Raw genomic sequence first — 277,752 nt, 5'->3', positions numbered from 1 at the left:
CAAAGAGGAGTGTAAGATTTAAATCATAGATTGTGTATGTAAAGAGTCACACACAGAGAGAGTGTGAGAGAGAGGAGAGAGAGAGAGAGAGAGAGAGAGAGAGAGAGAGAGAGAGATGGGGGCGAGAAGAGGGAGGGATAGAGGAGAGGGAGAGTAAAAGAGGGGGGAGTAACAGCAGGAGAGACAGAGAGAGAGAGTAAATTCTTTGGGCCCAACCCACTAGATACCAGATACCACAGTACCAGAGCAGGAGAGCAAGGGAGGGACTGATCCAGTGAGAGTGAAGGAGAGAGAGAGAGAGAGAGAGAGAGAGAGAGAGAGAGAGAGAGAGAGAGAGAGAGAGAGAGAGAGAGAGAGAGAGAGAGAGAGAGTGACACCTCAGCCACAGACCTACGCTGCCTAGTATGTGTTTATAGACCTCAGCCACCACAGTGACAGAAGACATGCACAGCTGATGGCTGGATCACCACACAATCTCTCACTGGATCTTTTTTTGGAAAATGGTGGGCTTCTCTTCCTCTTCAGCTGTTGAGGCCGGTAAGCACCACCACACTGAATTTGGCTGGCTGGTTTTACTGTCTTGGCAGGCTTATATTGTCTCTCTCTCTCTCTCTCTCTCTCTCTCTCTCTCTCTCTCTCTCTCTCTCTCTCTCTCTCTCTCACACACAACCATAGGCTAGTGGAGGCTGGTGGAGGTAGAAATCGGAGGACGGGCTCATTGTAATGCATGGAACGGAATGAGGAATGGTATCAAACACACATTTGGTACCGTTCACGTCGTTGATACCATTCCTTATTCCGTTCTGTGCCTTACAATGAGCCCGTCCTCTGATTTCTACCTCAACCAGCCTCCCCTGCTCTACTCAGTGGTCTCTCTGTGGGCTGTGTTTGTCTCAGGATCAGGGGTGGAACATCGGGATTAGAGACAGTTGTCTGCTGTGCTCCTACTTCATGTGTTGAGACTGGTCTATTGTCCCAACTGTAAACCATTACATCCTGTGGATGGAGGAACTTTTTTAGACCTTTTCTCTGACAACTTTTCAGACCGACTTTTCAGTTCATTCTGTTTTGATAGGGCCAATTATTTCCTTTTTCCTTGTCCATTCATTCAGTCGGGGGGGCATTTATTTATAGAGGGATATCTGTTACACATCTTGATGCGTTCCATGTTTTCCTGCTTGGTTTATTATGCAGACCCCCCATAGATGGTGTTTTTACTTGTTGTTTTAAAAGTCTACTAAATCATACTTCAGTTCAGACTGAATCTCTCTAGTGTACATTACTTCAGTTCATTTTTAGGAGTCTCTGTGGCACAAAGAGATCTCTCTGACAGCTCCGGTTGTCACCTGGAGCTGGAGGTTTGTCATGTTAATTTAATAAGGTTTCTTTTGTGTCCTTTGTATGGCCATCCCTTCATGGTTCTTGTCCTCAATCAGTTGACCGGGCAACCTTGGGGTATAAACAAACATTCTGACCACCCTAGACGTTATGGCACCTCTAAAACTAGCCACTCTCTTCCTGGATTACAGTATTTGTTCAGTCAGTTATTATAAACCCATCCACAAACACAGCGGTTTTGTTTTCTGCTGATGGTGTTTATGCTCATCTCCGCACTAAGGGTCAGTGGGTGTTGTGGTGTAGCTGCTGGTAATGCATAAAGGTAAACCAGTCGACAGTTTCTGACTGGATTTCAGGGAAAATATGACGACGCAAACTGAACCATACAATTATGTCTGAATCCACATGAAGAGGTCTGCTCACCGTGCACTTCAGGCTCTTTGGTCTTTGAAGCTGTTGAGTTTGTTTGTCTAAGAGAGCGTGGAGGTCTAGTGGGAGGGAGGGGGGGGGAGGGAGGGGGGGGGGGAGGAGGGGGGGGGGGAGGGAGGGGGGAGGGAGGGGGGGGAGGGAGGGGGGGGAGGGAGGGGGGCGGAGGGAGGGGGGGGGAGGTAAAAGAGTGAAACCGACAGGTTGTTTGATCTGGTACGAGGAAAGATAGAACAACAGCCTCCCGTGCTAGAGAAACAGTCCCATATTAGAGCGATTACCCTCCACCAGGAATAACATCACATCTCTCACATCTGTGGACCTGGAGGGAAAACAGGTAGCTAGTCTGGAGAGATCACTATCTGCACCGTGAGGGCTTTCTGCGTCTGTGCTTTCCCTACCCGCAGTGTGTGTGTGTGTGTGTGTGTGTGTGTGTGTGTGTGTGACACTCTAGGTCAGTGCCTGGTACTAGATCCCAGTGTCTCATCTCCTATCAGCTCAGGCATGCCCCCCCCACCCCCCCAGTAGTGATAAGATAACAGCCATGTGGAGCCTCTCATCCATGGAAAACCAGAACTGATCACCACGGTTACTTACTCAACAGATGTTACTCTGCTCTGATCTGCTGCTTTCAGTAGTGGTGATGGTGGTGGTGGTGGTAGTGTTCATGCACGCATGTGTGTGTGTGTGTGTGTGTGTGTGTGTGTGTGTGTGTGTGTGTGTGTGTGTGTGTGTGTGTGTGTGTGTTCTGGGAAGACCCCTCCCACGATGCCAGATGGAGATGCTGAGGTTCCGATGAGGAAAACATTCTTGTGTAATATTCCCTAACATGGGGGCGCTTGGGTGGCGTAGCGGGTTGGGCGTCGACCATGTGGCCGCGGGGTCCCCGGTTCGAATCCGGCCGGGGACATGTCCTGCATGTCATCCCTCCTCTCTCTCTCACCCATCCTTCCTGTCTGGTTCTCCACTTTATCTGTCAATGGAGATGAGGAGTATGAGTGGGACTGCCCCACTCAGAAAAAAATAACTTTTTTTTTTTTTTAAATAATAATATTCCCTAACATGGGCCACCTCTTCTTCCTGCACACTGCTGAATGTGGGTCGTGTCTCTGACACAGGCAGATGAAACTCTATCACACCTGTTTATTGCATTAGGCCCACGCCTTCAGGGCCTCACGTTGTGTAATTATTATTTTGGCTCTGCTCTTCCAGCCACGGATCCAATATCCAGATGTCTGGTGTTAACTGTCATGGCAGAAGGCCTCTATTCCACCATCGCCATGGTTGTTGTCAGCCTTGACCATAGGCTGTGTGGAAGTCATGAGGAAGACCTCAAGATGTTCATTGTCTGATTGTTGGTTGGAATGTACTGTCATGTCCTTACCCTGAAAGTAGAGTCCACGCGGCAGGAGTTCAAAATAGGAGTTCAAATAGCCACTACTAACTTCTGCTGACACTTTAGACACTTTTAACACAAAATCAATGGTTGTGAATGTTGTCAAGAGTCAAAGTTCAAGAGTCAAAGTTGGCTAATGTTAGTAGTGGTAGTAGTGGCTATTTAAACAGCTCTGAGCCATGGATCACAGTTTCTCCTGGCCCATGGACTACTTTCAGGGGAAGGAACTATCTGACTAGAAGGTGTAAACACAAAAAAGTCCCTTCTTTGTTAATACCTTACAAAACATTTGTTGTGTAATCAGCTTTACAAAGATAAGCCATAATGTTGCTGTTGTTGTGGTTGCCTGTAGCGATGGAGCACCTGGTGAGTGAGCTGAACGTCCTGCTGAAGCTGCTGGAACATGAGAGTGTGAGCACGGCCACTGCCGAGAAGATGACCACAGTCAGGAGCCTCTTGGGACAGCTCCAACCATCAGGTGAGGGGGGGAGGGGGGGGGGCAGGAGGGAGAGGGGAAGAGAGAGAGAGAGAGAGAGGGAGGGGAGTGGACAAGGAAGGCGGGGGTGGAGGGAGGGAGGGAGGGAGGGAGGGATGTTGGGGGGAAAAGAGTATGAAGGAGGGACGGGGGAGAGAGAGGGAGGGCGGGGGGTTTAGGGAGGGAGGTTGGGGGAGAAAGAGAAGGAGGGAGGGAGAGTGACACGTGGGGTTGAAGAAAGAGAGGGTGAAAGAGAGGGTGGGGGTGGGGGGCATTTCTCCTGGTTTGACCTCCATCTCTGAGGGTGACCAGAAACAGGTCAAAGTTAGGTGAGACCCAGGCAGTCAAGGCGCTCAACCTCCTCCTCCCCATTCAGTCAAATGTACTGCTGTTGAATGTAGGATGGGTAGTTTCATTAATGCCCTATGTCTATGATGTGCTGAGAGTGATAGGTGAAAGCCCTCTTCTCTGTTGGCAACATGAGGTTGTGTTGATCGTTAACACAAGCCCTGACCTGTTTTTCCCTCTGCCGCAGTGAACGGATCCGACTTCATTTACATGAACACGTCTCTGTATGGAAATGGCACCAGCTTCGTGGCATCCCTGTTTGAGGAATTTGGTGGGTTCACGATCATATCAAACCCTGGAGATAGTGATTTAGGTAGTGAATAGAGTTTACAGTCATACCAAACCAGTGTCTGTTTTAACATATCCCTGATATGGTTAAGCATTATGCGGTTGCAAGATCTGGCAACTATGATTGGCACAATCGGATTGTTTTCAAAGGTGCATTCCAGTCATGCTCAAATACCGATATATACAACCCTTTAATTGAATCCATTTGTTGTCATTTAATTTAGATCACTAATACGATTGGGACTCTTTGATGTTCTGTTTCAACAGATTGTGACTTGCATGAGCTCAGAGACTCCCAGTCCCCTGAGGAGCTGAAGGAGCCTGTGGAGGAGGACGGCTCTAAAATACCTCCATCAAAATCTGTAAGAGAGACTCTTCTACGGAATAAAAACCACCATAACTCAGTCAATTATTATTTCCTAATTGTTCTTATTTGACATTAAGAGTGGTTCCGTGTTATGATTTCTCCTCAGAGTCCCACAGTAACGCCCCCTCCTCTGCCGGCCACGCCCATTCCAGAGGACTACTATGAGGAGGCGGTGCCCCTGGACCCAGGCACAGTCCCCCAGTACATCACCACACGCAGTGAGTAGACTGTCTCTTTCTCTTTCTGTCTCTCTCTCTCTCTCCTCTCTCTATCTCTCTCTCTCTCTCTCTCTCTCTCTCTCTTTCTCTCTCTCTCTCTCTCCTCTCTCTATCTCCGTAGATAGCTAACAATCCCCCCTCTCTCCTGCTCTCTGTTCTGCTGACAGACAGCTCCAGTCCTTCCATTGAAGACGCCTATTATGAAGATGCTGATAACAACTACCCCATCACACGACTCAACGGCCCACGCAAGAACTCCTGTGAGTCTGGCATCTGTGTAGCACTTCATACACTGTGGAGATTCATTTGTCCTCGGCTACATATATATTTCTATATTTGAGGAGTTGAGGAGGATTGAGGAGGATTATATGAGAGCACGGTCCACACACACAAGAAATAAGACTTATTAGTATTTCAACAAGGCCTTTTTTTATATAATAAGGCAAGGGGAAGAGGAGCTTTGTGTTATTAATATCTGATATATGTTCATATCTGTTATATGTTCATATCTGTTATCCATGATCTATTCCAACTTTTCTGCAGACAACGATTCAGATGCCCTGAGCAGCTCGTACGAGTCGTACGATGAAGAGGATGAGGAGGGGAAGTCCCATGGCAGAGTCAGGGTCAGAGACAGAGACGCAGACAGAGACGCAGACAGGGACAGGACCCAGCGGTGGCAGACGGAGGAGAACAAAGTTGGTCCCATGAAGGACTGTCACATCTGTGCCTTCCTGCTACGCAAGAAACGCTTCGGCCAATGGGCCAAGCAGCTGACGGTCGTCCGTGACAACAGGTTACAGGTGGGGGGCGACTGACACTCCTTGTCTCTTGTAGAACAGAATCACGGAAACGAATGAATGATTGAATTTCTAATTTGATGTCATGCGAACCCATCATAGAAGTAGTTTGTTTCGTCCTCCTCTGCAGTGCTACAAGAGCATCAAGGACAGCAACCCTCACATCGAGCTGCCCCTGAACCTGTGTAACGTCATCTACGTGCCCAAAGACGGGCGGAGGAAGAAGCACGAGCTGCGGTTCTCTCTGCCCGGGGGAGAGGCCTTAGTCCTGGCCGTGCAGAGCAAGGAGCAGGCCGAACGCTGGCTCAAGGTACGGCACGGCTCTTCTCTTTCTTTCCTGCCTCCCTCCCTCCCTTCCTTCCTTTCTTCCCCCCTTCCTAACTCCCTCCCTCCCTTCCTTACTTTCTTTATGTCCCTTTTTTCCCTAATTGGTTGAGGGTGCTGCTCACAGGCCTTTTCAGAGTTTGTATCCTATCCTATTGTATCCTATTATAGTGACTATGTGGGGTAAATCAATTCAATTCTGTTTGTGCTCCTGTGTTCAGGTGATCAGGGAGGTTGGTAGTCAGGCGGCCAGCAGCAGTGAAGGGCTGGAGGGCTCCTCCTCTCCTATGATCCAGAGGAAGATTGAGCTGGACAAGGTGGTTCTAATTTAACTCTTTACATCCAGTTACACTTATACCGGTGTACCAACCCTGTCATTACTGTAATAACAGCTTTATAACACGTTGTCTCCTATAAACAGTTAGACATTAGGAATTGTAGACGAAACTAGAATTGGAGATGGTGGGTCTATGTCTCAGTGACACCCCCCCCCCCACACACACACACCGCCCCCCTACAAAGCCCCAATACCCCAATCCAACACTCCCCTGTCCCCCCACCCCAACAATCCCCAGCCCCAACTACCCAACATTCCCCAGAACCTGTCCCCTACACCCCAACACTATCCAGGCCTCAGTGTCTGCTGAATGCCCATGTTGTTCCTGGTTAACTCTAACGGACTCAGACCCTCTCAGTGTGTTTTTATAAGCTATATTTCACATCCACGTTCATCAGCATCAGCACAGCCATTAGCACGGTGGAATACCCAGACGGAGGGAAAACACTGTTCTGACAGACTTGGGAGACGGACCGACAGACAGACAGACAGACAGACAGACAACCCCCCCCTTGTCAGGCTGTCTGATCGTTATCAGTTAATTGATGCTCTGTTGACACAGTGTTAACACTCAATAAGGGGGCTGGGGGGATGGGAGGTGGGGGTCATGGTGTCGTCGTGCTTGCTGACTCTGATGAAAACAAAGTCCAAAAGGTTTAGCAATAAGGACAGAACGTCTGAGAAACAGAGAGCTTTGCAATTAGAAAGTCAGACTGTGAAACCCATGACCCATTTCAGCATTATGCTGAGACGGGTGGTGTTTTTTCAGGCAGTGTACCACCATGTGTGTGTATTTGTGTGTGTGTGTGTGTGTGTGTGTGTGTGTGTGTTTCCCCCACTAATCTACTTTTCTCTCTCCTAGTTACTGTCAGCTGACAAGCACACCTCCGACTCCGACAGTGCCGTCACTGGTGACATTGTGTCGTCTGGTGTCGTCAAGGAGAATGGTGAACAAGGTGATGATCCAATAATGCCGTAGTCTACCAGACTGCCCTCATTGTCTGGACTCAGCAGTCCATACTGTCGCTTTATATTAACTTATCTGCACTCTGATGGACTCACTCTACATTGTGAAAGTGTATTCTAGACTAATCCAGGATTCATTAAGATGTAAAGACATTTGAACCTTACATACAGAGAGTTTGTGTTGTGTATTGAAACGGTGAGGAGTCACTGACTCCTGCAGAGAGACATGTAACAGTATGTAGGGCAGTGGAAGAGGGGGAAGGACAGTGTTCTTGGGTCAGAACCGGGCCAAAATGTGTATGGTTTACAAAAAGGCAGATGAAAGAGACAGGAAGGGAAGCCCGGACCAGATACATCCTTCCTTCCTGCGCTCTTCCTGCTATTGTCCCACACTGATGACATCATAGGACGACCACAAAGCAGAGAGCTGCACCTGGTCAACAGACTGGAAGACACTTAAAAACAAAAAACGTTGAAAAAATTCAAAACAACATTTTCAGAAGCACTGAACTAAATGTGTCTGCCAGTGTCCAGTTCAGAGTTCCACACAACTCAAACAAAAACAATAAATCCATTAACCAAAAAACAGACACTTCCTCATGAATAACATAGTTTCCTTGAAGCTGTCTTTGTTGCTCTTTGCTCGCGGTGCTGATTCAGGTGTGTTTGTGTGTCTGTAGGGAAGGGGAAGAGGGGGGCGTTCTCGGAGCTGACGGGGTCCATGAGCAGAGCGGCGGGACGAAAGATCAACAGGATCATCAGCTTCTCGAAGAAGAAACCTCCCCTCCCTGGAGACACCCTCTCCTCCTCCTACCACGATGACAACCCTCGCTGTGGTGAGGACAGAGCACTGATGTCCTTTTTTGATGATGATGATGATGATGATAAACTGTATTTTCATAGCACCTCTCATTCAGGTTTCGCAGCTTAAAGTGCTTTACAATCAATAGGCACATGAAAATATCAAATGTATGTCCCTGTTTGCTGAATATACATTCATTCCAGTGCATACAGTCCCCGGTATTCAAGGTCACTTACTACTGTGGTTCTATTCACAGTTTCATGCTTTCTTACATTTTCTCCCTGTTACTACTACTGCCAATTACCTAGCTATTTCCTTTGTGGTAAAAGCCTACAGTGAGCGTATTGAGTATTGAGAGTACTCCCTCTCCACTCCTCAGGCTACCTGAACGTGCTGGTGTCCCAGTGCTGGAGGGAGAGGTGGTGCTGTGTGAGGTCTGGTACTCTGTACCTGCACAAAGACAGGTCCGACCTGCGCACCCATGTCAGCGCTGTGGCCCTCCACGGGGCTGAGGTGGTCCCGGGGTTGGGGCCCAAACACCCTTTCGCCTTCCGCATCCTGCAGGAGGGCAACAAAGTGGCGGCCTTAGAGGTACGTGGCTAGGGTTACGCCAGTATGTGATGGTCAATCAATCAATCTATCAATCAATCAATCAATCAACTTTATGTAACTGTTTTTGTAACTCTTCTTACATAGAACATGAAAGTCGTCATGAGAAGGAGAAATTAAAAAGGTGTGTGTGTGTGTGTGTGTGTGTGTGTGTCCAGGCTAGCTGTTCTGAGGAGATGGGTCGTTGGCTGGGCGTCCTGCTGGCAGAGTCAGGCTGTGCCACCAGCCCAGAGGCCCTGCACTACGACTACGTGGACGTGGACACCATCTCCAACATCCAGGACGCAGCCAGACACTCCTTCCTGTGAGTCTGACACCCAAAAGTTCATCCATTCCAAATCACGGAAAACACTTGCTCTATTTGGAGGTGACTGGATAGATATTGTAAGGCTGCATTTACACCGCCAAGTGACACAATTCTGATTTCTTGATTTCTTACTCACATGTGGCACAGATCTGATATGTAACATGTACATGTAACCAGTAAAAAAAACACATTGAATCTGATATTCTCAGATCCGATTCAGGCCTCATTCTCATGCCGGCCTCAATCAGATACGAATCGGATATGTGTCATTTCGACTGCAGTCTAAGGTCGCTCAATGCTGATTTGCACGTCATTGAAACTACGACAGTCTTCGCATTTTGATGACGTTTGACGTGAGTTTCACTCATTCTCGTTTCATTCGATGTACGCATGGGGGTCATTTCAAGTGTCACCAGTGTAAGCACAGGTATCAGATATGGGTCATTTGAATAAGTAGGTGTAAGCAGGCGTTCCAAAAAATCGGATATAGGCACTAAATCGGAACTAGGCATTACGACCTGCGGTGTAAATGCAGCCTTAGCAACATGTTCTCATTCTCCGATTAGCTATTTTTGTTGCCAGATTGCATTACATCTATCAATCCTATTAGATCAGGAGGAGGTTTGGAATTCAGAAATGATGGTGGGTTTTTTACGCCTCTTCCTCTCTCTTCCCTGTTCCTGTCTCTCAGGTGGGCGACTTCCTCCAGCAGTGCCTCCACAGACTCCAGGACCTACGACGAGGTTCCCTATGAGAGCGTGTTGGTAAGGAGGGAGAAGGAGCTGGAAACACGCTTTAACTAGTCCACTCATATATTGTGACACAGCATCATTACGAAACACACTTTCAAGAAAAACTGGTTAATCAAACAGCATGAGGCCTTGTGTTGATACTTACCGAGCAGCAACAACCCGTAATCTCTTACAGAAAGCCAGGCATCCTGTGGTTTAAATTTACTCTTAATTCAGTGACTGTGTGTGTGTGTATGTGGGTTGTGTGTGCTCACACCCAGAAATGCAGCTGGAGGCCTCCTAAAGGATCCAGTTGATGAATTATCTCTTGTTTTCTTCCTCCCATAGTATGTCCCTACAGTACCAGGGAGTAGGAGTCAGGGTGTGTTTGATATGAGTGCTGTGTGAAAGCCTGCTGAAAGCCCTGAGCTTCCTCTGAGCATATGTGGGAGGTTAGGGAGAGCTCCATGGATGAGTTCTGGTGCAGAGCTGGATCCAAAGCAGTTTGGATCTGTATGTTAGCAGCAGAGAAATCACTCACACAGCCGTCTGCTTTTTGGGAAACCCATCTGGGAAATGTCTCATTGGGGGAAAAGATCGAAGATGAAAATAATATCCAGCCATGCTGTGTCAAGTCTTTCCTACCACCCAACATGAATACAAATGTAATAATAATAATGATAATAATAATAATAGATTTGATTTGATTTAAAAGTGCTTTTCTCAAACTCAAACAGAAGAAAGGAAAACTTTAGCTTTCATGACTTTACTGTGGTAGTTTGTATTAGTTGTGTGTTTCTCAATTCACAGTTAAAGACTCTGACTGTTTGTTCCACTTTAAGAGGGTAGCTTGTTTAGCAACTTGAGGTCTCGATTCTCAGACGCAAATTCCAAGAAATCTTGCAACACTTCCACGCACATATTAGTGAGACACGTCTCATCTGTTGTTCTTCCCTTTGCTGTATTTCTTCTTCTCCCTGCCCTGTATAACAATGTTTAACCCTCCCTCCCCCTTCCCACCCCTGCCTCCCTCCCTGCCTCCCTCCCTCCCTCCCTCCTCTCTCCTCCCCAGCAGCAGGAGGAGCCAGAGCCCAGAGCAGGTCCTCAGGTGAAACGCCACTCTTCCTTCTCCAGCAGAGACACACAGAAGGTGGAGCGCCAGGTCAGCGTCCAGAGACACGGCTCCAATAAGTCTCCAGGGGGTAGGTCTGCACAGCCGCCATCCAACACCAAAGCAAGACAAACCAGTCCCCAGTGGCTGAGCCACGGCTGCCTTAATAGGTCATCGTAATGTTAGACCGGGGGAGTCTGGTGGAGGTAGAAATCAGAAGACGGGCTCAATGTAATGCATGGAATGGTTTCATACGCATGTGTTTGCTACCGTTCCTCATTCCGTGCCATGCAATCACAAAGAGCCCCTCCTCCAATTTCTACCTCCACCAGCCTCCACTGTGTTAAGACAGAAATGGCATAGTTGTTTAGAGTATGAAATGAAATGAGTATTTTTTAACTCTGAATGTGCTCTCCGCTTGTTAATGTTGTTGATGTTGTTGATGTTGATGTTGTTGTTGTTGTTGTTGTTGTGTGTTAGATGCGAATCAGTATGCGAAGTATGGTAAGACCAGAGCCGAGGAGGATGCACGGAGGTACCTAAAGGAGAAGGAGGAGCTGGAGAAGGAGAGAGAGCTCATCAAGAACGCCCTGCTGTCACTACGCAAGGAGAGACGTGAGGTGAAGGAGGAGCTGAAGAATGCTGCAGGTAAGAGTTCTTCACACAAAACACAACACAACTCATTTATGGGCCTTGTTTTTCTCTCTCACACACACACACACACACACATACAGTACACACACACACGTACGCATACACACACGCACATACCAAAGGTATGCGTTTTATTACATGACACTTTATGAATGTTCACATGACATTTGATTGACTCTTTTTTTTTATTTTTATGGTTCAACAAGTCTGCTCCTTGTTTGAAATGTTGCTCATGAAACAAGCCAATGTGTTTATGGCATGGTTTATCGGCGCCACCTACTGCTTTGCAACAGTATCACAGTTCATTCCTTGGAGCCTCATGTCATGTGTGTGTGACTGTGGCCCTTCCCAGCAGCAGGTAAGCAGCAGGCAGGTCTGGAGAAGCGTCTGGCCCAGCTGGAGGAGAGCTGCAGGGGGAAGGAGGGCGAGCGTGTGGATCTGGAGCTCCGTCTGACCCAGGTGAAGGAGAACCTGAAGAAGTCGCTGACCGGAGGAGTGATAGGACCACCCACAGACAGCAAACCTCCCACTAAGCCCCCCAGCAAGCCCACCAGCAAGGTACCTGTCCCTATGTTCAATGTATTAATGATCGTATACAATGTATTCATGACATAGTAAAATACTACAGACCATGTTGTTTAGTGTAAAATATCCACTGAAAGGGAGAACACACGGTTGATACCATTCTTCATTCCATTTCATGCATTAAAATGTCCCGTCCTCCGATTTCTACCTCCACCAGCCTCCCCTGAGTACAGGGCATGTAAAACAGTCTTAACCTAGTAAAGGATATTCACGATGTCTCTTCTCTCGTGCGTCCAGGTGCAGAGCATTAAGGTTGAGAATGTCTACAGCGAGACGTCCTTGCCAGTGAACTGTGCTGCTGAGATGCGGAAGCGGCCCCCCTCCATGTACGCATCCGCCAGGGGGAACGTCATGCAGAAAGCCAAGGTACAATACTGTAGTTGTCACCAAGAACCAAAGGTCCAACTAACATGTACTATCTGAACATGACAATGATCAATGTTCATTATTAAAACCACAGATCACAGACGTTCTTTGACAACAACCTTTACTTCGCAAAATAGGTATCTTTTACAGTAATACAGTAAGACAGGCCTGATATATCATACTACACATGTGTTGTATGTATTTGTAAAAGAAATAAATCAAATCATTAAGTGTTATGTGTTCATCATTCCCCTTATGCTGATGTCCTGGTTTTCAGGAATGGGAGTCTAAAAAGGGGACTTAAAGAGACACGGCCCCTGACGGTCTGAGGCCCCTGACGGTCTGAGGCCCCTGACGGTCTGAGGCCCCTGACGGTCTGAGGCCCCTGACGGTCTGAGGCTGTGGTTCCCTTGGGACATGTTGGTGCTGGGGTTTGAAAGACAAAGAGAAGGAGGAGGACGGCTGACAGCAAAGTGGAGACACATTTTCCTCACCTTCTCTTCTCCCCCTGTCTCTGTCTGCACATCCATGAACTGACGTGGAAACTCAACTCCTAGACTCCAGAGATATGACAAAGATAAAGCACTGCGGCTGGAATTCTGGAGGAATGCCATTCAAAACTCTGTTAACAAATAGGAAACACTTAAAAAATTCTTTCTAGCATTACACTTGTTTTGTGATTCCGTATTTGCTTGTGTCGCATGTGATATTGTAATAAGAGGTGGGAAGAAATGTTCTGGGGACTCCGAAGGCATACAGTCCATGCAGGACTCCATCTGAGTGGTGGACTTGAGATGTTGAGAGCAGAGAGATGTGCATTGGACTTGGTAAGTGCAATAGGACTGCGTTAGGACTTAAGTTCAAGTTTTGGTTAAACCTGCTTAGGACTCGTGCAAAGACGTTGTGTAAAGATGTAAGAAAGGATGGCAAAGGGAAAGAGCATGTTGTCAAGATTATAAGAGTGGGAGACGTTTCTCAAGGTGTATGGGACACTAATAAGCTGATTCCAGATCTGGAAACAGACCAAAAATGCCATAATATGACACCTGTATGTATAGAACATGTGAGACTAATTATGTCCATTAACAAAGATGTTTCCTTAATATGTTTATGTAATTCACTCACACTGTTTCTTACTGTAATATGAGCCTCTTATAATATAATTGAATATAATTGGATGACTTTTGCACTTTACTATGTCATTTTCTATTTGTATATACTGTAAAAGCTGTTCATTGAAATTGATGTCTGCCTATTTATTTTCCACATACGACTTTCCACTCCATAAACACACACACACAAAATGTGTTTAACTAAATTACCAATTACTTTACAAGGAAAGATGTTGAACAACACTAAAGCTACCCTTGAGAGAAATATAGTTAGTTAAACTAAGGCTTCTTTAAAAGTAGTTTACCACATCAAAACGACTTCAACAGTCGTTAGTTACTGAAAGATGACTCTTCTGTACAACTGAAATAACTGAAAGATAAAAACGTAGGGAGACAAGAAGCAGTATAATATACATATACATACTACATACAGTATAAATAGTTGGGACATTTGAAGTTCAAGGGCTGGAATAATAGTGAAACTGCAATTTCTTTTTTTTGTGGGGGGGGGGGGGGGATAAGTAGTGCAGTAGCTCACTACACTGCCAAATGGCAACAAAAACATTCACTGCAAGGATCTGAATTTAGTTTAACTACGTATAACACCGAGCTACTGCAAAACACACACACACACACACACTTAAAGTCTATTTGGGTACACAGTAAAGCATTACAATGACAAAGAACCCAAAATCTACAAAGGTCATACAGATATAGTCTGTAGAAATAGTCGGTACAGTCATACAAATAGCACCGTCTTCACCACACAGCTAAGCTTCCCACAACAGCTGACAGAATATCTTGCAAGCTGCTTTTTTTTCTTTGGGAGGCCTGCAATTTGCACACACACATGCACGCACACACTGTGTCACACTGTTCAGTAGTAAATATTACATTGTTAAAATAAATTACAATAAGTTATATGTTTTACAATAAATTCAATTATATTCAATTTAAGAGTGACTCCTGGAGATAATGTTGGGGAATGCCTGGACGTTATACCACTTTTATGACTTGAGAGGAACGGTCATAGCAGTAGACTTTACATGAGGCAGAAATCCTGACTTGAGATCTGTGCGTGTAACTCAGATTTCAACAGGTCGAGGTCGACAAGAGATTTGCGCCAGAAAAAGTAGTTATACGTGGTTGGGAGAGAACTGAAGTTAGGATATTTCGGCCTGAATGATCATAAAAAAAACTATCCCCATGGCTTCTGGATAGAGGTGTACACAGGGTTCCCACACCTTCTGAAACATCAAATTCAAGCACCTTTCAAGGACTTTCAAGCCTAAATGACACCCTATGGCAGGAATATGAGCATGAGGACCTGGAACAGTACACGTCGTCGGTTCTGAACCACATAGTGAACTGCACCAACTCAGTCACCGTGGACAAACGGGTCCGGGTCTACCCCAACACGAAGCCATGGATGACTGGGAAGGTCCAAAAACTGTTAAAAGAGAGGGACAACGCCTTCTTCGCAGGGAAGCGCACACCGCTGTACAGCTCCACCAGGGCCAACCTAAAGCGCGGCATCAAAGCGGCCAAGGCAGAGCACAGAGAGAAGATTGAGGAATGCCTCCTGAGCAACGACTCCAGGCGGATGTGGCAGGGGGTTCAGCAGATGACAAACTTCAGAGCCAACAGGCTCACAGCCGCAGAGGCGGGAAAGCTGAACACCTTCTACGCCCGGTTCGACGAGGGGCGAACGGAGGTAACCACAACACAGACACCACTCTCTCCAGCTCTCAGCAGCCTCACCCTCACAGAGCACGAGGTGAGACGCGTACTGAAGGCGGTGGACCCCAGGAAAGCCTCGGGGCCGGATGGCGTCCTGGGACGGGTGCTGAGAGACTGCGCCGACCAGCTGGCCGGGGTTTTCACCAACATCTTTAACCAGTCCCTGTCCCAGGCCACCGTCCCACCCTGCCTGAAAACCTCAACTATCATCCCAGTCCCGAAGAAAAGCACGGTGAGCTGCCTAAACGACTACCGCCCGGTGGCACTCACACCAATCATCATGAAGTGCTTCGAGAAACTAGTCCGGGCCCACATACACACACGCCTCCCGCCCAACCTGGATCCATACCAGTTCGCCTACAGAGCCCACAGGTCCACAGAGGACGCCATAGCGACGACTCTCCACGCCACTCTATCCCACCTGGAGAGGGGAAACAGCTACGCGAGACTGCTCTTCGTGGACTTCAGCTCCGCCTTTAACACCATCCTTCCAGACAGGCTAGTAACCAAACTACTAGACCTGGGTCTATCACACTCTATATGTGCGTGGATCAAGGACTTCCTGACCGACCGCCCCCAGAGGGTGCGGGTGGGCCCCCACACCTCCACAGCCCTCAGCCTCAGCACTGGGTCACCCCAGGGCTGCGTGCTAAGCCCCATCCTCTACAACCTCTACACCCACGACTTCACCCCCATCCACCCCAGCAACTACATCGTAAAGTTTGCAGACGACACCACCGTGGTGGGATGTATCTCGGGGGGGGACGAGGCGGCGTACAGGGATGAGGTAGAGCAATTGAGCAAGCTGTGCAAGGTTAACAACCTGCTGCTAAACAAGTCAAAGACCCAGGAATTCATCGTAGACTTCAGGAGGAAAAAGTCCGAGATCCTGCCCCTGCTCATCGACGGAGAGAGCGTGGAGATAGTCTCAAACCTCCGATTCCTGGGACACAACATGCGGGATGACCTGGCCTGGAAGGACAACACTAAAGGCACCATCAAGAGGGCACAACAGCGGCTATACACCCTGAGATGCCTCAAGAAACAACACAGCAAGAAGGAGATGCTGGTGGCCTTCTACCACGGCGCAGTGGAGAGCATCCTCACCTTCGGCATCTCCAACTGGTTCCACAGCTGCACGGCAGCGGAGAGAAGCGATCTACAGAGAGTCGTGAGAACAGCACAGAAGATCACCGGCGCCCCCCTCCCCTCTCTGGAGGAGCTGTACAAAACACGCTGTCTCAGGAGGGCCTCCAAGATCTCCAAGGACCCGACCCACCCTGGGCACGAACACTTTGTCAAGCTGCCCTCGAACAGGAGGTACAGGACCCCGGCCGCTAAGACAAACAGACTGAAGGACAGCTTCTACCACAGGGCCGTCAAGGCCCTGAACACAGAAAAGGCCTAAGTTCTGGGCCCAGGACAGTCCGGACGGATTGTATGGCAGCTAGTGCTGAGGCACAAACATGTACATTTTCAAGCCGGCAAACTGTGACACTTTAAAATAATGTGAAAAAATACTTTCTTGTGAAATATGACAACCCTAGTTGACTATCTGTGCAGTATAGTACAGTGGATTGTGTACATAGCCTCTATTGATGTAAACCAGCTCCTTACCTTCTTGTGATTTTATGCATCTATGCTTTTTCTAAAATGTGTTTCTTTTTCCTTTCCTAAACACCAGGGGAGCCTCCCCTCCTAAATTTCGTTGTTTGGTACCTGTACTGTAGCAATGACAAATAAAGTCTATCTATCTATCTCTATCTATCAATTCCCTCAATTCATTAATTCATTCATTCATTCAGACCACAATTCTGACTTCAAATTGAATTCAAAATAATACAAATGTATGCGAAAATAAATCTTACCAATATAGGTCTATAGCTAAATTGTAGCAAAATTACTGTTTGAGCGGTTTATTGTTTAATGCGAATGTGACTTGTGTAACAGAGTTGGGAATGTATGTTTAGTTGTGGTGAATGTAGATGAGTTTCGCCGTGCTTTGAGCAGCCCTGGTTGTTGTTGGAGCCCCCCTTTGGAGTTTGGGTGTACTGCAGGTCTGCACGTTCTTTGTCCTTCTCTTGTTGCCGTACTTGCGGTGGTGCGTCAGAACATGGCCGCCACCTTAATGGGTATGTGCGTGATGTGAAATGCTCCTCGTGTTTTGTTGTTTGTATGGAGAATCTTGTAATGTAGGGTGAAGGTGTTGGTGTAGTACTGTGCTGTTTGTTTTTACATGTATTGTGATGATGTGAAACAGAACATTTATTGTATGTTGTTTTGAACGTGCAGATTCACAAGCAGACCAGAGAAGAATTGTGTTCTATATGTCTTCTCTGCAGGTATGTCGCTCCACATGTTGTTTGTAATTGTTATTTGTAATGTTTGAGGGAAGTTTGTGTTCTTTCTGTGAACAAATTGTCCTGATGTGAAATGTACATAGACGGTGGTGGGAGAACATGGCCGCCACCTTAATGGATTCACAAGCAGACCAGAGAAGAATTGTGTTCTATATGTCTTCTCTGCAGGTCAAATAAACGAATTAAATGAAATAAGTTTGGCTGTTTGACCATCGTTACACTGGTGCCGTGACACGTCGATCTCAAGATCAGCTGAACGCCGATCTCCGTGGATGCTGCGTGGATGCCAGGTCTTAGTGTGATAGATCAAGTGTGGTCAGAGTATTATAGTAAATGGTCATTCAGTCTGAGGTCTGTGATTATATCAGTTTAAAAAGTGCTTTGATTGTTTTGGTTTTTATGTCCTGCTGTAACTTTATATTTTTTTTTTTTTAAACATTATTATTATTATTATTTTTTTCATTCAGTAATATTACACAACGCAAGTCTGTACCACTATGGCTCAGAGGCCAGGTTTTAATGATGAGATTTTTGCCAGTCCAGTGTTGCCTATGGGGAGGGGTGCATGGGGGGCATGTCAGAGCAGAGCAGACAGTGCTGTCATAGACATTGACAGTGCTGTCAATAGTAGGGAGGTGGGGTGTTCCCAGTTGTTTACTGACAGTGGTAGAGGCACAGGGTCAGGTCAGGACCCAGGTTGTGCTGCTGTCGGACAGTTTACAGGGGAGGCTCCTCCCACATCCACACCCAGTGTTAATGACACTGAAGCTCTTCATCACCTTTCAGACATGATGGGTCAGCTAGGTGCTCAGATTGGCGAGTCCATTGTAACCAAGTTAATTTCAGCTGGTGTAGTTCACTCAAGTAGTATGAGCAGTGCACACCTCAACTGCACATCGCCTCCAGATCCTGTAACTGATCCTAATGTTGTTAGACAGGAGGTTCCGTGCGTTACTGTGAATGTAACATCAGACAGGGAACCACCAATGTTCCGAGGTGATAGTTCTGATAAGTGTTCAGTCCAGGACTGGATTGACATGTCTAAAGCTTATCTGAGAAAGCAGAAATGTCCAATGCATGAACAGGCTGAGGAGATACTGGCAAGGCTGATGGGTAAGGCAAAGGATGTTGTGAGGGTTGGTTTGCGAAGCGATCAGACACTTGATGTGAAGCAGAACCCTGATCTCATCTATGATATCCTTCTCAAGTACTTCAGTGATGTGTCATCATGCCTCCCGTTGTCAGATTTCTATGCCACTCTACCCAGACCCAATGAGAACCCTGTAGACTACTGGTTGAGGATCAACAAAGCAGCTGATGTAGCTGGTGAGGGCCTTCGCAGACAAGGTAGGAGGATGGAGAACGTGGGTGAAGAGGTAGCACGGATGTTTGTCAGGCATTGCCCGGACTCTGGACTATCCCGTATTCTGGAATGCAAGGCTATTGAGGAGTGGAGCTCACGAGACATACAGTTGAAGATTGATAATTATCAGAGAGAGCTGAGAGCCTCTGGCAGGACCGGTAGTTTTGTGCCATTGAAGAGCCATGCCACCGCCCTCCACACTGTGCAGTCTCATCCAGAGCCTTCGATTCAGTCTGTGTCTGAGCAGTGTTCCACCCAGTACCCCCCTTCTCCTGCCCATAGTCCAGTGTACCACACACAGTGTCCGCCTTCTACCCTCATTCCTTCCCAGGACCATGCTTTAGGCCAGCTTCCGTGCCACTCCTCCGCGACTGCTGTGGCCCAGAACACTCAGCAATCTGAAGACAGGATTCTTGCTCGCATTATGGAGAGGCTGGAGCAGATGATGGGGAAAGTGCAGCAGCGTGACAGTGCTCCTCGTGGCGGAAGATACCAGGGTGGCGCCCGTGAGAAGGCCTGCCGAGTCTGTGATGACAGTAGACACACTACCATCTCACACTGCATGTCAGAGAAGCTGTGCTTTGTCTGTTTAGCCCCAGGTCACACAAAAGTTGAGTGTCCCACCAGGTCGTCCCGAGCACCTCAGCCTCAGGGAAACTAGGTGGCCTGTATTCAGAGGGAGAAAGTATAGGTCGCCAAGTAAACTCCCATTGTGAGGACGAATCTAGTGCTGAGACAGTGTATATAGCTCTCAAAAGCTCAAGTGATAACTCTGAAGATATTGTTTATCAGAATACGCATACAATTAGTGGTAGTGACAGCCTTTTCTACACACCTGTGACAGTTGGTAATACAGTGACTCTAAATGCTATGCTAGACAGTGGGTCTATGGCTTGTACAATGAGTAAGACGGCAGAGGGAAAGCTTAGAGAGGTTGGAGTTGCTACAGAGCATAACCAGTTCAGTTCAAATGTGGTGCTTGTTGGCTGTGGTGGTCGCCGTGTCAAGCCTGAGTCAGCTTTCAATGTGGAAATGGAGGTGTATGGCTGTAGGATTATGGTTCCCACTCTGGTAGTTGAAGGCCAGCATGATGAGTTGATACTAGGCACCAATGTTATTAAATATATCCTCCGGCAGTATAAGCAATGTGATGGCTACTGGAAGGCTGTGTCTACGCCCTGTCCTGCTGGCGATCCAGAATCTGAACAGTTTCTCTCGATGCTCGCTGGTCTGAACCGTTGGCGAGGTGACGTCATACCTGACAAGATAGGCACAGTCAGGTGCAACTCAGCCGTGTGTCTTGAGCCTGGTCGGGAGTACCTGATGTGGGGCAAGCTACCCAAGTCCACTATTGTGTCTCCTGGTAGCGCTGTGATGACAGAGCCCACATCGTGTCGCTCAGCTCCAAGAGGGGTTCTGGTGGCCAGAGTTGTTACTCCTTTGTGGGGAGACGGATGGGTTCCATTGAAGCTGATCAACTCGTCCGACAGGCCCGTCTTGGTAAGACGCAATGCTAAATTGGCCGACGTCTTCTCCTGCATTGCGCTCGAGGACATGGATGAGACCGGACCTGCTGAGGTCCCACTACTCAGTTGCTGTCAAGTAACCCCGTCCAGTGAAAATGCGGCCCGCACTGTTGATGAGGAACTGAAGTACATGGGATTGAGTGGGCTCGACATACACTCCTGTGACGTGTCTGAACAGTGTAGAAGCAAGATGGCTGACCTGGTTGTGCGCTACAAGGACATCTTCTCACGCCATCACCTGGATTGTGGAGAGGCAAAGGGCTTCATACATCGCATTCACCTCTCAGATCACAGGCCATTCCGGCTCCCATTCAGACGAGTGCCCCCCAGTCAGTATCAGAAGTTGCGCCAAGTACTGAGTGAGATGGAGGAGAAAGATATAATCAGGAAGTCAACCAGTGAATATGCATCTCCGTTGGTTCTTGTATGGAAAAAGAACGGAGATCTCCGTATCTGTACAGACTTTCGCTGGCTGAACAAGAGGACCCTGAAGGATGCTCACCCTCTCCCTCACCAGGCCGACTGCTTAGCTGCACTTGGAGGTAACTCCTTGTTTAGTACTATGGATCTAACCTCAGGGTTTTATAACATGCCACTACACGAGGATGACAGAAAGTACTCTGCCTTTACAACACCTATGGGCTTGTATGAGTATAATCGCCTCCCGCAGGGCCTCTGTAATAGTCCTGGGAGCTTCATGCGTATGATGACTAGCATTTTCGGAGACCAGAACTATCTGAGCTTACTGGTTTATCTGGATGATTTATTGGTGTACGCCCCTGATGAGAGGACAGCTCTGGAACGCTTGGAGATGGTGTTCAGTAGACTGCGTGGTCATAACCTGAAATTGGCCCCCAAGAAGTGTTTTTTTCTCCGGAAATCCGTCAAATTCCTCGGCCACATAATTAATGACAACGGTGTGTTGACTGATCCCAGCAAAGTTGAGAGCATCGCAAAGATGACAAGTGCTGACCTGATGGAAGCGGACGGTGTAACCCCCTCACAGAAACGAATCAGATCTTTCTTGGGGATGATCAATTATTACCAGCACTTTGTGCCTAGCTTCTCCGCTATTGCAAAGCCTCTCTTCTCTCTGTTGACGGGCCAGAAGAGAAAAGGGAAGGTGAAACAGTCCAAACAAAGGTCACAAAGCAGGAAGTTGAAGGTTACTGACTGGACCCCCGAAACGGAGCAGGCTTTCCAGAAGCTGAAAACGGCGCTGGTTGAGACGGCTGTCCTGGCTCACCCTGATTTCAGCCGTCCCTTCATGCTGTCAACGGACGCGTCCCTTGATGGCATCGGTGCTGTCCTGTCGCAGATCCAAGAGGGTGAAGACCGAGCGAGGCCAATCGCATTCGCCAGCAAGTCCCTCTCTCAGTCTCAGAGAAACTATCCAGCCCATCGGTTGGAATTCCTAGCCTTAAAGTGGAGTGTCTGTGACAAGTTTAGCCATTGGTTGAAGGGGCATGATTTCACTGTTTGGACGGACAATAATCCATTGACTCATATCATGACGAAGCCCAAGCTGGACTGCTGCGAGCAACGATGGGTGGCTAAGTTAGCGAGCTATAACTTCGACATCAAGTACGTGCCAGGCCCACAGAATGTTGTCGCTGATGCCTTGAGTCGTGTGCCTTTCGTCAAGCAGAGAGTCAGTCACAGATTACTTGAAGAGCCCTACAAGAATCTCCTCTCCGAAGTCCAGGATGTGTCGAGTGCTTCTGTACAGGACGCCTTCCGGTCGTCCAATGATAGTGGTGACACTCCACGCCAGGCAGAGAGTTACGCTCAAAGTGTCCCATCACCTCTGCATGTCCACGCTCAGTCTATGGAGATGGATGAAGTGTCTGTTGTTCTACAGTCATATGACGATCTGTGGGAGGTCGGAGCAAGAACGCGCGCTGTAGCAGTCTTGCACCATTTGCCTCAGTTAGTCCCAGGTGGTCAGGACTCACTTCCTGCTTACAGTGAGAAGGAACTCCGGGATGAACAGCTCAGAGACAGGACTCTCTCTCGAGTCTTGTACTATGTGGAGAGACATCGGAGACCCTCCAGGAGAGAGAGAGATAAGGAATCAGTCACAGTCATGAGGTACCTGAAGCACTGGGAGAAACTTGTTGTGAGCAATGGGATACTCTACAGAGTCTCGAGGGATCAAGTCGTGAAGTCAAAACGCCGCCAGTATGTGGTTCCTGAGTCTAAGAAAGTTGAAGTTCTGAGAGGTGTTCATGACCATGCTGGCCATCAAGGTCAGTTCAGGAGTCTTGGCTTGGCCAGACAGAGGTTCTTCTGGCTCAACCTCGACAGAGACGTAAGAGACTACGTCCGTAACTGCCAGCGGTGTATTGTCAGTAAGACTGTTGAACCTGCTGCGAGGGCGCCTTTGCAGAGTATCACATCAACCAGGCCACTTCAGCTGGTTTGCATTGATTTCTGGTCAGCGGAGGACTCAAGGAACAAGTCAGTTGATGTGTTAGTTGTTACTGACCATTTTACAAGAATGGCCCAGGCATTCCCCTGCAAAGATCAGTCAGCCAAACAGGTGGCGAGAGTTCTATGGGACAAGTTCTTCTGCGTCTTTGGGTTCCCAGAACGTATCCACAGCGACCAGGGAGCTAGCTTCGAGAGTCAACTAGTGAGTGAGCTGCTCAGAGTCTCCGGTGTCAGAAAGTCGCACACAACCCCGTATCACCCGATGGGTAACGGTAGTGTGGAACGTTTCAATAGAACTCTCGGTAACATGATCCGAGCGCTTGAACCAGAGGCAAAAATCAACTGGCCGAGGCGTTTGCAAACTCTGACGTTCATGTACAATAGCACAGCGCATGAGTCAACTGGCTATGCACCTTTCTATCTGATGTTTGGGCGTACTCCTCGTCTCCCTGTCGATATACTCTTCCGGACAGTCCTGAATGATCCAGCTGTGGTCAGCTACGACAAGTATGTGATGTCTCTCACGAAGGATCTGAGAGAAGCTATGGTCATAGCCCAGGAACATGTCATAAAAGAACAGCACCGTCACACAGAGCTCTACAACAGACGAGTAAAAGGGCCCACCATTGACGTCGGAGACCGTGTGCTGTTGGCGAACAAGAGAGAGAGAGGAAAGAGAAAGGTGGCTGATCGTTGGGAGTCTACTGTATACACTGTGGTGGATAGGAACTCTGAGACTCACACATATAGGATACAAGACACTGTCACTGGACGAGAGAAGGTAGTCCACCGTAATCTATTGTTGTTGGTGAACTTTCTGCCGGTGTATGATACGAGTGTGATCTCTGACCCAGTTTCATCCCTGTCTGCTGTTCATACATCAAATGAGCCAAGTGACATGTCCGTGTCGGAAGTGGAACAGGATTCCTTGCCTGGGGAAGTGAGTAGAGGAACCGCGTTCGAGTCGGAGAGAGTGGATTCCTGTCCTGGGAGTGAGGGAGGGGAGGTTGAAGACATGGAGTATGGGGGAAGAGCTGTTCGGGAGAGGGATGTTCCCTTGACTGTTCCAGAGCCCAAGGATCCCAAGGGAAGAACCCTGGAGTGGGTCACCCAGTTACCATTCCCTGACCACTCACGGACAGAGGCTACTAACACTGTAGTGTCTTCAGTCTCGTTTGCCCCTCAGAGGGTTCCCGAGCAGATGGCTGAGGAGCAAATGGTAGATCAGTCCATTAACTCTGATTCTAGATTTGTGGTTAGCGCTGATGATTGTACTGATGTTTCTGGTAACACAAATCAGACAGATGATGCTAGTGACACACAGCGTACTGACACTTTAGCTTCTGTCACACAGTGTGAACATCCTAGTACAGTCACACAGGTCAAGTCCAAGTTTGGTCGCCTTATCAAACCAGTTGACAGATTGATTTATACTATGTCAGGACAAGACATTATTCAAGACACTAAGTCAAACATTCGAGCTGTTTGCAGGTCAGTGTTCCAGGCTTCCCACAGTTAGATAAGCCGAAGCTCAGTTCAGTGCATGTATACACTGTGCACACTGACATCCTATGACATATAGGTTTGTTCGTTATTCTGATTGTTTCATAAGAGGTTGTGGCCTCTTGAAGGCTAGTAATACACAGTGAAAATAGGGTCTTGTGGGGTGTAGAACGCATCCTACCGCCAGTAGTTGGTTGGAGAGGTAGTTTACCTCTCTTTCCACTTCATCCTTATAGGATACTTTTCAAGTTGGCTGTCCTGTCCTTTGGCGGCCCTATGTAATAGTGTAAAAAGTAAAAAGTAGTATTTAAATGTATAGTTGCTGCTCAAGGTTGGCGAAATTCAGGGGAGGTGGGTGTAACAGAGTTGGGAATGTATGTTTAGTTGTGGTGAATGTAGATGAGTTTCGCCGTGCTTTGAGCAGCCCTGGTTGTTGTTGGAGCCCCCCTTTGGAGTTTGGGTGTACTGCAGGTCTGCACGTTCTTTGTCCTTCTCTTGTTGCCGTACTTGCGGTGGTGCGTCAGAACATGGCCGCCACCTTAATGGGTATGTGCGTGATGTGAAATGCTCCTCGTGTTTTGTTGTTTGTATGGAGAATCTTGTAATGTAGGGTGAAGGTGTTGGTGTAGTACTGTGCTGTTTGTTTTTACATGTATTGTGATGATGTGAAACAGAACATTTATTGTATGTTGTTTTGAACGTGCAGATTCACAAGCAGACCAGAGAAGAATTGTGTTCTATATGTCTTCTCTGCAGGTATGTCGCTCCACATGTTGTTTGTAATTGTTATTTGTAATGTTTGAGGGAAGTTTGTGTTCTTTCTGTGAACAAATTGTCCTGATGTGAAATGTACATAGACGGTGGTGGGAGAACATGGCCGCCACCTTAATGGATTCACAAGCAGACCAGAGAAGAATTGTGTTCTATATGTCTTCTCTGCAGGTCAAATAAACGAATTAAATGAAATAAGTTTGGCTGTTTGACCATCGTTACACTTGTTCAGTCCTAAATCCAGTAGCACCGTCTCTCCGTGTGTCGTGTCGGCCCCCGGCCACTAGGGGCCCAGGGTAAACATGTTTTCGGGAGGTACAGTAAATAATAACCTTTATTTGTATACATGTATTAGTTGTCACTCAGAAACTTCAATTCGAGCAATTATTCCCCTATTAAAAAACATGTGACTCTTTCATAAAATACGTATCTTTAGCCTTGCTTTTAATACGCCATTATATTAATGTATTCTGTAGTTTGGATTGATTTATTGAAATATCTATATTTGGACCAGCCCGATAACGGCCAGACCACGTAATATCACAACTAGTTAGTATCTGGCCCAGAATATCACCCTATTTCAACTCATTTTTATTTTTTATTTTTTTATTTGTCGAGAGAAAATACCCAAATGTGAAACCCCATTTAGCAGATGCCTTATCCAAAGCGACTTACAACAAATACATTCCAACATCTTGTGGAATCAAAGCCATGAAGAATTCAGGCTGTTTTGAGAGCAAAGGGAGGCCCTACCCAGTATTACTATAGTATTCCTAATAAAGTGGTGAGTGTATATACTCTTAAACATAATTTATATCAACATTTATACCATTTATGAGTAGTTAATTTTTTTAAGCAAAGAAGTGAATGCTTGAGACAAATCAAGATAACCCTGTTCATTTACCAGGGCTGGGTTAACTAGAAGTGATGACCAGACTCTACCAGGACTGGGTTAACTAGAAGTGTCGAGAGAGATGGGGGCGCAGGCTTCGGTACAGTGAGTCTCCTTTATTGATCGGCTATCGCCACGGTAACCATCATTTCCTCCTGTGCAGAGTGGCCAAGCTCTTGTCTTCCAGGAGCTCCTCAACCCTCTCCCTCTGAAAGAGTTCACACAGAAACATAGTAGTAGCACACTCCAATCATAAACCAATCAGACACTTCTCTAATGTGAAAGCTTCTTCACTGAGCCCACATCTTCTACCCACCAAGCAGCATCAACAACTTCCTATACGCACACACACACACGCGCACACACACACACACACACACACACACACACACACACACACACACACACACACACAACACACACAGGTGATCAGAGTCAACTCCTACTGTATGTAATGTTTTCAGATGTCTATTAAGTTTATCTTTATTTCATTTAGCATTTTATTTTGTATTTTATTTTAGTCTACTATTCAATAGTCACTTTATTTTGTTGTTGTTTTGTGGTCTGAGCTGACCACAAAACAACTTTTTTTCTCCTCCTCTGGGATCAATAAAGTACCTATGTCTCTCTATATCTAATGTCCCTAAGCTCATATCTACGTTTGCAGTGAGCAGTCACATAACAGCTACTACCCAGGTTCTGTTCTCACTGGTACATTGAGCATTGTCTGTTTTGATTGATTGATTGATTGAAAACTTTATTAGAAGATTTGCAGAAGTAGGTACATGAAAGTACATATTACATACAAGTTCAACTAACAGGATAAAAACCCAAGAAAGCCACTGGCTTATTTCAATTGGGGTCCTTGATTCTCAATTCATCGTTACATGTAAGACAGACAAAAAACTAGTACTATCTACAAGATAATACAGACAAATAACTAGTACTATCTACAAGATAAACATACATCCAACATGGGAAGAACAATACAACAAAACAAAAGGTATGTACAGCGGGTAGGACAGGTGGGGACATACACCACAGGTGGGGGCGGGGGACAAAACACAAAGTATGTACAGTGGGTAGTTCGGGCAGGGGGACAGACATATAATATGTACAATGGGTAGTTCGGGCGGGGGGACAAAACAACAAGTATGTACAGTGTGTGGTCATGGTGGGGGGGGGGGTACAAAAACACCAGTAGATTTAGGCGGGGGGGAGGGGGGGGGGGGCGACATAATAACATTGCGTTTGCTCAGAGTGTAGACCAGGTAGGGGGGTGGGACAAAACAACTAGTATGTGCAGAGGGTATTTCGGGTGGGGGGGGGGGGGGAGACATAACAACAAAACAACAAGAATATATAGAGGGTAGTCCTGGTGGGGGTGTAGTCTTTTAATTTGATTTTTGATTTAGAGGGTCCAGTTACGGATTGCAGCCTCCTGTAAATGTTTTTTGAGAGTGGTTTTGAAGGTGGGCAGTGTTTTGCACTCCTTTAAGATTATAGGAAGGGCGTTCCACATTTTTACTGCATGTTGGCTCTGCATTGTGCTGTGCAGATGTCTGGCGGTGCTGTGCTCACCTGGTGTTTATCTAGACTGTCCCTGACGCCGAGGCTGGTCTCTGCCATCGGCAGTAACGCCTCCAACCGTACAGCCTTTCGAAAAGTGGGCTGGCAGGCTATCATCAGGCTTATGTCGTGGCATTGGTCATGATTCTAGAACTATGTTACATATCAATGCCATGGTTACCTCCGTGTCAGTCTGTCCGCCCCCTAGGCGTACCCTTGGCCTTGGCCAATCGCTGTCTACGAGTCTGGACCTTAACCCTTAAAACATGACCCCTTTAGTTTTCTGCTTCTGTTGGATTTAACGGCAGCTTGCATCCTTAACGTTGCACTCCTGCCATCTTCTGGATGTATCCAATTCCTACACTGTCCAACTCGTCAAAAAAAAGTCTCCCTATCAGTCCAGTTCTCTTGAGACACCTCCTGCCCTGTCCACCTCCACCACCCTCCATCATTGCCTGTCTTTCTGACGCATATTTCATGCAGTTAACAGTTTTAGATTTCCTGATGATGACATGTATCTAGAACATGGAACCTGTTTGCGCTGCTCTAGAACACAGAGGGAGTCAAATGGTCGATGCACCGTTTGCCGGATGCGCGTCACTACTCTTGCAGCGCTAACACGTGTGTTACTTTTTCCGGGAGAGATCACGCTGCTGGTTACTGCCTATCAAGCACACTAAAACAGTTTTTTTTAAATCGATCTGCGCCTGCTATATCATTAAATATGACAAAGGTAAAGAAGGAAAAAGGTGTCGAGGAGGAGGCTGCAGGTGTTGAGAATGGGAAGTCGTATCAAGAGTTGATCGCAAACGTCAACCCAATCGCCCAGCCGCTAGCCTCTCGTAAACTGAGCAAGAAGCTCTACAAAGTAGTCAAAAAGGGTAAGTTAACGTCAGCTAATAACTATAACCTTAATTATTGTTCAAATAACGTTTATTGAATATTTTTGTTTTAGGTCATGTCTGCTGTATTGCTAGAATTGCAAGCTTGCTTGCCAATGTTATTAGCAGCACATGGCTTTGGCTCGCAGAAAAGTTTTGGCCATGTGTGATTTGGCTAAGCTTATTCTCTCAGTTACTATGCTGATTTACAACTCTGTCCCTTTTCAGCCGCCAAACTAAAACAAATACGACGTGGAGTGAAAGAAGTCCAGAAGTTCATCAACAAAGGAGAGACCGGGTGAGTTTATTATCCTGGATGGCTGGCTGGCTGGCAATGCCGTGTGTGTGTGTGTGTGTGTGTGTGTGTGTGTGTGTGTGTGTGTGTGTGTTTGCAAGCATATCCAGACTCTTGTCTCACACACTTTTTTCCTTCGCTTTTCAGCATTGTAGTGATGGCAGGAGATACTCTTCCCATCGAGGTGTACTGTCATCTACCCATCATGTGTGAGGATAGGAGTATGCCATATGCCTACATCCCCTCTAAAGTGGTGAGTCTCCTTGATGCTTATGAATGACTATGCACCCATTGCTTGAACATTTCTTTAAGAGATTAATAGGTTTGTTATGTTGATTACTACCTTATCAGGTGGCCTAAAACTCCTTTCTTCTCCCTCAGGATCTTGGCTCGTCAGCTGGCTCCAAGAGGCCCACCTGCGTCATCCTGATCAAGTCCCATGAGGATTACAAGGAGGCTTATGATGAGTGTCTGGAGGAGGTGTCTGCCCTGCCCAAGCCCCTCTGAAACCCCTTCCACCATCACCTCTCAAGCCACACACACCCCCCCCTCACTTGCAGGCAGATCTGAGTGGACTCTGACAGACGGGCATACCCATCCAATTGGATGGGCGCTCCAAGAATGTCTGGCTGTGGTTCAATGATCTAGGTTTTCAGCAGAAGAACCAATCCCAATGTTTTCATGGTGTATCAATCGCTGTGTCAATGTCAGTCTGAAGACCGTAGCCCTTACATCAGCAATCTGCTGTCAATTCATGTCTTCCCTATTGGGTTTAGTTATAACTGTAAATGTCAAGTGATTTGAACCCATGGTGGTAGATCATATAGAGCTGTATGCGACATCTAAGTACATCATGTGTTTGTATATTATGTAGTGTGCTTTGTACAACTCATGTGTTCTATGGCACAGCTAATATGCCACAATGCTTGAAAATGTTCTTTTGATGTCAAGAAATATGATTTTATATATCATTTGTTTTTTATTTCCATAATTCAAAATGTAAAGGCCCAGGGGTATTATGTTTTGAGTCATTTTTCTTGAGCTGAGTTGTCACATACTGACACAAATACATTGATTCTGTTTTGCAAAATGAAAATTGGATACAATGCTGTATTGATTCAATAAATACCCTGTTTTTGTTTTGTACCACCTGATTGAAAGACTCTTTACTCATGGAGAGGGTGGATACTGGATACATTATATCAATAAAATAGTTTACACATTGATCACCAAAGCCTGCTTTGACTTTCAAGCTTTAACCTACAGCTGGTTGTCAGTGAAAGCAGTGCAGCGAAGAATGACAGATTTATTGCATTGTAGTTCTTGTTGTTCACAATATAGAGACTTTTATGGTAAGTTAACCAGATCTTATCCACCTCATTTTTCTGGTTTTCTGCTCGAAATGACATGCCCACAGTGAATATAGAATATCTCCACAATCACAAGGGCCTTCATAATGATATTGTTATCAAATGAAAGCTAACACCTGTGGGGTGGCTGTAGAAGTGTCAGAATCAAAATATATGTTACTGTGAATGAATGAATGGTCTTTATTGTCATTGATATAGTACAGGTACCAAACAACGAAATTTGGGAGGGGTGGCTCCCCTGGTGCTAGGAAAGAAAAAAAACTTTTAAAAAAAACAAGAAGGGAAAGGAGCTGGTTTACATAAATAAAGGCTATGTACACTATCCACTATACTATACTGTACAGATAAAACGACTAGGGTTGTCATATTGCACATAGTGTTATTGCACATTTTGTTTTGCTACTGTGTCAGAGCAAATAGAGCTAGAACATTATAAAACATCTCAAATTCAGTCTCCGCCTAAAAAAACTACAGCTTTTACAGTGAATATCACCTTGGAAACCTGATAACGAAGCCCAAATCATCTAGGAATCAGTACTCCAGGGTCTTATTAGTACTTGTGCCAAAGTCGATGCTAGTAATGTGAGCAAATGCAACTTTGTACCTGTTTTAGTACAGGTATGTTTAGGCGGACACCTATATGTTTAGGCCATTTGGAGATATTTTGGCACCATCTTTGACCTTTGACCTTTCTCATGTATCAGATTTCTTTTTTTGGGATTTTTTTGGGTTGGCCGACCAATGGTATGGAAATTCGGCGTTGAAACCGGACATGACACATTCTCCAGTTGGAGAAAACTGGATGTGACTTAGGCCGTGTTTACCGTCTCAGGAAAAAAATGGTGGCATCGTATAGCATGCAAAGTTGTGAAAAAAATGTGATATCGATGAAGAGAATTGATCGAGGTAAACTCTTTATTCCGTTGGCTCCTATGAGGTTTTGGGTCTTGATTTTCCCAAAACTGATTTATCAACTTTTAATACTTTTCAAGACACCGCGGATACCCTGTAGTAGGGTCATCAGTCAGTGGCATCAGTGTTGTAAGGGAGGCAGAAGAACCTGGAGAAGGCCAAGGCGACGCGCTTCAGGAGGGCTCTCTTGGGCTTCTCCTTGGTGCTGTTGGCTGTATCAGCAGCCTCCGTGTCTGCAGAGATTACAGACAACAGGATGTGACGTCATGTATCCGCTTCTCCATCCCATAATGCTAGCATTGTGTGTGATATGGAGAACGTGGCAGGAAAGATCATAGGGATTGACATTTCTACTGATACTGTAAACGGGTATCTTACCATCAGGGCCAGGGGGGACTGGAATATTGTTGTGTGGTTTCTGTGAATAAAACAAAGAAAGGTGATGATAATAATAATAATAACAACTTGGATTTGTATAGTGCCTTTCATAAAACCCAAGGACGCTTTACAATTCTAGAGGAAATGGTCAAAACAGAAACAAACAAAACAAAACAGGAACAGTGAGGCCTTGGTGAACAGATGGGTTTTAAGTGCTGATTTGAAGAAGGAGTCCAGGGTGGGGGCGTTGCGGATCACTATGGGGAGAGAGTTCCAGAGGGTAGGTGCAGCCACGCTGAAGGCTCTGTCCCCAAAGGTCCGTAGGTTGGTGCGGGGGGGTGATATTTGTCCTACAGCCTACAGTAGGCTACATACAGTACTGTATATGCTGCTGTAAGACAAGCTCCCCCGATCAAGTGCTTTAACCCAGATGTGACTTCATCCTCCTTTTATTATTATTATAAAAAATAAAAAGTATGCACTTTACCTTGTTTTTCTTTGTTCTCTTTTCTGGATTTCTTTCTCCCTTTCCTTTCTCCTCTTTCACAGAGTTGCCCATCCCATTCTTCTGTGGGCACTGCAGGATTATATTCAGAGAGATACAGATATGAGGCAGACAGGCAGTGCATCACAATCACATGCTGTGCCATAATGAGGCCAGACACATTTCCACAATGTGTACACAGTAAAGTATTCAACTGTGTACACATTCCGTTGGGGGGGCAACTGTGAACACATTGCCCCCCCAACGGAACCCCCCGCCTCCCCAAGAAAGAGGAATTATTACGGACGTAGACACCAAACATCTGACAAGCAGGTTAAAATGTCTGCGTTTTTTAAGTAAATAGTGTCAAAGAACTAGCAAGCTAGCTATTCTATTCTATTATTATCAATGTATGCATCAATATGTATGTTATATTGACTAAAATATATAATATGTAGCAATATATATATACAGTTACGTGTATTGCATTCTATAAAGTTAGACTGCCATACACTTACAAAGCCAGATCAACAATCTGGTCCCCTCCTACCTTGCCGACCTCGTCCCCCTCCACACCCCCTCCCGTTGTCTCAGGTCTGGCGACCAAACCACCCTCAAGACCACCAGGACCAAACTGCGGACCTGGGGTGATCGGGCCTTGTCAGCCACAGCCCCGTCCCTCTGGAACGCCCTCCCCAGCCACATCAGACAGGCCAACACCCTCCCAACATTTAAACAGGCCCTCAAAACCCACCTCGTCAAGCTCGCCTTCACCAGTTAACCCTCCCCCTCCCCTTCCCATGGGTCCCCAGCACTACCTTAATTAGGCCCCTATACTTTCTTTTATTTATTTTTTGTTTCTTTTTATTATTACTACTCGATCTTTTCAGTTTGTAAAACGTCTTTGAGTGTCTAGAAAAGTCTAATGTATTATTATTACTATTATTATTATAATCATCCATATCTATCTATTCTCTTCTTACCTGTGAGGAGGTAGTACCACCTACCAACTGGCACGCCAGTTTTACAGAGCTCCCTCTGAGGTGACATTCACCCTCCAGGCTGGAGGTCAGACTCAGGCTCCTCTGGGACGTCTCAGAGGACCCTGTGTCAAAGCTAAAGTCCTCCATACCGACGGCGATGTCATTCCAAGCACACTCTTGGCGGTCACTCCAAGCATACTCTTCATTCATGTCACTGTCGTCGTCATAGGCTTCCTCACCGCTGTCCTCCTCGTCACCATAATATTTGTCCTGGCAGACGTCACTCATGGAGGAAGACCTAGTCAAACACAGGGTGTCCTCCTCTTCACTGTCTTTGTCCTGGCAGATGGTGGAAGAGTTGGTCAAAGACAGGGTGTCCTCCTTTTCACTATCTTTGTCCTGGCACACGTCACTCATGGTGGAAGTGTTGATCAAAGACAGGGTGTCCTTCTCTTCACTATCTTTCTCCTGGTAGACTTCTGTCATGGGGGAAGTGTTGGTCAAAGACAGGGTGTCCTCCTCTTCACTATCTTTCTCCTGGCACACGTCACTCATGGTGGAAGTGTTGATCAAAGACAGGGTGTCCTCCTCTTCACTATCTTTGTCCTGGCACACGTCACTCATGGTGGAAGTGTTGAACAAAGACAGGGTGTCCTCCTCTTCACTATATTTCTCCTGGCAGACTTCTGTCATGGTGGAAGTGTTGATCAAAGACAGGGTGTCCTCCTCTTCACTATCTTTGTCCTGGTAGACTTCTGTCATGGTGGAAGTGTTGAACAAAGACAGGGTGTCCTCCTCTTCACTATCTTTGTCCTGGTAGACTTCTGTCATGGTGGAAGTGTTGAACAAAGACAGGGTGTCCTCCTCTTCATTATCTTTGTCCTGGCACACGTCACTCATGGTGGAAGTGTTGAACAAAGACAGGGTGTCCTCCTCTTCACTATCTTTGTCCTGGCACACGTCACTCAAGGTGGAAGTGTTGATCAAAGACAGGGTGTCCTCCTCTTCACTATCTTTGTCCTGGCACACGTCACTCATGGTGGAAGTGTTGATCAAAGACAGGGTGTCCTCCTCTTCTCTACCTTTGACCGCCATTGAACGCCGTCCTAACAAAACAAAGTTGACATGACATTTGGCCAACAACATGAATTCTCTTTGGGACAAGCACTCAGACTTAATATAAACATATAAACTAATAATTGCATGCCCTAAAATTAGGTACTGACACTTTTACATGAAGATGACCTTATGCATATGCAGTAACATTGTAATTAATTAATGTAATTCATCAAGTGAAAACAGTAAACTGAAGGATATATATTTTTCTCTGACCTGGAACATATTTCAGGTCTGAGGGAGACTGATACATAGTGTTACATATGTTACTGTGTAATAAGCTCATGAAGGTAGTGGTACCTTTCATTAAAATAGCCCAGGGCATGTCAGGGTTCTTGCAAGTCTCGTGGAGAAGGTCTCCCACCCTGGTGGTCAAAGCCTCACAAGTGGCGTCTAGCACCGCCCTCTTGTGCTGGCTGATGATGTTGGGCACGGCCATTTCTTTATAAGTGAGATAAGTGACCAATTGTTGTGCGAAATTATACAGCAGCTCATTCAAGCTCTGGTACAGTTTTCCCATGTAGTCGATGGGCTTGGACTTCCCCTGTCTAGCAGAGAACACCAAGCCAATTCTGTCCATGAGCAGCTGGTAGACCTTGGGGATCACGTCCTCCTCATCCACATCAGTGTACAGGTTCCTCAGTATAGCAGCCGACATGTGGTAAGAGATGGGAGGCTGAGTCTCCTCCTCCTGCTGCTCCTCGATAGCACTGGTGTAATCCACTATCCTGCTCAGAATCATTCTCAAGCCTGAGTGACTTGACTCAGAGGGAACAAACAGTGGTCGGCCATGTTGTCCGTCGTCGCGGTCCTGTTCGAACATGGTGTAGAGGACCATGGCGGGGAGGACAACGTCAACGCAGGCAACGACCACCGAGGTGATGACCCCCAGTTCCCACCCCTGCAGGTCATCTATGGTCACCTTCTCAGAGAGAGAGACAGGTACTGTATAAGTGACAACATTTCTAATTGGGTTCATGATACTGTAGAAAGCAAGGCTAGTTTTGCAAGAATTTGATATTTTGAAGAAGTTGAATCACTGAATTACCGTCTGTTTCAGGAGCTGCCTGATTAGACTCTGCTGACTGGAAAACAAATGAACACAATATTTCACTGGTGAACATTATTGACAAGTAATACTGGTGTGTACAAGGATACTGTGTTTTTGTCCTACTGGACATAAGGAGGTTCACAGTAGGACTCACGTGTGAGACATCAGGGGCTCCTCCATTGTTAACACCTCCCTTACGCCCACCGCTGATAATGGACCAGGCTTGGCCTCCAGAGAGGTGGCATCTCTGAGCACCTCTGGGGTAAGGCGGTGAACCGGAGATGGAGCGGAACTCTTCCCACCCTCCGGTGTCAGCCGCTGGACTAGTGGTGCTGAAAGAGAGATACACAATCAGATATCACACCACCCTGTAAGCATGTAACCATGGCAACAACAACGCTATGGCCTCATATCTGGCGTACGACTAGGGTCACCAAAACACCCACATGTAGTCTCCTTTCTGGGGGCTGAAATCCGTGTTTTGATAGGTGGCAGAACTCCTAGTCGTCCTACAGGGAGAGGAAAGTCAAGTTGTGATTGGTGGATTCTTCCAGGGGATAGATAGGGAGAATTCTATCAATGAAAGTCACACTGGGTATCTTGGCTAATCATACTCACGGTAACCACCGTCAGAAGAGGACCAGGGCTCCTTCAATAAAGCAATGTCCTGGGATGGAGAGTCACTTTTACTGAATACACTAACCACACAATACTACAGAGTCGTTAAATACACTTACTGAGAAACAATGGTGTTACTCAACAAAACAGGCGATGGCAGAGTGGGGGTGGGAGGAGTGTGTGTGTGTGTGTGTGTGTGTGTGTGTGTGTGTATAGGGGAGGGTTGGGGGTTTACTTACTACTGTGCTTGGTCCACTAATGTGCCTGGTCCGACTACCTCTGGCTGCCTTGGGCCTTGCCTTGCGGCAGACATGGAGGCCACGCAGAGGTGGGAGGCCACACGGAGGCGTCGGAACCCGGCCCTGAGACAACACATGATCATCACATGAAAGTGGGCTGGACTTGAGAGGTCTATGGAAGTCAATCAATTCTATAACAAGTCAATGGCTGACACCAAATCATAACGTTGTCTATAGCCACAGAACCGATCAGAATGGATGGGGGAAATTCAATACCTTACAAACATGGTATGTCTAATTTTCTAGCCTACCAATCCAGCTTTCTCTAAGACAAATCCTACCTTCGGGGGGTTATCGTTCTTGGGGTGCAGTGGGACCGCCTGAGCTGTAAGCCACTGTCCAGGCTTCTGGGGACAGGCAAGCTCGGGCGTCTGGGGAGCTGTGAGGGTCCCAGCCTGATGTAGAATAAACCAACAACCAATCAGGGTTGTTAGGATAGAGAGGAGATTATGAGCTACCAATTTACCCAGTTGTATTGCATTTTATCCCTGACATTCGTATAACTCAAAGTTTTAACTTGTCCCATAATAACAAAGGAAAAAAAGACCACGCCAAAATGAAAAAATGAAAACAATTATGATCTGATTTTCACAGTCAGCTAAACTCTCCCTTGCATCACATCCTCCAAGGAACAGACGATTGTTGTAAATGAACAGGATTTCATGTAAAGAAGTGTGAAACTGAAATGAACACAAACTAATTCGCTTTTTTGTAGGAAGTTATGGTCAAAACTATAATTTATTTTCCAAAATAATTAAATGTAAGACCTAATATTAACTAATCAGATAGGTATTACATCGATTAGAACATCGCATTCATGCTAATCAGTGCATCCTGTATAAATAAGAATAGACTGAATGCATTACAATGTGCTATCGTTACAATGTGCTATCATACATGCCACCAAACTGTATAACTTAAAGATAAACATTATAACAATAATAGATAATAATTGAACTTCCAGGTAGTGTCGCTCAAAGGGTTAGAAACTAAAGATATCTAACGATGTGGCAAGAACATTGACACTGTAAAAAACCGATAGTTTTCAAGAAACACCACTAGATGGCCTAGCCTAGGAAACTAAGAGAAAACAACAATACCGCCCTCTAGTGGCAGAAGAAGGACTCAAATAAGACAGAGAAACCGTTCCAAACTTACTTTGAGCTTTCGTCTCCGCAGCATCTTATGGTTTGTATTTTCGTCCACGATTAGGCATGTACAGACAGAAGATACGACCGATGTGTTTGCAAATCAATCACCGACTGATTTTTTTCCCAGTTGCAGTTTGCTTCAGGCTCAACATTGCGTCACAACATCTATATGACATCATAATGGACAATCGCGACCACGCCCCTCCCACTCCACCCACTGATGGCCTACGCACTATAACCATACAACTGTCATCGATGTTGACAGTTAATTGGTTATTATCAAATGAAGAGTGTATATAGACTATGCCATATAAGATACTTTCACATGCTATGCAGGTCTCCCCATGAACAATTTCGTCAGTGTCATATCTAAAAATATATTCATTATATCGTAAAATAAGGCTCAATTGTCTCAAAAAAAGTGCCTTATCAATGTCCCTGCAAGACAGCTTTTCCCGAACTTGTTGTCTACTAAGCTAACAGATAGCTGCTTAATTGTAGCATGTGTGGACACATATAAAGGCAGTGAGAGGTTTAACTATTTGAAGGACCATTACAGGTCAATGTGTAGCTAGTAGAGGCACTGGTACTGTACATTGATTGATTGTGTTGAGGTCCTTTATTGAGACTAATTTCTTTCGTCCTGTCAAAGACATTGGTTTGGAATTTAAGAAATCGGAAGAAATCTGACATCGGACTCCTGTTTTCACTTACTAAACTTTGAGTTTGATTATGTGGTCCTCTGTAATTATGTGGCAAAAAACTGCCTCAGGACTGTATTTAGCTCTGCCTTGAATGTTGATGTCTATATGTTTAAGGCTTAGCCAAGTCTGGAGGCAGTTCAAGGCCCATGTCGTTTGCCTTACGGTGTTCATTTCATTTTTACTCTTCTCCAATTTGTCCAGGTCGGCCGGTGTCATATCAGCACACCTGGGGGTTTGCACTGAAGTACCTTCGTCCTCTCCTTCTGATTCATAATTTAAGTCAAATGTTATATTTGGAAATATATCCATCCTCTGTTTCTGTTGTAGGCTATATGACCGTTAATGTAGTCTAATTAACGGTAATTTAGTAGAACACGTGTGCGGCGGAGTGATACATATAGTTAAAAGTCCCAGTGCTGTTATACTGTATATCGTAACTCATGGAATGCCTCTTGTCCAATCAAATTACTTGTTTTTTTTTTTGATTGATTGAAAACTTTATTAGAATGTTTGCAGAAGTAGGTACATGAAAGTACATATTACATACAAGGTCAAACTAAAAGGATAAAAACCCAAGAAAGCCACTGGCTTATTTCAATTGGGGTCCTTGATTTTCAATTCATCGTTACATGTAAGACAGACATAAGAAAAGAACTAGTACTATCTACATGATAATACAGACAAATAACTATTACTATCTACAAGATAAACGTACATCCATCATGGGAAGAACACTACAACAAAACATAAGGTATGTACAGCGGGTAGGACAGGTGGGGACATACACCACAGGTGGGGGCGGGGGACAAAACACAAAGTATGTACAGTGGGTAGTTCGGGTCTTTTAATCTGATTTTTGTTTTAGAGGGTCCAGTTACGGATTGCAGCCTCCTGTAAATGTTTTTTGAGAGTGGTTTTGAAGGTGGGCAGTGTTTTGCACTCCTTTAAGATTATAGGAAGGGCGTTCCACATCTTTACTGCATAGTTTGCAAACGAGTTTAAACCCTTGTTTGTGGTGCAACGCGGTTGAACGTGGTTCGTGGAGCTTCCTCTGGTGTTGTATGTGTGGACGTTGTTCACTTTTTGGAAGTATGTTGACAGGTACTTGGGTGTCTTTGTAGTGTAGCGTATCTTGAAGACTAGGCCCAGTGCAAGCTGCTGCACTCTGTCAACTACTCGTAGCCAATCAAGGCTCAAAAAATGATCAGCGGTTAGATGTGTCCTAGGGTTGAGGCCTAGCAGAAGCCTAACCAGTTTGTTTTGGGCTGTCTGGAGTCTTGTTTTATGGGCCTTTGTGGTTCTATAGTACCATGATGTTACGGCATAGTCGAAGTGACATTGAATGAGAGCTCCTGATAGGGTCCTCAGTGTGTTTTTACTGACAAGTGAGGATATCCTGTACAAGAATCTAGTTTTATGGTTCACTTTTTTGATTACTTTTGCTGCCATTTTATCTCCGGAAAGATTTGCCTCTAAGATGGAGCCCAGGTATGTAATATCCTCTTTTCTTGTGATATTAATGTTACCCACTTTTATTTTAAAATTTTCAGCCTTTCTGAGTTTAGTTTAGTTGGTCGGAACTAACTGTTGTATAAGAGAAATTAAAGACCAACAATATGACTAGAGTATGTACATTCACATTTTTGACATTTAGCAGACACTTTTATCCAATGCGAGTACATTTGTCTAAAGTAAGTGAATCTAGGGGTAGTCGTGGTCTAGTGGATAGTGAGTTGGACTTGTGATCGGAAGGTTGTCAGTTCAAATCCCGCCTGAAGCCACACCACTACTAGTGTGCCCTTGGGTAAGGCACTTAGCCCTCAGTTACTCCAGGGGGAATGTCCCTGTAATTCGTAATTGTAAGTCGCTTTGGATAAAAGCCTCTGCTAAATGGCTAAATTAATTAAATTACCTGTTTTAGTACAGGTATGTTTAGGCGGACACCTATATGTTTAGGCCATTTGGAGATATTTTGGCACCATCTTTGACCTTTGACCTTTCTCATGTATCAGATTTCTTTTTTTGGGGGGGGGGGGGGTTTGGGGTTGGCCGACCGATGGTATGGAAATTCGACGTTGAAACCGGACATGACACATTCTCCAGTTGGAGAAAACTGGATGTGACTTAGGCCATGTTTACCGTCTCGGGAAAAAAATGGTGGCATCGTATAGCATGCAAAGTTGTGAAAAAAATGTGATATAGATGAAGAGAATTGATCGAGGTAAACTCTTTATATCACTTCGGATCCCCATGGGGGTCCGTTGGCTCCTATGAGGTTAAATCATATTAGAGATGAAATTAATTAGCAGAAATGCTACTTGTTCACCCAGCAAATGAAAACGGCAGTTGATTTATGACCTCTGATAAAAGGTCTGTGCATCTTTTGCTTCCCGGTGTAATAATAATATTGGTCCAGAAATGTCCTCCTCTGGGCCAGTTACTCTCACTTGGCTCTGTACATATGTGTATAGGCCTACTGACATATTCACATTTCATACAGATTTGATATACATTGAGTAGAAATCATATTTGTGAGCACACAGTTTCTCCCAAAAGCTACAAGAGGACATTGTCCTCTTAGTACTGTGGGATCTACCAGGGAGAACTATCAGTTAAATATGATGTCAAGAAATTATTTTGCATCTAGACATGGACAGGTGGCGAAGGACTGATACTGTTGGTATAGTAGACATCTTCTGACTGATACACCTAACAGCCCTAATTATTTAATTTAATATTTCAGGGATGTCTTCCAATGTCATCCCTATGCAATACCGCCGTTGTTTACCAAATAGTATGTCCTTATTCAACCACAGGGTGGCAGAAGTGCTATATACAACAGTATATGTATTATACATGTGGGTATCCCTCCACTGGGTGTCAGCAAAACTGTGTTTGCCAGTTTTCATTGGAGTCCTGTCCAGTTGGTACTGTCACCGTTTTACCTGCCATTCTATTCCAAGTTATAGCCTATTATCTATTGGTTAAAAGTTACAGGACAGCTCTCAACAGACTTGATATGGGCTCTGCGTGCTTCAGCTGAACATCTCTCACAGTCCAAATGCTCTCTCTCTCTCTTTCTTTCTCTCACACTCAGAGAAACTATTCTGTGTGATTAGGGTGAATCAAGGTTGTGCTGCTCTGTATTTGGTGAGGAAACATTGTGCGTGTTGGCTGTTGCAACAGTCTCAGTGTGTACCCCACTCTTCCCTCTCATTCCCCATCAGACCCAGGTTCATGTTGCTTGTTTTTTCTCTGTTGACATTTGAAATATTTCAAGCTGAAGTAGCCACCAATACTCACTGTTTGTTGTGTTTTAGCTCTTATTTTCCCCAAATCATGTATAAAAGCAGGAGAGAGTTTCAGTTGATCATAGTAGAATGGTGTTAGGAAGACTGCACAGCTATGAGGAACCCTTAATGAAGACCATGTTGAGTACTTTTCAGGAATATTTATTGAAACTTATACAGGGAAAGTTGTTTTTCCTCCAAAGGCAGAATACCCGGATGCTTACAAAGGACGCAATACACTTTTGCATCTCGATACTTTCTTCTGCTCTTTGGGATTGTGGATATTATGGTCGATATTGTTTTTTTTACTGAAGTTTTTACTTGATATGAAGTGATTAGTCCACACTGAAGGGAGTAGCAAGCCTACATCTTCATGCTTCTGACTGGGTATTAGATATTGTTCGGTTCTCATTTTTCCTTAGGTAAGGGGTAGAGAGATCTGTGGCATAATAACAGATAAAGCATACAGATACTTTCTATCAGTGTTTTTATTTAATCTTAATCAGTTTCTTGCAATGTCTCTCTGTTGTAGATTTTACTATTTCAGTTGTTCTTGTTTGTTGAACCTGACACATGTAGATTTTCTTTGCGTTCTACAAAACAAATCGGAATATTTCAGGGCTATAAAGGCGGAAAAGCCTTTAGGTCTTAATTGAAGAGAAGTTGAAATGGTGTTTGGCATCAGATGAGGCGTACTGTTGGTGGTTGAGGTGGTTCAAGGACGTGTGGATGCCCTTCCTATTGGACACGTGGCAGGCTGCCGGTGGCCTTGTTGCCACAACAACACACCTCGGTGGCAGAGGACGACAAGGGGGAAGGAGGGGGTGACGGGGGGTGGGGGGGGGGGGGAGGATGAGGAGGAGAAAGAGTGATGAGGGTGGGGGAGCGAAGAGGACAACCATAGGAAGAGGGATCAGGAGGATGAGGAAGAGGAGGAAGAGAAGCAGGGGAGAATGAAGAGGGGGGGGGAGGAGGCCAGGAGGAAGAGGACTGGAAGAAGTGGAGGGGGGAAGGAGGAGGAGGGGGACACGGATGGCCAGTGACAGGATCAGAGGCACATGCTGCTCTCTCTCTGTCCGTTTACCAAACAAGCTTCATAGGTCAGCTCTGTTTTAGTAAACACCATGGTGACTGGATACAACCAAGACGACAGGTAGGATGTGGGCTGACCTTAGACATACTGACCTCTGTAAAAAAAAGAAAAAAACACCTTTGGTATGCATAGTGTGTGTGTGCATGTGTATGTGTATATGTGTGTGCGTGTCCGTGTGTGCATGTGTGTGTGTACCCCTTCACCTCTCTTCCATAGCAAGTGCAACCTATCTGAACCTTAGTGGCAGATGTTTTCCCTGTAGTTGAATTTATGGCTTGTCTCCTGTCCTTGCCATCTAGAAGCCGTCGTGTTTAAAAATGAGAGTGATGATTATGATGTTGTTAACCAAAACAAGATAGAAGGACCCCTTTGTACTGCACACAATGTACAGGTCTTCAACCCCCCTCCCCCCTCTCTCTCTCTCTCTCTCTCTCTCTCTCTCTCTCTCTCTCTCTCTCTCTCTCTCTCTTTCTCTGGCATGTCTTATCTGTCTTCATCAGTTCCTTTTTGTCCATGTTTCTTCCTGTCCTTTTCTCTGACAGTGCTTTACTGACATGTTCAACCTGTCAGGGAGAGAGAGAGAGAGAGAGAGTTAGACAGACAGACAGACAAACAGACAGGCAGGCAGACAGACAGACAGACAGGCAGGCAGACAGGCAGAGAGACAGACAGACACACAGACACACAGACAGACACACAGACTGAGAGAGAGAGGAAGAGTTGGAAGAGCAGGATAGATGGAAAAATACAGCGAGGGAAGACGACTGGCCACATCCATGCTTTATGAACAACTTCCAGTTGAATCTCTCTCCTGGCGCTGTGCTGCAAGCTGGATGACTTATCTGGCTTTTGGCATTGTCCATGTGGATGTTTATTGTGTCAACAGGGCACCTGCTGCGTGCTGCCTACCGAACCCCCCTTCTCTCCACCTCCCCATCCTAGCTCACCGTAGCACGCGCCAGGACAGAACACATGCCGTTTGCCCTGATGATCTCCTCGCGCACTCAGGTGTACTATCTTACCCCAGGCCATTCTGCTGTGTAGCCAACATCAGCCAGCCACCGTACCGCATAGCCTACTATAAACCCACACGCCCTGATCTATCAGATACCAAACTCTATAATAATAATAATAATAATAATACATCAAATGGACTCATGGACTCTCATCTTGTTGTTTATTATTATGAACATCTCTTTCTCTCTCTCTCTCTCTCTCTCTCTCTCTCTCTCTCTCTCTCTCTCTCTCTCTCTCTCTCTCTCTCCCTCTCTCTCTCCCTTTCTTCCTCTCTCTCTCTCTCTCTCTCTCTCTCTCTATTCCTCTCTCTCCCACTCTCTCTCTCTCTCTCCCTCTCTCTCTCTCCCTCTCTCTCTCTCTCTTTCTCCCTCCCTCCCTCTCGCTCTAAAGTGCAGTCAGTTTATCAGACAGGTGTGTGGATGTCTGCAGTGAGAGCTGGAGCAGGTGTAGTGGGAGATTTATTGATTTTAATCACATTCTGTTGAGCAACAATTTTCAGCCGCAGGCGCAAAGCAGCGAGACAGGCATGCCCCCCGACCGCCAGCACCCGCGTTACTGAAGGTGATGGACAGGCCTCTCGCCTTGCTTCCTGACACAAAGACACCGGGGAGGTGTGACGTAATGTGTGAGGATCCTAGAGTAAACGGCTTAAACAGTTTTCTTAAACCGCCCCCCCTGTACAGTTTTTCCAGTGTAAATGTGTATGCATGTACGTGTTAAATGTATGTGTGCAAATCTGTGTGTGTGTGTGTGTGTGTGTGTGTATGTGTGTGTGTGTACATGTGTGTGTGTGTGTGTGTGTTTGTTTATGTGTGTGTGTGTGTGTGTGCGTGTGAGTGTACATGTGTGTGCCTGTGCGTGTGTGTGTGTGTGTGTGTGTGTGTGTGTGTGCGTGCGTGTGCGTGTGAGTGTACATGTGTGTGCCTGTGCGTGTGTGTGTGTGTGTGTGTGTCTGTGTGTGCGCGTGTGCGTGTGTGTATGTGTATAAAGCAGGTAATAGGGGTGTCAGTATGTCAACAGGCCAGCCTTGGGGCGACCTGCTCATGCTCTCTCAAGGAGCTTGTGGGGGCTTGTTCTGAGATCTCTAACCTCTGATAGTCTCACTATTCATAAACTCCTGTCAGCTTCAGCAGTTTATACACACACTGAAAATTTCCACTCTTCACTTGTCATCTGATCAAATCTTCTGTTGCAGCAACGGATATGACCACAGAAAGTTGGCTACGGACAACATGGGGGCCAATGCTGCGTGTCCCTTACTTTGTTTCATGTAACCTTTATCCCAAATATCCTCCGGTCTCAGACAAGACTGTTGGATAGAGTGAAAAAAAAAGTTTGCTGGGAAATATAGTGGGTGAAAGGATGAGGTGATCTTTCAACACCCATTATAGGTAGCTTAATCTATTTCTTTCCTGGAAATCATCATAGCAGTTAAAGCATATATCACTCGTCGTGGAGGTTGAGCGTTTGCGGGTGGTGTCGGTGTTGCCCTAGAGGGGGTATGGGTTCACCTCTGTAGTGAAAGTCTCTCTCTCTGTGGTTTACCTCACACAGAGCTGCGGTGTCCTGATTCTGTTGCGCTGCAGGCGACAGCAGCTGGCCTAGAGTTTTGGGGCTCGGCGGGAGGGGAGGGGATGCGAGGGGAGGTAGGGGGTCCCCCACTGTGATTGAGATCGCACACGCCGTTAACACATGTAACATGTAAATGCCTGCCCAACCGCACGCATGATGTAATGCTGTACATCAATCCAATTCTCGCTTTGCCTCCCTGTGTCTCGTCAAGACTGCTGCCTAGAGCGTGAGTGGAGGCTAGTGGAGGTAGAAATCGGAGGACGGGCTCATTGTGATGCATGGAATGCCCACATGTTTTACGTTTGGTAGCTTTCCAAATGGAATGGAATGACACTCAGTTAGAAAAATACATTCATTGTTCTCTCTATATCCCAACTCTTGGGACAGTCAGTGTAGAACAGAGCGGGTTGAGCTTGACTAACTCTGACTCAGTGGATTGTCACCCTGTGACCTTCAGTTGAGCTAGGCCTGTTCCTGCTAGGGCACGGAAGCCCTGCTTAATCCTGTAACACTCTGCTTGATCCAGTGAGACTGTGGTTTGATGTGATGGATGACTGTGTTGTTGTGTTTGGGTGCGAGCCCCTGGGAGAGAAGGGGTATCAGTGGGATCTATCTGAGCGCCGTCGTCACCCAGTCTGACTGCCACCAGCCCAGGGAGGATCACCAGACAACAACGCAGCAGAGAGACTAATCCCTCCACTCCAACCAGGACGGTGCTAAGGCGAACAGCGACTGTCGCCGGACTCTCTGTTTCTGTGTGTGTGTGTGTGTGTGTGTGTGTGTGTGTGTGTGTGTGTGGGTCTGTGTGTATGTGGTTGTGTGTGTGTGTGTGTGTGTGTGGGTCAGTGTGTATGTGGTTGTGTGTGTGTGTGTGTGTGTGTGTGCCCGTCTGTATGTGTTTGTTTACACCTGTGCACATTATCGGGCGCCCGTCCATCCATCCCGTTGAATGAAACCCGTGAGACGGGTGCAGAGGTATAGGGGTGGCTGGGGCTCGTATGGGGGCTCACAGAGCTGTCGGTCACAGGGTGACAACTGAGGCAGGCTGGGACAGGATCACAGCGACCTGGGATAGACACACTGGCAATACACCCCTAATAGATGAATCTCTCTTATCTTTATGTTGTTCCCGTATCAATATCGCTCTCTCATATCTCTCCCTCTCTCTCTGTCTTTCCCTCACTCTTCCTTCTTCTTTTTTTTCTGGACTTTTGTCATGTTTCTCATCATGTCATCATGTCTGACATCACCTCTGCCTCCACCTAGGTTTTTGAAATATTTAAGCTACAATAACGATCACACCCTAGCATTGATCGAGAGAGAGAGAGAGAGAGAGAGAGAGAGAGAGAGAGAGAGAGACAGAGAGAGAGAGGGGGAGAGGGAGAGAGAGGGGGGGGTATCAGAGAGAGAGAGAGAGAGAGAGGGGAGAGGGAGAGAGAGAGAGAGAGAGCACACTTAGTTTTGAAGTTTGAACGTCAAACCCTTCAAAAGTGTTCAAAAGTGATCTCAAACAGATATTTGTGTGTTATGTTTGGAATGTGTCAAATTAGCCAAATGACTGTACACAGGCTTTGGGAGATAATACCTCTTTTGTTATGTGCCCTCGGTGTGTGAAGTGGGCCGTAGAAACCAACACACCCCTCTGGTTTCATCTGAAGCCAAGCTAGTATAATTGGTTCAACGTAGTATATTGAATGGGAGGATTGATTGATTGATTGAAAACTTTATTAGAAGATTTGCAGAAGTAGGTACATGAAAGTACATATTACATACAAGGTCAACTAACAGGATAAAAACCCAAGAAAGCCACTGGCTTATTTCAATTGGGGTCCTTGATTCTCAATTCATCGTTACATGTAAGACAGACAAAATGGAGCAGTTAATGCACACAGCTTGTAAAAAAACAATCATACTGAGGCATTTTCGATATAATAAAAATTAAATACAGTGTATAAAAACATACAGAAGAGGTGAGTGGTTCAGGTAACATCTTAATCAGGTAACATTTCTACAACCAGACAGGCAATTGAGGTCATATTTACTTGATGTAAGCATCACTGGCAACGTTTCACCACCCATATTGCTATGCAAATTGTCTGGAGGTATAATTGTAGCAATAGCAAAAATGGGAGACTAGCCAAATCTATCAAGGATTATGGATATCTGTCTGTCTGTCTGTCTGTCTGTGGTAAAGACACAAACGTACAATCTTGTTTCAGCAGGCAACACTGCAGGCCAAAAGTTGATTGATTATGTTTTGACTATACGTAAATATAATTTTGCAACATGTCATGGCTAAATGTCAGTCTAACGGTACATTCCCCAAATGAGGCCTTTGTTCAGATATGATATGTAACATACTGTATGCCAATACATTTGATAGACAAGAGCACAAGCTATACACATCATGGTATGAATCAGATTATTGTATATTCAATGTGTCAATGTGTTTGTATGTGTCCCTGCTCAAATATAACATACATAGATTCATTGATATCAATGCAACTTTGCCACTCCCCAAAATTACAGTGATTTCATGGACTTGATGTACCCTTGCTCAAATGTGATTCCCGTTTTCAAACTGTATAAAACAAATAAAAACCACTCAAGTCAACCCTGTATATGTCTCCTTCTTCTTGGGTGGTTCCAACAGTTCTTCCAGAGGCGTCTGATTGGGCCTGAGGCCGTACAGAGGCGTCCATATCTACATCCCCATCAGCATCAGTGTTTACCAACAATACAGCCCTATTGATGTGGCATGTGTCAGTAAACACTAGGCACACTTACTCTGTCGTTAGATCAGAATTACACATCTGAATGGGGAGTCTCCTCTATACTAGGGTAGATAGCACTGGGGCTGTTGTATCAATAACAGATGAAGGCGTGTTGTGTCTGCTGAATGGGCAAGGTCGTTAAGGTTGCAGACGGTGTGTGTGTGTGTGTGTGTGTGTGTGTGTGTGTGTGTGTGTGTGTGTGTGTGTGTGTGTGTGTGTGTGTGTGTGTGTGTGGGGTGGGTGCGTGCGTGTGTGTGTGTGGGTGTGTGTGTGTGTGTGTGTGTGTGTGTGTGTGGGTGTGTGTGTGGGTGCGTGTGTGTGTGTGTGTGTGTCTTACTGTGTGTGTGCTGGCCCTTATCCATGCATCAGTGTTGGCTGGGTGATTATAGACACAGGTCTTAGTATTAGAGGTATATTATTCTCTGCCATCTCTTTTTAATTAGAGTCATTAAGCAAATGACCTAGTTGGGCAGGTAACACACCTGTCATTGTGTCAGAATGGCTTTATTGGTGCAACAGGTTTGAACACAGAGCATTCACATTATTGGTGTAATGAATGGCTTTTAGTCTATTACAGTAATACACTTCGATCATGAACCTGTGATTACACCTACGTTGTTCATTCAGGGGATTTAATCACGTGTTGTATATCTCTGGTGCAATGCAATATACTGTAGGAGGAGTTCATACCCCCTAATTTCTTCTATCCGAGTAAACTCCCCCCATCGAAAAGAAAAAAGGTCATACTTTATGAGTCATGCTTACTGAACAGTTATATTTTTTTTTTGAGCAACTGAAAAGCCCTCCACAGATTGAAACAGATTCAACGTTTCATGTCAGGTAGTGTCAGCAGGTTTACAGAAATGAAAATAAAAATCCTGCCAACACAACTGCCAAGTATGGTGGTGGTGAACGATACTTGAACCTAACGAACTATGGAGGTAGAGTTCATTCTTTATGTCGAGTGCAAAACGGTTTGCATTGCAAACTAAAATGATAATTTTGAAAGCTAAAATGAGCTTTAAAGGTTTTAAGAGACCAGAGAGATGTCTTGCAATCAAGTATTATATAATCGAGATCAAAACTGTATGCATTCCAATCAAAAATAATAATAGATATATTTTTAAATGCTTACGAACACTCTCTTGGCAATACCGCCAAGACTGAGTCATGGGCCGTCAGCATCGATCTGAACAGGTTAAGTGGAGGTAGGGTGCAGGTAAGAGGTAGGTACAGGTGTAAGGTGCTGGAGCAGAACATTGGAGCATGCAAAGTGACAGGACAGGGACCCCCCTCCCCACCCACCCCCCCACCTGGCCCCATCTGATAAAGCCCCTGTGGCCCCAGACGAGCCCCTGCTGAGAGCTAGAGACACCTCCACATCACTGGAGTCCTCCTCTCTATCACAGAGGACAGTTTAATCATCATTCACATTGATATGGCAGCCGTTCAGAATCGAAGTCTCTTTATGCACCTGTCAGAGACAATGATTGCCATGAATTATGTGTTAATGAAAACATCGGAGCGATCATCTATGAAAACACTATGAAAACACCACTATCACTCTATCAGCCATCACTATAAAAACATTCGAGCATTCCTCTTCATCTGAAGTGGTTTTTGGTCAAATTAAGAAAAAATTAATAAATAAACTTGATGTGGTTTTTCGATACATGTTTCTGACGGTTTGTGTATTGACACAGATACGGTGTGTTTTTCCACCCCCGTCCTACGGAGAGCAGATAGCCAAAGGGCATACCTTGGATGTCTTCATAAGCTGCAGTGACAGATACAGTTGGAGAGGCACAAGACCATAAACACAGGGCACACTTACACTGTCGTTGGTCACCATCAATCATCTCTTTATGACACGTCTGAATAGAGGAGGGGACGTTTCATCCAGTCAAGATAGTGGGAGTATTGTGTCAATAAACACACACATCAGGGTTGGGTGGGGGTCCTGGGGTATGTTGAAGGATGACGATGATGCTGCTGTTGTCATGCGCTGAATTAGGGCCACACTTGGTTCATTAAGCTAATGAGCCTGTAGCATCTATCATAGCTATCAGACTGAAGTCTTCAGATTGACTTGAAACAGGGCTACTGTTTAAACTTGTGTTTGATATAAGTGGGAGTTGTGTTTTGCATCTTCAGTCAGTTTGGTTTCACAGTTAAAATGTGAGATACTGTAGAAAGTGAAATACAGAGCTTAGCCTATGATTTGCATGTGTTACTGAGTTTATTTTATTTTATAAACTCAGTTTCCCTATTTTGGTATCGGTCTGTTGGAAATACAGAGGACGCAGGAGACTTGTGTGAGCTCAGAGTGTGAGGAAGCAATACTATTTTACAGCAACTTGACACCTTTCACCCATACTAACGAGAAAAGTCCTTATTTGTGTCAGAGCCAATACATCACCATCACACTCTTTCTTCTCGACACCGATGTGAAATTGTCATTTGAGGTATGAAGATTGTAACTCATAGGAGATGAGTGGGAATCAAACCAGGAGTACAGAAGCGAGTGATGATGTCTGTAAACATGGCATCTACAGTAAGACCAAGACGTGTTCCGGGAACCCTCTTTCGTCCTCTCTCTCTTTCTCTCTACAGGCTGGGGAGTAACAGGAGAGCTGCTGTGGTATGAAGGAAGGGGGGTTGAGAAGGAATGAGAGGGGTGAAGAGAGGAATTAGGGGAGTTAGGAGAAGGGGTGAGTAGAGGAATTTGGGGGGGGGGGTGAGGAGAAGGGGGTTGGAAAGGGATGAGGGAGAGTGGGGGGGGGATGAGAAGAGAGGGATTAGAAGGCACTGAGGCCTGCAGAGTGAAGAGGATCATTATCCACTTGTCCCCTTTCCCCATGTGGTGATCTGTGAGAGTGATCTAAAACAAACACTTCCCCCTCTTCTCTTCTCCTCCCCAGTTCTCCCTCATTCTCTCCACTCTACGTTTCTCGCGCGCCTCTCCTCAGATTCTTCCCCGCCAGAGACAGACATGGGAATGTTTCCCCGGACCAGTTCTCTAGTCCCCCCTCTGCTGCGCTGCCTTAACAGCGCCCGCTCCTCTGGTTCCCACGGTGTTACAGCAACATTAGCCCTACAGATGTTGGCCTCAGCATCAGCATAGAAATCTGCTGAGGCGACATGTTTGTCAGCCCCTGGCTGTGAGGTATGGAGGTGTGAGATTTGGTTGTAGAGTAGTCTGCAGTTTTCATATTGTTCTAAAAAAGGAGGGCAAATAGATACATGATGTAAAATGATGTCTGCTGATGCATAACGTTAGATAAGATAATAAGCTGCAAACATGCTGTGAACTGTCCCACTAACTAGATCGCAGGGGAAACTGCTTCCACACGTCCAGTTTGCACAGCCATAGATACTCTCAAGAAAGAGTCCAGGATATCTTTTGTTCAGTGTCAGCTTAGAACACCATCAAGTGTACATTTGGTCTTGTGACCTGAGCAGTGCTCAATGGTAATTTGAATGGTAATACAGGGTGAGGCAGAGTAGTGTACGTTTTACATGTCCAAAGAGGGGACCTCAAGAGGCCATCCACAGGTGTAACACCACACCCACCTCCAAAACCTCCCCGACCATGTCATGATTATCTTTGACAGATTGTTTACCTCGTTCAATTATATTGTATACATTTGCTTTTTTCTGATTCTGATTCAGATTCATCAAGTGGACATGAGAGTCAGAGAGTTGTCTTGAGTGTAGTTTTGTCATGCTCCCTAGACAGATGGCTTCCTTGTGGGGTTTAGTTGGGTTCAGACCCTGGCCTGAACCTCAGTGTACTAGGGGGACAGGGGTGAGGAGTGGGGGAGGACAGGGGTGAGGAAAAGGTGAAGACAACTAAAATAAACGACAGAGAGGCCTAGGAAAGGTACCAACTGGGAGCTCGGCAGCTCGAGGAACAAGTTTTGTTGCGTTTATCTCTTTTCCTTGGCTGTCAAACCTGTCTTTTTTTCTTTCTCGTCCTGTATTTGTTGTTTAACGGTTTCTCTGCCTCCCTCATTCCTCAGCCTGTCTCTCTGCTCTGGATCAGTGGCTGTAACGGGAGCTTGACTTGACTTCTCTCCAGCTAGAGCGCTGACACTGACATCTTGATCTAACTGCATCGTGTAATGTTCAAGTTACCATGGCTCAATAGAGATCTCAGAATGAAACCTGACTCTGAATTTCAACTTTTCTTTCTCAAGTTTCCATGCTAATTCATTGAATAACTAATTTAGTGTGTATTATTCTGAATACGTTTTAATTTTCTCTTCAGTTCAGTTCAAAAAAACGATTAACTTTTTCTTTTCATATTTTTTTATTTTAGAAATATAAAAAGGTATCACACATTTGTACAACACAAAACAAAACCCAAATTCCCTCAATAAACAAATAATGTTACAGAGCTCATAATATATATTACAATCGCATGATATGAAAGAGCAAACATACGGTATATACAGATTTACAGTCAGAAAACATCACATTGTAACTCAGATCAGTGCAATTTCATTCTTTGATCATTTTCACTGAGGAGGTTAATCTAATTCACTCACTCACTCACTAACACACACACACACACACACACACACACACACACACACACACACACACACACACACACACACACACACACACACACTACACTCACTGATGGTAACACATTTGTCAGCATTATTCTACACCTCTGTGCCCTCCCGTGGGTAGAGCATGGAGGAAGAGTCCAGAGCTGGGTAGAGATGACTACTGAGCTGAGTGAGGATAGAGTCACTGTAGCCCCCAGTGTAGAGGGGGGGCGAGGAGGGGAGGGTGGGCTGCTGTGGCGGGGGCATATGGATGTCCCACTGGGGCACCGTGGCGTTGGGGGAGTAGGACCCGTAGCCCTCTGACGGAGAGGCCTGTTGGGGCACCTCCATGGGGAGACCCAGGGGCCGCGGTCTGTGGAGGGTGTCCGCCGCGTCTGACATGGTCGCCGCCTCCGTCATCTGGGACAGGAAGTTGTTGAAGCACAGGGAAGGGCCCGAGGAGATGGGGGAGGGTTCTCGGTCGGAGCTGCTGGAAATGTCGCTCAAGTTGTTGGGGTTTTTGGGGCTGGACTCTAATGACTCAGAGCCAGAGGAGCCCCCCTCACCGGCAACAGAGTCTGACTTCCTCTTTCTCTTGCGGCGGAAGTTTCCGTTGTCAAACATCTTTTCACAGTTGGGGTCCAGGGTCCAGTAGTTACCCTTGCCTATGAGGAGACAGAGGAGAAATGTTGGTTAAGGAATTGCTCTGACAGGTAGTTAGGAGTTCATGTGAGACAGTAAAATATTACAGTAGAGGGTTAGAAATACTGTTGTTTTTCATTTATGTATTTATTTATTTCACTTTTGTAAATCAAAGCTATAGATCATATCAGAACATAGAACTAGGCTTTTTCTTTTGACAGTTTTACAAAAACAGAAACATTTCCCTCTCTTCATGACAAACAGAGATGAAACACAGTGCACGTGTTCTTACCTGGATCATCCTCATCCCGGGGCATCTTCTTGAAGCAGTCGTTGAGTGACAGGTTGTGTCGGATAGAGTTCTGCCAGCCGGCCTTGCTCTTGTTGTAGAAGGGGAAGTTATCAGCCACGTACTGGTAGATCTGGCTGAGGGTGAGCCGGCGCTCCTGGGCCCCATGGATGGCCATGGCGATGAGGGCAGAGTAGGAGTAGGGAGGCCTCACCAGCTTCATCAGCTCCTCCTGGGAGGGCATGGAGAACCAGCTCATGTTCCCCAGCCCAGGCCCGGCTCCGCCCGCGGCCAGGAAGGGCCTCTGCATGTTGTAGTGCTGGGGGACGTACTGGCCACATGCTGGCATGGCCGCACCTCCACCACCCAGGTAGGGAATGTTGTTGAGCTCCGAGGAGCTGTTGAACCAGAGGTAAGGGTTAGTGGGAGGGGGAGGAAGAGGGCTGGTGAAGTCCCCCATGTCGTAGGCTGATGGTGTGGTCTGCTGGGGGCTGGGCAGCGCAGGGGGGCTGTAGTAGCTGTCGCTGTAAAGGCTGAACTCTGGAGGCTCCTGGCCCAGGCTGGGGTACTGGGTTCCACACGACGGTGGAGAGAGACCCTGTGGCACGAATGACGTCATGCTGCTATGATGACACGCAGAGACTGGTGGCAGTTGGTCTCTTTGGTCGGTTGTGTTGTTCAGGTGAAATGGCTGCTCCTCGTCTTCTTCAAAGTGTGTCTCTCTTTTCTTGTGGTCTCCTCAGTGTTGTCTGTTCCTCTGGTGTATCTTTTACCTGACACTCTGTCCAGTACAGGTGCTTCACAACTTGCCACCTGTCCCACCTGGTCAATTTATACTACTAGAGCAACACCCACGTGGGCTCTGATTGGCTGCTTCTGTGACCGTGATGTCACACTCCTTTGCATTTGAGTGAGTTTAGGCGTGGAGAAGCTATTTTGAATACAAGAGGGTAAATTCCACAAGGCACTCTTATCTTACCTCTGGAATATTTGATTTAGATTTAGCACACCCAGTCCCTATTTGAATATTGTTTTGTGAAATACTGTAAGAGAAAAACTGCTAGTTATTACTGAACAGCATGATGGGAGTAGGACAATTGACAGCCACATGACTCCTCTGTAAATTCTACTATAAATAATATCAGCATGGAAGTATAATTGAAGATAAAACTACGATTGAACAGACTGTATTTTCTGCCCTTGTTTTCCTGACATAGGTGGATGGGAAATTGAGTGAGCTAGTTATAATGATGATGCCTAAAGAAAGGGTTAAATGTTTGAAGAGGCTATGCTTTTTTTTAGGCTATGTTGAGAGGCTGAAAATGGGCAAATGGAAATAACGTACATTCTATAACTTAGGCGTCATCTCTGTCTCCATCTAGCTAACTTATACATATCATATCATATTTTTTCATCATGTGAAATTTAGATACAGGCCAAAGTTTACAAGCAATTATTCTCATTAAAACAAATTGGGTTGGGTGTGAAGCACTTACAAGTCATTAAGGTGACGGCCCATTATCACCCTGCTAACCAAAACCGATATGATTGTTAATACTATTCGTATTCGACCTGCCCTTTATTTCCCTGTTATTGTCACATTAACATCATTGTGTTGAAATGTTTTACCTTCGTCCCGACACGTGTTGACTATTGTAGTGGTTGGGTTGACGCCTTATCTGGCCTTATCAGACAGACTTTGCGCGCCTGTCGCCATCCCTGTAATAGCGTATAAACAGTGTAGTTTATACTTGACGTTCACAAATGCCATATAATTAGCATTCAATACATTCTAAACGTGATGTTTGAAATGGCAAAACTCTTCTCAATCACGTACTTTTTACGTATGGCGTGCGCGCCCGAAGAGTGGCTTTCTTAATAATGGGCCTTCCGTGCGCACGAATAGATCACATAGTGGCCTATGCAGAACAGTCGATTTATATGTAGGTCTCGAAAATATATACACGTTAAGACATTATTATTATTAGTAGTAGTAGTAGTATTATTTGAATTTGGGAACTTGATTATTTGAATACCGCATTAGCGCTGGGGAGCTTGCACGCCTCACTGATGCGCTTATCCACTATAGCCTGGTACTGTTTTTACTTCAGATCCTTTTGCTGTCATCTGTCCAGTAATTCAAGCCGGTATTTGGGCAAACAGAGACGCGGTGGCAGTTGAATTGTTTTTGCTCCTGATCACTTGTGAACTTGGAGGTGTCTCCTTCTTCAAAGATATCCCACCTTATCGACCTAGAGGAGTCTCTCTGCATACCTGCAAGGGCAGGTTAACCATGACATGATTCATTTAGAAGAAAGGAAAACATCTTAAGCCTGCCAAGGATGGCAGTTAGAGTGATTTACAATAATCCTCTTCCCGCGGTGCTGACATAGCCATAACAGTGCACACGTCTGTCGCTCCGGGGCATTTATATCGTCTCTTATTGTATTTTACATCCACCTCAAACCTCCTCTCTCGTCATAGAAGTCAGGTTTATAATGTATTATACTCCAAATGACCCCTGTGTGAATTACAACAGACAAATTGAGAGAGATTATAGGGATAAACAGCTTTTATACATTGTCAGATTATGATAATGATATAGGTGAGGCTGAGGCATTATTACATCAGATGCATTGTTCATATCTAACACACTTTCAAAGAATTTAAAGAAAATCAGTCTGTCTGTTCGTGCCCTTAGAAATGAGTCTATTTGAACCACTGGTTGCATGTGCATGACATACTGTAGCCTGCATCATTTAGAACATTGATTAGTTCAAGCATTAAACAGCATAGGAAGTACTGTTTTACTTGGCAGAGGATGAGTTGCACAATGTGAAAGTTCAGCAGTTAATTGACAGTCTAAAAACATGTCTAAAACATTTCTGCACTTGGATAACTCACTAGTGCTGTTTCAGCACACATACATTATTCCATTGAGGGAACAACAGTGGGCAGCACAGGCACATCTTCAGCTACTGTAACAATAATAATAATAATAATAATATTAATAATAATTCAGTGTTTTTACCCAAAGACCTTTACAAAAAGAAGTGAATGGCACAGAGAAAATATTACAAATAAATATGCACGTACAAAAAAATCCATATGACATACAGTGTATCAATATGACTTTGCTAGAGAGTCTATGATTGTGTAGAAGAGAGTGTAATGTGTCAAGACAATTTGACTCTGAAATTGACATCAGAAATCAAAGGGTGCATACAGTAATTCTTTTTCCCATTATGTTAGTGGTAGTCCTTCAAACCCATTTAAAATCTCGGCCATTGCTCCGTCTTGTCATTCTCTCTGCCGTCTTTTGGAAGGTCCAGTGCAGACCAGAGTTCGAATTACACATTGACTCTTGGGGGGTGCACAATGTACTGTAGATTCTTCTGACTGTTTAGGGGGGGTCACACATTGACATTTCATTGGTTATGGTACCCAGCAGGATAGATGAGTGGACACTGGTTCTGCTGTCCTGATCCACGGTTCTTGGCGTCGATCAGCAGTAAAGGTGAAAGCCTATAGTGGACGATGATGTCAACCACTCTGGGGAAAGTCTGAAACATGACACATAAACCAATACCTTTAGATGTCAGTAGGGACATGTGACATCAGTAGCTGAAAAATAAAATAAGTACGATACAGTTCTTTAATCAAAGTAAAATAACGATATCACACAATGAACTAAATCATAGATTGACGGTTCCAGTTCACAGAAGCTCACAGAGTCAACCAGAAATTAATCGTATTGAGGGCCAGGAGTTTTTCCTGGTCACGTCATAGGTTGAGAAAAAAAACTCTGGGCCTTTACTGAAATACTATGACAGGCTGGAACAATGAGAGAGACCGTTCACTTCTACCTCTGAGGCCTTCAGCCCAGTCCCCAGCAGAAAGGCACTTTGCTCCCTACGGATCTGGATGTTGTAGACCTTGTCCTGGTAGAGCACCATCAGCGTGTAGGGCTGAGCGTACGAGCCCTTTGAACTGTCCCGCACCAGAAATGCACCATCCTGAACAACATAGCAGACAGAAGAAAGCTAGTCTAGAGATCATGATGATGCTGAATATCATGATTACAGAACAATGATGAACCGGGGCCGCCTGCTATTTCATTGTTTTAGAATACATTTTGGACTGGATAAAATACATATTTGTTGATTAAATTATCTTTCTCAATGCTCTCTCTAAGTAGTCGGAGAATGAGAGAGGTTGTCTGTTATTACAGCCAAACAGGGGTGTAGGTGGTGGTGACAGCAGGTAATGGCTTACCTGGTTGACCTGTCTGAGACAACCCTCAGCTGTGCCTCGCGTCACCCGACCAACGTACCACTGAGGATCCATGTCCTGCACATGACACACAACAACACAATCAATCACGTTCAAATCCGACACTTTGGAACGGACATTGAACTTGAGGACAACATTCCATGAGTTACTGTAGTATGTGTTGGCATATTGTAAGCTTCATGTTTATTTACACAGAAGTGTGTTTGTTATGGCTTGGGATTATCATCATTGTCTCACACATGTAGTATGAGGAGCTGCAGGACTTGATGGAGTCATTAGAGGCCGACAGACAGAATGTACTGTATGCAACCACAACTGCTTTGTGTAACAGGCTTTAGAATACAGTGCTAGAACAATGGCGCCACCTAGTGAGCAATGTGATTGTGTGCGTGTGTGTGTGTGTGTGTGTGTGTGCGTGTGTGTGTGTGTGTGTGTGTGTGTGTGTGTGTGTGTGTGTGCGTGTGTGTGTGTGTGTGTGCGTGTGTGTGCGTGTGTGTGTGTGTGTGTGTGTGTGTATGTGTGTGTGCATGTGTATGTGTGTGGGATTTACCTGCTCATGTTCTCTGTCTGCCTGTAGGGGGATAGTAGGTGGAGGCATAGGGTGTGGAGGAGGCATAGGAAGTTGTCTATCTATCATACTCCTCGAGCTGGTCCGATGGGAAATTGCTTGGAAAGTAAAAAAAATGATCTGTTATGATCAGTCCTCTCACTAAAAACGAGAAGTCGTGGTTCATTTTTTGCGGTGGCACTACCAGGGTAGTGTATGACGATAGGAAAACACGCAACACTCACCTGCCTGCAGTCTTGAAGGAAGGGACCCAGTAGGAGCCATGTTAGGTGGCAAGCTGAGGGAAAGAAAACGTGGGAATATCTATTAAATCAGAATGATACAAACACCTGTAAACATCTACACCCCAACTGTCTCTGCACACACAAGTAGCCTAACCCCTACATTTTACCATTCCAAAACGGATCTTGACAGTCCCTTTAGTCAGCCCAACATCCAGTAAGGAGAACAAGACCTTTACCTGTCAGTGTGTGAGGGTGGTCCTGGGAGCCCTGGCCTCAGGGGAATACTCCTGTTGATGAGAGGAAACGTGTGGGAGCTGAAGGGTTTGGAAGCCGGACCTAGGAGAGAGATAGAAATGTTACATAGATATATATACTGTATGTACAAGGTGAGAGAGTTATACATGTTACATAGATATATACTGTATGTACAAGGTGAGAGAGTTATAAATGCAACTATGACAGAGAACTAAAAAGGGGTTAGGGGTGGGATTAAAGCGCAATGTATAGATGAACTCTCACATAAGTAGCAAATGCTTTCACAATAATAATAATAATTCATTATATTTATATAGCGCTATATTTATAAAGCGCTTTTCCTCAAAGACACTGAAAAGTACATACAAAGCACCCTACCTTCTTCTTGGACCTGTTAATGACACAAGAGAGGTGGAAGGTGTGAGACAGATGTACAGCCTTTTATAGTGGTTCAAATATGATCAATAACTTCCACCAAAGTGAACTACCTTACCTCATGTCTTGTATCAGGTACAAATCTGGAGAAAAAAAAACATGGGCATTACAATTTATGATTGTATGATTAGTTATTTTTAAACTGAGTGAGTTAGCTCAAAGATGGAATTATTTTTAAATATGGATGCTAGCAACAACCAAGAACAACAACAAACAATCACCATAACAGCCACGCCCTCAGCCCCTGCACATAGATAGTTCACACCTCATGCTTATGGGGTCTGAACTTGTTTCTGTTCACATATTAGTTAACCACAATTACACACTTCCAAGGTATTTCTGTTGGTGAGTAGGCTGGTATATTTCTTTCCCAACTTCCCTAAGTGTGTTTATGTATAGAGCAGCCACTGAGGTTTGTGTGACTCATGTCTGTCTAGGGCTGTTGTGTAAGACAGGTTGAAGAGTTGGGGCTGGGGAGTATATGGAGGTATGAATGGTTGGATGCAGTAGTGTGAAGGTATAGAGGGTAGGGGCTGGGGTGTATGGAGGTATGAATGGTTGTATGCAGTAGTGTATGAAAGTATAGAGATTTGGCCCTGAGGTGTATGGAGACAGGAGGGTGGAAGCTGCAGTCTATGGAGGGTAGGGTTGCAGTGTATGGAGGTATAAAGGGTGGAGGCTGTAGTGTATGGAGGGTGGGGTTGTAGAGTATAGAGGTATGGAGGGTGGAGGCTGTAGTGTATGGAGGGTGGGGTTGTAGAGTATAGAGGTATGGAGGGTGTGTCAGACCTGTTGTTTAGAGGGGCTCCGCCCACTGTCGACGCGCTTCTGTTGACACTGGGCAGAGACAGAATGGTATGGTAGTAACAGTGAGTATTAACATGCACTACAGCTATGGCGTAGGGTGGAGGCAGTAGTGTATTTTGGTATGAGGCTGGGGTCAGACCTGATGTTGAGAGGGCCTCGGCCTACTGCTGAAGCACTCCTGCTGACACTGGGCATTGGCAGGGGAAGTTTGGGCATTCTGGGAGGTTCAGGGCTCCTCTCCTCTACCGGAGGCCTGGAAATGGAACAGTAGCAATGTCATTCACAGGTCCCCATAACTAAGTGAATTGTGATAGCGATAGTGGATAATATCACAACTAGTTTCACATGTACATTTCACTTGAGTGAAATGACAGTTCTATAGCTGAATGCATGCACAACATATATATATACAATTACAATTATACAATTATATACAATTACTATATACCAATGCACAGTTGTGTAAACGTAGACACAAGTTCAACTAAGGAAGGAGGTGCGCTCACAGATATAGGAACAGAATGTTGATTCAGAATGAACGTGTACAGAAAAACCAAACTAAAGCAAAGAGGAGACTTCCTCACCTCCATGAATGTGTCGCCGGCTGTGAGGAATAAGAAGGGAAAAAAAGACACATCATACACATCATTGTGCAATCTGGGGATTTCCTCTATTTGCAAAGTCAGGGCTAGCCCAAAAAACTATAAATACTGTAGTCATGAGATCCTAAGAGGCTTACTGGTTCAGTAAGCGCATAAAGGATCGGTACTATGTACGTGTATCCTTCTTTGTTTGAATTTGAAGTGGGGGCGAGCGAGAGGATGTGTAGTGTAAACCTACAAAAACTAATAAAAGATCACAGTGACGTAAACACTCACCCTATCAGCTGTGTTTATCTTCCGTGCTGTGTTGACAAACAAAGCAGGGCAAGAAGAATAAATAATGAAAACCGTCATTCCATTGTATTATCCTTATAGTTATAAACAAATGCAAAAATGCAGAAAGTATCCTCGTTTGGCAGACAGTTTCTGCGGAAACAAATGCATGAATGAGGAACTACTGCGCCTCTTTATCACCCTCTTATCAATTACATGTTACAGAACCGTGTGTTGTAAGCAGGCAGGCGTCAGAACAGACAACTAGTAAACCTGTGCTTCAGTGAAGGCTAGTGAAGGTAGAATTCGGAGGACGGGCTCATTGTAAGGATGGAATGGAACGAGGAATGGTGTTTGATACCATTCCTCATTCCACTCCATGCATTACAATGAGCCCATCCTCTGATTTCGACCTCCACCAGTCTCCCCTGCTGTGCTTGCTGCATCTGGATCACTGGTGAGAGTACCTTGCCCTGGAGAGCCATTCTTAAAGACCCTTTCCAGAGTGGTGGGCTTTTTACTGCGGTCAACTTGGGGAGCTGGAGGAGCCACTAGAGACGAAAGACAAGATAGAAATGAGTACCAGCTCCTAAAAACATCCACAAAGGCCATGTTCACGGTATACTAAAAGTCAGAGATAAGCACACTTCAAAGAGTACACATACTCTTGCTAGGGAGTCTGCCAGAGCGCTGGGGGGACTGCTCTCTTCTGGGTGCGGGGGGCTCCGCAAGCTGTACATACAGGTAGACAATACTCATGATGTCACTAATACCATTGTTATACTGTAGTGACTACATGAGTACTGTCGAAGATACAGGGAAATAATAGAGGTCTAAATGACAACATGGAAGGAATGAGACAAGAGGAGAAGGGAGAGAAGGAGAAAAAGAGGAGAAAGGGAGAGAAGTACACTCACACTGGGGCGACCTGCACATGGGAGTGGGGGACCAGACCCAGGGCGCAGAGGTGGGGTGGGAGGCGGGGCTCTCATTGAAACACGGCGGTTATCTAAGTACAGAGACAGAGAGACAAAGAAGCCATGTTGCAAATGTGCTGTTTGAATGGTGGTGCCCAATGAAAGTGAAACTTTAAACAAAGGGTAATTCTTAAGGTGTAATTCCTCAATAGCAAATGTATAAGACATACATAGATGCTTAATAAGATGAGAGGTATTATGTGTGTTCCTTGTTGTGTGTGTTCTGTGTTGATTAAGACAGTGTTATATCGTCTAGTCTAGTCTAGTCTGTATCAGCTAGTCTAGTCTGAGTCTTTACCACAGTAGTCATTGTCGCCCATGTCGGGCAAGGCAGGACAGAGCGGGTGGGGGAAGTCATCAGGTGGCTCAGAAGGAGGGGGCTCATAGTCGTTGTCGCTGTCCCCGCCTTCATCCTGCGGCACCTCCTCTGTTGGTGACTCGTAGTCTCCCGTACTTCCCACATTGTCATCGTCATCAGCATCTGGACTCTCATAGTCGTCGTCACTCACGTCCTGCCAGGGACAAAACAGGCAACAACTGAGACACATCCAGAACGGGGGGAGGTGTTGACGGAATCAACACAGGCAATATAGTCACCCATCACTCCATCCATTACTGTCTTCATCGTAATAGATAGATAGATAGCCTCACAGGCAGAAAAGAAAACAGACAAAAAGACAGACAGACTTACAAACTCATCAGGTCCCCAGCCCTGCTCCTCTACAGGCGTATCTGCAGCTGAAATGTAGATTATTTTTGGTTTTTTGTAGGATGTGGGTGCACTTCCTAAATTGTCAATTTCTAATGTTATCGTACATCTATTATTATTATTATTATTATTGTTGTTGTTATTAAAAATATATATTAAAAACGTTTACATATGTTCAGGCGGGACATTTTAAGTAGAACAGCGCAGCAGTCTCTCAAGTCGGTTTATGTTGTTTAAACTTCAGGCAGGGAGCAATACAGAGCGGAGCCATTAAATAATGCCAAACTTTGTATTACCATTTTCATTAAATATGATTAAACTGATGTAAGTTTCCTGACTGAAATTATTATTATTATTATTATTATTATTATTATTACAACATTGAAGATGCAAAACCATCAATACTGTACCTGGTTCTTGAAACTTTGGTGCTGCTGGGGATCTGGAGAAAACACAGAGGAAAAACAAGATGCAGAAGTGCTTACAGTACAGTAGATACAACTTTGCTTCAAGCTGAAAACCTAAGAATGTCAGTAATAATAAGTCTATACCTTTTAAAGAACCCCCTTCTTTCTTCTTTCCTGTTTATTTCTCTGCAGATCTTGGAGATAAGTCTGCACAAAGAGTGTTAAAAACGTCTAAATCAAATCAAACTATTTATATAGCCCATGTCATACAGTGATGCAATACAATGCACTGTACATGCCTTTACATGCCTTCCAGATAAAAGACGTTTAGATAACATTAACATTAAAACACACAAAAAAACATAAAATAGTTAACATTAAAAACAAACACCAAGTGAGGGAGTCATGGGAAAGTCCTAGTCAGCTGCCATATTTTGCTATAAAAAGAGCTTGCTCAAAATTGCTGACAGATTCTCTCAAAATTCCTGCCTGTCACATGTTTACTATGGGGAGCAGTGATTGGTGTGTGTGCCACTGGGGCCGCCACTCTGACAGGATGTGGTAGAAGAGGTTTCAGTTTCAGACCCCGCTCTTTACCTTTTCTTCTCTATTATATGTATACATGTATGTCTGTATGACACCCACATGGCACTGTCCTCCACCTCGGTATATCTCTACGGTCCTTCTTGGCCACTCTCTCTCTCTCTCTCTCTTGACTTGACTTCCTGCTCTAAAACCCTCATGTTAGTCCTTGTTTATCTCTGTTCCCCTCCTTGTGACATGTCATCCTCTGTCTTCCCTTCAACGGGTCAGGGTTTGTAGTAACTTCAGGGGGATCAGTGTCCTTTACTTTGCCATACAATAGTTCAATATCTAACAGTTTATGTCAATATTTGACATTAAAATGATGCAATGATAAACACATGTATTATCTTGTTCAGCATTGAACATAATCGAGGAGAAAGAATGATGAAATACGGCCTACTCACGGTGCATCCAGTTTGGGGAATTTCAGAAGGTCATTTTCAGTCATGTTCTACAAAATGATGATAGACAAAATATCAGTATAGACTATAGACTTCACTACATCCTCTTGCACCTCTAAACAGACGTAAGGAAAGAAGGCCATGTATTTCATCTCACCAAGAACCTTTGTCCAGTCATGCAATTTTTCTCGATGACTTTGCTACAACCAGGCAAATTCCACTGTAGACGCAGAGAATGACAACAATGGAAATTGATACTGGGAAAGGTTATATAATTCTGATAAGCAAGCTGAGAATGTACATTATGATGTATGCTTTGCTTAAAATAACATAGAAATGACAGTTAAATTATTGTCTTTTCTCTTTCAATGACCTGAAAACAAACAAATGAACAGTGGACAGTTCACATCCTATTTAAAAACAACACATTTGATTTAGTTTAATGTTTATTTTAATATGAATAGTAGAAAAGTAATATATTAGTAATGGTAATAATGTTTAGTCTAATATAGCCTAATATACATGATGAAACAACATGAACTGAGAATTTGAACAAACGTTCCTCTTTAAATGTCCACAGAGGTCAGAATGATGCATAAAGCAGATCAGATCCAATGCTCTTTCCCTCCACATAATAAAACAGGAGCTAGCTCTGAAGTGCTTCATACAAAGGACTATCATGCAGATCTCAATATGGCAGTTAATTCAAATCAATTCATGTTTTAATTACCTGTTTAACTGAAAATATTGAACTTGAGGATCAAATGAACAAATCCAAGTCCTTGATCTGAATGTGCTTGAATATCCTTATGTTTTTATTTCAAAGTGATGTGAAACGGTTACTTACCTCCTGTGTCATGTAGTCCGATAATTGATGTGCGTTCCAGCCCATTACTTCAGTCTTGGACCGATTTCTTTGAAAACTCATCTCTCCCCCTTTGTCTTTTTCACAAGAAATTACAAGTGAAATATTTACAAAATCCTTAACAGGAAGAGTTATTGACCAAGAGTTGTTACTGTTACTGAGCAGTAATATCCATGCCCATGTTTGACTCTGAGGCCTGGCAGAAAATGGCTCCTTATGCCTTGCTTCTACGCCCTTGCTTACGCTCTGTCTGGAACTGAGAGGAAGTGTGTGTTCAGACAGAGGAATAGTACAGCAGAGAGGAGAGGCAGCACAACACTACAAGTGGTATCTAACACACTGACAGAGAACTAGTGACAGCCTATTTGGGTCTCCTTCCTCTTTTTATAAAAATCAGGGCGGGTGTGATATCAAGTTACTGGTAGGTGAATGAGTTTCATATGATCTGAAGTTAAGACAATACAGTGAGAAATACCTTTCAGTGCTTTCAAAAGTCGTCCAAGTGTTCTGAGACAAGAAAGAAAGCAAACTTCCTATTGCATTTCCTGTTGAGGTCAGTTGCAAATAGCAGGGGGAAGTAGGCCTACAGTTCCATATCACATTCAACACATGCTTATTAAAACAAATAGACTATGAGCTATATGATGCAAAATGTAATATTTGATAATCACTCAAATTAATCTTTACATGTAATGTTTGTTATCAATAGTGTGCCAGTTCAGTTGAACAACTCCATCACAACTTGATCTAGGCTATTTACAGAGCCACAGGTAAACCAATGGCTATAATTATTCATCTTTAGCTCATAGACATACCATTTATGAATCAGATGGAATACATACTGGCCTATGCAAGAAGACTTTGATTGATTGATTGAAAACTTTATTAGAATGTTTGCAGAAGTAGGTACATGAAAGTACATATTACATACAAGGTCAAACTAAAAGGATAAAAACCCAAGAAAGCCACTGGCTTATTTCAATTGGGGTCCTTGATTTTCAATTCATCGTTACATGTAAGACAGACATAAGAAAAGAACTAGTACTATCTACATGATATACAGACAAATAACTATTACTATCTACAAGATAAACGTACAATGAGTGGCCAGTCGTGAGCTTAGAATGATAAGGTTCTATCTCCGTCTAGGGTAGTTCAGAGATATTGAGCGTCAAAGTTTTTACATTCCATTATGTTTTGTGAGATGGAACCTTTGTATTTTATGAATTACTAACTAAAAAATGTCAACATTTTAGAAATAACACCACAAAGGCATTAATAAACACCTAATGGATCAGATAATGTAAAAAAAACTCAATTTTGACAAAAATGGAGATAGAACCTTATAATTCTAACGTCACGCAGTGTCAGTGTGAAAGTTTCTGTTTGATTTTGATCCATTTCGACCGCCGTTGAGTCTCATAGGCGCGAGCTCATCGCATCTCGCCGTTCAAATCGGTAACGGTAACTAACGTGTCTGTCAGTGCCTCCTGCTCGAAGTAACTAGGCTAGTTAGGGTCACCTCGAACAACACGTCTTTTGTACTAAGGTAAAACAAGAGAACGTAATATATGAACGTGACTTCTTGTACATGTTTATTCAGCTAAATATGTATTATTTATGTATATGTATTCCTTATATCTAGTGAGCTAACCTCCTAGCTAGCACCGCGGCTGGCTAGCTAAAACACGATCGTGTCGACATGGCCTTCCCCGACCCCGGAGCTGTCCACGACGCCTTCATCATCCTCTGCAGCCTCTGGGTGTTGTGTGAGTAACATTCATGGTGTCGTTTTAGGACTCTTTTGCAGTCTGTCTAATGTAGCCTACATTTAACCATTCATTTGAGATAAGTGTCATGTTCAGCCAACAGTCTGACCCTAGGGGTGTGGCTGGAAAGAGAAAGACGTTACATTGGTGTAGCTATGAGAACTGACCGTCAATGATGAGATGATGACACGAACAACTTTTATTGTAGATCAGTGGTTTTAACTTAGGTACTCTAACTAAGCCTACTTTGCAGCTCCTGATTGTTTGTGTTGTAAAACCTAAGATGCTGATGATAAGTGAAGACAACGTCAAGAATTAACTCTTCAAGGGGTGTCATTAAATAGAATGGCCAATATCTGCAGAAAATATCCCAGATTGTATTTATTTAACAATGAATTACATGTTGTGTTGCGCAGGCCTCAAGTTTGGGTTTGCGTTTGTGGAGGTAGGGAAGACAGACCCTAAGAATGTCTCCAATGTCCTCTTCAAAAACGTATCTGATACATGTAAGTTGAATTTGAACTAGGCCTATGACATGATATCAAAATATTGTATGAAATGCGTCACTGCCACAGGCTAATAGTAATAAAGTGCAAGTTGATTCATTTGATTTAGTTCACCACACAATGTTGTCAATGGAAAATGTTATTATTTACATAGGCCTACAGTACACCCACTTGGAAACATTTATGTCAGGCATCCTGAATTACCGTTATTTGCAACATATTTAAAGGTTAGGCTAACTCGGAAGGGAAACCTTGTGTAAGTGTGCTTCATCTGTAAAGAATCATATATCACATACTATATAACTTAAGAGAAGTTTAAAAGCTAATCTGTTATCTGAGCCCACTGCAGCTGTCACATGTTCACCGTCACAGACCTTCATGTTGACTCCAACCCATAGACAAGAGGTTGCACGCTCTATGCTTGCATGTTCATGCAAGAGCAGAAGTAGTATCTCTAAACAGCATAGCCTAGTTGTTTCCACTTCCTGGAGACTGCTGTGGCAGGGTGGGCGTATGAACTATTTTAACAGGTCAAAGAAGATCACTCTTGAAATGAGTAGGTTGGAATATAGACATGGCAATCAGATCTTTTTTGCTGAAAAAAAAGTACCGTGGTGTTTTAGGGCAACTGACAAAAACAGAATGAGCATATACTGTAGGCCTGCAGTGAAGCTCACTATAATTTTTCAGCATATTGAAAATGGGATGGACATTGGCTCAAAGTAGCTAATGTTTTTGTTGGATTTTGAGACAATACCAACTTATCTTGTAAGGAGAGTTAAATACCACAGCAACCACAGATAGATTGTGGGTCGTAGGCCATTGACTCAGAATCCTCATTCTGCTATATTGACTGTATTTGCCCCTTTCTCTGTCCCCTATTCGTGTCTACAGTTGTCACCATGGTGGCCTTCTGGCTCCATGGTTACGCATTTGCCTTTGGGGAGCACAACACTTTTATCGGCATGCAGTTCTTCCTCACTCTGGACAACACCAACATGGTGCACTTCCTTTTCAACTACATGCGCTGTGCAGTGGCCACCACTCTGGCCCTGGGGGCCGTCAACGAGAGGACAGAGCCCATTGGCTACCTCATGGCAGCTTATGTATTTTCAGGTACTGATTCTAAAAAAAACACAGTGCCGGTGGGCCTACTCTGAACGATCTTAATGGTTGTTATTGTAATGATTGACCACCAAGTTACATTCATGTCATTTAGCAGATACTTTTATCCAAAGCAACTTACAATAAGTACATTTGTCTAAGTAAGTGAAGCAACTATACATCAGTCTTAGTAAGTACAATTTATAATTTACCGTGATAAAAACAAGTGCCATCGGGAGTCACAGTGCTAGAGAAAGGAAGAGAACATGTCTTCTTTACGAGGCTATATATGTTTTTAACAGTGTAATGATGAAGTATCATCTGTACCCTCTGTAACTCTTTTGCCACTAGTGCGAAATGTTGATATACTGTAACATTTGTGTTGAAAGTGTCTGTTTGCTTCCAGGGATCGTCTACCCTATTGCTTGCCACTGGGTGTGGGATCAGCAAGGCATCTTCAATCCAGACTCCACCTCCTACCCATCCCAGGTGGGCACCAATCACATCCCGTCCCATTCTCAAATTTACACAGTATTAAGGTACTGTATTACTGTATATACAATAGCCTGGCTCCAGATTTGTATGGGTGGAATCCTAACTCAAGGTCTGCATGTATAACTCTGGCATTTGCAAAAATCTTGCATTGCCATCAAAATTGCCAAATGAACTCCACTCATCCTCTATCTTTGTCTGTTATGGTGTGTCATTTCTGTTTAGGACTATGCAGGCAGTGGGGTGATATTCTTGCTGGGTGGTGCTGCGGCTGCCGTATCTCTGCGGACCATTGGGCCACGGACTGGGCGCTGGAGTCCGCATTTCAAACAGAGAGATCACAGCCCAGCTGTGAGTCATCTAAAGTACTTACCAAACACAGGAAAACATACAGTACAGTAGAGATATGGAGGTTTGTTACCAGCAGTTAGGGTTAGGGTTAGGGTTAACCCATACCAGGTTTGGGTTAACTGCCATGCCATGTGATTCAATATGCTCAATGTACCTCTTACTCTCTCTGCTGTTCATCAGTGAGTCTTTTTTTATTGATTAGATGATTCAGTTATGTTCCTCTGTATCCCCTCCACCAACTCCCTCTCTCTGTCTGTATGTGTGTGACTGTCTCTAGATGGTGGTGCTAGGGGGCTGCATGCAGTTGCTGGGCTTCCTGGGCCTGGTGCTGGGCACTCATCACCGGGCCTTAGTCCCTCAGGAGGGCCAGGTGCTGGGCCTGTTGACTGTCAACCTGCTGCTAGCTGCTGCCGGCGGGGGACTCTACGGCCTCATCATCCAACGCTTCATCGAGAACTACTATGACTTGGACAGCCTGCTCTGTGGAGCCGTCGCTGGCATGGTAAACACTGTTGCTAGCGGATACTGTTTTGACTGATTTGGAATCACGCTGTTGTGAGGAGTAGCCCTGCCCTTGCCTGAGACTTATAAGCCCAAATGTCGCCATCGGACCATGAGGATGTCCTCTTGGTCTAATGGTGTACGATCTGGCTTGGCATGTGGGAGACCAAGGGAGTGAGCTTGTACTGTATGTGTTGATCCATGCATCATCAAGAAACAAAACATTGTTTTTATGTTGATACAACATAACATACAGTCTTTTTTTTATTGTTATGTATGCTTCCAGGTATCAGTGTTGATGTTTGTGTGGTATACTGCTTCCAGGTGTCAGTGTGTGCAGGAGTGGACACCTTCATGCCAGGTGTAGCGGTTATGTGTGGAGTCACTGGCTCTCTCATCTTCCTGGCATTTCGCGTCTTATTCACTGTCATCAAGGTGGACGACCCCCTCAACATCATGTCTGGTTGGTGTCTGTCCCTAACTGGTTTCTAATCTCACATCTGTTCTATTCTGGCATCTTCCGTCATCTCCCCAAACCACATTGTATGTATCATAATCTCTCTTTCCATCTCTACCAGCGTATCTATTTCCCGGGGTCTGGGGTCTGATATATGCAGGTCTCTTCTCTGATCAAGGAGTTCTAGGAGGAAGAGCTTCCCAGGTGAGCAGAGATAACTGAATGACCTCTAAATAACTGATTGCATTGGCACTGATCACACTTCAGTCTGCAGCATTGCCTGACCGGTGCTGCCTCTGTTTGGTGTTGTTCTATCCAGGTGTTGGGAAACAATGTCATTGTGGCACTGGTGTTATTCTTCTGGGCCGTGGCTATATTGTATCCTCTGCTGTCCCTGTTCATGTGTTTCGGGGTGTTACGTGTCCCCCGCTTCATGGAGAAACAAGGTGAGCTAACCCCCCCGGGCTATGTGCTGTCATTTCACTACCTGAAGTTCAGAGGAAACTTTCTTACATTTATGTTACGCATGTACGGTGTATGTACGTTCTTGTTCACCCTGACATAACAGGTTGATAATGTAACAGACCTTTTTTCTGCCTAACAGGAATCGACAAATACCGACACATGCTAAGACACCCTCATGGTATGAGAAAGTTCCTAAACTAACCTCAGACCAGTGCGTCTCCCCATGAACTCAGAAGAGAGGAAAGACAACCCGGGAGAATATTTACAAAGACAGCGTCTTAAGTTCATAAAAACATTTGTTACAAACTTCATTGAACATTGCTACTCTTTCTGTACATTTTCAGATTTTACAGTTATGAACTTCAAGAAAAGCATTGCTTTTACAGGCATTTTGCTTTTAACATTCCTCTGAATGTTAAAGATTCAGAGGAACCTTTAACTTTATAACTTAATTTAAAGGTTCCTCTGAATCTTTAACATGTCCAGAAACCATGAATTGAAGACATAGAGAAATATAAAGGAAGAACAGCAAAACATTTACAAAGTAAATCGGTTTATTATATGAATCAGTGCTAACACAAACATTTTCTCTAGAAAAAGAAGCTCTACAGCACATTTTCCACACATGTCTAGGTGGCATTTATTACAGGAGCTGATTGTTGTGAGTTATAATTGAGGGACCCAACAGTCATAAAGGCAAAGATTAAATGTACTGTACAACAACCCACATCTTTGATTTAAAATACATACAAACTGAAATAAAATAAACAAACAACCACTATATATTTTTGCACACACTACAGAAATACTAGATACTGTAATGCAATGAGTGCAACAAAGTCATACTGTGACAAATGGTCACAAGTAACTGAAGCCAAAGGGATCTTGTTATAAGATACAGAACAAACAAAAAAGAACAAAAATATCACAGTGGACATTTGGCCATGTAGGTTTGATATCAAATACCCAATAAGTTACAAATTGTGTTATGTTGACAAATTATTCCAGTAGAAAAAAAAAAGATCTTTCCCATTCTACAAACCAAACGCTGGTCCAGCGTTACTCTGGCTGTATCTTATGCTCATGTATGTATATAACTGTGTAATCAGTGACTGATGAATTGTGGGAATAAAACACTTCACATGCATCCAGCCATAGAATAACACAAACAGCAGCAGTGGTTCACTGTGATTGGCCGAGTGGGAGAAAGATTATAAAGGGAGGTGTAAAATGCAGGTAGTCTTTGAGTCAGTGACCCTTCTTGGAACCACCAAATCCTGAGAAGCCCATCACAGCAGCCATTTCGTCGTCCTCCTCGAAATCCAGATCTTCCTCTGCTTTACGCTTCTTCTCCTTCTGCTTCTCCTTCTTGTAGGCTTTTGCTTTCTCTTCCTAGGAGAACAAGAGGCAGGGATCAAAGTTAAGAGTGTTGTTTGTTGAACAGAGATAATTTGCACCAAACTCAAGTGTTATATTTCTGCTACCAACTAAATCAGACAACTTGATATAACTATAGACTTTCAATAAATGTTTTATTCAGAGAGATTGATATATCCAATGTGGTTTCAGGATATTGGAAACTACTGAGTTATAGAGACCGGTCAACTAGTTTTACACAAAAATGGACTGACTTATATAGCACCTTATTCCAAAGCGCCTCTCATTCACCCATTCACACACACATTCACATACCAATGGCTGAAAGCTACCATGCAAGGCACCGGCCCGCCCATTGGGACAATTTGGGGTTCAGTGTCTTGCCCAAGGACACCTCGACATGTGGCCAGCCGGGGTTCGAACCGCCGTTCTGCCAACCTTCCGATCATTAGAAGCCGGCTCTACCTTCTGCACCACAGCCGCCCCCAACACATCCTCTAGCCCGGCTACAGATGTTGATGCGCTTTCGCCAACTCCTAGGACGATCGTCATCATGCCATACATCTCACGTTTGACATGACAACGACAGGGGAGTTCACTAAAGCACATACTGAAAGCCAGCCTGACAGTATCCCTGCCCGCAGCGTCCATTGACTAACCTCTTCTCGAAGTTCCTTCATGCGCTCTTCAAAGTCATACTCCTTCTGCTTCTCCTCCATCTTCTTCTTATTAATCTCGAAGCGTCTCTTCACCTGGTCCAATGAAGAACGCTCCACACGCATGGACATTCCCAGGTTCCTCTGGTCTGCACAATAACAGGAGAGAATTTGTTACCAATAAGGTGTACTATAATAAGATCTACAGTAAATTAATTAGGTTTATTGTGAACGTTTGAATGACAGTGTTGTGCATCCTCACGTTTTTTTCCATTGATGTGGTCCAAGAAGTTGATGGAATCTTTCACGACACAATCACACACATTGCAGTAGTAACTGAGTGGGAAAATAGAATAACAGGTTAGCACTTAATGCCTGTATTCCACATAATGCCTGTATTCCACTTAATGCCTGTATTCCACATAATGCCTGTATTCCACATAATGCCTGTATTCCACATGTTCAAGGACAAGGTACACATCAATGATGTCTCATCCGCAAACTACACCGAATGTATCCATCAGTTTCTCCATTATGTGACACATGCAAAGCTGCATACGGCTCTCTAGCATATCTTTTCTGGCTCCGTCCTCATTTGCAAAAAGTTTAAAAAGTTTTTAAAATTGTTGATTAGGGTTAGGGTGAATTAGGGTTAGGGTGTAGTGATGCAAGCCTTTTTTTTTTTTTACTTTATTTGTACTCTTCTTGTACCCTTGTAATACCTGACGATGTAGCATTTTGGGAATTGCTTTGAACCAAGTCATACTAGACATGTATGTCTGGCAGCTTGGTGTTTGTTAGTTTGTCTTGTGTATAAAATTGAAAAACTGAAAATGATATATATACTGTATATATATATATATACAAAAAAGATCTCATCCGGATCATTCTCAATATGCTTAATGTGTTCTTCCTCAACCCAAATATTGAGGTGAGAACAAAATTATGAACTTCGTTTGAATACCCTTTAAATGCATCCTTACATCCTTCCTTGAAGAAATCAACAATCTGGCAGGGTTTAATTGGTAAAAAGAAAGCATTTGCTGTTACAAATTACAACCGTGAGGTTGTAAAGGGCATCCTTGGGAGAGCCTCTCTTACCCGCCCATCTCCGCCTGTGGTGTTGTCTTAGTGATGACGATGGTTTTCCCCAGCTTGGACTCCAGGTCCACCTTGTAGTCCCTGTGTCGCAGGAGCTCTCGCTTGACTGGGGGCATTGGCTTGCCTGGATATAGGGGGACATAATGATTACCACTGTTAAGTCCTATGTGTTCAAGACATGTGATTACTGGTCATTCCTCCTATAAGTATCACTGATGACATAAATTGAACGTTTTACTTCGAAGCTGTCAGTTTAGAGTTTGCATTTCCTGCAATATTTCATCTACAGATTACCAAGTAAATTCCACAATTTGAGATAACTTTTACATTTCTTATGTCCAAAGTTGTTGCTGGAAATGTAAACTACTGAAGCATACTCACCATCTTTCTTGTCCCTCTCCTCATCCAGACGTTTCTGAGCCATCTGTTCATACTCATCTTTATCCCACTTCCGACGAAAGTCATTCTTACTGCTATTGCCACCACCACCACCACCACCACCACCTCCTCCTCCACCACCACTGGACTTTACCAAAAGGAAAACAAGGAAAGAAGTTAGATATCAGACAGATGATGACGATCTATAGTATTGACATACTGAACTTTTGAATGCTACAAAATCATACTTCTTCTTGAATGTAACTTGCGATTATACTGACACAAAGACAAACAACAACAATGCCAACAACTGGTAGACAGCACGTTAGCTAGGACTGCCAGCCACTATGAATGAATGAAGGCTATATACACTATCCACTATACTATACTTACTATACAAATAAAACACCTGAGGTTTATATCTACGACTGGGGAACTTACAGAATCTAACGCTGCTGTACTTTAGTTACGATATGCACAAGTAAATGCACTTATTATACCATACTGAAGTCGTAAATATAACACGTTAAGCGAGAAAAATTACTCAAATAGACGACATACATACCCCACTGCCTGACGCCATCTTGTATCTCTAATGCAGTTGCGGAATACGACACTGTCGCAAAGCCTGGGGGTGAAGTATATCCAGCTGGACCCTTCTCAAGTCAATTGTAGTTTTGGTTTACATGCCCAATTTAGCAAGTATATCAAAAAGCGAGAGATGGTGTTAACAGTCTCTGATATAAAGCCTAATCTGTGATTTTGAAACATAACCCGAAGTGGTAACCCTGCCATCTCCATAACCCCTATACTGAACCAGTAACAAAATAATTTAGACCATGACCTATATCTTAATATTATATCAAAATGTATCATTATTTTCTGATAATCATCTGATAAATAAAGAGATTGATTTAGTACAGTTTAAATGAATATTTAAATAATATATATTAATATTTCTTACTACAGTGAAGGTATGGAAGCCACACCCTGCCCCACCCACGTGTCACCTGGCCCCGCCCACGTGTCACTCACCTGGCGTTCATTTAAACCTGTCGTTAGGAACAATGGCGTGCTTATTGTTTGCCTGCAGCCTGGTTCGTCATGTCAACACGCGTAGGAGCCGCATTTCAAAATCAATTTATGGAGCCGAGGTCTGTATAGTTTGTTCTCAATTTATTCATCCTTTTGTGAAAAGCATCACTGAGAAAACAACCCGAAAATGCCATTGACCCGACATCGTTTTGGAGAAATTACCGACTGTGCTATTTCCAATTAGTGTAGCATGCTGGCAATCCCTCTTTCTCTAGACCTTTATTATAGTCATTTTCTATAGTAGCCTACTAATATATGTATATATATATATAGTAGTAATTAAAGAATATAGTAGCCTACTAATATATGTATGTATATATATATATATATAGTAGTAATTAAAGAATATAGTAGTACTACTAATATTCTTTAATTACCCACATTCGTTTTTCAATGATGTCCTAACATCTGTGTCCACGTGTGCTGCTAATTTAGGTGTTGGTCAACGCCTCTGTGGTCTGGCACCCCAGATCTTCCTCCTGGCTTCAAAACCAGAGCACCTTCTCATTCATGCAGCCCAGAACCCTGGCTTCTCCCAGGCTGTAGCTCTGTGTATGATAGCCTGGTCAGGTAAGCAAGTGAAGTGAAACGTTTATTTATATAGCGCCTTTCGTACACGGATGCAACTCAACGCGCTTTTTAAGCCAGGAGAGACCAGTGTGTGTGTGACAGAGCTACCTGGATTTGCTTCTGATGCAAGACCTTTGAACATGCATGCTTTTCCTCCAAAAGATCTCTATCCAAATAATACAGTAGTCAAGTATCCGTTACCTATCAAAGAAAGGAATCCACATGTCTGTTTTTTTTTCCTATTTCATATCGTCTTTCAGTAATGCTTCCCCAAGCATGTCTCCCAGCACTCCCACTCTGCATGAGGACAGAGGATGTGCCCCTGCTGTACACAAGCCTCGCAGGTACAGTATTGTACTGTATAGTATACCAGCCTCTACCGCGTGGATGTCTACTCTTGATGTTTCATGCCACCTGTAGTTCTCTGATCATTTGATCTCATGTGGTTGCTTTCCCCGGTCAGATCCTCCATCTTGGAGAGGTGCATCCTGAGGATGTCCACATCTAGTGTGGCTGTAGGAACAGAGGACATGGATGGAATAAGGAGGTTAGGAACCCACCGATGATGCTTCAGAATCTTCTTCTGTTTTAAGGACCCCAGTACCCCAGCCAATTGAAGGTTCTGTTATTTACTGGTATTTTAGAGTAGACTATGCTATCTTTAAAGCTGCTCCGTCTTCTAGGGGCCAGTCAGGTATGTGCTGGAGCCCACGGAACTTGGACCCAGACCACATAGAGGGCAACGAATCAGTTCTGAAACGACGGCAGAAACAGATTCAGTACGGCAAGAACACGTCCGGCTACCAGAGTTACCTGCAGCAAGTTCCCAAGTATGAGAATGTTTTCCACTGTCTGCATATTTAAACATATTTCACTAATTGGGTCGTATAGGCAATTTCTAATCTAAGGGCTCAATACATACAATCCTGCTTATGGGATGGGGTTAAGGGAAGCTTCTCTGAGGGTGATGGAAGTCATTTATAATGTGCTTCAGTGGCGGTAGAGATCGGAAGACAGGCTCATTCCAATGCATGGAATAAGGAGTGATTTGATACGATTCCTCATCCATTCCATGCATTACAATGAGACAGTCCTTTGATTTTCTGCCTCCACCTGCCTCCCCTGATGTGCTTCCAACCCATCTATCTACTGTCCTAGGCGTCTGAGGATCCCTGGACTTCATCCATCCACTCCCAACAAGTATAGGAAATACAGCCGGCGATCCTGGGACATGCAGGTGCGGCTATGGCGGAGAGCTCTGCATACGTGGGACCCCCCCACACAGGGGGAGTCTGAGGGACAGGACCCAGTTGACCAACTGTAGGTATTGGATATTAGATGTTTTTCACAGTTGTAAATAGTATTATTGGCCAAATGTTGACCATCATGTATTCTTGACTATGCAGGCAGGGGTTGCTGGAGCAGATGAACTGTAAGCTGTATGAGGACGGTGGAGATGAAGAGAAGGCCGGAGATGAACAGAAGGCCAGAGAGAGAGAAATGCCATCAGACTACAACATGTCTCTGACCACTAAACCTACTGGAGTGGCCTTCAACACTCCCTGGATGTCACCAGAGGTATTTCTTGCCGTTATAAATCTGGTGTTATAGGACCAGAAAGATGGACGGGTTTGATATGAAGATGCTGCGGGCGTGTATGTGTGTTTGTTTGTATGTATGTACATACCTACGTACTGTATGTGCTAGGCCTTGGATTAACTGTATCTGTGTTTGGAGATGGATATCAGTTCAGTGTGGATTTGTCTCTCCGTAGATGGATGTGTCCAGTCCTCTGGTCCCATCCTTGCAGCCAGGCTTGGGTTACTCCTTCAGGGGTCACCTGACGGCTGAGGAGAACGTGTTGGGATGGCTGAGATTCCTCCTGGAAACTGACCACTCCCACAACCAACAGGTGCATGAGGAGATCCGCCCACTGTGGAAACCATACTGTTAACGTCAGTCATAGTAGGGTATCTTCAAATCAGGGGTGAACTTGGCGTTGAGCAGACTGAGGGATGACTGTGCAGTCGAACATGGACAGAGCACTTTGCGATCGTGTCACTTAAGGGTCACTTTTTACACGTTGTTTTGTATCAAACACGTTATTTAAGCAGTATCTGCTTCACTAGTCATCAATGGAAATGCATGATATGTTTATTTGGAACCACGGTAATAATCAGTGTTTTTTGAATTGTTTATTTGTTCAATGTTTAGTCTTCTCTGTGTCACTTGGATTGTTCTGTCACTGTCTCAGAAACGAAAGTCACTCCTCACCGTCTCAGTTCTGTTCTTGTCTCCTAAATCTTCTTTGTTGGACTTTTACTTTTGGCCCACCTGCCACTTCACCTTGATCATGTGTTTCATCAGTCCATTATCTGTCCCTCAGGCTCTCTCCACTAGGTCTTCTATGCACCATCCTCTCTGTCTAACACCTTGCTGTTTTTTTCAAAACAGAATTTTGATGGGGGAAATATTTGTCACTTTGTTTTGTAGGTTTTTTTACTTTGTGTTTCTTCTAAATTGTGAACTTAAATACTGATGCAAAGCAAAACTAATAAAGATTTGTTCAAAACTGAATGTATTTCAGATGTCAATCAGTCCTTTAACTAGTACAAGAATTGAATACATGTAATGGTGAAGTTGATGGGATTCTCTCGGTCCCACACCAAATATTCTTGAGGTGCTATAATAGCCTTCTCACCCTGACCTGTTTGGTTTGGAAACAATCTCCATTACATATCTCAAAGTAGTAAATAATAGCTAATGCATTTTCCCAAGGCCTTTTTCATTATCATTAGATTACAGGTCTGGCCGAAACATCTCTGGGCATGCAACACTAGCTGTATTACACTCGGTGTACACAAGGTGGCAGGCTGGTTCTTTGTTCTTTTTTTATCGACGCCACACCGTGGAGAATGAGACACCAATTTTCAAGCAGATTGATTGCCCGGAGTTGCCAATGCTCCTAGCACTCCATGCCATAACTAAATAACGAATGAGTTTCATGCTATTGTCTGCATGAGAGTGATCGGGGGCCATACCATCATGTCTGCCATAACTAATATGTTCTATTTAGTAAACAACCGGCACATCCATCCATTTATATCATGAACTACAAGTCCCACACTTCATTATAGCCATATGTCGGCTTAGACCAATTTGTGCGATTTTTTTAGGGCATGATATTATACGATAATGGAACCTTGTGATGCTTTACGGTTTTTGTAATACATTTTTGTTTTCATTTGGTCTAAGATCACATTGAAGAACAGTGTTGGCCAGTTTTAGATTTTGTGTTAAATGATCCCTGAATCCTCCCACTGCTTGGGCGCCCCCCCCCCTTCTCGCTCACATCGTAAATGTTATTTATGAATTCCAATCGCTCACGGGCGTGTGAACGTTGTTTTTTATTTTTTAAATGGACGACGGTGTGAATTGATTGTACGCGATGCTTTAACAGAGACGGAATAATATTTCGGATATGTTAAATGAAAAGTTGATTCTATTTCATTGTTAATTTCATTCATGTTCCAGATATTGTAATCAACCGAACGGGTCCGGTACATGTTATGCTTTTAATAGGTCAATCCATCGGAGACCCGTAGATAGACCCACACACACTAGCGAGGCTAGTCGCGAGCTGCAGAGGCTCCGAATTGGTTTATCCTTCACGAGCGGTCTGGTGGTGGTCTGGCTGTGGTCTCGGTCGTCAAGGTAAGAACAGAATTACATCAAAAAAAAATACAAAATAAAGGTTAACGATACCAGCTTCATTGATAGGAAATATAACGTAGCCAACGGTACCATAGCTACTGCATCATATTCTGCATGGCCGTGTTTTTGCTGCTAGCACGCGTCCTAGGAATCACCCGTGCAGCGGTCCAAGGGTGTGCAGGCAGCGAATGCATTCATTCTGCTAAGCTGCTTTCATTGCAGATATTGCGGGGACCACAGGCACTACCGTTACATTGCATGTATTGTTCATTCGTTCCAGGAAAGGTTCGGATATTGCATGATCACTAACGTGTATGTTGACGTGTGTGAGCAGGTTCGTTGACTGCACTAGGAGCCAGAGCAGAGCAGACAGATGTCAATTTGCGCTTTGCGTTAAGCTAACCCCGGTTAGCTCTATCAGAGAGAGGAGAGCTTGATTGTCTCAGAAGAGTGCGGCTTGGAGAATCAAGCTGCCTGCTCGAAATCAACAGCTCGACTAAATCGCTAATGCAATTCCTAAATAGCTCTAGTTTGATTTCACGTCTGGCTTTGCACGCCATACATGTATTGTTCTGGGTTACTATGAGGGCCCGGGGTTTATCTATGGGCAAAGCTAGTAGCGGCTAACGTTAGCCAATAGGCCTAGTATCACCTGAATTTAGAGATAGCGTCGCCAGCAAGCGATTGGGTGAGTGGTGTTTGTTTTTTTGGACCGACCTTCAAATCTAGCTATGATAAGGAATCAGTTGGGCACTTAAAGCTTGCTGGAAAAGGTTGGTGATGATGGGACTTCAAGCCAGCCAATTAGCTAATTGATTTCTAGCGGTCTTCCCAACCCCCCCCACCCCACCAGACAGTGGTTGCTTGGTAGCTACTAATATAGGCCTGATATTTATCTCACCCAATGAGATCTAATCAACCGTTGTAGCTGGTTAATAAGACTGGACCTCATTAAACCCAGGAGCAGCAGGCCTCCTTGAGTTTGCATGCTTAACCCAGACTAGACACCTGTCACCATCCTGCCTGTACCCCACAGTGTCAGAACACATGTCTGTTGGCTCCTTCCTGTAGGTTTGCTCAGTGATTGAGCATTTATGAACCTTCTTTTGTCTGGGGAATTTTTCAAAGTGTGTATGTAGACGAGTGCCTTATTCAGGGATTCTTTACTAGTATAGCAGCATTATGAAAATGTAATCTAAAAATCTGCTTGAACAGGCCTCTTCGTCAATGACATACTCTGTTCAGAATACAAGGAGTGTTGTTACCAGTGTGTGTTGAACTTTTAATGATTATTAATAATTGATGGTATTTATATAGTGCTTTTCTAGGTGCTCTCTACATTGCATAGGGGGAAAATACCTCACCTCACCCCACTGCCGCTGCCTTTCCCCTCAGGTGAGTTGACCCCAGTGACAGCCATGTCCCAGTGAGGCTGGGGCAGGGCAGCCTGGCCCACAGGAGTCGTGGAGGTGCCAGAGACGCTCTGCCACTCACAGTCAAACGGACGAACAGATCGAGGGACGCCCCCCTCTTCCTCCTCCTCCCTCCCCTTCCCCTCTGTGTCCCCCGCCGCCCCCCACCTCCCCAGCTCCACGCCACCATGCCATGGTTACGCTGATCTTGGAGCGCCTGAGGAATCATAGTCTGGACGGCAACGCTCACCAAAGGGCCCTCAACGTGGTGCGGTGACTTAGTCGCTCACTCTTTGCCTGTCTTAAATCATAAACTTTGTCCAGAAACGACCCCTAGCTTGGTCCCTAGACACTTTTGTAGACCTGAAAGGATTGGACGGTTATTAACAAGGTAGCAGGCAGTAATTCTTCCCTTTTACTTATCCAATTGTGTTCTATCTACACAAGTGTCTAAGGGGTCCAATGGGCTATGGTGTTGTTTCTGGACTGGGACATATTTCAGTCCTCATCTGAAATGTATGTATGTCTGTTCACATGTTATCCTATGGTCTGTTGAGCCTCTCTGCCATGTTCCCCTCTAAATGAGTGTCTGTCTTTCAGTCTCTCCTGGACCCCAACAACCTAGGGATCTGCCTGTCCACAGATGGATTGATGCCTGGTGAGTATTTGATTTTTAAAATATTTTTGTTTATTGGAGTTAGAAATACCTGTAGACAAAGCATAGAAAAACATAGTTGTTAATGAATGTAATAAGAAGGATAACACAATAAAATCTAAGACTTAATTTCATTGTGATCCATTTCGGAAGATTTGGCAGGCAAGAATTTCACCTCTGAAAGTGGCAGTTCAACTAGCTTCCTGTGTGACTCCTTATTCGACTTCTCTAGTAACACTAAACAGTCCATGCTGTTACTATGTAACATGTTAATACAATATTGTCACTATTAAAGTAACTACAGCATAACTACACAGATGCGGTGTGCCAAGTGTTACCCTTCCTTTTATTTAACCTATTATCACCCATTTGGAATCTTTCAACCTAGCAGCCCACTGTGCTTCATGCAAGCTTCATCACAGTTCTATATACTACTCTATACTGACATTTAAATAAGTTGGGGAGTTAATCTAATCTAACATATACCTCAACAGTAGTTTCTACTAATAGTGTGATTTCTCTCTCTCCATAGAAAGCAGTTATTGGCAGCTCTGCCCTCCCTCCAAGCCCAGCCTGCAGGGCGTGCTGAGCTCCAGCTTCCCTCCCGGCCCAGTCCCCTCGGTCCCCCCTGACACCCACCTCCCAGAGGGGGAATCCCTGCACCGGCCCCTGGTCCCAAGCACCTCAGCAACGGACCTGTCTTTTCCCGGTGCACCCCCTCCCCCCCCGCCTCCCCCCAAACGCCACTGTCGCTCACTGTCCGTGCCAGAGGACCTTTCACGCTGCCGTTACACCTGGCGCCCCAGCGCGTCCAAGGTCTGGACACCCGTGAATCGCCAGTGCCACAGTGGAGGGGGAGCGGGGGGGCCCTGTCCGCTACGTGCTCCTAGCTCTTCTCTCAACTCCTCGCTGCATTCTTCTTCCAGCCCCACGTTCTTCAGCCTTGCTCTCTCCCCCGATTCCCCGCTGCCCTGGAACTTCCCCTGGGACCCCAGTGACGCCGCTGGAGGAGGCGGTGCCTGCTGCTGCTTCTTCCCCTCGCCGTCGTCCTGCTCCTCCTCTCCCTCCCCGCTCCACCCCCCTCCCCCGCCACACCGCCGCTTCTCCCTGTCCCCTGTCCTTATCAGAGACTCTGCCGCCCAGTTCCTGCCCCCGGCGCCGGTCCCGCCTCAGCGAGCCGCGCCCCCTCCGCCTGTGCCTGCGTCGCCCTCCTCTGCCTGCAGTACCCCGTCCTCGCTGCGCAGGGCCATCCCCCCCCAGCTCCCCCGCTGCCACTCCCAGCCCTGCGACCTGCTGCTCCTCAAGCCAGGCCTGAAGAGGCGCCGGGACCCTGACAGACCGTTCGCCCGACCCGTGCTGGACTTCACCAAGATGACACAGGTAAAACAAATACAAAAATTGTGTTTCAGGGGAAATGAAATTAGTAGGAAGTTTCTGTACAGATGAATGATTTCAGATCTCTACACCATGTAGAATGAAGCAATCTGTATATGTATTTATTTATTAGCCAATGCATTTTAAGTGGCCTGGTCTTGTCTGTTCTCTCACTGCAATTGCGCTCTCTGACTATGTTCCCAGACTCGCAGCACAGACCCGTTGAGCTGTATGGAGCGCGGGGGGAGGATGGCCTGCGGAGGAGATGTCTGCATGGGTCTGGAGCCCTTCCTAGGGGACTTCAGAGGCTCATGTTCACCAGCCGAGGGGCTGGGAAGGACCAGTATCGGACCTCTGAGCGAGAGTGACGAGGAGGGAGAGGAGGGGGATGAGGATGAGGAAGAGGAAGAGGACCCTGAACGAGACGGAGGACAGCAGAGTGTCTTTGAGAGGGATTGTACAGAACTAGATTTGAACTTAATCGAAGAAAATTAAAAAAAAGTCTTGTTAAAAAGTCGGAGGCTGTTTTTCCTTTTCCCCCCACCTGGACGACCGCCAGCATTCTGCACTCCTCCGCCCCAGCCCTGCTTCCTCTTCATCCGCAGCAGGGCTCTCAGGAACTTGTCTCCCCTCAGGGGGATGAGCTGGGGTACGATATCTCCTCAACTATGACAACGGTGGTGATGATTTGACTACTAGTACTACTAAGGCAGGTAGCCATGGATGCTGTCGTTCCATCAGAGTAACATTCCAGAACCAGTTGCTGAAACATTTGTGTGAATAATAATCTGAATACTGGGAGAGGCCAGCTATTCCCATAGTGTGTGTTGGATGTCTCCTTAATACACCCCCACCCCACCCCCATCCCCCTCAGAATGACCTGGACGGGACTCGCGGGGGAAAACTAACTAAACAAGCTTCTGGTCAAATTGCTTTCTTTCTTTGACAGAGCAATCTCCTCGATTGTCTATTTTTTTTTCGGTACAGTAGTAAGAATAGACTTTCTTGAATGATGGTGATGAATTGAATATCTGTGTTTCGTTCAGTTTGATGCAAAAAGGCAAAAAATGTCATTGCAGTTTTCTTTCTGCGGTCCTTATAGTTTCTGGTAAACAATCCATACAATTCAGCATAAGCCTTAAGACACCGTATTTTTTCTGTAAAAAAAAAAAAAAACACAACTATGAAAAGGAAATGAATTGTGTAGCTGTTGATACTAGTCATTTTGTTATTTCTTTTCTGCTGTTTTCTTAATATTTCTTATCTATACGACTCATTCCTCTGAAAATAGAGATGTATAGACATTGATAATGAATGCACTGTGTTTGACAAGTTAAACAAAACTTAAAAATGGAAGCAACCACTGTATTCTGAGGGCACATTGTAATATTGTATTATACAGCGATCATTTGTTGAAAACAAGTTGTGTGAAGATGGTAGCTGGGAGACCCGGGACAGGCCATTGCTGTCTTTTAGAGGTGTTTTTTATTGTATGTGTTAAAAAGATGGCAATTTCAAACTCGGTTTGTGTATAAATAAAGTTTATTGGAAATTATTTTACAAGGAAAGGAAAGAAAGGTGTCCGTGTCTAGCTTATTCATGGAAATGATTAACAGTGTATCGTTTACCGTGTCTGAGTGAGGGTGGAGAAGGGGTCTGGGTGGGGTGACCATGGAGAAGGTGTGGGTGAGAGTGGAGAGGAAGGAGGGGTGACGGAGTATTGGTGATGGATGACTGGGTGACCAGGGAGAAGGTTTCTGGTGAGGGTGGAGGGGTTACCATGGAGAAGGGGTCTTGGTGAGGGTGGAGGGGTTACCATGGAGAAGGGGTCTTGGTGAGGGTGGAGGGGTTACCATGGAGAAGGGGTCTTGGTGAGGGTGGAGGGGTTACCATGGAGAAGGGGTCTTGGTGAGGGTGGAGGGGTTACCATGGAGAAGGGGTCTTGGTGAGGGTGGAGGGGTTACCATGGAGAAGGGGTCTTGGTGAGGGTGGAGGGGTTACCATGGAGAAGGGGTCTTGGTGAGGGAGGAGGGGTGACCATGTCTCATCTCTGCCCAGTATTTCAAAACTTTTAATCTGGATCAGAATGATCCAGATTCTTCTTTGCTATCCAGGATGAGATCGAGCAGCTCAGATCAAGCTGTCTGATTTCCCCTATTCTATTCAAACCGGCAAACCTGATTCTGTGTATCAAAGAAAATATCTTGATCATTCTGATCTAGATTAAAAGTTGTTTAATGTTCAAATGGAAATGTGTCTATATACACAATGGAGTCATGCCAGTTACTTGAATTATTTTTCTATCTGGAGCCATCTGAACATTTTGGGGATGGTTTCCTAGGCCTAGATTAGGCCTAGTCCTAGACTAAACAGCATTTTCAATGGAGATTCCTAATTGAAATTGTGATTTAGCCTAGGACTACCTCACCGAATATAGCCTAGTGCTTCTGTTTAGGTACATGTAGCTGTCCTTGCCCAACACTGGGGAACAGCACTCAAGCATTAGTCATGGTTGGGCCCACATCTCACACATTTCTCATGGAAGAGGGGATAAACCAAAATAAATATACGGCTGTAATCCTCATTTAACAATTTGATTTAAATGTTGCTTTCATTACAGTAACATCAACACCCTTCCCAATTGTCCCAGACCTGTATTATACAAACTAGGGGTGCATTTATTTAGTCTGAAGTGGAATTTCCCATCTTCCATTTCGTCAGACAACACTCGAAATCGTATCCAGTAACGTATGGCTATCTAGATTCCTGTGGTTTTAGATCAGTAAGGATGACGGAGGGGGTGAGGAGTCAGAACTACATTCAGCAGGGCTGTAAACTACACTACCCACAATGCACCGGAGTGTTGCTGTTTGCTCAGGCTCCTCCCTCACCTGGCGAGGTGTTTTGTGCGTTAACCATCTCTCCATCAACGCGTGGCAAAATATGGATTTGTATCAAGAAACGAGTGTAAGTTTTACATACATGTTAGGCTTGTTACTTTGAGCGTGAAATACGTGTCAAGATGTTGTTTACAGTGTCATCATAAAGGCGTTGGTCAAATGGGTAAAAAGTAGCTCACTGTTCATCTGCGGGGGCTTCCGTTGCGTGTTCTTGCATGCCCACCAGAGTATTGTAAACTGTGTGTTTTTTTGATACAGGCTACTGTAACTGAGATCTCTGTTAATTCTCGCTTATTTAGACTAACGTACGATCTACACGTATCAAAACAAGTGACAGTCTCCGCCAGAAAGTCTACATGGCAATTTTAAATGTGGCTTCTGATGCTATTCAGTAGCGGCACCAGGCCTGTCCGTTATCCACTCTAAATGACAGGCAGCATGTACTATATATTTGTTGTAAAAACAAATGTCCTCTGAATATAGCAAAAGTGGTGAGATCTGAAGAAGTATATAAGCTACAATGATCTCAGTCGAACACTGGAGTCCCGAGGAGGTGGCGGGATGGATGCATCATATCGGGCTTCCAGAATGCGCAAATAACTTTTTCGGTAAGTTTGGTGCGCAATTTGTAACGCCAATGTGCAATCAAATCACAATCTCAACTAATATTTGATTTTCAACTTTTCATGTGCCGGTTTTTCAACACTCCCTAAACTTTGGAGGAGGGCACGTTGGCACGTAACGTTCCTTTAGGCCCCATGTGTGCAGTTTATAGCGGCCACCACTAGGTGGTGAACGCGCCCTACCAACGACAAAACAGCGCATTCTTGCTACAGATAGATCTGAGCAGTCATTTGTAAACACTGAATAGTCAACATGATATATTAGACATATACTATTAAAGTATAATAACGACAACATATGAGATAGTAATAATGTATAGGCTGTAGTGCCGGAGGAAAAAGGAAAGACGTAGGCAACGTAATGATAACTGTTTAATCAAAACAACAACTTGTACTCTCAGTACAGGACCAGAAAATGGTTACCAAAACTCGTGTATCTAAACAGGAAGGTGCAACGTTAATAATCCTCCCCTCTGCCCCTAGTGCCAGAACTGGTTCCCTCCCACTACACAACCAACAGTAAGAGGAGAACATGAACCCATAATGTAGTCACTACACCAGCCCCCCCAGTGTTCACCTCAATATTGGAAATCCTCACGGCGAGGAGGGCGTATGGCCCGGCCCCTACGATCGTAGGTAAAGTCAGGAGGTGCGGGAGGAGGTGTGACATCGCCCATCACGTCCTCCTGCAGGGAAGGACGGGGGGCAGCGACGACCGGGGGCTCGCGAGCTGCGGGGGGTTGTCGGGGTCGGAGGGGGGAATGGCCAGGGCGCGGCAGGGGAGGTAGGACTGGAGGCCGGCCTCTGCGCGGTGGCAGGGCCAAGTCCAGGGGCAGTTCAAGGTCCAAGTGGGCCGGTTTGAGGCGATCAACGGACACACACTCAGGCCTACCCCCCATGTCAACCATGAAGTTCTTGGCTCCGGCCTCGATGACACGGAAAGGCCCGTCATAAGGAGGACGTAGTGGAGTCCTGTGGCCATCATGACGAATGAAAACGAACCTCGCTGAGTGCAGCTCCGGGGGCACCCTCGAAGTAGGGACACCATGCTGCGTAGTCGGGACCGGGACGAAGGTCCTGGCGCTGTCCAGCAGGGAGGCGCGCTGAGCGGCGGCGGACCAGGGCTCCGTTGACTTGGGAATGAAGTCACCGGGGACCCGCAGCGGCTGTCCAAACACCAGCTCAGCGGACGACGACTGGAGGTCCTCCTTAGGCGCTGTCCTGAGCCCCAGCATGACCCACGGCAGCTTGTCAAGCCAGTCGCTGTCCGTGAGGCTGGCTCGAAGGGCGGCCTTCATGGATCGATGGAAACGCTCACAGAGCCCGTTCGCCTGCGGGTGATAGGCGGTTGTGCGGTGGAGCTTGACCCCCAGATTCTCCGCCACCGCTGCCCACAGCTCTGAAGTAAACTGTGAGCCACGGTCAGAGGAGAGATCAGCAGGGGTGCCGTAGCGGGAGACCCACACCGCGATGAACGCCCGGGCCAGGTCGGGGGCTGTCGTTGAGGAGAGCGGAACTGCCTCCGGCCAGCGAGTCGTCCTGTCCACCATGGTAAAGAGATAGGTGTATCCGTGCGAGGGGGGCAGCGGCCCTACCAGGTCCACGTTTACATGATCGAACCTCCGCTCAGGCACAGAGAACTGCTCCAGGGGGGCCTTGACGTGTCGATGCACCTTGGCGCGCTGGCAGGCGATGCACGTGTCAACCCAGGCCCTCACATCCCTCTTGAGCCCATGCCAGACGAATTTCTCTGACACCAGCCGTGAGGACGGTTTCCTACCAGGGTGAGACAAGCCGTGTATCGCCTCGAAGGCGGGGCGCCTCCAGTTGGCGGGGACCACCGGTCGTGGCTGACCCATGGAGACGTCGCACAGGAGCGTGGCCCCTGCGTCACCGAAAACCACCTCTTCTAGGCGCAGTCCTGTGTCCGACAACTTGAGAGCCTGGACGGCGGGGTCGGCGGCCTGGTCTGCAGCCATGCGCGCGTAGTCCAAACCCAGTTGGACCGCACCAACCACCGCCCTGGAGAGACAATCCGCGACCTGGTTGGACTTCCCAGCAACGTGCTGGATGTCTGTGGTGAACTCGGATATGTAGGCGAGCTGGCGCTGTTGGCGGTCGGACCACGGCTCCGCCACCTTGGACATGGCGTGCGTGAGTGGCTTGTGGTCCACGTAGGCCGTAAACTCGCGGCCCTCCAGTAAAAAACGGAAGTGTCTGACAGCAAGCCACAGCCCGAGGAGCTCCCTGTCGAATGTGCTGTACCTTTGCTCTCTGGGAGACAGCTGGCGGCTGAAGAATGCAAGAGGCTGCCAGGCGTCCCCAACCCACTGTTCGTACACCGCTCCCACAGCAAAGTCAGAGGCGTCCGTGGTGAGAGCAGTGGGTGCCGAGGGCGAGGGGTGGGCCAACATGGCAGCGCGGGCCAGGGCCGCCTTGGTGTCCTGAAAGGCTTTGACACGCTCCGCCGTCCAGTCCACCGGCTGCTTCAGAGTCTTGCCCTTCTGGGCATCGTACAGAGGCCGCAGGATGTGAGCGATGTGGTGGAGGAAGCGATAGTAGAAGGTTACCATCCCGATGAACCCCTTGAGCTCGCTGATTGTGCTGGGGCGCGGGAAAGCAGCGACAGCTTCTACCTTCGAGGGGAGGGGGGTCACCCCCTCTGCGGAGACCCGGTGCCCGAGAAAGTCGATGGCGTTCCGTCCGAACTCACACTTCGCCGGATTGACAATCAGCCCATGTTGGCTGAGCCGTGTGAAAAGGGCCCGGAGGTGGGACAGGTGCTCCTCCTCCGTGGTGCTTGCGACGAGGATGTCATCCAAGTAGACGAAGAGGAATGGTAGGTCCCGGAGCACCGAGTGCATGAGGCGTTGGAAGGTCTGCGCCGCGTTCTTCAGGCCGAACGGCATCCGCAGAAACTCGAAGAGCCCAAATGGCGTGATTACGGCCGTCTTAGGGACGTCCTCGGGGTGCACCGGCACCTGATGGTACCCCCGTACCAGGTCCACTTTGGAGAAGAAGCGTTTGCCTGCCAGGTTCGCTGAAAAGTCCTGGACATGTGGGACCGGGTAGCGGTCAGGCTTGGACGCGTCGTTGAGGCGGCGGTAGTCCCCACATGGGCGCCACCCGCCGTCTGACTTAGGGACGATGTGCAGGGGAGACGCCCAGGGGCTGCTCGAGCGCCGAACGATGCCCACCTGCTCCATATGCGCAAACTCCGCCCTGGCGATGGCCAGCTTCTCCGGGTTGAGGCGCCTGGCCCTGGCGTGGAGGGGAGGCCCCTCGGTCTCGATGTGGTGCTCCACTCCGTGTTTCACCGTGGGCGCGGAGAAGGTGGGCTTGGTAAGGTCGGGGAATTCGGCGAGCAGCCGAAGGTACTGGTCACTTTCGGCGAGCGTATTGGACCACCCGCTGTAGACCGCCTCCCCCTGCGTACAGGCGAATGAAGCGAAAGTCTGTGAGTTGACCAGGCGCCTGTTCCCCACGTCCACCAACAGGTTGTGGGCGCACAGAAAATCCGCACCAAGGAGGGGAAATGTGACAGCCGCTATGACGAAATCCCACGAAAAACATTGCCCTCCGAAGCACACGTCCACCGCCCTAGTGCCGTAAGAGCAGATAGGTGTGCCGTCCGCGCCTGCCAACTGCGGACCACGCTCCTCCTTCGCCATATCCGATCTCTCTGCCGGAATGATGCTCCACTGGGCACCTGTGTCACAAAGGAAACTGCGACCAGAGGCGGTGTCTTGTATGAAGAGCAGCCTGTTGGTGACGCCAGCGCTCAGGGCCACTACTGAGCGCCGGCCCCGCCGTTTCCCGTCGGTCCGAAGGTGCAGGGTGAGCGGCACCGTTTGGCCTTGGCGCCAAAAGTGGCGTGGTAGAAACAATGGCCCGCAGCGTTACCCTGCTGGCCAGAAGGTCTGGCGTCATCCTTCGCTCTCCTGCGACGGTCGGGTGGCGGGGCGGCCGCGGGAGCGAGCAGGTCGGGGGACCGTTGAGGCATGGCCAAGACGAACCGGTCCGCCTCCCTGGCCAGGGCGCGGGGCTCCATGATGGCGGTGTTGGCCAGCGCCATCCTAACTTGAGCTGGCAATGTGCGCATGAACAGCTCTGTGAAGAGGATCATGGGGTCTTCTGTACCGAGCAGGTTTAGCATCCTCTCCATGCTCGCAGAAGGCCTCTCGTCACCCAAGTCCGACATGGCAAATAGGCGACGCACCCTCTCCGCAGTGGACAGTTCAAATGTCTCTAGAAGCAGGGCCTTGAGGCGCTCATATTTGTTCGTCGTCGGGGGAGCAGACAAAAAACCTACCACTCGAGCTGCGGTGGAGCTGCCCAACATTGCCACAGCATGGTTGTACCGGTCGTCGTCGTCATCGATGTCACTTTTATTGAAATGTGCCTCTACAATAGCAAACCATGCAGCAGGCGTTGAGTCCCAGAATTCTGGTAGCTTGAGAGTGGGAGTGTGCGCACCACGCGTTACCCTGACAGGGGATGGTGATGGCTGCCGCTGGTTTGAACGTCTTCCTCGCCCGGACATTTTGCAGGATTGTAATGTTCGTCGCTGGTTTTTGTACACAATTACGTTAACAAAAATCCACGTCGGGTCACCAGTGTAGTGCCGGAGGAAAAAGGAAAGACGTAGGCAACGTAATGATAACTGTTTAATCAAAACAACAACTTGTACTCTCAGTACAGGACCAGAAAATGGTTACCAAAACTCGTGTATCTAAACAGGAAGGTGCAACGTTAATAATCCTCCCCTCTGCCCCTAGTGCCAGAACTGGTTCCCTCCCACTACACAACCAACAGTAAGAGGAGAACATGAACCCATAATGTAGTCACTACAAGGCCTTTAATAATGTAATGATAGTACAATATCAACATACATTTTTTTCTCACAGAAAATTCTGTGTCCGGCCTGGATCTCTTGGAAGTTGGTGATTCAATGTTAGGTAAGTTTGAAAGTTACAGTTTTCATCACATTCCATGAGATATTCCCCAGACAGCCACTTTCACTTCATGCTCAAGCACATAGGAATAGTTCAATAAGCAATGTCTGACCTGACAGCAAATCCCTGTAAGAGTTAGTCTTCTTAGATTTCTGTCACAACAATGTTATGGTGGCACTGGCTCAGTATGATTGTATTATTATTGTTGTGTTATGGTCATCAATCATCAATAGCTACCCATAAGTACACCGAATATATACATAATACAGAATACATGTTTTTAATTGTGTGGCTGTCTGAGCATGTAAGGTGGTGTGTATAAAATTAACTGTTTAGTGAAAGTAACATCACTGCCGACCTGTGCCTGTTTTGATGACACATGGGTGAGGTGTGGGTTGTGCCCTTTTAGACCTGATGAGTTGTCAAGTCTAGATCCGGTTTCACAGACAAGGCTTAAGCCTAATCCTAGACTAAAAAGCATCTTCAAGCATCTTGGTGATTTTACATTGACCATTGTGTGATTTAGTCCAGGACTAGGCTTAAACCTTGTCTGTGAAACCGGCCCATAATGTGTTACGGTCAATCTGCCTGGGATGGGCACATTCTTCCCTGCTTATTCTCATCATGTGCTCATCCTCTGTTCACCTGTACACAATGAGGAGGGCGCACCATAGGGCTACACCCTGCTTAGTACACTAGAGAGAACATTCCTTTACAAAGTAGGCTATGCACTACATTTGAATAATCTTGGAATTCCATAGAGCAATTAATGCTTTAAATGCATTGCACCTTATTGAGGTGTTTTCCCCTGACAAATGCATCGATTGTTATGCTACTCTCACCCCATTATGTTCCCCATAATGTTTTACGGTAATTTTCCTACAAATAGTACTGGCATGTGTAATGTACTGGCATGTGTAATGTTTGGATAATGTTTGGATAACAAAAAAAACAGGTTTGGATTACAATGCATTGAAATGCATTATGCATTATAAGCATGTGTAATGTACTGGCATGTGTAATGTTTGGATAATGTTTGGATAACAAAAATGTTTGGATAACAAAAAAAACTGGTTTCGATTACAATGCATTGACATGCATTACGTAGGACCTTGCAATTGACAGAGGTCCAGGAATTGTAAATCGCGCTGATGTTGCAGCTCCGAAATGCTGTCAACTCCGGTCTCAGACAAGTTGCATGACTGCCTTGGAGACATAAAGGTATCTTGAGATAGAAAAGGAATTGAGTTATTTGACTCATTTTAAGCACCAGACCATGCATAATCGATTTCAGACTGAAGCACGGAGACCCCTTTATCGAGTCCTACTCTATCTAATCTCCTTTCTCTTTCAACTTGTAGAGGCCCCTATTTGCAGTCCCCCATCCAATCGTTATAAAAACGCGCATCTGATTAAGATACCCGGGAGTTCATAAAAGCCCGGACAACGGAGTTTATAAAAGAAGGGAAAACATCTCGTTTCAAATAGATCATACGTCTTTAGATTCATATGAAGTTGGCTACATTTATTATACTTTGAAAAAACGAACACATTCCAAAGGAGTGTAGCTACAGGTCTACAACATTGGCACGAGAGAACAGCGCAACAATGTATTTGATGGCGGGGCGACGCGTAAAGAATGTGACTGGAATATCCATTTACGCGTTCTGAGAGGCATTCGAGAAGGCACACTGAGTTTCCTCCGATCGTACAAAAGGCTTTTGTCATTTTACTTGATGCCTGAGCGACATTTCCAAAAGCCAACAGAAACGCCAGTGAAATTGGCCAACTTCCTATAGAGCACAGAAGAAGGAGGGATTTCCCTCCTGAAAAACTTTGGACTTCTTTAGTTTCCAACCAGGGGTGGGGGGTTGGTCTGGCCCGGCCTCAGATGCAGAGCCCCACGCTTGACGCTATTGCCGCGACTTTGCGGTCTGCAGAAGGGGGCCGTTCTTTCTACATTCCCTTCATAGCGCACTCAAGTGGAAAAAACAGATTCCTCTTTTTTTTTTCAGCAGTTGAAATATAAAATGTGAGAGGAAGTGTAGGCTTTATTGGGGAGAAAGAGCACGTTTTATTTTCGAAGGAGACTATTGAAGCAACCTAACATGGATGGATTATATCAACAATTATACGCGTAATGTTTTACGAATTCCGCACACTTATCGGCTCTTCAGCGTGTCTATGAAAATGCATTATTATCGGGGACCTCAGCAGCGGAGCCAAAGTGTAGTCTCCCCCTGAAGTTTCATTGTAAGGTAGGAAAAAAACTAACAGTACCCTAGAACAGAACACTATTCATGTTACTTCACTGTGTTTTACATGATCTGTGTGAGTTGATTGTTACACATAAGCTTTAATGTTGGTCTGTGCGTATAATGTCAAAAGAAGAAAACAGACGCTCCAGTTCATGATTAGTGACATTTGATCTTTGATATGGTGATGCTTGTGTTTTGACTCGTCTTTGCCAGTCAGTGTCTACTGACACTTGACAGTTAGGCTACTTTTTATTGGGCTTATATTGACATCAAAGTGTTGGTCATGTTTCATGTGTGTGAGAGATCCTCCATTGATAAATCTGATGCAGGATTCTTTTGGTAAAACACATGGATAGCCTACATTGTTACAGCATGTAAGATGTTTCCAGATCCTACAGTTGTTACACTTTACATCTATCACCCCGCCCCCTGCATCCCTTTCATGTAAACCATTAGGACTGTAACTGTATATGAGTTCTTCATGACCTATACACAGATGTTAACCACATAGCCCTCTACCAAGCTCCGTTTGGATTCTACCATTGGTAACGCTTTATAGTTGTGTGTTTACAGGCTTATGTTTATGGGTAGTGGAAACACTCTTTATACATGTGTATTCCAGCCTTTATAAACATTATCAACATGTTTAAACAATATAAACAAGTGTAAGCATGTGTTGGCTTCACAAATAAGAAGCATCATAAATACAGTATTTACAAGTCAACAATGATAAATGTGTATTGATAAAGGTTATAAACATTTTTCACCTTGATCATTTATTTATTTATTCATTGGTCAAGGTACTTTATTGAGGTTGATCATTTCCTTTTTTACTTTAAAAACACTGCACACTGAGTGTCTTAGAGGTAGTGCACACAGAGTCTCCTAAAAGCTTTCTCACTTGTTCCTCGTCAACAAACAGGCATTCCTATTCACAGCAGCAGAATGAACTGATCAGTGTAGTGAGTGATCAGTGAGTGTATTTGTCGGTATGTGTATCTTCACTCACTCATTGTTCCTTGTGGTCTTTGTTGTGTGACAATAGTCTGGCCGTTTCCCTGTGTTTGCCTGTGAGGAGGTGTGTGTTAAATGATTAACCTGCTGGTTCTGTGTGTGGGTTAAGTTAATATGGACAGATGTCATCCTGCTCCTCTCTGGAATGCAGCGCTGCTGCAGGAGTCATGCAGGGAGATGGCTGCTGGACATATGCTCCCAGTTACGGGAAGGGACTGCTATATGTATGGAGAGAGGGAGGGAAAGAGTGAGAGGGATGGTGGGGGGGTGAGAATATGCAAGAGGTTATGGGGGGAATTCTGGATTCTCTTACATCTACTGAGGGTAGGCTAATTGGCCCTTATATAAGAGAACAAATACAAATAAGTCACTTGATTAAAAGTCACGCCTAGTGTCATGGTCTCACTTCTATGGGACGTGAGGGGAAAGAAGTGGATTTGTCCTAGATTTCGCCATCGTGGAAGATCACAGATTAATCCGTTTATGCATTCCTGTTACAAATCAAAACGACTCCTCATTTAATCATTCATTGATACAAATACGGTTCGAATACCAGCCAATTTCACATCTTTTACAAAGTGTTTGTGTGTGTTTCGCCACCATTACATTCCAGAGGCAGAGCTATGGTGATTCTGTGGGACCAGAAATAAAAAGCCAGGATTTGGTTCCTGACTGTTGACAGAATTCCAAGAAGTGCTCACATGACACAGAGAACAATGAGCAGCAGCAGCGGTGGTGGTGTTGGTCTGACTGTAGGGCTCTAGTGTGATTATCCCCTGGCCTGCTCTGGTCTGTCCCCTTCCTTCCTGTTCCTGCCTCTCCCCTGGTGCGGCTGAGCCAATGAGGAGGAGGAGGCCGGGGCTTTGTTGAGTCGTAGAGGTGGTGGTGCGTGTCTGCCAGACCAGTGCTGCCTGCTGCCTAGCAGTTGGAGGCTGGTGGAGGTAGACATCAGAGGACGGCCCTCATTGTAATGCCGGGAATGGAATGAGGAATGGCGTCAAAAACACATGTTTGATACCATTCACACGATTCCGCTCCATGCATCACAATGAGCCCAGTCCTCTGATTTTCTACCTCCACCAGCCTCCAACTGGTGCCTAGCGCCATTGACTCACAGCACTGGAATGTCTCTGACTGTTCCACTCCCCTCTCCATTTGACTCTCTTTCCGTTTCTCTTTTTCAGTTCTCTTTCTTGTGTTCCCTCACTTTCTCTGTATATCTCAGCTCACCATCTTCCCTCCCTCTCCCCCCACCCCCCTCTCTCTCTCTCTCCCCCTCTCTTCTTCTTTTTCCCTCCCTCCCTTCCTCTCCCTCTTCCATCTCACCCCTCCCCTCCCTTTCCCTCTCTCTGTAGAGGGGGCTCAAACTCCAGTCTGCTGACTCAGCGTTGTAACAACCCATAATGCCTCTTGTTTTCCTCTGAGCCGATATGTGTTTTAACCCCCCCCCCCCACCTCATTACAGGCATATTTAAAACCAACATTGTTGAGTCAACTCAATGACCTCTCCCCCCATCTTCCCCCAGCTGGAATCACCACTCCATCTCTTGCTCTTTGTTCTGGAGGAGACTGTGATACTGTTAGCGTGGAGGAGGAAACTAGCTGTGGGACTATTAAAAGACCCATTGCATACCTCTGTGCTTTCATAGTGGGAGTGAGGGTAACCCAATGCCTGGGACTGGGGCTACACAGCACAATGTACCTGTGAACCCCAGGGAGCAGACGACCGGTACTGCTCAGGAATGTGTCACAGTGTGGGAGACTGCTGCTACCCATTTAGGGGAGGGAGGGGGAAGGCATCAGGCATCTCTCTCTCTCTCTCTCTCTCTCTCTCTCTCTCTCTCTCTCTCTCTCTCTCTCTCTCTCTCTCTTTCTCTCTCTCATTTTCAGACTCATAGTAATTCTCACACACGTACACACATTTTCTGACTCACACATTTTCTGACTTACACGCACATTCACATACTGACACACACACACACACACACACACACACACACAAACATCCTCAAACCCAGCCCCAACGTCAGCCCCGCCAGACCATTCATCAAGTCCCCAGGCGGACATGTCAGTCTCGGGCGGTATCAATGTTTTTGGGCGAAACCGACCCGTCACTTCCATGTGATCCGTTGATCCCCCAGATCCGGCTCCACTCCCAGACGGGGGGAACTGTTTTGGACACAGGAACATTTCCTGTCGCGGGCTGGATCGGATTGCCACCGTAGGCTCTGTGTTCTCCGGATTTCTGACAAAGTTATAATGAAGTGCCTGCTCCACTTCCCCCTGTTTTCCAGAGGTGTAGAGTCATACATGTGTGATGCATGTCAGTGGTGTAGAGTCATACATGTGTGATGCATGTCAGTGGTGTAGAGTCATACATGTGTGATGCATGTCAGTGGTAGCTCCATCCAGTCTCTACTGGGACCAGGACTTCCCTGACTGACTCATTCACTGTAGTCCATCTCCTCCTCGCAGTCATAAATCTGGCATTATAGGAGCAGAGAGACAGACGGGTTTGATATGAATACACTGCTGCTACAGTAATGGTTGTGTGTGTATGGGGGGGGGGGGGGGGGTCATTGAGGTTGAAAGGGGTGAAGAGTGGGCACAGGGGGTGAGGAGAGGGGGTAAAGTAGAGAGCAAAGCAGAAAAGGAGGTAAGATACTGATAATGAAAGAAGGGGTGGAAAGGGGGAGAGGTGTGCGTGCATGCGTGGAGGAGGGGGGTTTTTTCCCCGCTGTAACTCTAGAGAGTCAGGCCAAATCAGCCCACAAGCCCTGGTGACAGAGATGAAGAGCGATCTCATCTCTGCAGCACATGCTTCCCATTATCGCGTGTGTGTGTGTGTCTGGTACCGTGTGGTAAGGGGTTTAGTGAGTTGTATATAAGTGTGTGTGGGGGGGGGGGTGTCGTTGCTGTGTTTCTGAGAGGTTGGGCCTGTGTATCAGGAACATTTGTGTGTGTTGAGTGTGTATGTTGCGGGGGGAATGAAACCACAATATAGAGATTGTGATTGAGTTGGAAAAAGAGAGGGAGGGAAAAAGAGAGGGGCGGGGGGGGGGCCCCAGAAAGGAAGCATGTAGCTTTGTCAAAACGGCCTGTCTGCTCTTGAGTTAGGTCCGTTTATGGGTCTCCATGGCGACCCTGAGACTGTTTCTCATTTAGCCAAAGGACTGAAAGGTCTTAAAGTAGTCTGATAAAAAATCACCTCCCATCGCCAGGAGCAGCACCAGGCAGCGACAGCCCCGTTCCTCCTCCTCCTCCTCCTCCTCCTCCTCGGCCCGGCCCGCTCCGCTCACCAGGGAGCTCAACGCTGCAGATTGCAGCTATTCAATCTACGGGGTTATTGGATTCCTCCTCCCTCCCTCCCTCCCTCTCCCCCAACAAAGGACTCTCAGAAAAACAGTGAACTGATATGCCTCTGATAAGTAGGTCAAACTGGATTGGGGGAATATTTGCTGCGCAGGGCGTCTATTTCTGAAGACAAAAAGAGAAGTGGAGTGAAGTGAGCTGATTGACAGATTGAGGTATTGTGACAGAGAGCTGGTCGGAGGCCCATCTTATCCAAACAATGGCCGTCTCACTTCTCCAAGAGTTTCCTCAGCGGAGCTGAAGTAATGTGGCCCCTGTGGAGGACGCTGTTCTCTCCCTCTCTCTCTCTCTCTCTCTCTCTCTCTGCCTCTGCTCACATGTTTAAAGGAACATAATCCCCTTCCTCTAATCAATCATAGCGGAGTCCAACCTCAGAGTGAGTGAGTGAGTGAGTGGGGGGGGGGCAGGAGGAGGAGAAAGAGGGGAGTGTGTACTGTATGTGTGTGGAAGGTAGGAGGGAGGGAGGGAGTGAAGGATGGAGAAAAAAGGGCAAGAGAAGGAGAAGGGGTATGGAAAGAAGGGAACTAGGTAAAGGGAGAGTGAGAGAGTACAGATGTGTCAGAGTTTCTTGGCTTGGTTCTCTCCATAGTCCGTTCCACTGTGAGAATCTCACTCACTCGCCCCGTGTAATGGACACAGAGAGAGAGAGAGAGAGAGAGAGAGAGAGAGAGAGAGAGAGAGAGAGAGAGAGAGAGAGAGAGAGAGAGAGAGAGAGAGACGGGGCTTCACGCTCCATACAGTCAGGGAGAGACGGAGAGAGAGGGGCGGCCTTTCCAGATTGGAATGTTGCATTTCCTGCTTGGTTCCTGCCATGTGTTCCTCAGTTTTCCCTGCTCTGCTAATCTCTCTCTCTCTCTCTCTCTCTCTTTCTCTCCTTCTTTACCCCTCTCTCCTCCCTCTCCCTCTCTTACCTCTCTCCCTCTGTACCTCCCTCTTGTCCCTCGCTCTCTCTCTCTCGCTCTCTCTCTCTACACTACATTCCCTCTTCCCCCGTGCCCCCCCCCATCCTCTTTCTCACTTCCCTCATGCCTTTCTTGTGACCTTCCCCACATATTTCTCTCCTCTCTCTGTTCTCACTGTGTTCAAAGCCCTCACTTCCCCCCCTCCCCTCACTCTCTGCCCTCCTCTCTCCCATAACAATATTGTCAGTGTTATCTTGTCCTACATGAAGTTCAGATAGAACCCTTAATGTGAAAGAGCTCTCTGGAGTTCATTAAACCACTGGAAGCCTTCCACTAATGCTCCTCTCTTACGTAAACACTGCCTGTGAAAGATTGTGCGCTTGCGTGTGTGTGTGTGTGTGTGCGTGTGCGTATGTGTGTGTGCGTGTGTGTGTGTGCGCGTGTGTGTGTGTGTCAGGGGGGATCTTTCGGGTCATGTTTGTGTGGCCGGAGGAGGTGGTCATATCGGGGCTTAAACTCCTACATTCCTTTCCTCCCTTCTCTTCTCTTCCCTCATCCTGTCTGCTTTCTCTCCTCTCCTCTGGTGTGTGAGGGTTGTGCCGGGGGCTAAGTGTGGTGTGTGTTACTGTACAGTAGAGGGAAGAACAGATAAGGGACAAAAGACTGAAGGATCCTCCAGGCCCATCTCTCTCCCTCTCTGCGGGGAGAGTACACTTGAGTGGAACCAGAGGTACAATACACTGTTATCTTCCGTCTGTTCCATGTGTGTTTGGAGCCTTGTGGGAGTCACCCCCCCCTCTGAGGAAACGTGACTAACCTCTGGCTGGTGTTCCTCTTGTAAGACCCTGGGAAGATGTATTAGAGACTTTGCTCACCATCCTGGCCCCTGCTGGACCTATTCCTGGCCTGAAGAGACACTAAATCATATTAATCTATCGCCCCACACTGTGTGTGTATGTTTGAGACAGTGGGTGTGTGAGCAAGTGTATGTTTGCGTGTGTGTGGCGTGTATTGGTGTGTGTGATGTGTTCTCAGGACCTAGTGTGTAACCCCCAGTATGTCCCCTGAGGGTGAACCGCCTGTGAAACCTGCAGTGTCTCCTACTGATGAGGTCAGACGGCGACCCTACTGTCAGGTGATGTTAGTCAGGGGCCATCTGTCTGTCCCTCTCAGTCTCTCCCTCTCTCTCTCTCTCTCTCTCTCTCTCTCTCTCTCTCTCTCTCTCTCTTCCCCTCCCCTTTCCTTCACTGTACATGTATGTCTCTTCTTTTCAATCTCTTCTCTCCCACTCTGCCTCTCCTTTCATTTTCTCTCTCCCCCCTTCTTTTTCCTCTTTCTCGTTTCTCTCCCCTCTCTCGCTTTACCTCGCTCGCTCTCTCTCTCCCTCTCTCTCTCTCTCTCTCTCTCTCTCTCTCTCTCTCTCTCTGCGTCCCCCTCTCTACATTCCTGGCGTATTAGCAGGATAAACAGTCCGTGTGCGGGGGCGCTGGGAAACTTGGACATGGAAGGCAAATATTGACATAAGAGAGGGCGACCTCAGACTCCATTCAAAATATGAAGGACCATCATAATATATATACTTATCTGTGCATCTCAGGAATGACATTTGAGGGCAGGCTAAAAACTTCTGTTTGAGAGGCTGAAGCGGTGTGTGTGTGTGTGTGTGTGTGTGTGTGTGTGTCTGTCTCCAGGTCTCTCTGGGGGGACTGCGTCACTCAGATGAGGTATGTGTCACTGAGGCGTGACTGGTAATAACCTGCAGGTCTGAAAACACAGCAGCCACTTGGATGGATGCCATTTTGATGAGAGAGAGAGAGAGGATTTTTATTCATCTCTTGGACTCTCTCTCTTCCCTCTTTCTCTCTCTTCTTCCTCTCCCTCCCTTATCCCCCTCACTCTCGAGAGCTCTCTTCTCCTCCTCCTCTCTCCCTCCAGATTTATCTCTCCGTTCTCTCTTTCCCTATTTACCACGTGAGCTGGAGCAGGTTTGGTTGAGTGATCTCCACCATACAGGGGTGGTTTTCATAGTTGATATGAGCCTCCAGCTCCCCTCTCCTCCCCTGCCCTCCCCACCTCTCCTCTCCTCTCCTCTACACTCCTCTCCTCTCCTCTCCCCTCCGTCTGTGTGGCCCTGTCTGCCTCTGAGACACTGATCTGAGGCCAGCGGGAGCCTGCACCTGTGCCCACACCCCCTCCACTCCCTCCCAGTAACACCTGCCTCCAGACCTGCCAGTGAGGGTTGTCTTTGGCCGTCTCTGACTCAGCCTGCCTGGCTGCTGATGAAGGAACAGCAGCCATTAACGAGAGTTTTCAGAGAGCGAGAGAGCGAGAGAGAGAAGAGTGAGTGAATGAGTGAGTGAGTGATGGTGGTTTACACAGTAACCCGGCCCCCCAGACTCAGCCCAGGTGGTCAGACCCTCATCGGGGATCAGAGGACTTGTATCCGCTGTTTATCAGCCCCTCTAGACCGGAGGTCTCGGGGGAACCTTCACACCGTTTTCACCGTTTCACATCCTGTGAGGATGCGGTCGGAATCCAGTCCAATCATATTGTGAATCCCTCCCGAGTCATCGCGCCGTTTTTTTGGGCTCTCCACCCGTAGGCCAATCACCTGCCTGTGACTGTGTTTGTAACTGTGCCTCGTTTCCACACCCCCGATGAACTGCTGTTGTCTCGCTTTGTCTCTGAATCACCTGTCTGTGGCTTTGTGTTCTTCCCCCTCTTACCTGTCTGTGACTGTCACTCTCTGACTCACCTGTCTCTCTGTCTGTGACTGTCTACCTGTCACTGATTGCCCCCCCCCCCCCCCTTTTTGCCGGTCTACCTGTCTGTGGCTGCCTTTCTCTTACCTGTCTCACCTGTCTGTTACTGCCTCTGTCTCACCTGTCTCTTACTGCCTCTCTCTCACCTGTCTGCCTGTCTGTGGTTGCCCCGCCGGTCTGTCTACCTGGCCCTCCTGGCGGGAAGGAAGTCAGTTGTCTGAAGAGGAAGTGGTGTTGTTAGGCAGTTGGCAGGGTAAACAGGGTAAACGGTTATGGCAGCGCACAGGTATGAGGGCGTGACTAGATCCTGGAGGCGGCCCAGATCCACCTGTCCTCGCAGCCCCACCTGTCGGAGTGAGGGATGAGGGAGGGGGGGAGGAGGTAGAGAGAGAGAGAGAGAGAGAGAGGTGCGCCGGTGTAGCTCTGTAGAGTTGAGGTTCTGTGTGACAGGAGAGTGTGGGAGACAGCTCTGCTCCGTGGGAAAAGCTGAGGTTGGATTAGAGACAGCAGGTTGGAACTCTAGGCTCGGCTTTCCTCTAGCTTGGCTCCGTGAAATATTGGAAGTAAATCCCTGCAGAGGATTCATCACTCAGGTAGTCGTCCCGTAAGTAAGGAACACATTTAAATGACGTTGAGGCAATTGCTAATACCGTCAAGGGAACAATAGATAGTCTCCTACACTTTAGCGGCAGTATAGTCATTGTGTTTGATTGATTGTTCAGCCTGTGATCAGTTCGGGTTCTCTCTGTCATAATTTGTTGGTACAAATTATGACAGAGATATATATTTTATGACAGACTGTGTTGAATGAAATGTTATTGTTAAAATCATAAGCGGTATTTCAAACAAAACAGGTGTTGAAGTGACTGTTAGTCGCTCAGTGCTTTGTGCTGGCACGCAGCCATGCAGGTTAGCTCAGGTGTGTGTGCGTGTGCACGCGTGTGTGTACATGTGTGTGTGTGTGTGTGTGTTCGGCGTATTCGGTGTGTGTCAGTGTTAAAAAGAAATTCAGCTAATGCCATGCATGCTTTTGATTGGGCCAAACAAATAACACTGGAAAAAAAACTAGTGTCCAATTAGCCATGGACAAGAGACACAGAGATAATTTTGTCTAATTCAGTCAGTCAACTACAATGAAATTGATTGAATTAAATGAATTTAGTTTATTTTTTTCTGGGTCTATTTAGTCAATCTTTTGCCATGGAAAAATAGGTGTTGACGAATATTTTCGTCATTATTTTCGTCGATGAAATGAACACTGGTGTGTGTGTGTGTGTGGTGGCTGAGACTGTCCATGGCCAGGCCAGTACTTCAACTGTCAGCCCAGTGTGTCGCTGACATGACCCATGCAGACCTAGAGGTCAGGTTCGCTGGGAACGTTTACAGGGAAACCTATCTGAGGAGCGCCTGGAATGCCAGATTCCAAAGATGCACTGCAGCCAACTCCGGCTGCGGAATAAACTGTTTATCTGAAACAGTCAAGGAACTTACAGTTTAAACGTCAGCAAACGGGGGTAGGAGGAGGGGGAGAAGAGCATCTGGAAGTCATTTTTTAAGAAGGGAGGGTGATTAGTTTTGTTGTGATACTGATTGACTTACTCATTCCGTGTGTGTGTGTATATGTGTGTGTGTGTGTGTGTGTGTGTGTGTGTGTATGTGTGTGTGTATATATGTGTGTGTGTGTGTGTGTGTGTGTGTGTGTGTGTGTGTGTGTGTGTGTGTGTGTGTGTGTGTGTGTGTGTGTGTGTGTGTGTGTGTGCGCGCCAATTCTCTCTGTATTTCAGTGGGGCTGCAGGGTCAGTGGGATCCATTTCTGTTGATGTTGAAGTCAGTCTCCCTGGGATTTCACACAGATCCAGTGAAGAACATTCTAGCTGACATTCTCATTCCAGTTGTTTTTCCAAACACTTGAAGTCAGTTTTAGCTGCGACGGTTCTCTGTGTGTAGCCCTGTGGCTTTGACAATAACACCAATGTTCAGTCACTCGCAGCGAAAGATTGTGTCCTGAAATTTACCCTGGTTTCACACGGAGAAGGGAGTTGTCTTGTTTTGTCAAGAGAAGCTCCTATCCCCTCTCTGCTCTGAACCCTGCACATCCTGACATCCTGACATCCTGTGTTTGATTCCAGCCAAAGGCCAGCACCCCCAAACACACACACACACACACACACACACACACACACACACTCAGCAGAGTCGCCCAGCTGTGGGGGCAAGGGCTCGCTCCGCTCTGGCTCTCGCCCACGGTCGATGAGAGGAAACAACTTTACTGAAAGTGCCCCATATTTCACAATCCCCATACTCATCCCCCCCCCCCCCTCCCCCTTCCCCTCCATCCCTCCCTCCCCTCAGCGGCCCCTGCGGCCCTGTGTGTGAGACCCCACCCCCATTGTTGGAGCTGGTTGAGACAGAGTGCCTTCCTGTTACAGAGTGGCTGGGACTGAGGGACGTGGACCAGCGTCTCTACGTGTTGGAGCGGTTGGAGGAGCTGGTGGCTCTACAGGACCAGGAGGAACCGCCCGTCCCTGTGACCTGCGACCCCACGCCGGAGCCCCCCGGACCAGACCCGCATCCCGGACCCCCCCAGCACCATGAGCAGCAGAGTCCACCACTGACACCCCAGGAAGAGCCAGAGTGCGGTGAGAGCAGCCACACAGGTAGGTGACCTGGGGGAGGGGGGAGGAGGAGGAGGAGGAGCGGGGTGACGTTCCAGGGGGGCTACAGAGGAGGGCTGGGTTGACACAACCACAGGGAAGGAGTACGAAGGGAGGGGGGAAGGGTCGCTGAGGATGACGAAGGCTTTCTAACTAGTTGTGATATCACTGGGTTTCAATTCAAAGCACCCTTATACAATCACGTTAGCACAGATGTAGCTTTTAACCCTTCATCAGTTTCATTGAGCAGTAGACATTTCAGACTGTTAATGCTACTTCTAAATCTAGGGACCATAGGCTACATGCATTCATGTAAAAGTAAAAGTGTCTTTTTCCTTTGAGAAACGCCCCTGCTAGGCTTGGAGTTGAGCAACATTAACTGTGTCAGATTCCCTGCTTCCTCTCTGTGTATTCGGGACAGGACAGGACATAGGCAGGCAGCACCCACCAGTCCAGTGGACATTATTAAACAAGCCATAAGTCACTGGCACTGCTGCTTCTAACCATACCTAAACAATGCCATACCTAAACAATGCCATGCCTAAACAATGCCATCTGTCATGCCACTGCATCTGTCCTCCATCTTCTATTGGGTTTATTTTCAGTTTTTGTTGTGTTTGTTTTGTTTGTTTGTTTTTCTTCCATCCTCCATTTGTTCATTGTCCCCATCCGTAGTCGTTGGTTGCGAAGAGCCAGGGGATTCAGTGAGAGAAGAGTTTGGGGAAGAGCTGCAGGAAATAGCAGTTGAAGTATGTGCGGAGAGTATTACCATTGTGACATTTTTTCATTTTTCTTCTCTTGTTCCTTCTTCAACTTGGAGGAAAGCCCTGGGCCGCGGATGGCCCCAATGCTGACTTTTATTATATATTTATTTACCACAGATGTTTCGGAAAAAAGCTTCATCCTCCATGAGAATGAAAAGGATATCAGAAAGCAATAGATGTAATAATTTCACCTTAATTCACTCTGTAGATGGTGCTTCTTTAACCATTTTAGATCTCTTTATAACGGCATTCAAGGTCGTCAGTTGAAACCACTCCATAGAACGCTTGGGGAGAAAAGTACCTCAAAAAACATTGAAGTCAAATTTCAAAAGAAGCCCCTTTAATCTAACTGAGCCATTTAAGCTTATTGCTCGCTTGTGGCTGTTTTATTGGCTGTAGTTAAAGGGAGGTTTTACTCGACGGAAATGAGATTCTTTGATTTGGACCTGTGTGTTAGCTAAGCTAATTCAGAGCTAACACATTCTGGGTGGTTTCTACTTTATGACTTTGTATGTTTTACTAAACACATTGCTTTCCCCTACTGTATAATGATTATGACTGTATGTTTGTGTACCAACTTTTCAAATCATAAAACCTCACTTGGGATCCACATAACAATCTCCAATCAATGGTTTTGCTTTCTACAAATTCAAATGAAACAGTTTTTTTTTTCCCTTCTGTATAATGATACATTGCTATCGCATTATGGGCACGATTTATTAGAAAATAATTCACTGCATGTTCCCCAGTAAAGCTGAGATGTGCTCTGCAGTCCTGCATAAGGAGAGTGGGGTTACAGTACAGTATGGGCCTACTGGGTGGTCCATAGCACTCTGATGCTGGGATTTAGCACCGTATAATCACTTGGTTTGGGTGACCATCAATTTGGCCTGACTAGAAGTCAGCATTTCAGCTAATGCGGTGTCATGTTTAGGCATATGTTGCCCAAGGGAACATTGGGTCAAGCCTTGGAAACAGACACTAGTAAGAAGAATAGATTTGGCTCTAAAAACTCATTATTTTATAGCCCACGCAATACATCCCAGCTGTCAGAGTGTTAAGAGTTTGGTTCAATTTTGGGGTTTTTCTGGTTTGGGCTGAACCTCTTCTTGAGGGTTTATGATGGGGTTGGGGGGCGGTCGACTGCTCCAGGTCTTTCAGAGGATAGTGTTGGTTCAGTCCATTGATTTCCATTGTCTCCATCTCCGTTCTGTGTCTCACGTCAACATCACATGTCCTAGTCGTCTGTATTTGTGTCGTGTTTGAGTTTGGGGCTGGTTGGCTGACTGTCTCCGTGTGTTCTCACTTGTCCTGTCCTCCACCCCTCACTTCTTCACCCTCCCTTGCCCATCTTTCCTAACCCCCCCTCCCCCCATCCGTTCTCTCCCTCTCCATCCTCTCCCCTCCCTCCTGTCTCCACCCTTCACCTCTCCACCTCTCTCCTCGTCCTTCCCGTAGTATCGAGTATTGACCGCGGGCGCAGCTCGTCCTTCCATGAGGTGCGTGGTCTGCGGGAGGCTGAGATGAGGGCAGCGGCCGCAGAGGAGTCGTCCAGCAGCGGCAGCAGCAACAGCAACACCGTCCTCCAGCGCCTCCTGCAGGAGCAGATGCGCTATGGCGAGAATAGGAACTACCTGGCCATGCAGCAACAACAACAACAACAACAACAGCAACAACAACAACAGCAGCAGCAGCAGCAGGGAGGGGTGAGTGGAGGGTACCCAGGCCAGGGGGGGCCCTCTGACGACCACTCCATGGTCCCCCACATCGCACGACAGGAGCCTCAGGGCCAGGAGCTGCAGGCGGACAACGGCATGGAGAAGCTGGGCTCCTCCCGTGGAGGTGGTGGGGGGAGCTTAGGGGGAGGGATGGGCAGTATGGGAGGGGGTGGGAGTGGCCAGGGCCCTAACCCCGAGGACCTTCCGACCTATGAGGAGGCTAAGGTCCAGTCGCAGTACTTCCGGGGTCACCAGCAGCAGCAGCAACAACAACAGCAGCTCCCGCCCTCTGTGGGCGCCGCCTTCTACGTGACGGGGATGACCAACCCCAAGGTGCGTACGGAGGGCCGTCCCACGGTGCAGCGGGGGGTCAGCGCCGGAGGCAAGGTGCACCAGGACGACGGCCTGAAGGACCTAAAGCAGGGACACGTGCGCTCCCTCAGCGAGCGCCTCATGCAGCTGTCCCTGGCCACCAGCGGGGTGAAAGCCCACGCCCCTGTCACCAGCGCCCCCCTGTCCCCCCAGCTGCCCCCTCCCGGACCCCCAGGGGACTACTACAAGCCCTCAGGCCAGCACAGAGGCCCGCCACCGGACTACCCCTTCAAGGGCATGGCCTCCCCCCCCAAGCAGCACCAGGACCCTGGAGGACATTACTACCAGGAGCACCGCGCCAGGGAGCAGGCCAGGAACGACGTGCCTCATGTCAGATACCAGCCTCCGCCCGAGTACGGCTCGTTCAGGTGAGTAACACACACACACACACACACACACACACATAGACTCACTCTCAGTCTGTATCACATCCTGTCTGTTTCAGCTAGTGTTGATACCAAAAGCAGTTACAGTACTGACTATAGGATCTGTCTTTAGTCATGTTTTCCAGCATGGTATAAGACAGCCAACAGACCGTCTGTTTGAGTTATATCACTCTGTTTTAGCATTCATTCAGTTAGCGTGAAATCCTAACTCAATCCGTGCGCTTGAGTCGAATCATCACGAACATTTCCCATTGACGTCAAAGCAAGATTTATGCAAATGTCAGACTATGCAAGTTCTTTTTTGTTAGGGATTCACCATTCCTGCCAGCAGGTATAATTTATCAGAACAGGAATGAATCATGCATACACCAATGTCCTTCAAGGCAAGGCAACCCAATTGAATACTTTCCATTAACATTTAACTTTGATGATTCAGCCTCTCTTACTCTTGAACTTCTCGATGAGGGTCATACTCTGTGCTGGAGGGCGAGTTAGTACCTATCCTTCTCTCAGCGTGTCTGCCTGCCTGCCTGTCTGTCTGTCTGTGTGTCTGCCTGCCTGTCTGTCTGTCAGCCTGTCGGGAACAGGTTGTTGGTGAGCAGAAAGGCTGAGGGAGGCATTTCTCCTTCTCTCTCCGGCTGGCTTTTTCCCACAGACTCAGAGCCAGTAGTCAGGAGGACGGGGAGGACAGATCCTGTTCAGCCTGTTTCTCCCCAGAGCGTTTACCTCAGAGCAAATCACTGGCAAACACAAGATGAATGCCGGAGAATTTTAATCATCATCCGAAACGTGTCGCGACATGATCCCTCTCTCTCTGACAACGTTCCATTCAGACGCAGGAATGTTTGCTTATTCCTAAACCAGTTCAGGATTGGCCTTTGTTGATCAGTTGGAAAAAAAAAAAACGTTCCCAGGTGTACAGGCAGTATGGTGAATAAGCACAGTTCACAGTGACTGGGACTGCCTCTTGTCTTACGAGAACAAGCTATGAGATGGTATAGTTTAATTTCTCTATGGCAATGACAATGTCAATAGACTGTTGGAGAATGTTTGATGGTTTATGGTTGACCCACAACCCCACAGATGTACAGTATACTGTAGGTTAATACGATAATAAGGTCCTCAGTGTTCATCTCTCTCATGGTTGTTCCATGTCCACAGATCCAACAAGGAGGGCTCAGTGCACTCTCAGAGACCCCTCCATCACCACAGCCCCACCTCCTCTGTGACGTCCGTGGGCTCTCTGTCCCGCGCCCAGTCCTCCACCCTCAGCAGTCTGTTCAGCGCCTCCCACTCCTCCCACCCCCACCTCCAGGGAGACCCCTATGGCCCCATGGGCCCCCGCAGCCCTCAAGGCCCTGGCTCACACCAGGGAGACCCCTACGGCCCTGGACCCATGCACCCTCAACCTCAGAGAGGCCACGGCTTCCCTCATGACCCCTACGGGTCCACCTCCCGGATGCACCACCAGCAGCAACATCACCAGTACCAACAACAACAACAACAACAACATCAACTACACCAACAACAGCAGCAACAACAACAACAGCAGCAACAGCAACAACATCAACAGCAGCAACAACAACAACATCAACAGCAGCAACAACAACAACAACATCAACAACAACAACAACAACAACAACAGCAACAACAACAACAACAGTATCAGGGCCATCCGCCTGGGCACTACCCTCATCCGCACTCCCACCTGCAGACGGAGCCACCCTTCGCCATGATGGCCCGAGCCCAGCAGATGGTGGACATGCTGTCAGAGGAGAACAGGACGATGAAGAAGGAGATGGAGGTGTTCTCTGAGAAGGTCACCAAGTTGAAGAAGGTAAAAGCTGGGGAACATCTAGATAACATGGGTGAACTGAGTTACTGTTTTGGCAGGGGAGGCTGGTGGTAGGGTATCAATTGTTTTACACTGTTAAACCGTCCCCAAATGTTACGGTGTCAGGACTGTATTATTATTTTCACTGTTTTATTCTCTGAACAACATCAGAAACAGAATAGCAAACATTAACAACATCTATAAAGCTACAAATATAAAGCTTGAGTGCAAATACAGCCTGTAATTCTCTGGTGTCTGTCAAACAAACAGAATGGGCTACAATCCAGTACAAATAAATTAAATTATAAGCACAGCCTATAGCATCCAGTAGGCTTATCAACTAATAACAAAATAACAATAAATCACAAAATTGGCAGCAACGTTGGGCTATTCTTAAGTCTATTCTAGGTTTGTCGCCAGAAAAACAAGCAGGTTTACTTTTTCAGGCTTCAGCAGAGCACATAACAGACTTACAACTTTGCCTGCTGTGCTGAACACCCTCTCTGATGGTGAGCACACACGACAGTACTTTCGGGCCACCCATCAGTGGAAAGCAGCTGGCTCCATTTGATTTCCACCAGAGAAGGGGATCTTCGTCTCCGTCAATCACAGGCTCACACGACAGTAGGCAGTCATCTCTGAGTCTGCTCGCTGCTCTTTGGCTGTCATCTTCTTAATGCAAATCGTACACACAGCCTGGGCAAGATTTGCTGGCTCGCCCTCGTCATTCGGTCAGAACCCGAAATGCTTCCAAATTGCAGCAGCTGCTTTTTTGTTGTTGTTTGGGACCAACTCGCTTGCACTCACCATATCTTTTTGCAATTCTCTGTTCTGAGGAGAAGCTGTCACAATACTGTCTTTTTTGACAGGTTATTTATTTGACAACAGATTTTTTTTAAACAATGTATATCACTGTCATAGCATTTTCAACCACACAGACAGTAGTGGACAAACACACGTTTATTATATATAGCAATTTATGGAAGAAAAAAATCGGTATAACCGCCCAACCCACATGCGTTTATTGCCGTTCCTCATTCTATTCCTTTCCATGGATTACAAGAGCCCGTCCTCCGATTTCTACCTCCACCAGCCTCCACTGTTTAGGGTATTTTATGTAGATCCATAAGGACTACTGATATATAAGCAGCATGGTAATAGCTCTACCTTAGCTCGAGGCTAATAGGCTTGCTGGATTTTTTAAATATATATCTTTCTAAAGGTTTCCCCATCTAGTCCTCAGGCAGTAGTTTGACCTTTGAAGACATCACTCTTCTTCTCTCCCTGCTGTCAGCTGGAGACGGAGATCACGCTGGTGTCGGAGGCCTATGAGAACCTGGCCAAGTCGTCCACCAAGAGAGAAGCTCTGGAGAAGACCATGAGGAACAAGCTGGAGCTGGAGGTGCGCAGGCTGCACGACTTCAACAGAGACCTCAGAGGTGAGCACGTCTACCCTACAGTACTTACCTCTAGTTAGTATGTAGTACGTGTGTAGGGAGGGAGGTATGGGATAGTAGCAGCTGGGATCTGGCTGTGGTTTTCCATTCCGCCTGTATGTATCTAAGGTGCTGGGCTAAAGGCAGGGTTTGACGCTTACCTTTTCGCCAGGTAGCACTGTGCTACCATGTCAAAAAATTTAGTAGCACACCAAGAATTTCAGTAGCACAATGAAAATTGCGCAATTTTCGTATGACGACAACAAATTATCATAATCATAACATATCAGAATTATCATAACCGGCTCTTGACACTGTAGGTGTTTATTAATGCCTGTGTGGTGTTATTTTTAAATGTTTACATTTTTGAGTTAGTAATTCATAAAATACAAAGGTTCCATCTCACAGAACATAATGGAATGTAAAAACTTTGACGCTCAATATCTCTGAACTGCCCTAAGCGGAGATAGAACCTTATCATTCTAAACGGAGATAGAACCTTATCATTCTAAACGGAGATAGAACCTTATCATTCTAAACGGAGATAGAACCTTATCATTCTAAACGGAGATAGAACCTTATCATTCTAAACGGAGATAGAACCTTATCATTCTAAACGGAGATAGAACCTTATCATTCTAAACGGAGATAGAACCTTATCATTCTAAACGGAGATAGAACCTTATCATTCTAAACGGAGATAGAACCTTATCATTCTAAACGGAGATAGAACCTTATCATTCTAAACGGAGATAGAACCTTATCATTCTAAACGGAGATAGAACCTTCTCATTCTAAACGGAGATAGAACCTTATCATTCTAAACGGAGATAGAACCTTATCATTCTAAACGGAGATAGACTTTGTATGTTAATATCAAAGGACCATGTTGGAAATAGGTGTTCACACTTTCACATGTCATCCCTTGGATTACTGCTTACTGTCGAACCATGAATAAACTCAATCAATCAATCAATCAAAGAGACAACGCGGAGATTCCTTATTTGACAGCATCTAGACAACACAGCTCCGAGTCTGCCGAACCAGGTTAATGCCAGCACTCCAAAACCAACTCAGTAATCAATCAGCCAAACAGCAGTGAATATGCAAACCGTATAGCAGCCATTAATATGCAGCATACACAGGTAAGCCTACCTGGCTTCTGTGATTGTCTTTGGCTGCAGGTCCCGAAGTTAATATGTTGACAAGTTCAGTGATTTATCTCCTATGGTCACTTGTGATCATGAGGGACATGATCCCCATGATCTCTTACTCAGGGACACAGAGGCTCTCACAGTATGAATGAATGAATGGTCTTTATTGTCATTGCTATAGTACAGGTACCAAACAACGAAATTTAGGAGGGGTGGCTCCCCTGGTGCTAGTAAAAAAAAAAAAAAAAAAAAACTTTATTTTTTTTGTCGCACTGGTGCGATTGAATGTATTTCCAAGTCGCACAGAAATATATTCACTCGCAAATGCGACCAAAACAGTCGCACTGTCGAACCCTGCTAAAGGTGATACCTCTGATACAGATAGGACACCTGGACAATTATTGAATGGACACTGGTTTAAGCTTTTATCTGTCATGCTCAGTGACATTTCATGAGAATAAAACAACACGTTTGGGTGCACAGATCAGGGTGGTGTATCCTTTTTGCATTCAATTAGCCTTGTATTGGAAGTGAGGGGAGTTGTCAGTTGGCTTGTTGGGACAGATAGAATTTGCTTGGAAGTACTTTGCTTTCTTAGTACTACCTTACAGCGTTGCCAGGATATTTGCTCATCGGTTCGGTTGCAGTATTTGGTTTGATTAGATTGAACTCCTACTCTACATATCCCATCTAGCCCTCTCATGATTTTTATCTAGAACTATTACAGCTCTAGAATGGGGATGCGGTTGTAGCCATAGAAATAGAACAACTATTAGAACTACTACTACAATTGTATGGTACAACTTTATGGTTGTAGCTGTGTTGTACACGTGGCTCTGTGTTCTGAGTGTGACTCATAGGAGAAGTAGATGTTTATGTTTAGAGAGGTCATGTGTGTTATGCTGTGATTTTCTGTTTCACTGCCATTGATCATGAGTAATCAATGATGATCAGTCTGTATGATATGTTGGTGTCCTGTCAGAGTCCAAAGTCCCAGTGTCATTGCTTCAGACCCTTCATCCCCAGACTTCACTCTGTGTTTGTGTCAGCGTCTCTGAGCTGCAGTCCAGTGAGCGTGGGGAGTTTCACATCTCTACCTCACGGAGGTCTTTAGCCCTGCAGAGGGAAGAAAAAAGGTCCATTCATGGCTCTGAGCCCAGACCCAGGTCCAGACCAGGGTCTAGAGGGAAATTCCATGCTTTTACAACACATCACATACAACCCTTTTTTTTGCCATCCCTCCTTCCCCCTTCCTTTCTTTCTTTCTTTTTTCTTCCATAGTTTTGGCAGCCTTACACATGTGAAATTGATATCTTGCTCTACTTTCTGGAGTTAGGGTAAATGTATACCCCAGTTTGTTATGTTTCGAGAAGCAGGGATGGAATGGAAGAACTGAATGGAACTTTCTGGAGAGATGTCTTTCTATGTTGCAAAGCACAGCATGGTTGACTTAAACTCTCACAGAAATATTATTCTAACGCTTGGCCCAGAAATAAAGGCTGTTTTGTTTCGGGCCAATTTTCTCCTGACTCCGTTGGAGAATTATGACCCTCTCCCTCTCTGGGAAATGTGCTCATGTAAAGTCATTGTTTTATTTTTGTTTGCTCTTTTTGCTGAGCAACCGGGGCCCCGGGGCGTTTTATGTGCGTGGAATGAAGACGGGGATCTTAAGAGGGAGAACTGTTCCACGTCAACAGCAGCCCTATTAAATTCTCTTCAGGGGATTCTGAACTCCCTCTGCCTCCATATTCACTTCATTCCTTGGCCCTCTGTCCAAACAGCAACGTTTACAAAATCTCATATTTTTGGAAAGGCTGTTGTAACTGTTTAATGGTGCCCAAATTCCCCTAAATTCCATACATGTCCTGCATATTAAAAAGTGTTAGCCTGACTGACTCAATGGAATGTGCTTCTCTGCAAAGAGTTTTCGCTTGTCTTTAAGGAGCTTTTCTGTTTTACCATGTTTTGCTGCCACATTATGTGCTAATTCCTGTAAATATTGTGTGTGCGTGTGTGTGTGTGTGTGTGTGTGTATGTGCACGTGCGTGTGTGTGCACGTGCGTGTGTGTGTGTGTCCGCCTGCCTGTGTATGATATGCGTGCAAGCATGACTTTTATGTCTTTGACTTGACTTTGCCAATTACGTTCTGTGTTGCAGAGCGCATGGAAACGGCCAACAAGCAGCTCGCTGCCAAGGAGTGCGAGGGAACCGAGGACAATCGCAAGACCATCTCTCAGCTCCTGGCCCAGAGTGAGTCACATATGAACAGGACATACCGCAGGCCTCTAACATTCAACACACACCCTGAACATACCACTCTGGATCCTCAGCAATAGTAAAAAGCAAAAAATAATAACCCGAGATGCTACCCCGGCCAAGGCTTGATTGTGTGTCCAGATAGTAGTACATTGTGTTATTCAGAAGCATGTATGCTTCTCTCTTCTCTGTGTGTGTGTGTGTGTGTGTGTGTGTGTGTGTGTGTGTGTGTGTGTTTGTGTGTGTGTAACAGAACTTAATCAATTAGATCAATTTATGTTCCTCCCAATGAGCTGTTGCTTTTGCAATAGTTACTCTAATAATCAGCTAACAAGTGACAATTCAAGCCTTTGAGATGGAGTCTAATAATAATAATATTAGGTAACATTATTACAAACCATTGATTGTGAGTGAAACAGTTAGAGTAATGGTTGTAGAAGACGGTCCTCAGTGTTCTGTTCCTGATGTTTCAACAGACAAAGAGACGATTCGTGAGAAGGAGAAGCTGGAGATAGAGCAGAGTGCCCTGCGCTCCACCACCGAGGACCAGAGGAGACACATTGAGATCAGAGACCAAGCTCTCAACAATGCCCAGGCCAAAGTAGTCAAACTGGAGGAGGAGGTGAGTGGGATTAGTTCTTAATTTCTTAAGCGATAATGCTGAAAACAACACGTTTCATTAAGCAAGCCCCATAATCCTCCCCTGCTGAAAAGGTCAATGGTTTTGAGGTGACGGATGAAGAGGCAGAAAAGCAGTGTCAACTTTCACTTGAAGAGATTTTGTTTAGGAATAGTATTCCTAAAGGCTATTACAGTAACAGACAAACATGTGTGTCTTGAAAACTTGCTGACTTGCAGTTGATCTATCCGAACTGTATATTTATGCCCCCTGGTGGAGTCATAAGTATAGTCATGACTTCAAGGTGGTGGTAGATGTAAATGAAACTTATTGAAATGAAAAACTCTCTTCCTGAAAGCACACTTTTGCTTTAATTTTTGCACACAGTCAGTTTGCTTTCTGTCTTCGTTTCGATGTATCACCTTTAAGCTTTGAGTTTGATATCCAGATAGCCAGAAGAGTCAGCATTTCCCCTGGTGATCTAATCTGTTTGAAGCCCCTGTATTGATCACATTAAGCGTCCTTGGGTTTTATGAAAGGCGCTATAGAAATCCAAGTTATTATTATTATTATTATTATTATTATTGTGGTGTAGTTCGTATATGTTCAGCTGTGACCAACAGTGTTAGTTTGTCAGAGCTGTTTGTCTAGTAATACTGAACTCTGCAGTGGAGAAGAGGTGTGTGTGTTTACACTGATTGAAAACACTGTTACTTTTCGCAACAAAACTCCCCCTTTGGTTCACAACACAAAGAAAACAACAAATCTCCCAAACCTAAGTTTCCTCCCCTTGTATTTGGCCTCTTTTAAGTCCTTGCTCTCAGATGCCAGTAGCAGCTCTAATAAGACCTCTGTGGTAACGCTCCAGTGACCAGATACCAGGTTGTGACCCCTGGATCACCACAGGCCCAGCGGAGGCCTCTCTCAGGCAGAGAGACAACCCCAAACACTGGCCTCTGTGTGGGCCCAGCCCGGGAAGAAAGTACCCTGTGGAAACCTGGAGCTGCTCCCAGCTTTCATGCATTATGGTCGTGGTTGGTTGGCTGGTGCTGGGTCTGAAATTAGCATGGGACATCAACTTCTTTTTTTATAAATAATATTGTTCTGAGAAATGTTACAGTTGGACATTAAGTGAAAAAACACAATATTTGGGGATTTTTCAATTATAATACATAAACCATGGTACTTCTGGAATCTGAACATCTATGGAATTTAGCCACTGTTGGTTGTCATCAAGGTCCTAAATTCAGTGTCACATTGTTTTTGTTTTTTGTTTTTCTCTCAATGCAGTTATCTACATTGTCTGAGGATATCAGTTTAACAACAACATAAAAAACATAACAAATTTCAGAATTTACAGGGATTTTGCAGCCCTGTATTTGTCAGCATGGTGCGTTATATCCTCATTCCAGCTGCGGCTTTGAAATCTGAGTAACTTTTTCCCATCAATGAGATTTCATGCTGCACCCGCATGTATTTGAGAGGTCATAGGAAAGGTTTCCACGATCATAAATCCATCCAGGAAAAGGTGGTGGGCTCAGAGATGGTTTGACTTTTTTCCTCTTTTTGTTCGAGAGCAGTCGGTCCAGTGGTTTGTGCTGTCCACATAGATTTTTTAAGCTTCAGACATAGCTAAATGAATGGAAGTGAACTGCCAAGTAGGCGTGTCTGCCCCTTGCTACTGAAATAGCCTGGCTTGCGTCCAGAGGGCCGGGGAAGTTAGCTGGCCGGGGTGGGGACAGAGCGGTGCGGAAATCGGACCAGGGCTGTCCTAAAAAGCACCGGACTGCTCCACTTCTGCCCAGCACCGCCACAAACACCCGCTTGTTCCTGAACAAAGGCTCTTGAGTTTGAGTTTTCTGTCTGCCATGAAAGGGCCTGAACAAGGCCAGATTGAACAAGGCCAGATTCTTGGCCCTCTCCTCTGTCTGTGTGGGAACTCTGCAGCGCACCCTCTATTTCTCCCTTTCTTTCTCTCCTTTTCTGTCTTTCTCTCTCTTTCTTTAGAGAATCACCCTGAGCTAAATCAATCTATTCAGTCTGGCCACAATTATAGCTGCTCCTGCCGCAGTTCAAAGGGGCTGGAGAGGGACTTTGAGACTTGGTTCTGGGGACACAAAGACAGTATTATCTTGTTAGTGGGGGTCTGGGTGGGGGTGGGGCACTTTGGGTTGGGGGGCGGCGGGTGGGGGGCGGCAGGGAGCTTTGCGTTGTGATGATGGGGGTGGAAAGTGAAACAGTCTCACCTGTTGTCTCAATTTCCTGTCTCAGTTTTGCCGCTATCCCGACTGACGTGTGTGTGTGTTATTTTTAGACGAACAGGCACCCATTCCGAACAGGCACCCAAATGTTTGAGTCCTTTGCACCTCACCAATTGTGAGTATTTATGTGTGTGTGTGTGTGTGTGTGTGTGTGTGTGTGTGTGTGTGTGTGTGTGCAGCTGAAGAAGAAGCAGGTGTATGTGGAGAAGGTGGAGCGGATGCAGCAGGCCCTGGCTCAACTGCAGGCCGCCTGTGAGAAGAGAGAACAGCTGGAGCATCGCTTACGCACGCGCCTGGAGAGAGAGCTGGAGTCACTACGCATGCAACAGGTAAAACACACACACACACACACACACACACAGATAATACATGCGCACACACAGATAATACACACGCACACACAGATAATACACACGCACACACAGATAATACACACACACACACAGATAATACACATGCACACATAGATAATACACGCGCACACACAGATAATACACACAATGATTGAGATGAGATAGACCAACATATGCACAGACCAGACTTTAATCAGATGTATTACTCCCACAGACACACTTAAAATACAGACAATTCACACTACATACACACTACCACTGATACATTCACACAATGATGATACACACGCAACAATATCCTTTTGACTCCACCATGCGTCATAAAACACACGTACATCAAATATTACACATGTACATCAAATATAAACACATACCCACAGATGTTCACATCATCTCTATTCAGGTACATAAATCATAAAACACACACACACACACGCAGACACACACAGTCTGTTAAAGACACTAGGAGACAGAGCTGTGTCTCAGCTGCAGCCGGCGGGGCGTCCTGACCTAGAATTCCATGCGGAACGGTCCCAGAGGAGATGTTCTATTCCATAAATTCCATCCTGCCCTTCCTGTGTGTCCTGCCGGAGCAGAACAGAACAGAACAGAGCAGAGCACCACGGAATGTTTTTACATTACTAGAGTGCAGCCAGGTCCAGCAAGCCAGAAGGATGCTGGGAATGTGGGGGAAAGGTTGCAGCTGACAGAACAGCGGAGGTCCTGTCTGTACTCTCTGACCTGGGGAGAGAGAGAGAGAGAGAGAGAGAGAGAGAGAGGGGGGGGGGGGGAGGGGGGGTGGATGAGAGAGAGGGGGAGGCATATAGACAGAGATTGGGGGGGGGGATAAGACAGAGAAAGAGGCAGATAGAGAGACTACAGAGAGATGGGGGGGGGGGGGGAGCAAACAGCTGTATATTCCATTAGAGCCTGCGGGAGCAGACATTCCCTGTGGTCCACTGAGACTTCAGACAGACAGAGAAACCTGCCGTCCTCACTACCAGTCAGTGTTGCCATAGGTGCCATTCAGAACATCACAGTGAAACACAGACGCACTCCCAGGCCAAGGTTTATTCTGAGAACAGAGACAGTGTATGCTGAAAGTGTGTGTATTTAAGTGTGCGTGTCTGTGGCTGTGTGTTTGTGTGTGTGTGTGTGTGTGTGTGTGTGTGTGTGTGTGTGTGTGTGTGTGTGTGTCTGTGTCTGTGTGTCTGTGTGTGCTGTTTGTTTGTGTGTGTGTTTGTTTGTGTGTGTGTGTGTGTGTGTCTGTGTGTGTGTTCAATATTGGGACAGCAGTTCACCCTCCCTCTCTCCCCTCCCTCACTTATTCCCTCCCTCCCTCCATCCGTCCCTCCAGCGCCAGGGTTTGTCCCAGAGCAGCACCGGTGCTTCCGAGTACAACGCCACAGCTCTGATGGAGCACCTGAGGGAGAAGGAGGAGAGGATCCTGGCCCTGGAGGCCGACATGACCAAGTGGGAGCAGAAGTACCTGGAGGAGAGCGTCATGAGGCAGTTCGCCCTGGATGCCGCAGCCTCTGTCGCCACCCAGAGGTAGGGAGGCCGCAGGCCGGAGTCAGAGGAATTGTGAAAAGTACACAGTCCACACACTACCAACAGACACACATTGATTGATGTACACACACACACACACACACAATAATTTGCATTGCAATGGATCGAGCTTTCCATAAGAAAGAATGTAGTGTATGTGCTATTCTGCGAGGATTCTTTCTGTTTTTGGTATCACCTGATTGACCCCTCTACGGTGAATGACCCATCCTCCCTGTCTATGTGATGCCAGGGATACGTCGTCATCGTTGATAAGCCACTCCCCCAGCAGCAGCTATGACACGTCAGTGGAGGCTCGCATCCAGAAGGAGGAGGAGGAGATCCTCATGGCCAACCGCCGCTGTGTAGACATGGAGAGCAGGTACACTCCAACCCTCACCTCCATATCTAACACTAACCCTCACCTCCATATCTAACACTAACCCTCACCTCCTCACCTCCATATCCAACACTAACCCTCACCTCCTCACCTCCATATCCAACACTAACCCTCACCTCCTCACCTCCATATCCAACACTAACCCTCACCTCCTCACCTCCATATCTAACACTAACCCTCACCTCCTCACCTCCATATCTAACACTAACCCTCACCTCCATATCCAACACTAACCCAACCTTATACTAACCTTAACCCAACCTGACACTAACCCTAACTCAACCTGCCTCCACCGGGAGAGCATAGCTAGAACAAACAGGATTGTACCAGTAGTGTAATTATCGCTCCACCCTCTACCTCTCTTCCCCCACCTCCCATTTACACAGGATCAAGAACCTGCACGCCCAGATCATAGAGAAAGACGCCATGATCAAGGTGCTCCACCAGCGCTCCAGGAAGGATCCCAACAAGGCCGACGCCCCGGCCACCATGCGGCCCTCCAAGTCCCTGATGTCCATCGCCAACACAGGGGGCTCAGGCCTGCTCTCCCACAGCCTGGGCCTCAGCAGCTCCCCCATCACCGAGGAACGCAAGGACAGCAGCTGGAAGGGCAGTCTGGGTAAGAGGAAATGGGTCTGGCTCTGGAGGAAGCTCCTTTTTCCTTTGGTCAATAGTATGTTCCCATGTTGGGAATAGCGCAGCCTTTGAGACACACCCTGGGTAAGGTAGCGTGTGTGGGTCAGGGGGAATTCAGGGGGAATTTCAGGGACCAGGGAAAGGTCTCATTTGACGTTCGATGTGGTTCTGGTCAAAGTGCACCGTATGTAGAATAGGGCGTCGTTTGAGACGCAGCCCTGGGCGAGAGGGCCAGCCACTGGCAAGGCAGGGTAAGAGGAAGTGGATTCAGAGATGTGTTGGTCTGAACCTGATGACAGAGAGACAAAGGAGTGTGGGTGTTCTACCTCCACTGAATGTGAGGGGATCTGTTCTGCATAGGGTTGCATTAGTGATAAATATAACATGCATTGACCTCGCTGAGACATGTACAGTTGTCTCGCACCTAGTTTAGACATGTCCAGTTGTCGTACAGAATCATAAGACTGAGAAAGGGTGTTGTGGTGGGGGGGGTAGGAGAGTGTAATATGAACCTTGAAACAGTGCTCTGCCAACTGGCTCACTCAACTCCGCCTAGCAGTGTGTGAATACACACAGAGTATATAGACCTCTGTCACATGTGAGCTGTGATTGAACTGTTGATTGGTTTGCATGGCGGCAGCACAGCGTTCTAACTGTTCCATGTTCCGTTAGGGGTTCTGTTGGGTCAAGAGTACCGTCCAGACTACCGTATGGACTCCCTGAGGACGGAGTCCATCTCCTCGTCTCCCTCCCCGGTCCTGCCCTCCACCCCCATGACGGCAGGCCACTCGAAGACGGGCAGCAGAGACAGCTGTACCCAGACAGACAAGGGCCAGAGCCAGGGGCAGGAGGCCAGCAGCAAGCCCAGCACCCCCGCCCTGCAGAGCATGACCCTGCCCAGTCGCCTCTCCAGCCCCAGCCCCGTCTACATCCCAGACCGCATCGCAGGTACCACACACACACAGGGATCAATCAGTCCAACTTTATTTAGCCGGTTTTCTACAGGCACATCGGTCACAGAATGCATCACAGAAACCAAATAAGGAACCAGACTCATTACAAACAATGGCTATGATTATTGGTGTGACCTGTTTCTTAGGGGGGTGGGGGGGGGGGGGGGGGGAGACTGACCTGAATAGTTTGAGCTGTGAAGTCTAACAGTAGAAAGCTCCTGCTAAGTGATGGGCCCTGTCCTTCTCTGCCGGTCTATACAGATGTACCAGTGTTCCACTCCAGCACCCTGGAGAGGCGGGCCCCCGTGCAGGCCCACCCCCAACCTTCATCAGCACAACAGGAAGTGGACAACGACATGGTGGAGATCCTGATCTGAATTCTGACCCCTGAACCCTGACCTCCCAACTGGCCAAAGAGCCACAGGGCGGGTCAGGAGGGCAATGTGTGAACACAATCAACACACACGCACACACACACACACACATACACACACACACACACTTTCAAAATAGGTGAAGGATTCCTCTTTTCTTTTTTTGTTTTAACGTTTGGTGTTGAACTAGCTGTTGGTTGGGTGGGTGCCTGAGGGTGTGTTAAAATGCACTACTTTTCTAGATGTGTTTTGATGAGAAATAACTTGTACAGTTGTTGAGTTGGAGGTTAGTGACATCATCATCATTGTGATAACTGTTGTATAATGTTGCGGGAGATGACTAGCCCCTTGGACCAAAACTATTGGCTACCATACGTTGCATTTATTGCACTACTTATTTTTTATGAGTGTGTTTCTTTTCTTTTTTTCTTTTTTTTTCTTTTTTTACATTAAAAGTCTGACTTAGGTATTCTATTTATGTGTAGTAGTACATTATTTACCAATGTTAGACGTGGCACTTGGGTAATCAAAGTGATATTGTAAAACTACAAAACATTATTTTAACCTGTAAATACTGTATTTAGATACTGTATGGCATGTATACCATTTAAACTGAACTGAGTGTGGTTTACAAGCCATTCAGTTGCATGACACTGCCATCCGGGGACCACAATGCACTGTTTTAGAATTGGGCTCCTTTTGTCACAGTGGAGAACTCGGAGGAGTGAGAGTTACACATTTCCACAGTGGTCCAGTATGTCTCGTGACCCCACTGGATGGGGTCTCTGTTTGAGGTGCAGTGGTAGAATAGGTTAGGTGTTCACCGAAGTGCCTATGCTGCAGTTACGGTTCTCCACTACCTGTAAGTGTCTTTCATTCCAGTCCAGCTGTGTTTGCGCCGTTGTCTTCCTCTCAGACTTGCCTCAAATGATATCCAGCCTAAAATAGTCCGGTTTGAACTTATAGTTTCTATAATGATAACATCATTCAGTTGTCCGCTGTCATACTACACATAGACAAACGTACATTATGAGGTTGAAATATAGCGCTGTTTATTGAATTGCCTAGCTAACAGTTTCACACGCCAGTTAGCTCCTAACAGCACATATCCATTGCTTTTGACCAAAGGTAACAAAGTGGGTCTGTACTCCTTAGTATTTGTTACAGACAAGATCATAACTTAACAAGATCATAACATATCATAACACCAGCTAATCTAACAATGACTATGAAAATACCCACCAGATTCGCAACCCAAGTAGCAGTTGTGAAAATGTCCAATCCAAACCAAAAATTGTGGGACCAAAGAAACCCGACAACATCAGTTGGTCACCTGACCTGACTGTGTGAGAGACCACAGTATTGTCCTAGTTTCACAAGTTCACAGGAGCTATTACACTCAACCACAAAGGTCAACAATGTGTCCCCATCAGCAAAATAGAACTTCCCCCAGGTCCATCATCTTTACAAGAACAACAGCAGGGCTGATGCTGGTTGCCCTGTGTTTGGACTGAGTGTGTTACGAGTTTTGTAACTGAATTAAAAGCACAATTGCAGTGTTGTGATGTATGTGAACATGTTGTCACACAAGCCCGTCTTTACGTGTCCTACCGTTGGTACTGTAACATTTCCATCAACACAGGAGCTCCTCCACCCCGCTGAAGGGGGAGTTGGCTGTCTAGGATAGACAATGGACCCTGGGAGTGTAGACTGAAGCCTTTTCTCGATTGGTAGGAACACTACTCCTCACGTCCTCTCCTCCGTCCTCCACTCGCTTTGTCCTCGAAAAGCAGTGGAGGAAAATATGTGGGAATATGAGAAATCAGGAAGGAACCGAGATCTTCTCCGATGCGTTTTCAGTGGGATTGAAGCACGAAGGAGTAGATGCAAAGAGTTGTGTTCCTAACATTTGAGAAAAGACTTGTCTGGTGGGACAGAGAGGCTGTTTGCTTGAGTGCTAAATGATGTTTTTTGATCCACAGCTGCTTTTCAGCTCTTCTTTTTTACTGAGACCAGGTTGTATGTCAACTTTCAATAGAAACACCAGAACATTTCAAAAGATCGTCTAACTGTTCAAGTCAAACGTCAACCATTCTCCAGTGGTGTGACTGACAATCATAGACATTTCAGAGTCTCAATTATCAAACATGTTTGAACCTGATGCCTTAGTAGATCAGGTAATTTTGGATTTCTTACATGATACCACAGTACAGTTGATATGCCTCTGTTGTCCCACCTGAGGTTCAGTCTACCGTGCCACCTGGGTCTTGCTTCATATTTCAACCCAACTCATGAGGCCCCGTGTTCTGAGCCAGGAGAAAGATGTTGTACCCATTACTGTCAAGAACAGGATGACTTTCACAAGTCCTCTTATCATGTTACAAGTGCTCATAGTCACAAAGTGAGTTCTAAGTGTCTGCAGATCTGCCTTACTAGTGTGGTGAAGGGTCAAACCCTAAGTAATGCCCATCAGACTTTGTATTAACGTTTGTGGTCAATTGAAGAGCAGATTGTTAGTATGTTTACCAGTGCCTTTGGTAAAAATGGTGAAAAAAAGAACCTGAATGTTACAAATACAAGCTCTTGTTCTAGTATTTTGGTGCCTTTTCACAAAGTGTGTACACTAGATGCTGCTTGACAATGTCATTACTGTACAATCACCATTCATGTTTAATTAAATTGTATTTCTAATCAAGCATCTGGTTTTTACAAAATTCATCTCATGCCATTTCTTTGTGGTTTAACCTTTTTTTGTATTATTTGATGTACTCTTGACAATGTCCAAATTATTAATTTCCAAATGTTTCAAATAGCGAGTTAAGCGATTGGTTAAGTATTAATTTAATTATTTTGTTAAATAAATATACAATGAGACCTTCATGTTGGTTCTGTGCATTATGCTCAACTGGAATTGACACCATATTTATGTTTTGTCTTTCATAGCAAAGATCAGATTTAAGCAGTTGGACAAACAATCAATCAATCAAACTTGATTTACTGTATATAGCACAAGTCATGCATTGAATGCAACTCCAAGTGCTGAACAATAGTAAATAAACCACAATACAATAAAACAAGAGGTAGGAGATAATGTACTTATATAGTAATAAGAACGGGAATAAAACGAAAAACAAAAATTAGGAGATAAGAAATAGGAGGTGGAGTGCAAGTTGACAAAGACACTAGGTAAAGGCCAGGCTAAAAGGTCTGTTTAAGCTGACTTTTAAATATAGCCACACTCTGCCACCCTCAAGTCCTCCGGTAAGCCGTTCCAAAGTCTAGGGCCACAGTGGCTAAAGGCAGCCTCGCCATGGGTCTTTGTCCTGACCCTTGGAACAACCAAGAGACCAGTACCAGAGGACCTGAGGGATCTATACATTACATAGCCTACAATTTAATGTATTAAGTGCACATACAAGAAAAGCCAGTACAACGGATAAAAAGAAAGAAAGATGAAAACCTCATGCAATAAATGAGTGCTAAATACATAGTTCTAATACCATTCGACTTGTGAGAGAAACATGACTCAACATGATTCAACCAACTGCATTTAATTTCACAGGATCAACTTGTCAGTAAAGGTTCCAAGCCCATAATGCATCAAACATCAGAGCACTTTGTATCAGTCTGGCATTCATATGCAGACACAGCTTCTCAATAACAACTTGATGTAGGCCTAATAAAGGTTATTGAGGGACCCGCAGCCGCAAAGCCTTCGGCTGTTTCTCAACTGGTGGGTCGCGGACTCGTTCTGAATGGGTCGCAGAGTGTCTGGTCAAAATAGTTTTTAAAAAGCCCAAAATAGTTCTAGGCCTTAGCTTTCAGTGCAAAATGTACTTTGTCAAGCCCCCACCAGCCTACAATCAACATCGGTGTCTGGGAATGGAGATTAAAGGGCCTTAATCAGTGATCAAAGGGGTTTGAAACAATAGGCTTCAGTAGGGTAGATAGGAATGTGGGCGCCTGTAAATGATCATTGGGAGGGGTGTATATATAGGCTACTGTAAAAGGTGTATGCTTAATGTTGTTCAGGGTCTGCTTTGCGAACCGAGTAGTAGGCTATGCGAGTATGTTACATTTGGATTTACCTACATTGATGATAAAAAGGGACTGAAATCCCAGTGTGTGGTATGTGGTGATGTGCTTGCACAAGTGAGCATGAAACCATCAAAATGTGAACGTCATTTGGAAACAAAACGTCCCACGAACAAAGACAAACCGGTCAAGTACTTTCAAAGACGACTCCAGGAGCTGAGGGCATCACAGAAGTGCGTAACATCATCGTGTTCCAAACAAGAACAGGCACTCTGCGCATCTTACCACGTAGCCAGTGGCGAAGCTACCAGGGTGGCAAGGGGTGGCAGCTGCCACCCTTGAAAAAAGTCCTGCCACCCCAGTTACACAGACCAACTGATATAATTTGGTGTATTATTATTATTTTATCTTTATTTTTAATCAGAATTCAGTGTAAAATTCCCAAATTTCCAAGTTTGAAAAATAAACTCACTGTCTGTTCCACCCCTCCGTCTCAAATGGTTGCAACCTATTTCACACGGGGAGATTTGAATAGGCTAGGTGTGTTCCAACAGTTTACCACACAGCTGATGCTGATTAATCAATTAAACCTGAGCTGTCTTTCTGGTGCTGTGCCGTGTGGAGCCTGTTGTTCAGGTAATGTTAAATGTGGTTTTAACTAATTATGTTATTACGTTTACAATTCATTACCTATTGGATATGTTTAGTAAATTAATAGATTTTTTGTTCGTCAATGTAACGTTATTTGCTGAGTTATGAAGCGAAGACGTCAGTCTCAGCTGTTAGCTAGCTATTTAGCGTTTACTTACTGTTTAGCTAACGTTGGCGTTATTATAGTTATGTCATTGTAACACGATGTTAATGTATGTTGAAAATATGGTGCAGGAAGAAGGGTAGTAACAATGTGTGTTCCAACAGTTTACCGCACAGCTGATGCTGATTAATCAATTAAACCTGAGCTGTCTTTCTGGTGCTGTGCCGTGTGGAGCCTGTTGTTCAGGTAATGTTAAATGTGGTTTTAACTAATTATGTTATTACGTTTACAATTCATTACCTATTGGATATGTTTAGTAAATTAATTGATTTTTTTGTTCGTCAATGTAACGTTATTTGCTGAGTTATGAAGCGAAGACGTCAGTCTCAGCTGTTAGCTAGCTATTTAGCTTTTACTTACTGTTTAGCTAACGTTGGCGTTATTATAGTTATTATAGTTATGTCATTGTAACACGATGTAAGAAAAGTACTAGGTGACACCCGATTTTTGTCAGATATGCTCCAGTCAACAGCTTGACCTTACTAAAGCTGTTGAGCTAATTGAAACACTACAACAGACTCTAAAAAACTATCGTACTGAGACATATTTTGATGAGCTTTGGATTGAAAATACTCAACACCTGTGAAAGTTGTAACATTTCTACAACTCACACTCATAAGAGGGCAAGAAGGATAACAAAGAAACTTAAAGGTAGTGTTATCACGTCTACACTAGGACAGCACACAATACCAGACAGCAAAAAGTATTTTCTAACTAAAATATTTTATCCTGTCATTGATTGCATGATTGGTGAAATGCAAAGACGATTCTCTAGCTTTAACTGTCACATCATGCAGGGTATCCAGGCACTGAATCCATCCAGCAGCAGCTTTTTGAATGAGGAGGCAGTTAATCTTTTAGCAAATGCATATGGATCAAATGTAGATAACCTTAAACACGAACTGCAGCAGATTAGAAGATTGTTGGATCAACAAGCAACAAATTGAAAACAAAGTCCCTCCAGTTTAATGGAATTAGTTAATTTTTTGGATCCATACAAGATGGTTTTCTTGGAGATGTTCAGATTATGTAAAATAGCTGTAGTATTGCCGGTCACCAGTGCAGCATGTGAGAGGAGTTTTTCCAACTCTTAAAATAATAAAGAATCACCTGCGCTCTACCATGGCAGAGAATAGATTAACAAGTATTGCAGTTCTCAGCATTGAGTCTAAACGTGCAAAAGCTCTGAATTTGGATGAGTTTGTGAAGCGATTTGCTGCACAGCATAGCAATCGTCGCATTCAGCTTTTGTAAATGTATTTATTTGTATTGTTTTATTATTTATTTTTTTAATAGCAGATTTTGTGGCAAGGCAAGTTTATTTGTATAGCACTTATACAACAGGGGCAATTCAAAGTGCTTTACATTATTTAGGATTCTTAATAGGACTAGATGTTAAAATCCCTAAATAATTAGCACAACAATTGACTGAGTGGAGTTGGAGAGGATTTTGAATTCAATTCTCTGAGAGACTGGTAGCCAGTGCAGGGATCTCAGGATTGGTGTAATGTGTTCAAAGTTCTTTGTTTTTGTTAGGACCCTAGCAGCGGTGTTTTGGATGAGCTGCAATTTACGAACAGCTCCTTTAGATAGGCCTGTTGGTAGACTACAATACTCAAGTCTACTCCAAACAAATGCATGGATGAGTTTTTCAAGGTCTTGCTTGGACATGAAACCTCTCATTCTTGTTTGTTCTGACGATCAAGTTCAGCGCGCATTGTTCATGTTCCTTGTTTATTGTCTCAGAATGAAAGTGAAATGTTTTTTTCTCCCACAAACCTATGTCTTTGTAATAATTTACTGGATGAGAGAGAAACCTGTACACATGCACACACTAGTTCTATATGTAGAACAGGCTGTAAGGGATGATAAATATACATAAATGTAAGACATTAAGATAGCCACTTATCAAAATGATGGCCACACTAAAATATCTGCTTGCCACCCCATGTATAAATCTCTAGAATCGCCACTGCACATAGCTCACTATTGCTAAGGCCCAAAAAAAAAACACAATAGCAGAAGAGACCTGCAGCTACATGTGTTGTGGATCCCGCTTCGGCTCCACTCGTTTCCACCTCGGCACCGCTCGTTGAGACCAATCAGGCCCAATCTGGGACAGCTGCGCCGGCTCCAGCAGGTGTCTAGTGCATTATATCCGACATTAGACTTGTTTATTTTTCTCAGTTGTTTTATTCTTTTTTTCTCACCGGTTGTATCTTGAATCTGCCAGTTAGAAGCGGGAAGATGGATAACTCTTTTGAGTCGGGCCCAAAGGCCGGAATGTTTAATACTATCCGTTTTTCGTGGAGAGACCCGGCGGAGGTGATCCAGCAGAGAGACACCTTCACCCGGGCAGTTCTGATGGGACAACTGAAGATGACTGTCGCGGACATCCTTTGCCTCCACGGCAATACGCTGGAAAACGCCTACGACGTGACTTTTTACACGGCGGCCATGAACGGAAAGGCGATGGACATGTGTACCGTCGGGGCCGAGACCATGCCTCTGTCACTATAGAGTGACAAGCCTGGCGAAAGATAACTTCAGGGTCATGACGGTACACATGTACAATGCACATGTGACTGATGAAGCTGTGGTAGGGTTCCTGAGCCGCTACTGTAAAGTCACGTCGGGGGCCCGCCGTATCAGGGACTCCCTTGGGATCTGGAACGGGAGGCGCCAGTACCAGGTGCTCCTACGGCCAGAAGAGGGTGGTTTCGACGGCTACACACACCCCCCAGCACTTTTCTCGCTGGGGGCGGACAGGGGCACCCTTTTCTATGCCCGGCAGGCCCCCTTCTGCAGAAGGTGTAGGCAGGCGGGTCATGGGCAGGGGAACTGCGCTGGGATGAGGTGCAGGAACTGTAACGCCACGGACCACGTGGCAAAGGACTGCACCCAGCCCAGGGAATGCCACGGGTGTGGCTTGAGAGGCCATGTGTACAGGGACTTCCCAGACCGCCCTAAGCCTAAGACCTACTCCGATGCAGCAGGAGGGGCTAAGCCGAGAGACCAAGGAGCCGGAGGAGCACCGAGGGATGGCGCCCCCAGAACCTCCCCCGCCGCCTCCTGCCTGCCTGCCCTGCCTACCCTCCTGCCTGCCTAATGACTACTCCTCCTGCCTAAGCCCCTGCCTGCCTGCCGACTACCCCCTCCTGCCTAACCCCCTGCCTGCCTGCCGACTACCCCTCCTGCCTAACCCCCTGCCTGCCTGCCGACTACCCCTCCTGCCTAACCCCCTGCCTGCCTGCCGACTACCCCCTCCTGCCTAACCCCCTGCCTGCCTGCCGACTACTCCCCCTGCCTGACCCCCGCTTGCCCTACGACCATTCTCTGCCTAACCCCTTTAATAAATATCCTTATTATTACCCTAGTTTCTGTGTCCGTCTGTTCTGGGGTGCTGCCACATTTGACCGCTTGATTCAGGCCGTAACAACATGGTCAGACAGGTGCTAGCTAGATCAATTGGCGGCAGATAAGCTGAAGACCATACCACTATTGAATGATTGAATGATTTTGCTTTAATTTTCTTTCTTTTCGCTTGCAACTTCTTTTTAGGTTTGACTTTTTTTTTTATTGCAACATGCACCTCCATAGGAGAGTATCCGCCCCTTGCCACTCATGCAGTCAAAATCCTTCTAACATTCAGCACTACCTAACTGTGCGAAAAGTGGCTTCTCAAATTTGGTCCAGCTCAAGTCAAAGTGAGGAGAAACAGGTTGGACACTGAGCATGATCTGAGAGTTGCTGTCGACCATCACCCCAGCCCAGACTTTGAAACTCTAGTAAGCACATCCCAAATTATCCCATTAGCTTCCCCCATTTAGTAGGTCTACTCGCCTGGAGAGATTATCATATTGTGTGTGTAAACACAGATATGTAGTTATGATATTCATACTCATCAGTTTATTAATCAGGATCAGTTTGTTATTGCTAGTGTAATGTGCTGTATTTGTTTATTTTATGTTTTAAAAAGGTCATGATGACATTGTGTAAGTGTTTACTAGCCATTTGACATTGTGTAAGTGTTTACTAGCCAATTTGCCATTCGCAGATATATAGGACTATTTATGTTATATTTATTCTTATTTTCATTGTATTCAGTTTATTAATCAGGATCAGTTTGTTATTGCTAGAGTAATGTGCTGTATTTTATTATTTTTATTTAAAAAATACTACTACTATTTTACCATGGTTTTGATTATCTTAAATATCACTAATGGCAGCCTTAATTGATCCACCATTGTTGCTAAGGCAACTAGCAGGAAAATACATAGTTAAGGGTCACGAAACCACGAAATGTTATCAAGCAGATCCATCGAGAGGCGGGTCTTGTCGTTGCAGTGCCATGTTTTTAGTGTCCACACGATGGCGCCGTTTCGCAACAAGTCAAGAAACAAGCCATTTTCAAGCTGAATCCACTAGGCATGTAGCCAGTTTGCCAGGTAAAACTGTGGCGAAGGAATCGTCGTTTTTTTTAAAATTATTTAAGCATGACCGATAATAGGGGGTCTTATTTTTTTAGCTATACCGCGACCCACATTGACCGATAAAACAACAATAATTACCGTTTGTATTAAACTGGTGTGTTGTTATTATCTAGAATTGTTCTGAATTGAAACAAATGTGTGGCATGAATGAATGTATCCTAAACATGCATATTTGCGCCTGATAATGGGGGGTTCTACTCTATACCTTTGCAAGGGAATAAATCGTTGTATAGAAAATGATTCAATAATACCGTTAACGCTTTTGAAATTATAATTAGTAAGTAAGTAAGTAAAGCTTTATTTATATAGAGCCTTTCGTACATGAAATGCAACTCAAAGCACTTTAACCAAACGCCTCACTTTAACTAGTGAGAATCTGTACAATGTTCAATAATAATGAACTCATAAATTACTGCTTGCATAAATAAATATGAATTAAAAGCAGAAATGTGTTACTGATACATTTTGCAGGCCTACATACAAAAACATGTAAGAGTCACAGGAAAAAAAGAAGAAGAAAAATCACAGAGCTCTGTTACAACATTCAGTGAAATAAATACAATTAGCAGGCTATCCCACTATATTAAAATAAAGAGACCAACTCTAATGGTTTAACTTTAGACTGATGATAGTGGATTGATATAAAGAAAAACCTGAACATCATGAAATACTCATGAAGCACAAATGCAAATGTATTCATTGATGGTGGACATTTCATGTTCAGCTGTCATTATGGTCATTTGTCATCATAAAAAGACATGTTGGAAGTTTCACCCTATTCCAAAGTGAAATGATGGGTGAGGGGTCCCATTGATAGACGAGGGGTGTGCAGCATTTAATGTCAGTATTTTTTATTGGATTTATTGATATGTATGTACGTCTACTGTATCAGTATCTGTTTAATTGGAAAATGTATCTAAGCTAGGTGGCAGGGATAAACATTAGGCAATAACACTGCTCTAATTTATCTTAAAAAGTCAAGTATGTATTAGCAATGTATTTTGTCTCACAAATAAAACACATCTTGTCTGGGTGTACCAAGTCATAGTGTCTCCAAATGGATTTGATTTCCAAATTGGGCTTTGGTCACTGTAAGGACCTAGATGCAAAGACACACAGCGGTTTATTTTGGACTAATGGTGAGGTCACCATAGGATCAGACAGGGCGATGGAAGAAAGGCTCCGTCTCAGACATATTCCATTCTGACCCTGACTCTGACCCCTGGTGCCTCTGGACAAGCACTACCACCACAATCAGCACCCAGAAGAAGAAGTTCACCCACGCAGACTTCTGGGAAAGACCGGGGAGGAGAAGAAAGGAGAAATAAGAAACACAATTTCATATTTTTGTTTCAATTTGGGAAATAACAGTGAGAGATCAAGGCCTATTATAACATTTGACTGACACTCATACACACTACATAGTAATTGTGTTTTATTTTATTCTTTCACTGTTTTGTAATGTATTTTTGTGTGCAAATAAACACTGTGAAAGGACAGACCTCTGCACTGTACAAGTATCTGTAGAATTGATTCCCAGTATCAGGGCTGACCCAGGTTTGATTCTCTGCTTCTTCACAACTGAAATGAAATGAGTACTGCAGATGACACAACATCAAACCGTCACACAGTATTAGATACTAGGGCAGTCTGTGCACAGAAATATGATATGGGTCAGAACATGTAAGTTAATGGCAGCTAATGGTAGCCATCTGCATCTCACCTGGTTATGGAGGGGACGTTGTGTAGGGCAGACAAACAGAGGCGGTCCCTCCCAATTCTCAGAATACATCCCGACACCGCCAGAAAGAACAGCAGCATCCCACACACAACCAGAGTCGCATTCAGCCACACTCTTGTCCTGGAGTGTGCAGTATGTAGGTTAAAAGACAGGAAACAAACAAAATCAACAATACTTGTTGGTCATCCCTGGTTAATGTGATCACTCTATAACCTTTGCACTACTGATGTTTACATTACATACCTTTGTACTACTGTATATTGCACATTGCACATGTCTCCTGACATAGCTTCTTTTATACTTCTGCACATTAGATACTGTACATAAACTACCTCACTGTACATAGTTTATAACTGTATATTGCCCATAACTGTATATACCTCTAAACTATACTGATGTTTACAATACTACCTCTGCACATACTGTATATTACATAATTACCTATCCCTACCTCTTGTTCTATTTATATAATGCCCTTATATCACTATTTGCACTTCTGGTTGGATGCTAAACTGCATTTTGTTGTATTGTACTTGTCCTCTGCTATGACAATAAAGTTGAATCTGCCAAGTTTGCACCAGTGCAAAGTTTATAGCTTGTGTTTCTAAAGGGAAATAGAAGGGGTTGCAACACTATTTTGCAGATAATAGCAGACAGAGTGAAACTGACAAAACGACCAATAGTTAGAGGCAAGACATTACAGCTTCTTGAAAATAAATCTCTTTCACTGTTCTCTCTATATCCAGTATGGCTTTGTCCATAAGGCTTACAATAGATTCCAAATGCTACTGGACAATTTCTGTCATCTTGTGATACTCAATGGGCCGGTTTCACAGACAAGGCTTAAGCCTAGTCCTGGACTAAAAAGCATCTTCAATGGAGATTTTACATTGAAAGTGTGATTTAGTCCAGGACTAGGCTTAAGCCTTTGTCTGTGAAACCGGCCCTATATGTCACAACGACAAGACCAGTGACCTCTCACCTCTTGACTTCCTCCTCCATGCAACTGGTGTAAATCCAATAGAGGGTGAGGGAGAAGCAGTAGATGGACACACAGATAGAGATGGCTGACACAAAGTAGCAGAGGTTGGGGTTGCTATGACTCTCCAGGAACAGGTTTGGACCAGATGCATTGTATTGAACAGTCCCATACAAAATGCACTGCCCTGCAAAGTGTCCCTTAAACACACCAACAGAGAGGCATTCAGAGTAACACAACAATACAACATGGACAACTGTGTCAGCTTATCATGATCATCATCTTTGTCATTATTGCAATGGAGCTACTGTACAGCAGGAGAGCTGCTCATCTGTGGTGAGATATACACACGCTCTCAAATTAACATCCCTTAATGTGCAACTGCACAGAGGCTGTCTGTCAAACACAGGCCTATTGTGTCTCCTAGACTGGATAAGGATGCAAACTGGAGCCTAATTGAACTAGCAATGGAATGCAAGAGAAAATGTTTAATTCCATTTATAACATAGTTTGTGCTTGCAAAACTCCCTGATGATACACCTATACCTATACAAACGTACACTATACAGTCTCAAGTATAGCATGATACCGTTACCGTTGTCACAGAGTCATGCAGGCAGAATTAGCATGTGTGGCAAATTTTCTTAGAATCATGCTAACTCTCACTAGCTCTGAATCACAGTAACATGTAACATGTGCTCAAGAGGGCTTTTACCGTTTGGAGTTTTAATTAGGGTTGCTCTGGTTCACCATTAGAAATGCTCTTTATTGTTCGCTGAATACAGACCGTGCATTACATTGCTTTCTGGTAATGTCTACAACGACAGGTAGGGTCCAAAACTGTAATATTAATTTGGGATGTTGTAACTAATTTATAAAACACCAACTGCGATTTATTATATCTGCTAACACTCCTGTTCACCTAATATTAAATTAGTTAACAGGCGATGTTGGGTTATCTGGTAAAACAAATGTGGGGCACAAAAACACTTCTGCCCCCCTGATTTTAAAGTGGGGGGCCAAGCGCTTATGGCCATGATGTCAACAAAGATATTGTGATGGTGAAAGTAATCAAGTTGAGATAAATGCATATCACATGATGTTTATCTGCTGCCCAACATTTTGGGTTGGTTTTATGTCGCTTATTCTGAGAAGCTAATAAAGCAATTATCTAATAAAGATAACTAAAACATAAGATGAGTAGCCTATAAGCCTAAATGAAACTATTGGATAAAGTACAGCTTAGTTGACATGTATAATAAAGTACAGACTACAGACCAGGAACGACATTAAAAGGCTTGGCGCATGGCAATAAGTATTAATGATTATTTTTTTGCTGATGAGCATAACATTTGCAACATTAGCAACACCACACAATTACTACCTGAGTGATCGTCAGCGATGCAGCAGCGATTATTCCACAGGTAAAACAACCGGCGTACAAAACGATCTCCAAAACGAGCAGCCATGGCATTGCCATCACGAACACCTCTACCATCCGTCATAGATCCATCTAGCTTACCCCGTGTTTACAGAAATGTTTGTGCGTTTTGCTTGCGTGTGTATAGACCTTATGGTGTCTGTCAGTTTACAATGTTCCCATTCAAGCATTTTGATAATTTGAAACCCCTAAACCGACTTAATGGATAGAGAATGCATTTTTATCAAATTGATAACATCGTAGGCCTAATGGCATTCCTTCTATGACTAGGCTATTGTGTTTTGCCCGAGGTATAATGAAGTTGCTTCATTATTTGTGTCTGCCATAATGATAATGATGCAGACCCTATACACGTGTTTCTGAATGATTAGGCCTATATCTCTTTTCTGTATAGATATTATGGATCAGAAGTTTTGTTTTGTTTTTAGAGAGAGAGAGAGAGAGAGAGAGAGAGAGAGAGAGAGAGAGAGAGAGAGAGAGAGAGAGAGAGAGAGAGACAGCCCACCGAGATTAAACAAGTTGCCACATGAGGGCGCTATAAGCAACCCTCTATAACCCTCTGACCAGATAGCAAAACATGAGTTGACTTTGATTGAAAAAAGGGTGAGTGTGAGTTCGAATTTAGTTGCCCCTATGTGCCACATTCATTGACTTCTCCTGTATCTGTAGTTTGTTGCCAGGTTTTGTTCATATGGTCACTTGGATTTTTCATATGGTCACTTGAATGAGCTCTCAGAGTACAAAAACGAATCTAATCTTCTCACCCTGTAATCAGCATAGTTTCCCCCTAGCCCTGACAAAGTAATCCAGTTCAGAAATCCATGCTTAGCATTCCTGTGTGTGTGTGTGTGTGTGTGTGTGTGTGTGTGTGTGTGTGTGTGTGTGTGTGTGTGTGTGTGTGTGTGTGTGTGTGTGTGTGTGTGTGCGTGCGCGCGCGCGCGCGCGCGTGTGTGTGTGTGTGTGTGTGTGTGTGTGTGTGTGTGTGTGTGTGTGTGCGTGTGTGTGCGCGTGTGCTTGTGTGTGTGTGTGTGTGTGTGTGTGTGTGTGTGTGTGTGTGTGTGTGTGTGTGTGTGTGTGACTGATTAGAGAAGTAGTGAGAGGGTCACAGAGTGGGCTCCACTAGCACAACTATTATAATATAAATACGAATTCATTGAATTATATGGTAGAAGGGTTTATCACAGCTAAATTGGCCCTAAACTACACCCTGGAGACCTGGGGGGGGAATGTCACAGACATTAATATCCGTTCTGCAGCAGAGACATGAACAACTGAAGGAGATAAATTCATAGCTCCTACTTTTGCGGTTGCGGTTGCGGTGGGGTAAATTCAATTCAGAAGCTTTGACACTGTGAGTCTAGGATGGAGGTGCACTTTTATCTCTGTATGCAAAGAATAGTTAGCAAACATATCATACACACACATATGTATGCAAAACATGATAGATTAGTAAATCCAGACAGTAAAACACACACCTCTCCTTTGTCACCTATACAACAGATAGAAGTGTTGTATATATATGGTTACATATTTCTGTTCTATTACTATAGACAACTGAAGATGTGCTCTCTTCTCTCTTTGTTGAGAGGGTGGTTGCCCAAGTATTTAACATACTGAAATGGAAAAGGGGGCAGTTAAACAGGGGAGGGAGTAAAGTAGGTGACAACTGCGATGTTAATCTTGAGTACAGATTAAAAATAGCTGCCTGCAAAAAGAAATCTGTGCAATAGTGAACATTTTGGAATTCAACACAAATGGCAACAGTTACAATAACACTATGTGCAATATGACAACCCTAGGGTACATAAGGTTGCAGAGAAATAGGAAATGTTAGAATAGGTATAGCATAGCATAGAGTACAGCACAGTGTTTTATCTGTACAGTATAGTATAGTGGATAGTGTACATAGCCTTTATTTATGTAAACCAGCTCTTTTCCCTTCTTGTTTTTTTAGTTTTTTTTTCTTTCCTAGCACCAGGGGAGCCCCCCCTCCCAAATTTCGTTGTTTGGTACCTGTACTATATCAATGACAATAAAGACCATTCATTCATTCATTCATTCATTCAGTTGCTGGATTTTAATGACTTGTTTCAGGGACATTCATTTCATGAAATGGGTCATCTGTTATTTGGGGATTCTAGTGTGTGTGTGTGTGTGTGTGTGTGTGTGTGTGTGTGTGTGTGTGTGTGTGTGTGTGTGTGTGTGTGTGTGTGTGTGAAATCAAAGCCCCTAACACCTCTCTTGATTTTTATCACTGAGTACTCATTATATTCCATACTGATCTCATCAGTCAGTTAAGTCCTTTATAGACAGGAAATGATTGTTCTTTCATTGTTATTATACTGTTTATCCCCCCCCCCCCCCCCCCCAGTTTGCTATTCTCCAACACGTGTTTTCAGAGGCGACCAAGGCACACAACGTGCAGCAGGGCTTGTCATGTTGACATGATACCAGATACTCTTTTGCCTACGGCACTCCAGAAGGAGGAGCATGGCCTTATGAGGGGCCTGTTTTTGTTGAGTGTTTTATTTCTGAAAAAAGCCTGTCGACCAGTAGATTTTAATGTACACTACACTAAGTATATCTACAGTGGCAAGTATATCTACAGTGGCCAACACACACATGGTTTCTCACTACTAGTACACCACGTTTCACCCTTGTTCCTCTCTCCCAGGATCAGATTTCATGGCCCACTGTGCTGCTCATGTTTTCCTGCACCACTTCCATTCCAACAACATGAACTCAATGACTCAATGTTTGAATGGTATCTATTTGCATACCTGATGGCTATTGATCAAGGACCATCAAGTATACCATTCTTATAATGCTTCATGTGTGAGGATTATGCCTGACGTTGTTGTGATTAAGTAGTAGGTAGTAGGGTAGGTCTCTCTTTACAAACCCCAGAACTTGGCAGTGTCAGTGTTTTTTATGTTGGGAATAGAGGTGATCGTAATATTGTTGACCTTGATTCGGCACAGACTGTTTGGCTATCATGTCTCATCGTGTTAGAAGGGAATGTTCTAATTTAGAATGTCCCAAGTTTATACACTCTTGTACTAAAATAAGAAAATAGGTCAAAGTCTCCTGTATTAACCTCTCACAGTTGTTCCACTGCCCTATCAAAGGGATATTGAATCTCTGGCCCTAAAAGCGAATCACAGGTTGTGATTAATTGTTATATTACACTTCATCACTGCAGTGATGGTGAGGGCCCGGGGATAACACCGTTTTGGTTTCGTGGATTGGCTAGCGCTGTCTAGAAAGTCATTACTTGATCATTAACTGTATCCTAGGCCTATCACTTAAACAAATTCCTTCTTTGTCTCTCTAAGGTTAAATGTTTGCAGAGATGTTGGGATAGTGTTTCTCTGTAAAAGGTTGCAAGACTGCGTTTGCTAAAGAAACAGTGGAAGTAGCAAGCAAACATCCTCATCCACTCATCTATTTCACCATTAAGCAGGTCAAAGTGTGACAAAATGAATTGGGAACAAACATGATGTGGCATTGATGAGACCTGAATATCTGTTAAAGATGTTGTAGGATGGACTGACACCACGACCAGCCAATGTGGCTATAAACATAGGAAAACAAGTTTAGGGAAGGTCACTCATAATTTACTTGATTCAAAATGAGCCAATATCCCAAAGTAACTATGGGATCCAGGGAGAACATAAAAGCTGTGTACCCCAATCCTGAATTTGTTGTTGACATTTCTTGGCAACTCAGAACATGAAAAGGGGGGGCGGCCGTCTGGCGGGGGACTGGTTAAGGTGGACATCCTGCTATTAAGATGAAACATCCGAAATTCCAAAACCTTGCAATGCACGTCGAATAACTATCAGGTAATACTATAATAGCATAATCGAATTTGTTTATGTCATGAAGAACTGAAAGGTCAAAGGGTTAGTTTTGATCATACAACGTGTATGATAGCTGGCTCCTCCTTAAAACGGGGCGGTCATATGGACCGTGAGGGGTGGTGCGGTAATATAAACGACCCCATCACAGATGCTGAGGAGGTTGGACATTTTCTTCATCAACAGGGGATAACAAGAGAGCGCGTTGAAAACGATTTACACATCTTATATTTGTCAGGTAGATTATCTATGCTGCATTGCATTACATTGACGATTGTCGCAAATGTAGATCCATGTTTTTCATTACATTGGGTTGGGTGCTGTTTTTTGGGGCGTGACTTTTGGTCTTTATTGTAAAACTGGACTAGCTAGGCATATTATTGTATAGAACTAATTGTAGCCAACAACTATGTTTATGCTAACAAAAATGTTTATGACTCGCGCACTATTATGATATTAATTTGAAAAACATTAGCTCGTTGTGCTTGTTGTAATATACTAATATAAAACTGGACTGATCCGGTTTTGAGCCACGCACAGTAGCTGTCTATCCACGCACAGTAGCTACAAGGTCGACATAGGCTATAAACCTATATAGAGGCTATGTACTGTATCCTTATATCCAACAATATCAGTGTATCCACTGATGGATAACAACTAAAGGAAACAACTAAAATGCTGATTTATTAGTGGACAGACCTTGCCTTGTTGTTTTAATGCCATTTTGATTAAATTAGCTATTATAAAGTCAGCATTAAGGAATATTTTGTTTCTCATGTTTCTCATCCGATTGGGAATTAATTCCATCCATTATTGTAAGGATCGGTTATTCATTGAACGTTGTCTTAACTTTGCCATGTGCCCAGACGGGTGATGCAATATTGCACCAAATTTACGTATATCCGTTTCTACGGCCTACGACAAGATTACGGAAGCAGCGACGTGAAACCAAGTCATTTTTATTCATCCACATTTATTTTTTGTACATGTATAAAGGAAGTTTGACTCAATCAGCGACACGATGAGTAAGGACGGTGCCGATGTGGACCTGAAGGACGTGGAGCTGAACGAGATGGAGCAGGACCAGGAGAAGCAGCCCATGACGGGCCCTGCGGAGGCGGCGAACGGAGAGGCAGGAGCCGGGTCTCCCTCCGCGGTGGAGCAGAACGGCAGCGTGAAGGTGAAGATCCCTGAGGAATCACAGACTACATTCACCGGCCTGTCTAAAGAGGAACTCCTCAAAGTCGCCGGTACACCAGGGTAAGAATAGAAACGCAATTATGTTGTTGTTTTTTTCTCAAATATTTTTATTATTTTTCTTGAGATTAGGACAATACAACATCCATCAGGAAAGACAGACACACATTAATACCCACATCACAATCTGGGCAAAACAAACAAAAAAACACAGAAAACCCAAATAAAACAAAAACAGCAAATGTATTTATTATTGTTTAAGGCCCAGAATGTGGTAATGGAAATGAATTTAACATTTAGGCCCATATGATAGGCCCATGTCAAATGCCTTCATGTCTAATCCCTTTACCTTTTTAAGGTGGGTTCGGACCCGCTGGGCCCTCCTGGTTCTGTTCTGGCTCGGCTGGCTGGGGATGCTGGCAGGAGCTGTCGCCATTATTGTTCAAGCTCCTCGCTGCAAAGAACTCCCTGCGATGAACTGGTGGAATTACGGAGCTCTGTACCAAATAGGAGATGTGGAAGTTTTCAGTGAGTCCCACAACCTTAAAGGTAAGGACTGTATATTAATTTAGCAAATTATTTGGGATGATTTGAGTTGCAGGACTATAATATATTCCCTAATCATTATGCTAATTCTCAGTGGAAACACAGAAATTGGTTTTCAGTTGCTGCTGGTGTGTCTGTGTCTGACATGGTGTTGATTAGTTGAGTTCAGGTGGCAGGACATGAGTTTCTAGAGGACATCTGCTTCAGTACTTAAACACATGTCTGTTGACACTGGATTGAGGTCACATTATGCACACACCACTCTCATGACTCAGCTTGGGGGAGTGGAGTGGGCCACTGAAACGGCCTGCTGACCCAGCAAAAACCTGTTTCCTCTGTCCCCAATCTCCATCCCTCCCCCTCTTTCCAATTAGCTGACTGGTTTGGCAAGTTTTACTATAGGGTCATTAGTCACTCAAGAAGTACACACTGGCTTTTTTTGTGGACAATATTCTGGTAATTTCGCAACAAAATCAAACTGATCACATTTGAAACTAAGAGGAACTCTTTATTCTTACTCTCTATTCATAGCTCTCATTATCCATGTATGGTACATTTTAATAAGACCATTTCTAATTGTGTGACAGGTTTGGAGCAGAAAATTGACAGTCTGGGTCAGCTGAAGGTGAAGGGTCTGGTGGTGGGACCCATCCATCATGCCCCAAAAGACGAGCCTGTGAGCCTGAACTTTGAGCAGATCTCCTCTGAAGCTGGCAATCTGGAACAGTTCAAAGGCCTCATACAAGCCGCACACAAGAAGAGTGAGTCTTGCCTGTTTGTGTACTGTAACACCCTTTTTATACAAGTTATTCTCAGAACTGCCCATTGGTAATGAACTACTGAGAAGAAAATCAATACAAATTGTATTTCTCACGTACATTGCATACAGGCGTAATTGATGTAGTGAAATGTTTTGAGATCTTGCTCCTCGTTCAACAACAATCAACAATATAATGTAGTAATAATAAATAAAATAATGCTGTTCATGTATGGACTGAATACCCATTTAGTAGCCTGGTGTAGTTCATGTGGAGTAATTCTCTCATGGTTCTCTTGCAGGCATCAATGTGGTCTTGGATCTGACTCCAAATTATCGTGGAAGCGGGCCGTGGTTCTCTAACGTCAGCGTCACAAATGTTGCTGAGAGACTCAAGGTAAGTGTTTATGGCGTGTGTCTGTTATCACATAGACAGCGTATTCCCATTACCTCTCCTAGTAGTGAGCTTCAGCTTTTTAAATAAGAATCCATTGAATTGTGAGATGTGTTGAATGATGTTTGAAACGTGTTTCGTTCAGTCTGCCCTCGTGTTCTGGCTGAACCAAGGGGTGGATGGGATACAACTGTCTGGAGTTGAGAGAGTGGCCAGTGTGGTTCCGTCGCTTTGGGCTGATATTCGAGCCATTGTCCAGAATGGGACTGAGGACAAGGAGAGGTGAGTGCCCAAAAAACATTCTGTCCTTTGCTCCCAATGATATGTTTCACACTGGCCTTGGGTACCAGTATGTTTGAGGAAAGTGAACTGCTATGCTTGTACGCCACCTGGTGGATTATTAGTGGGTTTGTGTGTTGTCACATTTCCTTTCCCCTCACAATGGCTTATAGCCAGGGGTGCACATAACTTTTTGGGGCCAGTGCTCAGAGGAGCACCTAGGGATGCTGCTTGGTGCTCCCCGAGCTCGCGAGTCACGACCCGTCCCACAGGATGGATAAAAAAGGGATACATGGATATATTATTAGCAAAACGACATTTATTCATAAATAAAGATGAACGACCAAATTATTGTGTGCAAAACAAAAGAAACAAATGCAAAATCAAATGACTGCTCTTTAAGAATGAAAGTCTGTCCGACTCCTTTAAACACAATGAAATCAACTGACATCTCTTTAAGCACTAACTGAATGTCTGTTCTTTAAACACACTGAAATAAACTGACATCTCTTTAAGCACTAACTGAATGTCTGTTCTTTAAACACACTGATATAAACGGACATCTCTTTAAGCACTGCTCTGTTCTGTAAACACTGAAATCAACTTTTCCACAAAAAAAAAAAAAAAGAGCTGTTGGTGCGCAAGAGCGCCTTCATGCGGCTGATTTGCCGCTCAGCATGCATTTTGGCGACGCATGCGCACTGGCGCACCAGTTATGTGCACCCCTGCTTATAGCAGTGTAGGGCCCTCTAATGGTTTTGAATTACTGCCTCACTCTTTTCATAGAGCTTCTGAGTGGAAAGTTGCATCATGATTTCATTACAATGGCTACCTATTTGGTATTGGACATTATTATACATTATTTTTGAATTTAAATTCATGTGTGTTTCTTTGCCCAGGGTTCTGATTGGAGTGACTGAAAAAGCCTCAGCTGATGAGGTCTCCGGACTACTGAACTCCACTGGAGTAGATCTGCTCCTGTCTGGGGTGCTGAGGCCTGCTAGTATGAACGGCATAGATCGGGCTCAGGTGGTCCAGCAGCTGTTAGCCAACCACATTCAGACCCAGCTGGCCTGGAACATAGGGGACAGGATGGAGGGCCATTTGGCCTCACTGGTGGGGTCAACCATGGTCAACTTTAACCAGCTTCTCTTGCTCACACTGCCTGGAACCCCAGTGTTTAACTATGGAGATGAGATTGCCCTTGAAGATGAGGTGAGCAGGGGTTTGAACAAATTATGTCCCATAGTTGTAAGGCTTCATTCTTTATTTGCAAGTAAGATGATACTAGATCGGCTTTTTGAGATGTATAGGTTTAATTTCTTAATTTAATTAATCAGTCACAAGATCAGTTATTGCCTTTGATGGATATCTGATGTATTGCTTGTATCTGTCTTAACAGGACACAAAGTTCCCTAAGATGCTGTGGGACTCCTCGGAGTCTGAGGAGATAAATGGGACTCTGAAGGTAAGTGGGATGCTAATGAGCACACACACATTCATTAATTTTGCCAGCAGATGAAAAACAGAAGTTGCTAGTGCTCACAGGGAAAATATTGGAAAAGCAGAGGAATTCTATTTATTTGTATAAACATTTTTTCCTCCATTCTCAGGACGAGAGGGACCAGAGGCTCTCCAGTCGCAACTTCTTCAAAACGCTCAGTGACCTGCGAGGAAAGGAGCGTTCCCTCCAGCATGGGGAATACATCCCCATCTTCAGCTCTGCCTCTGCCCTGGCCTACCTTCGTCTGTGGGACCAGAGTGAGCGCTATGTGGCTGTCTTCAACTGGGACAGCGATGCGGTCACCCTAAAGCTAGAGCACGCTGACCTACCTGCTGAGGCTGTGGTCCGGGTGAGCACCGACAGTGCAGTGCTGGCCGACAGCAGTGTTACCCTCTCAGCTCTGGAGGTGGGCGCACGGCAGGCTGTCCTGCTGCAGTTCCCCTACTCACCCTAGGGAGGGGGGTGGGAGAGAGCTCGGCTCTATTTGTGTGGTCGTTGATGTTAAAGTATATGAAGTTGTTTCTTTGTGGTGATTTTACTGTTTTTTACCTTTATTTTTAGGGGATTCTGTTCCATTTTTTATTTCAAAGGATGCACTGTATCATTCATACAGTGCACTGGTATAAGTCAAGTTTTTTTATTTGTAGCATACTTGCTTTTTTAGAATTGACTTTAAAACACATGAATTAATTCCAGAATACTGTTTCTGCGAAAAACAAACAAATGTTCAATCCTCTGCCATGACTACTATCTGTCTATCTTTCTGTCATTGAGTACATTCCAGACCATAAAATACAATTATCAAACTATAGATGTATTTTGGGCAATCTTTTTCACAGTCATGTACTGTATCTTTGAAGGGGTTCCTAGTTGTTATTGTGTGCACAAAGTAATGCCCCGCTCAGTTCTTGAAACATCTGATATTGTGATTGCTTGTTGCAATTGTTAAGCAAATCAGAAAACTGTTACTGAATGAAAAAGCATGACAGAAAAACATAGGAAATAAACAAAATGCAATACAACCTGCAGCATTCTTGTTTCCATTAGTGTGTGTGTGTGAGATAAAATGTAAAACTCCAGTTAGCCATGTCCTGTCTGAGAACATCAGATTTTCATCCTGTAGCCACTGTGTGTTCAATGGGAGGATAGGAAATAAATTACAAAATTGCCACCTATAAGGCCCATAGCTTATCTGACCAATGTATGGCTGCATACAAAATACACATTGCAGAAAATGATATGATATATGAGACATGATTTAATTTAGTTCATTTTTACTTGGCAAAAATATCAAGTAGGCTATGACTCCCTGCTGCAGCCTCCACGGTTCCATCCAGGTACACTAGAAAGTGTCAGGTATCTTTAGTCTGTAGACATACATAATGCATGGGGCGAGCTCACTCACCTGGCTATTTTAACACACATTAATCATTGATTTGCATCCACTGCTACAGTATAGACAGACTGTGTCACTGTTTGCACCAGGAGAAGTAGATTGAGACGGAGAGTTGGCTATCCACAGGAACATCAACATCCATATACATTTCAGTTGGATTACCAGGTTCTTAAAACAGATTTAGTTGGTTGTGTATTTTAGAGCCAGGGATGTCCTGTTATAATAATAATAATAACTTTTATTTGTATAGCACTTTTCCTGCAAACGTTGCAGCTCAAAGTGCTTTATTATATTATTATTAGTTAAGTCAACTACCACGAGAAAGGGAAAGGATATCCATGATGCATTTTCCACCTAATAGTTCTAAAAATGGCTGATTGACAGGATAATGACAAGATCACAAAACTGATGAGCTTTAAAGATGTGATCATGAAAACTTCCACAGCGGTGGTATACTGTATGTGTAATTTGTTTTCCTTGGGACCTAATGATTGCACTTCCTTTCTTTAATCACCCCTATCAGCATTCAGCATTTTCCTGATTAAGTGAGAGCATCATGAGGTTGCAAAAGTATCCTCTTAATGTTATTGCTGGAGACAGAAAGATGTGATTCTGAATGAATGTAATTGATTGATTGCCGAGTAATGTGGTGAAAAACAGGGCAACTGGGCCTGGTCTGAGGGATGCTGCTGAGTCTGGTCTGAGGGATGCTGCTGAGTCTGGTCTGATGGATGCTGCTGGGCCTGGTCTGATGGATTCTACTGGGCCTGGTCTGATGGATTCTACTGGGCCTGGTCTGATGGATGCTGCTGGGCCTGGTCTGAGGGATCCTACAGGGCCTGGTCTGAGGGATTCTACTGGGCCTGGTCTGATGGATGCTGCTGGGCCTGGTCTGAGGGATGCTGCTGAGTCTGGTCTGATGGATGCTGCTGGGCCTGGTCTGAGGGATTCTGCTGAGCCTGGTCTGAGGGATGCTGCTGGGCCTGGTCTGATGGATGCTGCTGGGCCTGGTCTGATGGATGCTGCTGGGCCTGGTCTGAGGGATGCTGCTGGGCCTGGTCTGAGGGATGCTGCTGGGCCTGGTCTGAGGGATCCTACTGGGCCTGGTCTGATGGATGCTGCTGGGCCTGGTCTGATGGATGCTGCTGGGCCTGGTCTGATGGATGCTGCTGGGCCTGGTCTGATGGATGCTGCTGGACCTGGTCTGATGGATGCTGCTGGACCTGGTCTGATGGATGCTGCTGGGCCTGGTCTGATGGATGCTACTGGGCCTGGTCTGATGGATGCTGCTGGACCTGGTCTGATGGATGCTGCTGAGTCTGGTCTGATGGATGCTGCTGAGTCTGGTCTGAGGGATTCTACTGGGCCTGGTCTGATGGATGCTACTGGGCCTGGTCTGAGGGATTCTACTGGGCCTGGTCTGAGGGATTCTACTGGGCCTGGTCTGAGGGATTCTACTGGGCCTAGGTGGAGGGGGGGGGGGGGGGTGAAAACCGAGAGCCTCATCACTGACACCAGATCTGCATGCAAGTTTCCACAGAGCGACGAGGCCACCTTGATGCTGAGAGCAACAATGGGATCATAATAAGGGATTATATTTCTGAGGAGGCCTCTTTCTCATGCCCAATTTTCTGCCAGTTCCTTTTGGTGATAACCGCCAACATCCTGTCCAGGAGATCCATTTGGGTTTCTAATTCTACATTTGTCTACTTCCAATTCTTATGAGTTTCATAGGGGGTCATATTCTGAATAACTATTGGCTCAGCAATTATCAATTGTGTTAGGCTAATGTAGGGACATCTATTAGATTGTTCTCTGGTTTTCTCCTAAGTTTACCTTTCACAACAGTAAAAGAGAGTATTAAAAAAACAGACTACATTGTAAAAACAGACTGCACTGTAGGCCTACTTGTATGATTTATATTCCATCCACTGTGATGGCAATATACTGTAAATAAATAAATTAAATGTAACAAATAAAAAAAACAGTAGCCACATAACGGGGTCATTGCACCATGGCAAAAGGTGTGGGGTGATGTTTGAAAGTCACTGTATAAGAAATTGGAGTGCTTAGCATAATAGATTTGCACTCAGCTTTGGCCTTGTCATACTCTGGTATCAAATAGTGTTCCAAGGCAATATCTATGTTTAGAGTGACAATATACTTGGGCATAACAGCAGCAGTCTCAATTGTTTCACTGCTGTGGCTTTAAGACGGGAACATCCCCATCCTCATAGCCCCTCCACTCCCTGACGCATTGCAGGTGGCTGAAGACCAATGTAGTGCCGCACACTGGGTCAGCTGACGTGCGCCATCGCTGCTTCTCCGTATATAAACTCACCAGTGTCTTATTCACACATCAAGACATTAACCGAAACATAAACAAAACGGAAATAGTCAAAGAGTGGTATTGAATTGAACACTCTAATTCTTCGGAAGTGGATGATGGAAAAAACCTCGACTCTTCTATTATAAACAGAATATACCAAAGGCACCGAGGTGTTAGTCAGCGCTAGTTGCAGATACACTGCTGTTCTGTTTCTTCTTTTTTTTTTTTTCATTCGCTTCGGCGCAAGGAGACCATAGTGACAGTCCAGTTGCTAGGGAGTGCAGTGTCCCGCTTGAAATCCTAACCCAGGCGGACTGATACACAACTTCAGCGCAGTGCAACATACATAGTGGCGCAAGGCGCGGAGGATATCTGATAACTGAGAATTGTACCTAATCAGCAAAGCTTCAAACTCGAAATTATTAGTAAGTTAGTTCAAATCAACATAGCGTCATCACAAAATGGTAAGTTAAATTTGCAGTGAATGTGGATCAAATGAAATATCATGATTAACAGCCAGCGTTCTGCAGATGCATGTGTTAGTAACATAAGCCATTCAGACGACTCAAGTGGGCCAGTTTAATTCCTGGGAATGGATCGGAACCTTTCAGCTATAGAACGTTATTTGACGCATACTAATGCCAGTATTCAGTTTAAGAAAATAATAATAATCTATAATTGCATCCTATGATCAATTTGGAATTAATGAAAATATACCGTAACACATTTGATTCACGAAGTTGAAGCCGAATTATTCGGACCATCAATGGAACGTTTTCATTCCATGTCATGTATATGTCAGAGTCCGATATATTCGCAGCTAAACTAGCTGACTAGCTAACTAAACCAGATTGTTAGTTACGGATTGACGTGCTAGCTATATAGATGTCGTATACGGCTAATGACTACTAGCTGTTAATTCATTGCTAATGTGGTTAATATAAATTACGTTGATCTGCGTCAATCAACCCTGCTCATACAGGATTCATGCCTGCTTCAGTGTGGCAGGCCTGCAGGCTCTAGTGCGTATAGTAGCTGATCAACTTTAGTTAGCTTGGAAACTATTACATACTACTGATGTTTTATGACATACCAGTACCATACCATTGTTTATAGTTAGATCGCTAGTTAGCATCAACGTGAACAGTTGTGCAGAGGGCAGAGAGGGCTATCCCATGCATTAGCCTGTGATGTAAGTCAGGTCTCTTTAGATTTGAAGGCTGATTATTCTAGAGTTTAATTGAATAAATGTGCAACTCCGTGCAGTCCAAGCACAGCCTTTTGTTGTTAAATCAGATAGAGATCTATCCCTGGGATATCCCTAGATTAATTGTGTTAGGGCACTGAGGCCATCTGATCTAATATTGCGGCAAATATGGTGCAAAGACAGACTAATTTTAGACTGAATATCTGTAGTTAGCCAAGGATTCGGTGAAGATGGACGACATTGGCATTAGCTGTAGCTCTCCCATCAGTTTTCTAGCCGACTAGGCTAGCCTGCGTTGCATTTCTTTCCTGGTGAAGTTGGTGGCTAGGAAATCCGGTCAAGTCCGGTCAATTTCATGCATCCAGATTCATTCTATTTCAGAATTTGATTTGGCATAGATATTAGATAGACCCCAAGAGTATGAAGTGCTGCCCTATGTTCCTATGAATGTACAAACATCTAAAGTTTAAATGTCCTGGTTCTCACATTATGTTTTACTTTTAGGCAGATCAATTGACAGAGGAACAGATTGCTGGTAAGATAACTTTCTTTGCATATTGCACACATTACTATATAGCCGATAACACTTTTGGCCTGTTGATAAATACATCGTCTATAATCCATTGTCTAGTTATCAATAATGCTTTCAAGTCTACAGTGTTTCATACCCTAATGACTATTTCCCAATCAGAATTCAAGGAGGCGTTCTCGCTGTTCGACAAGGATGGAGATGGCACCATCACCACCAAGGAGCTGGGCACCGTAATGCGCTCACTGGGTCAGAACCCTACAGAGGCTGAGCTGCAAGACATGATCAATGAGGTGGATGCTGACGGTAAGACATGCAGGAAATGATCTAATTCTCTCATCGTCACATATGCAAACTCACACTCTCAATAGAAAGTGCTGAAAATGCTGTGATGCAATATATGGTTGAGGGAAGAAAGACCTACATTTTGTGTGAAGGTCCTGCCGTTTTCCTGCTATAACAGCACTTTGGCTTTGTGATCCACAGGAAATGGGACAATTGACTTCCCTGAGTTTTTGACCATGATGGCGCGGAAGATGAAGGACACCGACAGTGAAGAAGAGATCAGAGAAGCCTTCAGAGTCTTTGACAAGGTCAGCCAAAATGAGGGATGGATGACTATTTCAGATGTAGAAATGCCTCTCCACTGCTGATCTCAGTGCTACAAATGTTAACTAAAGGGTCCTAGCACTTCATTAAAGACATGTCTCAAAGCTCACCAATTTATGTCACCAATCTATAGCTAAATGTTACTGGCATGTACAGAGTGGTTGTATTGTCAACAGTACGTTTTATGAGCACTATTTACTGTGCGAGATTAAGTACTCTGTTGGTCTGTTTGGACTTGTGTTGGTCAGTGAGTGGCCATTGGTGTCATGAGCACTGGAACACACTGTTTTGCCTCCTTGGTCTGAACTGTATTTTATTCTTAGGAGGTGGATGATGGAACACTGATGATGCAATTCTGATTTATTGCGAAATAATGGTAGACATTTGATTTGGTGTCTTCACAACTAAAGAAGAAGACCATACCATCCAATTGAAATGTCTTTATTTCTTGTGGTGCAGGATGGCAATGGATATATTAGTGCTGCAGAGCTGCGTCACGTTATGACAAATCTTGGTGAGAAACTGACAGATGAGGAGGTTGACGAAATGATCCGGGAGGCCGATATTGATGGAGATGGACAGGTCAACTACGAAGGTCAGTTTCTGTCTGTACATAGAACAATGCCTAAATTAATGTTACTGTACCTACCAAACCTCATATGCCCAACAATGTGCCATTCTACCTCACATTAGTTTGTTTCTGTTTCAAAGCAAGATATTCCTTAACACTGGTTGTGTTCGGAGTCAGTGCTGCAATCAGTTAAACAAAAATGTGTTGTTCACAACTGTTTGTTTGGTCAAGACTGAGTAGTAGCTGTAAGCCACTTATTTTTATTTTATTTCCCTTCCACTGACAACTTGTATATCTGTTGCTCATCCTACTATGAATAGGCTTTGCTCTGTAGATTGGACCATTTCCCTACCACTTGCCCCCGCTCCCCCTAGTGTCGTGGAAGCCCAACTCTGAGTAACTCTTGACATTATGTTTGTATTGTATCCATATAATGACACTTAAATTACTCGTAAAAATGTTATGTCAACATATTGACAGTAATTCCATAATAATAGAGTTGAGTGGGCCCTTATTCTTTATGTTGTAATGCATGCCAGTCCAAAGCTGTCATTGCCAACATTGTAATGTATTTCATTTTCAGTTTGTAATAAGCCTCCTCTTTCCACATGTGAATTCGGTCAGCATGAGCAAATATGCTATCCATCAAATTGTCTTTACATTTTTAGTCATGGTAGTGTACATGACTGAAGAACCAATACAACCAAAACATTGAACGCAATTTGGTTCAGTTAGTTACGTCTTCTTGATACCCAGCCTTGGTAGACTTTTGATCCCAAGTACCTGGACATGGGTGTTCTGTTGCACCCTGTAAACAATGCAGAAATGTTGCCAATATACTGAATGTCAGTTGTATGCCTCCCATGATGTCACTAAAGGTTGTTCTTGTCTTGTCTTTTAGAATTTGTTCAGATGATGACAGCAAAGTAAATACGGAAACCCAAAGGACCCCTTCACCACACAAGACCAAACAGTGGGCAGCACTCTCACTGTCAACACTCAACAACCATTCACAACCATCCTCTTACTTTTGGCTTTGCATTTGGTTGCGCCCCCCTTCGGTCCATTTTGCTTGATTCTGATGCACCTGCTCAGTGTTAATTGTTCCTTTCAAATAGTTTTTTCTTTTACATTATCTGGGTTTCCTCCAATAACAGAATATATTTACATATACAAATAAAAACATATTCTAACGGTGTTGAACAAAAAGAACAAGTGAACCATATTTTTAAGCTAAAATATATACTGACAAGTAATGCATGCTTTATTTCTTTGGAATGTTTTGTGCTTATCTGCTTGCATCCTTTTTCTATTGTGCTCGCAACCCTTTATTACTGTACATGGCCTATTCTCATAAGGCTCTAGATGTTTTTCTTTCTCTCAGATGTGCACAGGACAGGATTTTAACTACAAAACAGACCCCTGAATCCATTGTGTGTATGCGCATGTTTTATTTTATTTTATGTATTTTCTCATTCCAGGATATACCATGTTATTTGTCACATGGTCATGTTTCTTTGAAATGTTAACATGATTAATTAAGTTTAAAAAATTGTTTAAGCACACGCCCTGACTAGCACATGCATACAAACTCTGGAGTAGTTCGCCAGTCGGCAAAGACAACTGCTTGGGTATAGCAAACACAGTTGATAACCCTTTTTGCAGTGTGTTAGATGCTACTACATTTTGCTCCTGATATAACCATCTCCTCAATTCTAACAATCACTAGATCAGATACAACTTCTAACCATGTAATGGATTTGGTAAGATTGTCAACTGAACTCATGGTCAAAGACTCAAGTCCTTACTAATTTGATCTGTAATGTTTTGAAGTAAGAATTAGAGGGGACACCCAAACTACAGGAACCCTTGTATTGAATTAAGACAAATCTGTTACCTGTGGAAGGTTGAATCCAAGTGCTTAGAGAGTCTGCTGCATGTGTGTTTTGTGAACCAAGTCATGGTCTGGTGTCTTGAAGCTGCACTATGGGTCTGACCACGCCATATTGCATGTTAACATAGACTGCTTTTCATTTTGTCATCCATATATCAGTTTTTCTCTCCCAATCCCCAAATTAATTTTTTTCTACTGTTATGAGTGTTTTACTTTCTATTCATGATCTTTGTCTCATTTTTGAAGACTTTGTTAGTTTACCTGCCATGTTCTGTTTTCCCCTGCCCTTTAAAATTGTATGTTGTTTTGGGGAGAATGAGAGATTATGCATTCCATTGCTGAACTCATGTCGGTTTTCTTGCTAATTAAACTCTTTGACCAGTGTTTCTATACCACGACTCCTATCTTTTATTATCTTGATATGGCATTTACCCTTGATGGTTTTCATGGTCGTGCATGGTGACAGCACTTTCAATGTCAGTCTGGGAAACTAAACCAGTGGGGCTATTTCTTTGACACAGATTAAGCTAAATCCTGGAACAAATTACACTTTAATTGAAGAATCTTTACTGAAGATGTGTTTAAATCTAGGAGAAGGCTTTATGGAACAAAAGACCCAGACAGTTATATATTTGAGGCAGTATCCTAATGTGTCTCATACATTTTTATCTTGGCATTATTTAGGTAGTTGACATACAGTAAAATAGCCCTATAAATAGATTTGCTGAATTTTAACAGTTGATAATATAAATCAATATTAACAAAATAATATTAAATGGGGGTGTGAAACGTAGTTAATCATCCTACCAGACTGCCCCCATTTGTATGACATAGTACGAGGGTGAACCCATGGCGCTAAATCCCTCACTTCAGTCCAAGATCAACCAATCGCCCAACAGATAGAGCAAGCATGAACATTGAGTGACGTGATATCCGCTTGTTAAGTCGTGACGTGTTTCCGGGTCCAACGTTGGCTGAGGCACTGTCTTCGAAATGTTGAAATAATAATAATAATTAATTATATTTATATAGCGCTTTTCCGAGGCTCAAATACCCTGACAATATGGAGAAAACGGGAAAGTGCCGTGTCCCTTGTTGTATGAATAGATCCGAGTCTAAAAAACGATTAAACTGTCATTCTACCGCTGTAGTTCACAGGTACTCTGGTGCGGGGAATTTCTGGTTTGGACTCGGAAATGGCTAAACGTCACTTTTGACGTCAGACTTAACAAGCATATCTACACACCAGGAATGGTTAAACAAGACACTCAGATAAATTGGTAAAACACGAACATTTACAGTAGGTAGAAAACATAATGTAGAACAAGAAATGCCTTTGAAAAGATAAGACACCTTTCCATCATTTCTGTGACCCTAGTCCCTAGCCCGCGAGCTGTCAAAGTGTGGACTTTTTAAATTCCTTTGCATGGATTTCTAACGGAATTGATAGGTGTAAGAGAGATCTTGTAAACCGATCCCTATGCTTTTAAATCCATTTGCGAGATGCACAAATGTACACTCCAGGATAAAGGTTAGAGAATTAGGACGCACCACAAGAGGACCAATAGCAAGTAACCAAGGGGTGGGCGAGTCGCCTCATATGCTCTTTACATCTCTTTGAAACAGTAACACTATAGCTAACATATGGTTCATATGACTTTCAACTGCAGTCATCAGCTAGGATTGTGAGTTAGGATCTTATATGTCACATGCACCCTGGAGGCGGACACCGGCAGCTAGCAAGCTAACTAAAGTCAGATGAAATAGAGAAGAGAAAGCAGTGAAGCGACACACATCAACCAGCTAGCTAACGCTAGTGCCTCTCCTCTCATACGACTGATCAACGTCAGAAGGCTAGCCGCCTGGTCACTTTTTCCAAGCCCCTCTTCATCAATAAGAGACATTGGAGTGGGTTTACTACTTGACAAAAAAGGTAAGTTTGTTCTTTGTGCATCTCGGTCTGAGTGAGAGAATATTATTAACCATTTGGAGGATTTCGACGTTCGCAAAGGTGCACTTACACTCCAGGTTTTGCAGACTACTTGTCTATATGCATGAATATACATGTTAGCTAGCAAGTTCTTTTCTCTGTCACTCGGTGACGCGAGATGATTGCACTCATAAAAACCGAAAGTCTATAGCTAAGAGATGGACATGCCATTTCCACACAGATGGTGCACGTTAACCATTAATTTGTGGGTTGGATTGTCTGGCTGAAATACATTAACACATGCATGGGTTGTGCACGTCAAACATGAGAACCAGATAGGAAGATTGTTTGCTCCCTTCCATTGATAACTTTGCAGTCTCTAAAGGCACCTTGGTGAATGAGTCAAGAATTCAGTGAGACTGTCTGTGAGGGACCTACTCATGCATAGTTAAAGGCCACACGTTGCATTTGTGCAAATGTCTCTTGAAATGTTTCTAAAATGTACATTTCCCAACTCTACATACATAGCAGTCCAGACAAGGTAGTTCCAAACCCCTGTTTTCACAATACAATGCCTTATGTGTGGGCTTGAGCACTGACTGACCCACATGGATTTAAAAAGAATCCGATTGGTATGGGATTGAGGGAGTTTCCATCACATCTCTCACAAAGGTCCCTTTTAAATCCATGTTGGGCAGTGTATTGTGCACACCTCAGGAAAGTCTCTACTATCACCCCATCTGCCAACCCTACCCAATCTTGTTCCCAGACTTGTTCCCAGACACAATAGTGTGCAATAGTAGTAGCCTGGGGAGGAGGATAGAACCTACAAACTTCCTTATGGTCAGCATTTTTTGAGAATTTTGAGAATTGAGAATGTTTATTTTGGTCCCCTATGCAATTCACAATACAGAAAAAAAAAAAAAAAAAAATGTACACAGTCACAATTCATAACACTAGGACCAAAAAGGTGTAGGCTGAAGCCGTGGCATTGCAGCATTTTAGGTTAAAAAAGGAACTGGTTAATCTTGCTTTTCCCTCAGGTGTTTTCGCAGTAAGTCAAATTCCATTGTTATCTTATCTATAGGCTACATGGACTTCATGTTAAATAGTTGAGGCTGGATGATTTGATTGGACATGTTTTTAGGTGGGGGTAAAAAGGAAAGCACAGAATTGTGTTATGTTTTTTGAGGGGGAAAAAAAATCTGAAGCTCTGTTTATGTAACCCACATACGTGTGTTTGTTTATAACCTGCGTGCGTGGCGATGAGATTTTGCCAACAAGCTCAAATGGCTACACTTAAGTTGCACTATGATTACATCTGGCACCATCATCAAAACAAAAAGCGCCTTTTTTTTCTCGACACATTGCAGTGTCTCATTTCTTTGAGACAGTTTGCATTGCAGTAGGTTACAGTCTACTGAGCTCGTAGTAACTATTACAATAGTAGTTTGCTGTTTGATGATTGTCACAGGCCATAGCCTGTTTGTTAATCAGCATGTCTATACATGCTCAGTAATGTGCTTCTTGGTAGAAGGCTAAATGTTGTGTAAATGGCTGAATGTTTCCTGGTGCTGATTCACCAGTTTGGTATTTCAGCTCTGTAGTGAATTGGGAAAGACCAGTAGGCTACATGTATGCAACTGCCTCGGGCCTACACATGTTATTTATGGACATAGTAAATTCCCTGTTGCTTTTGCTTATTTGGTCCAGACATGTAAAGTGAATAGCAATGTTTGGAGAAGAGTGACAGTTGAGGTCCAGCCCCCGACAGCTGTAGAAGGATTTGTAATACAATTAAAGTTGGGTCACTTAGGTCTACTCCAATCATTAGGGCAAGATGGCACAAAGTAGGTTAAAGTGTTGAAAAGTAGGAAAGCGGGGTAGGATACCTGTGAGATGGCTGAAATTCTGCCATAAAAGATTACTGAAATTGTAAGTCGTATAGGGGGTGGAGAGTTAAACAAGGTCAATGCTGCAAGTGAACTCATTGGACTTCCCAGAATGTATAGAAATCGGTTTGTTTTAGCCTACTACTAACTTGTTACTTATTTATAGGCATGACTGTCTGACTGTTTGATAGTGAACAGAGCTAAAATGGTTGAAGGATCAAGTGACTGTAGTTGGGGACAGGACTGTGCTATATTCCTTAAACATCTCTTACAACCTATTACACAAGAGGAATGTCCACAAGTATCCTCTTTCAACTCATTCAGCTCAGAGACTATTGTTTGTAGTTCTCTCTGCTTACCTTTTGTGCCTTTCCTTCTGCTTTGTATGGAAGTGATGGCTGGTAGTTGAGGCACAGTCGCTGCTACCAACTGCCCTCAAGATCATTGGTTTGTTTTTTTGAACCTTAGACTGTTTTGCTAGACTTGTGCAATTATTTGTTTAGTTTTTCGCCAATATTGTTTGATTATAGGCTACATGAGTCATACAGAAGTCAAGTTTGTTAAACCTTTATCAGTGAAAGTCTTACTGGCAGTGTATGTGCCCTTGTGGTTTTTATCACTTGGTTTGTTTTAGTCTTTAAGTACCATATCCATGCCCTATTGTTGGATGGTTGTGCATGTGACTACATTCCCATACATAACATAACTTGCTCTGTAGAACTGGTGATCTGACACCATAAACGTAGCGATTGTTAGTGTAAGTCCTGTTAGAAAGTTCACTGCAGCTGGTCTGCCATAGGCCCTATAAGCCAGTACAGTCTTTGAATATTCAGCAGGGTTTGGATTGATATGTGGGCTAGCAGTTGGGCATGCAATCATTTATATTTAACTTTTGTTAGTTCATTTTCAATTCCTTTTGCCCTCTTGTTTACTTTTGAGCTTATTTGGAAACAGGCTAAACCCCTTTCCCTGGCTGACATTCCTTTGCAGCCCTCTGGATTGGAATGTTTCATTTTCTACATCTATCCCCTCTGCCTCTCATGAGTCTTTGGCCCCCTTGCTGTGTTCAATCACAGTGACTATTTGTTCAGATGAAAATGTTCATCCATTTATTTTTCCTCCTCTTTTACTGACCTCTTCATACTCTTGTCATCAGTATCGGGTTTGTGGCCTTGCAGATGCCTGAGGTTAAAGGGCAACATGTCCTAGCGTGTCAGCCTGTCCCTGCATTTCATTCATGAAATTCTTCTTCTGTCTGCAATTAGGCTAAAAGTAGTGTACTGTTGCTTGTCTGTTCTTATATCCTCCCCCCTTCCAGGATATAGCCTAGATTGAGTGCACGGATATAGTTTAAGTCACTTACAGGTACAGAACATTTAGAAATAATTTGATTGATCCTATTTGTCATTCAACTTGGTCAGCACATGGAGGAGAAAATAAAGGAAGAAGGTTTTTCCAGGACACAGATGCTATTGCATGCATGGGCAGTTAATGTATTCCATGATCTAACACTTTGCACTGTTGTTTCCCCCCTGTCTTTCCAGTAAGATGTTGTTGCAGGTTGGGAGCATGCGTTCCACCCTGGGGCTGCTGGCTCTCCGGAGAGCATGCTACCTGTCCCGTTCCTCACACACCTCCCCCAAGGCTCTGGAATACAAACCCATCAAAAAGGTCATGGTGGCCAACAGAGGTACAGTTATTCCTCTAACCCCTACCCTACTTTTTTAGGCAACACCAGGTGTTTAATTACATTTCTCACCATGTACAATAGGCCTACTCCAGACATCTCCTCGGTGGGTGAGCTGACTAACTGCTGACTAACTGCTGACTAACTGCTGACTAACCCCACAATCTCAGGTGAGATAGCCATCCGGGTGTTCCGGGCCTGTACTGAGCTGGGGATCAGGACAGTGGCTGTGTATTCAGAGCAGGACACGGGCCAGATGCACAGGCAGAAGGCAGATGAGGCCTACCTGATAGGAAAGGGCCTGCCGCCCGTTGCGGCCTACCTGGACATTGCTGACATCATCAAAGTGGCTAAGGTCAGACATGTGAACCTGCATGAACACCTGCATGCATTAATATTTTCAAGTGAACGGATTGTTTAACCTTTGCTGCACCAATGACAGCAGCCTTTGTATTGGGGATGTGCCGGAGTCGGTATACTCGTATTAGTTTTCATTAGGGATGCACCGAAATGAAAATTCTTGGCCGAGGCCGAAGCCGAATTTAAGGAAACACTTGGCCGAATACCGAATACCGAATACCGAATGTGTATCGGCAGTTTTTAATTTTATCATTGCATAAACTAAATACATTTTGCTTTTTATTCATGCTTCTCAAAGAAAGAAATTGAGATTGAAAAAAAAGAACTTTTATATATAACTTATTATAACTAATTATCGTGGGATTTAATCTCTACTGCTTTCCAGGGTTCAAGTTAATGATATTCATGATTTGTCTCTACATAGGCTTCAGAAAGTATTTAGACCCCTTCACTTTTTTCACATTTTTGAATAGATTTGCCATCAATCCACACACAGTACCCCATAATCTAAGTAAAAACGTTTTTTAATGTTTGCAAATGTATTAAAATGTAAATACAGAAATACCTCATGTACATAAGTATTCAGACCCTTTGTCACTCTTAAAATTAGGTCAAATGCTAAATGTCTTCAACAAGTCATTCAACAAGTTGAATTGAGTCCACCTGAGTGTAAGGATAATAGTTCATGTTATTTCAGAATGAATATCTTTTGTTTTTATAGTCTCTGGTTTGCATAGAAACCACCGCATGATACAGCTGCATGTCATAAACTCGTGTAGAACAGCTGGGAGTCTGAATATGTTTTCAACAAGGCAACAACTCTGCTTCTCACTCCAATTTTAAATTGAGCTACGACTGCTAAACTAACTAGCTAGATGAGTGTAAGGTTGCGTTCGTAAAGTCGCTCTGAGAGCGCTGGAGCGCACACTGGGCCCGACGTCATAGAGAAACCGAGTCATTTGATTGGACGAGAGGCATTCCACGAGTGCTGATCGGATTTCCTGAGTGAATTTACGAACGCAGCCAGTTTTGAAAGCGCGTCGCCTCGCGCCGCGCGCCTGTTGAGAGTTATATTTAATTGTATTGCGTCATCAAAACACGGCCACTATTCGGTGGTAAACATTCGGTGTTTTCACACATTCGGCCGAATACCGAATGTGCTTTATTTTGCGATATTCGGCCGAATACATTCGGTGGCCGAATGTTCGGTGCATCCCTAGTTTTCATGTCCATATCTGTTTAGGACTTTATTGTTATATGGGGATAATACTGGTGATCAGACAACCGGCAGTGCGATTGAATTGCTTAAATTGATGGGGGGGGCGCATTGTGTGCAAGTCGAGGTGCACCAGTCAGTCAGAACCGATATTAGTGAATGCCAGTCACCATTCCTCCTGAGACATTCTTGTTATTTATAACGCATGCATGTTTCATGTATCTACTGACACACAAAATCGAATATGAATAATTTTATTTATACTTATATTACCACAATTTCGGACGGTATGCGCTTCACGCTGAGATAAACACAGTCTGCTGGAACGGCAGGTTGTCTGCTGGCTTCTTTCTTCTTTCTACCGTCTGTCTGAGGTGAAGGAGGCGATATGGGGGAAGAAGGAGGGCGCAGCGTACAGTTCAATGCTCTGATCCAATCATGGCAGCAGGCATCTCCCATTGGTTTACAGAATCTTTAACTAGCCAATGGCATTCCTTTTTTTATGGAAAGAAATCCTCTACAATTACGGATATTTATCATATCCATAAAATTACCAAAATCCGTAATGAGTTGCGTTTTTTCTTTTTGCGAGTTTTCGAAGTCGGCACACCCCTGATTCTTATGGCAGCACCGTTTCATTGTTCATAATGTCACTTATGATGTTTTGTTATGTCGACGTCATATGTTTTGTTTTTACTCGTAGGAGAATGATGTGGATGCCATCCACCCTGGGTACGGCTTCCTGTCTGAGAGGTCAGACTTTGCCCAGGCGTGTGTTGATGCTGGGTTGCGCTTCATAGGCCCTGCCCCTGATGTGGTGCGCAAGATGGGGGACAAGGTGGAGGCCCGGGCCATTGCCATCCGTGCAGGTAGGCAAGACAGCTGCCACTCACACAGTCATGCCCTGGCTCCTTGGAGGGGTTAATTATTTGTGTATATAGCTGGGCACATCATCACCATATCCGCTTGTTAAGTCTGACGTCAAAAGTGACGTTTAGCCATTTCCGGGGTCAAACCAGAAATTCCCCGCACCAGAGTACCTGTGAACTACAGCGGTAGAATGACAGTTTAATCGTTTTTTAGACTCTGATCTATTCATACAACAAGGGACACGGCACTTTCCCGTTTTCTCCATATTGTCAGGGTATTTGAGCCTCGGAAAAGCGCTATATAAATATAATTTATTATTATTATTATTTCTCCATTTCGAAGACAGCGCCTCAGCCAACTTTGGCCCCGGAAACACGTCACGACTTAACAAGCGGATTGCATGTTGACATTGTCATTATTAAAGTGGGCAGTTTGGATACCGTCAAAGCTAAACTCAGTGGCTATATAGTCTACCACATTCTGTTTGATTATCTGTGCAGGAGTGCCAGTCGTACCAGGGACAGACGCCCCCATCGCGTGCCTACAGGATGCCCAGGAGTTCGCCAACAGCTATGGCTTTCCCATCATCTTCAAGGCTGCCTACGGTGGCGGTGGCAGAGGAATGAGAGTGGTCAAAGAGTACGAGGTGAGTGGAAGGTTTGGGGTGTGTGTGTTCAACATGCTGAGTGTTGTAATTTCCCAGTGAAAAATAAATGTTAAATAAAATGAGCAATGGCTGATTATTGGCAGATTTATTACCCATTTGGTTGATGTGTTTAGGAGCTGGAGGAGAACTATCAGCGGGCCTACTCTGAGGCCCTGGCTGCATTTGGGAATGGGTCTCTATTTGTGGAGAAGTTCATTGAGAAACCGAGACACATTGAGGTGCAGATCCTGGGTGAGTTTGTACTGTTAACCAACCACCATTACGGCAGACCTTTAGCCACCAAGACCGCTTTGCGATGCAAAAACACGACTGCATAACCAAGTATACAGACATGACCTTCTAGACCTGCCTAAATGAGTAACGGGACTGATTGGCCAATTTACGGACACCTGAATGTAGAATGATAGAGAGGGGAACAGAAGGGAGGAAACATAACAAGGACACCTATGTGGACGTAACAGTTCATCACCTTCGAGTGGACAGTTTTTGAATGAATTCAGCTAGATGTCTGAGTAATACTGTTTGATTTGCTCCACTATTGTTCCTTGTAGCCTTTGAATGTGTCTGCATAGATCTAATGGGATTACTGGGTCTGCTTTCTCAGGTGATAAGTATGGTAACGTTATCCACCTGTACGAGAGGGACTGCTCCATCCAGAGGAGGCACCAGAAGGTAGTGGAGATTGCCCCGGCTACACAACTGGACCCCCATCTTAGAGACAGACTCACAGCTGACTCGGTCAACCTGGCCAGATCGGTAAGCTACTTGATCATAAGAATTGCGGGAGCCAAAAATAAAATGTCTCTTCTCTGTCCAAATGCTCATGAAAAGACACTGTATATCAAACAGGTCCTGGGCATGAATCTCTGAGAAAAATACCTGACTGTTGCTGAAGTACGTCTACTAAGTCACCATCTGATGCCTGATGAATGACATTTAAGAAACCTCCTCTTTGCTCTACTCCTTTTATTCCAAACTTAGCAAAGCATCTCCACCCTGGGTGTTCTAGTCTTTATCTGTCTGGCCTAGCAGGTTTTTAGAGCTATTCGGCACTTTTTTGTAGGCATAAATGGCATAAAAGGAGGACTTTGAAGGCAGTAGCCTCAAAGCACAATGCCTTTGAAGTCACTTCCAAACCTCTGAGCCCTTACTACATAGGTTTCCTCCACTGTTTTATTGTTGAGCTCAGAGAGACAGTGCAGATGAGTTCATGACCCTTTAGAGGATTGTAAGCTGGAGAGCAGAGTTAGAAAGGAATTTAGAGAAGGAAAGGGAGCTATTTAGAGGAATAAAGCTGTAATAAGGGGATAAAGACAGGATCAAAGAAAAAGAAAACATGTGCTTTCACCAATGCTGAAATGTAACCTGCTGGTGATCAACAGGCACACTAGATGGCAGCATTCAACAACACAGATAGTGGAGGAGGCCTGGAGCAAGATTGTCAGACTGGCACTCCTACACATAATAATGAACATTGCTGTAGTGCTGTTGACATTTCCAGTTTGCCGAATTCCTTGATTGCAATTAACATGAGATGTGTTTCTTGTTTGGTGGAAACAATTACTTGGATCTGGGAACAATTAGTTGGGACAGTGCCATTTTAATGATTTCTCATCCTGTTTGATAAGCTTATTAGATGATGTGTATAGATTGTGCGCCTGTCATATGCACCCTTGAGCTAGCTGTCTTGTCTATAGTGTGCAGCCTTGGTGTCTCACACGTCGTTTCATTTGTCTGTTTTGAGAAACGAAGAGGCAGGGAAGAGACAGTGTGTCTATTCAGAGGTGCGCCGCAGGTCCAAAAGTGGTGGGGAGAAATTTGTATGCGATTTCTGTAGGACCCAGACCGTTTCATGATTATGTGAAAGGATAGATGATGTTAAATTCACACTCTGACAACGTGCAACAAACCTATACTTATACTTAAGCTGCTAGAGCAAACATCCACAAGTCTCAGTGTGGGTAGGTGTACCGTAGGTGGTGCTGAAACAGACAGCACAGTATTCCATCTGAGAAGTAGCATGTTAGTGCGTATGTGTGTTATCCACATTTGGAGACCAATAGTCCAGAGCCTTCTCATGTGGCAGGGCTGTACTCAATACTGTACCATCAGTTATATAACTTTCACATGGGTGATCAGCTCCATCCAGGGCAGCAATGTTAATTTGAAACATCCACCATCAGTTCAGGGTGATTGTACTAACAGAAAGGCAGGAGTTCATTTGTGACCTGTAATATCTACCTGGAAAAGTCAACCTTGGGGCGAAATGTAAATGACTGAATATTGATTTGAAATATTTATCTTGAAAGCGATGTCTTGGGGTGAAACATTCCACAAAGGTTAGGACTAGACACGTTTACCATTAATTATGTACCAGTCCGGCCTTTCTCCAAAACTAACAAGTGTCTCCAGTTATGCTTACATTCTGCAGTTTATGATACAGGACTTCCATAGCCTATTCAAATGGTCCAATTGCGAGATTCAATTCTAAAATTGTCAATTCTAAAACAAAAGGTTTTTCAATTAGTGCATCTGTCTCTCTCGCTGTCTCTCTGTCCTATGCTTTCACTTGCCAGCAAATACTTTCAACAATGCTGAACTACAGATAACTCGCATTGGCACTTTCTCTACACATTTCCCTATCAGCATGTATTATCTTTTATTTATTTTTATAGCCCTTTTCAGCATGTAGGCTATAAGCTGTTGGATGTACTTAGCTCTTACCCACAGATTTTTCTGAGGATGATATGAAATCCAAAGATGTGGTTAAAGATATAGTGGGGCCACTGGAGAGGCCAGTGTTGATGCGTGTACAAATAGAGATGTAGGAGTGGGAAGAAGGAGAGTGAGGATCACAAAACAAGTATATATCAAATTATTAATATGCTCTTATGATATTAATGAATTACATTGAGACAGCTTGTTACATTTTTGGGGGCATTATTGAAGTTTGCAAACAAAAAAAAAGATCCATTCATTGCTTACAGTAATGTAGTTGAGAGTGCACCAAAATGCAGTTTCTAGCTGTTGAGCTGGAACAAAATCTACTGGGGAAGGAATACATGGGTTGTGTATGACCCAGGTTATGGTACCCAGCTTCCTTCAAAACGTATTCTAATGTTTTTTGTCGGACACGATTGCAGATCATGAGCAAACCTGTCAAAGAAAGACTGGCTATGGTGTGGGTGACGTGACGTCACACGGGAGGGTGTGTGAGTGGGTGGGTGGGTGGGTGGGTGGGTGGGTGGCTGTATGGGTAGATGGAATTCATGTTAACTCTATCGCTGCCCAAAAATGCTGTGGCAGATGCCAGTGTGTGTGTGTGTGTGTGTGTGTGTGTGTCAGGGAGAGAAGAAAGATGGCTTGAGTGCTTGTTGGCTGATATTGGGGATCCCCACTGTAGATGACCCACTGTTGAACTGCCTGGACTTTCATTAGTCCACTCAGACCGACACCGTGGTGACCAGCTACTACGGTACTCCATCTGCTCTGTCAATAGTTTAATAGACTAGAATATATGAGTATATTAGTGTGTGTGCATGTGTGTGAGAGAGAGAAGGGAAAAAAAAGGGATATGAGGGAGGCATACCGTAGACAATTCCTCTCCTCCATCTGTTCTGTCATATGGCAGTTTGGAGTGAAGACGAGCCAAGATGAGCATAACATTTAACTACTCTTGCACTCTACAAACCTGCTTCCCTGAAGAAACCAAAATGCTTTGTGGTACTGTAGTTCGATTGCCGGCCATTTCCAGATGAGCACATAACATAGATTGAATAAAATATGTTAAATCTCTATGGAAATATGGAGTATCACCAGCTTTTTTTTTTTTTATGTCACAGCGATTTTCTATTTAGCATTTGATTAAAAAAGCAAGATTATTATGCCAGAGGATATGGTTATTTCAAGTGTAATCTTATGGATGTCCCTCATGTAAATTAAGTTCTGCTTGCAGTCGTATACCCATAACATATCAGCTCAACAGACAAGGACGACAAAGATCAGTTATTTTCAACAAATTATTTTATGTTTTTCGACCTACCATACTTTGCCCTGCATCAGTAATAGAACATTGAAGCATTTTGTCTTGTTTTGGCTCTACACTCCACTGGAAATCAAACAATTACTGTTAGCTTAAAGGTGAGACTTTCAGCTTTTGTCTGAGGGTATTTGTGCACACATTGGTTTCACAAGGACCCAAAACATACTGCTAAAACAACTAGAGAGATTCTCAGGCCTAAAAAGTGGAACGTTGTTGACTGGCTAAGTTGGTCTCCAGGGGGGTATTCCACGTACATTGATTAGTACATTTGCCCTGGTTTGAGCAACTCCCGATTGGGATTCAAGCCTCAAGTGATTCCTCGAATTAGAATCAGCCTTGTGCCATCAATGTTCACGCAAGTCCGGTTTGGAAAGTCTCGCTTTGCGTGCGCACGAGTTATAAGCAGCACAGAACAGATGATTGTTGAAAAGAAAAATATTGCTCACAGATCAAATGCGTGCGTCATACTAGCCCCTACTTATTGCTTTATTTAAACATTTTAATAAATGAACATTCACTACTGTGGCTATATAAGCAGCAGGCTACCCACTATCAGATCGTCAAGATGACAGAGTGGTATCATAGGGTCATATAGGGTTCTTTTGAGGCATGGGTTCAAATCCCGCTTCTGACATACACTTTTTACTGCATTTCGTTGCCTGATGCTTGTACTCTGCAATAACACAACTGACATAACTACAATGTAGTAATGATTCTTCTAGCATTAAAACTGGGCCCTCAATTTGGCATAGATTACTATTTCTTATGATTACTGATGGATAGATGATTCACTTACTTAGACAGATGTATTTATTGTAAATCGAATTGTATGAAGGCTTCTGTCAAATGTAAATAAAATAAAAAAATAATAATAAAAAAACATTAAATTAAAGTCTATCTATCTATCAAGCACACTATCAAACTATCTATCAAAATATAAAATGATCTATCTATCTCGTAAAAGGTGGGATCTAATATTTCCAAAAACACACTTGACGGAACTGTCGTTTGTGGTTTGGTTTCCGCCCGTGAGACATGTTTGACCCACATCTAACTTAAACCAGACCGTAAACCTGGTCACTACTACTGGTAGGTTTGTTCTGAGGGATTGGTTGCATAGCAACGCAACAGCGAATTATTTCAGCCACATTCAGGGAACGGAACTAACGATCTGAAAAAAGCGAATTATGAAAACAAGCCTGAATTATCTGTAGGCTAATCGAGTTTCGTGGAATACCCCACAGATTTAAATATTATTATTGAACATGCATTTCATTTGCTGAGGAGACTTAAGGCAAAATGTCCTCAAACAACTGAGGATGGCTGCAGTACAGGCCTGGCAAAGCGTCACCAGAGAACATACTCAGCGTCTGGTGGGGGACAATGGGTCACAGATTTCAGGCAGTTAATGCATGCTGAATAAAAGATAAATCTGTCCCATTACATTTGGGTACCCTGAAATAGGGGGACTATACATAAAAACAGTTTTTAATGGTGAAACTGTTTTAATACATTAATATTTAATACATTTAGGGATAGTTCATCCAAATAACAAAATCACATATTTGGTTCCTTGCCCTGAAAGGAGTCTATGAAGAAGGACAGGCTGGTTATGTTTCTGTCACTAATCTCTAACTGATGACATATTTGGTATTTAGTGTATTTAGTGTACATAAATGCCATCAAATAGAAGCTGAGAAACTCGACTTCAACCTCGAAAGTAATTGTCTGATTTCAAAACCAAACTTTTAGAGTGTACAGCCAAAGGAAGAAAAAAATGCTTCACTGTCCCAATACTTACCTAGGGCACTGTACTGTATGTCAATGGGATGCCTGAAGAATGGGCCAGCACAGCTTTGAATCCCCCGAATAAGCTAAATACCAGGGTGACATGTGCTTTTGAGTAGAAAAGGGATTTGAAATGTGAAGTAGAAATGTGAATGTGAAGTTAACTTTCAATGGAATGTTTTAGCTAAGAAATGGTTGTCATTTCTGTTCTTGAATGTATGCCGAGCTCAAGGGAGGAAGTCCTCTGTGGTTTAGTATTTCTGCAATTGGAGTGTCAGTCAATGGAAGCAACACAGAGAATCTTCGGAAGAAGGTTCGGAAATAAATCAGAAGAACTCAAACAGTGCTAAAGAAAAAGACAATGTCTGTGGTAGCCATTTTATATGACATTTTATGGTAGTGGTTTCCATGGTGACCGCTCTTCTCAGTCTCTCACACACAGGTAGGAGTTCACAGCCGTGACAAATTCTCCTATTATGCTTTCTTTTGTTCTTACTTGTTCATGCTTCTCCTTATTACACACACGGGCACACACACACACACCATTCACAAGTCAACCAACGATTACCGGTATATACTTGACATACTTTGTTTTAGAATAGATATGCTTACATTAAATCATGTCATGTCCTTAGTGATGCCATTAGAATTTTCTCCTCTCTCTCTCTCTTTCTGGTCTACTTTCCCACTCCCTCTGTCTTTCCTCCTCTATACCTGTATGAAACGCCATCTGCTCCTTTCCCTTTCTAATCAAACCTCCCTTCCACATTTATGTCAGTGTGTCTGCAGTGGTGCTGTACTGTATGAGACCCAAATGGCCGGTGGTATTCAGGAACACCTGCTCCTCCCTGTCTTTCCTTATGTCGATCACATTCTGAACAGTTCGCAGTAGCAGAGTAGGTAGTGGATAAGCATACCAAACACACAGAATACAGCCTGTCCTATGCAAAAGTAGGAAAATCTCTTACAATATTTTTGAAAATAGACCCAAACAGCAGGTCTCCCATTTGGCCTATTTTGGTCTACTATTTTCTGCAGAATGTAAAAAAAAAAAAAAAACTGCTACTAACCCTGTTAAGTCTATAAAGATTCAGATTCAGACAACTTTGTTGATCCCACTGGGGGCAATTCATTTGTAGCTTACTCCTCATTCAGACACCAACAACATACAGTACAATATTATGTCAAGCACAGTTCAGTATACAGACAACCTTAGTCATGCTACAATACGTGGTGTATATACACTATCTGTCTATAGTCTGTCTGGTCTCTATATACACTATCTGTCTATAGTCTGTCTGGTGTATATACACTATCTGTCTATAGTCTGTCTGGTCTATGTAGAGTGGCTTGAACCTTGTCTGTGCAAAGTTCCGTTGGTGCACATGGTCTCATATGACTGAATGTGAATGGATCAGATTGCCTGCCTGGCAGAGACGGAGTTTGGAGCGAGGGATGAGTTTCAGTGATAAATTGGATCAGATTTCACTGAGTTTTGGCTGGCACTATCTCCAGTCCCTGCAGCACCGTGGAGGGGGAAATGGTCTGATAAATGATATCCTGCTGCTTCTTTGGCTGAGCTCTAGAAGGGCTGTCATTTATGTAGACAACCCTGACATTCATAACTGTAATCACAGTCCGGGATCACTGTCTTGCAACCTTCTGTCGATATTTTCTGTAAGTCTCATAATCCCTTTAGTAGATGTTGTTGTTGTTGTTTTCTTTTGGATACCTGCAACTGTTTTTGTTTAAAGAGGTTTATTCATCATGAGTAAGTTGATGCTCTCGGGACACAACTTGGAAACTCTTCAAACTGAATGGGAGAATGTGCAAACAGGCTTAGTCATACAGCTACAACAAAACTGTATATAACCACATATACAAAAGAATGACTGACTGGCTCTGTAGAAAAACAATGAATTGTGAGCTATTAAGCTTAGGGCTGGCATGGAAATTGTACAACCGTGTAACTGTTGGTTATGGAGGAAGACTGTGGGGTAAAAAAAACTAATACGCAGTACAGGCCTGGCAGAGTGTCACCAGAGAAGATACTCAGCGTCTGGTGGGGGACAATGGGTCACAGATTTCAGGCAGTTAATGCATGCTGAATAAAAGATAAATCTGTCTCATTACATTTGGGTACCCTGAAATAGGGGGACTATGCATAAAAACTGTTTCTTAATGGTGAAACTGTTTTAATACATTAATATGTAATACATTATAGGGATAGTTCATCCAAATAACAAAATCACATATTTGGTTCCTTGCCCTGAAAGGAGTCTATGAAGAAAAGAAGGACAGGCTGGTTATGTTTCTGTCACTAATCTCTAACTGATGACATTTTTGGATGACATAGAAATCAATGTCCTAAATTTGTATGTTTGAGATGTTATACCCAAATCATCAGAACCTCTCTGGAATCACATTACCATGACATTTCAAACATTCTAATTTAGGTACATATTAGCAGAATTCTACATTAGCAGAATATTAGCAGATTGAACTCCAGTCCTTGTCAATTGATTGCTGACAAGCATGGAAACAAATATGTAATATCAACTTTATCTCCATCTCTTTCTGCCTCCAACGCAATACTTGATTGTTCTGGCTCTCATGCGCTAATGTGTCAATAGAATAGTGTCCAACTTTGTTTGATAAATAGTAAAGTGTAATGGTAATATTGAAAGAAATTGCATAAAAGCGTAGCAGCAAGGACACTGTAGCCTACATCATTGTGCTTCTGACTAATGCATTTGTTTTTCTGTGTCTTTCCAGGTGGACTATGAGAATGCTGGTACAGTGGAGTTCCTGGTGGATAAACATGGAAAGTACTACTTCATCGAGGTCAACTCACGCCTACAGGTGGAACACACTGTTACTGAGCAGATCACAGAGTGAGTCACAGCTGTTACCTGGCATTAGCCTGTCACTTCCCGGACAACCTACAAGTCCATCTCACGTGTCTGGTCCATTTACTTGTCTTCTAATGTCTCCTGTCAGTAAGGTTTAGGAATGCCCTTTTGTTGTCCCATCTGTTTCAGATGGTTAGGGGATAACATAAAGGTTGGGTTCCCATGCCGTCACCTTGTATCTTCTACTTTATTTTTTGCCTTTATAAACACTGGCCCGGAAAAGACTGTAGAAGCATTATATAAACAATCTCATCTATTTAGATTAAAGGCCCACTAAAGTGAATATTGGCATTCCAGTGTTTTGGTTAGAATTTTGGCTTCACCGAATCAAATGATCAGATATGAAAGATTCTGTTTCTGTCGTTTTCTAGTATGTAAAAATCTAGCCCTGCTATTCTCTCTCAAATGCTCTGTTTTAGATGGGTGATTTAAGGGGTTATATGTCTGTTACCACGACCAGCTTATGTTATACTCCAATAGACTGCGTGCTCTGGGTAGTAAAAATCTATGAATTAAAAACCAATTATATAATTTGTTTGCATTTGACATCCCTTCAGCAACGACTGTTACAAAGGTAAGAAAACGATGTAGCTGTAGTCCTGTTGTTTGAGCTAACACAGTGTTGCAAGCTAGACAAATTACTTGTTTGCTAACTGATCTTAGTAGAGTTGCTAACAATTTAATTTCAAATTTGCAAGCATCACGCCCAGTCAATCTTGCAGTCTGCTGGCTTGAGAAATTGTGACGAGCAAAAAAGTTACATCTTGCTTCTTTGGTAGCGTTTTAATTGGAAACAGTTAAAGTATGTTACCTAACATTTACCCAGAAATGATTTGATATTGAAATCAAAGTCACTTTCAAATAACCTTTTAAGAGGTTAGGTAGGTAGGTATTGAGCCAGTGAGTGAATTTGCTAGGATATTCTTTCAGAAATGCTTAAAGGTTAGGGGCGAATTGGCTCTTCAACTTAAGCTTGTTTGAACAGTTAGCAACAAAGCTGAGCCTCAAGGAAGAAAAGGAAAGTCAGACGGCAGACACAAAGAGAGGAGACGATAAGGAAATGTTGTCCTATGTGGCGGGGCCATTTAGAATGTTTACTTTGGATACGACCAGAAATCTGTCTTGTGCGTTCACTCAGAGGTGAATAACTGACAATAGTCATCCGCACTTATCAGACGCATTAAAGGTAATTCACTGAATCATTCAGATGGATGAAGGGAATGCAGCATCCATTCTAAGTGCTCTATTGTTGTTTGTGCATGCGCACTCACTCTCTCACAGCCACACGCCACACATACATTGATTTGTATGTTTTTTTGTTGGTTGTTTTGCTCTCGATTCCTGGAACAGGCTTCTTCATTTGTGCATGTCTACTTGCGTGGAAGGAACGAAGGTTCATTCATTATAGATGTCCATCTTGTTGCATGAAATTGGAACTGTCAGACTGCAATTGGCATTCTGCAGGAGTGCCGTTCTGAGTGATTGGGTCTGGAAATGCATATGACTGTAATGCACTTGATTCTTATTTTGTAACTCTCCAAAGGAGCATGCATGCCATGCCCCAGGTCATTTTCTCTTCTGCTAGTGTGTTGAATCACCAAGTATTGCGGGACAAGACAAACTCGATCTTAATACTGCTCAAGTATTGGAGTAATTACTGCTCCCGTATTAGAGTAATTAAGTATTAAGTATACAGAGTATTAGACTACTGCGTCTGACTGGCTGTCTGCCTCTGTATCATGACTTACAATTGGTTACAGTGATTAAGACCAATTACGGCTCCCTTCTGTGTTTCTCTGCAAGTAAAGTGGTATAAAGACTCTCTGGGAATGGCCGTGACATTCTAATGTATTCTTTCATTGAACTTCATGGATTACCCTCCCCCAGATTCTGATGGCTCTTCTTCCTCTGTTCACATGTAGCCTAATGCATTTTTCTAATTTCAGTCAATGTAGACGTGTCATTTTCGGTGCATCCACTCTCTCCTCTTCTTACTCTGCTTCACTGTGACATAACAACCACTCTCATGAAACTATCTTTACAGCCAGGAGGATTGAGCAATGGATGGGCTGTGCTGTTTCCTGTCCCTTTCCTTCTATGTCTTTATTTTAATTGAGACCTCTTGTGACTCCCTTTTTCAAGGGAGCCCTGCAATACAAATGGTACAAATACATAGGATACAAACAAGAAAACCCTAACCCTAAATAAAAAACAAACAAACACAAGTTACAATTTCATACCAAACATGAACACTCCTGTAACCAGGTCCCTAAAGTGCGACCTAAAATGCCCAAGCAGTACTAGTCTAGTTTCAGTATCGCTTAGTGTCCGTTCCACTTTTTCGTACCATACTCAGGGTCTTAATATTTAATTCTGAGCTTCTGAGGTATCTTTGCACGTTCTTGAGAATACAGGGTTCTCCCCAAAGAACCTTGGAATAGGATGTTGTTGTTGTTGTTTTTTAGATCGGGCGATTAGTTATTCAGGTTACTAGTGTCTCCTCCCCTGTGAAGCGGCAGCGCATGGGCTACTTTCCATAATTAAGAATAGTCCCAGAAATAAGTGTTTGGATACAAATGTGCAACAGCGGTGTCACAATAAGGTGTGCTGCAATTTGTAAAAGACTAGGATCAAGTATGTCCACCCCAATGGACTTGTTAGTGTTTATAGTAATTAAAGCATCAAGGACTTCCCACACTGTGAACTGTTTAAAAGAAAACCTTTGATGCCCTGTATTCACCAAACTACTACTAGTGATCCAGGCCAGTTGACAGTATGTAGGTAGGTAGGTATGTATGTATGCCATATCACCTGACTGCTTGCCAACAGCAGAAGAATTGTACATAAAAAAAAATATCCAGCAGAAATTAAATGTTGATTAAAAGCATAATCTATTCCCTTTTGCCTGTAACAGCACCAGCATCAGTCATGATTTGATATGTGATGGGGCAGTATGGGGGCAGGACTGTTTCACTATTTTACAAAATGTAGCTGGGTCTCCATCATTGTCGAGTTTGTATAGTGGGTAGATTTAGCCTCCCTGAACGTAGCACCTATTTATCCGTTTTCTAAAAAGTAGCCAATCAGAAGTGGAATCAGTCTGTCTAGCTTTGTCCCAGGCCCCATTTATTTTTTTCATAGTTTCAGACAGTTCAGGTGTAAACCAAGGATTTGTTCTATCTTTCACCCATAACCTCTTATATGGCACATGTTTATCTGCAACAGAGTTAAAAACATTTTTTTAAGTGGGACGTCTGGGTGGCGTAGCTCACTAAGGTGTGTAGGATCCCTGCCTGGTTCACTTCTGGCCTTCGACCTATCCTGCATGTCATCCCTCCCTCTCTCTCACCCATCCTTCCTGTCAGTACCTTCTGTCTCTATCCCAGTAAACCAGACATGCCCTAAAAACATATTTAAACCAATAATAATAATAATAATAATAATAATAATAATTTGAAGTAATCAAGAGCCAACTCAGATTATATACTTTCAGTTAGGTTAGACATCCTTCTCTCTTCATTTCCACCACTCCAGTTGCTCACACTCACACCTCAATGCAGTGTGTGTGTGTGTGTGTGTGTGTGTGTGTGTGTGTGTGTGTGTGGCTGTCTGTCCCTGACCCTGTAATGGGTTTCTAGTCACTGAATTGTAGCTAGGTTGCAGCTGTGTGTTTAGAGAGGGGTGGGAGAGGTGAGAGAAGAGTGCTAAACTGGAACACAAGCATGTGGAAAGCTTGTCAGCCGGGTGGTGGGCGGGTTGGGAGGCTGGTTCAAAGATGACCTGGATCTTAGCTGTGGTAGAAGGACTGAGTTTCTCCGGAGGGAGAGGGGCATCATTTTCATCCACACCGGTGCCACATGCCGCCTGGCATCAGCAATTAAAGTGGAATAGGAAATTAGACAGAATATATTAATCCCTCCCCTTTCATTCCCACAACTCTCTGTTCTCCTTTCCCCTTGCTCACTCTCTGTCTCCCTCTCCACCCAGCTCATATCACATCAGTCTACTATGCTCTGTCCTCCTCTTCTCTGATGTGTGTGTGTGTGTGTGTGTGTGTGTGTGTGTGTGTGTGTGTGTGTGTGTGTGTGTGAGAGAGAGAGAGAGTGACGCATCACAGCAGTGTGTCTTTGTGTTGTCAAAATATGTAACAGAAATGTGAAAGTAATCCAACCCCTGATCCCAAGTGATCCCACCGCATGAGCCTGTGACGGCTAATCATTTATATATTTTTTTAAAGTTTAAAACGTTGCTAATTGCTGAGGATCAAAATACTTGTATTCACTATAGATTAAATGTGTAACACGGCATTGTGTCAAATGTTGAACGTACCAGCAACTGAAAAAAATAAAAAAATAAATCAAAACAATAATCAGAAAATGTAATTATAAGCCATTACCTGCAAGCAGTGTTATGGTCTCTGCTAAATGCTTATTATACATGAGATGCACTAGGCCTTAGAGAACATGCATGCTGTTGTTTTATTAGCCTTGTCCTATCAATATTATCTGTTCTCTCCAGGACTTTCCACATATGAATTGTGCTGTCAATTTAACCATGTACGTTTTCCCAAAGCGAAACAGTGTCTTATTCTTTGCATATCCAATTTCTCCAAACATTTTGTCAGTGTGAAAGACATTCTGTCACCTGGATACATTGGCAGTATTCAGGGCTTTAGGTAGGCTAAATGTACTTTGTCTCAACATTTTGCCTGCATTTGTGAATGAGCATAATTTGCAGTGTTTTTTTTATCAGCTACATCCATTGATGCAACAAACAAAAGCAGCCATAGACACTTTGTTCACTTAATAATTGTTGTTCAACATTATTGATTCCAGTACAGCGTTCTCCCTTCTCCTTATGGGTAAGCCTGAGTTCTGGCAGAAGAGAGATGTATGCATTATGCATTATGTATATACTATATATCTCCTCTATGAGAACATTCCTTTTCTCCATATACACTTTTTGTGATTTAAAAGAAAAGGGGTGTTATTAGTTATTAGGTAGGAATAGTTGTGCCATTAAGCATTTAAAACGTACTCCGTCATATTGTCAGGAACTCAAAATATTATCAGACAATACCATTTTCTGATTTGTCTCACACTGCTAATACCGAAACTGGATGTCAAGAAACATTTCTGTAAAATTGTCCTGAAGGTTTTTTGAATATAAAGTATATTGTACAGTGTGTTTCTGTGAAAAAACAAGGAATGGTTTTGCAGTGTGAGTCTTGAAGGATTTATATTTTTTATATATATTTTATATTCTTGCCTTTCCCTAGGCAGGTCTCTCTGGACCAGCTCTTTCTGTCTGCAGTCATACCTGACTTGGTGTCAGTTCTCTCTCTTACCCTGAAGACCTTTTCTCTGCTCTGTTCCCTTCAGACTGAACCCCCACCACCTCTCCCTTTCCCCCCTCAGATTTCTTTTTGTCAGGTCTGCTGAAGGTGTGTCATGAGTCCAATGTCACATTCTGAAATGGGAAAGGTATTGGAGTGTGAACTCCTCTTCCCATCTTAAAATCAGTTGTGAATGTCATCACACTGCTAGTTTACCGTATGTCTGTGAATGTCATGAGGTATCTGAAGTGTCCATCGGTATAGTTGGAGGCATCGAGGTATAATGATAAACAAGTTCTGTGCAAATCTGTTACAACTGTAGGCATGTCAGAGTCATAACCTTAAACATAACGCTGCTATGAAAATGTACAGGAAAAATGCATTCAATCTCTCTTCTCTCTGTCCTATCAGTGTGGACCTGGTTCATGCTCAGCTGCGTGTATGTGAGGGGCGTAGCCTGCCAGAGCTGGGCTTGAAGCAGGATAAGATCCGGATCAATGGCTACGCCATCCAGTGTCGTGTGACCACCGAGGACCCCGCCCGTGGCTTCCAGCCTGACACAGGGCGACTTGAGGTAGGCCTCTCACTTCTGTCAGACCACTGCTGACTCCAACCACTCTCAGCTGACAGCCGAGTGACTGACCAGCAACTCGTTTTGTTTCCCCTCCTATACGTTTCCATATTAGGATTGTATCTTGTGTACAAAGTGTTTGTTTTGTTGATGGTTGAGATCAGCCATGTGTTCCCTCGGGAGCTCTTTCCTAACATTTTCTTTGTTTTAGGGATTAATTATTGAACAGTCTCTTTCGTTTGACACTTACTGTAGGTCTCGAGTCAACCCAAAATTCCCCTCGGCCCCAGCTGAAGATTGTGTATTCTGGTCCCCGTGGTCTTTCTGATTAATTCAGAGCTGGATTTTCTCTTGATGTGTTAAGAGCTCAGCCTCTGAAGTGCACAAAGACTACCCTCGGGGGTCTGTCTACCTGAGCAGCTAACCACTCAATTACCAATCTTAAGGTCAATCTCTGTGTACCACAAACCCTGGCTCTCACTTGTATTCTAGTTTCCATTCCAGATGAGTGGCCAGTTCATGTCGGGCGATGTCAGACACAGAGCACTGCTGGTGTTGCATCTCAACCTCTAACAAAAAGCATGAAATGGTAAAGTGTCGTAAATTAATATAAACAAAAGGTACATAAAGGAGATAGGAAAGTGATATTAAGTTATCTACCACAGCGCAGTTAAGGATGCATCAAAGTTATCTTCTTTTTAAACATTTTTCGACTTCTAACCTACACAGCCCCTTTCGGAATCTGGAAGGAGCAACAAAGTTAGGCGAATAGGAGTTCTGAGAGCCGCATCGTTATTGTCCACAAGGGAATTGGGAGATATTAAAGATTATTGCAGAGATCAGTTTAGATGCAGCAGGTGACTGATAGAGAATAAAGATGGATGAGTGGATGCATTATGGATGTGTATGAACTTAAATCAATAGGTTGAGGGTGGAGAAAGGTATGAGAGATGCATGTGAATGTTTCAGTGCTGGTCAGGGACTGGCTGGCAGATGAGGTATACAAAGATTCTCCTTCCTCCCCTCTACTTTGAAAGCAGCCTAGCTTTTAGCTTTCCCCTGACTGCATCTCTGTGAAGCAAGCCTCCAACAATATTTTACCAGACGTTGTGAGAAAATTAATAAATAAAAATGCATTGTAAGAACAATGAGGAAAAAAAGACGAAGAGAAAAGCTTAACAGCTACTCGTAAATGTGACATCTGGTAAAAATGGGGAAAGGAGGGAGGGTTTGTTTTGGGATCTTGCCTGCTGTTTTAGTGTTTTAGCAGCTCAACTGAAGACGAGAAGAAATACGGAGAATGCATAGTATAATACGCTCCGACAAAAAATGTGGTAGCAAAGGAAACCGAGCATCTGTTGAATTGAAAATCACTGTAATTGAGCCAGTTTACTGTTTGTTTTAGGCTTTGAACAGCTCATTTTAAATTATATTAATATGACTCAGAGTCTTCTGCAGTCTGTGTTCTCTCTTGGCGGGTGGTAAATGAAGTAACTGGAAATGGTAGACATTTTAAAATGTTGCCACGGAATTGAAAACTAGCCTTATTGTTATGATCACTTCATTGTCGCCGCCATCATTGATATCATAATCTTCACTGTGCGCTTGTTATCCATAATGCCATGATGGATGTTGTAGTTATGCATTCCATTCTGTTTTTAATGCTGCCTGCTCTATCCCATCTGCTGATGATGTGTTGGGGGCCAGCAATGATCTCTCCTTTATCATCAAGAAATCTCAACTCCTGGTATACAAGGCCTACTCCACACAATTCCCCTAGCTCACAATCACATCTTGGATACACTCATACCACAAGGTCAGGTTCATTGAGGTGCAAGCCCATGCCAATACTTTCATTGCCTGTGATTTGAGATTTGCCAGGGAATAAAGGCGCAAAGCCGGGCTTTCCATTTGTATTCTGTATCAGGCTCTTGAGTTGCCCTATGAAATATCATTGGGAGGAGTGCCAGGATATTCCCAAGGAAATACTTTATAGAATGGAACACGCTTCTACATTCTAGGCAGACAACAGGATTAGTTGCAGCCATTCTCTAAACATGCAAAGTGTGTTCCTCGTGGCTGGCCGCTATCTATGTGATACGTCTCCTCTGAGACAAGTTTAGAGTTCTCCCTGTGTACACCAGCTGCTGGATTACCTGGTCTGCAGTTTCAGGAAAATATATACATGACTACTTAAACATCTTGTCTTAATGTTTTAGGGAGTCCATGTTTTATGTGCTTTATTTATTTAGCCGGACACATCATTTTTCTATAAGCCGTTCCATTAGGACTGCACCTCAGCCCACACCATGTCACCATGTGCTATATGGGGAGTGCATGTCATAAGCCCCCCCAGACCCCTCTACTGCTGAATATGTAGAAGAACCTGTTCTCATCCTTTGGGGGGCACATATTTGAGGCCATGTACTGAACAGAGCCTCGTCCCAAGGAATAATTCTAGGTGTGACAACAAAGTGCAAACAGTACAATTTATTCATGAATTGAGTGCGACCCTGAACGACTCCAGGTACCCCCCCAGACAATCCTTTGCCCTCAGACACACATTTTATTTTTGCACAGCTGCCTAATAACATTCCCGGGCATAGCAGAATGACTTGTCTGAAAAGGTTGTCCACTTGTCAGTTTTGCAAAGGGGCTATTTTTCTGTTGAGTAGTTTTTCTCCGGTCTGTTAAGAGCCCCTGTTGAAACGTTTGAATATATAGCCCAGCCGCCTTTGCCGGACCTCATGATTGTTTCATTTTTTCACTTGTAACCCAAGTGGTGCCCTGTTGGCTTAAATGGCCTGGTGCCCAGCATTAGACGGAGAGGGCGGGTTCGAAAGAGTCTCGACGTCTCGGCTGCACCCTGCAGCCAGGTTTAGTACAGCCTGCCGTAGGAGTCTCGTATATCCTGTTGTGCTGTGGTTGCCTCTATTATTCCTGCCTTGTGAATGTGCAAGCAGCTGACCTCAAACCACTACATTGAGGTTATATTAGAATAGGAGATGATGGATGTGAACATTTCATGTCCTTGAGTTTGTTTGGTTTTCTCGGCTGCAATATTGATGCTGTCACCGAGCAGAGAGATGGATGTTTCTTGTCCCTCCTTTCTCAGTTGCCATTAGTGCCCATACCAAACGCGTGTAGCTAAAATTGTCTCTCAGAGTGGGAGTGTTGAAGTATTGATGGTAGAGAGGAGCTATTTGGTTCCTGTGAAAATTGAAAGTTCACACCCCAGTCAACCCTCACATCAACATTCCACTGGCTACAAACAACTATTAAAATGGTTACTGTAAGAAATGCCGTGCACCCACTAGATTGACACATCTACAACATGAATACCCCTCCACACATTCTTCTCTGTACAGTATGTGTTCTACGGATCTTCATGAGTGTACATTATGAATGTGTAACCTAGTATTGCACCCCCCACACGGCACCTCCCGTATGATTCTTCTGGACACAGTAATGCGTGTTAAACCTATATAGACTGCTCTGCTTAGACAGGCACTCATACAAGTGTCTTTGAGGAAAGTCCCATCTGTTGTTGAATGTTGATATGGCAAACTGAATAACCACTCTGGAACAAGATATGCCACTGCTGCTCGACATGAAATTGAAAATCTCCCAATTTGCTGATATGCTGAAATGGATATGATTGCGCATCCCCGCCCCTTAGCCCTTGCTCCTCACCTAATAAAAAACCAATTCACTCTAACTATGATGGACATTCTATTCCTTATGAAAAATGTGCTTCTACCACAACCCGCCTGTATCTATTTTGGAAGTAATAAAATCATCCCTGACTCTCCAGTGTTTGGTAACCCATCCCCATTTACCATGTCTTTCCCCTTCCCTCTCCGACCATAATATCAGCCTCCCCTCTATCCTTTCCTCTCATCCCCATCTTCAGTTTACCCTCGTTCTTCCTATTCTTTTTCTTCCTGTGATTCCTACTCGCTCCTCTAACCTTGTCTAGGGCCTACTTCCTCTAATTTTTCTATTTTATTTTGCTCTCCTGAAAATAATTTCCCTCTCCTCCTCTCTTATCTCCCTCCACTCTGTGTCGCTTCATTTCCCTCTTCCATTTTCTTTCTCCTCTCCTCGCTGTCTCACTCTCGCCCTCTGACAAATGCATTTAGTTCCAAACAGGATTTCTCCTCCTCTCTGTACGTGTATGGCTTCCTCTCCCCTCTGCATTCTCCCTTTTCTGCTTGACATTTGCTTTTCTCACGTAATTCAATTCTCCCCTCTCCCTCTGCGCATTCTGTTTTGGTGTTTGTTTCAGCATTTGTTTTTCCAGCAACTGTCAAGCTCTCCTCCTTGTGCCCATATTATGTTGTCCTTTACCCTCTGTTCACCTGAGGTCTCTCCACCTTAGAACAGTGTTATAACACCTGATGAGATTCTCCCACACACCTTAGCGCCCACGGTGACCCACAACTATTACCCCACCTCTCTGACTAATGGACAACCTAATGAGATGAGTGCGAGTCATTTGTGCAAGGTCCTACTTTACGATGCTTACCGTTGCTGCTCGTTCCAGAGGACGGTGCTTTTTAAGCTCTCTGCCTTAGCCTCCCTCCCTCCCCTCCTCTGACCCCTCCATTTCATTTGAGATAGATTTAATGGTCATATTTGATACCGCAGCCGATTCACAGCTCTGATCCATGACTCATTACACCGTCTGTTAACGGTTCATTAGTACGTCCTCTGTCTCAAACAAGGCCACGCCAAGATTTGTGTGTATCTACCGCATCGAGAGAGCTGTCGGCAATGTTTTTCTTGCCTTAATCTGTAATAATTCATAATAATGTTGCTTTCAACTGTAGTGTCATTGGCAAGCCTCATAGGGTTTGTCATGGGTGTGCTGTCTGTGCTTTACCATCTGAGAAGAAATGGGGAGAGTAGTGAGAGTGGCAGTACAATATGAGCAGAATGTTTCTCCCAATGTCCTAATTGCTGAACAGCAGCTGTGGTGCATTGCTGCCATGTCGCCGTGATTTGTTCGATCCATTAAAATGTGTGAGGGACCGAACGCTGCGCTTTTTACCAGGGTGCAGCTAAAATGCTCAATGATGGGAGATCAGAGGGAAGTGTTCACATGATGCACTCGTGAGAAGTGCAAAAAAACAACAACAACAAAATTGCATTCTATCCAAGTGCTATCCTTGTTAGAAATGCAGCAGAAAATATGAGACGAGTCCAACCTTGATTCACTAGGTTCCTTCTTTGACCATTGTTAGGTTTGTAGTGCAGCTGCTATAGTGCCCTCTCCGGTGTCTGATATTGATGCAGGTTGTCGGAGTAGCGCACTCATCCCGTGTGCCGCGTTGTTCAGTTGACATGCTGAACATGTCTGTTGTGTGGTGTACCACCCGTCTCAAGTGAGCGAGTGAATTCAACAGAGCCGTGTAATGCATTTTCTAGTTCTCTTTGCTTGAGCAAAACCCATGGTTGAACTTGTCAAACTGACAAAGTGTTTGAAGTTATCCTCTGAGTGAGAGAAGCTGGTAGGTAAGGGACTACGCACCCATGGTGAAGGAGACAACTGCTGTATGAAACCTTTGTTGGGATTGACTGTTTAGCGGGTCGATAGACGGAGGGATTCTCGAGGCTGAAGTGTAGTGAGGATGCTGTGGTACATACTTGACAGGTTTAGGCTGTGGGAGAATGAGTGGAGGTGTGGTGACCTACTTCTGAGAAAAGGGTGGCTGTGTCTAATGAGGGGGAGGGGTTGGGGAGATGGATTGGCAGGCCGCCATCTTTTTTCACCCTGTTGCCGTGGCGACAGAGGTTGAGCCGTCACACTTGGATCCTGACAGAAACAGGAGCACGTTCGCCACTCCTGAACCTCCCTCCCATGGCGCCTTCACTCCCTGAACACATCCATTTAGACCTCTGATCAGTTTATTCTCCCAGACACAGAGATCGTACAGACACACACACACACACACACACACACACACACACCGACACACTTTGAGTCAAGCCCCAAAGGCATGAGCCATTGTACTGTGGGAGCTTCATTGGACAACATCCAGACTTCTTTCTAGCAGATAAAAGATGTCACCCTGTGGCTCAAAGACGAGGCTTGTTTGTTTTTCTGACATTGTCTGTCTCCATCTCCAATAGTAGACCCTGCGATAATAACTGAAGTTGGAAACCACTAAATTAATCAGTTACTGTGCAATAGCTACCGTCTGATAGATTGTCAACTCCCCTTGTAGTAGCAGTAGCTGTCTGATTAGGGCATTTCCTGCTTACCGCTGACTGGTTAGATATAAGGTTGAGAGGATGTTCGATGTGAGAAGGTTCATGAAGCGTGGCACCGGGGTGGGAGCAGAACACCAGTGGGATAGATCACATAAGCCCCACCAGCTTCACAACACGAGGTGTGGTGCATGTGTTATGCTCGCGCTGCTGGTTGAAGTGTATAATTGTGGTGAAAGGCTCCTCTGCAGAGATTGTTCTGATTTCGAGAGTCTTCCCTGCAGTGACTCACAATGGGGTAACAGTGGGAATGGGGTTAACAGGGCTTTAATCCCTGTTCTGGGCGGCAGATGAAGGAAGACAGAAGGGGCTTGGAGGATCAGAGACATTAAACAGTGTTTTAATCATACTTTTGGTTCAGTTCAGGCTTTTCATTTTCAACATGTTATGTATGATCTTCTGAATATGTGCATATGGACCTCATAGACTAGGTGGTTGACTCAGTACTTGATATTATATTCCATAATGGAACAAAAACAGTGTTGGCACTATCTGCACATTAAGACCATGTTTGGACGATGCCATGTTTCACTAGTATTGTTGGAAGCCTATTTTCAGGGGACCTGCTGATTTGAAGGCTAGTTTTGTCTATATCTCCTCTGTCGTTTTACAGTACAGAGTCCAAGACTAATAGACTTCCCCTCTTATTGCGTCGAAAGCAACCTTTTAATTTGGAACTCTAGTTTATTAACATCCTGTTTTTGTTTTTTTTAATAAAAAAAAAGACTTCAATCAAATCTGCCTTCCAACGAAACGTGTCTTTGAAATTTTAATTGGACCATGAATTGGTGGTTGTTAAAAGATACCAGCTAATTAAACATCTGCAGTATCACAGTAGGGACTACTGCCAGCTAATTGAGTGAATAAACCGACATGAAAGTTTGAACAAGGGTTTTAAGACTTTTCTTCTATCTGTCCTTGTGACTTTGCATGGTCTAACTCCTCACTGTTGTCCCCCCCCACTCCCCAGGTGTTTAGGAGTGGAGAGGGCATGGGCATTCGGCTGGACAGTGCCTCTGCATTCCAGGGAGCAGTGATTTCACCCCACTATGACTCCCTCCTCGTCAAAGTCATTGCCAGCGGGAATGATCTGCCCGCAGCTGCGGCCAAGATGAACCGAGCGCTGGCAGAGTTCCGTGTTCGTGGCGTCAAGGTAAGGGTCATTAACTACGTCGGAGCGCATTTCATTTGTCATGTCACCAAATATGCCCTTTTTTTATGCCATTTCAAAAAAAATATTTAAAAAAATGGTTATAAAGTAAAAAAAATAATATATATATTATGAGGAGAATACATTAAGAATGAAAGAGTTATCAGAGAACCTCCTTAAAGTGGTTCTTTGAAAGGGCTCCATTTTTACTCCCACCTAAAACTGTCTTGATGTGCCATTACAGAGTCTAGCAGTCAGACATGTTTAACACAAGGTCCTTAGTAAGGAACAAGTGGCTGGGGGGAGAAGTGCTGAAAGTGGCTGTAGTCTGGAGAACGAAGAGCATGAAACACCTCAGAATACACTGAAGTGAGCATTGGGAAGCGCCGGGAAACAGTGACGAAGGCCAGTCATGCTGTCTTTGCCTGAATGTGTTGCCTGATCAATGGCATTTTAAGTGCTCTGCCTCTTGGCTGCAAGGCCTCTGTGAAATTGGCTGCCGGATTACCAGTCATCCATAGACCCTTGAAATATACTGTATTGTATGAAATAAGCAAAACGGGAGGTACTAAATTACGTTTTTCTTTCTACCCGTCGAACATATTTTAGTGGTCAATTATTTAGTAGCAATGGGAAGTAGAGGCTAATTATCCAGGCGATGGGGTGGCTCGTGTGTAGGCTCGTGTGTAGGCATGTGACAGTGGATGAAACTGTGGCACATGAGAAACATGCAGACTGGAGACTTCTTTTAGAAATTGAAAGAGATGGTAGTTATTGTAATGAGGAGAGGCAAATCGCAGGGATTTTCTTTTCACAGCAGCATCAAAGACAACCTATGTTCATATCAAATCACTGTGAATGCTGTTGAAATCTAGGCCCGTCTGTATGGATTTGGTAGGGGATAAATTATATTTCTTTTAGCCATGATTTTGCATGTGCCCTGAAGGGTGTGTGTGTGTGGGGGGGGGGGGTGGGGGGGGGTCTGTGTGTGTGTGTGTGTGTGTGTGTGTGTGTGGGTCTGTGTGTGTGTGTGGGTCTGTGTGTGGGTCTGTGTGTGGGTCTGTGTGTGTGTGTGTGTGTGTGGGTCTGTGTGTGGGTCTGTGTGTGTGTGTGTGTGTGGGTCTGTGTGTGGGTCTGTGTGTGTGTGTGTGTGTGTGTGTGTGTGTGTGTGTGTCTGTGTGTGTGTGGGTCTGTGTGTGTGTGTGTGTGGGTCTGTGTGTGTGTGTGTGTGTGTGTGTGTGTGTCTGTGTGTGTGTGTGTGTGTGTGTGTGGGTGGGTGTGTGTGTGTGTGTGTGTGCGCACAGGAACCTCAATGTTGAGGTAGTCAACCTCCTCATATCGTCTCATGTCCCACAGCTCCACATTTTCTTCCCAATTAAAATGACTAACTAACTTATGCTGATACAGTATTTCTGCATATGCTGTAACCTATAGCCTTGTTCTCAATGTCAAGCTCTCTCTTTCTTACTCTTAAATCCCTCTGCCTCCCCTTGCTGCCCTTCTCTCTTCTGAAAAATGATACTTCCTTTGGCCTAAGGTATTGTGTTGGCATGATGATTTGTAAAGGCAGCACTCCAAAATAAATATCAAAGACATTAAAGCTGCTCTAAATCTCCCCCTCTCTGCCTCACAACGGCATTAACAAGCTAAACTGTCAAGTTTTCTTAATGATGACTGATTATCACTTCAGGATGGGTGAATAAGCTCAAACCATGTCAGTTTCCCCAATTCCCTTCCTCTGTTTCCGTGCGTGATTTATTAATATTCCTTTCTGCATGAACTAAACTTGCCCCTCCCCTCCCCATCTCTCCATCTGACACGCTCTTACAGTGTTCCTCACAGCAGGGGCGAGCCACTCGAGTGTCTATTTTATCAGCCATCTTCAAATAGCTCATTTATTTAGCATTGACACCTCAAGAGATTTAATTACCTGTTCAAATAAGTTATTCCTGCTGCAACAACCATGAGGTGTTGAGGGAAAGCAGAGCACTGGCTGTCAACATCAGTAGGGACATTAGAATATATATTCGGTGTGCAACGTGACAGAACTGGTACTTTAGCTGTAGGCGCCACCACAGGGTGTCATAGGTTCTACCAATGCCTTGATGGTTTGTTGGTTTTGTCACTGTAATTGTCTTTCTCTTCAATTAAATTACTGTTATCACTTTTTCAGAGTTTTTTTTCTTTGCTAAAATCTATAGAATTACCAGTTGTTACTGTACCATGTTAGAAATGAGATCCCACATCATTATTTGTGTGTGTGTGGCCATTGAACCCCATTTACCTTATTTGTGCATACTGTAGATTAGCACACACAATGGGAGGAGAGAGAATTCATTATATACTATACAATCCCAATTCACCCCTTGGCCCTCCATTTTAGCCCTACCCCTCTGTTTTGCGCATTCACGTGTTGGGTAGGGGTGTCCCAATTCTTGTGTGGGGTAGGGCCAAGTGGTAGGGGTACATAGCCCTCTAAACAGAGTTTTTTCTGATGCACACTCCAAACGGAGTTACAAACTTACAAAATGCCTTGCGAATCATTGACAAGATAGTGGCGAACGCACAAGCAACAAAAGAAAACCACAAATGTCATTTATTTTCTTTGTTAATACTGTAAAGATTAAAAAAATGATGATAACCATCATATTATCTTAGTTTAATGTAATTTCAATGTGTTATAGACCTTTTCTTTATAACAAGCTTAACAAAAAAATCGCTAGTGTGCTGATGTCTATCTAACATTACAACTAGGACGTGTCACTTTTGATAAGTGTCTGCTTTTTTTTCTTTTTTCTTTTCATATCCTGTTATACTCTACGTGGGGGAACATGTAGGTGCTACTTATCAAAGTACTGTAATACCTTTAACATGTAGTAGCAGAGATGTTTGGTTCTGGTATCTCTCTCTCGCACGCACACACACACTCACACAGTCAGTCTAGTGTAGGAAAAGTGGTTCTGGAAGGCCTTTGAAGCCCTAACCTTGTCTAATATGGTTCCAAGAGGTTTGACTGGCAAGGCTGGGTGTAGGGAGAGGCATAGGGAGATAGGAGATAGGCATAGGGGTGGGAAGAAAGTGAAATGAGAGAGAGAATGCTCAAAGAGAAGAGAAAGATCTAGGGGTGCAGACAGGAGGGAGATGGGTTGTCCTTTTATTTCCCATCTTGCTCAGATGAACACATATGAGGTTTATTATTATGCATGAATATTTTGTATTCATTGGAATTTTAAAGGTTTTGCCGCACTCCACTTCCAAGTGGGGTAGTGAGTTAGCGATGTGCAACAAGGATTTAAAGATTACGCAGCTGTGGCACTTATTATTGTCATCATAATATTCCCCCCTCTGCTTTGCTCCCATCCAACCCCACTTGAGATTCTGGGGGCGTAGTAAGTAGAAAAGTGCTGTTGGAAGTAAGCAAGTCCACAGCCATTGAAACAACATGTAGACTCCACCTGAACACACGATGACCCTCCTCATTAGCCCAGGCTATTGTTTATAAAGCAATGTGCACAAAATGAGAACAGGTTTGCTGTTGCAAGTTTTGGAGGCCAGTATTTTGCAGGTGAGCAGAGTGCATTCATTTATCTTTTTAAAATGATTATTATAAATTATTATTTTTAATCCGGTTGGAATCCCTACCTCCTCCTATGCTGGTCATTTAAATGCAGAGACTTTCTGACTTAGTGAGACTGGAAATCAGATAAACAAGGATTTGAATGCTGTGTGCAACAGTCTCTTAATGACCACTTAAACATGCGTGTGTACATGAGTCATTTATTTGCATGAATAATACTCAAAAATCCCTCTAATGCTCATACTCTTTCTTTCTTTTTTTCTTTCTTTCTCCCCCTCTCCCTCTCTCTCTGTCTCCCTCTCTTTCTCTTTCTTTCTCTCTCCCTCTCTCTCTCATCTGTCTCACACATTCATCGCTCACACAAAAATAGAACGTTTCAGTATGGTAACATCTTTAGTACAGTAAGCTACATTAATATTGCAGCACTATATTCCACATTAACCAGCTCAGTGGCCTTGCGGTTAGAATGTCCACCATGAGATTGGGAGGTTGTGAGTTTGAACCCCGGGCGAGTCATACCAAAGACTATAAAAATGGCACCCGATGCCTCCCTGCTTGGCACTCAGCATTAAGGGTTGGATTTGCGGTAAGACCCTACACACCCTAAGTACATCAAGCCGCCTCACGCTACGGAAACAGCAGATAGGCTCCTGCCCTATGAGCCATTAGGCTCGAGAACCATCGGTTCTCAAGGCTACTTACTTTCTATTCCACTTTACACCAGCTGGCTATTTCTCTGTGTTGCATTCTGGCACAAATAAACCAGAAGACCAGAATGACCATTCTCTGTATACTGTGTATTATATCACAATAAACAGTATACAGAGAATGAACATTGACAGTTACATTGTTATTCATTTGTGACCGAAGTAGAGTATTCCCTTTGCTGAAAGACAACATCACAGAAAATGTCAGCTGTACACTGTAGATAGTCACTCATGATGGTAGGCTTTAGAGTTAATGCTCCTGCAAGAATTAGAATTCATGTTGTGTCGTTTCATTTTGAGTGACTGTAATTGTGCCAGATAAATTGTTCGACACTCCAACTGCTGTTTACTGTTGGGATGTTTGGGGTAGAACAGTGCTCAAGTGAGAGGAGAGCAGAGATTGGTGATTTTAAATTCAAATGGAAAGGGTAGAAATGCTATTCCTAGATGTCCATCCTCTTAAAGTACACTGTTTGTCTGCTCAAATTGAGGAGTGAATGGGAATACCAGCACGGTCCTTCATTTGAGTGAGGTGAAAAGTAAAAACACTCATTTAAATCCTCTTCTACCTGGCAAGATGAGAGGTAGGGCTTTAGAATGCACAGGCACGGGGCAGACAGCCAGGGTAGATGAATGCGGCATGTGCAAGGCTAAATGAAATCAGGACAGGCCAAAGGGACTCATTTTTCTTCTCTTATCTAGCATACTACAGATGGCTATTTCTATTGCTCCTTTTGAACTGGTCTTAAAGGTGCAAAATGTAATGTTCAAGCTTTCTAATGGTTGTAAATAATATGTGTACTCTATAGTGATTTAGGGAATGAGGTCCCTTGAAAGAACAATTTTATTTATCTCTTGTTCTAGAAAAGTGAAAAAATCGAGTGTCTTATGGGCAACACGGGTTGGTTTACAATTGGAGGTAATACAGAGGTATTCTAGGGGAGTGGATCGATCTTTGCCTTTCTATCTCTGGTGGCTGCCTCTTGAAATCGTGCATGCATGCAGGAACACAACAGCTAATGTCTGACATGGCATGTCCATTTCGGGGGGTTATATTATTATGAGACAGGATGTTGTTTGGAACATCAAACTGACATTTTGCCTCAGTGGCCCGAGGTTTCGGATTTCCAACAGCACAGCTTACGCTACTCGTACTCACTGTTATCTACAGCTCATAACACTCAAGCTTTCGATGGACCAATCAAGTAAGGGGGATTTGTGCTATAACAACCCTATGCATATCTGATATTGACTTGACCTGTCAGCAGAATATGACACATGATGTCCTCTGATGTGAACAATGGTTGCAGAACTGCTGGTCAGTGGTAGCAGCCCAGCTGGGCGCAGTTCACAACGTGTTTGCATGAAGTTTCCAATCAGCATTTTTTTTAATTGGGCAAAATAGGGCAGCAGTTTGCCGCTGGCAAAGACAGAGAACGACTGCATGCACTTTTCTTTCACGGTATTCCTTCTCTCACACTCTCCTCTCCCATACAGGAATGTAGTCACATACTGTATGTGTATCGCCGTCTCCACACACAATTTGTACTGGCTTGGAGGAGCTCTGTGGGCATGGTCAGTGGAGGTAGAAATCAGAGGACGGTCTCATTGTAATGCATGGAATGGATGAGGAATGGTATCAAAACACAATTCCTCATCCCATTCCATGCATTACAATGAGGCCGTCCGACGATTTCTGCCTCCCCCGGACTATGCATGTACACTACAGTGAAGCGCTTGATGTGACAAATGGCACCTATAGCTGTGTAGCATGTTTACCTCCTCTGTACCTCATTTCAGACCTACTCCCTCATGCCATCAATCTCTGCTCCCCCACCTACTCCGCCCCTCTCTCCTGTTCAGCTTTTAGACAAACACCTCTGGGTTTGCAGATAGGCTGCATTCACACCCTCCTCAAACATGCAAACCATTGCTGACTGACACCAGATAATCAGATTGTGCAGGTGACTCAGCTTGATGCCTGGTGCACTCTGCAGCGTTGCATTCAAAGTCTGACACGCTTGTGTTAAGTAGCATTTGATTTATTCACAGTAGCTCGTAATTCATTAATTGTTCCATTAATCTTGTTGAAACAGAAGTCCCAGGTTGTAATCCCCATGCACGTTGGGTAGTTGCATACAGTGTTAAAGCACATTTTTCTAGTACCCCTCTTCAGTTTCTGTAACGATTTGAACAGTAGACAAGTTATCTGTATTTAACTGTCCACGCAATCTGCCGTGTCATCTGTCTCACCATTTGTTCTGTTCCTTGTGCCGTATTTTATTTTATATGAAACCAAATGGTTAATGGACCTTTTACATGTTTTGTGATGCAAGTCCTTTCACCTTGCCCACTGAATTCTGTTGTTTTGAATAATAATGATAATACATCAAATTGATATAGTGCTTTTCTAAGACCCAAAGACACTTTACAAAAAGAATTGAACAGTAGGGAGTAGTACACCACCTTGTTCATCCCCTCCACCCTACACCACACTCTCCTCCAGGTCCCCAGCGTTAGTACACCACCTTTTTCATCCCCTCCACCCTACACCACACTCTCCTCCAGGTCCCCAGCGTTAGTACACCACCTTGTTCATCTGCTCCACCCTACACAACACTCTCCTCCAGGTCCCCAGCGTTAGTACACCACCTTGTTCATCTGCTCCACCCTACACCACACTCTCCTCCAGGTCCCCAGAGTTGGCAGCCACGCTGCAGTTGGAGTTGGAGTTGGAGGTGTTGTAGGCGTGCAGGTACCCGTGTGTGAGCGCATGGGTGTGCTGGTCGCTGCCTGTGCTGCTTGCAGAACTGGCTGTTGAAGCACACTGGACCAGCAAACCGTGCACCGATTGGCTCCGCCTTGTCCATATCACACTCATCCTCTTGGCGTAGCCATAGCAGGTGGTGGTGGTGATCTCACTTAAGTCAAAGGTGCTGCTGCGGGGTGGTCCTAGTGGTGGGCCGCTGCCCCCTCTCCTGTTTGTCAGACGGCCCTCCTCTTGCCCCCGAGCTTCAGAAGCCAGGCTGTACTTGGAGCCAAACAGTTTGTCCAAGTCTCTTTCCTTCTCCTCAGAGTGCCGTAGTTTGAGCTGTCCTGAGTGTTTCAGGGCCTTATGCCCTCGTGGGTGTGGTAAGGTGTAGGAGGTGTTTTCAGGGGAGTAGTACAGTGTCACTCTGTCAGTCTCAGGGGTGAAAGGGGGGAACCTTTTCTCCCTTACTGCTACCTCCAGACCCCTGCCTTCCCCGCTCTGTTGATCTAGGTCAGGCTTGGGCTTTGGCAGTGTCCTGGGCTTGTTCTTGGCCTGTGGTTTAGGTTTGGAGGGCAGGGCCATAGCCTGCTGTCCCAGAATCCCATTGGGCAAAGCCACCATCATCACACTGCCACTCCCATTCGTCTGAGCATAAACGTCCACCCCGGCCTTGGCTGGCAGGAAGTCGTCATGGTGATGGGCAGGGTAGTGGCCCTCGTCTCGGCAGTCTCCACAGACACGGTGCCTCACCATCATCGCCACGGTGAACACCAACAACGTTACCACAATGACGCCGCCCACCATGACCGTCAGGGTGCCGCCCAGGAAGTGTGCCTGTAGGGAGCGGCACTCTGGGAAGTCTTCGTTGGTGCTGAACTGTGTGCAGCCGAGAACCTTGGTGGTGGCCAGGGAGGAGACTCCGTCATCGAAGATGGCCAGGACACACAGACTGTAGTCTGCTCCAGATACCAGGTTCTTCAACAGGAAAGTGTTGCTTGTAGGCGGCAGAATCCTGGCGGGAGGGGGGGAGGGGGGTGGAGGGGTAATGAGAAGGACATTGATGAGTCATTTGCTGAACAGGGAAAGAGGATATCATGGAGCAAAGAGGAGAGGAAGATGAATCAAGTGAAATGCAATAAACCACAGTAAGACTACTGAGCACTAATGACGATAATGGGCAGCCAGCGAGTGGGTGGAGGCGTCGGATCTGCTCTTTTGTTGAGGAAATGGCCTTAATCAATAATACTCTGCTGTAGAGAGGACAATAGAGGCAGTGAAGGATATCCAGGGGAGAATGACTAGACTAGACTCTATTTAACTATCTTTCTCCCCTCCTTATAAGCGTGTGATGCCAAGGTGCGCAGGACGAGCATGGCACACCCCCCCCCCCCCCTACTCATAACTGTCTACGCCAGAAGGAGGAGAGAACAGAAAACACTCACGATTTTAACTCTTGCGCCCTTGTGCTCTGTCTCCCTCATTTCTCCACTCTTTCCTCTCAGCTGCTATCATTTTCAAATCATGTAATTGTTTATACTTGTTCTTGTTTACATGCAGGCAGTGTAATGACATTGTCAAGAGCATTAGAATGTGCAAGCTATTATTTCAACAGTTTTTCAGGGTGTTCAGTAAAAGATCGGGAATTCTAAGCTGCCTTGCAGACTGGTTACGGGGATATCCTGTTGTTGTTGTGATAGGGTGCCTGGGAAGGTAATGACGACTACGCTACTTCTACCATAGTATGCATTTGGTAACACATTAAATTTCATTCTGAAAACTGTCAAGCAAAAAAATGTATATGACCTTGGGAAAGCTTAAGAAAATAGGTCTACACTACTCTACTTCACCCCTCCTTATTGCGACATCAGGGCATTTATGGATTGTGAAAAATCCATTTGTCCTTTAGTAATAGTAGCGCCATCAGGGGTGAGGGATGAAGAGAGGAAACCATCTCCTATCTCAAGGGTATGTGGCCAGCCTCACCAGATACCTCACCCTGCCTGTACATTACTTTAATGCTCCAATGCATTCTACAGCACCTCTTTCCTACTCTTAGTGTGTGTGTGTGTGTGTGTGTGAATGAAATATAGTTAGCAAGTGCAGTGCTGAGCCTCGGTGTTCCCCAGACCCGGACCCACTCGCCTCCTATTTATCTCCATTTCAGTCAGTGGGATAGGATGTGACACTGTCCTCAGCTCCATAGCTTGCGATCTTTTAAGGAGTTCATCCTCCTTTCCCCTGAGTCGTCTGATTTTCTCATTCTGTAGCTCCCATCTCCCTTTTCATCTCTATAAATACCTCTCCCTCTTTCATGCTGGTCTGGCTTGCTATGCCTGCCATCCTCTCTGTTTCATGTGTCGCTTGTTCCCTTCGCCCTTCGTGTGGTCCAAGGGTATTCTGACATCACTTGGCTAGGTAAATCACTGAAGTATTCGTATAGATGATAGTCCAGGGTTCTCATCAAATAATGTGAGAGGGGTTGTTGCACCACCTTGTCGACTTTGTCGGCTCTGCCACAATCTAAACATTTCAGAGCAAATTAAACTGATATTTAGTCATGATAGATATCACTATCTGATGCCAATGACATCGTTGTTAAGGCCCACTAAAGGTAAAATCTTAATTTCCAGTGTTTTGATTTGTATTTTGGCTTTACCAGATCAAATGTTTCTTTTCTTTTTTCAGTATTCATTATGTAAACATCTATCCCAGCTACTCTCCCTCAAATGCTCCGCTCTCCATCGGTGTGATTTACCACCACCCCAATGTTATACCCAATGTGTACTCCAATAGAGTGCATGCTTTGGGTAGTAAAACTCTAGCAAATATAATTAGTTTATCATTTGTTTACATTATATATCCCACCCATTTTAGCCAGCATCGCATTTTAGCATTTTAGCCAGCACTAGCACAGTGCACAGCTCAGCAGGTACAGATCACTGCCCAGACTAGAGGAAACTGACCATTTAGAATGTTGTGGTAATATGCAGACTGTAAGACTGTTCAGAATCGAAAGGTCAGAAACCGATGTAGCTGAAGTTATCTTTGAGCTAGCACAGGGTTGTAGAGTTTTACAAAGCTACCTTTTAGTAAGTAACTCACCGAAAATGTAATAGCATCGAACTGCAAACAGATATGGTGCATAAATACAACGTAGGCTGCTAAAGAATTGGTCAATATTTTAGCCAGCTAAAAAAAACACACAACATCGGGAACCGCTCATGAGACGAACTGTCAATCCAATCCTGTAGTCTGCTGGCTTGAGAAATTGTGAAGCAAAAAAAAGCTGCTGCTTTTGGAGCATTTTAAAGTAGGTAACCTTCTAAGTAGGAAGTAAGTAGGTTCTACTTAACCTAACATTTATCCAGGAATTATTTGATATGGAGATCAGAATCACTTTAGTGGGCCTTTTAAAAGCTAAAGCATTATTATGTTCCTCAGTTAATTTAGCATTTTGGCACATTTTGACATAAACGCAAGTCGGATCTGATCCAGCGACAACTTGTTCCAAAATCCTGGGAAGAACCCTGAAGCCCACACACAGATTTATTTTGACATCGAGCCTCCTTATTGGATTACAGTCTGAGGGATTCTTACCTGTACACCAGCGCGTCGTCTGCTGTGCAGTTGTATTGTATCTGGTACATCCACACCAGGTAGGGCCCAGAGGCTCTTCCCATGTACCAGCGAACCTCAGCAGATGTGGCTGTCACACCCAGGACCCCCACCAAACGTTCACTGGCACTGCTTTCTCCATCCGTCCTCTCTCCACTCTCCCCCTCTCCTGTGGCATTCCTGACCACCCCTCCCCCACCGGCCTTCCCGTTTTTACCAGCGCCTCCCGTTCTCCCACTGGAGATGTCAGAGGACCCTGGGTCACCGTGTGGGTTGGTGAGCGGCACGGTGTTGTTGCCCCGGTGTGGGAGTGGAATGATCTTCAGGTCAATCAGGGCTGTGGCCTCCCCGGCGGCGTTAATGGCGATGCATGTGTAGACGCCGTCGTCACGGGCACGGGTCACCAGCACGTCCAGGGTGCCGTTGTAGTAGGAGTGCACGCGGCTGGAGTTGGCCACGATGCGGTCGTCAGGGGAGATCCAGTGGATGACTGGTTCTGGGTCGCCGATGGCCCGGCACCTCAGCGTGGCCCTCTGACCCTCCAGCACCCACAGCTTGTTGGAGTGGCGTGTGATGAGTGGAGGCTCACAGGTGAACTCCTCCTCAGGGATGGACCAGAAGTAGCGTCCAGCCAGGTGAATGGGCGTGGCGCACGTCTCCATGTCATCTCCGCGTATGAGGCGCCTCAGCCACAGCAGTTCGCAGTTGCAGTGCAGAGGGTTCCCTCCGAAGCTGAGGCTGATGAAAGCATTGTAGGGTGTGGGGCTCACCACGCCTGTCTGGGAGCGGGAGAACAGGGGGTCGGGGGGAAGCGTCTGGAGTCGGTTGGATGTCATGTCCAGACGGGCCAGCTTGTAGAGCTCACCGAAGGCGCCCTCGGCAATGTTGTCTATGAGGTTGTGGTCCAGGTTGAGTGTGTGCAGGCTGGCCATGTTCTGGATGGCCTCCCAGGGCACCTTCCGCAGGTTGTTGTACGACAGGTCCAGGTCCTCCAGCGTCAGCAGGAAGTCGTTGAAGGCCTCGGCGGACACGTCGGTCAGCTGGTTGTTATTGATGATGAGGTGCTGCAGGTTGAGCAGGCCAGACAGGTCCCGCGGCCCCACCACCGTCAGACGGTTGGTGTCCATGTGGAGCGAACGCAGGCTCTCGAGGTCTGCGAAGGCCAGTGGCCGCAGGGTGTGAATGGTGTTCCTGGACAGTGTGAGTTCCACCAGGCCTGTCATATTGGCAAAGTCAACCCTGCCCACCTCCAGGATGAAGTTGTCTGCCAACCGGAGCTCCACGGTGCGGCGGTCAATGTCAGTGGGGACGAATAGCAGGCCCTTGTTGACACAGAGCGTGCTCAGAGACTCAGAGAGGTTCCGGCACACACAGTGAAAGGGACAAATGGAGACCATGCCCCAGGTCTCCCCAGCAGATACTCCTGGGCTGTGGCCCAGCTGAGAGGGAAGCACGCAGGAGCAGGTCACCATGGCAAGCCACACCAGCGTCCGTGGGGTCAGAGGGCAGCCAGGGGATCTCAAGGAGGGGCTGTTCAGCTTTGGCCAGAGATTGAGGGGTGATAGCAGAGTTCTATTTGGGTGGACACCTCTCAGATTGGAGGGTTGTTTCAGTGAGGAGCAGTGCGAGGATTTTGAGAGGTGGTGCGAAGCCAAGTATGGGCGTAGCTTGTTAGAAGGTTGCAGTGTCGGGGCTTTGTGGTGGGGTTTGGATTTAGGCATGATTGAGCTGGTTATCCACAAACCTGTGGACAGACAAATAGGAAATTGTTAGCTTCCTTTCTTCCATTGGTTTTATCCAGTTCAGTAAGTCTAATCCATAATACATTAAAAGGGCAATCTGGGATTCGTACATCCATCTTTGGAGTTCTAAATTAATGATTTATAGACATTGATTCTTGAAGAATATTACTTTATTTCAACTGTCTTACCCAATCTGAACCAAAATATAAGCTTGTTTTACTCCATTGTTTGTAAATAATGCAATTGTGAACAAGCACTCAATAGCTTCAAAACATGGTTAAAACTATTTTTAAAAAGATAGATTTTAAACTATAAACAATGTGCAAAACATATTTTATACTGTACAGTAACACATTATTCTTATTGCATCAAGTATATAAAAATATGGTCAAGATGGGTCAGATGATGGTCTTTGTGTAAACACAAGTTACTGTTCTGAGGTGAAGCCAGTCTTATCTCTTGGTTGAACTGTCATAGAAGAAAATCTGAGAATGTTGCTTGATGTGGTCTGGAACATTACGTTTGAGTGTAATATGAATGTGATATGAGGAGCATAGATTTGAATTGAACCCTCGGCACCAGGGATGTTATTCTCTGACAGGACACTGTCATGGTGCTGTGGCCATGACTGCTGAGTTACTATGTTTACTGAGGCCAAGTGTCCTTCTGTTTGTTCGCACACTCCACTGCCCACTGTGCTGCTACCAGAGTGATTCGCCCCATTAACCTTGTGTCGTGTGTTAGATATATATATATATATATATATCTAACACACACCATATATACTACAGTTGCACACGTTTCATCTAATGACAAGCAATGACATGATGTAGAGAGCTAGACAGGAAAGGCTGCTTCTCAAATGAAGTTCAATTGTGGTTGGTAGTCTGACTGGGGTCCTGGTCGTTATGTACAAATGGCCTTTGAATGGAAGCCTCGACGCCTCGGCTGTTTGACTTACATTACAGGGCTGAAGATGATGATTAATGTGACTGTGTTTGCTTCTCTACAGTACAGCTGCATTTCACCGGGTTGAGAATATATAATTTATGCTTGTTTGAGCCTTATGTAAGGCTTCTGCTTTCACAAGCACAAAGCTGTGTGTGTGTGTGTGTGTGTGTGTGTGTGTGTGTGTGTGTGTGTGTGTGTGTAAATATTAATATCCATTACCATGTGTTTTATTGTAAACCGTATTTTGGTCTATGCGTAATGAGCAACAACTTTTAATTTATACATGGACGCAAAATGTGGATGTCTGTTGTTGTATCTGTATTGTGTGGTTAATGTTTTATGTTATGTTATGATGTTATTCATCCATATGTCAAGGCGGGAAGGAGAGAATGATGCATGGCAACCGGGTTGACGTGGCAGGAGAAGTAATGTACACCATTCCGTCCGTGACAGGGCTGGCTGAAGCTTTGAATGGGTTTCACATCCCGGGTGATTCATTGTCCACAGTGAAGCCGTACCCAGTATAGGTTCCTCCATTAGGTGATGTGCAGATATCTTCCACAGGTTTAAATGGTAGTGAGAATCCCCCGTCCTCCCACAAACTATTCCCTTTTACAGTAGGGTTGGAGCCCAGGCTGTAATCTACTTACATGGCAGTCATTAAAGAAAGATGTTCCATCTCTTCATTGACTCTTTAACTCTTTCGTCGTATTGTTTCACATTTTCATCTTCACTTCAGAAGGGTACCCTTTCTTTCCCCCTTTCTAGTCTTCAGGACTGAGGGCTGAACACAGAACATTGGAATGTTCCTTTGGGTTTTTGGTTGCATCCATCTTTATGCACTTATTTACGTTATTTGTTTTGACTCAAACACCAAAATCAACAAGCTTACGAGTTGCTTGTCCGTTCCTCCTTTAGTGTCTTATATTATGTTGTTTCTGTGGTAAACGTCCTTGTTCTCTGGCATTCAGAACTGTTGCTTGGTCAGTACATTTTCTACATCCTCCCGAATGTGAAGGGGAAAAAAAGGACTAGCAGAGAGACAATGGAACAGGTTGTGAATTCCCCACATACTGCAAAAACATCATCTGACCAGACTGCATCTTATCGCCTCTCGCTCCTTACAAACAAACATTCAGTAATCAACCTTTGCAGATAAGGAATTACGTTAAACTTACAGAAGTTTGCCGTTTATGCTGTTGAAGATCCCACATCCATTGATTCTTGCTGATAACTGGAGCATGAATTGAAATAATCCAGTTAGTTTTTCAAGTATGAGCCCTGAGGTTCATAGAGACCGACAACAACCTTGTGTTTTCCAGATGCACAAAAGGTGTGAAACGTGCGCACCGTCTCAGTCCTCTTCACACCATTTATCGTCCTCCATCTCGCCTTTTCTCCCTTCCCTACTTCCCCTATCAAGTCTTCTCCCAGGACAATGTATCCAGTCTTTTCTGCAGTTATTTGTATTCAGCCCCCTCTCTCCTCTTCCCATGCATCTGTCCTCAGCAGCAGCAGTGAGGATCTACAACATGCCCAAGCCTGTATTATCTCTGTGTTAAAGAGCAGCCCTAGCCGTCTTAGATGCCACCCCCGTTTCTGCCCGCCCCCCCTCCTCCTCTTTCTTCTCCTAAATGTGCCGTTCAGTGTCCCTACTGTGAGGGAGAGCTAACGATCCCTTCTCACTCCCCTCCTGCCTTCCTTCATTCTCCCTTTCCTGTTAGTCCTTCAGACAGACCAGAGGGAAGATTCGCGGCGTAAAAGTAGTAGGCTCTCAACCGTAGATGTCGATGACCTTTACCGATGGCAGGTTTCACCTCTGGTCAGTGCTTATTCTCAACTCAGTGGTTTGCTGTTCTTTTTCACTGCCGTCCTGTGCCGAACGAGTCTGTGATTTGTGGCTTTTGGTGCAGGGAGCGTGAGCCTGTGCATGCGAGAGAGAGAGCGTGAGAGTGAGAGAGAGAGACTGCAATGTGTGCTCTACAGAGAGAAGCGAGGGAGTGAGTGTGAGAGAATGAGGAGGGGAGGGGAGGGGTAGAGGGAGAGGGAGAGCCTGAAGCAGTCCTGGTTTTCAGTAGAACGCGAATAAAGATGGAATTGGAATGGAGGAGCAAATGCCAAAAATGTGCCTAGGATAAGTTGAGCTGAAATGAGGAGAGGAGCTGAAGGGTGGAGCAGGTTTATCAGTCATTATCCAAACAGCTATGGGGGGTGTGACAGAGGGCTTCATAACACCTGGGATTAAAGCAGTTAACATTCTATCACACAAGCCCTTGGAAACACCTACTGTAATTTCATCTGGGCAGCCTTTTTTGCCTCGCCTTTAAAACACTGGCCCAGTGAGATGCATCAGGGAGGCACTGTAATTAGGGAAGGGAGGGAATGGTACACTAGGTTAGTGCTGAGATGTCTGAAAGCGAATGCTACACAGTGATTGCCTATCGGTTACTATCTAGAGGCCTGTTTTAAGTCAATTGCCACATTTTGCCTTTATATGTTTTTTTTAGGACTCATTATTCGACATGTGATGAAGGGGAACATCTGATTTATTCAGCTATTTTAAGACTTTGTCTAGTGAGCGAAGGAGTGTGATTGTGGGCCTTAAGTGGGTGCTAGCTTTCTGTGGCTGCTGCAGGTTTATGCCTCTGTTTCGTAGCTCTGACAGAAGACATTAAACAGTCACCAATAGTATGACGGAATTTGGCAATAAGCCTCCCTTGAGTTTGAGGGAACAAGACAGAGTGAGTCTGAGCCCCCAGTTTCATATTATTCCTGTTTACTCTCTGGGTTGGTGTTGTGTTTTTAGGTGAGAAGAGTGACTCACCCTGAGCCAGGCACAAACTCTGGCTATATATAGATTACTGAGTACAGGCATGGAGTACAGTGTAACACGCACCCAAACATAAATTGAGTTTGTACCCGATCAGTAGCAGCAGCTACAATAGGTAATGTTAGCATCCTGATATCCTGACACGTGATTCTGACTAATCAGAGATGGACAGTTTCTGAATATCCGGCATGCGTCATTTGCCACATACCTCTAGCTCATGTGTAGTATGTACAGTCTCAGTATTACATTGATATGATTATTATATTAGTCTAGATCAGAAAGTGCGTCCAGAAAGAAGATTATGTGAGCAATTTTAATCATCCTGGGAAGCTAGGGGAAATTGAATTCCATTCAATCTCTTGCTATTCAGTCTGAACAATAGATAATGCAATGGCAGAGCGGGGCTCTTCAGGACCAAGGACAGCAGCACTCAGCTTTCTAAGCCCTACAGCACTGCTACAGTACAGGCAGAGAGTGCAGCATAAAACCAGTGAGGTTTGCCATTTTACAATACAGTCAGATCTCTTGCCAGCTGACAAATTGGGGAAAACAAATTATTGTATTTTTTTTAAACAAACGACCTTGGCTTTTTTCTAAATCATGAATGGCTAATTGGTACTGGTATCATGGATGCATAATTGAATGCTCAGTCCAAAAAAGCAGCCTTGAAGCATATCCCAGATGCATTGTGCTCAAAGGGTTGTGTGTGTTTTTTTTCTTCTGTTTTTCTTTCTTTTTTTCTTTCCCGCCCACTTGATGCAGCCATTATGAAATTGTGCTATTAAAACTGGGTTAGTTAGCTATGATTTTGATGGTTTTCCAACGAGCCCTTCACCGGCAAGTCATATTCTGTAGGGAGAGGCTGTAAAAAGGGTATTGAGTGTACAGAGGGGGCATAAATCTCCCCAGCCTCCCTTTCTACACAATAACTATCTAGATCAAATAATGGAGGAACACTAGATCTAGAGTACCTTTGTCTAAATCCCATGGGGTTTTTTACCTGGGCATTAATTACGTAATGAATGCATTGCGGGATACTCTGCAGTACACTCTATCATACAGACAGAAATTAGCCTACAACAGTTGTGAACTAGTTTGGCTCTTCTAAAATATTTATTTTATTGCAGAATTAACATCGTCAAAGCAAGCTAAGCTCATGTATTATTTATTCTGTTCTGCTGTAATGTTGTTATTTAGCTTTTGTCTTTTCTGAGGGTGTTCTTTCGGCGAGACCCATGTTGGGGACTGTATGGAAAGGAATCTGGGTCAGAGCACAGCCACTTTGTGTGTGCAGCCGTTTGAAGAAGTAGGGATGAACCGTGAAGTGGGGATGGGGGTTAGGGGGGTTGGAATGTTCTTCCACTCATTACTCATTCCACACTTATTTCTATATTTTCTTTCTCTCTCTCTCTTATCGCTTTCCCACTTCTTGGCCCTTCTCTCTTTCTCTGAGCCTCCCTGGATCTCCTCGTGTGCCTCAGGGCACCTGAGACAGATGTGCAGTAGTGGGGCACGGGGGAACATGCAGGGAACATGCGGGCCATATGCTGGGGATTAGCTGGATTCCTGCAATGCCTTTGCTCAGTGGTCCCAGTGAGTGGGCCTGTGTGCTGCTGTGTGTCTTGGCCCTGATGGTGCTGCTCAGCGGATGGGAGCATGGTGTGTGATGGGGATGGTGCTATTGAGTGTTAAGGGCTCTGCACACAGCGTGCGATTTCTGTTGCGCGTCAACATTCCATTTTGAAGTTTGAATGGAAGTCTATGAGAACATCGCATTTCAACACACACGGCCCCGATTTTAATCGCACGGCGAAAATTCGATTCCATTCATTTTGAATGGGACAAAGCACACGGCGTGCGAGTTTTGTCGCACTGTCAAATTTGTGCTTTTTCCCATTCAAAATGAATGGAATCGAATTTTCGCCGTGCGATTAAAATCGGGGCCGTGTGTGTTGAAATGCGATGTTCTCATAGACTTCCATTCAAACTTCAAAATGGAATGTTGACGCGCAACAGAAATCGCACGCTGTGTGCAGAGCCCTTTATAAGCCATTTGATTCTGGGTTGGTCACTGACTGACCTCATGCACACAGCCCTCTAAGACCATTGCCACTGTAGCTTTGTGTGTGTAATTCCAGGCCCTCTTTTCTCTCTGTCTCTCCTTTCTCTCTCTCTCTCTCTCTCTCTCTCTCTCTCTCTCTCTCTCTCTCTCTCTCTCTCTCTCTCTCTCTCTCTCTCTCTCTCTCTCTCTCTCTCTCTCTCTCTCTCTCTTCTCTCTCTCTCCAGTATCTCTTTCTCTCTCTCCAGTACCTATCTCTCTCTCTCTCTCTCTCTTTACAGTATCTCTCTCATTCACTTGCTCTTTGTAATATTTACAGGTATCGCTCTTCCTCTTGTTTTCTCTTTACACAGACCAATATCCCCTTCCTCCAGAACGTTCTGAGTAACGATCAGTTCCTTTATGGCACCGTTGACACCCAGTTCATCGATGAGAACCAGGACCTCTTCAACCTCAAGCCCGTTCAGAACAGAGCCCAGAAGCTTCTGCACTACCTGGGTAAAACTATGTCTTCAACTCCTCTGCATTTGATTTGTCTGAGCTAGCGTAATCTAAATTGATTCGGAGCGTTTTACTATGAAGGTGCTCTTTCCACAGCATTTACTAAGCATTTTACTCGTCAGAAGTGCAGCTAATGATAATCTTGATTTATTGAACAATTTACGCTTCCCTCCCTAGATTCAAAGGTGAGATAATTAGTTGAATTCATGCCTGGCTGTAAGGCCTGTTGACAGCACAACTGCTCAAGTGTTGCTTAGTGTCCCTGGAGTGGATATTATACACTACTAATGGGATTGAGTGATCAGATTAGAATGTACACACAATTGACTACTGTGTATTGAACAATTGTGAGTGAGACTGAGTGAGAGTGAGAGTGTTTGGGAGTGTCTATGCGTGTCTAGCCCACAGATCATGGTATTGGTACGTACTGACTACCAATATGAAACACTCACTGAGGCCAAACTAACTGTTTGTTCCACCCAAGGTCATGTGATGGTAAACGGTCCTACCACTCCAATCCCAGTGAAGGCCAAGCCCTCCTCCATCGATCCTGTGATTCCCCCTATACCTTTGGGTAAGGCTGCTTTTTTTTATTGAAATAATGATCATGTCTCATCAACTTGCTGTAAAATCTTTAGTTTTTTGTTGAGGCAGTCCATTTGGACTACTTTTGATACTGTGTCATTATATACTTTCAGAATAGAGTTGTTCTACAGTATAGTGTGGTGATTTGAATGTTTAGATGGTGATTTAATGTTGTTGTTTAATGTTGATTAGGAGAGCCTCCGCTTGGGTTCCGGGAAGTCCTGTTGAGGGAGGGTCCGGAGGGCTTTGCTAAGGCGGTGCGGGCCCACCAGGGTCTGCTGCTCATGGACACCACCTTCAGAGATGCCCACCAGTCACTCCTGGCCACGCGCGTGCGCACCCACGACCTCAAACAGATCGCTCCATTCGTGGCCCACAACTTCAATAACCTCTTCAGTCTGGAGAACTGGGGAGGTGAGAATCTCTCTCTCTTTCTTTCTGCCTCTCTCCTCCCACGTCACCTGTGTAGCTCAGGGCCACCTCTGCCGCCTGACGATGATTCAATGTTCCTCTTGGAGAATCTGCGTTGCGAAAGGTCACAGGAGCAGTTGATAGGTCATGTAGAATTAACTGCCAGGGTAACTGAAAATATGACACAGCCTCAGGGCTGAGCTCATCGCTGAGCAGCGCAGGTTTATCTGGGTTATTCAGGACTCAGGAGTGTGCTCCGCTTGTCTGGGGAAAAGGACACGTTTGAGGTTGATATGGGCAGACTGATGGCGCATTACTAAGTGTAGGTTGAAGAGCTCTCTCTACCACTGTAGCTATCTAATACATGTTTTATTTGAATAGCTCTTTTTAGAGAATAAGCTGGATACTAGACCACTGAACGTAAGATCTATCGTGCACCCGCTATCTCCACAAAAGCAAGTGTTGTGTAACAGGGGAGATAAAAGCTCCTGTGTGGCTCTGTTGGTAGAGCCTGGCGCCAGCAACGCTAAGGTTGTGGGTTCAGTTCCTGCTGGGATCATGTCTAAAAAAAAGAAAAGTGAACTCTCTTAAGTTGTTTGACTTTAGATAAAAGCATCTGTCATATATTACTGTACTAAGAACCGTATGAGGTTTAGTAGTCTGGAATGTGTTAACGGTAGTTTCTCTTGTGTGTAGGCGCCACCTTTGATGTGGCCATGCGTTTCCTGTGTGAGTGTCCCTGGAAGAGACTGCAGGAGCTGCGGGCTCTTGTCCCCAACGTGCCCTTCCAGATGCTGCTGAGAGGTGCCAACGCTGTGGGCTACACAAACTACCCAGACAACGCAGTGTTCAAGTCAGTACCTATGGCCCCCGAGTCTTACACATCCACAACCGCACATTCTAAGAAAAACAAGTTCACCTTTAACCCACGCCCCCACAGTCTCCCTTACAACCTCACCATGAAAACAACATTTACAAGCTCTATCTTTAACCTTCCCTTCCCTTCTCTCCACAACGTCCAACCTTTCCCTCCAGGTTCTGTGAGGTGGCAAAGGAGAACGGCATGGACATTTTCCGGGTCTTCGACTCTCTCAACTACCTTCCCAACATGATCCTGGGGATGGAGGCGGCCGGAGCAGCAGGGGGAGTGGTGGAGGCGTCCATCTCGTACACAGGAGATGTATCTGACCCCATGAGACAGAAGTACTCCCTGGAGTACTACCTCAAGCTGGCTGATGAGCTGGTCAGGGCTGGCACGCACATACTGAATGTCAAGGTAGGGGTAATGCTCAACCTGCTCTGCAGCAGCCCCCCATTCATGTGGTTTTCTTGTAGTTCTTCAACTTAGTTGTGGCTGGTGAACAAAGATGAACACAGTGGTTTGGCGCTCTTGTCTGTAGGACATGGCGGGGCTGCTGAAACCCGAGTCCAGCCGGCAGCTGATCGGAGCTCTGAGGGACCGCTTCCCCGACGTGCCCATCCACGTTCACACCCACGACACCGCAGGCGCCGGGGTGGCAGCCATGCTGGCGTGTGCCGAGGCCGGGGCGGACATCGTAGACGTGGCCGTGGACTCCATGGCCGGGATGACATCACAGCCCAGCATGGGAGCCATCGTCGCCTGCACCAAGGGAACCAAACTCAACACTGGTGAGCTGCAGTACCATCCAATCAAGGACAAAGTTATATAGTGAGATGCTCGCCAATCGCTTATAGGGCAAACCAGCATTGGGTGAGTTAGAGACGCAATTATCGCACATTGATTCCTTGATGGTTTTCCCAGAATACTTTGAATGCTAAGAGACCAAGACCTATTAGCCCTTGTGAAAGCATTTCATTACTGTACTGCGACATTATTGTTTATATCGTAAAGATTTGACTGCTGACTTGAGGATTATGCAGCTGTGAGAAATTGAACACTTATCTTGACGCCGACACCCCCAAGTTGTAGCAGAGATGCGTTCTACTGTGTGACTGAGTTTCATTTGAGAGTTCATTCGAGCAAGTGGGCTCTGCATTTTGGCTGCAACAATTACTGACAATTTAATCATTCTGGTGTTTGCATCCTCACCGTGCTCAACCCTCCTCGCTTGAACATTAGAGGAAATAAACCAAAATTAGACAACCGTAATGGCTAACCAAGGAAATACACCATGCAAGGGAAATGACGCAGAGCATTTGCCATCATGTAAGAATGTGAGAAATGAAGCATAGCGTCTATTGCAGAGCAGGGGAGAGGGAGGGAGAGCAGCGACAGGGAGGGAACTAGAGGGACAGATCGGGAGGCAGAAAGAAAGGGTGTCTAGAAGTTCACCATATATATTAAGTCATCACTTCTTAGCTCACACCCGACCCCCTGACCTTTCTTTAACTGAGACATTACTGCAGCAGGCCAGGCTTAACCCCATGGTAATGACCTGGCCTGACCCACTCAGGGTCTTTGTGGGATCAGGGTAGCATGGATGTTTGTGTGGCGGCAAGTTGTTGCTAGGGGAACACTGAGGCCAGAGGAGTTATTTTAGCGGCGATCATTCAGCAGGGCAGTTATTACCCCCCTAGCCAGCCGTGACGAAGGCTGTGTGCTCACTGATGCTGCAAGATTCACACAAGGTGAATTGCTCTATGTTCTTACATTGTAGCCAGACACTTCAACAGTAAAGGATTGGTAATTGGTAACTCTAGAACAGGGATACCGGTACTCAATTACTTGAAGCATTTTTTTTTCGCCCAAGCAGACGGTCAGAAAGGCCACAATATTTTGATTTTATTAATAATTTACTACTAATTTACTACAATACTTGATTTATGTATATTCCTTATAAATAATAGCAGCATTATTTCGAAATAATAGCAGTTTTCTCACGCAACATAAGCATGGGCGTTAGGGGCTTCTAGCAGGGGGTGTCTGGGGGTCCTCCCCGCGGCCCACCAAATGAGTATCACTTCTCTAGAATATTAACACAATTGATTAGTAGCTATGAATGAATTAATGGTCTTTATTGTCATTTATACAGTACAGGTACCATACAACGAAATTTAGGAGGGGGTCTCCCCTGGTGCTTGGAAAAAAGACTAAAAACAAGAGAGCCAAGGGTAAAACAAAAAAGAGAAAAGAGCTGGTTGACATAAATAAAGGCTATGTACACTATCTACTATACTATACTACTATACTATACAATAAAACACTGTGCTGTATACTATGCTATGCTATACATATCATAACTTTTTCCTATATCTGAACCTTATGTACACATGGGTTGTCATATTGCACATAATATTTGTTGCACATTCATTAAAGTGTCGCAGTTAGCAGGTTTAGAATGTTCACAGTTGTATTACAATATTGCACTTATGTTTACAATCTAGTAGCTGCCATCAAATTGTCTAGATTGTCCAGGGCCTAGAACCTAGGTCTTTGCTGTGTTCAGGGCCTGAATGGCCCTAGGGTAGAAGCTGAGCTTCAGTCTGTTTGTCCGTGCGAACATCGTCCTGAACCGCCTGCCTGAGCGCAGCCGAACAAAGTGTTCGTTCCCAGGGTGGGATGGGTCCCTGGAGATCTTGGAGGCCTTCCTGAGGCAGCGTGTGTTGTACAGATCTTCCAGAGAGGGAAGGGGGGCGCCGATGATCTTCTGGGCTGATCTCACGACTCTCTGTAGCGCTTTCCTCTCTGCGGCTGTGCAGCTGAAGAACCACACGCAAATGCAGTAGGTGAGGATGCTCTCCACTGTGCAGCGGTAGAAGGTCACAAGCAGCTCCTGTCTGAGGTGGTAGTTCCTGAGGACTCTCAGGAAGTAGAGCCGCTGTTGTGCCTTCTTGATGATGGCTGCTGTGTTGGTCCTCCAGGACAGGTCCTCCTGTATGTGCACCCCCAGGAATCGGAGAGTTGAGACTAATGCCTCATACTAATGCCACAGCTTAATAACACCACTTTGTTTTTTCGTACACAATGAATCTGATTTGGTTTAGTCGTTATTAAGCCCTTCATTGACTTCCTATCTGGTGGCACCTGAAATAACACACAACAGAATGAATAGAGTTGCTATTATATTTGAATTGAGTGACACTTGAGAATAAGAGAGATCATTAACAATGAATTAGTCATGACAAGTGTGCCGGTAGCAGCTGCTTTGAAATGACTTGCCACCGTGCAACGGCTACGCTTTCACATACTACTGGGGAAAGCTGTAACCACCTGAGCACAACTGAGCACTCTAGCAGGCAAGTTCTTCGTATGAAAAAATTACGTAGAAAATAAGCACAATTAATCAATGCTGTGAAATTAGTTCGTTTTCAAAATGTTAAAACCCAGAAATGGTTTTGCTGGAATCAAGTCACTGAAAGCTCACACAGCCTTGAGGAGCAATTCAGCATTCCTGTTTAGCTTTACTGCAATTACACATCAAAAGATGTGCATCTCTAGTCTCAAAATCCCTCTTTCCTATATAATTGGTATTGCAATCCAAAAATCACTTCTGTGTGTGTGTCTATCTACACACACACTCTGATTGCTCAGTTAGAATCCCATCAGAATCCTCAAGCTAATAGGAGACACGTACTTGTCTTTGTTGAGTTGTTTATGTCTTGAAGTTCCCCTGTGGCGCTTTCTTACTCCTTCGCTTCTGTAAGGTTGCCTAGGTAATTGAAATGTCAGGATGCTGACAATTGCCCAAGAAAGATTTGCTAGTGACGATTCCCTTCTCACTTTGCAATGTTGTGCTTCCACGCAGTATATGCCATACAGGTGTGTAATATGCATAATGTAAAATAACTGTTTTCATTCCAAATATTATCTTGGCCACTCATGCGTGAGACAGGATGACAGGACTGCCCTAATTTGTGGTTTACTCCCACTCAGAATCTTTCTTGCTTGTCCTCTCTCTCTCTCTCTCTCTCTCTCTCTCTCTCTCTCTCTCTCTCTCTCTCTCTCTCTCTCTCTCTCTCTCTCTCTCTTTCCTAGCCTCTCTGTTTTGTTAGAGCTTTTCCCCACATTGTTAATATTTATTGGATTTATGTAATCCTAATTATTAGAACTTATTTACTGAAAACCCATCCTCTTTTTCTACACTCCCCTCCTCTCACCCACTTTCTTTTGCTTTTAAAAGTTCTTCTGAGCTCTTTATTCCTTTAATCTTTCTATCCATCCATCTTTCTTCTGTGCATCAGGAGCTCCCCTCTGGCAAAGGTCCCTTGTTTTCTCCCTTGATGCCTATACATCATACTTAAGCTCTGGTCCTGAGGGACAGGAACTGTGGTCGAACTTTCTCTCTCTCTCTCTCTCTCTCTCCCCCCCTCTCTTTGTGCGTGCTCTCTCTCTTTGACTCTCTCACTCCTTCTCTGCCTCTGTCTCCCTCAATTCCTCTCCTTCTCAATCCTGTTAATTTATGTGCTTCTCCTGGGGCATATGTGCCAAAATATCTGTATGGATATTGGATAAGGGAATGAGAGCCATCACACAATGATGGTTTATACAGCTGACGTTGTGTGTGTGTGTGGTGTGTGTGTGTGTGTGTGTGTGTGTGTGTGTGTGTGTGTGTGGTGTGTGTGGTGTGTGTGTGCGCGGTGCGTTGTTGTGCTTTGTGTTGCGTTGCCAGGTGGAACATAGAGCTAATTACAGCAACAGGTAATTTAATAGATTAGGGCATTTGGGTTAAATGAGCTTTACAGTGTATTGGCAGCAGAGAAATAGTGTGATTGACACATTTCTGTGTTTTGGAAGGCAGTCAAAGCCTAAATGGCAATCAGATCAAGTTAATGTATTCCCTGGCCTGTCTCCCCCATAGGTTAACACTAGTCGCCCCAACGGAGGTCCACGAGACCCATGTGACATTTTATAATAAAATAGCTCCATTGTGAAACCCATGTCCCCTTCCTTCCCTGACTTTTCCCTCAATTTCTATTTTGAACATAATAATGTTGTCACAATTTCATGCATACAAAAAAGTCTGGAAGCGTTGTCATCTTTTTTCATAGCCAATGTCCAAGTCACGTCCTGAAGACCTGGCCCGTAGTCATGGTGAATCCAACGCCCAGACATTTGGAACATAACTTGATTGCTCGTTCTAACCCAGGAGACATCAACATTTGTTTTGAATGTGGTTTACATGGTGGAGCATAACAACTGGCATTTGTTATGTAAACCTCATTCATTTGCATAACCATTGAAGGAAGTGATTTTGTGTTCACTTTCATTTTCTTTTTTTTTGTTCTTTTTTAACTGGTGTATAGACCTTCTTGGAGATATGTATAATTATATTTCATTACATTGTCATTATTGCTACAGATTTATGTTCTGTTTTACATTGTTTACATTGGCACATCACATTTGACTGCTTTTATTTACAATAGGCCATGTACAATTACACCAATGATGTCCATTAATATGCTATATTTAATGTGTAAGCTCTTTAAAATACAAAATGTGGTATTCTAATGATTGTTAAGTCCTTACCAAACACAACCAATGCAATATTTATTGCATGGTATTGATCTAATTCAATTATTACTGCTACACTAACGTCAACGAATGGACGTCTACGAACCTCACTCTGGGTGCTTTGGTTAGTGATGAGGGCCCGGGGATTCTAGTGTCAACACTATTAGTTTTATTTTATTTTACAAAAATATGTGTTATTGCATTTTCTTAATGTTTGTGCTTGAAAAAAGTACACGGATACATCCTTCTTTGTGCCAACTATCTCCATTCTGCCCTTTTGTCAGGCATATCTCTGGAGAATGTGTATGACTACAGTGAGTACTGGGAGGTTGCTCGTGGCCTCTACGCACCGTTCGACTGTACCGCCACTATGAAGTCCGGCAACGCGGACGTGTATGAGAACGAGATCCCTGGGGGCCAGTACACCAACCTCCACTTCCAGGCTCACAGCATGGGTCTTGGCCACAAGTTCAAAGAGGTTAAGAAGGCTTACACAGAGGCCAACAAGCTGCTGGGTGACCTTATCAAGGTGAGACAGCCAACTGGCGCCTCCCGCGTCATTTAGATTCATTCCTATTACGGGAGTAAGAATTACATTACATTAGCGAAACACTTTGATTTGGCAAAAAACATCCAAGCATATTCCTTATCTTCTCTCTGAAGTCTGATATGAAAGTCAAATCTATTCTAATGATTATGAGAGAAATATGATTTTAATTACTGAATTAATTGGCCACTTAGTCATCGTCCACTACAGTCTCTCTCTGCATTGTGTGTGTGTCTCCACTCTGTTTCAAAAACAAACAAAAAACGAACAAAAACATGAAATAGAAGTTTGTAGAAAGTGGAGCTGCTAATCTCCTTGTTGCCTGCCTCGGCCTAAAGTCAGATCAACCACAGAGCTTTGAGCAAAGCTTATCTGCTCTGTTCTCCACGCTTCTGTCTGATCTCTCCAATCAATTGCATCTTCTAGTGTTTGGTCTCGCCTCGCTGGCTTTCATTTCCTAGGGCTTAATTAAATGATCAGAGATAGTTGACTTTCGGTTCTTTTCCTCCTCAATTTCCCTCACTCTCTAATATTGTCGCCACCACAGACACAGTCAGTCAGTCTAAGGGACTGCTCAAAAGCGGACTGGTTAACTCCGTTTTCATTATGCCTTTCTATTCTCTTTCTCTCTCCATTCTGTTACTCCCTTGTCTTCTAACCATGGCTCTAGTGCTGTGGCTGCAAAGATATTCATTTCTCCAATCATTTCCTCCCTGGTCTCTCCCTTCTTGATGATACAGTACCACACTTCTGTTCTTGCTTGCACAGCAACCCGAAGTCTGGTGTTGAAACACGATGGTGCATGACAGATGTGTTGTAGCACCGTTGGTGATGTGAATAACACTGTGTCTCCACCACCCTGCAGGTGACCCCCTCCTCTAAGATCGTGGGGGACCTGGCCCAGTTCATGGTGCAGAACTCTCTGACACGGGCGGAGGTGGAGGAGCGAGCAGATGAGCTCTCCTTCCCTCTCTCTGTGGTGGAGTTCCTGCAAGGCCACATTGGCATCCCTCATGGAGGCTTCCCAGAACCCTTCAGGTCCAAGGTACAGGAACACACACACACACACACACACACACACACACACACACACACACAAAGGATTTGTGTTTCCATATAAGGTATTAAAGGATTATTAGGTCTTTGTACTGTATGGACATTATTAATGTATTTGTATTTTTCATTCCATCTATAAGAAAACTTCAGTTACGCAGAAGCATTTCCTGCCCAAGATCAGTTGTTTTCTAAGACTTGTTTTCTTTGTGTCTCACAGCACCAGCGAATACAGTTTCCTCCCACCTTATTTTGCATTGGACACATGATGGCACTTGTGTAATTTATTTTGCAGATCAGTAAAAAAATAAATAGGCCATCTGCTTAGCATACGTTGCCTATAACAAAAGATTTGTACAACCATAGCTGAGCACCTATTTCTCACTTCCGAAAGAGATGTGGAGCATTATTTCATTATTACGCTCATGTTTGCTTATAGTGTCGAAACGCTTGTTATAGCCTCTGGTATTCTTTAACATATTTTTTGAAGCGCCTGCTTTAATGTAAACATCTAAATCTGTCTGAACTGTTTAACTCGTAGTTATAATCACTCTGTCATTTTAAGCTCCTGCTGGCCTTTTATCATGACTGATTCATAACCTCTGCCCTTAGGTTCTGAAGTCCCTCCCACGTGTGGAAGGTCGCCCGGGTGCATCTCTTCCAGCCATGGACTTCCAGGCCCTGGAGAAGCAGCTGAGAGAGGCACATGGAGATGAGATCACCCCTGAGGATGTGATGTCCGCTGCCATGTACCCCAAAGTCTTCCAGGAGTTCAAGGACTTCACCACCACTTTCGGACCTGTGGACTGCCTAAACACTCGCCTCTTCCTCGATGGGCCCAAGATCGCTGAGGAGTTTGAGGTCAGTCCTCACCACTTGTTTTACTTGTATGTGGATGAGAAATGTAATTCAATCTGGTGCAGATTATGTATTGAATATTCCACTCTCTGTTACCCTCTTGTATAATGTGGTCAGGTTGAGTTGGAGCGAGGGAAGACCCTCCACATCAAAGCCTTGGCGTTGGGAGATCTGAACAAGGCTGGTCAGAGGGAGGTGTTCTTTGAGCTGAACGGTCAGCTGAGATCCGTCCTAGTCAAGGATACGGTGGCCATGAAGGTGCATACATTAAACCATGTCATTCGGTGTGATTGTAACGCCTAAAAGATACCCCACAATTCATAGAACGCATTATCACCTGATGTTCTAACCTTTCTCTTAATCATGTTGAATTTGCATAATATAGTTCTGGATATAAACATTAGGTCCAGCAGACTCCTCAAGCACAGTCTGTAACCTGTCTAGTCTCTGTTCCTCTGCCCTTCAGGAGATGCACTTCCACCCCAAGGCCCTGAAGGATGTGCGTGGCCAGGTGGGGGCACCCATGCCTGGGAAGGTGGTGGAGGTAAAGGTGAAGCAAGGGGACCAGGTGGAGAAGGGCCAGCCTCTTTGTGTTCTCAGCGCCATGAAGATGGAGACAGTGGTCAACTCTCCCCTCTCTGGCACTGTTGCCAAGCTCTACGTCAATACAGACAGCACTCTGGAGGGAGACGACCTCATCCTGGAGATCACAGAGTAGGAGAGGGCACAAGAGCAGGAAAGCCATTGACATGAGCACAACCTTAGCAACGGGATGTACACTCAACAACCTTAGCAACGAGATGTACACTCTCTAGCACTAGTCCAACTCTGTAGGAAAGAGGGAGGCATTGGGAGAAATAGATATATTTTTGGAATTATGGGTAACTAGTAATATTGTAATTAATGAACTAACCTAAGAGTATTTAGTTGGTGTTTATTTCTGTATTTTTCTGTCAGAGGAGAGCTTCTTGTGGTGTTTGCACTTGTGTGATATCTAATCCACTGTCACTTTAGAATAGAAAAAGGACAATCATTAACCATCACACTGTTCAGGAAACTAAGTTGCTGAGTTTTCTTTCTAATGTTTGTTAGTGTAAGTCGTTTGAACCCTTGCCTCAATAGTTGAATTACAATGGCTATGCCAATATATCATGAAAATCCATTATGCAATTAATAAGTAAGGAAAGCAATTGATAAAAAAAAAAAACGTTAAGTTGTAATCTTGTCTAATCATGTTTTAACTTGCACAGAACACATTGCGCCATTACTGTTTCAGCATCACTCATCATGATGTTCATTAAGTTTGAATTAGAACACAAAATGTAACATGCGTGTCCCGTCCTTATCCCCTAACTACCCACTCACTCGTCACACTCATCCATCCCATTACCTTCACAAGGTAACAATGTGCTACGCGTCTGTTCTTAATCCCTGTTTTCACTCACTAATGACTCATTTCACGTTAAAAATGTTTTGTTTTTGCAAAATCCATACAGCTTTCCCTTCGTATCTTAAAGCTCCCATGTCTTATTGCGGCACAAGGGATTCAGTTGACCAGAACCTCAGAGACACAATGATAATTTTGGACCAACTTCTTTGTACTGTACTGTACTTGAATACTAGTATACCTGGTATACTGACATCATGATGTGAATAGTAAATACAGTAACTTGGAATGTGTAGTCTTATGATGAAGGGTAACTTACAGGGGACAGACTGGATCATCTTCAAGGATTGTAGGGGGTAGTTGATGTGTTCTACATGTGGTAGTAGATCACTAAGGGGCCTTAGTATGTTAGTTCATATGTTTACTTACTTTTACTGATTTTGTGTATCTTTTCCTCTCTTAATTGTAATCAACTGGACCCAAAATTATGACTTAAGGAACCGGGGCCATTTTTGTCACTGCAGAAGGTGTGGTTGAATGTTACTGCTGAATAAGGCTTGTCTTGCATACTAGTCAATGTCTCAGTGCTCTTGATTGATTCAGAGATTCTTATTTTGTATGACTGTTTACATCTAGAGTGTGTGTTGATGCATTGTGAAAAGCAGTATTTGCAGTGTAAAGGGAAATGTGAATTGTTATACTATAGATGTTTGTGCTCCATCAAAAATCTAAGTATCTTTCTAATACTCAAATCATCTGTAAGTTAAATATTTAAAGAGATCTTTGTTTTATCAAATTATTGTGATCAGTTGTTTCTTAGTGTTTCTTGTAACTCTTAAACGTGAAATATAACTACTGTAGCATAGCAATACATCAATTAAGCCTGTCAATTAAAACTTATAAGCTACGTACGTAGGTGCTGTACTGTGCATAGCATATCTTAATTGAGAATGTGATTTAATGAGTTATACACAGGAAGAAACATGTTTGTGAGCTGAAAATAGTTACTGGAAATAGTCACTGGAAACTAACATTCTGACTGTTTAATAGCAATGTAATTCATTTGTATTCTAGAGTCTTGTTGGGGATGAGAAATTGTTGCATTTGTTATCAACATTTGTGTCTGATTTCTATCTGTTTTCATAACATCCGTCTGAAGAAATGAAAATACTTATTCAGCAAAACCTCATTTTTAATGGAATACAACTTTGAGAACAATAAATCAGTATAACACACGTGTTTTGTCTGTCATATTAATGTGTTGATAATAGAGGTTAGGGAATGTGTTATGGTACTGTTTATTCAAAGATCAGTGGTGGGATATGGATCAGAATAACAAAAAAAAACTAATAAGTACCTCTAAGATAAAGGATTCAGGCATTGGGACAATTTGTGAGCCAGCGGGTGAAATCTATTTTCGTGTATCGATATAATTCATGTCTATTTTTTTTTTTTTTTGAAAATCTAAGTGATCGATAGTTAATAAGGCCCCCTCTAATGGAAACGGACAGGAGCAGTAGTAATTCTTCACACCAGTTAGTGTTCGGGAACATTGATTGTTCACCAATAGAGTAATCCTCTGGCCTAATGGATACAAATTAAAGCATGCGTACAAGGCCAGCGGAATGTGTCCTTGCTTTTCACGAGTTCATAACATTGACCTTTAAGTCAATACTGTGGTTGCACTCAAACATTCACATCATACACGTCTACTCTGATTAGGTCTGCAATTCATGTGTTTATACATCCTCACATTTTCAATACAGAGAGAAGCATACTTACATATTATATGGCATTACTGTCATGACGGATGATGGGCCTCAGAAACTACCATATGATCATTTAGACGAGACATGGGGCTGTGTCGTTTGCAGGGGTGATTGATGAGAGTGTCTGCCCCAGGATGCAGTACCTGTGGGTGCTCAACATGGCAGTGTGACGGGCCAAAGGGAGCAGGGGAAATGTAATGCGTGAGGCAGAAAAAAATGGGAGGACATTTTTCCTCACTTTTGGAGATACAGTATGTTGTAAAGTGCATACTAAATGGCTGTGCCAAATGTAACATTTAAGGAAGAGACAGTGAGCCCTACACATAAACGTACCTCACCTAATACAAGTGACGAGAGGAGTGGGGATTGTGAGGAATATCAATATGCCATTTGATGCACGTGTCTCTAAGCCCCCCACCCCCCTCCCCTTCAGTCCTAATGGATCTGACACATCTCTCATCCCTTTCCGTCTGGCTCTTCTCCCCACGGCCCCTCTGAAGCCTAGGCTTACGTTTCCCCCGGCTTCGACTGTAAGCAGTGTTTTCAGTGACAGGATTAGCAGGCAGTCAAAGCTACTAGAGGACATCAAACCTCATATAAAAAAAAGTTGGGCTTGCTGGGTGGGCCAAGCCTCATCGTTGTCTGCTGTGTGCTCTCAGCAAGGCATACGCAGAGAATGAGGTACTCTGGTATTAAAGTACTTAACTGGCTTTCATATTATGAATTACCGTAATATTTATACTGATATGAAGGACCAGTGGCACTGCTGTGAGGAGACCATAATACTATAATAACATCCAGGGTCTAATGAGAGGTGTGGGAGGGTTACATGTGTTTGATGTATAGCATAGGATCGGAGCTCCGGAGCAAGGGAAAATATTTTCTTCTACACACAGTACAAATATGAGGTTGTTTTACACAAAAGTAAAGCATAATTCCACAACATATTGACTGCGATACAAAAATAGGAATGTCCTATTTCCTAATGGAAATAACATTTAAAAAATAAAAAATAAAAAATAAATCCAGACAAATGCATATGAAATGGCACATTTACAATACCAAAATCACATACAGTATGATGTATTTACATTTTACATTTTAGACATTTAGCAGATGCCTTTATCCAAAGCGACTTACAACAAGTATTTGTCTAAGTAAGTGAATCATACAGTCATGTGAAAAAGATAAGACACCCCATGAAAGCTTTTGTCTTTTTCAACATATTTAAAAATGATGGACATTTGATCAATATATATATTATTTTTTTTGTAAAATGTAATTACAAAAAAATGCAATTGTCATTGGAAAAAGTTAGAACACCCCTACATTTATTACTACTTAAAATGCCTAAAGTTAGAGTCAAATATCATTAGAGAGGATTTTGGAGGTGGTGGTGACAAATAAGGGAGTCCACACATGTGTTTAAATGATACAAATAAAGTTTTAATTAAATAAGCCAACACAAACTAAATAACATATGTATATGAGTATGGATAAGAATCAGTAGTGTAGTAGTGAGTACCACTCAGGGGGCAGAGGGGGTAATTGGCGTGGTTAATTGTATTCTACTTGAACAATTTCGATCTATGTCGCCGGATGAGATTGGTGTCTATGTCGATGGTTTTAGACGAAGCTTGAGGGCTTATTTAAACCTCAGACATTTAGTTTGTCTAACAATACTGTCTGCAGCTACTTAGCATACATGTCTGGTGAAGATCTGTGTTTACTTCTCAGTTGTGTGCGTGACTGAAATATATGTCACTTGTGTCACAGATTGATGATGCTGCAGGGCATTCAAATGAGAAGATGTTTCTACTCAGTGCACTACATAGTTCCCTGGGCAGACCCACCCTGGGCAGTGTGTAGAAGATCATGTTGATCCCTACGGACTGGAACACATCTTTTACAGTTATCTTTTACAGTTATTGACCTATCTACCCACCAAACTTGGTATGTAGCATCAATGGACTGATGTGCTCACAGGATCCATTTTGTACAAACAGCATCACTGCTATTAACCAATGCATTGTCCAGAGGGCGTACACAGGACCATGTCCGCACGGACAAATAGACTGAAGCTCAGCTTCTACCCTAGGGCCATTCAGGCCCTGAACACAGCAAAGACCTAGGTTCTAGGCCCTGGACAATCTAGACAACTTGATGGCAGCTACGAGATTGTAAAACACAAGTGCAATATTGAAATACAACTGTGAACATTTCAAACCTGCTAACTGCGACACTTTAAATGAATGTGCAACAATACTATGTGCAATATGACAACCCTTGTGTACATAAGGTTCAGATATAGGAAAAGTTAGGATATTTATAGCATAGCATAGAGTACAGCACAGCGTTTTATTGTATAGTATAGTAGTATAGTATAGTAGATAGTGTACATAGCCTTTATTTATGTAAACCAGCTCTTTTCCCTTTTTTATTTTACCCTTGGCCCTCTTGTTTTTAGTCTTTTTCCAAGCACCAGGGGAGCCCCCCCTACTAAATTTCATTGTATGGTACCTGTACTGTATTAATGACAATAAAGACCATTAATTCATTCATTAGGCTTTCAGGGTGATACCCCTAAAGCCACGTGCAAATCAACCACAAGGGGGCAGAATGCCATATTTATTTTCTCTTTCTCATCTCTTGATGTCATGACATTTGATACACATGCCCTGAGGTACAGTCTTAGCCAAATGTATTAAACATGGTCATGATTGGCTATACTGTTGGGCTTGTGGGCATGGTCTATCACATAAAAGCTGATAAACCAAAGACATGGTACACATCTCCAAGGCTATCCCTTGACCATTCTCAGAGAGACATTTATTCCTGTGACCATGCCATGAAGCTTAGACCCCGTTAATCGCTGCTTGCAGCTTTAATTATTATTATTATTATACAATATTCTGTGACTCCCAGCAGGAAAAGCCCTAGGCTTAGTATTATAATTACACTAATCTCAATCGTCAACCTTCTCATGCGTATATAACCACAAATGTACAATGCAGCATCCACAATATTAAAACAAAGATTTTCAATTATCAATTTTCTAGACTGTCATACGGTAGGGTTGAGAAGGACTGAGATTCAGTTGATGGGTCTTCACAGTGGGTTCATCAGTAGTCTGTACCTCATGAATACATGCATTTATATCAGTCTTTTCTGAAAGCAGCCTTTTAATTAACTGTTTAGAGAACAAGGAATTTACCATAGGTGAGAGAGTGGGGTCCAAATGAGATGATGAGAGATGAGATTTGAAGGTTGTGAAGAATGAGTCGAAGGAGAAGGGCAGCATGAGACCATCTGTCTGTCTTTGGTATGTCATGGTAATGACAACCTTTAACAATGCTCTCTCTCTTTCATTCTTTCTCATACGTACATACACACATGCAAACGCACACACGCACACACACAAAAGCATTTATTTCTGTCTCTCTAACACATGCACTCATACTGGTATGAATCATGCTCTATAAGTACTAATGGAAAAACTTGTCGGGAGAGAATAATTACAGCACAACATGACATATCTGTATGGAGATTGACATGTATATTTTAATCAATATAATAACTATAATCAATAGGCTGATACATACATTGTTGTACATAAACAACTCTATTCCTTGTGTGTGTGTGTGTGTGTGTGTGTGTGTGTGTGTGTGTGTGTGTGTGTGTGTGTGTGTGTGCGTGTGCGCGCGCGTGTGTGTGTGTGTGTGTGTGTGTGTGTGTGTGTGTGTGTGTGTGTGTGTGTGTGTGTCATAAGGACCGGTTATTTGTCAGTTACTGACTGGCGTGACTGACTGGCGTGACATCATTTCGATGTAGTGAACTACTTTTTTACAAAGTTTTAGTTTACAAACTATATTTCTCTCAAGGGTAGCTTTACTATTGTTCAACTTCTTGTCTTGTATAGTAATTGGTAATTTAGTTCAATACATAGCTACCCCAACACTGTTATTTTGGTGACCATCTGCCATCAGTCCACCACGGCCACTACTTTGGGGAAGTCACATTGGCGCCATCTGGCGGAAGAGAGGCTGAATCATTTTCTAGTTCATTTTCCGGCCAACCCTGGAAAACGCATAGAGAAAACGGACCAATGACAGGATATAGAAAATCATTGCGTATACACATCGCGACATTCATTCATTCGCTTCCGAATTGGTAGCTATCAAGTTTTAGCACTAGCTAGTTATATCACATATTGGGAGTTAGAACATTTGGGTTTATACATCAACGTGTTTAATTATATCGTCTGGCGCAGGTAAATATACTTGACACGAGATATGGAGGATACTTATGTGATTGCTTTATCTGAAGTAGTCGTTTATTTTATGAGCAAAAGACGATGGCTTGCTAGCCTAGCTCGATAGAGAACTAGCTAGCTTGCTACAACGTAGCCGACTTTTCACTAGCTAGCTAAACACAATGTTTATTTAAGATCATTGATGATTTGCTAAAATCGTTCATTTATTTGACATACTGTGCAATGTATGCGCCTGCCCTGGCTGTAGGATTTATTACACTATTTGCAACCTCTTATTCCCCCCGTTATTGATGATGACGTGTATTAAATTCAGCATCTTCTGGGCCTGACCAATAATGAATAATGGCTATATTATTGAACATGCATAGCTAACTAAGTTCAGCTTGCTCCAGGGCTTCAGGCTGGGCTTGTTCTGCCGTTACAGCAGCTCTCTCTTTGTGTTCAGTCATGAGGCTGCTCCTGCTGGCGGTCACCCTGGTCTCCTTGGCTCCTGTGGCGGTACTTGGCGGCGACAAAAAGAAGCTCCAAATTGGCATCAAGAAAAGAGTTGACAACTGCCCCATCAAGTCCCGTAAAGGAGATGTGCTGAACATGCACTACACCGTGAGTCGCTATAAGAGCTTCTGCTGGCTACATAGTTCAAACACTTTCCATTTGTGCTCAGCCTGAAGTGATCTGGCATGAGTTAAGTCAAATATATAGGCAAGGACATTTATGATGTTGTGTGTTTTTTTTTCTGCAGGGAAAGCTGGAGGACGGAACAGAGTTTGACAGCAGTGTTCCAAGGAACCAGCCCTTCACCTTTACTCTGGGCACAGGACAAGTTATCAAAGGCTGGGACCAGGGCCTACTCGGGTGGGTGCCTCACTGCCAGTGTTACTGATTTTGAAACTTTTTCGGGATTACAAAATGGCTTGATTGGCAGAAAAAATGTAGAGTTCAGAATGTGGGTATTGTGTCCATATACTGAAATTTGATTCTTGACGTGCATTTATTCTTGCTATTTGTTTATTCTTTTTAGAATGTGCGAAGGAGAGAAGAGGAAACTGGTCATCCCCTCAGAGCTGGGTCAGTTTCTCCTCAATTGTATCAATTCCTCATTTTATAGCTTGTGGTAAAAATGAACTTTTACTGTTTAATTGCACCCAAATGTTAATCCATTATTGTGCTGACCATCATCAATGCAAACCACTAGCCAATTGATTGATGTTACTTTGTTGTTTAATTTGTAGGGTATGGAGACAGAGGAGCACCCCCTAAAATCCCAGGTAGGCCTAATTGAAATGTCTAGCTGTTTTCACTGTTTATAATTGTGTTAATGTAACTACTTTGAGTACTCGACTGGACGTTAAAACTCGATCTTTAACTAGGGAACTATTTTTTCTCTTTTTTTGTCACATCGTACTGTAAAATTGGGCCATGCTGATGGATCTGATGGTTAGATCCATCCTTGTGCTTCTGACTAGTTAGACTCCCATACTCGGCTGATGGTTTGGCCAATTGCTGAAGCGCAGTTATTTTTTCCTCTCATCTCCACTTTGTTTATCTGCTCGTTACACACTGCGTTTCCCTGTAAGTGTTAAAGTATTAGCATACAAAAAAAAAATATGTGAGTAGTACTCGAACAGCCATTCAAAACATTTGCCTATTCCCACACATACTGCCTGCACTCACTAGTTCTAGAGAACATTTTTGCTAGGCTTTAAATCGAAAATGTAATGTCAATCTCTGATGAAGCCATTTCTTCATGATGCATACTGTCCACTAACAATAGTTTGTGTAACCCCATCTCTCCATCAGGTGGCGCCACGCTCATCTTTGAAGTGGAACTGCTGAGCATTGAGAGGAGATCTGATTTATAGTGAGAATTAAACTCAAAATAAGTTGCCTCTTAATGCTTGCTTGAGGTTACTGTGCCCTACAATTATTCTCTTTCTTAAAAGCATAGAATTGATTCTTCATAGGGGCACCCATTGACCTTTGCCACCAGAGTCCCAGCCCTGAGATACTGTGAATGGTACATTCTTCTGAAGACCCTGCATCTTAGTGTTCTACTGTAGATTACTATGGATGTATTATTTTGGAATTAAGTATACAATTAAAATGTAGTTTCAGTAAGCAAATAATCCGTTTTGATGCAGCATTCAATGCTGCCACCTGCCTCTCTCCCTGGTCTCTTCTGTTTTGTCCAATATTTGTTCTGTGACATCAAGTGTTGCTCATACTTTGACTAATTTGCCAGCCTTATTATAAACCTGTAGGAAGCAGTAAAAAAGTGATATCTTTTTATATCTAATGAATGTTTTGTAACAGGTTGTGAATTGCTAAAACAAATTTGATTTATTTCAATTTGATTTAATTATATTGAAACTGATTAAAAGGTTGATTTTCAAAGACCATTTGTTTATTTTCTGAAGAAATGTATCACATAGGAGAGTAGGTAAAACACTTTTATTGATTTTTCATAAAAATGTAACAAATTGGCAAATAGCACCAGTGAGTATTGCTACATTAAATCACTACAGTTTTGGAATCACATGTTTATCACTCAGACACAACTAATGATGCAGTCACTTCATCCAGCAGATAATGTAGTGACCCTGTCAATGGTTTGATTCAGTCTTCCACCATATGACAGGCCTGGCCTACAGGATATACACTGCACTAGGAAACTAATAGCCGCCAAGGAGAAGTGTCTTTAGCTGTGCTACCCACAAGGGAGATTAGAACATTAAGTCACAATGGAGTAGTAAGTAATGGTACAGGTAATGGTAGTCATATAGTACAGTAGAAACAGTCAGTTGACAGATGCAGGAAACTTGGTTACAGTCAAAATCTGCATGTTGAATAGATTTACTTTAGGACCAACTATCTCATATCTTACAAAGACATTGCTTCAAAAACAATAGTCAATACAATCATCAAGAGTTATCCTCTAAGGCCTTACAAGTCCCAATTTGCAGTGTTTATGATTAATGACAGATTGGTTTATTTGGTTTAAGGAACAAATAAAAAGCTATATAAAGCAAATGCCTTTCTACTCGCTTAGGCCAGGTCTCAGAGGAACAGAGGAAACCCCATCAGGCACAGGGGTGGAGTATTACAGTAAGATGAAAACATATAACATATTTTACAGTAGGTCTCAAAGGGAACATTGAGAATGTGTTCCTGTGATGGTAATGCAAATAGATTTGTTACCAAAAAAATAAATAACTGCAAAAAAAATCGAACCCTAACCGATGAGTAGAAGCAAGTTTACATAATGAACTGCAAGACTGCAAGTGTTAAAACTGTTACCTATACAAAAACATATCAAAGTGACTGTGTTGTTACTTCATATACTCTAGCCCTGTTGAAATGTGATAGTTAAGATTTATTTAAACAATTTTAATTCATGTTAGTTTTTATGCAGTTTTAGGTAGTTTTTCATATTGTAAAAACAGCCATTCATTCCTCAAAGTTTGCAAGTAGTTAAAACAGTGGCCAATGTGTGACATGCTGGTGTTTGTGTTTACCGCTGTCCACACTTGCCCAAGTCAAAACAAAAGTATAATACAGAAAACTGGTAGAAATTATGTTAATTATTGTTAATTCCAGGAGTTAGGTAAAAAATATTACAAAGACGGTCAAGCTATCCCCACAAAAAACAGACAAAAGACAGATGATGACTTACAGGGTAACATTATTCTTTTACCACATTTGTCTCTATGTGGTTCCTGTGTGTTACACTACTCAGCTTGAACTCACTAAACATACTTTAACTGCATTAACTACCGTATGTCACGTTAAGTATCCTCAGTAACAATTTTAACACTTAACTTGAATTATAAATTCCATTGTAATAAACGATGTGTCCTGCCATTACAAGTCATTGATAATTTTAAGATGTCACAAAAAAATGTACGCCAGCAAATCGACTAGCAAATGAGTTAGCTTTGGTAAGACTGCATAATGTTCCTATGTCATAACTTGCTATGAGCTATCATGAAATGTATGTAACAGGTATCTTGCTTTGCTTGCGACTTATAGCTCAAGTTAAATGTTATCATGTTTTTTCTCATGTTTTGTCAACACATTGTTTTATCACTGCTATACTAAATTATGCTATTAGTAGAACACTCATCACTTACAGCTGTATAATATGGTTATAAATCGACAAGACGTTGATTAAACAAAGAAAGAGATAGATAATCCCTGCTGTGGACAGTTGATTGGTCTGCCCTCCTCCCTCTCTCGATTCTGCTGACACTGAGGGACTGGGAGTAGCTGGGTGTCCCTGTGTAGAACTAGGTTGCAGCCTGATTGGGTGGCCATACCACGAGGCTAAGGGGGAGATTTTTCATTCTTTTTGGGAGGAGTGCTGAGTTTCTGCAGACCTTTAACCTTCTCCAGGAGTGCCGTAACAAAGTCCTGGGGTATATAAATAATAGAGAGTTAGGTGGGGCTGTTCTCATACACAGTAAAGACTGTTCTCATATAAAGACTGTTCTCATCTTAAGACTGTTCTCATGTAAAGACTGTTTTCACATAAAGACTGTTCTCATGTAAAGACTGTTCTCATATAAAGACTGTTCTCATGTAAAGACTGTTCTCATATAAAGACTGTTCTCAGATAAAGACTGTTCTCATATAAAGACTGTTCTCATATAAAGACTGTTCTCATGTTAAGACTGTTCTCATATAAAGACTGTTCTCATCTTAAGACTTCTCATATAAAGACTGTTCTCATATAAAGACTGTTCTCATCTTAAGAATGTTCTCATGTAAAGACTGTTCTCATATAAAGACTGTTCTCATATAAATACTTCTCATATAAAAACTGTTCTCATATAAAGACTTCTCATATAAAGACTGTTCTCATATAAAGACTGTTCTCATCTTAAGACTGTTCTCATATAAAGACTGTTCTCATATAAAGACTGTTCTCAGATAAAGACTGTTCCCATAGAAAGACTGTTCTCATATAAAGACTGTTCTCATATAAAGACTGTTCTCATGTTAAGACTGTTCTCAGATAAAGACTGTTCTCATATAAAGACTGTTCTCATATAAAGACTGTTCTCATGTTAAGACTGTTCTCAGATAAAGACTGTTCTCATATAAAGACTGTTCTCATATAAAGACTTCTCATAGAAAGACTGTTCTCATATAAAGACTTCTCATATAAAGACTGTTCTCATATAAAAACTGTTCTCATATAAAGACTGTTCTCATATAAAGACTGTTCTTGTGATAAGACTGTTCTCATGTAAAGACTGTTCTCATAGAAAGACTGTTCCCATAGAAAGACTGTTATCATATAAAGACTGTTCTCATATAAAGACTGTTCTCATATAAAGACTGTTCTCAGATAAAGACTGTTCTCATATAAAGACTGTTCTCATCTTAAGACTATTCTCATGTAAAGACTGTTCTCATATAAAGACTGTTCTAATATAAAGACTGTTCTCAGATAAAGACTGTTCTCATGTTAAGACTGTTCTCATATAAAGACTGTTCCCATAGAAAGACTGTTCTCATATAAAGATTGTTCTCATGTTAAGACTGTTCTCATATAGAGACTGTTCTCATATAAAGACTGTTCTCGTGTAAAGACTGTTCTCAGATAAAGACTGTTCTCATATAAAGACTGTTCTCATATAAAGACTGTTCCCATAAAGACTGTTCTCATATAAAGACTGTTCTCGTGTAAAGACTGTTCTCATGTTAAGACTGTTCTCATGTTAAGACTGTTCTCATATAAAGACTGTTCTCATATAAAGACTGTTCTCATATAAAGACTGTTCTCATAAAGACTGTTCTCAGATAAAGACTGTTCTCATATAAAGACTGTTCTCATATAAAGACTGTTCTCATGTTAAGACTGTTCTCATATAAAGACTGTTCTCATATAAAGACTGTTCTCATATAAAGACTGTTCTCATGTAAAGACTGCTCTTGAATAGTAGAATGAATACTAATCATTCATTTCAAAAACATGGCCTGGGATTGAACAGCATGGCAATAGCTGAAAAGAATCAGTTTGACATCTGAACTTACATCTGTAGGCTTGAAACAGTCAACCAACAAACTCTGAAAAACAGAGTGGAAGAAAATGGAAATCAATTAATTAGTGGGCTCTCAGGGCACTGTTGTGTAAACCATGCATTGATGCCAATGGGAGGTTCAAAGTTCAGATTTTGCAAAGATGTTCGAGGTATGTGTGCAAATTTGAAAATAGAATTTGTCTGTCAATGCAAATTTAAAATAATGGACTAGATTATTGTGTTTTAAACCTATTAAACATAATCATCATAATCAGCAATATTACAATATTACACACTGTGTGGAAACAAATCATTCCTATAATTTGGTAAAAAGGTAATGGAAGGTTTGGTTGCCACCTTGACCCTGGAGGCCCGGTCTCCATCAGTGGGCATATCCAACAGCTCATCCACGTCTATCTCCAACTCTGGAATCTCCTCCTCCTGAGAGAGAGGGAGATGGAAAAAGAGAGAGAAGGATTGGCAGAGAGAGAGAGAGAGAGAGAGAGAGAGAGAGAGAGAGAGAGAGAGAGAGAGAGAGAGAGAGAGAACAAATAGAGCACAATGGTCAATTGATCAGAGCAGAAAAGGCAACGGATCAAACAGGCCAGTCTTCCCCCTGCACATCCCTCACATGTCCCTGACTTCCTGCCTCTGTTGCTAAACAACAGGATGGGTTGAGCCCTCTGTGTGGTGCTGTGTACTATTATTAACAGTCCACACTGGCTGCCTTCCTGCCTGTTGTCTCAATTGACTATTATTGAACTTGAATGGAGGAGCAGCCAATGCATACAAATCAACTCTTGTATTCAGTTAATTATATGCAATACTAGAGCACAATTTGTATCCAATACTTACAAAATGTTTTTGACTGGTGATGTACAGTATAAAGGACAAATATCTATTGGGGAGCCCGGAGAGGTTGGCCTTGGCCCACACTCTGTATAGACCTATCAGAAAACACTGAACACTGCCCTCCCTGGCACAAGCCAGAGCGAACCAGGTCTGTTCCCTTAATCAAACTCTGATCAATCACAATTATATATCTCACTATGCCATCCTCTGGTCCGGCCAAGGTTGCATTAGGTCTGTCATTAGCTGTTCATCTGCACAAATGGTCTCTTGAGGACAATTTGACACGGTCAATGGTCAATTTCATTACAAGTCCAGTAATGTACTAGTGCTGTATAGCTGTATATTTGTTCCTAATAGCTTACCTGATCAATAAATCCTGCTACCGCTGCTCATTATTAGGATTACTACAGTCATATATCAAATGACCAAAAAGCTGTTGCTCAATTAGATAGGTCATATTGTACATGAACTGATTCCATCATTCTAGCCTGAATACATTCAAACATCGTGTTGGGCTATAAAACTATAGTATGTCTCAAAAGAGGAGGAGCAGCAAAGGGTGGGGTAATATTTGTATCATTATGATGACGTTATCTATATCTTTGTCAAAGACCAAGTGAAGGCTAATGCTTTGCAGATAGTGAACTTCGTTCATACATACAGTACTTAGAGCATTGTGCCATGGCTTGGGCCTAGTGTTCAATACATGACATGCACACCTTTTGTTGGCAGAGCACACGGAATGACATCACTTTCACTATTTGAGCATCTGAGTATTCATTCAATTCTGAATATTATAAGGAGGGTGACCACGCCCTACATTGCGTAATTCCCATCTTGTCATTAGTAGGCCTAAATATAAAATACAACATTATTGTAGTGTTTTGATATTCCTACAATCCTTGACATCAATTCCAGTCAAACTTGGGCCAGACAAAAAAATATTTAAAAAAATATCATGGAGAACAGGCCTAGTGTAAAAAGAAAATAATAATGTCATCGCCTACCTCACAGTCGTATAAATCAGTTAACTGCTCAATTATCCACTCCTCCAAATTGAGCCGCTTCCTCAGCTCCTTTCTATCGTATTTCACGGTTACCCGCCCTTGCTTCTGCACGACTGGGTCCTCGGTACCGGGAGGGGTTTGGAAATAGACCCGCGTTTGTGCGGCAGAATCCTGGCTAGTTATCGCCGCCATGGTCCGTCTATGTCCGTCAAAAAGAGATGCGGCTATCGGTCTTTCTTTTTATCAGCACTTTAAAGTCCGGGCTTGCAGTCCGCTATTGTTCTCTCAGTGTGAACTTGCATTATATGCGTTTTACCCAACTGTATCGATGAGTAATGTTATTCCCTATTAATCTAAACTCATACGAATTGAACTAACTATAGGTTAATATAGATATGATAAAATATTATCGACAGGTTAAAAAAGCTGCAGGTTTCACCCTCTGTCAGAACAAGAGCATACCGGTGTACCGGTGTGGATGCAGGCACGGTTATATTGTCCAGATCCGGTATTAGGCCCAAATGACTTAAATTTGACTCATTCTACCACTTTTGAATCCAATGCATGTTAGCCATAAACGCTAATTTAATTAGGAAGTTAACTGTATTCTAATTGACTAACCACACATACAAAAATATCCAACAATATTTATTTCTACAGCCCCCCCCCCCTCTCCATATTTCAATTTTGGACTATCCCAACCAAATGTTACTGAGGTTGGGGCCAATTCCAATAAAACTTAAAAGTGACTTTCAAATATCGAAATGACTCCACGCCTGAATATTCTCCTTATGGATAGCCTATACCTTTTACAAACCCCTGAATAATTATGTGGCATGTAATGTATCATAAATTATAACAGCAGCCAGTTTTTCTTTTTTCTTTTTGGTTGGACATTTTCATACATTGGATAGCCTACACTGAAAGTGTACGCACCGGTATAACTTTGTCAATAGAAACATGTCTTATAATTGCAATAAAACAAAAGTTCATCAGTGGACATCACTGTGGAGAACATACCACAAGAGGGCAGACAACAACCATTATTCATATTTATGGGAGAAAAACCATTTCTGTATTCCTGGTAATGAAGTTCCCATTCCACCACTAGAGGGCCAGAGCAGAGGAAGTGATATGAACAGCGACCATGTGGGGGAATGATTCCCTCAGAGACAGCAGATTAGATGTATAAAAGGGATATTGGGATTCAGTATTGTGGGAGTGGATGGGAGTGTAATCGGCGGAGGAAGAGTGTTTCCATAGAATTTGGTAATGCTTGGAGCTTGGGGAAGGCCAACTGTGTTGTTGATATACGATTGAGGCACTTGATACAGTTGCACACCAACTGCTCCTGTTGAGATTGCATCACTACTCTACAGTGGAGACTCTGCATATTGAATGCAGAGAAGCTAACTGAGGGGAAATGGCTCGTTCCAGTCTTTGGGGGTTTCAGGGTTTGAGCGTGCCTCATCTTTTCATCCCTCCACTTAATGCACCATGTCATTGGTTCAGCTGCTTTATGGTCCTCCAGAGCAGGGCTTCCTCATCCTTCCCTGCATCACTGACTACTCTTTGTCTAGGGAGGATTGCACTGTCCCACTCCGCCCAATAAAAGATACATGACGATTTCACAGGAGTTGCCTGGTTGTTTAAATGTTAATCAGCAAAGTGTAAAAATAAGCATATTTCGTTCTAATAATTGAGAGTGGGGTCTACCAGTGCAGAACGCCTTTTAACTTTAATCTTCCTCTCTCTCTCTCTCTCTCCCTCTTTCTTTTCCCTCCAAGCTCAAGTTATAAAAAGCCACACAAACATTATTCTCTAAATAGAATATACATTCTATTCTCAACATCTTGAGAGGCGAAAAGAGCTGTGGAGGTTAAAGTAGAGATTATCAGCTTTCATTTGAAGGTTTCTGTGTACATTGGTTTCACCATTCAAAAATTACAACACTTTCTATTCATAGTCTCCTTGTTTCAGGGTGCCAAAAGTGATGGGACAATTGGCTTGAATGGTGTTTCTTGTTTGTCACCTGTGTTCCGCCACAACATTTGCACAGCCATAAGAGAGTTCTCAATGTCTAGTATTGATTTTAGGCTTTGTGTTTGCTATCTTGTCTGTCAACATGAGGATCAGAGAGAATCAATCGGAAACATATAGCCAAAACCTTTAACTGACCAAAATCAACAGTTTTGAACATCATTAAAATGAACGAAAGCATTGGTGAGGGAAAGCACTGGTAAGTCTAAAGAAGACTTCTACAGTGGATGACAGAAGAATGCTCACCATGATTAAGAAAACCCCCAAAACAACTGTCCCACAGTTCAGAGCACTCTCCAGGAGGGAAAACAACTGTCCCACAGTTCAGGAGCACTCTCCAGGAGGGAGGCTGTCCCACAGTTCAGGAGCACTCTCCAGGAGGGAGTCCCACAGTTCAGGAGCGCTCTCCAGGAGGGAGGCTGTCCCACAGTTCAGGAGCGCTCTCCAGGAGGGAGGCGTGAACGTGTCAGAGACTACCATCTGCAGAATACATCACCGGCAGAATACAGAGGCTACAAGGTAAAAACCAGTAGCTAAAAAAACACGATGGTCAGGTTATGGTTTGCTAAAAAGTACATAAAAGCAGGACAGATGAGACAAAAATTAACATGTACCAGAGTGATGGCAAGAGTAAAGTGTGGAGAAAAAAGGAACCGCCCAATATCCACAGCATACCACCTCATCTGTCAACTATGGTGAAGGGGGTGTTATGGCTTGGGCATGTACGGCTTCCACTGGAACTGGCTCACTTGTCTTCATTGATGATGTAACTGCTGACAGCAGCAGCAGGATGAATTCTGAAATGGACAGAAACATCTTGTCAGCCCAAGTACAAGCAAATGCCTCCAAATTCATTGGACAGCGCTTTATCATACAGCAGGACAATGAGCCATAACATACTGCCAAACAACTAGAGAGTTTTTTCAGGGCCAATAAGTGGAAAGTTGTTGACTGGCTAAGTTCATCTCCAAATTTAATTAAATCCTATTAAACATGCATTTAATTATCTAAAGGGGAGACCTAAGGCATAACGTCCTCAAAACAACTGAAGATGCCTGCAGTACAGGCCTGGCAGAGCATCACCAGAGAACACACACAGTGTCTGATGGGGTCAATGGGTCATAGATTCCAGGCGGTTATTGCATGCATAGGATGGTCGACCAAATACTAAACATGAGTGCTTAATTTTGACATTTGATAAATCTGTCCCATCACTTTTTTTTACCTAAAATAGTGGTAACTATAAAGTATAAATATAAGACTATAAAAAGTGTTGTAATGTGATAGCAACATGTACATGACAATGAGAATCTTTACTTTCACCTCCTTGTAATTGTTTGATTTAAAATACAAGGGTTTGGAGTATAGAGCCTAAAGAAGAAGAAAATGCTTCACTGTCCATTACTTAAGCAGGGCACTGTATCTAAAACACTGGACATAAAGGCACTGCACTGGACATTCTCTAAAATGATAGTAATAGTAGTTCTCTGCAAACTGTTGTAAGTAAGTTAAGATACGGCAGCAATGTGGAGATCATGTTCTCTGTCTGATTCATCCATACTCCTGAAGTGAAACTATGGTGACGACTCACAAATAGTTTTTATTGTACAGACATTTAATTTCTGTCCCCCTTTTTCTCTATATTTTAGTGAACACTATTCACATTTTTCTCATTTACATTTACATTACATTTTTGGTATTTAGCAGATGCATTTATTCAAAGCGACTATGCTATAGGTATAGCTATGCTATAATCTATGCTATAGGGCCATGGGCCATTGGCAGTCATAATGCTAGAAGAAGGAAGAATTATTATATTTATTATTAAAAAATAAATAAAAAATAAAATAATATACAGTAGAGAAACTGTAAAGGGGGGTAGAGGGTATGAAAAGGTCAATTACAAACTTGCTGTCCAATTTACCAAACCATGGCCATGAACCTCATGATCCCATTGCAATATCCAAATTCCAATTACGTACATAATATAATTATATTAGATTGTTTTGATTCATCTGACATTGCACTAAATAATGATGTCAGTTTAACAATAAGTGTGCCCTTACAATATGTGTGTCCGATGCCCAACACCTGCAGCTGAGAGATAAAAAATGACAAGCATAATTGAAATGTCATCAATTTCCACTATGACCATGGAGTCACACATGAATTGCTACCACGGCAACTGCGGTCTGTGATAGATGATATACAATTACAGTAGAGATTCTTGTCACTACTGAGTCCAACTAAGGTCATGGTGTCATTAAAACAATTACATTTTTATAGTTTCATCTCTTTTAGCTCCCTCTGTCAATCGTCAGGCTCTGACTCGCTAACATACTGTTGCTTACTACATTTGAAACAGGCTCAACAAGTTAGAGAAACACATAACACAACGTCATTCTTCACCATAATGAAACTGTTTGATCGTTTGAACAGACATGGCATTTTCAAAAGATGACAATAGCACTGATAGTAGAAATGCTCTCTAGGGGGCATTTTAGCATTCAACAGTGAATAAGTCTTCTCAGAAGTCTACAGTATAGATCAGTTGTCATACACATACACATAGCACCATGTTACACTCACCCAGTTGGCTACTGTTGGAAGCTAGGCTTATATGTAACAAATACAAGCAAACCCTCCCAAATTACCCTTGAAATCCACAAAGTTTCATTTCAGGGAAGAGAGCTAAATCCTTTGATAAAACCTTTTCAGGGTGAGAGCTTGTAGCAGGTGCTGACAAGGAAACAGCTTGATCAGAGTTTTTTGAAGAGCTGGGAAGAAACAGTTACATAACTAATCCTAAACAAGAATGCTGCGAGGCAAACAAAGAGAACCAAGTCACTTGGGTGGTAATTTGGGTGGTGAGGAGGATGTACGTGGATTAGTTATGCTGGTGTTTAGGGATGAGGTAGAGTGGGAGAAATACACTGCATGACAACGCTTATAGAGGGAGGGAGGGGTAATCTCACATGCAGAGGCAGCTATACTGCTTTAGACAAAGAGAGAGGCTCGCTTGACAGTTCAAAGGCTCTTAACCAGAGACGAGAAAACCCCGGGTTTTCCTTTGGGTGAAGTCTAACATTAACATGCAGAGGGTATGATTCAGCTCAAATGCATTATTAACTATGATCCCTCTGTCTGGGTTCAAACACCGTTCTAATCTGTATGCATGTGCTGTCCATCATTCTTTCAATAGGAATATATACTGCATCTCTTCCACACAGTTTTACAAACAAATATTCTGATAAAAGGAGCAGTATCAAACATGCAACATGAATGAATGCTTATATGCTTAATGACTATATGGTATATCATATGTTGTATGATGTTTGTGTTGGGACTACTCTGTTTGAAGGCTGACAAATCCGTCATCATCCCAGTACCGTATAAAAGGGCAAGGTAACATGCCTAAACGACTGGCACCCTGTTATTTCACCCCCATAGTGAGCAAATGCTTTGAGAAGCTCATTAAGGTCCTGATCTGCAGAATGTTGCCACCCACCCTGGACCCTCACCGATTTGCCTACCGGAATAACAGATCAACAGACGTCACCATTACCACAGCACTCCACTCAGCCCTCACCCACCTCGACAAGAGAAACTCCTATGTGAGGATGGTGTTCGTAGACTACAGTTCAGCAATCAACACCATAGTCCCCTCCAGACTTGACAGCAAGCTCAGGCATCGACCTCAGCCTATGCAACTGGATCCTGGACTTCCTGTCAGATCGAAAACAGGTGGTGAATATGGGCTATAAGACCTCTGACCATCAGCACAGGAGCACCCCAGGGCTGTGTCCTAAGCCCCCTCCTCTACTCCCTGTACACCCACGATTCTGTGGCCACTGTTAGGGAAATATTTAAGTATCTAAATAGAAAACAGAAAAAGGTAGCCTGGTTTTTATTTTTTTTATAGAAAAGGTATTTAATTATCTTTTGCAAAAGGAGAACAGTTTACAGCACGACAGACAGGGTCTGTCAGTCAAAGACTTCACCGTCAAAGAAGATCACCGGTGCCCCCCTCCCCTCTCTGGAAGAGCTGTACAACACACGCTGTCTCAGGAAGGCCTCCAAGATCTCCAGGGACCCAACCCACCCTGGGTACGAACACTTTACCCGGCTGCCCTCGAAAAGGCGGTTCAGGACCTTGGCCGCAAGGACAAACAGACTGAAGAACAGCTTCTACCACAGGGCCGTCCAGGCCCTGAACACAGCAAAGACCTAGGTTCTGGGCCCTGGACAGTCTGGACGGATTGATGGCAGCTGCTGGACTGAAAAAATCAGGTGTAGTGCTGAGCAGGGGCGGCGCTAGGGGGTGGCTACTTGGGCTCAAGCCCCGGATGTTTTCTGAAAAGCCCCGAATGTTTTACTTAAAAAATAATAATAAAAAATAATAATATATATATACTCTCGTGAGTAACGTGCAGTACCGGAGTCCAACAGAGAGGCAGCAGCTGCGCGACATGAGCCTGCGTACTGCGTAGCCTGCCCTGCCCTGAAGAAGACGTGATCTCAATCAGTGCCTGACTTTGTAAGCATGGATATCCCAAAGTTTTTTTCAACAAAACAAGCGCCAAGAACTGTTGCAGCAGCCGTATCAGCAGCTGACAACAATGACATCACCAGCAGTGATGACATAGATTATGTTTCAGGTTTGTGAATCTTATTAGAAAGGTGACTGACTCACTGACACTACTTTTCCGGTTTGCTAATGCTAGCTGGCTATCATAACATAACGTTATGTTTATAATGAAAATGAAACATAGCAAGGTACTGTTACGGTACATGGTAAGAAATCAAACAAAGGATAATACTTATACAAATAAAGTGAATAACAGGCTGATAGTCTTTGATATCTGCACTCTGGTTGACTGAGTAACAAGTGAAAAAGAATGATGTAACGTTAATGTTACAGCTAGTAAACATGAAGTAACCACATTAAGTATGCCCTTATGGTAGTATGTATGTATACAGAACATGACTCAAATCTATCCTAAGATGTAACGCTAACTAACTAAGTTTGTTTAATGTCCCAGGGGGGATTTGATTTCACAGTACTATACACAGGCCAACAATACATGTAATATATCGTCATATAACACAGGACAAGACAATCAATACAATATAAGTGGTGAGCCCAGAGTCTGCCCTGATATACATACTGTAACATAACTAGCCTCAGCCCATCAATTCTGTAATTCTATACAAATATAAATGATGGTGACTGACTTGTGCAATATGACAACCCTAGTCGTCTATCTGTACAGTATAGTATAGTGGATAGTGTACATAGCCTTTATTTATGTAAACCAGCTCCTTCCCTTCTTGTGATTTTTTTAAAAGTTTTTTTTTTCTTTCCTAACACCAGGGGAGCCACCCCTCCTAAAATTTCGTTGTTTGGTACCTGTACTGTAGCAATGACAATAAAGACCATTCATTCATTCATTCATTCATTCATTCACTTCTCAGAAAAGTCCCTAACAGAGAGGAAACATGAATTTTTATACACAGGTAACAAACCTGCCCTCAGGTGAGGTCAAACCATTCACATTGAGGGGAGGTCACAGATGAGGAAGAGGGAGATGAATGTGGGTGAATCTGGCCCTCCCTTCCTTACAGTATAACAAAGGTAAAGAAGGAGGGCTCCAGAGTGGACAAAAGCCAAGCAACCACCCTGGTGGTGAACTTAGGTGAACTTATTCAAATGTATCTGTTGTTGGGCAAATGTAGAATCTTGGACAGAGGAAATCAGTTTTCATTGTCTACCAGACTTGGGGTAAAGTGTTAATCTGCCCAGCAATGACAAAAGGTCTCATCAGATAAATAATTTTCCCTTACACCACTCACAGCTCCAACACAGTGATCAAATTCACAATGGTGATTGACCTGATCACCGGCAGTGACGAGACGGCCTATTGGAGCAAGGTCAACCGCCTGGCTCAGTACAGCCAGGACAACCTCGCTCTCAACACCGACAAGACCAAGGAGCTGGTGCAGGAAGAAGAGTCACCCAAATAATAAACTGTTCAAGCTACTCCCCGAACTACGGAAACAGTTCTGAAGCCTCTGGGCTAAAACTCAGAGGATGTCAAACAGATTCAGATTCAGATTCATTTATTTATTCAAGGGACAGTGCATATTAATAAAACAAAAATAAATTGTAAATACGCCAGAGTTAGCCCGAAAGCTAGTTTTCATCCGCAGTCCCTATGCCATGATGTTGTATACGGCTCCCTGGAGGAAAAAAGTACATTTAAAAGATAAAATATAGGTAGACCTAGGCACAAAAAAGTAGACAGGACAAGCATTTAGCTTAAGGGCATAACATAGGGGGTTAAAAGAGCATACATTAATCATAGGCGGTTAAAAGGAGGGTACATATAAGCAGAGGGTTAAAAGAGCATACATTAATCATAGGCGGTTAAAGGGAGGGTACATATTCGGTAAGCAGACTAAAAGCAAGCAACATATACGCACGGTAAGTAGACTAAAAACAAGCACACAGACTGTACAGGTAAGACATGTTAGGCGGTACACAGACAGGCGGTACACATGACATACAAGTATAGGACAGGACATTTCAATGTTGGCAGGTGTGTGTGTTGATCATCCACTGTTTTAGGTGCTTTCTAAATGATTTAAAGGTGCCTAATTCTTTAAGGTGCCCTGGAATCAGGTTCCATTCACGTGCACCTCTAACTGACCAGGCAGACTGACTAAAGGCACTCCTCCTAAATGGGATGGTGCAGTCCCCTCTGGTGACACCCCTTGTGGTGCGTGCTGTACTTCCTGGTCGTGAGATGAAGGTGTTAAGTGGTGGTGGGGCTAAATTGTGGATAGTTTTATAGACAAGGCAGAGGTTTGTGTAGGTTTTCAGATTGTCCCAGCTTAGAATGTTGTGTTTCTTCAGTATTGTGCAGTGGTGAAAGTGTCTTGGCTTCTTGTCTAGTGTTTTGATTGTTTGTTTGTATAGTGACTCGAGTGCTTTGCAGGTTGTGGGATTTGCTTGTGACCAGCTTGTTATGCAGTAGTTGATGTGTGTGAAGATCATGGCGTGGACATACATGGTAGTTAAGTGGTGGTAGTACATGTAGTCCCTTATAAAGCGGAAGTTGGACAGATTGAACTTGACAATTTTACAGACCTTTTTGATATGTGCCTTAAAAGTGAGGTTGGAATCTAACAGCACCCCAAGATATTTGAACTCGTTCACAACTTGTAGTTGTTCCCCTGGGATAATGACATATGCTTCTTCAGCAGAACGGTTTGTTTTGGTAAAAAACATGCTGACCGTCTTGGAAACATTAAGTTGGAGACGACAGTGGTTCAACCATGTAGTCACCTGAGCCATAGATTTGGTAAGTACAGCAGCTACCTCCGTCTTGGTCTGACCATGTACAAATAGTACAGTGTCGTCAGCATACATTAGTGTATCAACCTCAGGACACACTGATGGCAGATCGTTAATAAACATGCTGAATAAGACTGGCCCCAGTATGGATCCTTGCGGAACACCGGTAGATAGATTCAGTGGCTCAGATAGGCGACCGTTTACACAGACTGATTGAGAGCGGCCAGAGAGATACGTTTTCATCCATTTCAAAGCATCCTCAGAGAAGTTAAAAGTGGCTAGCTTGGAGAGGAGGACTTTGTGATCGACAGTGTCAAATGCTTTTCTAAGGTCGAGGAACACAGCACCTACGACACCACCCTTATCCATGAGAGATTTTATTTTCTCTATAAAGAGACAGTTTGCGGTCTCAGTAGAGTGTTTGGCCCTAAAGCCAAACTGCATGGGATGTAAGGGGAAAGTACTACAGCTATTTCACCAAAGCAATCAGGCTCCTGGAGAAATGCACTGGAAGAAAAAAAAAGACTGTCTCCCACAAACCAACCATGCACACTACAACATTTTTCACTATTCCACTGTAGTACGACTGGTCACTTTGTGTTCACCACCATGGTCAGGGATGCACAATGTTGAGGAACCAAAGCCAAAGAATTGTACTCTTGTGTACTTCTACATCGGGATGTAATAAAAGCGATTCTGATCTGATGTGCTGTCGTGCCATTTTTCTCTTCTACTGATCACAGTCAGGCTTCGCTTTCATGCAAACCCAGGCAGTTTTTTGGTCAGTCGCTTGGGAGATCTACAGCGAGACAGACTATGAATTTTCCCTCTGGCACATTTGTATGCAGAGAAATGCATAGCTGTGTGGGCTGATATATAATACTGCATATTACATCTTTCCTTTGCTCTTTCTCTTTGCTCCTACAGAAAGCTCTCTTATACAGACAGTATAAACTAGTTGATCCTCCATTACACCTCTCCATGAGTATTGTATACAATAATCTTTCTTATCATGTATTCCCCTATCACCCAGGCAGGGTCGTATCTCTTTAGAGCGATGTGTTGACTAGTTGCTGCTGCAGTGTTGGGAAGTAATTGAATTAATAGGGGGTATTTACAGCCTCTCTATCTGCTTTTCCTGGGGGGCTGTTTTTAAATGTTCTTTCTGCGCTTCAGACTTGTATCTCTCTCTTTCCCTCCCTCTCTTTCTCTAATGACTGTTTTGCACTGCCATGCACTTCCCCTGTCTTTGGTGGAATAGGTCCAGGTCTGGAACCATCTGTCAGACATTCTGGTAACACTGGATCTTATGGATATCATATGGATATCATCAGTGGCGGCTGGTGGTGATACTGAGTCGGGGGGCTAATAGATCCATTAGGCCTAGGGTCTATACCAGGGGTGGGCAATTTATTTTCACAATGGGCCACATGAGAAACTATTGTGGAGGGCCGGACCAGTTCTTTATATACAAATCTGCTGACATCCACTTGTGATCACTTTCTTTTTCAATAAAACGAGCTATTAGATATTCACTTTCAATTCAATGTACAATTCACATTTCTCAAAATCTCAAACTGTCAACTTATATGATGTCTTTCAACTGGATAGTGAGTGCTATACGCCGAACATTGAAGACCCATATCTCAGGCTACTTGACTTACTCTTGACTGTCCCTCCTAAAGACCTCTTCATCCTCACTACCCACCTGTACAGTTTCTCTACTGTAAAAATAGATTTGTATGACTTATGATGACTGATGTATAGATGATTCATTCACTTAGACTGACTGTCGCTTTGGATAAAGGTGTCTGCTAAATGTCTAAAATGTAATGAAATGTAAATCAATATGCTTAAGAATGTTACAGTTGCAAAATGAATCACGATTGAGATCCACAATTCCAAACTTTAATGCAGGATTCTATTAGTGAAGTCAGATTACAGCAGGCAAAAATGGTTATCAAGAAAAAAGGTCTTTCATTTCAATACAACTTTACAACTGGAATGTGAAAGATTTACACCAATATACAGTGTACAGTATAGTCTACCCGCTTCCATTCACACATACACATACACATACGCACATGTACATGTAACCCTTCTTCTTGCACTTGCACACACATGCACACAGACGCACACACACACACACACACACACACACACACACCCGCACACACACACGCACACACACACACACACACACACACACACACACACACACACACACACACACACACACACACAGAGGGAAGTTATATCATACTTGTGCTCCTGCTTTGAACGTAATCATATACAAGCCAATATTAGAACCATTATAAAATGTTTTGTTGAGTGCATTGAGTGATATTGGGTTATTATTATATATAAAACCAAGCACAAAATGTTCCCAGACCAATGGCATAAAAACAGTTTGAGAGAGCAAAATGCATCAACTGAGAAACATAAAGCAAATCACTGCACAATACGACCAGCATGCAGAGCAAGACACAAACACAAGTCTAAAGAAAACCCAGAATGCTCTTTAGAAAGGGAATTGATTCATAAATAAATCTCTGACAGCTGGGAATTTATTTTCTCTGTTGATTATTTAGTATGTATTTGTAGTTCAAAGTTGTGCTGTTCTAAATGCATGAAGTTTCCTCAAGGGGTCTGTCATGAGTCACTATCCTGGGGCATCCACATCTGAGCTCAGGACAGAGGAGTCTGTTCCCACGGTTCCTCTCTCTGAATTCCAACACAGAATACAAAAATCTTGATTTGAATAGGATGAACTTCTTTTTGGTCACTCTGTTACTCTGTGTGTGAAGTGAGTCAGAGGGAGAGAGACAAGGAGAATAACCTTAAATGGAAATTACAACCATCCCGCCCCCAACACGCCTACCTTACTGACACAAGACAACACAATGACAGAAAGACAATGACTCTTTGAGGGGTCGCCTAGCAACAAGAAGCACTAAAAATACACACAGAGGTGCGCACTTTATCTTGCCTGTGTACACTACAAGTATGTGAATAGATGCATGTACGCACAGAAAAATGAGCACAAGAACCTGTACTGCGGCTAGTGACCAGAGAAATCCTTTTGGGCCACATAACAGAAAAGTCCCAGGCTGCTGCTCTTCTATCCTGAGGGAGGTTAAACTACAGGACGGGGGAAGGGGAAGGACCCAATATTCCTGCTTCTGTGTGCCAAAAGACGCCTCTCTTATTTCTGATGATATCTCCAAACAGCTGATTGAGAAAAATATCAACCGAATTACAAAGGAGAGACAAAAAATAGCAACACCATATGAAGCAGCATTAACTGCGTAGTAGTTAATAGAAAGTAGTTGGGTAGTAGTTTGTAGAAAATCAACAGTGAGAGTGATGATGGAGGGGAGGGAAGGAAGGGAGCTCTTCTTGTGCCAGGTCATGCAGAGCACACAGGTGTCAAAGCTTCCCTCCATCATGGGTTGCAATTGCCCAAATAAAAGCATTCCTTGGCTTGATTGGCATAACCTTGACCTTGGATTGCTCTTTAAAGCAAGCCATGTTCTAATCCTTCACTGAACACGCCATGAGAGAGGAAAGGGGACTCACTATTCCTCACTTGTGTGTTTGAGTTAGATGTTACTGGAGCAGCACACCTATCTGCATGAAAGACAAGTGTATCAAGTCAAATATAGCCCCTTGGAAACGAATGTGCTGTGATTGACATGACAGTTTCAACAACCTGGAAAGTTTCCCCGACTGTGGATCAAATAGGCTCAAATAGAGTAGGCTTAGAGTAAAAAATGCTAAATTCCCTGCTTAGTGTTGTGTGTGATCCACGGGGATGACAACAACAAGCATCATCTAAACTTCCTGAAGCATATGTCCCTGGTTGAGCTGAGCAGATGGAGGAGGGCACGGAAATGAGGGCGCATAGACTTTAGTAAATGATTATGTAATTATGAAGAAAAGTTCTGTATGGAGACTTTTACCCAAGTGAAAACTGAACAGTAAGAATAAGTGGCAGACAGAGATAATAAGCAGATTCATGTGGATTACTACTAAGCTTAGGGCTCTGTTCAACCACTATCCCAGGATCCAGGGTCAATCAAAAGTATTCCTTTTGTGATACAAAATACAGCTTAGATTTATGTACAATACTCAATGTTTAGACTGAGAATCAAAAACAAACCAAGCTTCATACTGACTCCAACATGTTTGGATGCATGTTTTTTTTTTATCCTGGGAAAATAGATAACGGGTTTTGATTGAAAAGAGCACCAGTTTAGGAATGAACAAAAGTCTAATTTCTCAAAATTGTAATAAATCAAAAACTTTTATTTCCACTGTTTGTACATTTAGCGTGCATATTAACCAAAAGAAAAGCAGCAATGTAAATGTAATTATGTAAACATCTAGAAACAAAGAAGAAAAATGGTTCTAAGGATCCTAGATTTCAAAAACATAAGGTCCACAAATTGTCCTTATATTAAACAAGGAGACCGTCTCAGGTTTGGCTATTTTTTGGTTTTGGCTTTGGCAAGTATGTTTACAGTATTGTCATGTTTTATGTTTCTTACTATTGTGAATCTGGATGGTATGGTTAATAAATAAACATACCCCTTGTCTCCTTACAGAAAATGTCATTTTCTATTCTATGCAGTGCTTTGTCATAGCCATGTGGCTGAAAAATGCACAAATCCTGAACATGACAGGAATGATACAAATGCTTTTGTGAGGCTTCATTCTCGTATCATAACTCAAGTGTAGACATTTTATCATTGAAATCCATACCCGCCTGTTGAGTAAACATTTCTTGATGAGATAGCCATGTCTTCCATCAAGTGCTGAAGACAAGGAGTAGTACAAATACCGTAAATTATGATCAACATCCATATCCACTCCCACATACATCCACACATACAAAAAACGCTTGAAAAATATGAATGTGCTTCAACATCCAAACTCAGGAACCTCCCATGCATGTTTCATATCACAGAAGCAGGTCAACTCTGGCAGGACCAGTTGTCTCGGTTCTATGTAAATTAGTGTCCTGTATAAAAAGGCATGAAGAGCACCCTGGGCTAGCCCTATCCAAGTCCTCATGAGACAGAGTTGCCCTCCCTAGTGTGTGGAAGAGGGCGCCAGGCAGTGATAGACCAGCATATCTATTGTGCATGTTGGCTGTGATTCACATTTATACTTTCATATTAGGACAGCCATATTGAAATGTTACATACAATACATAAAAAATATTTCTCATCGTAGAATTCTTCACTCAATACATGCAAAATAAACAGTCACGCTCTCACTCTTAGCTCTTTCGCACATGTACACACATAATATTCCTTTACATGATATACAATAAATAGCTTGAGATAATAAATAGTAATATTCATCTTATCAACAAACACCAACAGCTTAATTCAACTGATCTTCATTATCTAGATAACATCTGTAATTTCGGTCTCAACATTTCTGCTAATGCAGCACCATGCACGCTGTATTTCCCCCACTTCAAAACTCTCTGCACAAGACTTCTCTTTTTAAACCCTGTTAAAATATGCCAATGTTTCATCAACTAACACTTCCATTTTTGCAAACATTTTCATTAGCTTGGTTTTTCAGTGACATGAAAACTTTTAAAGAATTACACAAGACCAGCACACAACATTATTGAAAAAGTAGAAAGGAGGGCAGGGCAGGGGATTGTAGGTGCGGGGGTGGGGTCAGGGATCAATGTCCATGGCAGAGGCTGACAAACCATCACGGCCAAGGTGGGCATCAGGGTTTACAGTTGGGCACATTAGAATTGGTCAAGCAGGAACCGAGCTCAGACCTTGGGGAGGAAGGGGGCGGTATAATCTGGGACATGTGTAATGTCTGATGTGTTGTGTGTAACGCATCACCTCCACCTTCACATGGATTCACTAGGGATCTTCTTCTCTGCCCAGATCAACAGAAGCAGGAGACGGGTGGTTAGGTGGGGAACAGAGGAATGGGATCAGGATAGGGTATGAAGAATGAGGGAGAATCAAGGGTCATTTTATTTCCCCCTGGTTTGTGCTGCTGACAGCCTGATCAGATAAAGCTGTGCCTGATGGCAAGAGTCCTCCAATAATATTCACCAAGTCTTTAGCTGGTCCCTGTTCGCTTCCAATAGAATGGCTAAGGCTACCACCCACATCACTGTAAATGGCTGAAAAGTCTTCAGTCAAGCAGTCTGCATCAATAATAATAATGAATCATACAAATACTTTAAAACACTCATGATTCATGAAAGTACACAAAATGAAAGAGAGGGATATAGACATGTAAACAAAAGGCGAGGAGCTTTCTCCCTCTTTCTCTCTTTCTCGTTCTTCTTCGGTGTGTCTCTCAGAAGCCTGGCACGTGGCAGTAGGCTTCTAGTGATGATAGAAGGATGTAGATGAGCCAGAAGCAGCCAAAGAGGAAGGAGGTGATGAGCTTGGTTTTCCGCGGGCCTCCCAGCTCCCCTCCTGACACTCTGGGCCGGCGGCGATACATCAGAACACACACAGACAGCACTGCCATGATGCAGAAGAGGGTGACGGAGAACGCCAGGGAGCCTGGATTCACATGGAACTTCTTCCCGTGGGTCTTCCAGTACACAGACGCGATGGTCCACGCTACCCCAATGCCCAGGAACACGTTTACAGCATTACTACCCGTCACATTTCCAATGGATGCATCAGCATACTTGTCCTGGATGGCAGCCACCTTACTGGCAAAAGTATCTGAGAGAACATGAAGGAGGTGGAAGGAGAGGGATGAAGTAAAAACAAATGCTTTTTTAAAATGTATTTTTTTAAACAATAACAGATTTGCAAATGGTTCAAAGTTGGACATTAGGACAATGAACATAAGGGAGGCTGGGGACAAATGTAACACGGGTCATTTGTAACACCCTGCTTTTCTCTAACAATCAATGCATAGTTAGGTGTACTCACTTTGTGAAACAATACAGTCAAATATCTCACCATCTGCAGGTTTTATTGGGAAAAGTTGTTTTTGAGATTATTTTTTGGGGATTTTTTTTGATCAGCAGTATTTTTCTTCTGCAGTCTTAAGGTTTAATGTTGATTAATTGTAATTACGATTACTGTTCTGTTGGTTTGTCATGGCTGCTTGGGGGTTGGGGGCAAATGTAACACAATGTTACAGATAGGTGGGGGCCAGTCCTGGGCACACAAGGACTAACAGATGGGAGTGACAGCTACATAATCAGTCTGTGGCTGTGCATCAGGTCATTTTAAACTAGAAGCTCTAGGGTTAGGCTACTGTTATTTAGCCTACTGATATTTAGGGTAAGGGTTACCTGTTCATGAGGTTTAGTTAAGATATAATGTGTTTTGTTGCTCAGAGAATGAAGATATTATTTTGGACTACTCTAGGATCGACCATGGATCCAAACATTGTTACCATTAAACAGTCCCCTCCAGGATTTTGCAATTCTGCAATTGCATAATTCAATGCAAAATCAACCATTCCTTGTGTATTCCTTGCAAGGGCTTGCAAATTTAACTGAGCACATATGTTTACCGCTTAAAAGAGTCCAATCGAAAAAGGGCTTGCAATTTTATTTTATTTTTTAAAATTTGTTTTTCAGATTTTTATCCCTTTTTCACCCAATTTGGTAGCCAATTGAACCCAACCTAGCATCCAATTATCCCCTGCCTATTGCGAAGGATCCGCCGCACGACCCCCGTGGCCGGCAGTCCCAGAGGAGGCCGCCAGGCAGACTAGCTGACTGGCTCCTCGAGCCCAGCACCGTTATTCTGGCACCCCGGGGGCGCTGTTGCGCGACGGATCCTTGTCCGGAAATACTCCTATACCCCGCCTCGGGAGCGGCCGCCCAATATGCCGCACCCCGTGTGTGCCCCAGCCATATCCGGATCTGGCGAGCTGGGATTCGAACCCAGTCCCCGGTGGTCAGCATGCACTAGTGGCCAGTGCTTAGACCGCTACACCACCGTGGGGCAGGGGCTTGCAATTTTGATGAATTACCGCACTGTTATCACGTTATCCAGTCCGATCAAACCACGCATTAAAACAAACTTTTTTTTGTCCCATGTCAATCACAACTTCCTGGAGGGACTGATTAAAGGTGTTAATGGAGCATTAGTGTGGGTCTATTTTGTCTTTTTTTTTTTAAAGCATACTGCGATCCACTGAGACCTACAGTACACATCTATGAATGATTAGTAGACAGATGTCTGTTCTAGGTTGAGTGGTCTGAGTAAGAAATAAGTCTGAGTTACACTGAGTTGCACAAATCTTGCCCCCCGGTCTCCCCTACAGTAACAGACATAATCAGATAGCCCAGGCAGACAGAGAGTACAGACAGCCCAGACAGACAGATCCTCACCTGGAACAGAGGTGCCGAGGGCCACAAACACTACAGCGGTCACGGAATCTTTCAGCCCCACGGTGCAGCCAAAATGCGAAGCCAGGTCCCCGGTCACAGCTGTCAGAACACCAATGAGGGAGATGGATACAAAGAAGCAGGCCCAGCCATTCCAGTATTCTGTGGGTGGAACGAAGGCGAACAGAACCTTCCAGAACACTGTCAGGAAGTGCATTATGTAGTCAAAGCAGGAGGGCAGGCGTTCCTCTCCACTATCCTCCTCGTCGTCATCTCCTGGAAGAGAAACAGAGAGCTGGATGTGAACTGTATACTTGTGTATGACATCTTTAATGTGAACTGTACACTTGTGTATATGACATCTTTAATGCACCCATATCAAATAAGTAGGACAAAATGTTGTAGCCTGAGAAGTCATTAAACTGTTGGTTGGCTGAGGATGACACTATTTCACGGGTCTGTGAGCTCTCTAATATCTCTGCCATAAACAACACAGCATTGACTTAGCGTTAATGCATGAGAGTGCAAATGTTAGTGTTGGCCCTGAGATTTAGGAGAAAGAGAGAAAGAGAGGGCCGCTCACCTGCGCTGACAGTGACAGCATTAACAAATTGCTCTCTCCAACTGCTGCTTCCAACCACCATCGCAAGGTTGGTTTTCTTAATCAGCTTATCCACTGTGTTCTACAGACGGGCGCACAGAATACCAAGACACACAAACAACAAAGACAAAAACAAAGAAAACAAAGAAAGCAAAACAACGAATTAGTAATCAGAGTGTATAATAGAGTAGTCCAGAAATAGAACAGATAGAAGTCATATTTTAAGTTGAGGGTCAGGGTTGGCCTGATGCGTATGCTGTGATACAACATGATAAACCCATGCAAAGCCTGGTGCTCATTCTATTCAATGCCATAGCACCCTGTTTGTTTGTTGCTCCAACAACAGTGACTGAGGGCAATGCTGTATACCGGTATGTCTGTTACAGTGTCTCCTAAGTCTAATGAGCTGGTGACCTGAGTGGCCTTCAGTGTCCAGACTGTCTCTGCTCAGCAGCACAGTGGAGAGCAGAGTAGACAGTGACCTTCCTCATCCACTGAAGTGTGTGTTTGTGTGTGCGTGTGTGTGTGTGTGCGTGTGTGCGTGTGTGTGTGTGTGTGTGTGTGTGTGTGTGCGTGTGTGTGTGTGTGTGTGTGCGTGTGTGCGTGTGTGTGTGTGTGTGTGTGTGTGTGTGTGTGTGTGTGTGTGCGCGCGTGTGTGTGTGCGCGTGTGTGTGTGTGTGTGTGTGTGTGTGTGTGTGAGGGACGGGGTAAATATTAGAGGGGTGTGGGGTCTGGTCTCATGGGATACCTTGAACTCATAGGATTCCTCAATCACCACCTCTAGCTTGGTGTGTTCTCCCAGACTGGGACAGCCCATCTTAGACACATCCTCTTCACCCACCGCTGGCTTGTTCTCATTGGAGTCCCCTGTGAGGCCAAGAGGAACACTTTAATATAATGTATAATGCATTGTCTACTGTGAAAACAGTGTGTACAGTGTGGACAGACACCAGGAGTTTGGTACGCTGGGAGGGATCTTTACAATGTTATGACAGTTGCAGCAATAATTGAAATGCACAGAGGACATTCAATTAGTGTGAAGGACTATAATTAATATGCAGTGAGAGGTAAACGCCTCGAGATACAGCTCCCTCTCAACACTCCCTCTCTCTTGAACCTCCCCCCCGCTCTAAGTCAGTAATGCCAATTTATGTTCCGAACAGATATAACCACTTGTACAGTCATGGATACAGCCTGTCCATATACATTCATTTGAGAGATGCTGTCTTTTTTTCCAATATGACTTTTTCAGTGAGCTTTCGCATTTATTGAAATGAAGCCAAGATTATGCGTCCTGCACTATAAAAGGATGGATGTGGAATAAAATCAATTCAGGGGTGGAAAGGACATCCAATAACTGAAAAACAGAGCATTTTGGGATGTATGGGTAACACGACAGGGCTACAGTACGGCAGGGACAGTGATTGATGCATTACTGACCGTGCTTCTGTCCCACCTCCAGCAGCACCGGCTCCCCCAGCGTGATGGTGAAGCTCTTGTTCTTCTCATACTCCTCGTCATCAATGATCTTCACGTCCAACAGCTTCCTGGAGACAGACGGACAGACAGACAGACAGACAGGGTAAACACGAGCATGTTGGGTAAGAGAGAGACAGAAACAGATGTCGCTTCAGGGGGAGAAAGAAAGAGGGGGTGAGAGAGAGAGAGAGAGAGAGAGAGAGAGAGAGAGAGAGAGAGAGAGAGAGAGTTTAGGGTGGAGGGAGAGAAGTTAGGATGGACAGATAAACAGATAAGGGGTGATGAATTATATATATATATACATTATATGGACAAACGTATCGGGACACCCAAACATCACACCCATATTTGCTTGTTGAACTTCTCATTCCAAAACCATGGGCATTAATATGGAGTTGGTCCCACCTTTGCTGCTATAACAGCTTCCACTCTTCTAGGACTTTCTACTAGATTTTAGAATATGGTTGCAGGTTGCTCCCATTCAGCATTAATGAGGTCAGGCACTGATGTTGAGCGAGAAGGACTGGCTCGCAGTCGGCGTTCCAATTCATCCCAAAGGTGTTAGATGGGGTTGAGGTCAGAGCTCTGTGTGCAGGCCAGTCAAGTTCTCCCAGACACTTAATGCTGTAGCATTAAGATTTCCCTTCACTGGAACTAAGGGGCCTAGCCCAGACTATGAAAACAGCCCCAGACGATAATTGTGTCCACATACCTTTGTCCATATAGTATATATATATATACATACAGTATATATGCCATTCAGCTGACGCGGCAAACTTTGCAGTGAGTGCAGTGAGTGCAAAGTCAAACACACTCGATTCCATTCCACACATTACAATGAGACCGCCCTCCGACTTCTACCTCCACCAGCCTCCCCTGATGGAGAGACGGGGGTAAACAACCCAAAGTCTATTCAAAGTCATTGATTGGAATAAACAGTGAGAGTGGGAGAGGAGTGCAGGAGGCAGCAGCACAGGTGTCCAGGACATTGGTAAATAGATTTTTTTAAATGAAGAGAGGAAGCAAACAACTAGACAGTTAAACAACTCACATTATGGACACAGTGAATGTACACACGCACGCACGCACACACACACAGACACGCCCCTTCCTTCAATCTATCCTTATCACTAGATACCTCTTTAATCCATCTTGCTGAGCCTCCTCCTTTCCATCTCCTCCAACCCAGAATCACGGTTTAATCCTTCATACACTCTTCACTATAATTACATTTATTCAGAATCCTTCTGGTACAAACACATTAACAAACGCATTAATCACAAACGATTTACCCGTACCCCCTCATTTCTTTCCTCTGCCCATCTTTGTGTTCTCTCGACTAGATGCCACTGACCCCAAAAACCTCTCTTTGTGTGGTGTTTCATATCAGCGCAAATGTGTTCACTGCAGCCATGTCGTGGCACAGTTCCCATGGGTGGGCTCCATCCCCTCCACACGCCAGCCAAACAGTTCAGAGTCAAACAGATAGCAGCGGACGCCTATCAGACGGTTATCAGCCCATGCTGAGACTGCTGGGCCAGCTCAAGCAGATGGGCTAAGCCACACACAGTACAGTAAGAACTGTCACAAAATGTTGTGTGCTCCCGTGCCCAGCAGACCTCACCAGCTACAAATAAACCTGACACCCCCCTCCCTGCTGATACACACACCTCTGATACACACACATGAATGGTGTGGTCCCAGGTGTCACCTCACCCAACAGTAGATACGGTACAGATCGACAGGCATTCACAGAAGACAGGCGGAGATGCACACAGATAGAGATGGAGATGGATGAGGAGGAGAGGAGAAGGGAGGGAAAGCAGGCAAGCAGGAGGAAATGGCATTAGTGCATTTATCTCATTAAGCATGAGGCCCTAACCTCACACTGGCCTTCAGGTAATGAGTGGCACTGTTACTCAGTGGAGCAACAAACAGATACACACACACATAGTCACATACAGATATACACAAACGTATGTGCAAACACATGCAAACACACACAGACACATGCACACACCATCAATATGGCGCATGCACACACACACACACACGCACGCACGCACGCACGCACACACACACACACACACACACACACACACACACACACACACACACACACACACACACACACACACACACACACAGTGAATAGGCCCATTCAGTACATATACACATTAATTTACTCGCTTGAGTTAATCCAGAAGGAACACACTCACATTAAGCAATTGAGCAATGAATGAAATGTCAAATGTACAGAGGATTTACATGTGACTGAATATAAGACACTGGCCACTATAAGCATCACCAACACCGCCAACATATGCCTTTCTGTCTGATTAGATACAGAGAGCGGGGAAACAGCAAAGGAATATAAATGTTCTGGTAATATCGCGTACAGTGCCACAGGTGAGCTTGTAACACATTAAGGTCAACAGTAACACATTAGCACTGTCAAATTATGGTGGTGTATGTGCAGCTGTGTGCAGTCTATGAAACACAAATTCATGGTTGGCATGGAAACAGGTAGCAATAGTGTATGTTCTGTTAAAAGTCATCGCCTTCAGCAAGATAGCGGTAGTATGTGAGCGTGAAAGAGATAGAGAGAGAGAGAGGGAGAGAGACAGATAGAAGGGGCATCCATAGAGAGAGAGAGAGCTTCTCCATGTATTGTATTTTCTCCAATTGTTTAATCGTAATCGATCTGACATCTTATCACGGTTTATAAATGTAGCGTTTGGACACTTAAGACACACCAAATGACTAAACAGATCAGTGTCCTCAAACACTTTTTTCGATTGCATGACTAACAGATTCTTTCACCCTCACGTTTCTGCTGGATGAAATCCGAAGCAAAGCAAATTGGGTTTTCGGGTCCCTCAGGTACGCTCATGACTGGCCCACCACAGTCTAGGTTGGCCTACTGCTCTGGTGTAATGCTTCTACCTCAGCAACTGTAGTTCCCACCAAATGATGCTGTGGATCGTTGATGAAAAGGAGCTCGTCCCTGAGGAGTGACGATTAGAGAGAATGAAAGGGAAGCTGTTTCTCGTTCCCTTCCTCTTCCCTCTCCTCTCTTGCTTCCCACCTTCTGTCCTTTACATCTTTCTTCTCTACTCCTCTGGATGTCTGATCAGCAATTCTCCTTTGTTCGTTCACTCATCAACTATTGATTCCTTTTGACTCCTTTTCTTCCACAGTTTCGACTATGCTAGTCCATGGCTGCGTGCTGTTCTTGTTTTTCCCTTTTATTGCAGGAATACTCTGTCTCTCTGGAATGGAGCACAATTGTGTCTGCATGTGAAATGTTCTTCTCAGTATTGCATCACCTCGCTGTGTGCCAATTAAGGTGGATGTTTATATACATATGTTTGCATGAATACACATTTAGTAAGGCCTCACATCTGGAGGTATACAGTATTCATGCAGGTTTAGCATTGTGAGGCCATTTCGCTGATCTGTGGGCCTGCAGAGACGGTAGTGGCAGGGCTGGGAAATATTATATCTCTCTGAGGTTCTCTGCTCTGGCACAGGGAGGACCTTGCGGAAAAGTGTATATTGGACCATAAATTGTTTATTTATATCTCTGTTCTTCTCTCTGCCTTAAAATATTTAAATCCCTTGCATATAAAGTATGGGCCATGTGGGTCCCATAAGGCCAGACAAGTTTGTCTGTGTCAGCCATTCTCAATGGCCAAGATCAATGATGTCTCACTCGCTCTTGTTTTCTCTCTAGCCTTCCTCTTCCTCGATAAATCTCCCTCCTCCTACTATACCCTTACCATTCTCCACACAACATTACACTGTACGTTTATTTGCATCATAACTCTGGTAGACAATGTCAGTATATCTTGTCGCCGGTGAAACCCTTGAATAAATCCCCATTACCCCAATATCCCAACTCTGTACATTAAAAGCACTTTTAAAATGCAGAAGGCTTCTTTTGAAAATCTGTGAGTTTTATCACAGAGCACAAGTCCTTTATTTTTCATGGAGGAAGCTAGAGGGATAGAGTGAGCCAGAAAGAGTTGCTGAGGCAGAGAGAGAGAGAGAGAATATCACGGAAGAGCGGAGAGAGGAGAAGAGGGCTTTGGGGAACAACCCTGAAACGCTGCCGCCTCATAATTACTGAGGGAGAGAGAGAGAGAGAAAGTGAGAGAGAGAGAGAGAGAGAGAGAGAGAGAGAGAGAGAGAGAGAGAGAGAGAGAGAGAGAGAGAGAGGGAGAGATGGGATCGGAGGTATGATAAGATGAAGAATGTAATTAATTTTCATGCAGTTCTCTTCCCTGGCGTATGAATCATACACCTCTGTACTCCCTAATTGTTTAACTCATAACGTGTGGGCGAGTGGCATGGGGAGAGTGAGCGAGGGAAGGAGAGATAAGGGGAGAGATAGAGATTGTGGGGTGGTAGTGTTCATAGCCTACCAAGCATGCAGGGTGCTAAACCTCCATCCATCATCAACCTGTCCTTTCTCTTCTGGGGGATTGAAATAGAAAATACTCATACAGTAATATAACACATCAGAGTTATATACTGTAAATGCCCTACTCACTGATTCTGAGACAAACCTACAGAGAGAATAGAGACAGGTGGAGGTAGATACTGTATGCAATTGGTCAATTTCTGATGCTGAGTGAAAGTGAGCTGAGCTAAACAGATCTCTCTCACTCCCCTCAGAACCAACGGCAGCCCTGCCACCTGGATTGCTATAGGGCTGAGAGATGGTGCTGGAGAAACTGTAACCACTTTCAAATTCATCGATGGAGCTATGGATGTAAGGGTAAGGATCAACATAATAGTTTGAAACATATTTTGAAGCTAGAGGCTAAATGACAATGTTCACAAACCATGGAGTAAAACAACCTTATATTTTGGGTTGTGATGGGGTAAGACAATACCTGTGCTCAAGAATCAATAGGTAAACATTGAATCAAAAATAACCACTGAATTATGTATTATGTAACATAATACTCTACAGTTATAGGCAGCACAGAGACACACAGACACACAGACACACACACACACACACACACACACACACACACACACACTTGGTATGGTAGTCTCGATATAGTAGTAGTAGTAGTAGTAGTAGTAGTAGTAGTAGTAGTAGTAGTAGTAGTAGTAGTAGTAGTAGTAGTAGTAGTAGTAGTAGTAGTAGGTACTAGTAGCATAGTAGTAGCAGTACAATAAGGACCATGGTACTGTATATTAATGGTAACATGAGAAGCACGATCCTGTGACTAGTCCCTCGTCGCTAATTACAAGCTCTTGAGAACTGCAACAGAGCAGAGCCTAATGTTGTGTTTGATTTCCACGCCACATGTTTGTGTATGCAGAGTTACAGGGGCCACAGGGGAAACATAAATAAAACAGAATAAATAACTGCAATAGAGGGGCGGAGAAAATACACAAGGACTCTTCAGTACCATGCAGCAAAACATGGTCGCAGTGTGGTACATTAAACCATGCTGCACTAGAAAGATTCAGTTTCTGTGTGCACTTTACAATACAGGTACAGTATGTGTGGTGTGTGTGTGTGTGTATGTGTGTGTGTGTGTGTGTGTGTGTGTGTGTGTGTGTGTGTGTGTGTGTGTCTGTCTGTCTGTCTGTCTGTCTGTGTGGTAGTGAATGCTCACTATGTGCAATGAAATCTCCAGCTGTCCACAGTTTGTGTTCCCCTTAATGCATGTACCACTTTATGCTCAATCACATACAACATAGCATTGCGCCAGAGCTACATATGCACAGACACATACTACATACACACCAAACTAAATGGTGGCTGAATATGTGTGTATTTTACGTGCGAATAATTGTGGTGATGTACACTTTAGTATGTCTCGGTGGGAGCAGCTGATGTGTTTGCCTCAGCCCTCCACACTCCCCTGCACTCTCACATTAAATCTGTTTCTCTCTCCCTCCATCTCCCTAACGATATGTGGGCGGCTGTCTATTTCTGTCCACACATACACACAGAAGCATGGACACGCACAGGCAATGGTTTGACGAGAAGAAAACATAAAGGCTTTTACAGAGCAATCAGACGTCATAATGACTGCGTACGCCAGCCATGCCAATGGGAGAACACTGACCTGCTCTAAAAAAAGGTGAACTGAAAGAGGAGCATTTCAGGTTGAACTGTACATAAGATAATATGGATCCTCTCTGCCTAAACATGGGAGAGAGACAGACAGACATGCAGGCAGGCAGACAGACAGGCAGACATACAAGCAGACAGATTGACAGACATGCAGGCAGACAGACATGCAGGCAGACAGACAGGCAGGCAGGCAGACAGACAGATAGACAGACAGACAGACGGACAGACAGACAGACAGGCAGACAGACATGCGTGCAGACAGACAAGAATAGAGAGCAGGTGAACAGCTCCCACAGCAGATATGCAGCAGATTGCAGCATACAGCAGTGAAGCCAGAAGTGTGAGAGAGACGTGGAGCAGCTGGCCTGGTATGTCATACAGGACCCTGGCGCAGAGTGGGTTCTGGATGGGGAGGTGGGGACAGGTCACCCATCACTGCCTGCTGATCCCAGCCAGGGTCTCATTAACCAGGGAAACAGGTTGGGGTACAGGGGATGGACTCAGGAACCTGGCCCAGATTTTGACAAACAGTGACAGATTCCAGGGAACTCTGATATTCTTCTTTTGTTTGGTTTTGTTTTTATTTTATTTGTTTTTTGCTCTACTTACGCAGGCGAGTGTGAAATGAAACACTGGCCACACGCCTAAACATTCACAACTGAATACAATTAAAAGCAAATTAAATCAGTAAACATTATTGGACACCTACCCTGTCCACATTTTGAACACCTGATACACAATCATGTAATGATGCTCCTGGCTTTGGCAATCGATCAACATTTTCTCATCATTGCAGCTGCACCTTATGGCATAGGGATTAGGGGATGAGAGGCGATTATGTATCACTGCTTGGCAGCGGTCGTGTGATCTGAGCCAATGTTTGATCTGGCTTGTGAGAATGAGCAAATAGCTATAAAAGAAACGTTAAAACGCGTTAAAACAAACAGACTGCAAATATTAATCAAAGCTGTCATTATGATGCGGATACAAGTTCCCTGTCAATCCACCAACCGTCTTGTGTGTTTATTTCAGTCCTTTGGATAAATAGTAAGTACTATCTGCAGACATTAGGAAAGATTTAGCCACTGTTAACAAAAAAAACAATGGAAGTGATTGGGGAACAAATAGAATATATTTTTTTTTGCAGAGAGTTGTCGCCTATGCTGGCTTGCAAGTGGCAGTAGGCAAGTTTAAATCAATCTAATATTCCTAAATTACTCTGGTACATCTTTTACACCGATTAGGCAGTGAAATTGTCTGGCAAAAGATCATCACCTGAGACCATCTCTATCCCATCGAAATCACATTCGGAAAAACAGTGGCTCCACCTGACCACCTTTTTGGAAATAATAATAACATTACAAAGATCCTAATAACGCAGCGAGCGGAGCAGGGAGAGAGAGCATTGTTTTGGTTCCTTTTGTAGAGGAGGGTACTGCACTACAGTATCTACTGCAATCCTGCCTACTGCCCACATGAACGGTCAGTAGCTAGTTCACAGAGTGTGACTGCCATTTAAAATGATTGCAGAATGAAAGGCGAGGAGAGATGTATGTATGCGCCAGAACGAGAATGAGAAATAAGCACAAGGAGCAGAGAGTGAGAGATGAACATTTTAAAAATAGAGACATCCTTTGTGTGAGAACGCGGAAATCTCAAGTCAGTCCTTTTTCGCCCCTGGCAAACATACAGATTTCCTAAATAGAATAAACCAACAATTTTCCCAATCTGAATCAGCAGTGGCTTCTTCAAAAGATGTGCATAGGAATCAGAAACTCTAACCTAACCTCACACTGAATTTTCAAACAGACTCCCATGTGTACAAAGCACTACTAACCTGTGACCCTGCCACTACGCCGTAGCTGTGCATATCAGAATTCTCAAGTGGTTATTGATCCAGTCAGTGTGTAGACTCTGAGTGGTAACGAGAAGGGAGGTATTGATTTCCCCTGCGGAGGGTGTCTCTCTCCCAGTCGTTTGATCTCATCTTATATAACTGCCCCCTTTCCCTGTTTCCCTCGCCTACAGTACATCTCATTGTTTAAAGCTTGTTTTTCCCTCTCTAGCCTCAAACAGAAGAGTGCATTGCACACACACTCTTGGGGGCAGCACGCACACACACACACACACACACACACCCACACCCACACACACACACACACACACACACACACACACACACACACACACACACACACACACACACACACACACACACACACACACACACAGAAAAATAGAGAGGGGGTTTATGTTCACTAATCCGCGAATACAGACAATATTTGTATATGTTTATGATATTTCTCAGCTTTCTTTTTTTGAGTTGGAGGTTTCTGTGTGTAAATCTCAGATTTAGTATTTATTGTACCTAAAAACGAGCAGGCAAAACGTACATTTGAATTCAAGGCCATTCCTCCCAGCTCCTTCTTAGTTGCCTGCAAACTTGGCCTCCTCCTCTCCTGCTCCTCTGCTCACACACACACTCAAACCTCTGGACCTCGGCTGGCTGCTGTCAGCCTACTTGAGTTGTGACTGCCCTGGGAGAAAGCCAGTTAGACTGATAAAGTGTTTGGAAGAGGTGATTTGGCTGTCTGGATAAATGCACACACACACACACACACACACACACACACACACGCAAATTGCACTAAAATTAACACATTAACACATCAGCCAAATAGACCAGATCTGTATTTAAACAGTCCAATACACAGTTTACTGTACTCAGGCCCACTCACCCACTCATCCAACCTACGCATCACACCCACACAGACAAATCTTGAAATCCTCTTCACATGAATAGCAAACACATGCACCTGTGCTTCCACCCACTCATCTAAAACATGTTATACACACTCCACTTTTTCTGGCAGTTTTTTCACAAAGCACACACACACACACACACACACACACACACACACACACACACACACATACACATAAACACATGCATACATGTACACACACACACACACACAAACACACACGCCCCCACACACCACTCTTTAAGCTCTCTTCCTTATCAGTCATCCAACCTGCCTACAATGAGAGACAGCTGTTAACACATCGCTCTGCACTCTCATCCTCTCTATCTCTCCTTCCGCCCTCTTACCTGCCTTTTTGACGCAAAATCTATCTCTCGAATCTCATCACACTAACCGTCATCACACAAATCTGTTTCATTTCAGACATCCCACAGTCCACCCTTCTCTCTCAATCCGTTATTATTTTTCTCAGTTACTTTACATACACCTCTTTACCATCTTTTTCAGCAAGATTAATTTAGCCTTTCCTTTTCTGTACTCCCTTTATCCCTCGCTGTACATGAATATGGAGAGATTTCTAGTGCAAATCCCTATTATTTACTGATCTACCATAATGATCTTGCCTATGATCCTCTCCTTCCAAAATCCTCAGAAAATCTCTTTTGCTTTACAAATGGACTGGAACTTCTGCCCAACATTGCAAACAATGCTCAGACCAATAGATGATCAGATTCAGATGATAAACACTCTCCCTCCACGGAAAATCACTTAACCTCCATGAAATGCTCAATTTAAAGGCCCACGCCAGACAGCTTTGCTTCCTGGCTTTTCTTGAAGAAACGACTAAAAGAACGGAAGCACCAAGTGGAGACGTTATTCATTCATGGAGTTATTTGGGTATGTAGTGCCATATATAACTAGGAGCTATTTAAATAAAATGTGTCGAAAGGTTGTCTGACTTAGTCACAAAAAAAGCCAGTGAAGGTGGTTTGGTGGTTTATATTTGACTCTGGGAGCTAACTTTATAAACAGGCTAGCAACGTCACACTTCGGAGCTCTGAGATGTATGAAGGAACCCTTTAGGAGGAGCTAAGAAAAGCTAATCGTCGAAAGTAGACAGACTTTGACCTAAATCTAAATTTTCTGACTTGAATGATTATGCAATAACATTGTGCAGCTCTACATTGTGCAGATGGACTGTATCAGATATTATATAATATCCATTTATGCTATAATATTACAACACTTGGGGTCTGTCATACTGGTTAAGTAACATTTACACAGCTCTAAGATTTAGAAACAAAAGATGCTGCTACAATGCTGTTGTGCTCTATGTGCCCTCTGGCACAATGAGATTTAAGTAATTAAGTAAGTAAGTAAGTAAGTAAATGGAACAGACGCAATCATGAAGATTGCTGTTACTCACATGGTCTCGTCATTCTGGAACTCCAGTTTGCCGGCAACCTCCTCGTAGTCATCCCCAGCCTTGGCAGTGACCTCCTGGGTGTGGTAAGGCACAGCCACCTTGCCCCTTGCCCCGGATGTCCGGTGCACCTTCACCTGCATGATGCCCACGCTCTCGCTGACCCTCATAGACTCACTCTCAAACGTGAAAATGCCTGCGTGGTCGTCATCATAGATGGTTACCGTGGCAGTGTGAGCAACACCGAGGGCTGCCTTGGGGGGCACGTGGGGGGAGAGGCCACCGCCTATCATGCTGTTGCCGGTGGCAATGGAGCTGGGTTCAAGAATGGCGACCTCAGCGCGATGGACTATGCGGGGGTTGCTGAGGTGCACGTAGAAGTGCTCATCCTCTTCAAAGATGTCATCATCAATAACGCCCACTGTCAGCTCCTTCAGTGTCTCACCAGGTTTGAAGACCAGAGTTCCCTCTGCAAACTCATAGTCTGAGCCAGCGTTGGCTGTACCGTCCTCCGTCCTGTAGTCCACCTGAGGAAAGACAATCCGTTCACGGGACTGGAGTAATTACTAGAACAAATGTCTCTCAAAATGACACAAATCTATCAAATGAAAACATAAAATCGAGTTTGAGTAATTTCCAATTCAAGAACCTTTTCTATTTCGCGTTCCCTTTTTAAAACGTTTTCTCTTTTCAGTGAATGACTTACCTTGACGGTGCAGCCGCTTTCTCCTCCATGCCGCCCCACAGATAGCTTGAGCGAGCCACAGTTCTCAAAGCACTGGTAGTGGGAGGGCTCAAACTGCAGGTAGATGGTATGTGGGTCCTCCTCATGTCCACTGGCCTCATGGCAACTCACCACCTTCCTGGCCTGGTCGGCCGCATGCTTCTTCAGGATGTTCCCAGCGCCGATCATCATGCGTGTGGCCTGGATGCGGTAGAAGGCCCGGCTTTTCTGCTGCTGGACCAGCACTTGGTAGTTAGCCATCTCGATCAGTTGCTCCGTGTCCTTGTCTGGGTGCCTCTGTTTGAGTTCCTTCAGTGTGCGGGCCATGTCCCGTCGAGCCTCCTCCTCCTGGTCTTTCTCTGTCCCCCCACCCTCCTCCACCCCCTCCAGCATGCCGTCCAAGACCTCCTTGGGGTGAGGGTGGGAGTTCCCCCCCTGACCGTCCATCTCCATGTCCATCTTGGTAAAAGCGCTGTCTCCCTCCGTCTCAATGATGATGCCGCGGGCCTTGTCGACGCGGTAGTGTTTGTGGATGTACTTGTAGAAGAGCAGGCGTCGGTCGGCGATCCAGGCCTGAAACACGCAGAGGGGGAAGAAGAGGAATGTGACCACAGCCTCCCAGACCTCCACCTCCCCCGGGGAGATCACTGCCAGAATCAGGTAGAGCCAGATGTACGCAAATATGCTCCAGGCTGCTGTGACAAAGAACACTCGCAGGTGCTTTATCTTACGCACCTCATTGTCTGGCACCACATACACACACAAGGCGATGATAATGAACATGTTGAACGCAGCACTGCCCACGATGGTGCTCGGGCCCAGGGAACCAGCCTCAAACTTGTGCCCGCACACCTCGATCACAGAGAGCAGGATCTCTGGGGCAGACGACCCCAGGGCCATCAGTGTGAGGTTGGACACAGTCTCGTTCCAGATGCGCACTGTGGCCGTGGAGGTCTCACCGTTGGGCTTCTTAATGGTGATCTCTTTCTCCTGGGAAGTGATGACCTCGATCGCCGACATGAAGCGGTCGGCGATGATGGACATGCCCAGGAACATGTAGATGAGCGCCACAAAGTAGACGATGGCCCGTGCCACCTTGTCCCCCACTGAGGGGTTCTGAGGGTTCCACATGGGCAGGACCACACCTTCAGAACAGCTGTCCTCACCTGAGCAGTTGCCGGGCGCACTGCTCTGTTTGTGGTCGGAGCTGCCATCCGAGAGATGGGAGAGCCCCAGGAGGAAGAGGAGGAGGAGGGAGGTGGAGAGGCAGGAGGCAGAGGGGTGAGCAAGGGTCAGAATGCGCCTGTGTAACATGGTGGCGTCAGGATCTTCAAATGAGCTGGTCCTAGAGATCCGTCTGTTTCACGTCCAACGACTCAACAGATACCCCTGAAAAACACAAGAGAACATTTGTTGTGTTTCAGTGGTGAATCACAGCGTAAATAGTTAAACAGTAATACAGTGAATGCCAAACCACAGACATAGCTCTGGTTTATCTATTGACGGCTGGACAACTGAATCAAAACCAGCAGACCATGTAAGAAGCTCTCCAGGACTTGGACTAGGGACCGCTCTCTTAGATGTTTGTGCTTTTCTCTAATCCTTTATTATTCAATCCAGTACCCCCATTACACTTGATAGGCCCAATCAGATTAAAGAAAATCAAGGTTGCCAGTTTTGTATTGGCATAGCACTCTGTACTAATAATTTAAATAATTGAGTGGAAAAAAAGATGTAAAAATATAACCGTCACTCTTTCCAATCTCTGACTGTACTGTGCCAAACGAAGTGTTAAAACATGACAGAATGGTGCAGAGGAGATACTATACAGAGTGTGTTTACTCCACTCTTATCCCTGAAAAGTCCTGGCTGAGGCATCTTTTATATAAGAGCATGTATCATGCATGGATGATCACCGACGCCTCTTCTTCCTTAGCTCTCCACACACACACACACACACACACACACACACACACACACACACACACACACACGCGCGCACACACACACGCGCACACACACACACACACACACACACACACGCGCGCGCACACACACACACACACACACGCGCACACACACACACACACACACACCTCTAAGCCTTTGAGTGGTCTCTCTGCGGTTTCTCACTTCATACAGCTTGCCTCCCACCTGTAGGCTAGGACGCCTCACCTAATCAACAACACTGCAGGTTCCCTTTGCTTTCAAACAATGGGAATGGCAACAGATCACTAGAAAGCCAATAACAACAGTGCATCTGAGTGGGTTACCTTAACTGCATTTGACCATGATGGCTGATGCACTAACAAGGAGATTGGGTAAAAAGGTGGGTAAAAAGCAGCAATAATCTGTGGAGAGGATCTAGTCTTTATTCACTGTGTTCTGGCATTTTCATCAGCATTGCCTTCAGAAATCTATTCTTGGAACTTAAATTATTTGAGATGGAATTACAGTGGGGGGGGGGGGGGGGCGGTTTGTTCCTTCCAATTTCCCAGATACAAATCCTGTATCCACTGTGAACAGTTAAACCCCCTTTATACCCACTGCTGCACCACACATGATGCAAGATGTTTGCCCTATATATAGGACCATAACATGAGACATCCGGAGGCGTCAACGGTCAGGGTTGCTATCTTGCCTCATCAAGCTGACAGTTTTATTAGTCCGGGGTGATGGAGCCAGTTTTCAAATTAACTTCACTTACCACGCAACATAACCCAACGCAGTGAGAGACCGGAGATTAGCTAGTTCTCTCATGATTAGCACACTCCAGGCTCTTCTATAGATATGGCACATATAGATACACACCCAGTTATCTCACTAACTGCCAAAGTGTTCCCGCAACACTCACCAGCTAGAGTGCCATGTGTTTTATGTGGTATTTACCTAGCAACAGTACTTTGATTGGCTACAAAATGAACCATGATAATGTATGCGTTTTGGGTGAATAAAGTCACCCATGGCATGCTAGAATGTTGACCATTTGAGTGACTTTATTCACCCTAGTCTTTGAGCCCCTTCTTATCACTTTGGGTCATTGATTTGCACATCTAAAACACAAAGCATCTTCAAGCATGAAAATCAGCAAATGAGGCACACGGTCAGACATAATATTCAGAATTTCAGGGCAAGGATGAAAGAACCGTACAACAACATTATAAAATGACGATTGCAGAAAAGATGAGAATGAAATGTTTGAGGGATTGAGAAGGGATTATGGTTGAATTTGATGAGGAGAGTAATAAGGATGTGAATCAGCTTTATTACTCTAACCTTATGAAATCCAACCATAACTCTTCTTACGAGTTGGGTCTGATCGTAAAATACACTGGTCATACACACACAAAATCATTTTAACAAGAGAGGCAACGAGTCCCAGGCCCAGAATAAAAGTCGGAACATTTTGATTGGTTGCCGACTTGTTCCCGCGTTCACCAGCTGCTATCACATTTTCACCAAGCCAGCTAAATAAGTAATGTTATAGTAATTTCATTCATATTACGTAAACTGTGTGCTCTAGTGTTTGCATGGTCCCACTCCTCCTTCACTACATCCCTCAGACTACAGATACTAATCAAAGGTGTAGAGTACAGCATATGTATCATAGAGTTGAGATAGGACCAAGATAATGGTGTTACCAGAGACAGTCAGCTGAGACCCAGACCCAGACACTGGCTGCCACGCTGTGGCCAACACCCTGACCTTGAGTACAGAGGCTCAGACAAGACCAAATACAGTAGAGCTGAGAGCTCTCACATCAGTACGCCAGCCTACAGGCTAGGAATAACAAACAGACCTGCATTTCAGACAACATACACTCACACTATTCTGTGTAAAACACCAAGGCGCTATTTATAATTCCTCTTGAAAAGAATAGGCTTGGTCAATGGTAATTGTTAATTTGGCTTCTTATTAAAGGGACTCTCGAATCAAATTCTCAGTGATTTTTATACCTAGAATTCATTCCATCAAATGTAAGTCAAACATCAGGAGGCAAGAAACATGAAAGGAAAAGAAAAGACTGGGCCGTTCACAGTGCTGCTCTCTTGATAAAAACATGTACCTCCACATAATCTGAATTATGACACACACTCGTTTGAAAAGAAGATCCCCTCAGCAAACAATACAAGCCATTCACCTTAAACCTTTTATCTCTTCTCAACACTACAGCTATAAACATGAAAGACATCTCTCTCTTATCAGTGATGTCTTGTCTAAGTACGGAACTTTGCACTAAAGTACCACGCCCTCGAAAAAGACGTGCTGGCTTTGTGCAGAGAGAGTCAAGGTGGTAAGGAATGTGAGTGGTGCTGGGTGTGGCCCCCAAAATCAGTCAATACAATCTCCTCCTCCTGCATCTTCAGTCCAGAGAGTAGTCAATATTCTCCACACTTCCCACCCTATCTTCATTCATCTCATAGACAGGAATCCTATTCTCTCTGGTGAGCCACGCTACATAGATCATGTACATCCTTCAATACAGTAACTGATCATTGATACTGTGATATGTTTGCAGTTTTCATGGTGGCCTTCAGACCGTACAATGAAATTCACAGGGAACACTATAACACTGTGAGTTACCTTGAGGACTATATTTGAAACCATATTATGTGTGTGTGTGTGTGTGTGTGTGTGTGTGTGTTTGTGTGTGTGTGTGTGTGTGTGTATGTCTGTATATGTATGTGTGTATACTGTATGTATGTACGTACAGTACTGTATGTTGTACTGTATATACTGTATTTATTTATTACGTTTAAGTTTATATACCAATTTTGCTTCACCTAGACAACAATATATTTGAATACATAATACATATACAAATATACAAATATACATATCACAAAGAAGTCACATATGAAGTAATATTATTGCAGAATTGGTTTTCTCTCCAGGTTAGACTGTTGGGCCACTGGTACCACACAGCTGAGGGAATGAGCGCAGCATACTAACAAATGGCCATTAAGACAGGAGCTAGGAGAACAGGTGCAGGTCACCCCTGCACCACCCTTCATTTCCTTAAGCGTATTCTTTGTGTTTGGTGCTCTCGTCACAGCAGGAGTAATATGGCATAGGGCCTTTCCTTTGAACCACACATACGGTCAGTCACCAATTCTGCCTTCTTCCATCTCAAAACCATCTGCCATCTCCGACCCTCACTCTCAGATACCGCCGAAACATTAATATATGCTTTTGTCACCTCCCGCCTGGATTATTGCAACAGAGTCCTTCTTGGTGTTTCCAACAAGGCCCTGAACTGGCATATTATGTCCAGCTGCCAGGATCCTCACTCGCACTAAACCCTGGGGGCATCTCACCCCCACCCTGCAACAACTTCACTGGCTCCGCATAAAACATAAAATCTCCTTCAAGATCCTCCTCCTGTTTAGACTTGCCTTCGTACAGCATGGCATGGGACCGGACTACTGTAGCACTATCCCCCATAGCTGCCTTTTTGTTTGTTTGTTTGTTTGGTTTTTGCTTTGGTTTACTGTCCTGCTTCTCTTCTTTTTTTCTTTTTTTTCCCTTGAGAAAGGTGCTTCTAAATACAATTATTATTATTATCATTATTATAACTGTGCCTCAGCACAATCATGGAACTCATGTTAAATCCAACTTATCAAGCAAAGAAAAGAAAGTGTGATAAAGGTCTGTAAAACCCAACGGTAAAGTGAATTCATTGAGAAAATGAAAATAGGGGTAAAAAAACACACAATAGCAACACTCTCATAGCACAGTAACGACCAACCGTACCAGCAACAATAGTGTAGGCTACACAGATGTGTCTAGACTGACCACTTAAATAGGCCACCATATCAAAATGTAACATGTGATGGTGTCGGGTGTAGTAGACAGCTAGCACTGACTTAGAGTGTCCTACCTGAACTAAGCTTGCTCCATTGAAAGCATCAAATTCAGACCACTAGCAAGGAGAAAACCCTGGGTCTGAGTCTACATAATAGTCTCAATTATTAAAACGTTTATGGTGCCCCTTCTATCTGTCTCTTTCCCTCTTTTTCTCTCTCTCACTCTCTCTCCCCATCTCCCTCTCCCTCTCTCCCCTGGCTGTTTGTATAGGCAGCTTGCACTTAGCGCTGATGCACATACATACATACACAAGACATGCCACCAGTGGTAACTACACAATTCCAAAAACTAAAACAAATTCAAAAGATTGTATGAGTTGTGTAGTTACCACTGGTACTCCTAACTGAGTATTTACATGTTATTTCTGTTATGTATTGTTGTATGTGGATGGTTCTTCTTTGTTATTTGTTTTGTGATGTTATGTATGTTGATGTTATTCTTTTGTAATGATTTCTAATTATATGTTTTGTGTGGACCCCAGAAAGAGGTGGCAGTGGGGAACGTATTGTATTAACAGGAATTATGCCAAACAGTGAAAGGAAAGATTCATCACTAGTAAATTATCCTAATAAATCAAATCAATCAAATCTGTCTCTCTCCCTCTCTGTCTCTCAAGCCATTGCATGTTTTTGCTCTTTCCTTCTTACACTTGCACCTATACAGTACCAGTCAAACGTTTGGACACACTTCCCCCCAAAAAAGTGTGTCCAAACTTTTGACTGGTACTGTACATCAAATAACCACTACTATAACAAAAGGCCCAAACTGTATTCCAGAGACTGAATGAGAAATGTGTCCAAGTGATTAATATTTCCTTTCACTGTTTGGCATAATTCCTGTTAATACAATACATTCCCCACCGCCACCACCACAGCACTCTGAAATAATGGCAGGCAAGACTGTTTACTTCAAATGGGTAAGGCTTTGCTTCATGGAAGAGACAGAGTTGACGTTAACTATTCTGTTCATCATTTGGCTAATTTAAAATGGTTACCCATTATCTATAACAAGCACATTTTGATAGCACACTGGGAGAATGGGAGAGGGAGAGAAGAGAGAGAGAGAGAGAGAGAGAGAGAGAGAGAGAGAGAGAGAGAGAGAGAGAGAGAGAGAGAGAGAGAGAGAGAGAGAGAGAGAGAGGGATTTTAAAAACCTATTCCTGCAGGGAGTAGGGGGTTGACTTGACATGGCTTTGAAGTCGTGGATGGAGAAAGGGAGGGGGGGGGGGGGGGGGGGCACCAGATTTATATGCAGCAGCAGTAATGTGGAGCAATACATATATGCCAAAACAGAGGTTATACAATAACACGCTAACTGAAACAAAAACTAGTTCTTTTTTTATGAAGCACCAAAGATGACCCTAGCATAAAAACTTAAGTTACAACTCAATATAAAAGATCCTACTGCATTGGTTTCTTATTCTTACAAACCATTCTGGTTCAGACTGACATTTTATCCAATAACACCTCATTTGAGAGGCATCAAACATGTGGAAGAATATGCCATCTAAATGGGTCAGCAGCCTTCCCCTTGAGCAGTGAAAACATTAAGGCTATCCCATCCCAGCACCCTGAATATGCAAAGCTGTCATGTTCTCCCTTTTTCAATATGCTGCACTGCCTGCACGCATCAACATGCACACAGATCCAGCAGTCCGACTGTCTTAAACCATCCCAAACAGTCGCTGAGGAGCAGAATGAACGTGTTCTCGCTAACAATGTGTGTCTGTGTTTCATGTCATGGTGAGCTAAGCGATAAGCCTCAACTTTTTGTACGTACAAACATGATCTGTCACATACCTGACTGCTTAAAACGTAATGCTGCCTCTATACCTGTACACCTTAATCTCTGTGAGCTGTTGAGAAAAGCAGAGTAACAAGAAAGCAGGCTGACACAAAGGAGCTACGCTTCTCCAATGGCCTGTGTCCACTATCCGGGGCCCAGTTCTATCTGCTAATAGGGTTTCCAGGATAATAAATACACAGGTACATTTTTGAATGATACGTTTGACTTACCACAGATCCCCCTTCATATTTAACTGGCTTTGACACAACATATCACCCACAGCATCTAAAGGGGCAAGCCCATTTATTGTGATGTACCTGTTACTTTTGCATTGCTCTTGTTAGATCATATAATCACATGGGGTGATGTCAGGCCACTGTGATAAAGACCACAGGGTCACAGGTTGGGAGACGCAGCGTCAGCAGCATTTTCCAGCCCAAAATATTTTTTTCTCTCAATTGTTAACATTTTCCAAGGGATGGACGAACTACCAGTACCCCTATTGTACAATTACTGTAAATGTAAAAGACCCCTCATGTCCTCTTCTCTCTCTCTACACCTGTATAGCTAAGTTTTCCTCCAACTCTCTGTATTTTGCCAACCCACTTACACAGCCTCCTCTCCTCTTTTCTGCTACCTCCTCCTCTCCTCTCTTCTATTGGCAGTCACATTTCCATTCAAGAGTCGTTGACATTCACTTAGTAATGATATAATTACATAATTACATAGAGATGGAGTCAGTGTGGGCACATCCGCATATGGCAACAAATGGAAGACATTCTTGTGCAGAAAGGTTTTAACAAAAAGGTTTTTTACCCTACGGCTGAAGCATCTTATCATCTGACATGTTTTTTTTGTTTTTACTGGTATGCATAATCGTTAGGTTAGCATTGTGCTGTACAGTGCCACAGTTAGCTGAAACAACTTTATTGTCTGGTGTGAGGTGTGTATTATGCTAGGCAGAGACATTCAGACTGCCTACTCATGTGTGAAAACGCTTACAAAGCACTGCTGCAACGCTGGCCACAGCAGTAACATCTGCACCACAGTTCCCAGAGAGGGAGAGAAAGAGAAAGAGGGATGTAGAGAGAGAGTGAAGGAGAGAGGGAGAAAGAGAGAACAGGAAGGAAATGGGAAGAGATGGATTTGAAAATCGTAAATGCCCATCTCTGATCATGAGCATTTTCTCATCAAAATATCATGTCGCAATTCAAATCCTAAAATGACTCTATTTAAAATAGAACTGACTCCACGTACAGTACAAAGCACTCATTTACATGCAGAGAGGAGAGAAGAGCAAAGCTCTCCATCTTGACCTTTAACATGGCTCCAGATAAAGAGTGAGAGAGAGAGTGTGTGTGTTTGTATGTGTGTGTGTGTGTGTGTGTGTGTGTGTGTGTGTGTGTGTGTGTGTGCGTGCATGTGTGTGTGTGTGTGTGTGTGTGCGCGTGCATGTGTGTGTGTGTGTGTGTGTGCTCGCAAGTGCGCGTGTGCGTGCATGTGAGAGAGAGAGAGAGAGAGAGAGAGAGAGAGAGAGAGAGAGAGAGAGAGAGAGAGAGAGAGAGAGAGAGAGAGAGAGAGAGAGAGAGAGAGAGAGAGAGAGAGAGAGAGAGAGAGAGAGAGAGGGGAGCCATGTGTGTAGTCGATTTAGACCTCTCCATATGGCACATCAAGGATTGTCCTTTTAATTTCAGGGAGCGAATCGATAGCACTTCCTAGCTTTGCCAATACTTCTGCAGTATGCCCGGCTGTTTGAGTGAATTGTTGATTAGCAAGATGTCATCCAACTGTTTAAACATGCACAATCAGGACCATGGACAGCAACTGGGAACAGCAGGGATGCACTACAAAGGTCTACAGATGTGTAGTGATTTGATTTAATGATCACCATTAGCTTATGCATCAGCATTAGCTACTCTTCCTGGGGTTCACACAAAAACATATAGCAAAGAAGAATAACATTAACATAAAAACATAACAAAGAAGGGGAAAAAAGTATTAACATACATAACAACAAATGACAACAACAACAAAAAGTCAGCAATGCTCACGGTGAGCATCACAAAAACACATGACCAAGACGATTCATCCACACACAACGACAAATAACAGAAATAGAATTTAAAAAGACTCAGTTAGGAGTACCAGTGGTAACTGCACAAATCTAGTGTGTATGACGTATTGCTTCACTTGTTTTTTGAAACTGATTTTATTCTGGGTTTTTTAAGTATGACCTGGCAGGGCGTTCCATTCAATCATAGCTCTATATAGCATTGCACGTTGTTTCAACTTTGTTTTAGTTTTGGGAATTGTGTAGTTACCACTGGTAGCATGCCGTTTATAGTCGGTCATGCATGTCGTTTATATTTGCTCTCATTGTGCACTGCAGGGGAAGCCGAGCCGCTCTGTTCTGAACTCGTTTTGTTAGATGTGTTTGAGTAGTGCCTGACCAGACCACCGGGGGCAGTAATCTAATTGTGATCATACTAGGGTCTGCAGTACATGTGAGTCTATATGTCTTGACCACGTTAGTTTACAGTCTGAAATTACACCAAGAAGCTTTGTTTCCTGTACTTGCTCAATAGCAGCATTGTTCATTACCAGATTCAGCATGCACGCTCAATGGAAATATACACTCACCAAACACTTTATTAGGAACACCAATACTCCTTCTCATTCATGGAGGTGGTGCAATGGTGTGGGAAATGTTTTCTTGGCACACTTTGGGACCGTTAATACCAATCAATCATCGGAATCATGCCACAGCCTATTTGAGTATTGTTGCTGATCGTGTGCATCCCTTCATGGCCACAATTTATCCATCTTCTAATGGATACTTCCAGCATGATATTGCACCATGTCACAAAGCAAAAGCCATCTCAAATCAGTTTCATGAACATGACAATGAGTTCAGTGTTCTTCAGTGGCCTTCCCAGTCACCGGATCTGAATCCAATAGAATATCTTTGGGATGTGGATTCACAGCTTGAAAGTGCACCTGAAAAATTGGCAGGAATTGCATGATGCAATCATGTCATCATGGGTCAGAATCTCTAAAGATTTCCAACATCTTGTGGAATCCATGTTGTTTTGAAAGCAAAGGGAGGCCCTACCCAGTATTAGTATAGTGTTCCTAATAAAGTGTTCAGTGTGTATGATATCAATATTAACACACACACACACACACACACACACACACACACACACACACACAAACAACCAAACAAACAAACAAACAGGCTTTTGAAAAGCGACAACAAAATACAAATAATTAACAAAGACCCTGAGGACCATTCATCAGTTTCTGTTGAGAGATTACAACGCCTCTGCAACTTCATTTGGTGCGTCACAAAGCCAAACACCAAACAGGAAACAGATATTAAATCTGAAATGAACATTCCTTGAGGACAAAAAGAAATATGATCCATGTCCATGTTTGTGCATTCATTGGAGCATCAAATGCGCAAAGGAGATATTTGCCATGTTAAATAGCTAATGTCTGGAGTACATGTTCCACAATTAGGGTACCTGATTGGGTTCAGTATAGGTCTTGGACAGCTCTAAATGTCAGACAATGACTGAGATGTGTTGGACACAAGGGTCTCCAGTGAACATTATTACAAATTACCAAAAAAAACATACAAAAACAGATCAATTAGACCTCATGTGTTTGCCGAGTTACACTCTACACTATTAATGCACAATATTTCCTAATGTAGGAGCTGTGGATGTTTAGGATGTTTTCAAAGTGTGATGGGCATCCACTTTTTACCGTACATGTGGTCTGTTTTTAATGACATGCATTAATTATATTGTTTGACACTGACACAAATCAGAATACATCAATCATTGATTACAACTGTACTTAAATAGACCCTATTAAACAGTAGCTCCTGAACTCAGATTATTATCTTTCAAGCTCCTTAGTGAATAATAACTGAAGCAGCTGGGATGAATAGCTTAATAACTTCCACCAAAACACCACCAATCGTGTTTAACACCCTTCACCATTCAAAATGAGATCAGAAATAACTATATCATTATTATAATATAATAATAGAAAAAATGGCTACACATCAAAGCAAGCTCCAGATCCCCACCTAACCTTTTTTTCGCTCAGCCTTAAAAATGTTCTTCAATCATTATTTCCAATGCTAAGCCATTGAAAAAAAACATGAAATGGTGCTGGATTCGCTTAACATGTGGTAATAGAACCAAAAACTCCACATCAGATGGTTCTTTGAAAGAGCATGCATGGGATTAGGTGTATGGTCTAAAACTCGTTTTCATCCTCCATAATCCGCTGTCATTAAGGAATCTGCATCATATGCAGCACAACACGTACACTGATACAGTACATCATAGTATTGAAAACGCAAAAATAAAGGGATTCTTACACCAGTCAAATATACAGTGCACAGTACCACGTTTCATCCTGGGCATATTAACAACGAAGCACGTCATTGCCGTTTTAATGTGATATTGATAATATTTTCTAAGAAAATAGTGAACTGCTCCTGTAAAGATTGTATAAGAACGCAAACATTGCAGACTATTTGGAACATTACACTTAAGTCGAGGTTTACATAAAACAGGTGTGTTAGCTACATGACTAAACTCAATACTGTGACAGACTTGACTTAAATGGCTTAAACAACTGGATACAATGTATGACTAAAGTATAAGGTACAAGCCAACATTAAACTTACAACATACACCTGAACCCTTTAATATGATAGAGCTTCTCTCACTCACCTATCTGCGATTCCAGCTGAGAGTGAGAAGCTGGTGGCTTCAACAGATCATCACATGCGGCTTTTCGGAGTGGCACATCTCTTCCTACAGCAATGGGGCAGGACACAGTTATTCACTTCTATTTGAGAAGGCTCCACGACATGGACAAGACCACACCACTTGCCATTCGTGACCAACATTTAAAACAACTGAAGATGCGCCCAATCAATAAGATACGAGTTGGTCATTTGTCATCATTTTACAGAAGCATAATATTAAGCAAAATCACGTGCGTATACGTATCCATTTGGTTTAGTGTTGGTGTGCGCAATGCATTGTAATAGCAATAGGCTACTCACTTAGTGCCCAATAACAGCTGGCTCCTGTCCTTCTCTCATTCCGTCCCCATAGGAAGGGTGACACTCGCGGTGTGACAATTCAATAGTGCGATGTGCTGCTGGAGATCAAACGCTACCTGCGCTCCTTCGCGAATGGGCAGATTCCGTTGCGAACTCAATATTGACTTGGCTACTGCCTGGACCTTGTAATTGTATCCCTGTATTCGAGTGCGACGGTGTCTTATGTTCCGTAGACCTATCTGTTTCTATTTTCAAAATATCGCAATTCTCACAACAATTATGGCCTATTGAACCGGACTATGATGATCGATTGTGTATATAATAGGTTAAATTATTGACAGTCGCTCTGCTTGGATCGCACGTTAAAACCAATATGCCGTTTGTCTAGACTGCATTAATCGATGATCAAATTGATTGAAAAATACTGTTTCACTGAGTCTCAAAGTGTATTCTCCATGGGTATAATATCGGGCTGCACAGGTGTACATACATACGCGCAAATGAGTGATGGAGACTGACTAAAAAGATGCAAACCGAACACCCGCGTCAGCAGAGCATAGTGGCTTTGACAAATGGTGGTATGAGAATGATGAAGAGTGAGGCATATGTAAGTATACGCAAAGGAAGATCCTCGCTGATTCAGTCTTTCGGGGGAAATTGGGTTTGGCACAAGGCATAAAGAGCAGTAGCAACCTCGCCGACTGCAGCAAGGGGAGGGGACGTTTGGAAACAGCTTGGTACCGAGGCACGCCGTGCGCCCTCACTGTTTGCACATGCAAGACGCAAATGATAGTTATAATTTCCCCCCTAAATTATGTTAATAGCATGTAATATAGTAGGTCATAGTACCTATAGTATTTACCCAGTGAGCAATAGACGTCTTTTCAACCTCGCGTCTAGAATATAAACCAATATAGACCAGCTATATTACGGCTATATTTTCTACTTATCTTAAATGCATGAAAACCGTTATTAAACCCCTCTAAACTGTCAGAATACGTCCCAGACGTCATGTAGTATGAGATTCCATGTAGTCTAGCATAGTTATTCATGCGGAAGTGGTGGTTTAAATTGCGTCTATACGTTGCTGTCCTTTAACCCAGATAAATGCGGTCTGTGTCTAAACCTGTTTTAGTCTAGCAGCACGTTGAGTTTAAATTAATACCCTAAACGCCTGTAGATTGTCAAAATATGTACCAGACCGTCATTTAGTCTGAGATTCCATGTAGTCTAGCATAGTTATTCATGCGGAAGTGGTGGTTTAAATTGCGTCTATACGTCGCTGTCCTTTAACCCAGATAAATGCTGTCTGTGTCTAAACCTGTTTTAGTCTAGCAGCACGTTGAGTTTAAATTAATACCCTAAACGCCTGTAGACTGTCAAAATATGTACCAGACCGTCATTTAGTCTGAGATTCCATGTAGTCTAGCATAGTTATTCATGCGGAAGTGGTGGTTTAAATTGCGTCTATACGTCGCTGTCCTTTAACCCAGATAAATGCGGTCTGTGTCTAAACCTGTTTTAGTCTAGCAGCACGTTGAGTTTAAATTAATACCCTAAACGCCTGTAGATTGTCAAAATATGTACCAGACCGTCATTTAGTCTGAGATTCCATGTAGTCTAGCATAGTTATTCATGCGGAAGTGGTGGTTTAAATTGCGTCTATACGTCGCTGTCCGGAGATAATGCGGTCTGTGTCTAAACATATTTTCTACTTATCTCAAATGCATTAAAACCGTTATTAAACCCATTCTATTGTCCTTACTCTCTACTCTATGACTATGAGGCTGGGAAGACAAATCGGCAACACACTACATGAACTGAATTGAGATTATATCGAAAAATAGTCATAGTACCTGGTGTTGATGACTGCAGAGGAGAGTCTATCATTGTAGAGTCATCAGTGGCTTTTCAAACAAAGATCAAAGCACATGAACAACTTTAAACAGGAACAAGTAGCACAGAATGAGAGGAAAGACCAGTTATATTTTAAAAATACAAACGCATTGCTTACAGGCATATTCTTCTTTGTCCTTTTCTTTTAATTCAAAGAGGTCCATAGAAACTGATCGTTAAAAGGAAATATCGTTAAAATGTGCTTTCTTAAATACAAAAAACGTCACATAATAATCGCATTACGTTTTGCTACATGTAACCGGTTGGTTATTATTTCCAGTTTGCGGTTAATGTAATTTTGGTTAACAAATGCTTTCTTTCGCTACGATTGGAGACGGGTTACCACGTGACCATGGGACGTATTGAATTTCCCGGTTGGAACAGTGAAAAGTAGTATTTTTGGGATGTTTTGTACATTGGCACTACATTATTATTGTTAAAACACTATTCCGCTAATACCATTATTATTATATAGTGGAATGCCTATAGAAACTATTGTTGTGGTTAAACCGTGACCTACATTGACGTGCCAGAGAATGACTACCCTCCCTCGAAACCATCGCGGGTATCGCTTCTCGGCCTTTTGGCTAAGATCAAGTGTATCTGTTCTTATCAGTTTAATATCTGATACGTCCCCTACCCGGGGACGTTATATTAAATTGTTTTTTGGAGCAGGGAGATGGAATAGGGGCTAGCTCCGTCCACACCACGCATCGACCTGGTATTGCAGTACCTCCAGGAACATAATATTTCAACGGCATTTCAAGGTCTAAATATAGGCCAAATTGGAAATTGAAACAACGTCTATGTTTAGACGGTGAAATGCCGTTGAAACATAGACAGGGAAACAACGTCTATGTTTCAACGGCATTTCAACGTCTAAACATAGACGTTTTTTAAATTTCCAATTTGGCGGATATTTAGCCTCGATTTCGCCTAGACGTCTACGGGCAATTTAGACGTTGTTTAGACGTCTAATCAACGTAAAATTGCTCACTGGGTACTCAGTGACCAACAATGAACACTAACTGAACTCAGGTTGAAACAATCTATCTATGGATCATTCAGGTGGAATGGTGGCAGGATGGAACATGGGAGACATACTGTGGCAATGGAATCTGTTTAAAATGATCATATAAAAGCAACTCATTTGGGAGATCATTCCACTACCTCCTTAAAGGTCCAGTATGTAACATTCAAACTTTCTAAAAGCTTCCTAATGGTGCTAATGACTACGTCTAATCATCAGGTACAAACACTGTTTTGGTCACTTTGGAGTGTCCTACCAGACACTTGGTGAGCATAAACATGTTGTTACTGCCAATGGTGTTCTAAGGTAGTGAAGTCACCGATATTCGGCTTTCTGTCTCTGGTGGCTGCCCCTTCAAATTGTGCACACATGCAGAAACACAACAGATAATGTCCAACACTGCAAGTCCATTTCAAGGGGGGTTATATTATGATAATAATATTATTATATTATTATTAAGATGTTGTTGTTTGGAAATTAATTTAATTAATTGAATCACTGAATCTGGCCAAAAGTGGCAGATTTCCAACAAACCTACGCTCCTTTAACAGTGAGAGCTTCTCAGGTTTTGTAAAGACAGTTGTGTCTCACTGGACAAAGTAATTAATTAATTTTTTAAGTGTAAATTTTGAGTGGGAGTTAATGGTCTGCCTACAGCCTAGTCTCTTGTCGAGCGTTGTATTATCGAACATCAAAAGACACTTTGTAACCCAGAAATCTGGACAAGCTCCAACCCACTGAGACTGCCACAGCAGACCTGGCATCGTTATTCTTTGAGTCTCCAACTCAATACTTTCAGGCAGCAAGACCTCTATTATTCATGGTACAGTGCAAAAATAATTAACAAATAATGAATACAATATCAATACAAACACCAAAAGCGGTGGAAAATGTGATTGTTTGTGGTCAGTCTAGCATGTTTGGTCATTTGTGCAGGCATAAGAGAGCTGTCAATGTCTAGTATTGATTATTGGCTTTGCACTTGCCTTTGGAGTCAACATGTGGACCAAAGATACGTCAATGAAAGTCAAGGAAGCCATTGCAAGGCTGAAATATCAGGTATCATAATAAATAAATAATACATTTAAAACAACTGTCCCACAGATCAGGAACACTCTCCAATAGGTAGGCGTGAATGTGTCAGAGACGACAAGCCGCAGAATACATCACCAGCCAAACGACAGAGGCTTCACTGCAAGGATTAGTTATCCTCAAAAAGGATGGTTAGATTTAAATCCAACATGCATTTAATTTCCTAATGATAAGATTATAGGCAAAAATACCTCAAAACAAACAACAACCGAAGATGGCTGCAGTATTGGCCTGGCAGAGCTTCACTAGAGCTTCACTAACTGTCAGTTATAGAATAGACTTTAAGATCCTTTTACTAGTCTATAAATCACTCCACTGCGATGCACCCAATTACATGGTGGACATGCTCATAAGATACACACCAGCTAGACCCCTAAGGTCTAGTGGCACGGAACTTTTAATAGTGCCAGAGGCTAGGACAAAGAGATTTGGAGGATCAGCTTTTAGCATATATGCTCCTAGATTGTGGAACACCCTACCTGAGGGCCTGAGGTTGTCTAAAACTCAGGACATTTTTAAGCGTGACCTCAAAACCTACTTATTCAATGTCGCCTTTTGATACTAAGGGAGACATTGGACATTATAGAACTAGGATCACTAGGCCATTACACCATACTCGTGTTTTGAGATTTGTGTTGACAGGAAAATGGACCCGGGTGCTGATGAGGCACTGTCAGCTCCTAGTAGCACCTAGAGCAGTATTGGAACCGGTACAAGGGTGTACCAGGACCACCATCAGGTTGTATTGCTGTCATCTTTATTGTCTTTATTGTGTTGTTGCATCATAACTGTGCTTAAGATTCTCTTTTGGCAGGACCTGTGACCATGCTGGATGCAGAACGATGCAGATATAACACTACATTTATGGACAGTGTGTACGCCGATAATATGCAAGGAACTTTTCCTGGATACATGGTGTACAGGTTTTTTGCCCTTGCTTGCTTGCTTTGTGCCGGTGGTCCTTGGCCTCCCCTTGGGGCCCCCCGGCTGCCCCGTGTGCCTGGTCTGTTCCGCCGCCGGGGCACCTGCTTGGCCGTCCTTGTGCGGGGCCTCTTTGGTCTGTGCTTGCTTGGCTGGGCCGGGTGCACTGGCTCCCGATAGCAGCTCGCATCAGATTCAAGACCCTGGTGCTTGCATACCAGGCAGCTAAAGGGACAGCCCCTGCCTACCTGAAGGAAATGGTAACCCCCCAAACCCCTGCCCGCTCACTCCGCTCCCCCACCTCGGCTGGCCGACTGGCCCCACCTCCTCTACACAGCAGTCGGGCTGCCCGATCACGTCTCTTCACAACACTGGCTCCCCGCTGGTGGAATGAGCTCCCCACGGCTGTCAGAACGGCAGAGTCACTACCCATCTTCCGTCGTAGACTGAAGACCCATCTCTTCAGGTTACATCTTAACTGCTCCTCCTGAGACATCTTCTGACCCTCACCACTACGTCTCCTAAAGACACCCGCTTTCCCCTCTACTGTGTCCCTAAGAACTTCTATTGCCCCCCTTGTACTGTTTCTCAGTTTCTCCAGTAATAACAAAATAAAAATAAAAATAAAAAGTTTAGTAGAAGGCGATAATAGGGAGAAGGTTTTTCCTTCTATCAGTGGCCCCGGGCCCGAGCTAGAGTACTCTTCCTGCAACGAATGGTGGACTGCTGATTCACATGCTTAGTATTCAAATGTATTGATTGTAAGTCGCTTTGGAATAAGGCGTCTGCTAAATGCCAAAAATGTAAAATGTAAATGTAAAAATGGTGGGGCGGGCTGGGTGCGTGGGGCGGCGGGGGCTCCCCGGGGGGGGGGGTGTGGGGGCCCACCGCTGGGTACTGGTAGGCAAACTGGCTAGTAGTCGCTCTATGTGTAGAGGGCTGCAAGGGAATTTTCCTGGCTACATAGTGTACAGGTTTTTACTTTTGCCTGCTCGCGGCTCTGTCAGTATTGATTGATTGATTGACTGATTGACTGAAAATGTTCATTGTGTGAAGCGCATTGAGTTGCATCTTGTAAGAAATGCGCTATACAAATAAAATTTGATTTGATTTGATTTAGAGAATATACCCTGGCGGGTGCGGCTGTGGCTCAGGAGGTAAAGCCGGTGTCTAATGATCGCAAGGTCGGCGGTTCAATCCCCGGCTCCTCCTGTTCATGTGTCGAGGTGTCCTTGGGCAAGACACTGAACCCCAAATTGCTCCCAATGAGGGGGCCGGCGCCTTGCATGCAGCTTGTCGCCATTGCTGTGTGAATGTATGGGTGAATGAGAGGCCATTGTAAAGTGCTTTGGAATAAGACGCTATATAAGTGCAGTCCATTTACCCAGTGTCTGAAGGGGTCAATGGGTCATAGACTTTAGGCAGTTATTGCATGCAACAGATTGTCGACCAAATACTAAACATGAGTACATTATTTAGACATTATATGATATGTTTTTCCAATACTTTTGGAGCCCTTAAATGGGGGGTATGTTTAATGAGTAGGGACTCCCGAGTGTATCAAAAAACCCAAGTAGAGCAGTATGAATCTCTTAGAGGTGCTTCATAACTCTTGATTTATGGTGTAACACACCATGTCATGTTTCAAAGCATCTCATGATGACTGTTTCATATATCCTAAAACACGTCTCAAAACCTTCACAAAAAATATGTTTCAATACTATGTATGGTGCAAAGACTAGAGAAAGAAAGGTTTTGAATGCCAGTTTTGGGGTTTCGCAACACTTTCTTTTAACAGTGTACCATATCTTTGTCTTTCGCCCCAAAACACTACTTGCTTGGGTAGCCCTTTATTGTTTCACTTTACCTGTGTAACAACATTGTATAAACATGTTACATTTGGTAATGGCTTTGTAATTATTTAATAGAGTGTTATTTTTCTTATTAGTTAAAGTATAAAGGAACAATTCCCATTCCACTTGCGTAATAACAAAAACGCTCTACTCCATTACTGTGCATTTTCAAAGACATAGGTAGGCTATTTAACGTTAAATCAATCAATATTGTTACTGTAATTACTGTGTTACCACTCAGGTAAACACATTTTGTGTTACTCTTGCTTGTAGCAATGGCAATGTTCAGGCTTCTGTTCACACCTAAGCCTTCCCTCTAAATTCCATGGAATTATACAAGGTCTTGACCAGGGTAATTGCCTGATACAATTTCCATGTAAATCGCGTTCACACATACACCTTACACATACACCATACACTGGGAAGGCTTGTGTGTGAAAGGGGTTTTATAGTGCTGTCGAATGACGGGGAGGTGAAGTATGGTCGTTTCACGCCATCTAGAGGTGAAAAGATGCAAACAATCTTATAGATGCAAAAAATTAACAACCTCAAAAGTAAGGGTAAAACATAGGTAAACGTAGCCTAAAATAAGTGTGATTCATGTTCATCATTAGATAGTAGTCATCATTATGTAAATATAACATAAGATAGGGTATTGAGGGGCGACTAAATATCAAGGAACGCCGGCGAAGTTGTAAACAATTAAGTCACGAGACTGTGCGAGACATTTCCCTTTCTATTCCCTTTCGCAACAGTGACGTTTGATCAAATAACCACTCCAGACCCCTAGCAGCGCACGTTGATTGGCTTATTTTATCGTAGTGGCAGCTGATTGGGTGAGGAGTGGTCCTGTCTGTACAGGGTCGTACTCGACGAGGGAAGACGACAACAACAACATTGAGTATGAAAACATGAGACAGGACGAGAGAGCCATACGTGCCTGTTGTAGCTGCCAAGACATTTCGGTATGTAATCATTCGCCACTCAACGTACATTTTTGCGATGACAATCGTTAATAGAGTGTAGCCTAGTTTAAAATTCACTCTGAAGTAATTCAAATACCGCTGTCCGTGGTACTGAATGC

At 44.0% G+C, this 277,752-nt stretch overlaps 17 protein-coding genes across 17 annotated transcripts; 10 read left to right on the top strand and 7 right to left on the bottom strand.

Moving 5' to 3' along the window:
• Positions 1–500: 500 nt before the first annotated feature.
• LOC308155102 (actin filament-associated protein 1-like 1) lies at positions 501–12,765 on the top strand (the record flags this gene model as incomplete). Its single annotated transcript, XM_080528345.1, has 19 exons — positions 501–537; positions 3,513–3,638; positions 4,171–4,254; positions 4,539–4,633; positions 4,745–4,856; positions 5,024–5,116; positions 5,400–5,659; positions 5,787–5,966; positions 6,202–6,297; positions 7,180–7,273; positions 7,964–8,119; positions 8,465–8,676; positions 8,853–8,998; positions 9,693–9,765; positions 10,805–10,934; positions 11,324–11,491; positions 11,850–12,055; positions 12,320–12,448; positions 12,726–12,765. 19 exons carry the CDS (start codon positions 501–503, stop codon positions 12,750–12,752), a joined length of 2,424 nt encoding a protein of 807 aa, XP_080384471.1. The 3' UTR covers positions 12,753–12,765.
• A 15,583-nt stretch (positions 12,766–28,348) lies between these two features.
• Positions 28,349–30,033, top strand: nhp2 (NHP2 ribonucleoprotein homolog (yeast)). Its single transcript, XM_080528798.1, has 4 exons — positions 28,349–28,598; positions 28,827–28,896; positions 29,041–29,146; positions 29,275–30,033. Exons 1-4 carry the CDS (start codon positions 28,442–28,444, stop codon positions 29,398–29,400), a joined length of 459 nt encoding a protein of 152 aa, XP_080384924.1. The 5' UTR covers positions 28,349–28,441; the 3' UTR covers positions 29,401–30,033.
• A 22,345-nt stretch (positions 30,034–52,378) lies between these two features.
• Positions 52,379–53,814, bottom strand: LOC308156836 (forkhead box protein I3-B-like; the record flags this gene model as incomplete). Its single annotated transcript, XM_080530284.1, has 2 exons — positions 52,379–52,929; positions 53,199–53,814. 2 exons carry the CDS (start codon positions 53,812–53,814, stop codon positions 52,379–52,381), a joined length of 1,167 nt encoding a protein of 388 aa, XP_080386410.1.
• A 2,809-nt stretch (positions 53,815–56,623) lies between these two features.
• Positions 56,624–63,778, bottom strand: lcp2a (lymphocyte cytosolic protein 2a; the record flags this gene model as incomplete). The annotated part of the gene is made up of 14 exons (XM_080529126.1): positions 56,624–56,758; positions 57,062–57,211; positions 57,471–57,545; positions 58,039–58,154; positions 58,281–58,333; positions 58,517–58,616; positions 58,914–58,926; positions 60,362–60,381; positions 61,120–61,191; positions 61,928–62,141; positions 62,321–62,367; positions 62,749–62,780; positions 62,890–62,952; positions 63,735–63,778. The coding sequence occupies 14 exons, from the start codon at positions 63,776–63,778 to the stop codon at positions 56,624–56,626; spliced, it is 1,134 nt and encodes a 377-aa protein (XP_080385252.1).
• Positions 63,779–66,298: 2,520 nt separating this feature from the next.
• Positions 66,299–70,442, top strand: LOC308155264 (uncharacterized protein; the record flags this gene model as incomplete). Its single annotated transcript, XM_080528547.1, has 10 exons — positions 66,299–66,365; positions 66,782–66,871; positions 67,766–67,987; positions 68,382–68,464; positions 68,693–68,818; positions 69,096–69,320; positions 69,644–69,782; positions 69,898–69,980; positions 70,096–70,222; positions 70,381–70,442. 10 exons carry the CDS (start codon positions 66,299–66,301, stop codon positions 70,440–70,442), a joined length of 1,224 nt encoding a protein of 407 aa, XP_080384673.1.
• Positions 70,443–70,797: 355 nt separating this feature from the next.
• zmat2 (zinc finger, matrin-type 2) lies at positions 70,798–73,860 on the bottom strand. The gene is made up of 5 exons (XM_080528288.1): positions 73,757–73,860; positions 73,376–73,499; positions 72,537–72,610; positions 72,278–72,423; positions 70,798–71,633 (listed from the first exon to the last, which is right to left on the bottom strand). Exons 1-5 carry the CDS (start codon positions 73,797–73,799, stop codon positions 71,490–71,492), a joined length of 531 nt encoding a protein of 176 aa, XP_080384414.1. The 5' UTR covers positions 73,800–73,860; the 3' UTR covers positions 70,798–71,489.
• Positions 73,861–75,694: 1,834 nt separating this feature from the next.
• slbp2 (stem-loop binding protein 2) lies at positions 75,695–77,372 on the top strand (the record flags this gene model as incomplete). Its single annotated transcript, XM_080529125.1, has 6 exons — positions 75,695–75,762; positions 75,882–75,965; positions 76,102–76,248; positions 76,577–76,738; positions 76,825–76,996; positions 77,193–77,372. The coding sequence occupies 6 exons, from the start codon at positions 75,695–75,697 to the stop codon at positions 77,370–77,372; spliced, it is 813 nt and encodes a 270-aa protein (XP_080385251.1).
• Positions 77,373–80,737: 3,365 nt separating this feature from the next.
• On the top strand, positions 80,738–84,120 carry LOC308154775 (protein FAM53C-like; the record flags this gene model as incomplete). The annotated part of the gene is made up of 4 exons (XM_080527994.1): positions 80,738–80,812; positions 81,145–81,202; positions 81,732–82,579; positions 82,778–84,120. The coding sequence occupies 4 exons, from the start codon at positions 80,738–80,740 to the stop codon at positions 83,066–83,068; spliced, it is 1,272 nt and encodes a 423-aa protein (XP_080384120.1). The 3' UTR covers positions 83,069–84,120.
• Positions 84,121–104,860: 20,740 nt separating this feature from the next.
• amot (angiomotin) lies at positions 104,861–121,440 on the top strand. The gene is made up of 12 exons (XM_080529783.1): positions 104,861–104,955; positions 106,236–107,235; positions 108,415–109,090; positions 110,382–110,526; positions 113,835–113,927; positions 114,410–114,555; positions 116,993–117,142; positions 118,524–118,717; positions 118,968–119,096; positions 119,501–119,733; positions 120,423–120,698; positions 120,965–121,440. The coding sequence occupies exons 1-12, from the start codon at positions 104,895–104,897 to the stop codon at positions 121,078–121,080; spliced, it is 3,219 nt and encodes a 1,072-aa protein (XP_080385909.1). The 5' UTR covers positions 104,861–104,894; the 3' UTR covers positions 121,081–121,440.
• A 10,135-nt stretch (positions 121,441–131,575) lies between these two features.
• Positions 131,576–134,619, bottom strand: tmem179bb (transmembrane protein 179Bb; the record flags this gene model as incomplete). The annotated part of the gene is made up of 5 exons (XM_080529817.1): positions 131,576–131,710; positions 131,922–132,000; positions 132,143–132,280; positions 133,143–133,339; positions 134,524–134,619. 5 exons carry the CDS (start codon positions 134,617–134,619, stop codon positions 131,576–131,578), a joined length of 645 nt encoding a protein of 214 aa, XP_080385943.1.
• A 3,982-nt stretch (positions 134,620–138,601) lies between these two features.
• slc3a2b (solute carrier family 3 member 2b) lies at positions 138,602–144,087 on the top strand. The gene is made up of 9 exons (XM_080529797.1): positions 138,602–138,678; positions 139,437–139,700; positions 139,996–140,186; positions 140,771–140,944; positions 141,243–141,337; positions 141,480–141,616; positions 142,513–142,828; positions 143,016–143,081; positions 143,227–144,087. The coding sequence occupies exons 2-9, from the start codon at positions 139,462–139,464 to the stop codon at positions 143,569–143,571; spliced, it is 1,563 nt and encodes a 520-aa protein (XP_080385923.1). The 5' UTR covers positions 138,602–138,678; positions 139,437–139,461; the 3' UTR covers positions 143,572–144,087.
• A 3,083-nt stretch (positions 144,088–147,170) lies between these two features.
• calm3b (calmodulin 3b (phosphorylase kinase, delta)) lies at positions 147,171–152,044 on the top strand. The gene is made up of 6 exons (XM_080529820.1): positions 147,171–147,306; positions 148,554–148,584; positions 148,741–148,884; positions 149,065–149,171; positions 149,647–149,782; positions 150,660–152,044. The coding sequence occupies exons 1-6, from the start codon at positions 147,304–147,306 to the stop codon at positions 150,686–150,688; spliced, it is 450 nt and encodes a 149-aa protein (XP_080385946.1). The 5' UTR covers positions 147,171–147,303; the 3' UTR covers positions 150,689–152,044.
• Positions 152,045–153,248: 1,204 nt separating this feature from the next.
• On the top strand, positions 153,249–213,579 carry pcxa (pyruvate carboxylase a). The gene is made up of 21 exons (XM_080529782.1): positions 153,249–153,585; positions 157,019–157,164; positions 157,332–157,516; positions 159,441–159,606; positions 160,108–160,253; positions 160,388–160,505; positions 160,879–161,030; positions 168,880–168,998; positions 174,763–174,925; positions 182,166–182,348; positions 200,932–201,076; positions 201,564–201,653; positions 201,857–202,078; positions 202,772–202,928; positions 203,111–203,351; positions 203,476–203,725; positions 208,793–209,037; positions 209,921–210,100; positions 210,721–210,969; positions 211,084–211,224; positions 211,433–213,579. Exons 2-21 carry the CDS (start codon positions 157,023–157,025, stop codon positions 211,682–211,684), a joined length of 3,546 nt encoding a protein of 1,181 aa, XP_080385908.1. The 5' UTR covers positions 153,249–153,585; positions 157,019–157,022; the 3' UTR covers positions 211,685–213,579.
• On the bottom strand, positions 189,301–194,717 carry lrfn4a (leucine rich repeat and fibronectin type III domain containing 4a; the record flags this gene model as incomplete). Its single annotated transcript, XM_080528029.1, has 2 exons — positions 189,301–190,393; positions 192,979–194,717. 2 exons carry the CDS (start codon positions 194,715–194,717, stop codon positions 189,301–189,303), a joined length of 2,832 nt encoding a protein of 943 aa, XP_080384155.1.
• Positions 213,580–218,272: 4,693 nt separating the features above from the next.
• On the top strand, positions 218,273–220,792 carry fkbp2 (FKBP prolyl isomerase 2). Its single transcript, XM_080529821.1, has 6 exons — positions 218,273–218,392; positions 218,841–218,998; positions 219,138–219,250; positions 219,417–219,463; positions 219,628–219,663; positions 220,196–220,792. The coding sequence occupies exons 2-6, from the start codon at positions 218,843–218,845 to the stop codon at positions 220,255–220,257; spliced, it is 414 nt and encodes a 137-aa protein (XP_080385947.1). The 5' UTR covers positions 218,273–218,392; positions 218,841–218,842; the 3' UTR covers positions 220,258–220,792.
• Positions 220,793–220,930: 138 nt separating this feature from the next.
• Positions 220,931–226,590, bottom strand: ppp1r14ba (protein phosphatase 1, regulatory (inhibitor) subunit 14Ba). The gene is made up of 4 exons (XM_080529822.1): positions 226,281–226,590; positions 224,779–224,862; positions 224,435–224,467; positions 220,931–222,805 (listed from the first exon to the last, which is right to left on the bottom strand). Exons 1-4 carry the CDS (start codon positions 226,470–226,472, stop codon positions 222,719–222,721), a joined length of 396 nt encoding a protein of 131 aa, XP_080385948.1. The 5' UTR covers positions 226,473–226,590; the 3' UTR covers positions 220,931–222,718.
• Positions 226,591–242,025: 15,435 nt separating this feature from the next.
• On the bottom strand, positions 242,026–258,445 carry slc8a4a (solute carrier family 8 member 4a; the record flags this gene model as incomplete). Its single annotated transcript, XM_080529784.1, has 7 exons — positions 242,026–242,405; positions 244,037–244,309; positions 244,617–244,716; positions 245,383–245,501; positions 246,075–246,181; positions 256,411–256,934; positions 257,114–258,445. The coding sequence occupies 7 exons, from the start codon at positions 258,443–258,445 to the stop codon at positions 242,026–242,028; spliced, it is 2,835 nt and encodes a 944-aa protein (XP_080385910.1).
• Between the last annotated feature and the right edge of the window lie 19,307 nt (positions 258,446–277,752).

This window comes from Nansenia antarctica (assembly GCF_963989245.1).
Source record: "Nansenia antarctica genome assembly, chromosome: 4".
In the NCBI taxonomy this organism is placed as follows: domain Eukaryota; kingdom Metazoa; phylum Chordata; class Actinopteri; order Argentiniformes; family Microstomatidae; genus Nansenia; species Nansenia antarctica.
Note: the sequence above shows the minus strand (reverse complement) of the source record. Positions and strands in the feature narration are given on the sequence as shown.

Bases quoted from the DNA above. Each gene is read 5' to 3' on its own strand.
- calm3b (XM_080529820.1), top strand. The intron at 148,885-149,064 runs GTAAGACATGCA...TGTGATCCACAG, and splicing joins CAATGAGGTGGATGCTGACG to GAAATGGGACAATTGACTTC. The intron at 149,172-149,646 runs GTCAGCCAAAAT...CTTGTGGTGCAG, and splicing joins CCTTCAGAGTCTTTGACAAG to GATGGCAATGGATATATTAG.
- zmat2 (XM_080528288.1), bottom strand. From the start codon at position 73,799: ATGGCTCAGAAACGTCTGGATGAGGAGAGGGACAAGAAAGATG. The intron at 73,500-73,756 runs GTGAGTATGCTT...CCCTATATCCAG, and splicing joins GGAGAGGGACAAGAAAGATG to GCAAGCCAATGCCCCCAGTC. The intron at 72,424-72,536 runs GTGAGGATGCAC...GTTATTGTGCAG, and splicing joins CCACATCAATGGAAAAAAAC to ACCAGAGGAACCTGGGAATG.
- amot (XM_080529783.1), top strand. From the start codon at position 104,895: ATGTTTCGGAAAAAAGCTTCATCCTCCATGAGAATGAAAAGGATATCA. The intron at 119,734-120,422 runs GTAAGAGGAAAT...ATGTTCCGTTAG, and splicing joins CAGCTGGAAGGGCAGTCTGG to GGGTTCTGTTGGGTCAAGAG. The intron at 120,699-120,964 runs GTACCACACACA...CGGTCTATACAG, and splicing joins CATCCCAGACCGCATCGCAG to ATGTACCAGTGTTCCACTCC.
- nhp2 (XM_080528798.1), top strand. From the start codon at position 28,442: ATGACAAAGGTAAAGAAGGAAAAAGGTGTCGAGGAGGAGGCTGCAGGT. The intron at 28,599-28,826 runs GTAAGTTAACGT...GTCCCTTTTCAG, and splicing joins CTACAAAGTAGTCAAAAAGG to CCGCCAAACTAAAACAAATA. The intron at 29,147-29,274 runs GTGAGTCTCCTT...CTTCTCCCTCAG, and splicing joins CCTACATCCCCTCTAAAGTG to GATCTTGGCTCGTCAGCTGG.
- fkbp2 (XM_080529821.1), top strand. From the start codon at position 218,843: ATGAGGCTGCTCCTGCTGGCGGTCACCCTGGTCTCCTTGGCTCCTGTG. The intron at 219,251-219,416 runs GTGGGTGCCTCA...TATTCTTTTTAG, and splicing joins TGGGACCAGGGCCTACTCGG to AATGTGCGAAGGAGAGAAGA. The intron at 219,664-220,195 runs GTAGGCCTAATT...TCTCTCCATCAG, and splicing joins AGCACCCCCTAAAATCCCAG to GTGGCGCCACGCTCATCTTT.
- slc3a2b (XM_080529797.1), top strand. From the start codon at position 139,462: ATGAGTAAGGACGGTGCCGATGTGGACCTGAAGGACGTGGAGCTGAAC. The intron at 141,338-141,479 runs GTAAGTGTTTAT...TGTTTCGTTCAG, and splicing joins ATGTTGCTGAGAGACTCAAG to TCTGCCCTCGTGTTCTGGCT. The intron at 142,829-143,015 runs GTGAGCAGGGGT...CTGTCTTAACAG, and splicing joins AGATTGCCCTTGAAGATGAG to GACACAAAGTTCCCTAAGAT.
- pcxa (XM_080529782.1), top strand. From the start codon at position 157,023: ATGTTGTTGCAGGTTGGGAGCATGCGTTCCACCCTGGGGCTGCTGGCT. The intron at 157,517-159,440 runs GTCAGACATGTG...TTTTACTCGTAG, and splicing joins ACATCATCAAAGTGGCTAAG to GAGAATGATGTGGATGCCAT. The intron at 210,101-210,720 runs GTACAGGAACAC...CTCTGCCCTTAG, and splicing joins CAGAACCCTTCAGGTCCAAG to GTTCTGAAGTCCCTCCCACG.
- ppp1r14ba (XM_080529822.1), bottom strand. From the start codon at position 226,472: ATGGCGGCGATAACTAGCCAGGATTCTGCCGCACAAACGCGGGTCTAT. The intron at 224,863-226,280 runs GTAGGCGATGAC...CCTCTCTCTCAG, and splicing joins CTGATTTATACGACTGTGAG to GAGGAGGAGATTCCAGAGTT. The intron at 224,468-224,778 runs GTGGCAACCAAA...TCTGTTTTTCAG, and splicing joins ACCGGGCCTCCAGGGTCAAG to AGTTTGTTGGTTGACTGTTT.